General features: G+C 42.9%; 1 protein-coding gene across 1 annotated transcript; it reads right to left on the reverse strand.

Moving 5' to 3' along the window:
- Positions 1-203: 203 nt before the first annotated feature.
- LOC134579278 (apoptosis inhibitor 5-B) lies at positions 204-178133 on the reverse strand. The gene is made up of 15 exons (XM_063438504.1): positions 178128-178133; positions 8470-8560; positions 6479-6640; positions 6296-6389; positions 6023-6088; positions 5373-5524; positions 5054-5260; positions 4847-4951; positions 4042-4131; positions 3722-3903; positions 3514-3607; positions 3086-3142; positions 2654-2730; positions 2345-2484; positions 204-1247 (listed from the first exon to the last, which is right to left on the reverse strand). Exons 2-15 carry the CDS (start codon positions 8536-8538, stop codon positions 1165-1167), a joined length of 1578 nt encoding a protein of 525 aa, XP_063294574.1. The 5' UTR covers positions 8539-8560; positions 178128-178133; the 3' UTR covers positions 204-1164.
- Between the last annotated feature and the right edge of the window lie 110225 nt (positions 178134-288358).

Below are 288358 nucleotides of genomic sequence, written 5' to 3' on the forward strand. Positions count from 1 at the left end.
TACTTTGTAAGCGATATAAACGCTTCTAGCTATTGTATAGTTGTGTATTTTAAAATCTTTAATAAAATTCTACTATTCGTTCAAAACATTAGGGTTTCGTGTCAAATGGCCACTACCCATTTGCCATTGATCGCTACTTTTTATTTTCTATGTCTGGCTCATAGCAGGAAAAAATAAAATAAAATAAAAAAATCAACACGTACTATAGCAAATATACTACCATATGGATTTATTCAAATTAAAACAGAATATGGGAAAGCAATCTTTAAATAAATTAATTTAGCAATGGCTAAACAGTAAAAAAAATAATGGATTTAATGTTCTTAAACATTCCAGTGCTACCTTCGGGTTCTTCTAAAGTAAAGCTGCGGGCTTTCCTAAATGCAAGAGTACAGACATAGTCGAGTAAGCAAGTTAATCTAGTCAATGATGAGCAAATGTCACCAGACAAGCACAGCTTGATTCCCCTGAGCAAACCAAAAGGAATCTTGCAAGCTTCTTCGATGCCAACATTTGCGACTCAATTCTGCAATTCCCCAGTGCCAATAAAAGGTTATTCTGACATTGCAGAATAGAGAAACGTAACAATCTGCACCTGCAAAACTACATGAACACCAAAAGGAAGTTGCTGGAAGGACCAAATATAACATATGTCATGCAGTCACTGCGTGAACAAAAGTTACAATATGGTGTTACTATGGTAATAAGCATTTCAGTCCTAGCATTGTTAGCCATGAATAAGAACACCGTAAAGGTGGCGTGTGGTCTCCAGACTGAAATATTTTCTTTTCTCGGTAGTTTCAAAATTAGCTTCTCTAAAAATCTAGAGTGGTCTTCTATTTACAGTACGTTTCATGGCTCCTGCATGTAATATTAACAGGGACCATTCAGCATACAACCAATGTTGCACGTAAAAAAAATATAATTAAATTAAATGGAAGTGGCTCAGAATCCTGAATGTGCAACATCCATAGGGTGACTGGTTTCCAGGTTGCAGAACGTCTGGATAGAAAAGAGTAGGTACATAAAAGGTAGAAAGAATGTGTTTCATGTTGAAGTCTGTATCAAAGGCAATTTGTCAGGTCACTGGTACAAGTCCAGCCTTTGAATTAGTGAAAATTTCAGCAGATTCAAAATTCCTTGTCGATGCCCCTGTCACATCCTTCAATAGATTCTCCCTCTGCTACGGTTGAAGCGGCCACCACCCCATCCTCTTCCTCTACCTCCACGGAAATTTCCTCGTTGTTCTAGGAGACAAAGAATCAATAATCTCACAGATCTTACAGTAACAGTAATGCAATTCAACGAATGCACACACAAACATATTAGTTCTGGCCTAAAGGTTAGGTCAATGCACATTGTAACTACATCAGAAATAAACACGATTTGACAGATGCTCATGACTGTTTAGCAGGTGACGTTTTAAGATTGGAACAGCATCAGAACTAAGAATTTTAGGGATTTTACTTGTACCTGGTCATTGGACATTTGAATATTTACTGAACGCCTCCAATTTGCTTACCCATAGGCTGACAGTGTATGTGCCAGGCGATCAGTGGGAACAGATTGCCCTGCAAAGTCAATGAGTTATATTGATACTTCGCACAGACTGACATCCGCTATCAGCTAGAACTGTAACTGATGCCAACCAGACAGAAAAACTTTAATTCTTAAGTAGCTGGAGTTAGTGAATCTTTAATGCCAAGCATTATATGCCCTAGCTATACATCACGGCTGATCCTGCATAATAACAGGCTTCGTGGCAACTGGATAACCCAGAAGTGAGCTGCAACATGCCGCAATAACATGCTTTAAGCTGGGGAAGTTATTCATAGGAGCAAGAGATATTGAGATGCTGTATGTTTTGAGCAAAAGAGGGAGATCATTAAGGACTGGAATGACAAAATTCATACCCAACAGGTACCTCCTGATGACACTGTATAAAATACGTAGAAGCAATATATAGAATCACTTAATCAGAAGCCCAAAATTAAGGTTTTGTGGGGGAGGGTATTCTTTAGAATTGACCAGGAGATTTAAATTAAAGGCTATGATAGTTGAGCTGAAAATATAATAGGATTTTCTAGTTCAGGTATATTGGCCCAAAATGTCTAATTCCCAAACAATTCAGTTAAGTGAATGACCCCAGTAATAAATATAGAAAGCATGCTCCACAAAAAAAATTACTGTCTTAAATAAGACCCTCTTATTTTAGGTAATAAACCAGAGCTTGGCTTATTATCACGTTACACGAATTTGCGATTCTGGGCACATTTTTAAAGTTTAATAACTCAATCAAAATGTTTACATCATCACTGGCATTACTGCGATTCTATGTACTTACCGTATGGAAAGTTCCCAAGGGTCCCACTGTATTTTCCACTGGGTGGGTTGTAGATCTGTCTGGCATCCCGCTTTGGCCCCTGTACTTGTAACTTCTTTGGAGGTGAAGTAGACGCTGGCTCCTCGACTGATCTTTTTTGCCTGTATAAGAAGATCAATCAGGAATATTATCTACATACATCTTATAAAAAGACACACACTGTTGTACCCCTATAGATTTTTAGTAAACAAGTTTCGACTAGCTATAAAACACTATGATTATATCATAATATCCTAAAACTGAATTGCACAAAAAATGCTCTCAACTCACCCAGTTTCTGCTTTCTGGACTGGTTTCCAGGACAATGTCACTGAGCTTTTGTAGGATGGAGGGTTGTGAAACAAATCCTAAAATTTAAAGAAATGGAAAAAAAAAAAAAAAGTTTTTCATTTGTCAAGAAATGAGATCGGAAACACACACACAAAATATATACAGGTTGTTTTGCAACTGCAGAATTATTACAAGGGTTTCTCACTAAAGTGAGCCAGGAATTCAAAGTAAATTTAAAATTTAAGGTTTAGAGGCTAAACTGGAAAAACTATCTAAAACCAGCTATGCTTCAAATTTGGTTACTGCGGCCTTTATTATGAAATTCACTTTGAATTCCTGACAATTCCTACTTTAAGTGAATAACCCTGTAGGATTATTAAGACAGAAATTTTACAGGTAAGAAGGAGGGTGCGTGGGACGTGAAATAATTACCTTAATTAAAACGTTGATGTTATTGGTTATTTTCAAAGCCACTACTTTAATTTTGTTCTGAAAGAAAAATAAGAAAATCACATTATACAGTTGAAATTCACACTCTAGCAAAGTAAATAATCCGTATATCGGCTATAAGGTATACTTTATTCCAGCCATGTAACATGTACAGATTCATTGGTGGTTTTAAAACAAACTCAACAGCTGATGGTCAATGCAAGATACAATTAAACAGGGCAGACCAGAAATGAAAACATATCTGCTGTTTTAGGAGTACAACTCCCATGATGCTATATCAATCTTGAAGAGTAGTGAAGCTGGGCATATTTTAGTTTAACAAAAGAATGTAAAGTACAGTCGTGTCACTATATATTGGCCCAAAGGTATACAATGCAGCATGAATATTGTTGTTTTTTTTTTTTTTTTACCTCTTCTGTTTTCAGTGCTTCCCCTGACTTGCCTTGCAAAGCGAGGCGCAGCTGCCGAATGTAAACTTGAAGTCCTCGGGCAAAATACTGTAACCTGTAAAAAGTAAATTGTGTTAATGTGCTTGTTTGCAGAATTTGACATAAAAACCTTGGTCCAGAACAATGTGATACTATCACAGGCAGTGTACAAAAGGAATAAAGAACTTACCTGGTTTTGAAATCTTTTAACTTCTCAGCATTCACTTTAGCTATGAGAAAGTCTGGTAACTTTCTCCCCAGTTGGTGGAAACTGAAGAGAAGACACTCGACGTAACTGAACTGCAGCTTAGGTTCTTCATTAGCTGTATTCTCACCATTCTCTGTTTCTTCGGGAGGAAGAGGCATATATTCCTATCAACACAATAAGAAAAAAAAAGGTTAATACTAATACTGTTTAACTATGCAAATACTAATTAACGTAATTACAATCTTACACACTCTTAAATGAGATTACTTTTAAGGAAGAAAGCAAAAATAAAAAATGCTCACCAGTAATTTATCAAAAAGCTTGTTCACATTGGACTCAAGCTTGTCCATATCCCCACAGTACGAACTCATTTCAGCAAGCAGTTTCAAGACCTGTAAATACAACAGTACATGAAGTTAAAGCCAGTATTTATTTTATACAAAACATATGTTCATGCCCCAAGCTAAACTGAATATGTGGCACACTGCAAAATAGCAAAAATGGACCATATTTATTATTAAATGGGTAATGAATTCTAATATGCAAACATATAATTGATACATAAGACTAGCCTTTGAAGTTCTTGAATTTAATGGCTTTTCAGTTTTTACATCTCAAATTAGGATGTTCTCATTGTATTCAAATCCGTTTTAATTTACTACTCATACTCTTGATTTAATTAGTAGTTAAGCACTTGCCAAAGTTTCACTGATCACATACTATGAAAGAGATTGATGCCTAATCCATAGGATCTGCTACCTGCTTTGCAGACAGTCCCATTCATTGTTAAGAGTGAAACTGTCAGATGTGATCTGCTAACCAGGAAGCTGTGTATTTGTATGGTGTGCCTATGCTGTTCCAATATTTTTAAAGGTAGCGGAAGTATAGCTGAAAAGGGGGCATGTTTAAAGCTGCAGTGATTGAAGCAAATCACGGCAATTCTAAGCATGACTCTAGGGAATCAGGAGATCTCCTTGCATCATAACCAATAAAATGTTACCAAAGTGCATGGAGAGCCCCTTTAAGCACAGACCATTTTTCACCACTCCTCTGAAACACAGATCACCAATATAATTAAAAATTAGCAAGAAAACAGACAACACTTACTTCAAGCTGAACATCAATTCCTTCGGCGGGGCTGGTCAAGGAGCTCAAGGTAGGCAAGACATTCTCACAGAAGTATGTCAAAAACTTAGTCGAATGGACATTTTTCTACAAAGACAAAAAAAAAAAAAGGAGCAAATATTAAAATCTGAACATTTTATTATTGATTAAAGGAGATGATGGAGACTAAAACAAAAACGTGTAACTTACTGAAAAGAGGGGAACAGCCTGTCGCATGCACTGCAGCATGCGGTCTACAGAATCGGGGTCAGCAGGATTTAAAGTTTGATGCAGACCAGCCTGTTCAGACACCAGATCTACCAGCTGCTGTCTTCCACTAACCGTCTGTAAGGTTTTCAGATATGAGAGGATCTTCATGAACAGCACAAATTCTTCTCCAGTGACATCATACAGGACCTGCAGATCGATAAGGTTTCATTAAGTAAACTGTTACGCAAGCCGACAAGCCATTGACAAAAATCATTCATCTACGTCTGCTTGTGAATATGCATCTTTTTTGTATTCCTACCTTCTTGGACTCATTAAATACATATTCTTCTACTTCCTTTGTCATGATGTCCTCTGGCAGAGTCTTCATCTTGGTGGAGAGAAATTTAATGGCCCTCTCACGCACAATATCTTCTCCTTGGAGAATCTGCGTAAACAACCCACCTAATGTACCTACAGAGTGGGGAAAAAAAAAATATATATATATATCTATATTGGTATGTTCACAGATTTGTTCTACGTACTGAACTACAAACACTGCTAGTAAATGTATAATTACAATTTTTTTTTTTTTTTTTTAAATATGCAGAAAATGGCTACTACTGTGGGATTGAACCTACAGCTCCACGATAATTTGTGCACAGCTGTCTTAAGTATAACTGGAACACTGTACATTATGGGTGGATATTGTTGCCGTTTTTATCTCATTGCTCATATCAGTTATAGTTACAATAATATGTATTTTTTTTAAAGGAATACAGTTTGAACTACTGCTAGAACAGAGTATATTATACTTCTGTAAAGTGTTACATTACCTCACTTTACTGAGTTCCTTTAACCCCTTAAGGACCAAACTTATGGAATAAAAGGGAATCATGACATGTCATGTGTCCTTAAGGGGTTAAAGAACCCAGTAGATCTGTCTGTATTAAAAAAAAAATGTACTCTTACCTTTGGCATCAATTTTAAAAATTGTAAGCAAAGCATTGTTCACTAGGTTAAATTCAGCCGAGTCATCTAAAAGAAAAACAACAAAAACAAATCGTGAAAAAAAAACGTAAAGCTGCTGACAGAATTCTTAAAAGATTGCTGGATTTAACCAGCAAAGATACAATTCAGGGACATTCTAGCAAAAGTTACATTTTTACAATACAGTCTCTTGTTTAAATAAAATATAACTCAGGTAGTTAAAAAATTAATTTATTGTGGGTAATAAAATCATACCTGACTGCAGCAACTGAGTCAAAATATCTGCAACACGAGGTAGGTTCTCTCCTGCAGCAAACTGTGACAGTTCTTTGATCGCTTGACGACGAATCTGATAAGGAAACAAATACATTTACAATACAGTTTGTTTAAAACATTATTATACAAGAACAACCACCCAATAAATCTTTGTTTACTTACTGAAACATCTTCATCTTCACAAAGGTCAAGCTGTGCATTAAGAGCTGCATCAGAAAGCTCAGGGAAATGTTTGAAGAATTTTGGAATAAACTGGGCTGCAAGCCTCTTTTCCTTGGCTCCTCCCTTCACGCCATCCAAGATCACTTGGTAGGCAGTTTTGTGCTAAAAACAAAAACATTTACTTCAATTAGAGACAATTAATCAGGGATCACGCAGGAAATGAGTGACTTGATGTTTAGCACATGGCACCTCAACAAACCAGGGGAGCACTTAAGGTTATTGGAAGAACAGGATGGGGACACTGAGAAGGAAGGGACGTCCGGGACACACAGGAAACAGGCAGTCACGGGAAGAGAACAAAGGTGATTCAGAATACAGAAAATCAGGGAAAGAGAGCCCAGGTGACTCAGGATACCCAGGGGAAGAGAATCCAGGTGACTCAGGATACCCAGGGGAAGAGAATCCAGGTGACTCAGGATACCCAGGGGAAGAGAATCCAGGTAGTCTGGGGAAGAGAACCCAGGTGACTCAGGATACCGGCAGTCAGGGGAAGAGAACCCAGGTGACTCAGGATACCGGCAGTCAGGGGAAGAGAACCCAGGTGACTCAGGATACCGGCAGTCAGGTGGAAGAGAACCCAGGTGACTCAGGATACCGGCAGTCAGGTGGAAGAGAACCCAGGTGACTCAGGATACCGGCAGTCAGGTGGAAGAGAACCCAGGTGACTCAGGATACCGGCAGTCAGGTGGAAGAGAACCCAGGTGACTCAGGATACCAGCAGTCAGGTGGAAGAGAACCCAGGTGACTCAGGATACCGGCAGTCAGGGGAAGAGAACCCAGGTGACTCAGGATACCGGCAGTCAGGGGAAAAAAAAAACAGGTGACTCAGGATACAGGCAGTCAGGTGAACAGAACCCAGGTGACTCAGGATACAGATACTCTGGGGAAGAGAACTCCTGCAACTTGGAATACCCTGGACACAGTCAGTCAGGGGAAGAGAACCCAGGTGAATCAGGATGAAGGGGACCACCGGGCAGCTTGGAGACACCCGACGGCAGTGGGACGCCCGGGCGACTGGCGCCCTGAGCGAAGGGGACACCCGGGCGACTGGCGCCCTGAGCGAAGGGGACACCCGGGCGACTGGCGCCCTGAGCGAAGGGGACACCCGGGCGACTGGCGCCCTGAGCGAAGGGGACACCCGGGCGACTGGCGCCCTGAGCGAAGGGGACACCCGGGCGACTGGCGCCCTGAGCGAAGGGGACACCCGGGCGACTGGCGCCCTGAGCGAAGGGGACACCAGGGCGACTGGCACTTTGGGGGACGAACACTCAAGCAGGAGCCGGATAGTGAGGGAGGTTGTGATCCATATGGTGATTAGGAGCCAGATAGTGAGTGAAGTGGTGGGGAGCCGGATAGTGAGGGTGATGGGGAGGTGAATGGTCAGGGTAGAGGAGGAAGAGGTGGATAGTGCGGGTGGAGGAGGGGAGCCGGATAGTGCGGGTGGAGGAGGGGAGCCGGATAGTGAGGGTGGAGGAGGGGAGCCGGATAGTGAGGGTGGAGGAGGGGAGCCGGATAGTGAGGGTGGAGGAGGGGAGCCGGATAGTGAGGGTGGAGGAGGGGAGCCGGATAGTGAGGGTGGAGGGGAGGTGAATGGTTAGGGTAGAGGAAGAAGAGGTGGATAGTGCGGGGAAGGGGAGGCCGGATAGTGCGGATGGAGGAGGTGATTCGTGCTCTCAGGAGTCCGTGTAGTCGGATAGTGCGGGTGGAGGAGGGGAGCCGGATAGTGAGGCGTAGGTGAATAGTCAGGGTGATGGTAAGTTCGATAGTGCGGGTGGAGGAAGGGGGGATAGTGAGTCGGATAGTGCGGGTGAGTCGGATAGTGCGGGTGGAGGAGGAGGAAGGGGGATAGTGAGTCGGATAGTGCGGGTGGAGGAGGAGGAAGGGGGGATAGTGAGTCGGATAGTTCGGCTGAGGCCGGCCCGGATCCATACCTGGCTCACATCGTCCTTAGCGTCGGCCAGGATGCCGTAGTTGCGGTATAGATCTTCCACGGTGGGCATGGCGGGCTCTGGCTGGCTGGGGGTCCGCTCGGGAGCTCGGTTCTCGGTCCGTTGGCCTGATTCTCCCGGGCTCACAGTGTGCGCACAGCTCTACCAGCGAGACCAACGATAGAAACTGGGCCGATAACAGACCGGCACAGCGACACCTGGAGGCACCTGCCGGACACTGCACGCAGCACGCAGCGCACAATACGACACAGCGAGGGAGGCGGCCGAGACAGCGACACCTGGAGGCACCTGGCGGATACTGCACGCAGCACGCAGCGCACAATACGACAGAGCGAGGAATGCGGCCGAGACAGCGACACCTGGAGGATTCTGGAGGATAATGCTCTATACTGCACACAGAGCAGGAGCTATCACGGGACAGCGACACCTGCAGGAAACTACCGGAATCACAGGCTACAGGAGACCTTCACCCAGCAATGTTCTCAGTCTGTTTGAGCTGGGTCTGATTTTTTTGGGCCAGTTATACCCAGTCAGAGGGGGGCAGTGCCCTGAGACAAAAAAAAAAGCACTCACAGTGGGGTGTGACTGCTCTACAAAGAAACCTATACAATGACATAGGGGGAACCTGACATTAGCATATTATTAGAATATTCATAGTTCACCAAACATTAGCATAATACCTGCAGGGAGGCTCTACACTTAATCAAAATATCACCATGAGCAATTTCACATAGTGTGTGCCCAGATGGTGCTGTACATAGACTGGTGATGGAGGTACATTGTGAGAATTAAAGGGGTGAATGGACACCCTTAATTGCACATTGGTAGCCATGTGTTATAAAGAACTGGCTCTAGTTGGGACAAGTGTCAGGGTCAACTCTTAAAACAAAACAAAAAAAAGTTACCCTTAAATAATTATACCAAAATAATGAAGTGTATTAATAATAAAATCATCCTTTAAAGACATGGCCAGATTGTAGAGTCAAATGGCCAGATTCCAAGGGTTCATAGGGCATATTCTTATTATTGCACATGGCTAGGTTCTAAGTGTCCATTGAACTATTTTTATTGCAGGTTGCCATATTCAAGCATTCAATGGTCAGATTATAAGGATGTGTACTGCAGATTCTTAAAGCACATGGCTAGATTTTCAGGGTTCATGGTCCAGAATGAAATAGTACATGGCTAGATTCCAAAGATTCATGGCCACAATCATATTTCACCTGTACAGATTATAAGGCTTTTCAAAGCATCTAAACACAATACAAGTCAGAGCAAAATATATTTGTTCATGGTTATCATAGTAATTATTAAAATTGATGGGTTCTGGGCAATTATTCTCCCTCCAGTTAGGTTATGTAAGAATTTCCTGAAGGTTTGATGAAATATACACAATAATATTGAAAATAAATATGAGTAATTCCAATAACAAGGTAACACTATTAGAATATGACCAAGGATAATTCTATCGGACTTCCTTACTGTGTTAGGTAAAACTTCAAACAGTCCTATATTAGGGGAGAATGTTACAAATGACGGAGAAATTGATTTAACTAACTTGTGTGTAGATTTCAAAAGACAAAACATGATAGTTTACAATCCCATTTTTTCTTTTCTTTTTGTTCCACCTTTTTCTTGTGTTTATATTTGTTAAACATTTATATTGAATGTCCTAGATTTTTTGTAATTGAAAAAAAAAAACAATAACATAATATAAAAAGTAAGCACAATAATTATGAGCAATTGAACAGTTTTGATGTTAAACTCAATGTTTTTTTTTTGGTTTGTTTTTGCTTAATAGTTGTGATATACAGTATATGAGTTGCCATTCATAAAGCACTACAGCTGATCTATAATGTTTAATATGATCAGTAGTAATGGGTATCATAGGAAGGAACATCTGCTTGTAGCTTTCATTTTCTGCATCATGTAAATATGACCACAAATGCAACACAACAAAGCAACACAGAAGATAAAGGAAATACACAAATAAATAGAAAACATATCTTTAAATTATTATTATTTAAGTGGGCTATGTCATTGACCAACCAGTGCAATATTATGTTTTGATTGCAAAGTTGATGCTTTGAAAAAAGTAGTTAAAGGATACATAAAGGATAAATTTGGTAAATAAATTGATTTTACAGAGATGAGAATTTACCTCACTCTATTATTGTAAAATACTAAGTTTACAAACATATAATCTAAATCCCATTTTAATATCCTGTGGATATTGCAAATGCCCTAGCCAGGATCTATTGTATTGCAAATCATTTAGCATTTATATGCAGAACAAACAATAATTTTGTATATTTTATAGAAACTAAATTAGCAAGTGATTGTTGGCTTAGTATTTGAATATGAAACATTCACACAGTCTATTGATAAACTTTTCCAGTAATGAGATAGAAACAAAATGAGGGGAGGGAGGGGGGAAAGTAAAAACTGAACCAGTGGGTGATTATCTGAGATATAGGATACTTTTTTAGATCAATAGCCTTATAAAAAATAATACATTGCTATTACAACAGTAGTGGTTTTTGTAACGTTTTTCTAAAGAAATGGTCTAGTGTGAACTCAATGTGTGTAGTATAGAAAATAGAATTAATATATACTGTATATATACATGATTTTATATTTCTGTGTATATATACATATGATACATATATACATATACACACACAAATATATGATATAATTTAAGCATGTTTAGGTGAATGCAGTTTTGGTTTCATATAAGGCTGTTTATTGCTCATTCCATATTTAAGGTTTCAATGGTCATAGTCTAAGGATGTGTAAGGCAGATTCCTTTTTAACCCCTTAAGGACCAAACTTCTGGAATAAAAGGGAATCATGACATGTCACACATGTCATGTATCCTTAAGGGGTTAAGGGGTTAAATATTTTTTATTGAATTTTTTTTAAATTTTATATTAATACATGCAGTACATTGTAATTGATACAAAACATATTTAGTCGGATAAAAATTTACATAAATCAAATATACAAAAAAAAATATGTATACAATAATTATAATACAATTACTTAATTCTATTATAATGTTGTTTATACAGTAGTTTAAAATGAACCTTTCAGCACATGGCTAGATTTTTAGGGTTCATTGCCAGATTTATATAGTACATGGCTAGATTCTAAAGATTCATTGGCGCAATCATATTGCACATGGATAGTTTCAAAGGGTAATTGGACAGATTCTAGGGGTGCACAGACTTTCAAAACACACTGACGGTCTCTCAGAGTGTAAGAACTAGTGTGCTACACGATTCTGCATTAATTTTAAGGACTTAAAAGTCCTACAGTACGTTAGAATAACTGCCATGTCTCGTCCTATCCTCCTACAGGAGACGCAGGCCTCAAAGTATCTAAACTAAACATGATACGTGTGAGAACAAAACATCTTTGTTCATGCTTTCCATGGTGTTCGTATTAAAGGGATACTATAGTCACCCAGACCTCTTCAGCTCAATGAAGTGGTCTGGGTGTCAGGTCCCTCAGGTTTTAACCCTGATTACATAGCAGGGTTAATCCAACCTCTAGTGGCTGTCGTCCTGACAGCTGCTAGAGGCGCATCTGCGACGCTAGATGTGAAATTCGCATCCAGCGTGCAGAATGTCCATAGGAAAGCATTGAGAAATGCTTTCCTATGGACTGTTTGAATGCGCGCGCAGCACTTGTCGCGCATGCGCATTCCGCTACACTCGGGAGCTGATGTCAGCGGGGGAGGAGAGGTGAATTAAGGTAAGCTGCTGAAGGGGTTTTAACCGCCACGGGAGGGGGACCCTGAGGGTAGGGGCACCCTTAGGGCACTATAGTGTCAGGAAAACGGGTTTGTTTTCCTGACACTATAGTGTTCCTTTAATTTTTGCCTAGATAATGGGTTTGGGTCAATAATCCCCCTTCCAGTACTGCTACATCAAAATGTCCTGCAAGCTTGATGAACACAAAAATATTTGAATAATTATGAGTAATTCTAATAATGAGGTATAATGGATGTTTCAGCTATTATTATCTGACCTCCTAACTGTGCTAGGTAAAAATTCAAACAGTCCTATTTTAGGGGAGAATAATATAAATGATAGAGCAATTGATTTAACTAACTTGTTTTCAAATTCAAAACATGATAGTTTATAATCAACTTTTTATTTTATTATTTTTGTTTTTATGTTGCTGCTTTTTTGCCTTCTTATTGAGTAAATATGTGTTAAATATTTATATTGAATGTTCTATACTTTTTGTAATTGCAAAAAAACTCAATACAATTATTTGAAAACAAAATAAATAATCATTACGATCAATTTAACTGTTTTGATGTTAATCTCGATAATGTGTTTTTTTTTTAAAAAAATAAATGTGATATTTATCAGTTGCCATTCATAAAGCACTACAGCTGATCTATAATGTTTAATGTGATACCCATTACTACTGATCATAAGGAAGAACAGCTGCTTGTAACTTTAATTTTGTGTGTCGTGTAAAAATAAACACAAATACAATACAACAAAGCAAATAAGAGAAATGAAAAACACAAATACATAGAAAAATAATCTTAACATTTACATAGAAACATAGAATGTGGGGGCAGATGAGAACCATTCGGCCCATCTAGTCTGCCCAATTTTCTAAATACTTTCATTAGTCCCTGGCCTTATCTTATTTTTTATTTATTGGGAAATGTCCTTTGCCCGACCAGTGCACAATGATGATTTGATAGCAAAGTGGAGGTTTTGAAAAAAGTACTTACTTAAAGGATAGATTTGATGAGAATACACCTCACTCTATTATTGTAAAATACTAAATTTACAAACATATCATCTAAATCCCATTTTAATACCCTGTGGATATTGCAAATGCCCTAGCCAGGATCTATTGTATTGCAAATCATTTAGGGTTCATGTGCAGAACAAACAATCATTTTGCATATTTTATACAAACTGAATTAGCAATTGATTGTTATATTATATATATTGTCATATTTAAATCTGAAACACATTCGCACAGTCTATTGATAAACAGTTTCAGGAATGAGATAGAAACAATAAAAACAAAAACGGGGGGGGGAGGGGGAAGAAACGTGGGGGGGGGGGGATGGGGGTGAGTAACTAACTCACCATTATTTTTGTCAGGCATTTAAAAACAAAGCAAACCACTATAAAACGATAACAATTAAACTTTGTTTTGCTTTGAAGCTGGTGTATAGTGAGCGAGTGCCCTGGAATCAGTATGATAGATAGATTAAGTAACACTTTGTTTATTTGTGTAGAACAGTGCACAGATTACAGGGCCGCCATCAGGGGGTGGCAAACATGATGGTTATCATGGGCCCGGCGGTGCTGGGGTGCCGGTCCCACAGACCAAATGTGCACACACACACACATATATATATATATATATATAGCGATTGCCACTTTATAGTCCAAGGTGGCAGTGTGTATAGTGTAAGCAGGGCCAGCGCTTCCTATAAGGCGAACTAGGCAGCCGCCTAGGGCGCCATATAGTAGGGGGCGCCCTGCGGCCCCATTGCCGGACCTTTAAATGTTGCAGCCGCCTGAGCGCTCTATAGAGAGCGCTCAGGCGGCTGCCACACTGCCTCACCTCCCCTTCCTGTAGCGTGGCCGAGCTCCGGTCCGCGGTCCGGCCGGACTGACAGGAAGTGCACACTGAGTGTGCACTTCCTGTCAGTCCGGCCGGGTACAGGAAACAGAAACTCCTGTACCGCGGACCGGAGAGGAGCTCGGCCACGCTACAGGAAGGGGAGGTGAGGTTAGGAGGAGAACTGGGGGGGAGGGGGGTTAGAAGAACTGGGGGAGGGGAGGGAGATAAGAAGAACTGGGGGGGTAAGAAGAATGAGGGGAGGGGGGTAAGAAGAAGAGGAAAGGTGGGGGAGTAAGAAGGAAACAAGGGGGGGAGTAAGAAGTAAACAAGGGAGGGGGGAGTAAGAAGAAGACAAGTAGAGGGGGCTAAGAAGGGGGAGGGGGAGTATGAAGAGGGGTGGGGGGAGTAAGAAGAAGAGGGGGGTGGGGAGTAAGAAGAATGGGGGGAGTAAGAAGAAGACAAGTGGAGGGGGGAGTAAGAAGAAGAGGGGAGGAGGGGAGTAAGAAGAAGAGGGGAGGGGGGAGTAAGAAGAAAGGGGGGAGTAAGAAGAAAGGGGGGAAGGGGAGTAAGAAGAAGACAAGTGGAGGGGAGGAGTAAGAAGAAGAGGGGAGGGGGGAGTAAGAAGAAGAGGGGGGGGAGTAAGAAGAAGAGGGGAGGGGGGAGTAATAAGAAAGGGGGAGGTGAGAGTAAGAAGAAAGGGGGGAGGGGGTAAGAAGAAGAGGGGAGGGGGGAGTAAGAAGAACACAGGGAGGGGGGTGAGGAGAGGGGGAGGCGAGAAGAACACAGGGAGGGGGAGTGAGAAGAACACACGGAGGGGGGTGAGGTGAGAAGAACACAGGGAGGGGGAGTGAGAAGAACACAGGGAGAGGGGGGTGAGGAGAAGGGGAGGTGAGGAGAACACGGGGGGAGGATCCCTTAAACACAACCACAAACACACACTGCTTCCACTACACACAAACACACTGCATCACCTACACAAACTGGTATGCCAATAGACAAAGGAAAAGAGAAGTCAGCCTACACCACGTAGAGTCTAGCTAAGCTAGCGCTACTGGTACAGGGAGACTAATCCAGTACCTAAGGGAGACTCCAGCAGACTCCAGGGGCTTAACCCCAGGTATATATAGAAAGAAAAAATGAAAAACACACATAAAGATACAGCCGCACAAAAGACGGGTGTATCTGACTGTGTTAGGCTGGAAAAAATAAAGTAGTCACACAAACATAAATAGATAAAGTAATCTTAGTCTCCTTGTAATTGTAAATAGATAGGTAACAACAATCCCAAATACCCTTATGTGGAATCTAGGTATATAGCATAGGACACCAGAAATGAGCTTTAATAAATGGTGCTCAAGGTGTTCTCTAGCAGAGTCCGTACCTCAATGTCAATAGGGTAAGGAATAGATATAGGGGTATAAATCCCATTAAAATACCACTAAGTGAATCCTCAACGAAATATAGATGTAAAATGTCAGATATATGGAGTAAATAGGAGGATATAGATATTGTGGAGCTTAGGATGCCCACGGCATATCTATAGACAGAGCAGGTTAGTATACATGTATATGCAGAGAAAGAGTAGCATAAAGGTTGCAATGCTAATTAAGTAATAGTCCAAATGGCAACAAAATAAACAATAAGATTGCTACATCTACTTAACGAGCTGAATAATGATGGCTAGAACAAATTAGTATATACATGCATACTCGAGGTGGCAAGGAGGATGCAAAAAATAGAACTGTGTAGCAGTCTGAATGGCAACACAGTATAGATGCACTTGCTCAATCTACTAGCCAACTCGATAGTGGTAAAAAAATCAACAGAAAATAATCCTATCTATTTCAAACATAAATGAGTGTCCTCAAACCATTTCCGTGTAGTGAAAAAAAGTGAGCAACCAGTGATGTCCAGAGAACTGGACAGTGAACACGCCTGACGCGCGTTTCAGTGCTGTAATGGCACCTTCGTCAGAGGCAGATCCGAGATCGCTCGTCCTGAGCTTTAAATACCCTTAGCAGAAGAGCAAATAGCCAATGAGTGTGTACCAAACCATATGGGGCGTGTCTAGATATTTCCCGTGCAAATCGGATCAGATTCTCTCTTACGGCAGGAGTGGGACGGACATGACCCGTGAATCAGGACCAAGCTCCTCCCACTTTGCCTCCGTGATCGGAGAATTTGTGTTTCAATAACCAACAGGTAAATCAACTAGAAAAACGCGGTATAAACAAAGTAAGCACATGGTATGAGAATATATAGATTACCAAGTGTGTATAAGGTCAATCAGGGAAAATGCCTGTATACCATTGATAGGCTTTACTGATATTATCCTGTTGTAGCGAACCCCTTGGATTATTTTGTCATAAATTAAGCCATATACTGGCAATAGACATATATTGTAGATGAAAGGGATATATTCAGCTAGAAGACACACTATGGCTGGTACTTGGGCTCATATGTCAAGATATGGTAGATATATATAGATATACATCTATGCACTACTCCTTCCAGAATAGACATTTGTAATAGTGGATAGCTAGGGATATATTAATGAGTGAATTTGTCCATATTTACTGCCTAGTCTATTACAGAATACCACAAAGTAAAGGAGAAGTATCCTATTGCGGGGACTATAATGGTGAAGTATCTCAATACTATACAAGGGTGTGCTCAGATATTGAAAACGAGCAAAATCGGATTAAACTAGTGATCCATAAGTGAAGGAGAGAGAAAAAATAAATCAAAAGTAAATAAAGTAATAGATAATAATATATACAGTAAAAGAATAGACTACTACAATATAATGGATAGTGAATCATGGTAAAAGTGTTCTTATTTGAGATAAATGGTGTAAATGAGAATCCCTCATTCAATCCCATAGGGGAGAGTGTTTTTAATCTGTATATCCAGATGCTCTCTCTTTGTAGGAGTTTTTTATCGAGGTCACCTCCCCTCGGACCAAGCATAACTTTTTCAATACCGCAGAACCGTATATTTTCTGCGGACCCTCCATGATGGAGTTTTAGATGCTTAGAAATAGGAGTATCAATTAATCTCCTTGGATTTACAGATGTGATGTGTTCTCGAATCCTCTGTTTAAATGGACGGATCGTCTTTCCTACGTACATTTTTTTACACGAGCAGGTTAAAAGGTAAACTAAGCCAGTGGTTTGACAGTTGAAAAAAGTTTTAATGTCAAACTCTTGTGTATTGGTGGAGTCTGCAACCTTCTTTGATGGACGTAGTATAAATTTGCAAGATTTGCATCTACCGCATTGGTACGTACCACATACTGAGGATTTGAGCCAAGTAGGGTTTTTTGATGGAGTACTTAAGTGGCTCGGAACAAGTATGTCTTTAATATTTCTTCCCCGTCTTGCTGTGACTGATGCATAAGGAGTAATAACTTTTTATAGATGGTGGTCTTGTTGGAGAAGAGGCCAGTACCTATTCAGGATTCTCAAAGTTGGATGCCATCCTGCATCGAAGTTCCCTATGCATCTGATCAATTGTGTGTTGTCCCTTCCATTTTTATCTAGAAGGAGAGTTTCTCTGTCCGTCAACAAGGCCCGCTGGTATGCATTTTTCAAGCATCTATTAGGATAGCCCTTCATTTTGAACTGTTCCTTCAGAGTCTTTGCCTTCACCTTAAAATCTTCGACTGTGGAGCAATTACGGCGTAATCGCAGGTATTGTCCCACTGGTATACCCCTTTTAAGAGGAAGTGGATGGTAACTCTCCCAATTAAGGAGGTTATTGGTGGAAGTAGGTTTCTTAAAAAGAGTGGTCTGTACCTTGCCTTGATAATTGATCAGAATAGAGATATCCAAGAAGTTGATGGCTCTACCACCAATTTCATAAGTCAATTTTAGATTGATGTTATTAAGATTTAAGGTATGAACAAATTCTCTAAAGTATTCCGTAGTTCCAGTCCACACGATTACTATATCGTCGATATAGCGCTTCCAGATTTTGATGTATTTAGTATATTCCATCATAGAGGTTCCAAATACTGTGGTCTTCTCCCACCACCCCAGGTGGAGGTTAGCATATGAGGGGGCGCAAGCCGTCCCCATAGCGGTCCCTCTCACCTGGTAGTAATATTTCCCCTGAAACATAAAGTAATTATGTGTCAGGATATATTTCATAAGGTCTTGAATCAAAAGATTATGTCTCTTCGAGGATGTACAGTTGCTGTCAAGATGTGCCTTGAGGTGGGTCAGTCCTACATGATGTGGGATGGAGCTATATAATCCCTCCACGTCCAGACTACACACAATTGCATTTTCAGGAAGATTGATGCCGTCTAAGAGTTTCAAGGTATGCTTGGTGTCTCTAAGGTAGGATGGTAATTCTATCACAATTTTACGTATAATCTGGTCAACATACAGACTCACATTCTGTGTTAAATTCGAATTGCCAGAGACAATAGGTCTACCGCTCATTATTGGCTGTTGTTTATGTACTTTTGGCAACGAATAAAAGGTTGCAACTACTGGATTTTTGATGTACATAAACAGATATTCGTCTTTAGAGATAAGTGACAGGGATATTGCCTCATCCAAGATATTTTTCAACTCTGCCAGGTATCTCTTTGTAGGGTTATTGACTAATATTTCAAATGTATCTTCATCCTGGAGTATTCTATGAGCCATAGAGACATATTCGTTCCTATCAAGGATGACAAGATTGCCTCCTTTGTCCGAGGGTTTAAGTATAATGTCTTCTAGGGTTTGTAGGTTCTTCAAAGATTTACGTTCCAATGGGGTGATGTCGCTGTACGGGGACAGATCAAGTTTGCTTTTGTCCAAATTTTCTATTTCATTACAGGCCAGTTCAACAAACAACTCGATGTACTTAAAGTCTGCCAAATACGGTGTAAACTTGCTCTTATTTTTGAGCTGTGTGAATGGCGGTTCTGGATTTGTTTGATTTTCATTGTTTGATAGTAGTGCCACTAGGGTGTCAAGTAGGTCGATGTCTGAAGGTTGGAGTCCAAGATTTTTAGCTCTCTTTTCATCTTGGATACGGTGAAACTTATGGAGAGCTAATTTTCTTGCAAACAAATGTATGTCTTTTGTCCAATTGAATTTATCAAACGCAGGTACTGGGACAAAAGACAAACCTCGTGCAAGCAATTTAGTTTCAGATACCGAAAGGGGATGTCTAGAGAGGTTGATGATTTGGTTAGAGTCTAAAACCTTCTCCTTCGGAAGGTGTGTGGGGGTCTGGAGCGGCTCCGTGTCATGGGAACTAAGTTGTTCTCCATGCTTGGTTGCCCTAAAAAAGATACACCCCTTTTTAGGATGCTTCTGGTATTCCCTTCTCTATGTGTATTGTCACCTTTCACATTATCTGAATCTGATTCACTTGTCTCATATTCAGATGTGGAGATTGTTTCAGAGAAGCTTTTTCTAGGTCTCTTGCTCCGTCTATAAACATTACCAGATTTAAAATCTCCACTGTCTCTAATGTATTTAGAATGTTTTCGTATTTTTATATTCTGTTGGAATTTTTCCAGGTTGATCTTGAGTTTATTCTCAGATAATTCAAAATTAGGTTCTTGTTTAAATTTTTCAATTAGATCAATCTGGTCGTCAACCTCTTTATTTACTTTTAACAATCTACTTGACTCATATTTGCATAGAATTTCCATGAACCTTTTTGAGCAATTACCCGCTGCTTCTTCCCACTCTTTGATAAAACCGTCTTCTTCTATATGGCTAACTGGAATATTTTGAACTCTCAAACCTCTTGGTATGAGGTCTTTCTTAAGGTAATTTTCTAGTGATACGATTTCCCATTCTGTTTTAATTTTTTCGTTTAACCCCTTAAGGACCAAACTTCTGGAATAAAATGGAATCATGACGTGTCACACATGTCATGTGTCCTTAAGGGGTTAAAGGATGAGTGGATATCACCACTCTGACTAATATTTAGATCCTGATCCGAGAAAACTTGGTCGGAGTCAGTACACCATTTATCTCTGTTAGATTTATCAAATAAGAAACTAGCCATGATTCAGCTATTAGGTACTATGGTATTGAAACCGATTCATAAAACAGACAAAGGAAAAGAGAAGTCAGCCTACACCACGTAGAGTCTAGCTACGCTAGCGCTACTGGTACAGGGAGACTAATCCAGTACCTAAGGGAGACTCCAGCAGACTCCAGGGGCTTAACCCCAGGTATATATAGAAAGAAAAAATGAAAAACACACATAAAGATACAGCCGCACAAAAGACGGGTGTATCTGACTGCGTTAGGCTGGAAAAAATAAAGTAGTCACACAAACATAAATAGATAAAGTAATCTTAGTCTCCTTGTAATTGTAAATAGATAGGTAACAACTATCCCAAATACCCTTATGTGGAATCTAGGTATATAGCATAGGACACCAGAAATGAGCTTTAATAAATGGTGCTCAAGGTGTTCTCTAGCAGAGTCCGTACCTCAATGTCAATAGGGTAAGGAATAGATATAGGGGTATAAATCCCATTAAAATACCACTAAGTGAATCCTCAACGAAATATAGATGTAAAATGTCAGATATATGGAGTAAATAGGAGGATATAGATATCGTGGAGCTTAGGATGCCCACGGCATATCTATAGACAGAGCAGGTTAGTATACATGTATATGCAGAGAAAGAGTAGCATAAAGGTTGCAATGCTAATTAAGTAATAGTCCAAATGGCAACAAAATAAACAATACGATTGCTACATCTACTTAACTAGCTGAATAATGATGGCTAGAACAAATTAGTATATACATGCATACTCGAGGTGGCAAGGAGGATGCAAAAAATAGAACTGTGTAGCAGTCTGAATGGCAACACAGTATAGATGCACTTGCTCAATCTACTAGCCAACTCGATAGTGGTAAAAAAATCAACAGAAAATAATCCTATCTATTTCAAACATAAATGAGTGTCCTCAAACCATTTCCGTGTAGTGAAAAAAAGTGAGCAACCAGTGATGTCCAGAGAACTGGACAGTGAACACGCCTGACGCGCGTTTCAGTGCTGTAATGGCACCTTCGTCAGAGGCAGATCCGAGATCGCTCGTCCTGAGTTTTAAATACCCTTAGCAGAAGAGCAAATAGCCAATGAGTGTGTACCAAACCATATGGGGCGTGTCTAGATATTTCCCGCGCAAATCGGATCAGATTCTCTCTTACGGCAGGAGTGGGACGGACATGACCCGTCAATCAGGACCAAGCTCCTCCCACTACTACACTACATTTCATAAGCACACACATTAGATCCTCTACAATAACACATAACACATCCCCTACACACTACACTACCTGTGAGCGAATTTAATGGGTGGAACATATAGGTGGACTTAAGGGTGGAAAAAGATACTCAAAAAGCTGGGGTAATCCAGACTGGTTGAGTATAGTACTGGAAAAAATAATAAATGAATGGGTAGATAGATAATTAACCATACAAAATGGGTACTGAGTAATCTGAATTAGGTAAAAGATATTAACTAAACCTAGTGTAGTCCAGCCTTAATGGCTCACCTCCAGATAGATTCAGTGATACCTTGGTACCAGACAGATACCTATTCTATACGCTCTAACCACTGGACTTGACCGTACCTAATTGCCTAATAAAGTCAGTACCCAGTGGGGATCTCTGGAGCGAATAGGTACCAAGGTATCACTGAATCTATCTGGAGGTGAGCCATTAAGGCTGGACTACACTAGGTTTAGTTAATATCTTTTACCTAATTCAGATTACTCAGTACCCATTTTGTATGGTTAATTATCTATCTACCCATTCATTTATTATTTTTTCCAGTACTATACTCAACCAGTCTGGATTACCCCAGCTTTTTGAGTATCTTTTTCTATCTTTATTACTAGGGGTTAAGCCCCAGGACACCCCTGGAGTGTCCACTAAGGTGCTGTTCCACCAGTGTAGTGGTTCCAATTTTCTGGACCCATCCTCACAAGTGGAACCTTCCTATTTATTTTGGACTTATGGGTGGGCCTTATGGGAATAGACCTTGAGCTGCTTCCTGTTCTCCCAGAACATTGAATTTTGTGACCGCAGTTACAAACAGCCTCCAGAGATCCGGTTCTACACCAGACCAGTGTAGCGAAACTGCAGCCAGCGCCCATCACCATCTTCATCTGGTTGTAAGTAGGCAATCTAGTATATTATTAGTGACACTAATCTCTAATTAACCTCACATTAAAGGGACACTATAGTCCCCAGAACCACTGAAGCTTAATGAAGTGGTTCCGTTGTCTATAGCGTGTCCCTGCAGGCTTTTTAATGTAAACACTGTGTGCAGCACTGGCGTTAGTTCATATGGCAGATCATATGGGTGGGGCATTGTGATGTCACATGGGGGGGGCGGCAAATTTTTCTTTTGCCTAGGGCGGCAAAAATCCTTGCACCGGCCCTGAGTGTAAAGTGGCAGAGTGAAGTGACATGTTGTAGTGTTTATAGTCCATGGTGGCAGTGTGTATAGTGTAAACACTGCCACTTGTCACTTCACTCTGCCACCTTACACTATACACAATGACACTTCTCACTTCGCACTATATACACTGCCAGTTCTCACTTAACACACTGCCAAATCTCACTTCACAATGTACACACTGCCACCTTGCACTATACATTATATACACTACCACGTCCTACTTTACACTATACAGACTGCTACAGTGCACTATGCACACTAGCACTTCTTGTGTTACACTATACGTATGAGTAAAGTGAGAAGTAACAGTGCGTATAGTGTGAAGTGAGACGTGGAAGTGTGTATAGTGAGACGTGGCAGTGTGTACAGTGCATTATGCCAGTTTTTATAGTGTAATGTGACTGTGTATAGTGCGCGGTGGAAGTCTGTATAGTGTAAAGTGAGAAGTGGTAGTGCATATAATGTATAGTGCTAGGTGACATTGGGTACATTGCGAAGTGAGATATGGCAGTGTGTATAGTGAAAATTGGCAGTGTGTGAAGTGTCAGTGTGTATAGTGTAAGGGGGCAATAAAGGTTACCCTAATCACTGCTTAAAATTTGCATATAAAAGGGCTCTAGACATGGACAGGGAAATTATGCTCAAGAACGTACAGAAAGATCTGGAAGATAAACAGATCAGATGTATCGCTGAGTTTGACCTAGGATGGGAACCAGCAAAATCCATACTTAACTAATTTTAGTCTATACTCACGCAGGACACACACCTTAATCAGGTACTAACTCCCTATGCAGCATTGACAGCTAGAAGGGGCAAAAATTTACGGGACCTTCTGGTAACCAGCCACCTTCCGGGTAAAAAACCTTTACATACGTGGCTAAAAAATACATTGACAGGAACCTATCAATGTGGTAGATGTATGGCCTGTAGATTGAGGATTGAGACTCCAAAACAAATCGGGATACTGCAAAGAGTGTTAAAATGCAGGTAAGGGATTTTTTTTAACTGTAAAACCACAGGGGTGGTGTACCTGCTTACCTGCTCATGTGGCAAGAAATACGTGGGCAAAACCTTTAGACAATTCCCACTATGCATTCTTGAACACATTCGTGCAGTGAGATATAGAAGTGATACACCAATCTCAAGACATCTTTGGGAACACCATGCAGGTCGCTCACATGAAACTAAGTTTTTTTAGGTATCGAACACGTGAAACTGGATCAAAGAGGGGGGCAATCTGGATCGACTCCTTAAACAAAGAGTCCTTTTGGATCTATAAACTCAAGACATTGGCACCGCTGGGTCTGATTGAGGGGTTTACATATACCCCATTTTTATAATAATCATTACAGACAATTTGTTGATCGTTGAGCGTAACAGGAATATTATTCTGATCCAATTAGTCTTCATTTATACTATCATGCTTAGAGCAATGATTTTATACTTTAGTGAAGTTTCACACACCTTTTTTTTCTTCTATATTTTTTTCCTCCTTCTAACTCCTCTGGGAGAGAGGTCCTCTATGCACATTAGTAGTGCCATCCAAAATGAAGTAATACATTAACCTTATAATGGACTAAAGAACATTCCTCAGCAAGACATGTATAAGGGTCTGTTGAACTATTGTGATATTGATAATAATGGTCTAAGTGACATTAATGTTCTACGCTAGGTTTTATAGTAACATATTGCACAATTTGGAGGACATATTTAAAGGTACCTTACTCTATATTTATTTTTACTATACAAGGTTATTCTTTAAAGAGTATTTGTTGAATTCAGAGTGAATTTCAAATGTAAAGGTTTACTCCCATCACCATGATCATTTCAGTGATTTAAAGTGGTCATGGTGCCTGGACTCTGAGCAGCATTTAGCTTTGAAACACTGCACATACAGGAATTAACACCTTAGCTGATGGAGATGTAACTACCTCAAGCAGCGTAATTAACCAGCCCAAAACAAAGTGCCAGGTATATCCTTAAAATTGCCCTATGAGCAAAACAGGGAGACCTCCCCAGCAAAGTTTAAATGCAGGACTAAATCCACATGGGGTATTTGTGATATAAAAGGAACACTTTCATCTGAAATTTTCTAAGCATTCTGACAGAACCTCAAAGTAATATATTTCATTCAAATACCGGTATTGGTCTCTATTTAACAAGCTTTCCAATGATTACTCCGGGGGGAGGGGAGGAGACTTTCTAAATGTTTTTATCTACAAAAATGCCTAGAGACTTTACTAGTGACTTCTATAGATATTTCTTTTGCAAAGTTTTTTTTTTTTTAACAGTATTGAATTATTTGGAAACGTACTAAACCGAGGCCATTGTTTCAAACTCATTTAAATGAAATTTCAGGTGGCTGAAACATTTACAGTACAGTAAAATGGCAGTTTGTTAAAGATACTTAGTGACCTTGTGTCAGATCTAGCTGTAAGAGAATTTATAGATTAGCGTTCTTTAGATATCCCACTTAACTTTCATTAACACACCAGCAGTTCGTTAGCACAGCTTTTAAAGTATAACAAAAGTAAAACAAAAATCATGTACCGACATATTTCATTCTCCAGGGACTCATTAGCGTGAGGCTGGTTTCTGGCTCGACTGAAGTAGAATGGGTTCCACAGCGATAGTCCTGTTTACAATGCAAGGTCGCATTGGGAATGCAAAGCTTTGATGCCATAAAAATACATGCAGTTAATTACAATTTTCCCATACTTGCACAAACTTTGCCATCGCTTTTTACTACAGCAGTTCTATACAGCATATCCGTTTAATTTAAATTGGAAAATCCTGATTTGAGCCATTACTTAATGTTATCCAAAATTATTCTCAAAATATTTATATATAAAAAAAATTATACCCATACATACATACATACACACACACACACACACACACACACAGCTTTTTTTCTCCAAAATATTAAAATCATTTGAAAAGTGCATCCAAAATATTAAATAATTTAAAAAGCTTCTTATTGGAAAGATAGTGGATGCAAGGGGCTGACTATCAGCAGAGTTTGCATGGGTATGTAGAATCTTGAAAAATAAAAACAGAGTAGATTAGAAACTCCTGCAAATATATGGCATCCAATAAGAGTCTATGGCAACTTTAATAAGTTAATTCGGTTACAACAGGACAGAGGACAATAGATCCCCCCCTTATTGATATTTAGGGTCCCCATCCGCCGCTCAGGGGTGGAGGACAATAGATCCCCCCCATTCTAGGGAGTTATCTACTAAGCGGCTGCAAGAGAAGTCCCAAAATTCATAAGTGCCGAAGTTCCGAATTTTGGAATGCTGAACTGAACTTTTTTTCCCATGCACATCCCTAATGTATGTATGTATTACATTTGTTGGAGGTACCAATAAATATACTGCTTAGCCTGGGGGTCTATTATGCTGTTAAGACGGCTATGTGCTCAATTTAGTATCAACATGACTTTCCATGCCTGCTCTAATATGTTTTACCGTATAGCCTAGGTATTAAAAGCATTATACTGCCATATTTTAAAGAGGAACTGTCACATCCCTGAGTTTTAATGTTTAAATTAAGAAGCCAACATTTCTATATTTAACTGTATCGGAAAAGTTGGAGAGCAAAGACATGTAGAGCATCTGTATAGAGGCAAACGAAGGCCCATGCACTTTTACAGAGGCATGGACAGACTACAAAGGCGTAGGTTCACTATGCCTCTTTATAAAGGCATGTGCATGTCTGTCTCCTGTTTATATGTGCTCCACATGTTAAAGAGAGAGAATAAAATACTAAAAAAAAACAAAAAAACAAAAACACTGTTGTGCAGGGTGAACAGTTTCTGTCCAACAGTGCAGTGGTTTTAAATGTCACTGAGGGCAGCCATTTCCAAGCTGTGCACAGCAGTATGTCATTCAGTTTTTCTAAAGAGAAATATCTTTGATAATTCACTTATAAACAAAAAAAGCTGATGTACAGGGTATGAAAAGTGCTGTCACAGCATAGAGTGGTTTTCAAAGTAACCAAGGGCAGCACTTCATGTCCTGCCAGCATAAAACAACTAAAATCTAGTAAACAATGCCCTACTATTGTATAGTTGGGGTATCCCACATTAGGGTATCAATTTAGAGAGTTATCTACTAAACAACTGAGCAAATTTAATAAAAAAAAGGCTTTTCTTTTTCCATTCAGTTACTTAGTAGACAAATCCCTGATTTTATATATTTAATTTTATGTCAGGACAGGAGGCTTCATATTTGCTTTACCTTCTTTACTGAAAACCTCCAGCAGCAAAGAAACAGTTAACAGAACTTTTCAAAACAACCAATCAGAACAAAGCAACAGTAGTATAAAACCACTGAGACAGACACTCCCACTTCCTCTTTCTTTGCTGCTGCCTCCAGGTGAGCACTCACCAACTCAGAGTTGTCTCTGCTCTGGGTTGTAATTTCTTTATATATATTTGCATTGCTGTGTTATTGCTCAGTATTATTGCTAACAGGTTTTGTGTACTTGTTCTGGGCTATTTGAGGTGGTTTCTCCTGATCCATCTCGTGGTGCTGGGTGTTTGGGGGTTGCCTCTCCTACCTGCTCCCTTGATCTGAGTTCCCCCTGGGGCTTCCCTCCGGCCGCCTCCCTCGCGGTTCGGTCCAGCGGTGCCCTCCCGGGTTCCCGCCTCTCCCACCCTTCCCTTCATCTCCTGCCGCTTACACGCGGTCCCCGACCGCTTATTAGGCTGCATCTACCCTCTCGTGGCCGTACCGCGAGGTAGGCCGCGCTCAATTTGCGGCCGCGGCGGCCCTTTTTCCTGTATCTTTGGGACACGATCCCTGCCTAAACTGCCCATACACTGGGCTATACTACCATGCTGTAGCACTGTTATGGGCTGGGTGACCCCCTCCCTACTGGCCAGGCTACCAGGGCCCTGGGCATAAAACTGAGGGTGACCCCCTCCGATTGCATTATATGCTAGTGCTTGCTGGGTGACCCCCCTCTTGCACGCTGGGTGACCCCCAGCCAGCCCTATTTAGGTACCACACTGATTGTACCTTTCCTCTATTTCAGTAAATACTATCATGGCTGATGACTCTGGCTTCCATGCCCCTGAAGGCCTCCAGGCATGGCTGTGCGCCGCCTTGGCGGATTCCTTACCCAAGGCCCTTGCTGCCCTCAATGGGGACGTCTTGCCCGCCCCTGCGGGTTCCACACTGTCAGGATCGGGACAGGGATCCAACACGCAGAGTACAAAGAGTGGAAAGGTACGTATACCGGGCCTTAGAATGGCCGGACTAACGTACCGAGAGTAAAGAATAGTCAGAGACAAGCCGAGGTCGAGGGAACGAGAAGACAGATAAGCGAGAGACAAGCCGGGTCAAGGGATAACAGAGAAGCAGGGTAGTACAACGAGCCGAGTCAAAACCAATAGAGCAAACTAGAATACCAGAGCACTGAGTGACTAGACAAGCTAGAACCACGACAGGGCAATGAGCTGAAGTAAGGAGTAAGGTTAAATACCCTGGCTCTGGATGGAAATCACGCCTCTGACAAGTACCGATTGGATATCGGACACTTGAGTGACAGATTGCTCGTGATAGCGTCATGACGTCACGTATTGAGCGTCCTGCTAGAAAAGGACGTGGATTCCTCGCGGCCGGTGTTTAAGTGACTGGGTGAACCGCGAGGAACGGAGGGAACAGCTCGCCTGGACGGATACACCACCAAGTCTCTACCTCCCTTAGAGGTAGAGGCCTCAGGTACCCTGACAGTACCCCCCCTCTCAGATACGCCCACCGGGCGGAATGAACCGGGGCGAGATGGGAAGCGGAGGTGAAATGCTCTGCGAAGGCGAGAAGCATGGACGTCCTCCTGAGGTACCCAACTCCTCTCCTCAGGACCATATCCCCTCCAGTTGACCAGATATTGCAGTTTTCCCCTTGAAATTCTGGAGTCAATGATGGAGCTGACCTCGTACTCCTCCCGACCCTCCACCTGAACAGAGCGAGGAGAGGAGACCTTAGAGGAGAATTTGTTGCAAATGAGGGGTTTCAACAAGGAGACATGAAAAGAGTTAGGAATGCGTAAGGCAGGTGGCAGAGCAAGGCGATACGCAACCGGATTGATACGAGTGAGAACCCTGTAAGGGCCTATGTAGCGAGGAGCAAATTTCATGGATGGAACTTTTAGGCGAATATTCTTGGTACTCAACCATACCCTATCCCCAGGAACAAAAACAGGAGCCGCTCTTCTATGTTTGTCAGCGTGTTTCTTGAACAGCGAGGAACTATGTAATAGAATTTGCCGAGTCTGATCCCATAATTTCTTCAGGTTGGCGACATGATCATCAACCGACGGTATCCCCTGAGAAGAGGAAACCGAAGGAAAAATCGAAGGATGAAAGCCATAGTTCATGAAGAAAGGGCTAGAGCGAGTTGAATCGCAAACAAGGTTATTGTGTGCGAACTCCGCCCAAGGAATCAGACCGACCCAATCGTCCTGGTGTTCGGAAACAAAGCAACGCAGATACTGTTCGATCTTTTGATTAGTACGTTCAGCAGCTCCGTTAGACTGAGGGTGATAGGCAGAGGAGAAGTTCAATTTGATGCCCATTTGAGAACAAAAGGATCTCCAGAAACGTGAGACAAATTGAGAACCTCTATCAGAAACAATCTCTGAAGGAATCCCATGTAGGCGAAAAACCTCTCTCGCAAAAATCTCCGCCAATTCAGGAGAAGTCGGAAGTTTAGGTAACGGCACGAAATGGGCCATCTTAGTAAATCTATCCACCACCGTGAGAATAACAGTCTGTCTCTTGGAAGCAGGCAAATCAACGATAAAGTCTATGGACAAACAGGACCAAGGTTTCTCAGGAATGTCCAAGGGGTGTAACAGGCCACATGGAGATGCATGAGGTAGTTTAGTTTTGGCACAAGTCTCACAAGCTGCGACGAACTCCTCAATATCTTTTCGAAGTGAAGGCCACCAGAAATCCTTGGATATCAGAGAGTATGTCTTGCGAATACCAGGATGACCAGCTATTTTACTTTCGTGAAAGCATTTTAAGAGCTCCAGTTGAAGTTCAGGAGGAACAAAGTTTCTTCCCTCAGGAGTGTTGCCGGGAGCTAGATGTTGTGACTTCAAGATCTGGTCAAGTAGCGGAGAATGAATTTTGAGACTGGTATTAGCAATAATATTGCATTTGGGTACAATGGAGGACAAAAGTGGTTCAACTGAAGCAGAGGGTTCATATTGGCGAGATAGCGCATCGGCTTTAGAATTCTTTGACCCAGGTCTGTAAGTCAGAACGTAATTGAAATGGGTAAGAAACAACGACCAACGAGCCTGCCTGGAGGACAGACGCTTGGCCTCTCCGATATAGGACAAGTTTTTGTGGTCTGTCAGGATGGTAACAGGATGTAATGTACCTTCCAATAAATGTCTCCATTCTTTCAAAGCCTTGATAACCGCTAGTAATTCTCTGTCACCAATGTCATACCTGCTTTCAGTACCGGTCAATTTTTTAGAGAAAAATCCACATGGATGTAATGGTTTATCAACACCCAACCTTTGAGATAGAACAGCACCTAAACCAGTCTCTGATGCGTCTACCTCGAGCAAAAAAGGCAGAGAAGTGTCAGGGTGAACTAAAATTGGAGCGGAAGCGAAAAGCTCCTTGAGAGTCTTGAACGCAAGGAGAGCTTCAGTAGTCCAATTCTTAGTGTCAGCCCCCTGTTTGGTCATGTTAGTGATAGGTGCAATAATGGAAGAATATCCCTTAATAAAGCGCCTATAATAATTGGAAAAACCAATAAATCTCTGTATGGCTTTAAGACCTGTGGGTAAAGGCCACTCTAGAATGGATTGGAGCTTATCCGGATCCATCTTAAATCCCTCCCCAGAGATCACATAGCCGAGAAAGGTTACCTGGGTTTGATCAAAGCTACATTTCTCCAACTTGCAGTACAAGCCATGCTGGAGAAGCTTGTGCAAAACCCTCCTGACTTGCTTGTGATGAATCTCAATGTCACTAGAATGAATGAGTATATCATCTAGGTATACAATGACGCACTCTTGCTGAAATTCCCTAAGAACCTCATTAATCAGATCTTGGAATACTGCTGGCGCATTGCATAACCCAAAAGGCATGACAGTATATTCATAGTGACCATATCGAGTATTGAATGCCGTCATCCACTCATGTCCCTGCTGGATTCTCACCAAGTTATATGCCCCTCTGAGGTCTAACTTGGTGAAAATTGTAGAGCCCTTCAAACGATCGAAGAGTTCGGTGATCAAGGGAATCGGGTAGGCATTTTTAATGGTTATCTTATTCAAGCCTCGATAATCAATACAAGGTCTCAAAGAACCATCTTTCTTTTTAACAAAAAAAAAATCCAGCCCCGGCAGGGGAGGAGGACCTCCTGATGAATCCCTTGTCTAAATTCTCGTGAATATATTCCTCTAGGACTGAGTTCTCCTTTATAGATAATGGGTATACATGACCTCTGGGAGGCATGGTACCAGGGAGTAGGTTAATTTTGCAATCAAAGGACCTGTGTGGGGGTAAGGTATCGGCTTTCTTTTTGTCAAATACTGCCTTTAAATCTAGATACTGAGACGGAATTTGTGTCTCTGTAGGATTGTCAGAGGTATTCGATGTATTAGTTAATCCAAGAGGTAAGACCTTCCGCAAGCATTTTTCTTGACAATTCTCTCCCCACGAAACTATCTCCCCTGACTCCCAATTAATAATAGGGTTGTGTCTCCTCAGCCAGGAGTACCCCAGAACTATGGGAATAGACGGAGAAGAAATGAGCATCAAGGATATATCCTCTTTATGCAGGATGCCAACAGTCAAGTTAATCGGTATGGTCTCATGGAAAATAACAGGCTCAAGTAACGGTCTACCATCGATGGCCTCGACAGCCAGAGGTGTCTCCTTTAACTGGGATGGAATAGCATGCTTGGCAGCAAAACCCTGATCTATAAAGCTCTCAGCAGCTCCAGAATCGATTAGTGCCATAGTCTTAACTACTCCCCTCTCCCACTTTAAAGAAACGGGTAACACAAGCCTGAGCTCCTTGTAGTTGTGAATAGAGGACAAAGTAGAAACACCCAAGACCTGTCCTCTAGAGGAACTTAGGTGCGAGCGTTTCCCGAACGATTGGGACAATTTAAGCGTAAATGACCCCTGACTCCACAATACATACATAAACCCTCCCTTCTCCTGTACTGTCTCTCCCTTTCAGTGAGATGAGTACTGCCTATCTGCATAGGTTCAGGAATACGTAAGTCTTCGAACTCAGAGATTTGAAAGGTAGGCGCTAGTTTAAAGGAGGGTCTACGGGTCCTATCTCGAGTGTTCTGCCTCTCTCTTAAGCGTTCATCAATACGAGATATAAAAGAAATTAAATCCTCCAAATTTTCAGGGAGTTCTCTAGTAGCGACCTCGTCAAGAATTACATCTGATAACCCATTCAGAAACACATCTATATAAGCCTGTTCGTTCCACTTAACTTCTGCCGCCAAGGATCTGAACTCTAGTGCATAATCCACAAGTGTTCGATTGTCCTGTTTAAGGCGCAACATTAATCTAGCTGCATTGACCTTTCTGCCAGGAGGGTCAAAAGTTCTTCTAAACGCAGCTACAAAGGCATTATAATTATAGACGAGTGGATTATCATTCTCCCATAAAGGATTGGCCCATCTCAAAGCTTTTTCAATGAGCAGAGTAATAATAAATCCAACCTTTGCTCTATCTGTAGGATAAGAGCGGGGTTGTAATTCGAAATGGATGCTAATCTGGTTTAGAAAGCCACGACACTTCTCCGGTGACCCGCCATAACGTACTGGTGGGGTAATACGGGAAGAAGCACCTACAGTGGCTACCTCTAGACCTGAGACTGCAGGAGAGATAGAAGGAGTACGTGTCTCCTCAGGTGGATTACTAGCACGAGACAAAAGTGCCTGTAGTGCCAAAGCCATCTGATCCATCCTATGTTCCATGGCGTCAAACCTGGAATCCGAAGAACCAAGCTGACTGTTTGTACCTGCAGGATCCATTGGCCCTGTCGTAATGTCAGGATCGGGACAGGGATCCAACACGCAGAGTACAAAGAGTGGAAAGGTACGTATACCGGGCCTTAGAATGGCCGGACTAACGTACCGAGAGTAAAGAATAGTCAGAGACAAGCCGAGGTCGAGGGAACGAGAAGACAGATAAGCGAGAGACAAGCCGGGTCAAGGGATAACAGAGAAGCAGGGTAGTACAACGAGCCGAGTCAAAACCAATAGAGCAAACTAGAATACCAGAGCACTGAGTGACTAGACAAGCTAGAACCACGACAGGGCAATGAGCTGAAGTAAGGAGTAAGGTTAAATACCCTGGCTCTGGATGGAAATCACGCCTCTGACAAGTACCGATTGGATATCGGACACTTGAGTGACAGATTGCTCGTGATAGCGTCATGACGTCACGTATTGAGCGTCCTGCTAGAAAAGGACGTGGATTCCTCGCGGCCGGTGTTTAAGTGACTGGGTGAACCGCGAGGAACGGAGGGAACAGCTCGCCTGGACGGATACACCACCAAGTCTCTACCTCCCTTAGAGGTAGAGGCCTCAGGTACCCTGACACACACCCGGACCCTCTGGTGCACGGGACTCTGACTCAGGGGGCTCCCTACGCTCTGCAGACTTGGGCTCGATACGAAAGAGACCTTGGAAGGGCCCCTGCGCCCCCACTGACAAAGGCAAGATGCCTGCCGAAATGGCCAGACTGGGCACCGATCAGGCGGCCGCCCTGAAGATGGGGCGCTCTCTGGAGAACCAGGCTATGACATCCTGGATGAATACTGGGCTGGCGGATCGGGCTCCGCGTCACCCGGCGAAAGCGCTCCTGACCACTGCTTCCGATATGTACGGGAGACGGTACTGGACTCTACCCTGCCCGGCTCACAGAAAGCCTCTACCGCTCATGCTGATGACCCCAGTGAAATCTTAGACCCCTCGGGCCTTCCGCTGTTCGACCCACGCCTCACTACCCACCCTCGCTCTTCGGAGTGGACTCCCCCGGACCACATTGTGGAGTTCCTCCGCTACTAGCTGTGTCGCCCATTGGACAAAGAGGTCAGGGCGAAACTTCGGGCTGAATGCCCGCGCCCACACTACCGGATAAGGTAGCCACTACACCTGATTTTGACCCTGAAAAGGCAGTGTTTACTGGAAAATGCCTGAAGGGAGTTCTTATACTCATCAGAACAACTACATTAAGCTGTAGTAGTTCTGGTGACTATAGTGTCCCTTTAAGTGCACCCTTGGAATCTCACTTCCCCTTAGAATATTTAATCGTATTAATTTTGCATTACCTGCAATAACTTTATGTACTCAAACCCTGACATGTTAAATATTTGTGCAATGAGTAAAATCCAGGTCTAATCTAAAAGAATGCTAATTATTTAAAAAAATATATGTATGTATGTATATGTTCTTCTGTAGTGCAAGTTAAGTGAGTTTTGGTCTCTGCCTCGCCCTATTGTTTAGTTTGTGTCATAGGACGGCCCACTTTGGCAGGATATAAAGTGTCTTCTCCCATCAATGGCTAACATTCTTGCAGCCATAACACACCTGCTAAAGATTCTCCTGTATCCAGAGTGTTCCAGACAGTGATGGTAACCCAGCCATGGATTCTACTAAGATGCTGAATACCCGTTACTCTATTCTCATCGACGAAGATGTAACACTTTTAGTCAAAACTAATTACATTTTCCTGTGTTTGCATCTTTCGTGATGGTTTACATATCTACTCTCCTTCCATTAGGATTGTATCTGGTCCCTTCCCCAGTGTTCTTCCCTGCTCTACTTCCATTAGCTTTCTACCTAGGATCTTGCCTCCCTCCCTTCCTGTTTAGGATTTATATTTGTTTTTCCCCCTTTGTGTCATCCCTTCACCATTTAATGGCCTCCCACTGCTCCCATTTCCTTATGTTTCCCCAGTGTTCCTATTCCATTAATATCACCCCTGCTCAATATCCCTGGCAGATCCCACTCTTGTATTATGATCTTTAACTTGCTCTCCTCTTAAATTCCCTTCAGTTTACTTGTGTCACGTACTCATCCGCACGTAAAAATGTGGTTAATGCATTTACTGGAAAAGTTGTGCTGAGCAACATTACCGTCCTGACAGGAAAAGTTGTGCCGAGCAGCAATCATGCACATGGAAACTTGGTAATTACTTTTGGGGTCAAAGGCCGGTCATGGCCAATCAAATCCACAGGAGGGTTTGTGCTGAGCAGCAATCATGCACATGGAAACCTGGTAACTACTTTTGGGGTCAAAGGCCGATCATGGCCAATCAAATCCACAGGAGGGTTTGTGCTGAGCAGCAATCATGCACATGGAAACCTGGTAATTGCCTTTGGGGTTAAAGGCCGGCTACATCCAATTGGATCCACAGGAATGGGTATTTAAACCCAATTCTCCTCTTGCTCATTGCCCTGTCGTGGTTTCATGCCAATGGTTATCAGAGAGTGCGTTCCTGATCTTGATTTTCTGGTCTTTGGCCTTGTTTTGACTTCCTTGATATCTGGTATCTTTGAGTTTTGGCTTTCCCTCATCATTGTGTCTGATTCTGTTTTCCTGACCTCGGCAAGTATATTTTTATTTTTGCAGTGCGTAGATAAATAACATGCGCTTGTGAGGTACCCCAAAAGCATTCCTCTAGCGCTTCACATTTATGTATTACAAAGGGGTGTATGAGAGACATGCACATTTGTTATAATTTACTTTAGTCGTACATGGAAATTAACAGGCGTTTTTACTAGTGGGTTAGTACATGCTGACAGTTATAGCTAAATCAGGCTGAGTATGCCACTGGGGCCAGCGTTGTGTAAAAGAGTATAAGTCATGCTGCCACAAAAGGGAACATATAAGAAACAAAGCGAGTGCACATATTGAAAACATTAACTAAAACAAAACTTGGTCTGCAATTGCCTGTGGAGGGGGGGACGGCATCCAGTAGCTGCTAGGCAGCACCAGCGGTAGTAGGGCTGCGCCGTTGGACAAGCCCAGAGTCAAAACTAAAGAAAAACAAGTTACCTGCGCTCTCTCCTTAATCCCTATGTATGTTTAAACAAATGGAGGTTTTTTAGTTACCTCCAATGGCCATGAGAGGATGAGCCCACCTGCCAATGTCAAGGCAGACCCCCCAAGGTGGGTCCTAACTCTAACCATTCACCTTGCTTTCTTGAGCCTCTGGCAAAAATCTCTACTGAGACAGAAAGGGGTATTTTTTTATATACACCCCTAATCATTATTAACCCTTAATAGGGAACACATGGGATGGGCGGCTGCATTGTAACAAGGCTGAGTGATACAAGAAATGGATACAAATGCAGAAAGATAAGTCCTGCGCTCATTCCCATCACTGGGCGGCTGCAAATGACTACAGTACACATCAGCCCCAATATATAGTAAAAACCAAAGAAAAACAAGTTACCTGCCCAGAGTCACCCTATGACCAGATTTGGGAGGCATTCATTGGGAGCAAGGTAGGTGCGGAGTTGGTGTTGCAGCAAGAGTCCGTCGCCTGTGTGTCCTGGGGAGGCTCCCCGCCCGCGTCCTGCACCACTTGGAAGTTGTGTATCTTTCTTGTAAGCCTCGCGGCCGTCTGCTCGCTTGCGGTGAGTCCATGGGCGTGATGGATGTCGTTTGGGTGAGTCAGAAGGCTGTGGTATAGTTGCCCTTGTATTAGGGTGTGCCTGTGGCTTGACCGTGCTGCGTTTTGTTTGTGCTCGCTGTTTCGCCACCTTGTTTGGGCGATATGCCTGTTTGCCTCTCTGCCGCCTTCTCTGTGTTTTGGGCCTTCCCAAGGGTGCCGTTTGTTGCTGTGGGTCGGGCGATGGGTGGCATGGCGGGTGTTTAGAGGTGAGCGGTAGCAGAGTCCCTGTCTCAGTCTGTGCTCAAGCTTGAGCCAGAAGTTTGTAAATATTAGGTCCAAGCTTGACAAAGGGGTCTGTGGTGCCTCATATCCGCTCGTGGGTTGCGTGGTCTCCGCCATCTTGGATGAGCCTTGCGGCCCTCTGATAAGTTCCTTGTTTGTTTGTGCCATAGTTGGGAGGACTCCCAGTGGTGGACTGGGATCACCCCCACCGGTCCGGGGGGGGGTTTGCGGGATGCCCTCTAGTTGCAATCGGCTCCAGGCTGAGAGCTCAGCCACCGCTCCCGTCCATCGCGTTCCCGTCCGCATGCCGTCGCGGGTATAGCCTGCCGTCTGTCTCGGCAAGTATTGACTATTCTTGGATACGCCAAGTCCCTCCATTCTAAGGTCCAGTTATACGTTATCCTTAGTCCTAGGTGTGACACCGTTCTGCGTGCTGGATCAACTTGTAATCCTGACATAGATGAAGTTAAAGGACCACTCTAGTGCCAGGAAAACATACTCGTTTTCCTGGCACTAGAGTGCCCTGAGGGTGCCCCCACCCTCAGGGACCCCCTCCCGCCCGGCTCTGGAAAGGGGAAAGTGTTTAAAACTTACCTTTTTCCAGCGGTGGGCGGGGAGCTCTCCTCCTCCGATCCTCCTCTTCTCCTCCCTTTCGGCTGAATGCGCATGCGCGGCAATAGCTGCGCGCGCATTCAGCCGGTCACATAGGAAAGCATTCATAATGCTTTCCTATGGACGCTTGCGTACTCTCACTGTGATTTTCACAGTGAGAATCACGCAAGCGCCTCTAGCGGCTGTCAATGAGACAGCCACTAGAGGAAATAGGGGAAGGCTTAACCCATTCACAAACATAGCAGTTTCTCTGAAACTGCTATGTTTATGAAAAAATGGGTTAATCCTAGAAGGACCTGGCACCCAGACCACTTCATTAAGCTGAAGTGGTCTGGGTGCCTAGAGTGGTCCTTTAAACTAAAAAAAATAAAAAAATTATATATAAACCATAATAACTTCATATTTCCTGTAAAAGAAACAAGCTCATGCTGACCAAAGGATTACACAATTACATCCAAAAAAAAGTATGTATGTGTGTAGTCACTCTGATAAGGCTCAGACTTTAAGATTTTACATTATGTTCTTTTCATCTGTATCAGATATTTGTCGAGTTGAAGTCAAATAGCAGATTTTGGTGACTAGGAAATTGAAATTTGTAAAATTTATTACATTAGCCAATAATAAAGTCTCAATTTCTGCTGAGTTGAATACATTTCACAGCTATAATGCGGATATTGGTTGAAAATGCAGTTTATTTATGAAAAAAAAATAAATGCAAAAAACGCTAACTTTGGGCAGTGTTTTGACTAACTACTCGAAGACTGGACATTCCCCATTTTGAATTCCCTGGGTTGTCTAATTTTTCAAATGATATGCAATGAAAGGGGTAATTTTCACTCCTGGGCTGCTATACGGTCTCAAAGGTAAAATAACCGATCTGGACAATTTCAATGTTTATAAACTGAAAAATGTAACGTGCTATATTTGACCCTGTAACTTTCCAAAGCACCATAAAACCTGTACATTGGGGGTACTCTTACTCGAAACATTGCTGAACACAAATGTGTTTTATTGCAGTACAAGCTAACAGTATTGTGACATTTACAGTTAAAATGCCACACAAAGTGATATATGAAATGAAAGCCGGTTTCTTCTAAACAAAATTTATATAATAGGTGTGGTTGCACTTAATATGACCGGGGTAAATTATGGCTGAACAGACAAAGTGCAAATTCCAGGTTTTGTTTTTATTTCGTGGTGACCAAAACATGTACAATTGGCTCCATCCTTAAGCAGTTGATGCAGGCCAACTTACCACTGAGTGCATAAGGACCATGATCTTAAAATAAATGAATACAATGACATTGAGTGATCTAAAATGAATGTCCCTCTATGCCAGAGACTTTTATAGTTTATCATTAATTGTACAAGGATATTATGAATGATTTAGTCTTAAAACAAAATAAGCTTTTTTTTTTTCAAAGCTATACTAGACACAAAAATAAAAATAGTAATGGGGATAGCCAACTATTAACCATCTTAGAGATACTTGTAAACATCAGAGAGCTCAGTCATGTTTTAAGTTTGTATACAAATGGAAAACAAATTGACAGTTACTAATACCCAGCTTTAATGACAATATATCAAAATATGACTCATTTCATCTACAAAACAGAATTGTAACAGTACATACAGAAACAATTTCTGTACAGGAAATCTGGATACACAACCTTTCTGAATATTGACCCCAGTTCTCCCAAAACTTTGTTAGACACTGAACACATATGTACCTTAAAATCTCATTAACTAAAATGAAATCCCAGCAATCGCCCCTAGATTGTGCACTGCGTAATACAGATCTGGTTTTACATTAAACTGTACCAACAAATTAGCTATGGATTGTTATGCTTTACGTTGCACCCTAAATTTGGATAGGCTTTGTAGAATTTGAACATTTCATTGCACCCATACATTATACCCATAGATTTATTTTTTTATTTCTGTTAATATTTGATTGCATCCTTGAACATTTCATTAAAATATTTTACAATCTTGCATTACTTACGATAACCTGAAGTTTGCTCATGGACCCTGAAATTTTATTTTTTTTAAGCAATTAGTAAAATCCAGGCTTATGTTAATGATTGTAATCTGTATATGTATAATGAATGTAGTTCTTGTGTACTGTATGTTAATTAGGTTTCTCTTTCAGCCTCGCCCTACCCTTTAGTTTGTGTCATAGGACAGCCCACTTTGGCAGGATATAAAGTGTCTTCTCCCATCAATGGCCAACATTCTTGCAGCCAGAACACACCTGCTAAGATCAGACAGCAACTGATCCAGCCATGGATTCTACCAAGAAGGTGAATTGTAGCTATTGAATTCTGAACGACTATGAACAGGTAATACTTTTAATCAAAATTAGTGTCATGCTTCTGATCAGGTCAGAGAGGAGACGATTGCAAGGGTTATTGTTTAAAACTTTATTTGTTTATATTAGACATAAATTTACTGAAATAAAGAATAAAGGGCAGTCTGCCACAAACAGGATACTTTGAGAAAAACAGGGTTTAGGCGATATGCCACAAACAAGATCTTTAGAAAGTAAATGAATAAAGTCTTTTGTATACAAGCAGGCTTGAAGTTATACCAAGTAGTTTAGGATTTCCAGGATACTTTGCAATGCACTTAGTTATAGGTAAATACCTTTTAGGATAAGGCAGTACAGGATCATGCAGAGTTGCAGAGGTTGAAACAGGTAGGTATATTCCAAAATATAATGCAGGTTGCTTACGAGGTCATGCAGTGATGCAGCAATTGAAGCAGTTAAGATTCTTCAATGAAGGCAATACGCCACAAATCAGGATTCTCATAGGCGTGCGCAGCCTATTGCATTAGGGTGTGCACCCTAAAGCACAAACACACGCCGCATGTGTATATATATATATATATATATATATATATATATATATATATACACACATACATACACTGCTGTGTGTGTGTGTGTGCTGTTAGTGTACTGTGTGAGGGTGGTGTGTGTAAGGGTGCTGCTGTGTGTGTGTATGTGTGAGGGTGCCGTTAGTGTGATGTGTGTGTGCTGGTAGTGTGCTATGTGGTTGAGGGTGTTTGTGTGTGTGTGTTTGTGAGGGTTCTGTTTGTGTGTGAGGGTGTTTGTGTGTGTGTGTGTTTGTTAGTGTGCTGTGTGAGAGTGCTCTTTGTGTGTGTGAGTCGTGTATTTGTGAGGGTGCTGTTTGTGTGTGTGTGTGTGTGTGTGTGAGGGTGCTGTTAGTGTGTTGTGTGTTTGTAAAGGTGCTGTATGTGTACTGTATGTGTGTGGGTGCTGTTTGTGTGCTGTGTGTGTGTGCTGTTTGTGTGAGCGTGCTGTATGTCTGTAGGTGCTGTTTGTGTGTGGGTTTTTTATGTTTGGAGGGATTGTGGAGGTGGGGGCAGATTAGTAAATATCCCCCCTCCCTTCTTACCTTATGTAGGGAGGGGGGATCCTTGCTGCCATGTGCCATCCCTGGTGGTCCAGTGGAGAGTGAACTCTAGCCTGCGGGGCTAGAGTTAGCTCTCATGACATCTGAGCGTTGCCGCGGTAACGCTCAGATCTCGTGAGAGGAACCTGGCGGAGCTGCTGTCTAGAGATCCCCTGGTCCTCTTCTGCCTCCCTTCCTGCTGCTGTGGGCCGGTGAGGTAGATCTTTGATCTCCCCGCCGGCCCATGGAGGCTTAGAGCAGAGCCGACACTCAGATTGCGCCGGTTTTGCGTGAGCCGACAGGGGAGAATAAAGTCCTGGGGAATAAAGTGTGGGAACCAAGATTCCCACCCCCCCAAAAAAATAATATACACTCCAGTGTGTGTATGTATATGTGTGTGTGTATATATATATATATATACACATACATAACTCATTCACATTCACATACACAGACACAGACACACACACTCACAGACACACACATTCACAGACACACACATTCACAGACACACACATTCACAGACACACATACACAGAAATTATTATTTTTTTAATAAAAAAATGTCCACCCAGCATCCCTACCTGGAGAGCTGGCGTGGACTTGTCCCTGGGGTCCAGTGGGTCGGGCGCCTGTCTTCATCTCAGCCGCGGCGAGGGAGCTGTGTGCTCTCTGCTCCCTCTCGCCGCACGGGCTGTCTGCTGTAGCTGGGAGCCGGAATATGACGTCATATTCCTGCTCCCGGCATCAGCAAACGGTGCGCAGCGAGAGGGAGCAGAGAGCACACAGCTCCTTCGCCATGGCTGAGATGAAGACAGGTGCCCGAAGGCGGGGTTGGGTTTGGGGTCCATCACCTCTTGCCCTTCCCCCCCATGACAGGGGGAGGAAGAGGGGGCATTTGGGGCCGCTGAGTGCCTGCAGGAACGGTGTTCCTGCTCAAAAAAGTGCAGGAACTCTGTTCCTGCAGGACTCAATCCATAGACGTGCCGCGGGGATTAGGGTGTGCCCAGGCACGCATATGAGGATTCTTGGAAGCTGATAAGGAAAGTCTTTCGGTAAGTTGTAATTCAGGCAAATTCAGGATGAAGTAATGCAGGTTAGTGCCTTTCAGTATGAGGAAATGCAGGTAAGTTATCTACAGAATGAAATAATGTAGATAAAATACAGGATATTATCAGGAACAGAGATTCTTTATCAGAGCATAGAGTTCAATCTCAAGGCATAGACTTCAATGTCAAGGCACTGTTGTGTGCTGGGAGTAGATTTATCAAGCCTCTTCATTAGTTAATCCAGGTGAGGATGATAGGGTAAGAGAAGTTTAGTGGCTAGGGAGGCCACTAGAGGAGAAAATCATGAAGTTCACTTAAAGGTCCAGTAATAAACGTAAGTCTTACTTGTCAGTTTTGAAACCAAACCTGACAATTAGAGACAATTTCCTTCTTTAGGGTCTTCCCTGATCCCCTTCATCTTCTCCATTAGGGTCAGACCTATTCCTTCCCCAATGTTCTTCCCGGCTCCCTGTTCTGCTTCCATTAGGAGCTTTCCCCAAAGGATCTTCACCGCCTCCCTTACCCTATAGGATTCATATTTGTTATTCCCCTCATTTCTTCCCTATGGACTCCCACTTCCTTATTGTTTTTCCCCAGTGTTCCCATTCCATTATCATCTCTGCTCAATATCCCTGACAGTGTCCACTCTTGCCTTATTGTCATTTCCTTAATCTCCTTCCATTAGGATTGCCCCTTGATTCTTTCCATCAAAGTCCCTTATCTTCAATCATTGTTCTCTTTCACTCCATTAACCACATATTAAGAGGCGCACTTACAAACCCTGAGCAATACAAAATAGAATTTAATCCCCACCTACAACAAGGTATTCAGTACATTCCTGTTGCTTCATTTAACACTTTTATATGAATGAGGTCTATACCTCACATCCTTCCATCCAGTTTTTATATGAAGACCTTGTATTCCACACAAGTACAATAGTGAATGAGGCAATTCTGGAAAGTGTGAAAGGAGAAGACAATGACAGATTTGCAGGCTAGGTCATCAGGAAATTCATTAATCCATTAGACACACAGTCTACGGTTAAATATCCTTCAGCCCTTAAAGGGACACTGTAGTCACCTGAACAACTTCAGCTTAATGAGGTTGTTCAGGTGAGAACTATAGCTCCCTGCAGCCTCTCATGTAAACACTATTTTCTGAGAAAATACAGTGTTTACATTGAAAGCTAGGAACACCTCCAGTTGCAGTCACTCAGAGTGAACCAGAGGGACTTCTGAGTTGATGGAGGCATACTCCATCCACTCAGATCTGCTGTGCACGAGCATCCTGTGATTCAGTATCTCCTCCCACTGCATGCAGACACTGAACTTTCCTCATAGAGATTCATTGATTCAATAAATCTCTATGAGGAGATGCTGATTGGCCAGGGCTGTGTTTGAATCATGCTGGCTCTGCCCCTGATCTGCCTCCTTATCAGTCTCAGCCAATCCTACGGGGAAGCACTTTGATTGGATTAGGCTATCACATGTCAGCAGACTGCTTGCTTTTACTGAGTCTAACAGCATGCAGATTTACAGCTTCTGGCTTAAATACAGTAAGATTTTTACTATATTTATGGAGGCATGAGGGGCCCAGGGGGGCTAGACGGTCGTGTTAACACTATAGGGTCAGGAATACATGTCGTTGCACTGGTGACTATAGTGTCCCTTTAATGTAAATATTGTCCATGTTTTTTTGTCCTGTCAAAATTAAGTTTGTTTTCCTCCTAATTTTAGGATTTGTTTTCATTGGACGAAAATCCAAATAATCACCCCAGGACTGGTTGTGCAGTAAGTCTGAGAAATAATGGTTTCTTTAGAATCTGTTCTTTGATTTCCATTAGTGAATTGATTTCCAATAGGTAGAATTACTAAACAGATGTGACAGGAGAGCAGAAATTCAAATTAAATTCAGCAAAAATAGCCAAGTTGGGGGGCGGGGCCTGACCGCCATGCTGACCGGTCGCATGTCACCGAGGCTCCTGCTACATCTAACCTAACTAGCAGAAATCAATAGCCCTAAGGACACTAATGGAACGGAATTGTACACCCGAGTGCATGGGAGAAAGTTGGCGCCACCGTAGACCCCGAGATCGGGAGTTTTGGGGCCCCTGAGGTACGAAACTTCGGCGCCTGCGGCCTAATCGGGAGAAGAGCGGGGCAGACGGCCGCTGCCCTGCCCGTGACCCTGGCAGCTACACTACAACCCCGTGCAACACCTCACAGGCCCCGGTCCCCCCCCACAGGCCGGGGGGGTTATCCCGGCCCCCGCCGGAGAGGACAGAAGATCAGCCACTCACCCTCTCACCTAAGGGGCACGCTTGACGCCCGAGCACATGTGCTCCACTACCATCATGGCGGCTCCAAGACCCACATCAGTCACAAACACAGGCTACACGCAAACGGCAGTCCATCTAGCGGCACCTCACCTCGACTACTGAAACTCCTGCAGGAGCTTCTTTAACACCCGCCTGCATCACCCAGCCTCCGCAACTAAAGCTTGGGCCTGGTCGCCACAACAGCCTTCCCGGGCCTTGAGCCCCTAGAGGACATTCCTCGAACCGCAGCCCAACACCTGGAGGGAACATACCTACCGGGAATCCCGTTGCCGGCCATATCAGGTACCGGAACCGAGGGCACAAGCGGTCAGCTCATGCAGAGCCCGGGGCTGGCGGTGTGATACGCTCCAGACTCCCCCTCCCATCTTACCACAACCAGGACGGAGGCACAAGCAAGTGAGATCCAGATATCCAGCAGGACAGACAGCACGCCGCAACCAGCAGCTCACTGAAGCTGGACCCGTAGGACAGCGTGACTCCCCCAAAGGAACTCCGGTGGTGATCATTACCCTGCTCTAATGTTAACCAGTGGGACATTAAGCCTGTTATACTCAAAGCATAGCCCCACATTTGATCAGTCCTTCTTTTCCCTAAGATATGTCTCCCATAATTTAATATGTCGGTGTGCACACCCTGTTTTATGGCAAAAGCTCTTATTCCTTCACTGACATCCTGACCGCAAGCAAGTCTAATTAACTCTTGGCATTCTTAGATATACAAGCATCTGTTAACCAAATGTACCTTTCTTAAAATGTGCAGTCTAATCGAAATGCTGACCAACAGTAATGTTTTATTATGTTATGTTTCCTCTTAAACCTGCATGTTCTGTTGGGGCATTGTAGGATCGGCAGTGTTAATAATATGCACAACAAAAATAAAGAATTACAAAAAAAAAAAAAATAGCCAAGTTGGTGGAGATTATTAAATTAATAGTCGACCATTTAACATCTGTCCTATGTGACAAATCTGAAAGCTATGATACCATTAGTGAGTGTGATAAGTAAGGCCTGTTATGTAGATAGTGATGTCCTTACTGTACAGTTTAACATTTGCTTTATATGACAAGGCATTGTGAATGTGTGTATAAATTGTTGGTTTGAGGTATTAAAATGTATCACTTTTTTGACAGTGGTAAAAGGATGTTCGGTGAGCCAAGGTTCACATCAACGCCGAAAAAGTTTAGGCCGGACATAAAGCCTGAAGATCTAGCAGGACTGATACAAGGTCTTGCCGTTGGCAGCCCTGGGAGCTCCACATATGGTAAGACAATCAAATCATAGGAAGAAACAAGGATTGTCATTTGAAGAGACATAACAATTCTAAACATTCTAACAGCACCAATAAGCATTATATAACAGGATATTACTAAATTGTTACTTATGTTGCATAGATATTAAAATATAAATTCATATTAAATGTATAATGTATTCAAGTTGCAAGATTTCTATGTGAGATCACTTACCAGCTGTTTTTCCATACAGAACAAAAACAGGAGGAACAAATAAGAGCCTGCAAACGACAGCTAGCCTTCTGATGCTCATTACAGGAAACCTTGCAATTGTTGCAAGAAACTCAAATCTTGCACTTTCGGCTGAACCCAACTATTTACTTTGAAACAGACTTTACCACAGAGCATTTAATGCTAATATTCTGCAGTCTCAGAAATCTGTCCCTTTTTTTTTGCACAATTCCTACTTTTGTTAATAAACCCCTTTGTCTAAAAGAAATTCAAACTGTGTGGAGTCAAAATCATTTGTACCGTTTTATTTTTCAAATGTATTATTTAGGTTCTTTACTAGACACAGCTGGAGTTGTCAACTGACCACTTTATGCTGAAATCATTCACTTTGAAAAAATTAAAAATCTCAGTTCAAAATATTCAGCCATTTTACATTCTCTAAAAACTGTATTTTAACTTCACAAATAGACGTGCCGGTGTAGCGCTTATGTGAACAAAGGAAGGTGTTAAATAAAGTAAAATATTAGAGCCTATACCTTAGACTTTAAAATCTTCTTTTGGTATTATTAACCTTCCTGTATGTACCTTAAATAAAGCATAAAAAAAAAAAAATACAAAACATAGTGCAACCTATATAATAAAATTGAATAGGTAAAGAACGAAATGCCAAATGGCAACTTACACTTTTCTGAGCTAATAAATGTAGCTCAGATTCTTGCGCTTTGTGGTCCATTAAGGCGACCCTTTCCCTTCTTTGTTATCCAGTGGTCCAGTCCTAGATAGGCATAGAGGGTAGCATATAGTGTAATACAGTTTTAGATTCAGTAATTAAATAAATATAGTGAATAGGTACTCACAAACCCAGAGCCAGAAATTAGGCTCACTTTGCTTTGTGTATGTGGTTAAGGACCACACTCCTTCTTTTAGTTTAAGCAGGAAAAAGTGCCGTAAGTGCATGTAAAAAGTATTTTATTCATTCTATAAAAATGTATTATAGAACATAAAAATCTTTAAAATATAACACTTTTTCGGCTAAAAGTCCAAGTTTAAAAGTCTCTTTGCTCATTTCTTTTCCTGGAGGAAAAGAAGTGAGCAAAGAGACTTTTAGACTTGGACATCCTAGATGTTGCTATAAACGTGGACATCCTAGATGTTGCTATAAACGTGGACATCCTAGATGTTGCTATAAAAAGCATAAGAGAAAAATTGGAACATTTCACTAATACGATGGATTTTGGGGAATTATCAACTAAGATTAATCGAAATTTGGACAAAATTGAAAAAGACACTTTGTATATCAAACAGAAAAAATATAAACGAGATTTGGATGACTATAAAAAGGGTAATGTAAGAAAAGGTTATAACACTAAAACAGACATTACCAACATTGATAGACAGAAGAATCACGACATATATTATAAAAAGCCCCGCACACCATGGATTGAAAGGAATGTATCTAGGCAATATCAGAGGGAGAAAAATTATGCTTTCAAAATTTTTTTTCTTACTAAAGGCGATAAAGAACCCATTACATCAGAGCTAGAAGGATTTAAACACACAGATTTAAAACCAAAATCCACTTTTTTTTTAATTTAAAATCAGCTAGTATGAAAGCCTTTGAAAAGGCATGTATCATTGACCTGAAAAAAACTCAAACCACTTTCTAAGTTTCAACAAAATCTTACATGGGGAGAAAGAAAGGCCCTGGAAGATCTAAGGAGGGATGATAAGATTATCGTTAAGCTGGCAGATAAGGGGGGGTGGGGGTGGGGGTGGTTATTATGAATAAAGAATCTTATTTAGAGGACATTTTCAACCAACTTAAAGAAGAGACTACTTATGGTAAACTTACTACTAACCCAGAACCCAATATTAAAAATGGTCTTACTGTATTTTTTAATTAGGGATTGGAAGAAGGGATTCTGAATCAAGATGAACATAAATTTTTAAATATGGATAATTCTGTTATCCCGGTAATTTATATCCTTCCCAAGATTCACAAAGACCCAGTACACCCCCCCAGGTAGACCTATAGTGGCAGGGGTGAATTCTCTTTTGTCACCCCTGTCCCACTATATTGATACTCTCTTACAACCTCTAGTTGTTAATACCCGTGCGTATGTGAAAGATTCCATTCATGTTCTTCAAACACTACAGGAGGTCATTTGGTTAGAGGAATACTTTTTAGTGACCAGTGATGTGAGCAGTCTATATACTATCATTGAACATCATAAAGGCTGTGAAGCAGTAGAGTATTTTTTAAGGAAATCTGACTAATTTAAGGATCAACAGATTGAATTTATCATTGGTGGTATTCAAATGATCTTACAAAATATTTTTTGGTTTCAGGGCCCAGCTATGCCAATTTGTTTTTTTGTTTTTGTAAATCTGTTTATTAAGGCATAATAATCAGCAGAGAGTTGGCTTGCAGGCCAGGCAACAAGACAATATTTCCAAAAGAAAGGCAAAGCGAACATAAGATTTTCGAGAACCAATACAGTATTATGTAAACAGGACCAATGCAATTAAACATTTAAGATCAGGAGTTCTGAGTATTGATCTGTTGACGAGTCCCGTGCTTCCCTTCCGCTAGATGTGGGTGCAGAGAGCGAGCATCATCTTAGGGTGTTCTAGTAATGTATGTGTGAATGTATGAGTGTTTACTCATAGTGAGCTGCTGCCTTTGGTTTTACATAGACTGTATCCGGGGCCCACCCGTGGAGAGCAGGGTTAAATGTATTGGGTGAACAGTCACCACTTTAGAGGCTAAGGCTGGTAGTGGATGACAATATAGTAGAGGAGAGGGAGACCAACGAGTCTGGAAGGTAGCTGCAGAGTAGGTCGGGCCAGCGAGAGCTGGGCGGCAGGTTACGACCGATGGTCTCACCGAATCGTCTATATTTGTGGTAGTGGCAAGAGTGGGACCCTATCTACGGTCCGGGGTGCGCGTGTAAGAAACTAGCGTCTGTTCAATGGCCAATTTGTTTATGGCATATTGGGAAGAGTCATTTATTTATGCTGAGCATGGCTGGAGTGCGAACTTGGTCCTCTATAGGCGGTACATAGACGATATTTTTTTCATTTGGAAGGGTGATCTACCTTCTCTTAATGATTTTTTGGCCCATCTTAATGCTAATTCTTGGGGGTATTAAACTTACTTCTGAGATCAGCAATCAAGAAGTTCATTTTTTGGATTTAAGGATTTTTGTCAATAATAAGATCAAGACAAGTATGTATTTTAAAACTGTTGACGTCAATAGTTATATTGATTGTGATAGTTGTCATTTCAAGCCTTGGCTCTCTAATGTCCCCAAAGGGCAATTTATAAGGCTTAAAAGAAATTGTATGGAGGAAGATACTTTTTTAGACCAATCTGAAGTTTTAAAAAAAACAATTTTATCAAAAAGGATACGAGAAAGATGCCATAGAACACCAATTTAAAGCAGTATGTACTAAACCCAGAGAAGCACTTTTAACCTATAAAAAGAGAGATAATGATAATCGAGAAGAAAATGTTTTTTATTTGTGATTTTAACTCTCAGAGTCATTCCTTTCATAAAATTTTAAAAAAACATTGGCATATTTTGAAACAAAATGAGGATTTGCACACTTTTATAGGAAATAAACCACGGGTAATTTACAGGGGTGCTAATAATTTCAAAAATATTTTAACCCATTGCTGTATACCTAGGAAAATAGGGTTAAATAAGGATGTACAGGGAAATGCCCTAAATAGTGATGTCGCGAACACAAAATTTTCGGTTCGCGGATGGCGAACGGGAACTTCCGCAAACGTTCGCGAACCAGCGAACCGGGCGAACCGCTATTGACTTAAATGGGCAGGCAAATTTTTTTTTTTTTGTCAATCTTTCTTTTATTGAAGCATTTTTGATGGGGTACAGAAGAGAAGGAGGGAAACGTATAGTTTGATTACAGTAGAGGGTTTAAACATTATCAGCTTTAAACTATTACATTTCTGGGATAACGATGCTTCGTTTTTTAAATTGTGAGCTTGTGGTTCGGGAACAACATAATATATTCATGAGCACTGCATGACGTGTTAGAAAGTCAAAGGAATAGCAAAATACAATATAATTTCCTAGACATGCAGTTAGTAAATATAATATAATAGCACGATTCAGGCTGGATTCGCTCCAATTTACATTAGCATAGAGGACATAAAAACATGTGAATTGTCGGTAGATTAAACTAGAAGAAGGTAAAGAAATTGGTCTTGCTTAGCAAACGAGAATATTAGAGTTTTATGAGGGTCGCCATCTAAGTTTAGCATACAGGATATATTAACTCAGGAAGCATAACCTAGTTCTGCATTAGTAAACATACGTGGGTCACATAGGGTGCCCTGACATGCGCCAACAGGCTAAAGGAACATTAAGTGGACGCTTAACATGCATGGTAACGTTACAGTGTGCGCTGGTAAAATTAAATGCTCAACTGTGAGAGTCAAGAGTATAAACATACAAAAAGGGCAAGGGCGAGTTAAGTGAATTGAGCATCACCAACGTCAAACAATATGCTTCTCCATATGTTGGTAGTTCGCTCAGGGTGGGTAGTACTATGGAGAGAGAAAACTAATGCACACCCAATCTGCAGCCATATCACAGCTGTAGTTGAAAATACACGCTATAGATCTGAGATTTAGATTAGTAACATGTTGCTTGGAAATGTCATGTCTGGCTCAGCTAATGCCTCCACAAAATACAAATACAACTGATAAAACTTAGGTGCAGTAAATAGTAAAACAAAACATAAGGTTATGCATATCTCTTAGGTAGATTGCTTAGGTAATATTGCACCAAGTTGTGAGTGTCCGTCAGCTTGTGGTCTGGCCTTTTATGATCGGGGTCTAGGTTTCATTCAGCCGATCCCTGTCAGTCTTATGGTTGGTGGTGAGCAAGGGAATAATCGGTAGTTCAGCAGCGGAGGTGTCAGGTGGGTCAGCACGGAGGTGGTTGGAGTACGGCGCGGAGCTTCACCCCAGCTCCAGGCTTGAAGTTGGGCCCACACCTTGTGTCCACAGACTCGGATACCTCTCGGGGCCGGGTCTTTCCCGTTGTGGGCGCTTTGGAGGGCCCTGGTGGTTCTCCGCCGCCGGCGGCGGGCGACCCTCCTGCGGTGTGGTCAGCGTTTAGGAGGGAGTCTCCTGTTGGGCCCCTGCCTAGAAGGGCACTCCGCCTGTAAGCGTATGGCGGTTTTGCCCGGGGAATGCCCGCTCTGTCTCGCGGCCTCCTGCCTTTCCCCTACCTCTTGTCGGTTAGGTGGTCGTTGTGCCGTCCGCTGCTCCAGTTTTTCCCAAAAGCTTTGCAGCAGGGCATCCAGACGTTCGTGGAGGGGCTGATGGAAAGCAGGCTCAGCGTTTAAGTTTGTGGACGCCATTTTGTGGAACTCTGCTTGCTGGTTCGGAGCATGCTGTGGAGTATTGTCCCCGTTTGCAGCATTTGTGGGTCGATGATATCTGCTAGTAAGGACCGGGATAACCCCCACCGGTCTTGGGGGGGGGGGGGAGGAGGTCCGATACTGCGGGTGCATCATGATTTGGTGCGCTGGGAGAGCGGCCGTCTCTCGCCAGCCCAGTGAGGTGTAGGCCTCGGTCCTCCGGTTCAGCGGTATGGCGGGCATATTGTCTTGGAAGGTGTCCCCCGGTACCTCTGCCCCAGTGTAACAAGGCAGGGTGAACCGGGGTGCAGGATTTGCGAAATGCACCGTTGATTTCTGCCTTTAACCGTGATCAGGATCCGGAGCTCAGAGTAAGCACGTCTGTGCAGCTCCCCGGTCAGGCTCCGCCCCCGGCAGGCGAATTTTAAAATAATTTTCTGGCCACAAAAGTGATGGAAAAGTTGTTTCAAGGGGACTAACACCTGGACTGTGGCATGCCGGAGGGGGATCCATGGCAAAACTCCCATGGAAAATTACACAGTTGATGCAGAGTCTGGTTTTAATCCATAAAGGGCATAAATCACCTAACATTCCTAAATCACAATGGATATGGATTGACACCTTACATATGACATATTGACACCTTGACATATGGGTTGACACCTGTCCTCAGAGATCATGATACACACTGACACAGAGCAGAATAGAGACTGTTCCCCCTACATAGGGTCACTTGGCAGGTATGGATTGACACCTGTCCTCAGAGACCATGATACACACTGACACAGAGCAGAATAGAGACTGTTCCCCCTACATAGGGTCACTTGGCAGATATGGATTGACACCTGTTCTCAGAGACCCTGATACACACTGACACAGAGCAGAACAGAGACTGTTCCCCCTACATAGGGTCACTTGGCAGATATGGATTGACACCTGTCCTCAGAGACCATGATACACACTGACACAGAGCAGAATAGAGACTGTTCCCCCTACATAGGGTCACTTGGCAGATATGGATTGACACCTGTCCTCAGAGACCCTGATACACACTGACACAGAGCAGAATAGAGACTGTTCCCCCTACATAGGGTCACTTGGCAGATATGGATTGACACCTATCCTCAGAGCCCCTGATACACACTGACACAGAGCAGAATAGGGACTGTTCCCCCTACATAGGGTCACTTGGCAGATATGGATTGACACCTGTCCTCAGAGACCTAATTGTGTAATAATGGTAATACTATTACCTATTATATAATATTGGCAGGGGCAAGGAAATTCCCTCTAAATAGATGGGTATAGGCAGAGAGTATGGAGACCGGAGTGATAAAGTGTCAATAAGGTGATATAAAGTTAAATGTATCACAGACACACAGCCACCCTTTCTCTTAGCTAGTTTCCAGAAATGCTGGATAGGTAGAAGGGCTATAAAGACTCAGAGAGGTCTAAGAAGAATCCTCTAAACTAGCCCTAATCTCCTTAAACACCTTCAAGGGTGTTCTAAGCTAAAGCTCAATCTAAACGTTTAGATGATTGCCTGATTTCCCATCACAGATGCTGGCTAGGAATAACAGTGTGCAAGACAAAGAGTGGGTCTAAGTGCCCATAGTGCAGTAAAGTGTCCCTAGTGAAGTAAAAAAGAGAATAACGAGCTGGCGCCCAAGAGAATAACGAGCTGGCGCCCTATCAGAGGACGTGTATATGGCATCGATTTTTGGAAACGGGAGATGGAAAAAGATGCTTGGTCGGTCCTCCTACTTCAAATTTGGGGCACTGCGGGTGCAATCTAATGTGCCACCAGATAGGAGTGGTGTGTTAAGTAGTACTATTCCTATCAGTTTAATCCCTGTTATGTGCCTTTTTTTTGGTTTGGTTTTTGAAGCCACAGTGCAGCAGCAGAGGGCCGAAAAATTAGGCATGTACACATGCCTGAAAAATTAGGTATTGTTGCAGCCGCTGCTGTAGCAGCGGCCATAAAAATTGATGTTTGTTTCCCAGGCAGAAAGTACCCTAAAACATTGCGGCTTGAACCCTAGTTGGTGGTGGATAAGTCACGCAAGTCAACCGGCATTCAGAGCTAAAATACAGCAGCGTGTGGACCATTTTTAGCCCAAGGCAGCTATCTCATCAGGCCTTTTTTAGTCGAATGTATCGCCCACTGTCAGTCCCTTTGGGATCCATCCCTCATTTATCTTAATAAAGATGAGGTAATCCAGACTTTTTTGACCTAGGCGACTTCTCTTCTCAGTGACAATACCTCCTGCTGCACTGAAGGTCCTTTCTGACAGGACACTTGAAGCGGGGCAGGCCAGAAGTTCTATCGCAAATTGGGATAGCTCAGGCCACTGGTCAAGCCTGCACACCCAGTAGTCAAGGGGTTCATCGCTCCCTAGAGTGTCGATATCTGCAGTTAAGGCGAGGTAGTCTGCTACCTGTCGGTCGAGTCGTTCTCTGAGGGTGGATTCCGAAGGGCTGTGGCGATGCGTAGGACTTAAAAAGCTCCGCATGTCCTCCATCAACAACACGTCTTTAAAGCATCCTGTCCTTGCCGGCGTGGTCGTGGGAGGAGGAGGATGACTTTCACCTCTTCCCCTGTTAGATTCCCGGTGCTGTGACATCACCCTTATACGCTGTGTAAAGCATACTTTTTAATTTATTTTGCAAATGCTGCATCCTTTCCGACTTGTTGTAATTCGGTAACATTTCCGCCACTTTATGCTTATACCGGGGGTCTAGTAGCGTAACCACCCAGTACAGGTCGTTCTCCTTCAGCCTTTTTATACGAGGGTCCCTCAACAGGCACGACAGCATGAAAGACCCCATTTGCACAAGGTTGGATGCCGAGCTACTCATTTCCCGTTCCTCCTCCTCAGTGATCTCAATGAAGGCATGTTCTTCCCCCCAGCCACGTACAACACCACGGGTACCAGATAGGTGACAACGAGCACCCTGGGATGCCTATTGTGGTTGGTCTTCCTCCTCCTCCTCAAAGCCACATTCCTCCTCTGACTCCTCTTCCTCACAATCCTCTTCCACCGTTGCCGCAGGTCCAGCAAGCGATGCTGATAAGGCTATTTATGGTGGTGATGGTGACCACAACTCTTCCTCTTCCTCTTCACGCTCATCTACGGCCTGATCCAGCACTCTTCGCAGGGCACGCTCGAGGAAGAAAACAAATGGTATGATGTCACTGATGGTGCCTTCGGTGCGACTGACTAGGTTTGTCACCTCCTCAAAAGGACGCATGAGCCTACAGGCATTGCGCATGAGCGTCCAGTAACATGGCAAAAAAATTCCCAGCTCCCCAGAGGCTGTCCTAGCACCCCGGTCATCCAAATATTCATTAACGGCTTTTTCTTGTTGGAGCAGGTGGTCGAACATTAGGAGTGTTGAATTCCAACGTGTCGGGCTGTCGCAAATCAAGCGCCTCACTAGCATGTTGTTTCGCCGCTGGATATCTGCAAAGTGCGCCATGGCCGTGTAGGAACGCCTGAAATGGCCACACACCTTCCAGGCCTGCTTCAGGATGTCCTGTAAGCCTGTGTACTTATGCACAAAGCGTTGTACGATCAGATTACACACATGTGCCCTGCACGGCACATGTGTCAACTTGCCCAACTTCAATGCCGCCAAAAAATGTGTTCCGTTGTCACAAACCACTTTGCCGATATCCAGTTGCTGCGGAGTCAGCCACTTTTCCACCTGTGCGTTCAGGGCGGACAGGAGTGCTTGTCCTGTGTGACTCTCTGCTTTCAAGCAAGTGAAACCCAAGACGGCGTGACACTGCCGTATCCGGGATGTGGAATAGTACCTGGGTAGCTGGGGGGGTGCCGTTGATGTGGAGCAAGACACAGCAGCAGAAGAGGACTCAGCCGAGGAGGTTATGGAAGAGGATGGAGTAGGAGGAGTAGAGGAGGTGGCAGCAGGCCTGCCTGCAAGTCGTGGCGATATCACCAACTCCTCTGCAGAGCCACGCATTCCATGCTTGGCAGCCATCAGCAGGTTTACCCAATGCGCAGTGTAGGTGATATACCTGCCCTGACCATGCTTTGCAGACCAGGTATCAGTGGTCAGATGGACCCTTGCCCCAACACTGTGTGCCAGACATGCCATTACTTCCTTTTGCACAATCGAGTACAGGTTGGGGATTGCCTTTTGTGCAAAGAAATTTAGTCCGGGTACCGTCCACTGCGGGTACCTTCCACCTTCCACTATTGTGACACCAGATATTAGTGGCAATGTGCACTGGCAGAGGTTGGCAGAGTACACGCTGTAGGCCTGACACACCCGCTTGAAGATAAGTAACTGCTATTCAATCTATAACAGTGAAAAAAGTTTTTTGGTTTTAAATGCACGCTATTGTGACACCAGATATGAGTGGCAATGTGCACTGGCAGAGGTTGGCAGAGTACACGCTGTTGGCCTGACACACAGACGCTTGCAGACAACTAACTGCTATTCAATCTATAACAGTGAAAAGGTTTTTTGTTTTTAAATGCACGCTATTGTGACACCAGATATGAGTGGCAATGTGCACTGGCAGAGGTTGGCAGAGTACACGCTGTTGGCCTGACACACCCGCTTGAAGACAAGTAACTGCTATTCAAACTATAACAGTGAAAAAAGTTTTTTGTTTTTAAATGCACGCTATTGTGACACCAGATATGAGAGGCAATGTACACTGGCAGAGGCTGGCAGAGAACACGCTGTTGGCCTGACACACAGACGCTTGCAGACAACTAACTGTTATTCAATCTATAACAGTGAAAAAAGTTTTTTGTTTTTAAATGCACGCTATTGTGCCACCAGATATGAGTGGCACTGTGCACTGGCAGAGTACACGCTGTTGGCCTGACACACAGACGCTTGCAGACAACTAACTGCTATTCAATCTATAACAGTGAAAACGTTTTTTTGTTTTTAAATGCACGCTATTGTGCCACCAGATATGAGTGGCACTGTGCACTGGCAGAGTACACGCTGTTGGCCTGACACTCAGGCGCTTGCAGACAACTAACTGCTATTCAATCTATAACAGTGAAAAAAGTTTTTTGTTTTTAAATGCACGCTATTGTGCCACCAGATATGAGTGGCACTGTGCACTGGCAGAGTACACGCTGTTGGCCTGACACACAGACGCTTGCAGACAACTAACTGCTATTCAATCTTTAACAGTGAAAAAAGTTTTTGTTTTTAAATGCACACTATTGTGCCACCAGATATGAGTGGCACTGTGCACTGGCAGAGTACACGCTGTTGGCCTGACACACAGACGCTTGCAGACAACTAACTGCTATTCAATCTATAACAGTGAAAAAAGTTTTTTGTTTTTAAATGCACGCTATTGTGCCACCAGATATGAGTGGCACTGTGCACTGGCAGAGTACACGCTGTTGGCCTGACACACAGACGCTTGCAGACAACTAACTGCTATTCAACAGTGAAAAAAGTTTTTTGTTTTTAAATGCACGCTATTGTGCCACCAGATATGAGTGGCACTGTGCACTGGCAGAGGTTGGCAGAGTACACGCTGAAGGTCTGACACCCGCTTTAAGGACACTGACTGCTATTAGCTTACAGTGAAAAGTTTTTTTCTTTTTAAAGGCACGCTATAGTCACACCAGATATGAGTGGCAAAGTGCTCTTGCAGAGGTTGGCAGAGTACACGCTGTAGGCCTGACACACCCGCTTGAAGACAATTAACTGCTATTCAATCTATAACAGTGAAAAAAGTTTTTTGGTTTTAAATGCACGCTATTGTGACACCAGATATGAGTGGTGGCACTGGGCAAGTGGGCACAGTATCCACTGTGAGCCTGACACACAGACGCTTGCAGACAACTAACTGCTATTCAATCTATTACAGTGAAAAAAAAGTTTGTGGGTTTTTAAATGCACGCTATTGTGCCACCAGATATGAGTGGCACTGTGCACACTGGCAGATTAAACACTGTTGGCCTGACTCACAGACGCTTGCAGACAACTAACTGCTAATTAATCTATTACAGTTACATTTTTTTATTTTTTTTTAAATGTGACACCAGATATGAATGGAGGCACTGGGCAAGTGGGCACAGCATCCATTGTGAGCCTGACACACAGACGGTTGCAGACAACTAACTGCTATTCAATCTATAACAGTGAAAAAAGTTTTTTGTTTTTAAATGCACGCTATTGTGACACCAGATATGAGTGGCAATGTGCACTGGCAGAGGTTGGCAGAGTACACGCTGTAGGCCTGACACACCCGCTTGAAGACAACTAACTGCTATTCAATCTATAACAGTGAAAAGGGTTTTTTGTTTTTAAATGCACACTATTATGACACCAGATATGAGTGGCAATGTGCACTGGCAGAGGTTGGCAGAGTACACGCTGTAGGCCTGACACACCCGCTTGAAGACAATTAACTGCTATTCAATCTATAACAGTGAAAAAAGTTTTTTGGTTTTAAATGCACGCTATTGTGACACCAGATATTAGTGGCAATGTGCACTGGCAGAGGTTGGCAGAGTACACGCTGTAGGCCTGACACACCCGCTTGAAGACAATTAACTGCTATTCAATCTATAACAGTGAAAAAAAGTTTTTTGGTTTTAAATGCACGCTATTGTGACACCAGATATTAGTGACAATGTGCACTGGCAGAGGTTGGCAGAGTACACGCTGTAGGCCTGACACACCCGCTTGAAGACAATTAACTGCTATTCAATCTATAACAGTGAAAAAAGTTTTTTGGTTTTAAATGCACGCTATTGTGACACCAGATATTAGTGGCAATGTGCACTGGCAGAGGTTGGCAGAGTACACGCTGTAGGCCTGACACACCCGCTTGAAGACAATTAACTGCTATTCAATCTATAACAGTGAAAAAAGTTTTTTGTTTTTAAATGCATGCTATTGTGACACCAGATATGAGTGGTGGCACTGGGCAAGTGGGCACAGTATCCACTGTGAGCCTGACACACAGACGCTTGCAGACAACTAACTGCTATTCAATCTATTACAGTGAAAAAAAAGTTTGTGGGTTTTTAAATGCACGCTATTGTGCCACCAGATATGAGTGGCACTGTGCACACTGGCAGATTAAACGCTGTTGGCCTGACACACAGACGCTCGCAGACAACTTACTGCTAATTAATCTATTACAGTTACATTTTTTTATTTTTTTTAAAATGCAAGCTTTTGTGACATCAGATATGAATGGAGGCACTGGGCAAGTGGGCACAGCATCCATTGTGAGCCTGACACACAGACGGTTGCAGACAACTAACTGCTATTCAATCTATAACAGTGAAAAAAGTTTTTTGTTTTTAAATGCACGCTATTGTGACACCAGATATGAGTGGCAATGTGCACTGGCAGAGGTTGGCAGAGTACACGCTGAAGGCCTGACACCCACTTGAAGGACACTGACTGCTATTAGCTTACAGTGAAAAAACTTTTTTGCTTTTTAAAGGCACGCTATTGTGACACCAGATATGATTGGTAAAGTACACTGGCAGAGGTTGGCAGAGTACACGCTGAAGGCCTGACACACCCGCTTGAAGACAACTAACTGCTATTCAATCTATAACAGTGAAAAAGGTTTTTTGTTTTTAAATGCACACTATTATGACACCAGATATGAGTGGCAATGTGCACTGGCAGAGGTTGGCAGAGTACACGCTGAAGGCCTGACACCCACTTGAAGGACACTGACTGCTATTAGCTTACAGTGAAAAAACTTTTTTGCTTTTTAAAGGCACGCTATTGTGACACCAGATATGAGTGGTAAAGTACACTGGCAGAGGTTGGCAGAGTACACGCTGAAGGCCTGACACCCAGACGCTTGCAGACAACTAACTGCTATTAGCTTACAGTGAAAAACTTTTTTTCTTTTTAAAGGCACGCTATTGTCACACCTGATATGAGTGGCAAAGTGGACTGGCAGAGGTTGGCAGAGTACACGCTGAAGGCCTGACACACCAGCTTGAAGGACACTGATTGCTATTAGCTTACAATGAAAAACTTTTTTTCTTTTTCAAGGCACGCTATTGTCACACCTGATATGAGTGGCAAAGTGGACTGGCAGAGGTTGGCAGAGTCCACGCTGAAGGCCTGACACACCAGCTTGAAGGACACTGACTGCTATTAGCTTACAGTGAAAAACTTTTTTCTTTTTAAAGGCACGCTATAGTCACACTAGATATGAGTGGCAAAGTGCACTTGCAGAGGTTGGCAGAGTACACGCTGAAGGCCTGACACACAGACGCTTGCAGACAACTAACTGCTATTCAATCTATTACAGTGAAAAACATTTTGTTTTTAAATGTCAAGCTTAAGCTATTGTGACACCAGATATGAGTGGTGGCACTGGGCAAGTGGGCACAGTATCCACTGTGAGCCTGACACAGAAGCTGGCAGACAACTAACTGCTATTCAATCTATTACAGTGAAACATTTTTTTTTGTTTTTAAATGTGAAGCTTAAGCTATTGTGACACCAGATATGAGTGGTGGCACTGGGCAAGTGGGCACAGTATCCACTGTGAGCCTGACACAGAAGCTGGCAGGCAGGCAACTGCAATTACATAACACAGAAAAAAAAAGCAGACTGATGTTCTAGCCCTAAAAAGGGCTTTTTGGGGTGCTGTTCTTACAGCAGAGATCAGATGAGTCCTTCAGGACTGTAGTGGACACTGAATACCCTAGCCTAGCTATCAAGTTCCCTATCAAATGAGCAGCAGCTACACTTTCCCTCCTCTATCTAAGAATGCAGCTTCAGAATGAATCTAAAATGGATGCTGTACAGGAGGTGGGAGGGTCTGGAAGGGAGGGTCTGCTGCTAATTTGCTGGAATGTGTCTGCTGACCGTGAGGCACAGGGTCAACGTTTGCTCAATGATGACGAACAGGGGGTGGATCGAACCGCGCATGTGTTCGCCCGCCGTGGCGAACGCGAACACGCTATGTTCTCCAGGAACTATTCGCCAGCGAACCGTTCGGTACATCACTAGTCACTGCTGCAAAGCTCTCGTATTCTTTTTCATGTATCTTCCTGTTTTTGAAAACTCAAAATAGAGATTGTCAAAAAAAAAAAAAAGAAACTGTCAGAGAAAGGAGAATAGACAGAAACATCATAATATTCGACTTAAAATAAATCAACCCCATTACAACAACCGGATGCAGTGGGCCATCGCTCTAACTCCCAGAAGGAATCGCATTGCCCAAGAAACACTAAAGAACAAAGACAGAAAAAAGGGACAATCCGAATCACATCCCTATCATGCAACTTAGGATCCCATCCTCTTATAATACAAATGATACCCTAAAACATTGATATTGAAGAGAGCTTAGGGGCAAGACCTAAAATCCCCACAAAAAAAACAATATAGAAAAAGATGGCAAACGAACATCTACTTTAGGGGAAGGTACTCATCCGCTCCCCCGAACATTTCCACTCTTCACAAAAATGGGGGGCAGAAAGAGGGATGCCCCCACAGAGGATCAAGGGGAAAAGGAATCCACCCCCAACAAACTAAGATGCCTTCCTTAAAGGGTATATTTAATCTTTCCACATATCAGTTAAAGCCTTCAGATGTCTCACTGTTATATAAAGATCTTAGCTTTGTACCAGTCAGAAATCCCAAGATTTTAGATTTGTTTAAAAATCTTAATTATTTTATTAGAAAACTAACTCTGACCAGATCCTTTAATATTAAGGAAGCTAACAGCGCTTGCCAATGTCCTGGATTTCTCAACAACCCGCAGGATAAAATCATCTTCAAAAACCTAATGAATCTCCTAAATGAACAGATGAACAATGTCAGGGACATTGATGCCACAGAGGTGGTGAATAGCAATTTGACTTTGGGTCTAAAACCTCCATCCAACTTTTATCCAGTGGCGGGTAAAGGTAGCTTCATACCGATCTTCTATGACCTAGTATTGAAGGACTTCAAGAAATTAGATGACAAAAGGGGTAAGAATAATGAGATGTAGATTTCATCAAATAATTTAACTCAATCAGAAATGGAGTGCACTGGCAAACCTTAAAAAGAATCTGAATATTGTGATTAAGGGAGCAGATAAGGGAGGAGGCATTTTTCTACTCAATAGAGAGGACTACTTGAAGGAAGCTCATCGCATCTTGGGCGATGATTCATATTACAAAAACCTGAAAGAATGCCACACAGATTTACCGCAGAACTTTGTTCATTGGTGGAAAGCATGTTTGACAAAGGATGTATAGAAGAAACGGAAAAAGGATTTCTCTTATCCAGTACAGGGGAGATACCAGTTTTCTACTATCTTCCCAAGATACATAAATCCCTTACAAACCCTCCAGGACGACCCATTATCTCTTCAATTGGATCCCTCACTGTCCCCCTTTCCAAATGGGTGGATATACATCTACAAAAATTCATGATCAATATCCCATCATACATCAGGGATACGGGTTGTGACGAGACCAACCTCGCCACATTGCATTGGAGGAGCCTGGTTGCCCGCCTGCTGCCTTTGGATTATGGACCGGCAGCTAAAGGGTTAATTTTACTGTGCAGAAAGATTTATTTCTCCCTTTCTGCACAGCCGGTCGGTAGATTCTATCTACTGAACAAACAGCCTGTTTGCAACCTCCCCAGAGCCGTGGGAAGCCGGCCGGCGCCGTTAATTGGCCACCCAGAAGCTGGAGTGTGATGCCAATTTACCTCCCTGAAGCTGCGGTTAACCGCAGCTTAATTGCTTGTTACTGGATGGCCGCTGTTCCACTTAGCGGCCGCTAGGTGGCGGTGTTCTGGAGCTCCCCGGGCAGCCAGCGCTTTTCTGCCCGGCTTTCATGCACCAAAATCGGACACTTTAACGTGCAGGCACCGCTGAACCTCTAGCCCCTGGTTCTAATTCGTATGGATTTGGTGAATGCATGGAAATTCGGTATTTTATGTTGGAAGAATGTTTTAACCCAGATAGCCATGCCATGGAGCCAATTCGTGTAATTAAAGACCATGGCAATTAAACTGTATTCGTGTGGTCTGAGTGCCATTCACCTAATAATGTGCACTCAGACCTGAGCTATCTGGGGATATGTTACATGTCTGTGTTTTATGTATAAAATGTGTCTTTATGTATTTTAAAGTGATAGTCTGTCTTTGTGTCCCCACGTGTGTAATGGAGTTTTGCCTTTGTCCTGGGAGATAATTGAATTACTTCTCCAGGGCAGAGAGGAGGAAGCCAGGATGCATTGTGGGGATGTCTTACTGCTGTATGTCTGTAATTGGTACTTGTCTGTCCGTTGTTACAGTCTTCCATCTGGTCCCCTAGGGGAGTGTCCACCAGGTGGGAGACCTGCATAAATACAGGGGCAGGTAGCCCTCAATAAACAGACCACTGCTTGAACCTCAACACGGAGCCTTGTCTCGTTCTTGGGGGGATTCACTGTATGCTGATAGGGACTGACTGCCAGGAGTGTAAGCCGCTTGGGAGCTTTTCCTATTCGTCTGCTAGCAGCTATTCGTGAGGTTCCAGTTCGGGAGTTTGGAGTGCTACCTTATTCCCTTGTATGCAGTTCGGGAGTTTGGTGCATTCACTTATATCCAATTCGTGAGTTTTGGTGATTTTACAGTAGCTGTGCCTGTCTGTGAAAAGGGGATTATCGCCTAAACAGATTTTAACCCCTTGTCTGCTGAAACGGTCCGTTACAATTGGTGGCAAGCGGCGGGGTCGTTCCTACAGCCAGAAGGACAGCTACAGGAGACACCATTGCTTTGGATTTTATAATTTGAGGGCAACGCATGTCTGAGTACAGCGACCCTGACAACACCAGGATGGAACCAGCAGTGGAGCATGAGGAGGGTGTCATGGATGACCGAGATGCAGTCCGCAAAGGCATCTGGTACCAGGCACTGGGTATGGTGGAGTACCAGCGGGGCGAGAGACTCCCCAAGGAAGACCAGCGATTGCAGAAGTGACTAGCCCTGCGGATGCCCTTCCTGGGAGAGCAGCCCCTGGAGGAATGGGTAAAGGAATTGGAGCTCCGGGTATGGCAGGAGATGTGGCTGGAGGATGCCTACCAGGCGCTCTGGTGGTATGGGGCACAGTACCTGCCCTGGACAGCCGAGCATGACAAGCCAGAGGGAGAGGAGTTTGATGGTCCTGGCTTGTTATGGCAGTCTTTTTCAGAGCTCGAATTTGGGAGCCCTACACAAGCCCGGTTCAGTGATCTCTTTGAGTGGAGGGAGAGCAGGTATGACTGGGACAACACTCACGAAATTGAGCAAGACCTGGTCCACCTGGTGACCCGGGAGATGGAGCTAGAACAGGGCTACCAGCAGCTGTTCCAATACTATGAGAAGGCTCAGCAGGAGAGCAGCAGGACAGACCCAGAGCCAGACCCATTCAGAGGGGACGAGATGGTAAAGTTTTACTGGGAAGAACCCCAGGTGGCCGGTGGAGATGGGACTGAGGTCTCTCCACCGGTCCTGCAGGGAATTGGGAGCCCAGTCTCCATTCCCCAGCGGCAGTGTAAAGTGCAGGGAGAGGAGAGCAGTGTCCTCCCTCCTCAGTGGCAGGCTGAGTTACAGGGGGCAGAGGCAGTTGCTCCTGCCCCAAAGCAGCAGAGTGATATGCCGGGAAGGCAGTGTGAAGTGCAGGGAGAGGAGAGCAGCGTCCTCCCTCTCCAGCGGCAGGCTGAGTTACAGGGGGCAGGGGTAGTTGTTCCTGCCCCCCAGCAGCAGAGTGATATGCCAGGAAGGCAGTGTGAAGTGCAGGGAGAGGAGAGCAGCGTCCTCCCTCCCAGCGGCAGGCTGAGTTACAGGGGGCAGAGGTAGTTGTTCCTGCCCCCCAGCAGCAGAGTGATATGCTGGGAAGGCAGTGGGAAGTCCAGGGAGAGGAGAGCAGTGTCCTCCCTCCCCAGCGGCAGCGTGATTTTTTGGGAATTGGGAGCCCAGTCTCCATTCCCCAGCGGCAGTGTGATGTGCCGGGAATTGGGAGCCCAGTCTCCATTCTCCAGCGGCAGTGTGATGGGCCGGGAATTGGGAGCCCAGTCTCCATTCCCCAGCGGCAGAGTATCCAGCAGGGAATAGAGAGCCCAGTCTCCTTTCCCCAGCAGCAGGACTCTGTATTAGGAGGAGAGACAGTCGGTCTCCCTCCGCAAAGACTGGAAGTATGTATGGGAGAGGAGCTTGTTACCACCTCTCCCCAGCGGCGTATCATTAATGGGCAGGGAATAGAGAGCTCAGTCTCCATTCCCCAGCGGCAGAGTGTTCTATCGGGAGAGGAGCTTGTTACCCCCTCTCCCCAGCGACAGCTTAATGTACCAGGGGGAGACTGTAAGCCCCACAGCTGTGCAGATGGGACCGTGGTCTCTGCACTTACCACACAGGGGGTAGGGACAGTCGGTCCTACCCCCCCACGACAGGGCTGGTTAGCCAAAGGGGAGACAGTCGGTCTCCCCCTTTCGCAGCAGAGCTATGCACCTAAGGGGGAGACAGTCAGTCTCCAGCAACCAGGCTCCAACCAGACTACTCCGGTGGTAGTACTGGCACCAGGACAGAGTACCGCTGGTCTCTGCCCACTCAGCAACCCACCAAGGCAGCCTACCAGTCCCCCACACAGCCGTGGTGAGGCACCTGGACATGGACAAGTTTCTCCTCTACCCAGGTGTAGTAACCATTTATTGTGGGTGGGCTGTACTGTTTTTTCTGCTTTGTGGGTGGGCTGCTGGACTAACAAGGGCACTGACCGGCAGGAGGTCAGGTACCCTGTTAGTCTGTTTGGAAAGGGGGAGAGATGTGACGAGACCAACCTCGCCACATTGCATTGGAAAATAATGCATTGCATTATTTTATTTATTTATTATTGTAATTATACGTATTTATATATATAATATATGTGTATATATCTATTATATATATAATATATGTATATTATATATATATGTAACGTCATTCTAAGTGTATTTTAATACTAATATATGTACTTATATTAGTATTAAAATACACTATGTATGACGTTAAATATATATAATATACATATATAATATATATATACATATATTATATATATATAAATATATTTATTTTATTTTTAAACATGTTTAATATTTTTTTTTTTTACACTACTTACCAGCAGGGGGACTGTCTTATATTTTAGACAGTCCCCCTGCTGGCAGATCCACAGCCAGCTATAGGGGGCCATGTGATCGCTCTTTGAGAGCTATCACATGGCCCCCGGGGCCTGATTTGCCGTGGGGGGGCTGCCTGGGCTGTGAGGCAGTCCTCCCTAAGCGGAGCGCCGTGAAGGTAAGTATCCCGGGCGCTCCAGGGCTCAAAGCCGTTATGGCGTTCTATGCCATCGCAACGGCTTTAAAGCCCACTTAAAGGGTTAAGGGGTTAATTATTATAACACAGCATTTATTAATTATAATACAGCATTATATAATATTACATAATATAGACATAGAGCAGCCCTGCACCTTCCTTATTGTAATACAGCATTAATTAAAGAGACACTATAGTCACCTGAACAACTTCAGCTTAATGAGGTTGTTCAGGTGAGAACTACAGCTCGCTGCAGCCTTTCTCATGTAAACAATGTATTTTGTGAGAAAATACAGTGTTTACATTGAAAGCTAGGAACACCTCCAGTTGCAGTCACTCAGACTGCCACCAGAGGGACTTCCGAGTTGATGGAGGCATAATATGCCTCCATCCACTCAGATCTGCTGTCAGCAGAGCACAGGGCAGCACGGTGCACAGCATCCTGTGATTCAGTATCTCCTCCCTCTGCATGCAGACACTGAACTTTCTTCATAGAGATTCATTGATTCAATTCATCTCTATGAGGAGATGCTGATTGGCCAGGGCTGTGTTTGAATCATGCTGGCTCTGCCCATGATCAGCCTCCTTGTCAATCTCAGCCAATCCTATGGGGAAGCACTGTGATTGGATCAGGCTACCACATGTCAGCAGACTGCTTGTTTTTCTGAGTCTAACAGCATGCAGAGTTACAGCTTCTGGCTTGAATACAGTAAGATTTTTACTATAATTATGGAGGCATGAGGGGCCTAGGGGGGCTAGACGGTCGTGTTAACACTATAGGGTCAGGAATACATGTTTATGTTCCTGACCCTATAGTGATCCTTTAATTATAATACAGCATTCTATAATATTACTGAATATATACCTAGAGCTGCCCTGTACCTTCCTTATTATAATACATTATAAAATATTACAGAACTCTGCCGCCCACCGGGGGGCCCATTAGCTGGCCTGCGGGCCAACTTTTGGGCCCCCCTATGACTGCGGGAACATGGAGGGGGGGGGACATGGAGGGGGCGGCATCTAGACGGCCCACGGTCGCAGGGGTTGTGGCTGCGGCTGGGCCCCCTGCAGTCAGGGGCCCGGTCGCAGCTGCGACCATGGTAGGTACGCCACTGGCTGCAGGATAAGAGTAAGGTAGCGGGGATAGGGCAGGATTAGGAAGAAAGGGTTTACATGTGAGTTATAATTTTAAGTTGAGAACCATGGCAGAATAAAAATATGGGGTGCAGTATTGAGTTACACTTGGTCTGTGAATTTACGTACAATAAATAGTTTGATCCAGGTCTGTGATAGAATGTTAAATGAAGTGTCAAAATGCTCTTGGTTACATAACCGGGGGATGCACTTTTCTACAAATCTACTTGTGTAGTGGCTTTGAATTCTGTGGCTACTATAAAAGTTGTAATCTCAGTATGCCAATTTTTTTTTCTTTAAAATGGTTATTCACTCCTTGCAATATTTTTTATTTATAAGTTAATTGAATTTATAGACATAGTGAACATTTTGGGACTGATAGAGGTGGATCGCTCCTAAAGATAATAGAGCAAAAACAACCTAAAAAAAAAAAAATACCTCTTATAGGGATTCAATATAGGGTGAAAAAGAAAAGACACATGCAGGATAAAGAAATAATGTGTTTCAAAACGTGATGTGTGAAATTAAAATGATTGTGGAACACAGGCTATTGATAGTAGCTCAGTAAGTATAGTTGGTTACAAATGTAACTTGGTTGGTAATTGTAAAAACGATAGCGCGCTATTCTAGAGGTCCAAATTGATACAAAATACTTCACCCTACATTGTCCTTTTAGTCCAAATTGTTAGAGTATCCAAAACCTGATAAAATATTGCCAGTGAAGTGTGTGTGCTATATACTCCACCCTGCAATGACCTTCTCATAAGAAAATAAATAAATAGACCGAAACTGGTGAATTGTTAGTATGTCCACTAGGTCAGGGATAAACATCAAGTCACTATTTCATACAAAAGACCTCCCATATATTCCCCTCACCGCACGGGATGGGGATTGAGTTAGGTCTCGATATAGTCAGCAGACAGATCTCAAGATCATAGGACGTCTATATGGGTTCCAAACTAGCGTGATATTTTGGTTATTAGTCAGTGTATTAGAACTAACTTACTGTGCAGCCCTGAGCCAGGAAGACGCTCCAGTGGCCATCTGAGGAGTGGCCACTTGGAGGTGTCCGTAGGGGCAATGTAAAAACTGCCTTTTCTCTGAAAAAGGAAATGTTCACATGAAAATGCCTGAAGGGAGCTATTATACTCACTAGAACAACTACAATAAGCTGTATACTATACAATAAGCTGTATACTATACATTAAGCTGTAGTTGTTCTGGTGATTATAGTGTCCCTTTATTGAGTTGATTCTCTTTAGTTGCACTTGTGGAAATTTTTACATACATTTTTACTTAATGGTCATATATTTTATATTCTATCTAAGGGGTTACACTTTGTGTTTTTTTTATTTTATTTATTTTAATGAATAATGCCCTAGAAAACAGATAAAAAATTTAGTTTACTCACATGGAATTCAGCGCCACTTTAGCTCCTGGTGCAACGTCTTATGCCTTTTGTAGTCAAAACAACGGCTTATCGGGGGGCGGAGCCTGGCAGCCATCCTGAGCGGTCGCACACTAGAAGAGCTCCACACAAATACGCTCAAACCCAGACAAAATCGGGGCATAATCCTCCCAAAACGACAACTAAACGACCTGGAATAGGGAGCCCAAGACTGTGGAGACAAGCGTCAAGCACCCCGACCAAACTCAGCGGCTCCTACCCGGGGATAGACCTGAGGCCTACAAGAGGCCTACACAGCTACAATGGGGGAGGCGGGCGATCCCTTACGTTGACTGCAGCCCACTAACCTGGAGGTCTCCCCAGTACACCCTCCCCCCCCAGCCGGTGAGGGTTATACCGGCAACCAAAGCCTGGGATAAAGCATAAAACAACCACAGTGACTGTCCCACACTGCCAGCACAGCACTGCACATCATGGCAGTCACCACGTGTAACCCACTGAATGACATCCCGCTGCCGCCCCTTGAAGAAAGGCTGGATCGCCTTTTCGCCGCCTTTTGGGCCAAAATATATCGCCAAGGGGGCACCAACGAGGAAACCCCACCAGCAATAACCCAAAGAGAGGCCAAGCTGAGACCTGCGGCTCCCGACCGGGGCGCTGGCAATGCTCGGAGAGCAGGAAGGAGGAGGCGGACGATCCGACACAAACCTCTAAACCGCAACCCCAGACCAGCGGTGAGTCGTCCTACCCCTCCGCAGCCTCGCAACCCTCTGGAAAGCCGGAGCTCACCAGGTGGGGAACACGCACAAGAGACTGCAGAGACCCAAAGCGGAACCATGCCGACCACCCACTATGTCAATGAGAACTCTCACCCAAGAGACTGAACTGCCTCACACCACGACGACGACCAAAGCAGCTCCCAGCCAGAGACTCTCACATAAATATGTTCCTGCTCTTCCATCCACTCAGGGCTGGACTGGGGATACAAAGCAGCCCTGGAAAAAAAAAATCTATGCCAGCCCCATAAGTCATTGCGCCATATATTGTCGCAATATATATATATATATATATATTGCTTTTTCTAATATAATATATTGGTCCTTTCAGAGTAAAACATTTAATTATACAGTAAGCATACTCACATGCAGACACAAGACAATCTCACTGACACACACAAGCTCATTGATACACAGCCTCATAGACAAACAATTTCACTAATATACATAAGCTCATTGACATAAAAACACAAGCTCACTCACTAGCAGGCGCACACACACACACATACACATGCAAGCAAGCTCACTAGCAGGCGCACACACAGCTTAATGTAGTGGTTCTGGTGTCTATAGCCTGTCCCTGCAGGCTTTTGAATGTAAACACTGACTTTGCAGAGAAAAGGCAGTGTTTACATTGCTTCCTAGTGACACCTCTAGTGACAGACACTCAGACGGTCACTAGAGGCGCTTCCTGTGTCAGTGCGGATTGGTTGAGATCATCAAGCTTTATGATCTCAGTCATAGAGGCAGAGACCAGCACGACGTTGGAAAAAAAAAAAGGTGAGTAAAACACTATTTTTAAAAACACACACAGACACCACGACTGACACACACACACACACACACACCATGACAGACAAAGACACACACACACACACCATGACAGACACACACACATACCATGACAGACACACACACCATGATACAGACACACCGTGACACAGACGACACAGACAGACACACAGCATGACACATACAGACACACACACACAGCGTAACACAGACAGACACACACACAGCGTAACACAGACAGACACACACACAGCATGACACAGACAGACACACAGCATGACACAGACAGACACACACACACTGCATGACACAGACAGACACACAGCATGACACAGACACACCGCATGACAGACAGACACACACACACCGCATGACACAGACAGACACACACACACAGCATGACACAGACAGACACACACACACCATGACAGACACACACCATGATACAGACACAGCATGACACAGACAGACACACACAGCATGACACAGACAGACACACACACACCATGACAGACACACACACACACCATGACAGACACACACCATGATACAGACACAGCATGACACAGACAGACACACAGCATGATACAGACACACACACACAGCATGACACAGACAGATACACAGCATGACACAGACATACACACAGCATGATACAGACACACACACAGCATGATACAGACACACACACAGCATGACACAGACACACACACAGCATGACACAGACACACACACAGCATGACACAGACACACACACACACAGCATGACGCAGACACACACAGCATGACACAGACAGACAGACAGACACACACACACACAGCATGATACAGACACACACACACACACAGCATGACACAGACACATACACACACCATGATAGACAGACACACACACAGCATGACACAGACACACACACATACACTGCATGACACAGACACACACAGACAGACACACACACACACACACAGCATGACACAGACACACACAGACAGACACACACACACACAGCATGATACAGACACACGCACACACACAGCATGACACAGACACACACCATGACAGACAGACACACACACAGCATGACACACACACACACACTCCCACTGACATACATATTTTTTAGTACCTGTGGGTGGGCAGACTGGTAGCTGTGCTGGCGGCCGCAGGGAGAACTTGAAAGGCGGCCGCAGGGTAAGCTCTTCATGAGGCCGGGAGCAGGCTCTTCTGGGGGAGCAGGCTGTTCTGTCTCTGCTCCCCCTCCCTCGCGCGCAGCTTAATGAGACCGGAGCCGGAATATGACGTCATATTCCGGCCCCGGTCTCTTTCTAGCGCGCGAGGGAGGGGGAGCAGAGACAGAACAGCCTGCTCCCCCAGAAGAGCCTGCTCCCGGCCTCATGAAGAGCTTACCCTGCGGCCGCCTTTCAAGTTCTCCCTGCGGCCGCAGGTCACCCGGCCCCAGGTGCCGATGGCCCACCGGGAAATTTCCCGGTATCCCGGTGGGCCAGTCCGGCCCTGCATCCACTGGCATCGGCTGAACAGCTCCGTGACAGTATCATCACGTCTCTGCAGCTACGATACCAGTACTTGAAATGCGGTACTCCATGATATGCGATTGACTATGATACTCTGGGCTTCTAGTGACACTAGATTTCATCTATATTTAGCATGTTTGTCTTGTCTTTGCCACCACTCCTGATTTATCCTGGCTAATTTTGTAGTTGTGCCCTAATTAACCTGCCACAGTTAACTCTAACTACCTGGTGGTAACTACTTATCTGTTGAATCTATCTGCAATTCTATACCACAGCGCTCTGACTTCTCTCTATACCCAACATGATAGAATTGTGTTTTTGATGTCCTTATCTTTTTCTTATAAAAAAAAAAAACGTGCAGTATTTCTGACATATCATACTACTCATATAGTTTACTCATGTCAAATGTAATCTCATGAAATGTCACTGCATACTTGTGTGTTATTCTCGACTATTATGCACGACTAAAATAAAGAATTAAAAAAAACAAAAAAAACAACGGCTTATCATAGAAAAGCCTTTGTTTGGGCCATTTAACCAGCTCAGCACATGTGCACGCTCTGAACCGGCAACAATAGGGAGTGGGTAGGAAGGAAGTATTCAAAAAAATAAAAATAAAGCCTTGATTGGGAGACAGGGATGGCTAGACAGAATAGGTTACATCCTGGCTTCCGCTTGCAGGGAAGCTTAATACACTCATTGCAAGCGTTCAGGTCACACTGATGGACGTATTATGCACAAAATTGATATCTGGCAGCCCGGAGTGCCAGGCTACCAAAGCCACGTGCCTGAGATGCAACTAGCCCTCAGCACACAAGCGCCAATAACTCGGTATATGCAGAATTTCAAGCAGAAACCAAGCACATACTGGCTTCTACCACCATGACCACTTATAAAAGCAGTGGTCATAATGGTTGAGGTAACCGTTTAATATTATCTATAAATAGGGTATCAAAAGACAGCCATATTTCTCCTTAAAAGGTGTTACATATGCGTGCACCCTCTTTTCCCTCCCTTCCCCCCTCTTCCCCCTCTTCCCCCTCCCCCTTCTTTCCCCTCCCTTCCCCCCCTCTTTCCCCTCCCTTCCCCCTTCTTTAACCCTCCCTTCCCCCCCTCTTTCCCCTCCCTTCCCACCCCTCTTTAACCCTCCCTTCCCACCCCTCTTCCCCCTCCCTTTCCCCTCCCTTCCCCCTCCCTTCCCCTCCCCCCTCTTTCTTTTTTCTTTTTTCAATCTTTTCTTCTCTTCCCCACTCGTTCCCCTCGCTGGCTAAGAGTTCACGCATGCTCTGAAAAGCCTGGCACAGCTGCCCTGACATCTGAGGTGTGGTAAGTAGCACCAGTAGCTTTTCCCTGCGCTGCATTCCAGGTAAGTAACAAAATGAACAGTGTAAAATGTAGAGGTAGGGCAGGGTTGCAGCTTAAGTTAGATTTTTTTCATTCTACCACAAACATATAGGATCTCAAAATTGTACTATCCAATTTGAAAATGTAAGTTAAAATGTTCTGCTACTTTCATGTTCTCTGTATATCCGTGGATACATTTGTTTTGTTCATGAAGATAATCAAAACGAATTTGCAGAATGTGAAGGCAAAACCAGAACTAGGTTGACTGGCATCTGAAAATTTCAAATGTCAAGATTCCAATTCCGTGAAGGTCCTGCTCCTGTCTATGCTGCAGGTTCTACCTTTCCTTTTGGTAAGCTTTGATTGTTTAACCCTGTCATTTCCTCTAGAGTACAATTTAATTTGTTTATAATGACATGACGAATGTACGGTAATTGATGTCATCACTTGGATTTTTCATTTTATTACAGGAAAGCCTCTTACAGTTCAAAATTATCTCTGAAAATATTGTTCTCATTGGCCAGTCCAGCCAAAGGCCACACAGCACGAGGTAAGGATTTTTACTTTGCTATTAGTGTTTCAGAGCTAAACGGTGTGAAATGTGTTGGATATGTAACTATTAGTCACATTCACCAAGCTGGGGACATGCCTTTATTTTTCTCAGGTTCTTATGGTGACCAAGATTAGTCCTTTTTAGGATCACCATAAAAAGTGACTATACTATGAATATACTAACCAATTGGTTAATAGTATGCCTATTTACATAGTTTTTTGTTTTTGTTTTTTATGTAATTGACAAGAATATTAGTGGGCTAAGTCCCCCACCCATGTAGCTAGCAATACCCGTGATCTTATTTTCACTCATGAATGCACAATCTCTAATCTCTGCAACACTCCATTTCCTCTCTCAGATCACCACCTCTTATCATTTGCTCTCAATAGCCCCCTGCCAAATCATCCTCAACCTAACCTGAAACATCGGGGAAACTTTTTTCCCCCATGGGATCTCAATCTAGTGTAGACAGCATTGTATGAGCCTCCTTTTGCTCTCCAAGGGGAAGCATCTCTCAAGATTCTCTTTCAAAACATTGTTCTTGGTGGTAATTACCTCTGCAAAACATTTGGGTGAACTTCAGGCTCTTAATTCAGATTATCCTTTTATTTTGATTTTCCATTAGGACACGGTTGTTTTAAAACGGGATCCATACTTTATTCCCAAAGTTTGTTGAACATCTAACGTGAATCAGGAGGTGATGCTACCTACTTTTTGCCATCACCCTTCTTTGCCTTAGAAGAGAAGTTTCATTGCATTGACGTTAAAAGATTGTTGCTCCAATACTTACAAAGTACAAGGTCCTTTAGAAATTCGAACAGACTTTTGTTCTCTTTCGAGGTATAAGAAAACGTTTTGATGTCATCTAAGGGTTTTCTGGCCAGATGGTTAAAGGTTTCTATTCATTTGGCATATTCACTCTCAGAGGTTCCTGAGACAATAAAATCATAACATTTATTTTCAAATAAAGGTATATGGCTGGTTTGCCAAGTTTCCTTTTAATGAAAAATCCTATGAAATGCCCCAGGACATCAGCATTTCATATGTACAACACATTTCCTTGATATCACAAGGCATTATGAAAGTATCTGTGTACATACTGTTGGCTAAAAAAAACGTATTACTCTGAACTTATAATTTATTACTCTGGAGATGGTGCAAGATATGGTGACTTTCCAAAAAGGGTGCAGACAGTTGGAAAAAGTTGGTACTCGATTGAAATCTCAACCAGTGATAGCCCTGGGGAATCCTAATATGGTAAGCCAATTAAATCATAGGAAGTCACAAAGGGTTATTTGTAGAGACAGAACTTGAATTCTGACCATTCTAACAGCACCAATAATATTACATATTCTGATATTAAATAAGTAAATTTGTTTATTACAGAAAGATTTTAATTTGATAAGTACACTGTTGTAGGACATCTATTTAAGGTGAAAATTCTGCTCTTTTCACCATGCAGAACAAAATCATCAAGAAGTAACGGCAAGAAGAACAACATTTTAGGAACAATTCGTCTTCTGAAGGTCACTGCAGGAGTATAAACATGGAACAGACCTGCCAATATTTGCAAAAAGTCAAAGACTGGACCCAACAAGTAACATTCAAGCAGACTTTACCAGGAAATGGATATTCTGTTGTCAGAATTATCGGACCAACTGCTGCCCCACCTAACTTGCTTGCTGCTATTTGTTCTATATGAAACTACAGCAGCAGGCAATTGTCTGACACAACATGACTTCTCAGCCAGATAATGTGAAATTCTCAAATTGGTTAAAAACAGATTTTTGTGTTTTTGTTTTTTGCAACATTAACAGTTTTCCTTTAATGCAGAAAAAAAAGCAAGTATTTTTTTTTCTCTTTGCACTAATTCAGTCTTTTACAAGATTACAAACACTATATTGTGATCTTACAATGTGCACTGTTACAAGATGGTATGTATACTTTCATATAACTAGTAAAGTTAAGTACTCTCGGAGCGCTAAATTGTACAATTTATATATAAGGGCAAAATTTAAATATAGCCCGTATTTAATTACAAATTGATGATGTACTATGTACAGAATTAATGTGTATTCCAGCTACAACACTTCAATGTGTTCCCTTCACCACACAATATAAATAGTTCGAAAAAATATTACAAGAACAGGAGCGACATTTAGGTGATCAACCCCTTCCCACATGCAACAAAGATTTAGAAAATGAAGGAATGGGTATACTTTACTCTTCAATGGATAGTAGTCACACGCTCAGATTCATATGTTTACATGTATAAAAAAGAGAATTAAGATAGTAATAGTGCAGATCTGTATATATGGTGTATAAATTGCACCTTTCATACAGTGCTACTCAACACATGTATACACTTAATAATTTTAATCATAAAATCAATCTACACATAAATCATTAAAAAATATAAGGTGCACAACAGTTACATAAAACAAAATTGGTAAACAGATGACTGCTTACTAGATATGGTGGTGAGTGCAACGGTATATGTGCCCGTGACTCACAAACACGCTTTCCCACGCTGATCCGCTCTATTGCAATCGCTGTTCAAATTTTTCCCGGTTTCCGCTTGGCTCCTCTCCCGTCCGTGTGTGTTGATGTCGTCTACGCGTTTCGCCATTCACAGACGGCTTCGTCAGGACGTAATGAGGCTTCTTCCTTACGTGCTCCCAAAGTACTTTTATAGGGCAAAGTGTCTCTCTAATTGATTCAGTTCGTATTAATCATATGTCGCCCAAACTCTGCACAGGAAAATTAGCCTTTAGATTCAGCAGACTCTTCATATTATTAATGAAGGCTGCTTTCTCATAAGGTCATCTCTAAACATTTAAAGCACCATAATAAAACATATGATAAAGCTTATAAAAACAATTTGTTATTAATGAAGGCTGCTTTCTCATAAGGTCATCTCTAAACATTTAAAGCACCATAATAAAACATATGATAAAGCTTATAAAAACAATTTGTTTTTATAAGCTTTATCATATGTTTTATTATGGTGCTTTAAATGTTTAGAGATGACCTTATGAGAAAGCAGCCTTCATTAATAATATGAAGAGTCTGCTGAAACTAAAGGCTAATTTTCCTGTGCACGTAAGGAAGAAGCCTCATTACGTCCTGACGAAGCCGTCTGTGAACGGTGAAATGCGTAGACGACGTCAACACGCACGGAAGGTGGGAGGAGCCAAGCAGAAGCCGGGAAAAATTTGAACGGCGATTGCAATCAGCGAGCTGATCAGCTGGCAATATGGACTCCATTTCATACCTCGCCTGACTAATCTCGTATGAGACATCTCCCAGTGTGGGAAAGCGTGTTTGTGAGTCACGGGCACATATACCGTTGCACTCACCACCATATCTAGTAAGCAGTCATCTGTTTACCAATTTTGTTTTATTTATTTTTTTTCAATTTGAATTTTATTGAAATTTATTTGCATTAAACATCTGTTTTCCAACATGTGTAGAATATGTAAAATAGGTGAACAATATGTCAAATATGTCAAATATTAATACCGTTGGCCCAATTAACCTAAATGTACGATAGTACAATAGACTTTGTATGATTCATTATAGGGTAGGTATGCCGTATAGATAAGATACGGTGCTTGTGGGGTATAGGGTCTTGGAACGCACGGGTGGGATATGTATAGGGTCTCTGGTGGCAAGACTATAGGGGTTGCAGTCTCTAGTATATTTTCGGTCTGTCAGATAACCTGCGGATCTGTTTTATATACAGGGAGTGCAGAATTATTAGGAAAATGAGTATTTTGACCACATCATCCTCTTTATGCATGTTGTCTTACTCCAAGCTGTATAGGCTCGAAAGCCTACTACCAATTAAGCATATTAGGTGATGTGCATCTCTGTAATGAGAAGGGGTGTGGTCTAATGACATCAACACCCTATATCAGGTGTGCATAATTATTAGGCAACTTCCTTTCCTTTGGCAAAATGGGTCAAAAGAAGGACTTGACAGGCTCAGAAAAGTCAAAAATAGTGAGATATCTTGCAGAGGGATGCAGCACTCTTAAAATTGCAAAGCTTCTGAAGCGTGATCATCGAACAATCAAGCGTTTCATTCAAAATAGTCAACAGGGTCGCAAGAAGCGCGTGGAAAAACCAAGGCGCAAAATAACTGCCCATGAACTGAGAAAAGTCAAGCGTGCAGCTGCCAAGATGCCACTTGCCACCAGTTTGGCCATATTTCAGAGCTGCAACATCACTGGAGTGCCCAAAAGCACAAGGTGTGCAATACTCAGAGACATGGCCAAGGTAAGAAAGGCTGAAAGACGACCACCACTGAACAAGACACACAAGCTGAAACGTCAAGACTGGGCCAAGAAATATCTCAAGACTGATTTTTCTAAGGTTTTGTGGACTGATGAAATGAGAGTGGGTCAGATGGGCCAGATGGATGGGCCCGTGGCTGGATTGGTAAAGGGCAGAGAGCTCCAGTCCGACTCAGACGCCAGCAAGGTGGAGGTGGAGTACTGGTTTGGGCTGGTATCATCAAAGATGAGCTTGTGGGGCCTTTTCGGGTTGAGGATGGAGTCAAGCTCAACTCCCAGTCCTACTGCCAGTTTCTGGAAGACACCTTCTTCAAGCAGTGGTACAGGAAGAAGTCTGCATCCTTCAAGAAAAACATGATTTTCATGCAGGACAATGCTCCATCACACGCGTCCAAGTACTCCACAGCGTGGCTGGCAAGAAAGGGTATAAAAGAAGAAAATCTAATGACATGGCCTCCTTGTTCACCTGATCTGAACCCCATTGAGAACCTGTGGTCCATCATCAAATGTGAGATTTACAAGGAGGGAAAACAGTACACCTCTCTGAACAGTATCTGGGAGGCTGTGGTTGCTGCTGCACACAATGTTGATGGTGAACAGATCAAAACACTGACAGAATCCATGGATGGCAGGCTTTTGAGTGTCCTTGCAAAGAAAGGTGGCTATATTGGTCACTGATTTGTTTTTGTTTTGTTTTTGAATGTCAGAAATGTATATTTGTTAATGTTGAGATGTTATATTGGTTTCACTGGTAAAAATAAATAATTGAAATGGGTATATATTTGTTTTTTGTTAAGTTGCCTAATAATTATGCACAGTAATAGTCACCTGCACACACAGATATCCCTCTAAAATAGCTAAAACTAAAAACAAACTAAAAACTACTTCCAAAAATATTCAGCTTTGATATTAATGAGTTTTTTGGGTTCATTGAGAACATGGTTGTTGTTCAATAATAAAATTAATCCTCAAAAATACAACTTGCCTAATAATTCTGCACTCCCTGTACAGTCCCCTGCTGGGTTGTGTGTGCTCCCCTGTAATCTGGTGCGCTGTCTTCGGTGGCACTGTGGTGTTTATGTGATCCTGTTGATCCTCTGGCAACTTCAGGGCTCTTAGCAGTTTCTGCGGGTCGTCTGTGGAGGATAGGGTTAGAATGTCTCTCCCACAAGGTATCACCAATGAGCCTCCCATGTCCCAGCGGTACTTGATGGTGTTGTCTCGCAGCCGTTTGGCCACTGGGCCTAGTTTCCTCTTTTCCGCGAGGACCTGAAATGGGAGGTCGCTGTAGATTGAGACTGGGTGTCCCTCCAGCTTTACAGTGCCCAATTCCCTGGAGCGCTTCATTATTGCACTGCGTTATGTCTCTGGTCACGGCAATGACATCCCTAGGTGCCGTTTCTGGGGCCGTCGCTGCCTTCCTGACTCTGAAGGTTGCTGATATGGATGGGGTATCTGGGCTATCCCACAGTTGGGAGCAGGGCTCCATCGCTTACCCCTTCTGGTACTCCTCTTAGGCGAACATTTCGCCGGCGGTGTCTGGAGTCGAGGCTGATCACTGTTTTCTGCAGTGATTGGACCTGCTTAGTGAGTTCCACCATTTGTTCTTTAGTCTGGCTTTGTTGCTGGTCTTGCAAGGCCTCTCTCTCCTCCACCTCTTGCGGATGCTGCAGACCTCGATCTGAGTCTACTGTATGTCAGCCTTCCAGGTCTTCCTCATGGCCGTGAGTAGCCGTTTGATATCTCCCTTTGTGGAGGGAGAGGAGTCCTCTTCCGACTCTGTGGCTGATGATGTGCCGCCCGGGTCCAGTGAGGCAGGGGATTCCCTCTCTGCCTCGGAGTCGTCTGAGATCTCCGGGCTGAAATGAGGTTCGGGCGCCATTTTAGGTTGGGACGTTGGTGTGGGTCTCTGAAAGGATTGCCTGATATCTGGCTGACCTGCCGCCTCCGGCTTCCGGTGTTTTCTATTTTTTCGCCCCATGTTTGTCTCTTGTGGGGGGTTATTAGTGGGTTCTCATCTGGTAGCTTTTTTGGCACAATTTGGTCTGTTTTGGTGGGGCCTTTACGGAGCTCCACCGATATGCGTCTTGTTAGCTGCCTGGTCGGCCACGCCCCCCCCAAATTTGTTTTATTTAACTGTTGTGCACCTTATATTTTTTAATGATTTATGTGTAGATTGATTTTATGATTAAAATTATTAAGTGTATAAATGTGTTGAGTGGCACTGTGTGCAAGGTTTATCACCTAAATGTCGCTCCACTTTCATATAACTGTTCAATCTCCATCTCTATTCTTCAGGCCTCATCTCACACTCAAACTCAGGGAAGCTCTGCATTTTTTTATCACCACTTCCCACCACAATTTTTAAAAATGTAGGATTTTTCTATCAAATCAATCTTCTCATTGTATGCAGCTTTAGTATGAAATGAATACGTTATCTCACTTGTAAGTTTGGTTTCTTTCTCATGACTTCAATATATGGGGCGAAAGAAGCTTTCACTATTGGACACACCCCTACAAAAACACCAGCAAATGTCTTTCCAACTCTTGAGTGCAGTGTGACAATGTTTGTATATGCATGCGCATAAGAGCACCGCTGGTATTTCTGCAGTCTCATTGGGTCCTTTAGACACATGTGACACTTTAAGGGCACAGCAAGTGCCATGTAAGGGGCATGTCAAAGGGCTACCGAAATGGGATTCTGTACGTATGTCCCTGTGTCTAACCAGCACATTCCTGCTTTCTTGTTTAGAAAGTAATCTAGAATCTCAATTTGACCTGTGAGATTAAAGTTGAGGGACATTAACCACCTTAATGTTCCTGTGTGTCGAACGCGTCTCGTCACATACTTGTTAGCCCACCCATTGTGCAGCGTTGCACAATTTGTTGGCACTTTATTAATAAGAAAGTTGAGATTTTCTGCCCAATGATTTAACCGTGAAGGAGTTTAAGCATCCGTGGGATAGGCATAAGGCTATCCTAGATGTAAGAGACTAATTAGGTATGTAGATAATTGGGTGTATTAGATGGACCGAATGGTTATCTGCCATCACATTCTATAATTTGAGGTGTGTAGAGGGGTGTTATGTCCACAGGACCCTCTCATGGCAAAGTAATTTATCTTATCCATAAGGCTTTTGGACGGATACATTATTTTAATACAGGTCTGATCTCCCCAGCTCAAACAACTAAAGAATGGGTTAGGGGACCCTGGCCCCCTGCCCTATTATACCCATAAACTCAGTGCTACGGAATAGCATACCTATGACTCTAGCTAGATTTACTGTGCCACCTTTTACTACATTCCAGGCTAAGGCTCATTGTCCTTGGAATAGCTCCCTAAAATATAAATTATCCCTCTCAGTGCAGTGTCTTCCTTATACTTTCAATGTTTTAATATTTTACAATATACCACATTGCAGGGTTTGTCTTCTGGGTGAAGAAACCTTTATCAATCGCAATAATAAAATCTGTCAGTAAGACACTTTGCAAAATGGAAGAAAAAGCTAAATTCAGCAGGAAATTGATGGAGCAATGGTATTGAAAGAAGCCGCCAAAATCCCATTGCTGTCTACATGGTAATGGCATCGAACTCATATAATGGGGGCTTCTGTTGCCTTTCATATTTTTACCACTCAAAAATGTATCATTATTAATCTGTAATTAATGGGCTCTTATTTTAGTCAAATAATGAGGTTGGACCATCACCATGCTCCCTGAAAATCTAATTTCAAGAATTGGGTTGACTCCGTTTTTGAAGTTGTCTAACATTTAAGTGTTTTAGCTAGTCAACCCGAGTTGTTTTTTTCTTCTAACTTAAGGTGACGAATAAAGTTAGACAGGTTACCAAGTAAATTACTTATAGAGAGATCCCCACAGCTATTTCACCCAACTTTGTCCTAGTTGATTGCAGAACTGGCTTTTAAAGGTTCAATCCCAATATAACTTTTAAATAATTCTGTTTAAAATATAAACTACCTTGCTGCAATTGTTCCAAAAAACTCCATTAATACCTACATAAATCTACAGGACTCGCTTGACTGGTATATACTTTTGTGGCAAATAGTAAGAATGTTTAATCAGCTATTTGACCATATTTTTTAAAAGAAATGAGACACTGCTCTGTGACTTTGTTCTGGTGTTTTGTCTGAGATGAATCTGCCAGGAATAAAACATGTCACCTGAGGTTTGACCAGGTACTCAAATTAGGGCATTAATCAACTGAACTATCTCAAGATATAATAACTGAAAAAGTTAATGTCCTCTAACAATCCAATCAGGAAAACAAAACAGTTCTCTTTATTTGTGGGTTATCATAACTTTTATAAAGGAACCATTCCATGACACGTGAAGGATTATACATAACGACTAATGGGGAAAAAAACTCCACATTATGCTTTTTGTCCACTGATATCAAAGCAAATGATGCTTTAAGCACCATTAATTCCCCCAGAATAGGGTCATTAAGGATTCCCTTACTGTGACTGACCCATTCCCATTACCATGACGATTACCACAATAGATGATCTTGCCCCATATTTTGCTATCTTTGCAATTTTTCTTCTTGAAAGAATTGCCATGGAATATTAATGTCTGATGGATCCTATGAATTACAGAAGCCTTGCGATGCTAGCAGGGAAGTTACATTGCTGGAGGAGAGATTTATCTTCCAAATTACCTTTCCTTTGAAATTGTGGTTCATCAGACACAAAACTGTATGCAGGTTTCTTTATCAACTGTTCTTTCCCCTTCGAGAGATCTAAAGAAAGACTTTTCTATTAAGCTTTGTTTATTTTAAATAATTGTATTTATAATTTTTTTTTTTGGAGGGGCCATAAAACGTGAAAAGTCAAACCCCATTCTTGCTTTTCCAGTCCGATAATTGTGTTCGTAGTTATGTTTCCTTTATTCAATTTCAATAACACTGTAATTGTGTGTTCCAGTCCTGTGTCATTGTACAGCAGTGATATCCTCCTTCTGTCCCTTGAATTTTATAGGGTTATTTGCTAGACAACAGATTTTGTCCGGATGGTCAAAATCCAGGGGAAATGGACGAATTCTGTCCGAAATGGTAATTCTCATATTTACTGAAGCCATATCCTGTAAAAATTATGTAGGTGCGACTGGATGCGCAGCAATTGTTTAGATGCATTTGGTGTCCAGACTAAAATGAGTGCTTTTGCATCCAAATCCTATAGAAATATGGGATTTGGAAGATTTGCAAAGCACTGGTTTTAGCAAAATTCGGACACGAATGCATCCAGTATGATGCACTTTCGCAAATTATCGTTTACTTGCTTTTAGTGAGTGAATGAATGAAAATTTGAATTACTATTTGTAATTCAGAGTGTCTAAAATCCTTGGCAATGTGAGTGCTAACTATATATATCAAGGCCTATGGGAGGTCAATATGATCTCCATCAGTGGTGAAACGAACGCCGGTGCAGCCGCATGATCTTGCATGCTGAAAGGGCACATAGGACCACCTGATGATACACAGAGTGAACACAAATACAAAACAACAAGTCCTGCGCTCAAACTCCCACTACTCTTGGGCGGCAGCATCAGCCAGAGTACACATCAGCCTTAATACATACAGTAAAAACTTAAGAAAAAAGTTACCTGTGCACTAGCCCAAATCCCTATGTATATTTAAACAAATGGAGGTTATTTAGTTTCTCCAATGTCTATGAGAGAGTTTAGCCCACCTGCCACATCAAGGCAAACCTCTCAGGTGGGTCCTACACTAACCTTTCACCTTGCTTCCTTGAGCTTCTGGCAAAGATATCTCTAATGAGACAGAAAGGGGTATTTTTTATATACACCCCTACATGCTTATCAACCATTAATAAGGAACACATGGCTGTGTGATACAAAAGTGAATACAAATACAAAAAAACAAGTCCTGCGCTCAAACTCCCACTACTCTGGGGCAGCAGCAACGACCACAGTACACATCAGCCCTAATATATACATATATAAGCATTAAGGGGTTTATATAAAAATACCCCTCTCTGTCTCATTAGAGATATCTTTGCCAGAAGCTCAAGGAAGCAGGGTGAAAAGTTAGTGTAGGACCCACCTAAGAGGTTTGCCTTGACGTGGCAGGTGGGCATTCCCTAGATAACCTCCATTTGTTTAAATATGCATAGGAATTTGGGAAGAGCGCAGGTAACTGTTTTCTTTGGTTTTTACTATGTGTACACAGAGGCCCGGTCACTGCGGCATCTAAACAGCGCAATCCTGCACCTTTCATACCTGCAGCCAGTGCTGGGGGGAAGTAGGAGCTTGTCACTTTCTACCAGATATCACAGATAATGAGCAGTGTGGGAGGGAGGATGGAGAAGGTGGGAAGGTGCAAACTGGGAGAGCCAGACAATGACTCCCAACAGATTCAGCCAGCAGATGTCCGCTCCTTGCATTCAAAGGTAATAAACAGGAGGACAGCTAAGTTTTGTGCTTGTGTCTGTATTTCTGTCAGTGTGTGTCTGTGTATCAGCATGTGTCAATGTTTGTATCTGTGTTTAAATACCTGCATGTGTGTCAGTATTTGTATCTGAGTGTCTGTATGTATGCTCACCCAGTCTCCTTCAAAAATCATTAAAAACCCACTTCTTCATGAAAGCGTATCAATTAAACTGTTAATAGCTCCTGACTGATTCGTCTCTTGCAACTGTCACTAGTCTAATACTATCCTTATCTTTTGTGTCATTTTACCCCACTCACTCTAGCATGTAAGCTCATTGAGCAGGGCCCTCAACCCAGGGACGTATTAGCCGCGAGGCAAACAAGGCATTTGCCTTGGGCGGCATTTTCCAGGGGGCGGCAAAAAAAGCCGCCCCCAAACGCCCAGGGCAAATGTCTTGTTAGCCTTGCGGCTAACAGACATGCCGGACAGGCTGGCTGCTAGGCGCGGGCGGCACTGACGAGGGAGCACTTTCCCCTGAGCTCTCTGCTCAGCTCCCTCGCGAGCCGCCCGCAGAGTGAGGCTGGGAGCCGGAATATGACATCATATTCTGGCTCCGCCTCCCAGCCTCACTCTGCGGGCGGCGCGCGAGGGAGCTGAGCAAAAAGCTCAGGGGAAAGTGCTCCCTCGCCAGTGCCGCCCGCGCCTAGCAGCCAGCCCAGCAGCCCGACCGACAGCCCCAGGAAGAGGGAGAACCCCCCCCCATCATTCCTAAAGGTAAGGAGGCTGGGGGGTTGTTAAATAAATAAAATAAAAAAAGTGAGTGTTAATGTGAGTGAGTGTGTTTGTCTGCTAGTGTGTGTCTCTTAGTGTGTGTGTGTGTGTCTCTTAGTGTGTGTCTCTTAGTGTGTGTGTCTGTCTGTTAGTCTGTCTCTTAGTGTGTGTCTCTTAGTGTGTGTCTCTTAGTGTGTGTCTGTTAGTGTGTGTGTCTGTCTCTTAGTGTTAGTGTGTGTGTCTGTCTCTTAGTGTTAGTGTGCGTCTCTTAGTGTCTGTCTCTTAGTGTTAGTGTGCGTCTCTTAGTGTCTGTCTCTTAGTGTTAGTGTGCGTCTCTTAGTGTCTGTATGTTAGTGTTAGTGTGCGTCTCTTAGTGTCTGTATGTTAGTGTTAGTGTGCGTCTCTTAGTGTCTGTATGTTAGTGTTAGTGTCTGTCTCTTAGTGTCTGTCTCTTAGTGTCTGTCTCTTAGTGTCTCTCTCTTAGTGTTAGTGTCTGTCTGTTAGTGTCTGTCTGTTAGTGTCTGTCTGTTAGTGTGTGTCTGTCTGTTAGTGTCTGTCTCTTAGTGTGTGTCTGTCTGTTAGTGTGTCTGTCTGTAATTGTTTGTGTCTGTCTGTCAGTGTGTGCCTGTCTGTTAGTGTGTGTCTGTTAGTGAGTGTGAGTGTGTTTGCCTGTTAGTGAATGAGTGTCTGTTAGTGAGTATGTGTTTCTGTCAGTGAATGTGTGTGTGTGTGTGTGTGTGTATTTAGAATGCGGGGCAGGGTGGAAGGGTTGGGTGGGGATGTGGGGGGGGGGGGGGGAGCGCCTGAGTTTTGTCCTGCCAGCACAAAACCAGGATACACCACTGCCTCAACCCCTCTGTTCCTGTGCGTCCAACTTGTCTGGTTACAACTACATGTCTGTTCGTCCACCCACTGTAAAGCGCTGTGGTATTAAATGGCGCTATATAAATAATAACATCATCATAATAATAATAATAATAATAATGTATGTAAATGTTTGTATCTTTATGATTGTGTAGCCACATGTGTGTCAGTGTTTGTACCTGTGTGTCTGCATGTGTCAGTGCTTATATCTGTGTATCTGCATGTGTTTTTTCTGTGTGCATGTGAAAATGGTCTTACGTCTCAGCATTCAAATGCCAACACTACCAACAGATACAACCTGCAAACATTAACACTACATATAAACACACCTCTGTGTTAAAAAGTGTCAACAGCACATGCACAAAATATCATGTTCAAGGACAACATTACTCTGTTTTTAACGTGTAATAATGGGGATAAAATTGTTCTGAAATTTATGTTGATTTGCACATTTATGAATTTTACTAAAACTCGCTATTTGAGTAGTTAATTACTCATGCTCAGTAGCAAAATATAGTAATTATTTTCCAGTGGTTTATTTTTATACCTATAGATATTTTAGTATATTTAGTAGGCACAGTGACAAAGAAGACATTTTCTAGGCAAGGGATTGATATACAAATTGATTCTACAAATCATGGTGTAGTTTTCATTAAGATCCTGACGCTTTTTTTAGGGACTTATTAAATACAAAAGATGATCCCTCAGCAGTTTATAATTCCTTCTCTGATACGCTGACAGGGACTTCTTAAAAAATAATATTAGTGTGATAATCCCAGTGGGTCCCTTTGCAGACTTCTAAAATTAATTTTCTATAAGTCTACTGGCTGGGACATATAATCACCTTAATGTGCACTTTTATTTTAATCTCCTCAATTTATAAAGCTGACCAGCAGTAATGAAAAAATTAAATAAAAAAAGTTTTGTTAGGAAACTTTTGTAACACGAACGTATCATATAAAATATGCTCAGGAACATCAGATCAACGGAAATTTCACAAAACATAGACAGGACAGTTTTGCATTGACTATACATCCTAAACTTCCCAGACATGTCACTATCTAGATTCATCTAAAAATATAACAGGGATAGCACTTACTGGAGAATGTGCTGTGCCCAGCTTTGCCCAAAAAGTTAGAAAAATACTAAGAAAAAAATAGTCCAGCACAAACCTCAAATACAATGTGTCCCTTCATTGGTGCCAACAGGCAGGTAGCGTGTAAGTCACAACCTTGACATGGCGAAGCAACGTTTTAATAATGCTGAGCCAAAATAATACTTTGAAGTCCCTTTGAGTGTCAGCCTTATTTTTATTTTGTTAACAAAAAAGAAATGAGAAATTAGGAAGTAGGTCAGTATATGTGTATATCAAACTTTTTAATGCCCACTTAAGATGTTAGTAGCCTCTACACCAATATTCAACACAATGTGGGGTGTGAGGCTACTAGGCACTTTTTAAATAAATTTAGTGATTTTTTAGAACCTCAAATAGATTTTATTATTGAAGGGATTAATATGATCCTCACCAATAATTTTTTTTGGTTTGAGGACAATTTTTATCTCCAGACAAAGGGAACAACCATGGGACCAGATTTGCCCCAAGTTATGCTAATTTATTTATGTCCTACTGGGAGGAAATTAATGTTTTCTCCAGGTTGGATATTGGGGAAAATCTGGTCCTCTATAAGCGTTACATCGACGATATTTTTATTATATGGAGAGGCAGTTCCCAATCTTTGCTGGATTTTATTCTTTCTCTTAACGATAATCTATGGAATATTAAATTAACCCACACTATTAGTCCCTCCAATATTAATTTTTTAGATTTGGAAATTTTTATAGAAAATGGTGCAATAAAAAGCCGGACTTTTTTTAAATCTGTGGATGTTAACAGTTTTATTGATTCTAATAGTTGTCATTTTAAACGTGGTTATCGAATATTCCGAAAGGGCAATTTTTAAGGTTAAAAAGAAATTGCACAGAAGAACGAGATTTCGATAATCAAGTTAAAATTTTAGAAAAACAATTTTTGGAAAAAGACTATGATAAAAGATTCTTAGAGAAAGACTATCAACAAGTGAAAGAGGAAAATAGGTTAGAAATATTGGAATATAAGGATAAAAAAATAAATGAAGAAACAGTAAAAACTATCCCTTTCCTCTTTGATTTTAATTCTAACAATCACAATCTTCGTAAAATTATTAAGAAAAATTGGAATGTTTTAAGTATAGATGATGAAATACGCCCCAACCAGTGTGTCCAAGCATTTCATGGAACATCGTAATGGAGATGCTAGTTGCTTAGAGTTTTTTGCAATAGATCATGTTAAATTACATTGGAGAGGTGGAGACAAAGATAGCCTCCTAAGCAAGACCGAAATGAGATGGATTTTTAATTTGGACACACTTATACCGAGGGGACTCCATGTGGATTTTGAGATTAATACTTATATTTGATTTTAGGGGATTTTTTATTATCTTTTATATTATTAATATTATAATATTATTATATTATCCTTTGGATTTGTATATTTCAATAGATGTATTTCTATTTTTTATTATAAGCAACAATATAATAATTTTTAAGAAATATCTACCTCATTTTCATGTATATACAGACATGTCATATATATGCTATTAAGTTTAGAAATGAATGAATTATTGTGCAAGATGTTTGACTACTGTTTTATATCTATTTCGATTTTTTCTTTGTTCTAAAATGGATCAAAAAGTTTTTTATTGTTCTTATATTCTTGTTTCTCCCACTGACCTCTTTTGTGTGTCATTATAGGAAGGAGAATCTTCAGTTTTTAAATATATTAAAATATTTGATTGTGTTGCAACATTGTCTCTAATTGAAAGGACAGATAACATGTACATTTCAAGCTGTAGCAGAGAATTATCTCTGCAACATTAGAGTCTAATCGGCAAAAGTGAACAGTAGTGATGTCCCAGACGGTTCGCCGGCGAATAATTCCTGGCGAACATAGCATGTTCGCGTTCGCGGCGGCGGGCGAACATATGCGATGTTCGGTCCGCCCCCTATTCGTCATCATTGAGTAAACTTTGACCCTGTACCTCACATTCAGCAGACACATTCCAGCCAATCAGCAGCAGACCCTCCCTTCCAGACCCTCCCACCTCCTGGACAGCATCCATTTAAGATTCATTCGGAAGCTGCATTAATTTTGTAATTATTTTTTTCAGTGCATATTAATGTTACAAGCAGATACTCCCCCCCAGACACTCTATATTACTGCAGATACTCCCTCCAGACACTCTGTATTACTGCAGATACTCCCCCCAGACACTCTGTGTTACTGCAGATACTCCCCCCAGACACTCTGTGTTACTGCAGATACTCCCCCCAGACACTCTGTATTACTGCAGATACTCCCCCCAGACACTCTGTATTACTGCAGATACTCCATCCAGACACTCTGTATTACTGCAGATACTCCCCCCAGACACTCTGTGTTACTGCAGATACTCCCCCCAGACACTCTATGTTACTGCAGATACTCCCCCCAGACACTCTGTGTTACTGCAGATACTCCCCCCAGACACTCTGTATTACTGCAGATACTCCCCCCCCAGACACTCTATATTACTGCAGATACTCCCTCCAGACACTCTGTATTACTGCAGATACTCCCCCCAGACACTCTGTGTTACTGCAGATACTCCCCCCAGACACTCTGTGTTACTGCAGATACTCCCCCCAGACACTCTGTATTACTGCAGATACTCCCCCCCAGACACTCTGTATTACTGCAGATACTCCCCCCCGACACTCTGTATTACTGCAGATACTCCCCCCAGACACTCTGTATTACTGCAGATACTCCCTCCAGACACTCTGTATTACTGCAGATACTCCTCCCAGACACTCTGTGTTACTGCAGATACTCCCCCCAGACACTCTGTATTACTGCAGATACTCCTCCCAGACACTCTGTGTTACTGCAGATACTCCCCCCAGACACTCTGTATTACTGCAGATACTCCTCCCAGACACTCTGTGTTACTGCAGATACTCCCTCCAGACACTCTGTATTACTGCAGATACTCCCCCCCAGACACTCTGTGTTACTGCAGATACTCCCCCCCAGACACTCTGTGTTACTGCAGATACTCCCCCCAGACACTCTGTGTTACTGCAGATACTCCCCCAGACACTCAGTATTACTGCAGATACTCCCTCCAGACACTCTGTATTACTGCAGATACTCCCCCCAGACACTCTGTATTACTGCAGATACTCCCCCCAGACACTCTGTGTTACTGCAGATACTCCCCCCAGACACTCTGTGTTACTGCAGATACTCCCCCCAGACACTCTGTGTTACTGCAGATACTCCCCCCAGACACTCTGTGTTACTGCAGATACTCCCCCCAGACACTCTGTGTTACTGCAGATACTCCCCCCCAGACACTCTGTGTTACTGCAGATACTCCCCCCAGACACTCTGTGTTACTGCAGATACTCCCCCCAGAAACTCTGTGTTACTGCAGATACTCCCCCCAGACACTCTGTATTACTGCAGATACTCCCCCCAGACACTCTGTATTACTGCAGATACTCCCCCCAGACACTCTGTGTTACTGCAGATACTCCCCCCAGACACTCTGTGTTACTGCAGATGCTCCCCCTAGACACTCTGTGTTACTGCAGATACTCCCCCCAGACACTCTGTATTACTGCAGATACTCCCCCCAGACGCTCTGTGTTACTGCAGATACTCCCCCCAGACACTCTGTATTACTGCAGATACTCCCCCCAGACACTCTGTGTTACTGCAGATACTCCCCCCAGACACTCTGTGTTACTGCAGATACTCCCCCCAGACACTCTGAATTACTGCAGATACTCCCACCAGACACTCTGTGTTACTGCAGATACTCCCCCCAGACACTCTGTGTTACTGCAGATACTCCCCCCAGACACTCTGTGTTACTGCAGATACTCCCCCCAGACACTCTGTGTTACTGCAGATACTCCCCCCAGACACTCTGTGTTACTGCAGATACTCCCCCCAGACACTCTGTGTTACTGCAGATACTCCCCCCAGACACTCTGTGTTACTGCAGATGCTCCCCCTAGACACTCTGTGTTACTGCAGATACTCCCCCCAGACACTCTGTATTACTGCAGATACTCCCCCCAGACGCTCTGTGTTACTGCAGATACTCCCCCCAGACGCTCTGTGTTACTGCAGATACTCCCCCCAGACACTCTGTGTTACTGCAGATACTCCCCCCAGACACTCTGTGTTACTGCAGATACTCCCCCCAGACACTCTGTGTTACTGCAGATGCTCCCCCTAGACACTCTGTGTTATTGCAGATACTCCCCCCAGACACTCTGTATTACTGCAGATACTCCCCCCAGATGCTCTGTGTTACTGCAGATACTCCCCCCAGATGCTCTGTGTTACTGCAGATACTCCCCCCAGACACTCTGTATTACTGCAGATACTCCCCCCAGACACTCTGTGTTACTGCAGATACTCCCCCCAGACACTCTGTGTTACTGCAGATACTCCCCCCAGACACTCTGTATTACTACAGATACTCCCACCAGACACTCTGTGTTACTGCAGATACTCCCCCCAGACACTCTGTGTTACTGCAGATACTCCCCCCAGACACTCTGTGTTACTGCAGATACTCCCACCAGACGCTCTGTGTTACTGCAGATACTCCCCCCAGACACTCTGTATTACTGCAGATACTCCCCCCAGACACTCTGTGTTACTGCAGATACTCCCCCCAGACACTCTGTGTTACTGCAGATACTCCCCCCAGACACTCTGTGTTACTGCAGATACTCCCCCCAGACACTCTGTGTTACTGCAGATACTCCCCCCAGACACTCTGTATTACTGCAGATACTCCCCCCAGACACTCTGTGTTACTGCAGATACTCCCCCCAGACACTCTGTGTTACTGCAGATACTCCCCCCAGACACTCTGTGTTACTGCAGATACTCCCCCCAGACACTCTGTGTTACTGCAGATACTCCCCCCAGACACTCTGTGTTACTGCAGATACTCCCCCCAGACACTCTGTGTTACTGCAGATACTCCCCCCAGACACTCTGTGTTACTGCAGATACTCCCCCCAGACACTCTGTATTACTGCAGATACTCCCCCCAGACACTCTGTATTACTGCAGATACTCCCCCCAGACACTGTGTTACTGCAGATACTCCCCCCAGACACTCTGGGTTACTGCAGATACTCCCTCCAGACACTGTGTTACTGCAGATACTCCCCCCAGACACTCTGGGTTACTGCAGATACTCCCTCCAGACACTGTGTTACTGCAGATACTCCCTCCAGACACTCTGTGTTACTGCAGATACTCCCCCCAGACACTCTGTGTTACTGCAGATACTCCCCCCAGACACTCTGTGTTACTGCAGATACTCCCCCCAGACACTCTGTGTTACTGCAGATACTCCCTCCAGACACTCTGTGTTACTGCAGATACTCCCCCCAGACACTCTGTGTTACTGCAGATACTCCCCCCAGACACTCTGTGTTACTGCAGATACTCCCCCCAGACACTCTGTATTACTGCAGATACTCCCCCCAGACACTCTGGGTTACTGCAGATACTCCCTCCAGACACTGTGTTACTGCAGATACTCCCTCCAGACACTCTGTGTTACTGCAGATACTCCCCCCAGACACTCTGTGTTACTGCAGATACTCCCCCCAGACACTCTGTGTTACTGCAGATACTCCCCCCAGACACTCTGTGTTACTGCAGATACTCCCTCCAGACACTCTGTGTTACTGCAGATACTCCCCCCAGACACTCTGTGTTACTGCAGATACTCCCCCCAGACACTCTGTGTTACTGCAGATACTCCCCCCAGACACTCTGTGTTACTGCAGATACTCCCCCCAGACACTCTGTATTACTGCAGATACTCCCCCCAGACACTCTGTGTTACTGCAGATACTCCTCCCAGACACTCTGTGTTACTGCAGATGCTCCCCCCAGACACTCTGTATTACTGCAGATACTCCTCCCAGACACTCTGTGTTACTGCAGATACTCCCTCCAGACACTCTGTATTACTGCAGATACTCCCCCCAGACACTCTGTGTTACTGCAGATACTCCCCCCCAGACACTCTGTGTTACTGCAGATACTCCCCCCAGACACTCTGTGTTACTGCAGATACTCCCCCAGACACTCTGTATTACTGCAGATACTCCCTCCAGACACTCTGTATTACTGCAGATACTCCCCCCAGACACTCTGTATTACTGCAGATACTCCCCCCAGACACTCTGTGTTACTGCAGATACTCCCCCCAGACACTCTGTGTTACTGCAGATACTCCCCCCAGACACTCTGTGTTACTGCAGATACTCCCCCCAGACACTCTGTGTTACTGCAGATACTCCCCCCAGACACTCTGTGTTACTGCAGATACTCCCCCCCAGACACTCTGTGTTACTGCAGATACTCCCCCCAGACACTCTGTGTTACTGCAGATACTCCCCCCCAGAAACTCTGTGTTACTGCAGATACTCCCCCCAGACACTCTGTATTACTGCAGATACTCCCCCCAGACACTCTGTATTACTGCAGATACTCCCCCAGACACTCTGTGTTACTGCAGATACTCCCCCCAGACACTCTGTGTTACTGCAGATGCTCCCCCTAGACACTCTGTGTTACTGCAGATACTCCCCCCAGACACTCTGTATTACTGCAGATACTCCCCCCAGACGCTCTGTGTTACTGCAGATACTCCCCCCAGACACTCTGTATTACTGCAGATACTCCCCCCAGACACTCTGTGTTACTGCAGATACTCCCCCCAGACACTCTGTGTTACTGCAGATACTCCCCCCAGACACTCTGTATTACTGCAGATACTCCCACCAGACACTCTGTGTTACTGCAGATACTCCCCCCAGACACTCTGTGTTACTGCAGATACTCCCCCCAGACACTCTGTGTTACTGCAGATACTCCCCCCAGACACTCTGTGTTACTGCAGATACTCCCCCCAGACACTCTGTGTTACTGCAGATACTCCCCCCAGACACTCTGTGTTACTGCAGATACTCCCCCCAGACACTCTGTGTTACTGCAGATGCTCCCCCTAGACACTCTGTGTTACTGCAGATACTCCCCCCAGACACTCTGTATTACTGCAGATACTCCCCCCAGACGCTCTGTGTTACTGCAGATACTCCCCCCAGACGCTCTGTGTTACTGCAGATACTCCCCCCAGACACTCTGTGTTACTGCAGATACTCCCCCCAGACACTCTGTGTTACTGCAGATACTCCCCCCAGACACTCTGTGTTACTGCAGATGCTCCCCCTAGACACTCTGTGTTATTGCAGATACTCCCCCCAGACACTCTGTATTACTGCAGATACTCCCCCCAGACGCTCTGTGTTACTGCAGATACTCCCCCCAGACGCTCTGTGTTACTGCAGATACTCCCCCCAGACACTCTGTATTACTGCAGATACTCCCCCCAGACACTCTGTGTTACTGCAGATACTCCCCCCAGACACTCTGTGTTACTGCAGATACTCCCCCCAGACACTCTGTATTACTACAGATACTCCCACCAGACACTCTGTGTTACTGCAGATACTCCCCCCAGACACTCTGTGTTACTGCAGATACTCCCCCCAGACACTCTGTGTTACTGCAGATACTCCCACCAGACGCTCTGTGTTACTGCAGATACTCCCCCCAGACACTCTGTATTACTGCAGATACTCCCCCCAGACACTCTGTGTTACTGCAGATACTCCCCCCAGACACTCTGTGTTACTGCAGATACTCCCCCCAGATACTCTGTGTTACTGCAGATACTCCCCCCAGACACTCTGTGTTACTGCAGATACTCCCCCCAGACACTCTGTATTACTGCAGATACTCCCCCCAGACACTCTGTGTTACTGCAGATACTCCCCCCAGACACTCTGTGTTACTGCAGATACTCCCCCCAGACACTCTGTGTTACTGCAGATACTCCCCCCAGACACTCTGTGTTACTGCAGATACTCCCCCCAGACACTCTGTGTTACTGCAGATACTCCCCCCAGACACTCTGTGTTACTGCAGATACTCCCCCCAGACACTCTGTGTTACTGCAGATACTCCCCCCAGACACTCTGTATTACTGCAGATACTCCCCCCAGACACTCTGTGTTACTGCAGATACTCCCCCAGACACTGTGTTACTGCAGATACTCCCCCCAGACACTCTGGGTTACTGCAGATACTCCCTCCAGACACTGTGTTACTGCAGATACTCCCCCCAGACACTCTGGGTTACTGCAGATACTCCCTCCAGACACTGTGTTACTGCAGATACTCCCTCCAGACACTCTGTGTTACTGCAGATACTCCCCCCAGACACTCTGTGTTACTGCAGATACTCCCCCCAGACACTCTGTGTTACTGCAGATACTCCCCCCAGACACTCTGTGTTACTGCAGATACTCCCTCCAGACACTCTGTGTTACTGCAGATACTCCCCCCAGACACTCTGTGTTACTGCAGATACTCCCCCCAGACACTCTGTGTTACTGCAGATACTCCCCCCAGACACTCTGTATTACTGCAGATACTCCCCCCAGACACTCTGTATTACTGCAGATACTCCCCCCAGACACTCTGGGTTACTGCAGATACTCCCTCCAGACACTGTGTTACTGCAGATACTCCCTCCAGACACTCTGTGTTACTGCAGATACGCCCCCCAGACACTCTGTGTTACTGCAGATACTCCCCCCAGACACTCTGTGTTACTGCAGATACTCCCCCCAGACACTCTGTGTTACTGCAGATACTCCCTCCAGACACTCTGTGTTACTGCAGATACTCCCCCCAGACACTCTGTGTTACTGCAGATACTCCCCCCAGACACTCTGTGTTACTGCAGATACTCCCCCCAGACACTCTGTGTTACTGCAGATACTCCCGCCAGACACTCTGTATTACTGCAGATACTCCCCCCAGACACTCTGTGTTACTGCAGATACTCCCCCCAGACACTCTGTGTTACTGCAGATACTCCCCCCAGACACTCTGTGTTACTGCAGATACTCCCCCCAGACACTCTGTATTACTGCAGATACTCCCCCCAGACACTCTGTATTACTGCAGATACTCCCCCCAGACACTCTGGGTTACTGCAGATACTCCCTCCAGACACTGTGTTACTGCAGATACTCCCTCCAGACACTCTGTGTTACTGCAGATACTCCCCCCAGACACTCTGTGTTACTGCAGATACTCCCCCCAGACACTCTGTGTTACTGCAGATACTCCCCCCAGACACTCTGTGTTACTGCAGATACTCCCTCCAGACACTCTGTGTTACTGCAGATACTCCCCCCAGACACTCTGTGTTACTGCAGATACTCCCCCCAGACACTCTGTGTTACTGCAGATACTCCCCCCAGACACTCTGTGTTACTGCAGATACTCCCCCCAGACACTCTGTATTACTGCAGATACTCCCCCCAGACACTCTGTGTTACTGCAGATACTCCCCCCAGACACTCTGTGTTACTGCAGATACTCCCCCCAGACACTCTGTGTTACTGCAGATACTCCCCCCAGACACTCTGTATTACTGCAGATACTCCCCCAGACACTCTGTATTACTGCAGATACTCCCCCCAGACACTCTGGGTTACTGCAGATACTCCCTCCAGACACTGTGTTACTGCAGATACTCCCTCCAGACACTCTGTGTTACTGCAGATACTCCCCCCAGACACTCTGTGTTACTGCAGATACTCCCCCCAGACACTCTGTGTTACTGCAGATACTCCCCCCAGACACTCTGTGTTACTGCAGATACTCCCTCCAGACACTCTGTGTTACTGCAGATACTCCCCCCAGACACTCTGTGTTACTGCAGATACTCCCCCCAGACACTCTGTGTTACTGCAGATACTCCCCCCAGACACTCTGTGTTACTGCAGATACTCCCCCCAGACACTCTGTGTTACTGCAGATACTCCCTCCAGACACTCTGTGTTACTGCAGATACTCCCACCAGACACTCTGTGTTACTGCAGATACTCCCCCCAGACACTCTGTGTTACTGCAGATACTCCCCCCAGACACTCTGTGTTACTGCAGATACTCCCCCCAGACACTCTGTGTTACTGCAGATACTCCCCCCAGACACTCTGTGTTACTGCAGATACTCCCTCCAGACACTCTGTGTTACTGCAGATACTCCCCCCAGACACTCTGTGTTACTGCAGATACTCCCCCCAGACACTCTGTGTTACTGCAGATACTCCCCCCAGACACTCTGTGTTACTGCAGATACTCCCCCCAGACACTCTGTGTTACTGCAGATACTCCCCCCAGACACTCTGTGTTACTGCAGATACTCCCCCCAGACACTCTGTGTTACTGCAGATACTCCCCCCAGACACTCTGTATTACTGCAGATACTCCCCCCAGACACTCTGGGTTACTGCAGATACTCCCTCCAGACACTGTGTTACTGCAGATACTCCCTCCAGACACTCTGTGTTACTGCAGATACTCCCCGCAGACACTCTGTGTTACTGCAGATACTCCCCCCAGACACTCTGTGTTACTGCAGATACTCCCCCCAGACACTCTGTGTTACTGCAGATACTCCCTCCAGACACTCTGTGTTACTGCAGATACTCCCCCCAGACACTCTGTGTTACTGCAGATACTCCCCCCAGACACTCTGTGTTACTGCAGATACTCCCCCCAGACACTCTGTGTTACTGCAGATACTCCCCCCAGACACTCTGTGTTACTGCAGATACTCCCCCCAGACACTCTGTATTACTGCAGATACTCCCCCCAGACACTCTGTATTACTGCAGATACTCCCCCCAGACACTCTGGGTTACTGCAGATACTCCCTCCAGACACTGTGTTACTGCAGATACTCCCTCCAGACACTCTGTGTTACTGCAGATACTCCCCCCAGACACTCTGTGTTACTGCAGATACTCCCCCCAGACACTCTGTGTTACTGCAGATACTCCCCCCAGACACTCTGTGTTACTGCAGATACTCCCTCCAGACACTCTGTGTTACTGCAGATACTCCCCCCAGACACTCTGTGTTACTGCAGATACTCCCCCCAGACACTCTGTGTTACTGCAGATACTCCCCCCAGACACTCTGTGTTACTGCAGATACTCCCCCCAGACACTCTGTATTACTGCAGATACTCCCCCCAGACACTCTGTGTTACTGCAGATACTCCCCCCAGACACTCTGTGTTACTGCAGATACTCCCCCCAGACACTCTGTGTTACTGCAGATACTCCCCCCAGACACTCTGTATTACTGCAGATACTCCCCCAGACACTCTGTATTACTGCAGATACTCCCCCCAGACACTCTGGGTTACTGCAGATACTCCCTCCAGACACTGTGTTACTGCAGATACTCCCTCCAGACACTCTGTGTTACTGCAGATACTCCCCCCAGACACTCTGTGTTACTGCAGATACTCCCCCCAGACACTCTGTGTTACTGCAGATACTCCCCCCAGACACTCTGTGTTACTGCAGATACTCCCTCCAGACACTCTGTGTTACTGCAGATACTCCCCCCAGACACTCTGTGTTACTGCAGATACTCCCCCCAGACACTCTGTGTTACTGCAGATACTCCCCCCAGACACTCTGTGTTACTGCAGATACTCCCCCCAGACACTCTGTGTTACTGCAGATACTCCCTCCAGACACTCTGTGTTACTGCAGATACTCCCACCAGACACTCTGTGTTACTGCAGATACTCCCCCCAGACACTCTGTGTTACTGCAGATACTCCCCCCAGACACTCTGTGTTACTGCAGATACTCCCCCCAGACACTCTGTGTTACTGCAGATACTCCCCCCAGACACTCTGTGTTACTGCAGATACTCCCTCCAGACACTCTGTGTTACTGCAGATACTCCCCCCAGACACTCTGTGTTACTGCAGATACTCCCCCCAGACACTCTGTATTACTGCAGATACTCCCCCCAGACACTCTGTGTTACTGCAGATACTCCCCCCAGACACTCTGTGTTACTGCAGATACTCCCCCCAGACACTCTGTGTTACTGCAGATACTCCCCCCAGACACTCTGTGTTACTGCAGATACTCCCCCCAGACACTCTGTATTACTGCAGATACTCCCCCCAGACACTCTGGGTTACTGCAGATACTCCCTCCAGACACTGTGTTACTGCAGATACTCCCTCCAGACACTCTGTGTTACTGCAGATACTCCCCGCAGACACTCTGTGTTACTGCAGATACTCCCCCCAGACACTCTGTGTTACTGCAGATACTCCCCCCAGACACTCTGTGTTACTGCAGATACTCCCTCCAGACACTCTGTGTTACTGCAGATACTCCCCCCAGACACTCTGTGTTACTGCAGATACTCCCCCCAGACACTCTGTGTTACTGCAGATACTCCCCCCAGACACTCTGTGTTACTGCAGATACTCCCCCCAGACACTCTGTGTTACTGCAGATACTCCCTCCAGACACTCTGTGTTACTGCAGATACTCCCACCAGACACTCTGTGTTACTGCAGATACTCCCTCCAGACACTCTGTGTTACTGCAGATACTCCCCCCAGACACTCTGTGTTACTGCAGATACTCCCCCCAGACACTCTGTGTTACTGCAGATACTCCCCCCAGACACTCTGTGTTACTGCAGATACTCCCTCCAGACACTCTGTGTTACTGCAGATACTCCCACCAGACACTCTGTGTTACTGCAGATACTCCCCCCAGACACTCTGTGTTACTGCAGATACTCCCTCCAGACACTCTGTGTTACTGCAGATACTCCCCCCAGACACTCTGTATTACTGCAGATACTCCCTCCAGACACTCTGTGTTACTGCAGATACTCCCTCCAGACACTCTGTGTTACTGCAGATACTCCCTCCAGACACTCTGTGTTACTGCAGATACTCCCTCCAGACACTCTGTGTTACTGCAGATACTCCCCCCAGACACTCTGTGTTACTGCAGATATTCCCCCCAGACACTCTGTGTTACTGCAGATACTCCCTCCAGACACTCTGTGTTACTGCAGATACTCCCCCCAGACACTCTGTGTTACTGCAGATACTCCCTCCAGACACTCTGTGTTACTGCAGATACTCCCCCCAGACACTCTGTGTTACTGCAGATACTCCCTCCAGACACTCTGTGTTACTGCAGATACTCCCCCCAGACACTCTGTGTTACTGCAGATACTCCCCCCAGACACTCTGTGTTACTGCAGATACTCCCCCAGACACTCTGTGTTACTGCAGATACTCCCCCCAGACACTCTGTATTACTGCAGATACTCCCCCCAGACACTCTGTGTTACTGCAGATACTCCCCCCAGACACTCTGTGTTACTGCAGATACTTCCTCCAGACACTCTGTGTTACTGCAGATACTCCCCCCAGATACTCTGTATTACTGCAGATACTCCCCCCAGACACTCTGTATTACTGCAGATACTCCCCCCAGACACTCTGTGTTACTGCAGATACTCCCCCCAGACACTCTGTATTACTGCAGATACTCCCCCCAGACACTCTGTATTACTGCAGATACTCCCCCCAGACACCCTGTGTTACTGCAGATACTCCCTCCAGACACTCTGTATTACTGCAGATACTCCCCCCAGACACTCTGTGTTACTGCAGATACTCCCTTCAGACACTCTGTGTTACTGCAGATACTCCCCCCAGACACTCTGTATTACTGCAGATACTCCCCCCAGACACTCTGTGTTACTGCAGATACTCCCTCCAGACACTCTGTGTTACTGCAGATACTCCCCCCAGACACTCTGTGTTACTGCAGATACTCCCCCCAGACACTCTATGTTACTGCAGATACTCCCTCCAGACACTCTGTATTACTGCAGATACTCCCCCCAGACACTCTGTGTTACTGCAGATACTCCCTCCAGACACTCTGTGTTACTGCAGATACTCCCCCCAGACACTCTGTGTTACTGCAGATACTCCCCCCAGACACTCTGTATTACTGCAGATACTCCCTCCAGACACTCTGTATTACTGCAGATACTCCCCCCAGACACTCTGTGTTACTGCAGATACTCCCTCCAGACACTCTGTGTTACTGCAGATACTCCCCCCAGACACTCTGTGTTACTGCAGATACTCCCCCCAGACAATCTGTATTACTGCAGATACTCCCTCCAGACACTCTGTGTTACTGCAGATACTCCCTCCAGACACTCTGTGTTACTGCAGATACTCCCCCCAGACACTCTGTGTTACTGCAGATACTCCCCCAGACACTCTGTGTTACTGCAGATACTCCCCCCAGACACTCTGTGTTACTGCAGATACTCCCCCCAGACACTCTGTGTTACTGCAGATACTCCCCCCAGACACTCTGTGTTACTGCAGATACTCCCTCCAGACACTCTGTGTTACTGCAGATACTCCCCCCAGACACTCTGTGTTACTGCAGATACTCCCTCCAGACACTCTGTGTTACTGCAGATACTCCCCCCAGACACTCTGTGTTACTGCAGATACTCCCCCAGACACTCTGTGTTACTGCAGATACTCCCCCAGACACTCTGTGTTACTGCAGATACTCCCCCCAGACACTCTGTGTTACTGCAGATACTCCCCCCAGACACTCTGTGTTACTGCAGATACTCCCCCCAGACACTCTGTGTTACTGCAGATACTCCCCCCAGACACTCTGTGTTACTGCAGATACTCCCTCCAGACACTCTGTGTTACTGCAGATACTCCCCCCAGACACTCTGTGTTACTGCAGATACTCCCTCCAGACACTCTGTGTTACTGCAGATACCCCCCCAGACACTCTGTGTTACTGCAGATACTCCCTCCAGACACTGTGTTACTGCAGATACTCCCTCCAGACACTCTGTGTTACTGCAGATACTCCCTCCAGACACTCTGTGTTACTGCAGATACTCCCTCCAGACACTCTGTATTACTGCAGATACTCCCCCCAGACACTCTGTGTTACTGCAGATACTCCCTCCAGACACTGTGTTACTGCAGATACTCCCTACAGACACTCTGTGTTACTGCAGATATTCCCTCCAGACACTCTGTGTTACTGCAGATACTCCCTCCAGACACTCTGTGTTACTGCAGATACTCCCTCCAGACACTCTGTGTTACTGCAGATACCCCCCCCAGACACTCTGTGTTACTGCAGATACTCCCCCCAGACACTCTGTGTTACTGCAGATACTCCCTCCAGACACTCTGTGTTACTGCAGATACTCCCTCCAGACACAATGTGTTACTGCAGATACTCCCTCCAGACACTCTGTGTTACTGCAGATACTCCCCCCAGACACTCTGTGTTACTGCAGATACTCCCTCCAGACACCCTGTGTTACTGCAGATACTCCCCCCAGACACTCTGTGTTACTGCAGATACTCCCCCAGACACTCTGTGTTACTGCAGATACTCCCACCAGACACTCTGTGTTACTGCAGATACTCCCACCAGACACTCTGTGTTACTGCAGATACTTCCTCCAGACACCCTGTGTCACTGCAGATACTCCCTCCAGATACCCTGTGTTACTGCAGATACTCCATCCAGACACTCTGTATTACTGCAGATACTCCCCTCAGACACTGACACAGAGCAGAATAGGGACTGTTCCTCCTACATAGGGTCACTTGGCAGATATGGATTGACACCTATCCTAAGGATCCCTGATACACACTGACACAGAGCAGAATAGGGACTGTTCCCCCTACATAGGGTCACTTGGCAGATATGGATTGACACCTATCCTAAGGATCCCTGATACACACATACACAGAGCAGAATAGGGACTGTTCCTCCTACATAGGGTCACTTGGCAGATATGGATTGACACCTATCCTAAGGATCCCTGATACACACTCACACAGAGCAGAATAGGGACTGTTCCCCCTACATAGGGTCACTTGGCAGATATGGATTGACACCTGTCCTAAGGATCCCTGATACACACATACACAGAGCAGAATAGGGACTGTTCCTCCTACATAGGGTCACTTGGCAGATATGGATTGACACCTATCCTAAGGATCCCTGATACACACTCACACAGAGCAGAATAGGGACTGTTCCCCCTACATAGGGTCACTTGGCAGATATGGATTGACACCTGTCCTCAGGGACCCTGATACACACTGGGGGGGGACCTACTGTCCTCCCCCCGCCACCACCCCTGCGCGGTGGGTGGGGGCCATAAAAATAATGAGGGGGGGACCTACTGTCCTCCCCCCCCAGCCCCCACCCCTGCGCGGTGGGTGGAGGCCATAAATCACAATGGGGGGACCTACTGTACTCCCCCCCAGCCCCCACCCATCCGTGGTGGGTGGGGGCCATAAATAACAATGGGGGGACCTACTGTTGTCCCCCCGCCCCCACCCCTGCGCGGTGAGTGGGGGCCATAAAAATAATGAGGGGGACACCTACTGTCCTCCCCCCCTGGCCCCCACCCCTGCGCGGTGGGTGGGGGCCATGAAAATAATGAGGGGGGGACCTACTGTCCTCCCCCCCAGCCCCCACCCCTGCTCGGTGGGTGGGGGCCATAAATCACAATGGGGGGACCTACTGTACTCCCCCCAGCCCCCACCCGTCCGTGGTGGGTGGGGGCCATAAATAACAATGGGGGGACCTACTGTACTCCCCCCCAGCCCCCACCCGTCCGTGGTGGGTAGGGGCCATAAATAACAATGGGGGGACCTACTGTTCTCCCCCCGCCCCCACCCCTGCGCGGTGGGTGAGGGCCATAAAAATAATGAGGGGGACACCTACTGTCCTCCCCCCCTGGCCCCCACCCCTGCGCGGTGGGTGGGGGCCATGAAAATAATGAGGGGGGACTTTCTGTCCTCCCCCCGGCCCCCACCCCTGCATGGTGGGTGGGAGCCATGAAATAATGAGGGGGGACCTACTGTCCTCCCCCCGGCCCCCACCCCTACGCGGTGGGTGGGGGCCATAAATCACAATGGGGGGCTACTGTCCTCCCCTCGCCCCCACCCCTGCGCAGTGGGTGGAGGCCATAAAAATAATGAGGGGGGACCTACTGTCCTCACCCCCTGTCCCCCACCCCTGCGCGGTGGGTGGGGGCCATGAAAATAATGAGGGGGGGACCTACTGTCCTCCCCCCGGCCCCCACCCCTGCGCGGTGGGTGGGGGCCATTAAAATAATGAGGGGGGGACCTACTGTCCTCCCCCCCTGGCCCCTACCCCTGCGCGGTGGTTGGGGGCCATAAAAATAATGAGGGGGGACCTACTGTCCTCCCCCCCGAGTGGTGGGTGGGGGCCCTAAATAAAAATCCCCCCCAATCAAAGGTGACTAGGGGTCCCCAAGCCCCTAGTCACCCACCCCCCACCCCAAAAGAAGTTACCCCCTACCTACCTCCCTCACCCTAAAAATAGTGAGGGGGGAATAAAATAACTAACCTGTAAAGAAAAATTCAACTTATTCAAAATTCAAAAAAATCCATCTTCACCCATGGAGGGCTCCGCGCAGACTGAGCTCTGCAGGGCGGGGGAAGGCTTATAAAGCCTTGCCATGCCCTGCAATTAGGCTAAGAACACTCTGATTGGCTGGTTTAAGCCAATCAGAATGCTCTGTGTCATTTTACACAGCGTGGGAAAATTCTAAAGAACTTTCCCACGCTGTGTAAAATGACACAGAGCACTCTGATTGGTTAGATTCCAAGCGCACCAATCAGAGTGGGAAAGTTCTTTGGAATTTTTATTTGGGGCCCCCACCCACCACTCAGGGGTGGGGGCTGGGGGGGGACAGTAGGTCCACCCCTTATTGTTTTTTTTAGGGCCCCCACCCACCGCTCAGGGGTGGGGGCCAGGGGGGGAAGACAGTAGGTCCCCCCCTCATTATTTTTATGGCCATTCGAGTGAAGTTTAGACCGGTCGACCACGAGGTGAAGACCCAAAATAGTTCCAGAGGATTTTAGGTTTTGACCGGTCTTCTTTTGAGAGTTCTGCCGACGAAGGCTCCCCCTGGCTGCTAGCATTCGAACATTCCCTTTGTTCGGTAGTTTAAGTCTCCCGAACGCCATTCTCCTACTGGTTTGGGAAGTTGAATGGGCTGCGGTATTAGTTTACCGGGTGTTCGAGGAGTCCAGTAGCCGAAATTAGTTCCAGGCCGTCGACGACCATATACCGCTCCCCATGTTCGAGAGACAAAATGGCAGTTTCTTTGCACACGTGCGTTCGGTAATACGAACGATGGCGACACAGGTGAAACCCTTTCTTTAATGAGCAATTTGAGGTTAACAGTCAGGGGTGGTCGGTTGTTAAATGGATCGAACTCAGGGACCACACAGATGGGAGTTCTGTAAACGAACGAGGGGTAGGGTCAGCCGAACAAAGGGAAGGAAAAAGGGACATTCTGCTACAATCTATATAATTTATTCAATAAAGTGATATTTTGAAATGAATTCAAAGACAAAGTATTTCAAATTCAAAGACAAAGTAGCCAAAATGGCTTTCTTTACTGTAAATTGAAAATGACTAATTTTGATTTTTTTTTAGACATATTGTAAACTCATTTGGGCAGGACCCTCTTCACCTACTGTCCCTGTGTACCATGCATCTTTAGTTATAATTAAATGTTTGTCTTGTTTCCTACAGGGAGGGTCACTGGTAGATAATGTAAAGGAACAATCCAGGCACAATAACCACTACAGCTCTATGTAGTGGTTATGGTGTCAGGAGTGCCATGGTACCCTCCCAGAATAAGTAGTCAAACCGTTTTAGAACAATTTGCCAACTTACCTGGAGTCTGCCGGAATAGGGGCTCAAGTAGGGTATAGGGGCAGTAGTGTGTGTGTGGAATGCAATGTGTATGTGAGGAGTACGGTGTCTAATGGGTTCAGTTTGTGTGTGTGTGAGGGGTACAGTGTGTCTGAGGGGTGCACTTTGTATGTGTGTGAGGGGTACGGTATGTGTGCATGTGTGTGAGAGAGGGATGCAGTGTGTGTGTGTGATGTGTGCAGTGTGTATGCCCTGTGCAGTTTGTGTGTATGTAAGGGGTACAGTTTGTGTGTGTGTGTGTGTGTGTGTGTGTGGAACAGTGTGTGGGGAGGGCAGTGTGTGAATGTGAAAGTTATTGTGTGTAGAGATAAGGGGGGGGCACATTAAAAAATATATATATATGTTTTGTTTTTTTAATTAAAATAAATAATCTTTAGATCCCCTCTTTCTTCTTACCTTTGCCTGGGAGAGGGGATCTTTCTCAATCCCTGGTGGTCCGGTGGAGAATCCCTGATGGTCCTAGTGGGGATTGAACTCTAGCCTGCAGCTTTTGGGCTAGAGTTCACTCTCGCGAGATCTGGAGCGTTTCCATGGTAACCGTGGCAATGCTCCGAGCTTGCGAGAGGAGGACTCGGAAGAGCTGCAGGTTAGAGCTCCCGCGTCCTTTCTCCCTCCCCTGCCAGCTGCCAGCAAAGTGCCTGCCTACCGGTGAGGGAGATTTCTGATCTCCCCTCTGGTCCGTGAAGGCACATAACAGGGCTGGCGTTTAGATAGAACTGGCTCTGGCTCTCTGGGGGGCAATTGCCCTGTTCCATCCCCCCCTGCCCCGGATCCGCCCCTGGCTTCCAATTGTACAGCGCTGCCGAATAGGTTGGCACTATATAAATCATTTTCATTTGCCTCCATTCTTACTTACCGAAAGTGCCTGCAGATGGCGCTTTGAGACCCTTATGGAGATTCCAAGTTGCCAGCAGTACAAATTCTTCTACCTGCATAGTGACTTGTGCCAAAAGCCATAGGATGCATAAAAAATCAGTGATTGCACCGCTTCTCCCTTAAAAAGTTTCCTCATTCATCTCATGCCTTATAAAACTATAACCCCTCTCCCTCCCACACACCCTTATATTATTTTAATAAAGAAAAATATAATCTGCCTAGACACACAATTCCTGCGTTCCCTTGCAGTCAGCAATTCCTGACTCATTGGGCTTCGTGAAAGGGTATAAGAAAGCAGTAATTTAAATGTAACTAAGCATTTAATAAAATACTATATACCGTAGGTAATAAGCCACTGTGAATTTTACAAGTACAAGAATCTGTGTGGATACTTCCTTCTCCAGGAGGGGGCGATGTAAGATTACTGTTTGTATCTACAACAAAATAATATAGGAAATATATTACTGCCTTGTCAGGTTGAATTAAATACACATATTTTGTACAACGGAATTGTAGATCTTTGATACTTACTTTCATATTTTTTTGTTTACTATTATAACCCTGAAAAGATATGTGTATTTTTATTCCTAGCTGAGCTCTCTCTCTCTCTCTCTCTCTCTCTCTCTCTCTCTCTCTCTCTCTCTCTCTCTCTCTCTCTCTCTCTCTCTCTCTCTCTCTCTCTCTCTCTCTCTCTCTCTCTCTCTCTCGCGTGTGAATAGTAGGAATATATTTATTTTTTGGATAGGAGGTGACGAGGATGGTGGGGTTGTGCCACTGAAGCAAAGCATTTCATTGGTGAGGTTTTAGGGAGAAAAGCCTGAAAGGGAGTGTGTCAGCAAAGTGCATAAACCCACCAACCTGCGCTGGGCAAGTCTAATAAATAATGCTTTTGTACAAAAATATTTGGGGACTTTTATCTTGTGTCATCATAAGTGGAAAACAAGAAAGCCAAAGCAATGGGACGCGTCTCCACACCAGGACTGTCCTTTCGGATCTGGGACTGTTGGGAGGTATGCCCAGATAAGTGAATAAGAAAAGAAGATTAATTTCTCCTCTAGGCATTTTTCGCATTTGTGCATTTGGCCATGGAGAAATTGTGTCCAAATAAAGGAAAATATATCATGGGCACAATTCAGGGTATCTTAGAACATTTAGAGTATTGCATTTATTAAATCAATCGTGCACTATTAACTGCAATGTGTAATACAGGGGTTAGAAGTTAATTTTTAGAATGATTCTTTAATTTACATATCTTATTTTGCTGTTAAAATTTAAAATGTTGGTTATTGTTTTGATTTAACTCTATTTTTGATCATTATTTTAATTGGTCCTCTGCACTCTTTGCATTACATTGTATTGTAACGGCTAATTAGTACAGCCATTGCAGTGGTGTAGTTTGCTTTTAAAGGGAGGTCACTGCTAAGGTTAATTGCTGTTTTATGATTAAGCCTCATTAGAGGTGAAAAGATCAAGATTACCTCTGATCATCTCTTTGTCCTCTGTGTCTGTGGGAAGAATCAAGTTCCTTGACAAAGGACTTCTGAATCCTAAGAATGATAATATTTGCATGTTTGGGTGGGTGGGTGGGTGTTTAAGGGGCTGAGATCTGGCATACTGTTTAAAAGAACACTTCAAGTACCATAACCACTGCAGCCCATTGTAGTGGTTATCTTTCTAGGTGGGCCATCGCAATATCCAATCTTAACTTGTCAAGCCATTTTAGCACATTTGGATTATTAAATTAGTCCTGCTGGGCATTAGCTCTGCTTCTAGCTTTCTTGAGCAGAAGAAAGCAGATGTCAATCTTGTGCAAGGATGATAGGAATTAATTAATTGGCTGAGAGCGTTGGTTAAGCACTCTAAGCCAATTAAGGAGTCCCTGTCCTGCACAAAAGCTAAGATTGATGGGACCGAGGTAAATGTCAAACAGCGCTAAAACGGTTTTACAGGTCATTGTAGAACAGTGAAAGAGCGCTCCTGGCACCATCACCACTACAGTGAGATAGACACAAGGTTAATATAAGAAAATCTTTAATATTTTACTTCTCCATGAAGACAAAAGGCTCTGCCTTGTCAGACTAAACCCATGTCAAACTCAACATTATGTCACATGGCCTTTGTGGATTGAATATTCAAAGGGGTATCTGTATAATTGGGCTGAAAATTTAACTTTTCTTTGTTATAACGCATGCAGATGTTATCAGAGCTACTATTGGTTAATTTCCCATTTTAACTTCCATACTCCCAAGGTGCTTTCTGGACAATTACTGCATAAATACTTAATTAATATATAATTGCTGCCTTCGCTGCCGCTGCTGCTGCTGATGATTCTGGCATACAACGGGCAGTGCCTGGTAGACCCATCATGAAAGGAAAGGTAAATATAAAAAAACTAAACTCTGTCTGCCTTTTAAACAAAAATTAGGTCCTAGCTCGGGCACTGAAATGAAAAGCATAAAACACCCATAAATAGATTTAAATCCACTGTTGACAGTTTGTAGTAAAACCATATAACGAAAGGGGAGATATCATTGGGGATCAGTGAATTACTAACAATAATTACCATTAGAGTGAACCTGTCACTCCAAGTTCACCTAATGCTATAACGGCTCCCAAAGTACTAAATATATAATTTGTCGTTAAGGTGTGTCATATTTATTTCATTGCCAGCACATCAGCGTCAGTACATCCCACAATCTCCAGTAAGTGAGAGGAACTGCTATTGAGGCAGAGTGATAGAGAGCAGAGAACCGCCTAGGACGAGGTGCCTCTGTTAATCAATCCTCAGCATAGGCGTGCGCAGCCTATTGTATAAGGGTGTGCACCCTAAAGCACAAAAACACACGCCGCATATATATATATATATATATATATATACTGCTGTGTGTGTGTGTGTAGACGCTGTGTGTGTAAGGGCGCTGTGTGTGTGAGGGCGATGTGTGTAAGGGTGCTGTGTGTTTAAGGAGCGCTGTGTGTGTAAGAGCGCTGTGTGTGTAAGGGCGCTGTGTGTGTGTGTGTGAGGGCGCTGTGTGTGAGGGCGCTGTGTGTGTGTGAAGGCGCTGTGTGTGTGTGTGTAAGGGCACTGTATGCGTGTGTAAGGGTGCTTTTAGTGTGTATATGTGAGGGTGATGTGTGTGTGAGGGCGCTGTGTGTGTAAGGGCGTTGTATGTGTGTGTAAGGGCGCTGTATGTGTGTGTAAGGGTGCTGTGTGTGTGTGTGTGTGTGTGTGTAAGGGTGCTGTTAGTGCGTATATTTGAGGGTGCTGTTAGTGTGTGTGTGTGTGTGTGTGTAAGGGTGATGTGTGTTTAAGGGTGCTGTTAGTGTGTATGTGTAAGGGTGATGTGTGTGCGAGGGTGCTGTTTGTGTGCTGTATGTGGGTGCTGTGTGTGTGTGCTGTATGTTTGGGGGATTGTGTGTATTGTGTGGGGGCCGTTTGGTAAATATCCCCCCTCCCTTCTTACCTTATGTAGGGAGGGGGGACCTTGCTGCTGCTGCCTTCCCTGGTGGTCCAGTGGAGGTGGGGGCAGATTTCTTAATATCCCCCCTCCCTTCTTACATTATGCCTGGGAGGGGGGATCATTTCTGCTGCTGCCTTCCCTGGTGGTCCAGTGGAGGTGGGGGGCAGATTTCTTAATATGCCCCCTCCCTTCTTACATTATGCCTAGGAGGGGGAATCATTTATGCTGCTGCCTTCCCTGGTGGTCCAGTGGAGAGTGAACTCTAGCCTTGCAGGCTAGAGTTCACTCTCGCGAGATCTGAGCGTTGCCGCGGTAACCGCGGCAACGCTCAGAATCCCGCGAGAGGACCCGGCGGAGCTGCTGGCAAGAGCTCCCCGGGTCCTCTCCTGCCTCCCTCCCTGCCTGTGGGTCGGTGGGGAGGGAGGCTTAGAGCAGAGCCGGCGCTCGGATAGCGTCGGCTCTGCATGAGCCGACAGGGGAGATCCCGAGATCTCCCCTGCCGGTCTCAATACATAGGCGTGCCGCGGGGATTAGGGTGTGCCCAGGCACACCCGGCACACCCCGTGCGCACGCCTATGATCCTCAGCATTATACCATGCACACAGGTTTAATGCCAAGGATTTGATTAAAAGGTCTGGAGGGGTCTGACAAGGGGAAATTTGTGACACCGCCATCTACCCTCCACAAAGACCCAACATAATCATAACAATTAAAACTTATAAATCATCTGAAAATTAAAGAAAAAACACTCATCATGCTCCTGAGCGGGGAAAGGTACTTTTCAGGATAGATTCAGCCCAGAGCAGAGGAACACGCTGGGGTAAACACTGCAACATTGGCTACGTCCCACTGGTGAGCAGGCCTGGTAAAAGCATGTGGGGTATCTGAAACCCCCAGTCAATGCGTGCACAGGAACATATCTACCTCTGACTATGTTGTCAGCCTATAGCGAAGGCCGTTTTTTTTCGGTTATGAGAGTTTCTGGGTATCCCAATTTGTATAGGATAGAAGGCGCACGCAGTTAGCGGTCACTCCATTTAAGGATGCACGCTATTGTAACGTTGGATGACTAAAATCCTGAAAAAAGCTTAAAGAGTGTTCCTCAAAGATATAGGGTGACTGGCACCTAACCGCCCTGAAAAATGCTTCCTTATCGTTTCTTGACTTGACACATATGATGACATCCCTAGGTATAGGGGATATATTATATGGTTGCTCAAGTAGGCGATAAAGTCCATCCAGTGAGAGTTCTTTAGCTTGTTTAGTTATCAGGGGCGCAGATAATAACCTCCTGATAAACAGAGGCAATTCCGCATGGTCTATAGTTTCAGGGCCTCTAACATTCAGGTGGTGTTGTCTTGTTGTATCTTCCAGTTTTCCAATCTTGTGCATGTCGTGTTCACCTGAAGCAGTGGCGCCGTGGTGGAATCTATCTTAATTCTCAAGTCCTGGATGTCTTCCTCCGTGGGCCTTATGCGCCTGGTCAGTGTGCTCAAATCATTCTTAAGCACTGCCAACTCAGATGAGACAAAGGCTTTAAGATCCATTACCATAGAATTCAGATCTGTTTTTGTGGCCAGAGGTGACTCTGGCTGCTGTGGAGGTAAAGCCTTGCTTCTGCGAGGTTGAGTCAAGGTTTCCTCTAACTCCTGATCCTCCACATCCGAAGCCGACATCAAGTCTGGTGGAGAAGTTGGCAGCAGATCTGCCATTTTGGGCCTACACGACTGGGAAAGAAGCTGTTCGATATTGCGGGTATATCCCTCACTGAGCCTTCGAGTTTTCTTAGAGTGCTTCCTCATCGTGATCCGAGTTTGGTGATGGCTCTTGGTGGTTCAATTTGCAGCCAAACTGCTCTGTAATGCGTAGAGTTGGAGATATTGAGCCGGAGCTCAGGAGCCATGCGTCTTGTCAGCTTGCTGGCTAGCTCCGCCCCCTCCATTCACATATTTATGTAATTTAAAATGGAGAGATTTTATTCAGTACATTCAATAAATTACCAGTGACGCCACTACCAGTCTCTCTGTGAATTGAGACAAGAATAAGCATATTACATTAACATGTTACTTTAATTTGCTATGGCCTGGTTATTCACCAATGTGGTGACGGTAAGAAGAATGGACAACACAAACAAGCAGTAATGAAAAAACAGAGGCCGGTGGGTGGAAATTACACTTCACTCAACAGTCCTGCCCTGTCTGGCAAGTGACACTCTTTGTTGACACTTTATCAAACTTGGGGACTAGCAACATGGGTGCACTGACCTCCCCAATAGTCTGTGTGAAGCAGTCATGCACCCCTCCACCCACCACACATTCGTCAAAGGGGAAGGGGAATCCTTCCTTGAGAACACAGTTAAATACTACATGGACACCTAAAAAATCCGATTGGAGTTTTAGTTGCAGAATATAGTGCAGATTAGAAAACTCACTTTATTTGATTTTAGTTATATAATAAATAGTACAATAATTCTAGATTAGTTATTCTTTAATGCATTTTAAAAGAAAAATTGTAGGTTGTTGAAAAATATTTTAATATTGAATCATTGGCATTCTACTGTGTATTCAACGCTTTACTGTGATTCTAAACATTCTATGTTCTGAAGGTTGAGCAGTATTTTTCTCTACAGCACAATGAGAAATCCACAGCTCTACCAATCATAACAGACAGCCGCAAATAGCAGCATGGCCACCGGGTGGAGCTGGTGCTCTACTTCATAAAATTCTGGCGCACACTAAATTGATCAATGAGAGACAGTCTTTAGGCAGCCTCTGTATAACCTAATGATGCTTCTTACATAGTCTTGAGAAAAAATTGTTAAATCTTGCTTTTTTGTATTTTTTTTAAGCAAAATATACGCACTGGGCTCAACTCAACTGCATTTACGGGTCTCAAATTTTGTTTAGTTTTCTACGTGCACCTCTTTCTCATTAAATAATCTAATTTAAAATTCATGTAGTATTCAAGACTACACTTCCACAGTGTCTACTGGGTTTAACAGCATATGCTCAACTTAAAAGCAGACAGGCTTTACTATACAGGACTATATGGGACAAATTAGTCTGCAATCCAAACTGTACTAAATATTAATAAGATAAGTTAATAAATGTTTTACTATTAAGGACTGCTGCCCCTAGTGGACAACAAAATCTATTACAGTCTTTTCAAAGATAGTAAAGAATTTCTGTTTAAAAAATTACCATAGTGTCTACATAGGTTTCAATAACAGATATTATGCTCCTAAAACTAGAGCCATTGCTGCCCCTAGTGGAGAAAGTGTATTCTACACCTTTAGTTGTTGAATTCACCTATTTATTATGGCAAAGCAGAAACTTCCTTATTGGAATTTCAACTTTACTTTTTTCTGTTTTCTGTGCACTCCAAACTTTTATTTTTTGTCAACCATTTTTTTTTATTGAGACAGGAAGAAGTAAATTACACGCAATAAGGTGTTCATAAGTACATGGAAGATTAGTATGGATAAGAATAGGAGTACTGCAAGAGTAATAAACTCAAGGGAATAAACTCCTAGCTAGGATTGCATCATTTTTAAACATTTTTAGAGACAAACATGTTTTACATGTTGATTCAGTAATAGAATATGTGAACATAAAGCATGATATATGTTGCTTGTAAAGAAAATAAAAACCTAACTAAGAAGATATATAACATGCTACAGGATTATTCAAAATGTTTTACCACTGGAGCAAGGTTAATCAGCATAAGATGGAAACCACCACTGGTTCCTGTTGCATACTAGTGATACTAGAATGTTACGTAAACCAAGACGCTCAATGAAATATGCATTGAAATCACAACTAAAAACAAAACATATGGGACTGTAGCTAGCGTAGTAGAATAAAAGAGCCTAAAATGGCTATAAAATAATTATGGAGGCAGCTGTTACACGAGGGTGGGTCTCAATGTATGAGCTGTATTGGGAACCTATTCCCAAGGCTGGTAGGTATAAAGCTTGGAAGTGGAAAATGAGAGAGACAGTGGCTTCTGGAGTGTGATGCAGGGCATCCCTCTCGCCCTGGGTGGCATTGCAGGCCTGCAACATCAATGCACAGGCTTGCGGCCTCATCAAGTACAAGTCCTTACCCTTACGAGTGGAACAGAAGGCTTGGGTGGTATGTGTCCACCTATGGTGGTTTGTATCCTGCCCGTCTGGACGACGTGGTAGGCATGTGCCTCTGATGGCCTATTAAAGATTAAAGAATAGGGTTAATGTGCTTGTGTCAAGTGAGTGCCTGAGAGAGGCCCACTCACCACCTGGCCAATTCTCCAAATCTCCCTCCTGAGGGGAATACAGTCTCTCCATCTACCGTGCCTCTAAATAAGTCTAAAATCAGTAAAATATCTCTTCCAGCCACCTTTGAGGGTCAGACTGTTCCACATCAGGTTGTGAGTGGCTGGGATATTTCCCCACCATCTTTCAATAACTTGTATAGGCAAGGGGATAAGGAACTAAAGCTCACCTGCATAATATCAGTAAGCAGGAGATTAGGAGTGTAACGGCTACCCAAATAGAGAGAGGGTTTCTGCCGTTGAAGGTGTCCTTTTTCCCTGCAAGCTGCTGTGGAGAAGTAGGCTGATGTAATCCCATCCACGATATCCAGAGTGAGGAGCAGGTTCAGCTGTAAACAGGAGCAGAATAATATTCCCAAATAATCCCCTTCCAAGAACGAGACGAGGCTACGTTTTGAAGGGTCAAGATGAACTGAGGACTGGAACACCCAGCCTGCTTTTTATTAGAAATAGATACACACAGAACACTCCCAGGGGGAGGATGAAAACAACCAATAATACAGATGGTAACACCCCCACGTCTCCTCCCCTCAGATAACTACATAACCCAATTAAAATGTCCACATTTTTCCACCAGTTCTGGATGTACCCCAAAAACAGGGGGTACAGCTTTAAATCCGGTAGCGCTGGATAGCTCTCCTTCAGGGGGACAATATATCCAAAAATCACCCCATTCGGATGTACAGTTCGGGAGATACAACGTTCCAAAGTTTTGACCGACCGCACAGACCAACTAGCCGAAATTAGTTCCATGAGTTTTGGCCTTGCGGTCGGTCTCCGTTCGCACGGTAAAAAGGTATGATACTCTGGCCATCCATGCGAATCGCGGGGTTCGCTGGAATCCCCATAGATGATTGCATATAACTACCGAACGAGGGGACGTTCGGTAGTTTCCGTACGAACTTATGGAGGTCTGGAGGATTCAGCGGTGTTCGCCTGTTTGCGTATCCGTTTTCAGTTCCATGCGGTTACAGGCAAACACCGCTGTTCGCACACAAGATGGCCGCGAACACGTGGAAAGTCCCGAAATGGCGGCCACCTCTGCATTACACGTGAAATTCGCACGGAACCAGACGAACAGAGGAATGGAACGAATGGATGTGTAAGTTGTAATTCCCTTGTTTGTTTCACATCCACCAGAGGTTGGTAGGGATCTGTTACACTGCTCCCCTTTTGTGGAACACTCCGGCAGACCCGGATTGATCCTTTTCGGGTCAACTTGGGGCTGTCCGGTCCTTTGTTAGGGCAATAATTCTGTTTGTCTGGACAGACCGTCCGCGTTCCCATTAAACTTGCCAGGGCGGTATTGGATGGAGAAATTGTATGGCTGTAGTGCGAGACTCCATCTCAGTAAGCGTCCATTATCTCCAGCTACTCTGTTCAGCCATACAAGGGGGTTATGATCAGTAATTAAGGTGAATTCTTGACCGTACAGATATGGGGTTAATTTCTTTAGGGCCCAGACCAGGGCTAAGCACTCTTTTTCCACTGCCGCGTAACTCACTTCTCTAGGTAACAGTTTTCTGCTGAGATACGCGACAGGGTGTTCGCCCCCGTCTTCGCCGACCTGGCTTAGCACTGCCCCCAGTCCGTACATGGACGCATCTGTGTGGACGACAAATCTTTTGTTAGGGACGGGGGCAGATAAAACAGGTGCATTGATCAAGGCTTGTTTCAAGGTTTGGAATGCTGTTTCACAGGCGGGAGACCACAGGACTACTCTAGGTAAATTCTTCTTTGTTAAATCTGTCAAGGGTTTGGCGATGGCGCTGTAGTCAGGGACAAATCTCCTGTAGTACCCTGCTGTCCCTAAAAATGCTAACACTTGTGTCTTAGTGTGGGGTGTGGGCCAATTGGCTACGGCCTCTACTTTAGCGGGTTCTGGTCGTTGTTTCCCACACCCCACCCGGTGTCCCAAATACTGGACTTCAGCCATGCCAAAGTTACACTTCTCCGGCTTTAGAGTTAGGCCGGCGGCCCTAATCTGATCCAACACAGTCTCTATGTGTTGTAGGTGTTCCCCCCAAGTCTCGCTATAGATCGCAATGTCATCCAGGTATGCGCAAGCGAAGTCCTGGAAGCCATCAAGGAGGCGGTCCACTAAGCGCTGAAAAGTAGCTGGGGCGTTTTTCATCCCGAAAGGCATGACCTTAAACTGGTACAGGCCAAACGGGGTGACAAACGCCGACTTAGGGATAGCGTCCTTGGCCAGGGGAATCTGCCAGTACCCCTTGCACAAGTCAATGGTGGTCAGATAGCGTCCCCTGGCAATGCGATCCAATAGCTCGTCTACTCGGGGCATGGGGTATGCGTCTGTCACAGTCCGGTCGTTGAGGCGTCGGTAATCGACACAGAACCGGGTCGTCCCGTCCTTTTTGGGGACTAGGACGACGGGAGATGCCCAGGGACTGTCGGATGGCTCTATAACCCCTAGTTTTAACATCTCCTGAATCTCCTTCCTCATCTCTTCTTTTACAGCCTCGGGAATTCTATAGGGGGTTTGTCGGAGCGGGGCTTGTCCTGGGGTTTCTACGTAATGGGTCGCTACAGGTGTGTAACCTGGCTCCTGGGAAAAGGTTAATCTCTTTTCAACTAGTAGTTGCTGGAGTTGTTCTCGTTCTGGGGGAGTTAATCGCTCCCCTAGCTGTACTGTATTAAGCAGAGTTTTGGACTCGGGGTTGGCTAATAGATCAGGGATGGGGAGACTGTCAGGGTCCTCAGTGGCGGGGATGCATATGGCGGCTATGTCTTCGGGCCGTTCTTGGTATTCCTTTAATAGGTTTATATGAAAGGACTTCTGTATCTTTTCGTCCTTGCTACTGGCAATGATATAGGTGGTGTCACAGACCTGGGCTACTACTTTGTAGGGGCCTTGCCAGGAGGTCTGCAATTTATTTCCTCGAACGGGTTTAAGTACTAGAACTTTCTGTCCTACCTGGAATGTTCTCAGCCTAGCGTTCCGATCGTACCAATGTTTCTGCCGACCCTGGGCCGCATGGAGATGATCCCGGGCCATCCGGGCTAACTGTTCCATACGGTCCCGCATTTCTAGCACATATGGTACGATGGGGACACCTTCGTGTTCCGTCTCTCCCTCCCAGTGCTCTCGGATGAGGTCGAGAGGGCCTCGCACCCTCCGTCCATAGAGCAGTTCAAAGGGAGAGAACCCAGTGGACTCCTGCGGTACCTCCCGGTAAGCAAACAGGAGGTGTGGCAAAAATCGCTCCCAGTCTCTGTATTCCGCCGTAAAGGTCCGTAGCAATTGCTTTAGGGTACCATTAAAGCGTTCACAGAGACCGTTAGTCTGGGGGTGGTACGGTGAACTAAGTAGGGGCTTAATACCACAGACCTTCCACAACTGCTGGGTTAAGTCTGCGGTAAACTGGGTCCCTCTGTCCGACAAGATTTCCTGGTGAATATCCCGACTAGCGCACTGGCGACAGTGTCAGCCTGGATATTCGTCAGAGCGACGGCTTCTGGGTAGCGGGTGGCATAGTCCACCACGGTAAGAATGTATTTCTTACCAGAGGGACTGGGGTTAGGTAGGGGTCCTACTAGATCGACTGCCACCCTGCTAAATGGTTCCTCGATCACAGGCATAGGGGACAGTCGAGCTTTCGGATGATCCCCTCTCTTCCCCACCCTCTGGCATACATCACACGTGCTACAGTAACGGCGCACGTCCTTCGAGATTCCTGGCCAAAAGAAGGTCTGAGTGATTCTGTAGGTTGTGCGGTTACCCCCTAGATGTCCTGCTAACGGAATGTCGTGGCCAATTCGGAGAAGCTCCAATCGGTACTTTCTAGGTACCACTAATTGGCGCTTCTGCGAAGGAGCACAGCCTCTCTTCCTGCCTTCGGTTAATCTGTATAATCGGTCCCCCTCCCATATAAAACGTTCCCGCTCATCCCCTCTATTGTCAGCTAGTTCTCGGTACTTTCGGAGGGTGGGGTCCTGTCTAGTTTCCCTCCCAAACTCCTCTGGGGTGTCCCAAGCTAGCGGTCTATCTGTAGTGTCACTGCTAGGTGTCTGTCGGTGGCTTACCTGGGTCTCCCGACCTGTTGGCGGATCGTCCTCGATACGGGTCTGTGAGCGGGTGGTCACGGGGCAAGCCGCAGCAGTAGTGGGTAAAAAGGCCGAGGCTAGAGGGCCAATATCATTGCCCAACACGACCTCAGCGGGTAGGTTGTCCATAATGCCCACCGTGGTCTTTCCTGACCCGACTCCCCAATCCAAGTGTACCCGGGCGGTGGGTAAGCGAAAAACAGCCCCCCCTGCGACCCGAACAGCAACAGTACGGTTAGACACAAGTTCTGGTTTCACCAGATGCTTTTGTATTAAAGTGATGGTAGCGCCAGTGTCCCTTAGGCCTTGTGCTATCTGTCCATTTACACGCACCTCCTGACGGTGGTGCTGGCGATTATCTGGGGAAGCCGCTTGTATGGGGTTGGCCTCATATAATATTCCCAGGCATTCCTCAGGGCTCCCTTCAATCTCCAGGCAATGAGCAGCAGCGGGGCGTGAAGATGGGCTTTCGGTGTTAGATGTGCGCCTCCAATTATTATTGGCTGATCCCAACGGGCAAACACGGGCAATATGTCCTAGGTTGCCGCAGCGATGACACGTCACTCTGTAGGATTCCCGGGGGTGGTTGTTAGACCCTTGAGGACGTGGAGGTCCTGGGGGTACCGGGGCCCGGAATTCTGTGCGTGCAGCGTAGGTTGGGTTGCGGGCCTCTGTTCTAGGTGCTGGTCGCGTAGTACCTTGGCTCACTTTTCTCGTTTCCACATATTCGTCCGCTAGTCGTGCTGCCTCATTTAAGTTGGCTGGGCGGCGATCTCTCACCCAATCCTGTGTATCTGCCGCCAAATCTTGGAAGAAATGTTCCATCAGGAACAATTGTAGCACTTCTTCTCCGGTGTTAGCATTGCACCCTTGCATCCAATGTGATGCCACCCTTTGTAGCTTGTTTGCCCATTCCATGTGGGAGTCCGCTGCCTTCTTTTTGGACTCCCGGAAGCGACGGCGATACGCCTCTGGGGTGACTGCGTATCGGGTGAGTAGTGCGGCTTTCACCCGCTGATATTGTGTGATATCTTCGGCCGTGAGTGCCCGAAAAGCCTCATTTGCTTTTCCTGAAAGTTTTCCAGCCAGAATAGTAACCCATTGGTCTGGGGGTATCTGGTGCAGTGAGCACTGCCGCTCAAAATCTGCCAAATACCCATCAATCTCTTCCTCATTTTCTGCAAACGCTTTAAATGCAGTAAATGGTATTTTCCTCCCTGCAGCAACGGGAGGAGGAGTAGGAACTATATGTGTACTAGCTTGTTGCGCCAATACATGTTCCGTGTCTTGCCTCCTCTTAGTCTCGATCTCCTCTTTCGCGTTCTTGAACAGTCTGTCTAATAGCTCCGTGGTCCTTTCCGGATATAATGCTAATCTTCGCTGTACAATAGCAGTGAGTACATCGTTCTCGCTGACCGGTGCAATAGGTTCAGTTACCTCCATGGATCTATCCATTTCGTCCAGCTCCAGTAGGTCAGCTATCAGCTCTCTCCTTGGTCTGTTACTAGCACTCCTACCACGATTTTCCAATAGATCTTTCAGTGTGGGTCTTTTCAGCTTGGCATACTGAGACTCCATTCAGCACTTGCTCCTTGGGCAAAAAGAACCATCCCACCGCTGCCAACCAATGTAACGGCTACCCAAATAGAGAGAGGGTTTCTGCCGTTGAAGGTGTCCTTTTTCCCTGCAAGCTGCTGTGGAGAAGTAGGCTGATGTAATCCCATCCACGATATCCAGAGTGAGGAGCAGGTTCAGCTGTAAACAGGAGCAGAATAATATTCCCAAATAATCCCCTTCCAAGAACGAGACGAGGCTACGTTTTGAAGGGTCAAGATGAACTGAGGACTGGAACACCCAGCCTGCTTTTTATTAGAAATAGATACACACAGAACACTCCCAGGGGGAGGATGAAAACAACCAATAATACAGATGGTAACACCCCCACGTCTCCTCCCCTCAGATAACTACATAACCCAATTAAAATGTCCACATTTTTCCACCAGTTCTGGATGTACCCCAAAAACAGGGGGTACAGCTTTAAATCCGGTAGCGCTGGATAGCTCTCCTTCAGGGGGACAATATATCCAAAAATCACCCCATTCGGATGTACAGTTCGGGAGATACAACGTTCCAAAGTTTTGACCGACCGCACAGACCAACTAGCCGAAATTAGTTCCATGAGTTTTGGCCTTGCGGTCGGTCTCCGTTCGCACGGTAAAAAGGTATGATACTCTGGCCATCCATGCGAATCGCGGGGTTCGCTGGAATCCCCATAGATGATTGCATATAACTACCGAACGAGGGGACGTTCGGTAGTTTCCGTACGAACTTATGGAGGTCTGGAGGATTCAGCGGTGTTCGCCTGTTTGCGTATCCGTTTTCAGTTCCATGCGGTTACAGGCAAACACCGCTGTTCGCACACAAGATGGCCGCGAACACGTGGAAAGTCCCGAAATGGCGGCCACCTCTGCATTACACGTGAAATTCGCACGGAACCAGACGAACAGAGGAATGGAACGAATGGATGTGTAAGTTGTAATTCCCTTGTTTGTTTCACATCCACCAGAGGTTGGTAGGGATCTGTTACAAGGAGGATCTATAGCAGCTGGTATTTGGACAGGGACAGGGGAGCTTCTTGCTCTATATCTGAATTCAACAGTATAGATGATTACTGTATAGATGTGGTCAATGCTATCACTGTTGTCCAGGGTAGACCGACTTGGTATTGACATTGGGTAAAGTGTAAATTCTGAAGTATCGATATAGCAAACCTTGGGTTTTTAAACAAACTACTAAAATTGTACACCAAAAACACACTCTTTGTGTTGATTTATTTTTGAATTTATTATGGCCTTTTTTTGGGGGGGGGGGGGGGGGCTGAAGAAAAGAAGATTTAGAAGGAAGGAGACATAGATAGATAGATAGATCGATAGATTTTTGCCTATTTATAAACACACATATACTTTTACACATCAATTATACACATATATTATACACATATATTATACACATATATTATACACATATATTTAGATGTGTTGTACACCGTTGAAGGTCGATGCTATTATGTCATGTGAATTCATGTCAAAGAAGCGGATTAGGTCAGTACAATAGAAGGTGTACGGCATTCATAATAAAAGTGAGATCATTTCAACATTAGTAAAAAAGTAAGATAATAATAATTCCAGACTTTTCATATTGTGCCTGAAATTAACGCAGCATTGTTGGTAGGGACCTGCTTTTTACTTTTTTTTTTTTTGCAGGAAAAATAATTACACAAAAGTAAATAGTGGCAAGATCTCTTTTTTTTATTAAAATACTTTTATACAATATCCAACTCAAACAAGAAAGTTAATTTCAATTAGCAAGATGGCTCTACAACAAAAGAATATTAATACATGCCAATTAGAATTTCAGGGGAAAAAAAGGATCAATTATAAAGTATACCACTTAAACTGGGTAAATACAATTACTCTGTACCTAACGCTCAAAGATAAAGCACTTTCTAGTGAAAGCAATCCAGGTATCACTATGGTAACATAATAAGTCTAACAAACTGACGATGGGGAACTCATGTAAATTATAACCGTAATGTCATTTAGGGTGGTGAAAGAGACACCGAATGACAGTTTTAAATTCAGGGACCCTTTCAAGGAAATCTTGTGTTAGGAATACAAAGTTATATACCTAACACTATAGTCCCCCCCCTCCCTTGTGGCACCCCAACACATAAAGGGTTAAAAACCCGCTATTTACTTAGCCTATTCCTGATGTCCCTCAGCGCTGGGTCATGCTCAGCCTCCTCCGATGTCATCTGATGGGGGGACTTGAGGCGCATGCACACTGAGCAACGCATGCACTTTAGTCCTGCTTTCCTATGGGGTTTTCACTGATGCTGGATGTTCTCATGCAGAGCTTGAGGGTTGTTCATCGTTGTTTAACAGAGTTAAACTCCATTAGAATCCAGGAAGTGCCTCTACTGGCTATCTGATAGACAGTCACTAGAGGCAGTCTTAGTCCTGCAATGGAAACATTGCAGTTTCTCAAATTCCATCCCTAGAGGGTCAGGTACATTCTAAATAAAGGGTTAGGGAACACTTTTTATATTTATATTGATTATAAAAACATGTTTTGTATAGGGTTTCTGGATCCCTCAAACATCGCCTCACATACAGTAACTCCTTATGTAGCAATCCTCATGTATATACTCAACTAACCTGTATTGTAACCACTCCCTATCAAAGATTTTAATGCATAAAACCACTTATACATACATATCCTTTACTCAAACCTCACACTCTCACTCCCACTGTACACGGCACAGCCAGTTATATGGACATCTGCCCATCAAACATCTCATTGTATAATTATTTATTGTTGCCATTAGATATATATATATATGTGTGTGTTTTTTTTTCTATCTTAAACTATAAAGATTTATACGTGTAAAAAACATCAAATTATCAACACCAAACCATATCCGGTAAATTAAAGTTCTGTTGGTGCATAGTGTACCCTTTAATTCTGATTCATAGTTGTTTAAGTGGCAGCAACCCTATTCTACACATTGAATAGACCTTTATACCTTAGGTCTAAAGCAGGGGTAGACAACCTTCAGCACTCCAAGCTTCGACTACGTATTCTCTGCTCTGCCAGCATGATGGCTGTAAGAGCATTATGGGGCATCTATTCCACAACATCTGGAGTTCTGAAGGTTGTCTACCCCTGGTGTACTGCATAGTAACGTAGAACATGCCAGATGCTTAGGAATGCTGCTAACACCACTATCAGCTTGCCTGTGAATGATGGCAGCTGTAACCCACAGCATTCTGAGTGGAAAACGTTTGTGTAAAAATCTAACTCAGACCCATTAGAAGCATGAACAAAGCCTCTCAACTACACCAATCCAATTTTGGCAGGATCTTTTCTATTTTAGGGTCCTGTCTGTAGCGGAGGTACAATATTCTCCAGGTTATCTCCGCTTATAATCCAAGTGAGACTCAGGAACAAGGCAATTGTAAATCCACAAGCAAGGTTTCCAGCAGGTAAAGTAATACAGCAGTATCCTAGCAGCAATCCCAATAACTGGACGACACACAGTTTCAGGAGCAGAAGTGACAATCTTTATTCCACAGTACCTTATAAAGCATGCTCCCATGCAAGGGAGGGGTTTCCAACAATTAGTACAGTACCCAATCTGGTATTAGTAACCTCCCACACATCTCCTCCCCTCAGCTTGCTTCATAATCCCCTTATACTGTACCCAAATTCCCCCAGTTCCTAGATGTACCCCTAAACCTAGGGGTACCCCTTTAAATGTCACTTCCCCTGGTGGCCCTGATCTGGGTAAGCAACATATCCAAAAATCACCCAGATCGGACCAGGGGCTCGGGAAATTTATGGAGGTACTAAAAAGACCGACCGTGTTGGATACAACAGCCAAATTGGGTTCCATGCGATGGGGCCCTGCGGTCGGTCACCGTATAAGGGAACACTTTACACGAACGGCTAAGGTTACAGGGATTAGGTAGGATTCACATGAATCCCCTCGTTCGGTTGTTTCTGTCTACCGAACGAGGGGCCATTCAGTAGTTTGGAACCGAACGGACCGGGCTTGTGGAGGTCTCAGCGGTGTTCACCTAGTCGAGTGTCCGATTTGGGTTCCAGACACTCGACGGCAACGCACCGCTGTTCGGGAGTTTGTAAAATGGCCGCCACCACGTGTTCGTTTCCCGAATGGGACAAAGGACCTACTGCATAGCTTGTTAATTAGCTGCTCGCAACATTGTTGCCACGGGTAATTGAGGGCACACTTCACACAGGGGAGGTCTGATTGTTCGGTAGTTTCATTCCCTTAGTTTACTCGAATGATTCTACCGAACAAGCGGATAAATAAATTTCTTTTAAACACATATAAAACTGGCAGGTTATACGAATACAGTTATTCACACGAAATTTGTAGGACAGCCCAGTGCCATCCGCTACACTGTCCCACTGTTCTGATTTAGTCCAACGTCCACCAGGTCCTGCCCACTGGTGTCCTGATTTCATGCCTCTCAATGTTTGGAAGAATGCTAAATGCTGAAACGTTATAACTTGAACCTTTATAACACTTAGCAAAACACTGAGGTCTAACCCTAACTCCCATAAGGCTAGCCACACTCTCATATGTAACCTAAACTATTCCTCCAGCCAGCAGAGAGATCAAAAGATTGGCATTGTTTTCTGCACCAAATCAGGTTCAGTCCACTTTAAGAACACCCTCATAGTCAGGATTTTTGGGTACACAGGTGAGGATGATTTTTGAGCCCCTCCCAAAAAAGCATCTTCACTTGTGTGCTTCTTAATCCCCTTTTGTGTCTTATCCCCTCTTGTAAATGTCTCACCCCCTTTAGTGTATCTTATGCCCTATTTTTCCTAGTGTATCTTATGCCCTATTGTATGTCTTACACCTCCCTTGTCTATCTCTTACAACCCCCCTTTGTGTGTCTTACACCCACAGCCCCTTTGTGTGTCTCCTTCTCTCCCAGCCACTTTGTGTGTTTCTCTTTCACACCCAGCCCGTCTGTCTCCCCCCCCAACTCCTCTGTATCTCTTTTTACTCTTCTCCAGCCCCTCTGTGGTCCTCTTCCCTCCCCTTCATGTCCCTTAGTGGTCCTCTCCCCTCCCCGTCCATTAGTGATCCTCTCCCCTCTCTTCCCTGACCCTAAGTGTTCATCTCCCCCTCCTCCCTTAGTGGTCTCCCCTCTCCCCTCTCCCCTCCCTTCCTCGTCTCTTAGTGCCCCATATCCCCTTTAGTGTTCCTCCTCCCCCTTATCTTAGTGTTCCTCTCCCATCCCTCTCTTTTAGTGGTCCCCCCAGTGTTCCTCTCCATTCACTCTCTTTTAGTGGTCCCCTCCTTAGTGTTCCTTATCCCTTACCTTCCCTGACTCTTCGTGTGTGTCCCTGCCTCTTAGTGTTCTTCTCTCCCCCCTAGTGGTTTGATCCCCTCACTCCCTTGGATGCCTCATTATCTCTTTTGTAGCCTGGCCTAGCAGAGCGGACAGCGGTACAGGAGCTTCAGTTTCCTGTACCTGGCCGGACTGACAGGAAGTGTTCTCTCAGTGAGCATTTCCTGTCAGTCCGGCTGGGTATAGGAAACAAATGCTCCTGCACTGTTTGCTCTGCTGTGCACTTCCCTCCTGCATAGTCGCCCCAGTGCTTCTCGATGACTTAGAGCAACACAGCTGAGTCATTGACTGAACATCGGAAATGTGAGGCCACTTTTAAAGTGGTCTTTATCTCATATCGGTACAGATGATCGTGCCTCTCCACCGGGCTACTGGGCATCCTGCTCACCCTCCCCTAACCAGCAGGGAATAGAAGCAAGGGAAGGAGGGGGGGAGGGGACATACAAACACAACACTCAGCCATACAGACTCCCCTATACACACACACACATACACACACCAATTTCAGCCACAACACACAACACTCAACCAACACACACAAACATGGAGCCCCCATACGGCTCTCAGCCTGCTCTACGCACACAACACTCAATGACTATACACACACTCACATACACAACACTTGATCAACACTCATAGAAAAAGAGTTCAAGGTTTTAGGGGGTGAGTGGGGCACAATCTGGCACCCTGACTTGGATCCTGGGCAACCTTAATTTGTCTCTGTCTGTACGGGCTCTGTCTGTGCATCTGCAGTGTATACAGAGCACTGTGTATCTGCACTCTGTACAAAGTATCATGTATCTTCAATGTATACAAAGTATTGTGTATCTGCAGTATATACAGAGTATTGTGTGAATGCAGCGTATACAGAGCATTGTGTATTTGTACTGTATAGAGAGCATTGTGTATATGCACCCTATACAAAGTATTGTGTATTTGCAGTGTATACAGAGCATTGTGTCTGTGCAGTGTATACAAAGTATTGTGTATTTGTACTGTACAGGGAGCATTGTGTATTTGCAGTGTTTAGAGATCATAGTGTATCTGCACTGATCCACACCATCAGTTAACTTCACTAAGGCAATCTGAGGTTAGCACTTTGTGTGCAGTGTATACAATATTGTGTATCTGCACTTTATACAAAATATTGTTTATATGCTGTGTATACAGAATATTGTGTTGTGCTGTATATAGAGCATTGTGTCTGTGCAGTATATACAGAGCATTGTGTATTTGCACTCTATACAAAGTATCATGTATCTGCAGTGTATACAGAGCATTGTGTATTTGTACTGTATAAAGAGCAATGTGTACCTGCACACTACACAAAGTATTGTGTATTTGCAGTGTATACAGAGCGTTGTGTATTTTTGTCCTGTATAGAGAGAATTGTGTATCTGCACTGATCCGCACTAACTTGAGTAAGGTAATATCAGGTTAGCCGTGCTGGAATTCCACGTACAATGCCAATTTAATGCACATACTGTTGACTAACTGCGCCCTGCCATCACATTACGCAGAATCACACTCATCTCAAATGGCATCACCTCCTGCGTCTCGGAATAATGCACCTTTTCAGGCAGAAATGTGTTTTCCTTCGTTTTAGTGTTTATCATCATCTGCATGACAATCCTCGATATTCACCTCGCTATGCTAAGTCTTAAAACATTTTATTACTCAGAATAAGGAGCTTACACATATCTCCTTTCTATTTTATTTAATTAAACTTTTCCATTTCAAACTCACATTCAGATTACATTCCTGCCAGTGATATAAAATAATTCAACATTCGAAGCGGGTGGGAATTCACAATATCCTTTTCACCCCAACAAAGAGAAAAAAAAAGCATTAACACTGAAGTAATGCCACTAAATTAGGGGGCCCAGCAGTTCCGGCGTCAAAAATAGGCAAACACAAGACAGTCCTCTACTCAGTTTCTGCTTGCTAGATAAAACCCACCTCAATCAGGGGTAGGCAACCTTTGTCACTCTAGATGTTGTGGACTACATCTGCCATAATGCCCTTACATCCATAATTCTGGCAAAGCATCAAGGGGAATGTAGTCCACAGTATCTGGAGTGCATAACCCTGAGTTAGATGAACACTCTATGAAGTTTAATAAAGGCATTTCCCCTTTGACTCATCTTATAATATAGCTGGCTTCAATTGGGCTATAACGATAGTCATCTTGATGTGAATATCCAATCAGACAGATAGGCAAGTTTTGGAGTAGTTCAACCTGATTGTCTCGAAAGCCTGTCTTTGTGATTTTACAGTCTAGGAATATGAATTGTGCACAAATCCTTTTCACCTACGATGAACGAATCACATTCCTCTTAATCAATGCATGAATGAATCAATCCATCTGGGATTTATGTGGCTGATTGATTTGTTCGTCATAGATTAACATAAATTTAATCTGGGGTGAAGATTATATTTATGTACATTTCAACTAAGAATATACACTACATTGAAATTCACAGTTTCCAGGTATGACCAACTGAACTTGGCAAAATCCTTACACCGCTAAGACTGTCAAGTTCAGTATTAATTCTCAGGGGGAGAGAATATTCGGTGTCCATGGTGAAAACACAAGTTTGGCAACATATTTGATTTCCGGAGCAGCATAAGGGGGGCAAACAGTAACACCCTTCTCATCAAGCCACTGTGGCTTTCTTAAAAGATTTTCATGAAAAGTCCATTGGTTAACCAATTTGCAAATATCAAGGAATGCTTTGCACAAATTCACGTATGTATGGATGTACCAAATTTAGTCTCTGTTTGAATGGCCTTTTGGAAAGTTAGACCATAGATTGCAAATGCCAAGTAGAGATGCATAAAGTGATGTAGTTGGAGATAGTCTGGGCATTCAGTGCTGTATGAGTCTTCAGGGTATATTTGCAACTAAATCAATAATAAACATGTACAGCTGAACCATTTTGCTGAATATGGTAGATATTGCTTATTCGTAATTTAGATTTCTGACATTTTGTGACTAGACCGTGTAGGGCAGGGGAGGCCTAAAGGTAAATCCTCAGCTGTTTTTATAATGACAACGCCCATGATGCATTGCCAGCCTTATCGTTGAGGGAGTTGAAGTCGCACAAAAGCACGCACACACACACACATACACATACAAAAGTACGATCAGATCAATAAGATGAATGTATGTGTTTTGTCAAGCATGACAGCTATGTCACTAGCAATAATGGTTCATCTTTAAACATTTGTGTTAGAAACACTTTTCATGTGTTTACTCCTCAGGGAAAATGCAGCATTAATTAGCATCAAATCCCCAAACGCCTTGTTGCTTCGTTTGATAACAATTAGAGAAGCCCTGGGTCGTCTTTGTGTCAAGAAGGAGTTTTAAGCTATGGCGCGATTTGTAGACATTAAAAAAAACATGTCTATCATCTTGCTTTGTGTAGAGAAGGCATGTCTTCAATTAGCTTTGATTGTCATGTTCAAAAGGTGTAAAAACAAAATACCGTACTCAGTAACGTTCAGTCAAGAAATTTGGGATTTTATTCACTAAACAGAGTATATTGCCTGCTGCATTGCAAAAATTATGTAGAGATAGAAGAATTGTTTAATTTTCTCTTAACTCTCTAAACGACATTAGGGCTTTCCTTATTTTTGCTCTTATAACTTTTTAGTAGATAGCTCTATAATTTATTATTAGGAACTTATCTTAAAAAAAAATAAAAAAAACTAATTTAAGAAAAAGGACTTCTATAGAATTCTATGTGTTATTTTTATCATTCTGTTCTTTTAAGAGAATGTGTTTACACACCAGTCTGTGTAAATAAGATACATTGTTGCTATTCTAAATTACATTTTAATTATATAATTTGCTATTGGTCAGTCACCTAAAATGTCTCCGAACAGCCGCACCTCTGACCTACCTCCAGTCCCAAACCAAAAATTAAAATGTCCCCATTTTTCCATTTAAAAAATGTTGGGAGGTATGCCATAACCGGATACCCAAGCTTTGGGTCTTAAGGGAGCTTTAATTTTTGCCAGCTCTTGACTGTTTCTGTGCAGGATTGCACACTTTAGATGAGGTGTACCCAAAAGGTAGATTCCCAGATGTAGAACTACAACTTCCGTGATGCTTTGCATGCCTCTAGAATGCTTTTGGAATGACGAAGCATCATGTAGCCCCCTTGGAATGAGTGCAGTTTAGTAGAAATGGGCCCTGACAGGGCTAGGAGGTGGCATAGGTGGAGCAGTATCAGAATTGATAGACTGGGATTAAGAGGTGGGGGCATATATATAGGGGCAGCCATCTTAGGATAGGCAGTTTTAATGTACTCACCAACGTGGGTTTGTGGACACTCTGGTGTGTGCAGACTCTGCTTGGTGGGTTTTCCCTTTCTTTTGCAGGATGGAGTCACTGGAGGAGATGATCCGTGGAGTTAATGCAGCTGCCCGGAGCCAGGCTGAAGATTGGCCAGCGGAACCAGAGGGTCAGCGGGGCCAGGAGGCCAGGGCAGCGTCTTAGCCCAGGCAGGCCTCACCTGTGGATGGAGCCGGCAGTGGAGCGGGGCATGTCTGGCAACTGGCTCTTAGGTAAGGGTTCTATTACTCGACCTGCTGGGATGGACAGAGGCGGTGGCAACAGGCCCCTTACCCCCTGTTCCTGAAATGCTGGGGGAGTTGGGTACCTCACATACTTTACTGCAGGGGGCCCTTGGCTGGGGGGAGCACCCTGGGAGGTACGGGCAAGTCCAGGAGAAAGAAGGGTAGCGGATCTGGTGCCCAGAGCGCAGATCTGTTGGGCAGCTTGGCAGGTCACGCAAGCACCTCCGGGCGGGGGTATGTGATTCACAGGAGGTAGCGGGGCGAGTCTTGGCACAAGTGTTGGATTGGAACCCCAGGACACGGACACCAGGGCCGAGGGGAGAACCGGGGATACTTCTGCGCTACAGCCTTGGTAGTTCCCTGAGGGATGGCGGCAGACCGCGGGTCCGTCAGGCGGGTGGTGAGCGGTGCCCAGCTCAGTGCCTTCCAGGTAGGCCAGGTGAAAGATCAGGGGGGGCAGGTGGGACCGGGGGGGCAGAATACATTGACAAGGACGACTACAAGAAGGACGCCAAAAAAAGAGGGGGAGTAGAAGAAGTGGTACAGTAAGATTCAAAAGGCTTTCAGGAAGTGGCTGAGGGCATTTTGCATTCTCGCTAGTGTCCTGGGGGAAAAGACTCCTGTTCTGTTCTTTGAACAGGTTCTGGGAGGTGTCCCGGATGTACAGCGGGCCCGCTGTAATGGACCACCTGGCACCCCGATTGGGCACCTCTGTCAACGGATGCTTGCTAGCGGACGATGAGGACTGTAGCGGCACCCCGGTGTAGTAGGGGTTTACGCCGCTGAGAAGGTGTCCTTTCCCCCAAGCACGAAGTTAGCTACAGCATAACAGGTTCCCCATAATTACGACATCCAAGTAATAATCATCCCCTCCAAGCACGAGACGAGACTCTGTGTTGAGGGTCAAAGTAGGAATAATGTTTATTCGGTAACTCGGGCTTTTATGCCGTACAACAACTCCTCCCCGTATCCGGAGGAGATAATACATTTACAGTGGGAGTCACTCCCACTGTACCGAGCAGAATATTATACCATTATTACAAGTTTATATAACACACACAATATGCAACGAAAATACATTGTGCTACGTGTATTAGGGGACGGAGATCTAGGGGAACAATATACGTGAAAATCCCCTAGATCGGTTGGGCCGTTCGCCAGATACACGTTTGCACCAACCACTCAAAAACTATACAAGACAAACGAAAACTCTCTGTTGGACCGGGTGTCTTTAGTTCGGTACTTTGGATCCGTCGACTAGCATGGGCGTACGTCGTTGGTAAGGTCGGAATTCGTCGTGTGGAAAGTTCGGTCATTAGTCCACGCGGTCAAAATGGCCGCGACCCATTGTTCTCTCCACGTGGCGATGTATATCGTACGGATCCACAAGTACCCGAAATCCATAATAATCCATATGCAACGGCAATTCTCCGAGATGGTATCTGTTATACCAAAAAGGGGTCTGTCACACGGCTCCCTCCTAGTGGTACACTCCGGCAGACCTGGATTGATCCTTTCGGATTAACTTAGGGATGACCGGAATTCATTTGTCCGGAGAATTGTCCAGTTGTCGAGACAACCCATCGGCGTTGCCATTTAGCTTACCGGGTCGATAGCTGATGGTGAAATTGTACGTTTGCAGGGCCAAGCTCCATCTTAGCAATCGGCCATTGTCTCCTGCGACCCGGTTAAGCCATACCAATGGATTGTGATCGGTTACCAAAGAGAATTCCTGTCCATACAAATAAGGTGTTAGTTTTTTCAATGCCCATACCAGGGCCAGGCACTCTTTCTCTACGGCCGCATAACTCACTTCCCTCGGTAACAGCTTTCGGCTGAGGTATGCGACCGGATGCTCTTTTCCATCTTCCCCGATTTGGCTCAGCACAGCCCCCAGTCCATACATGGAAGCGTCTGTATGTACAAGGAAACGTTTGTTAGGTACTGGGGCAGCCAAGACAGGAGCATTAACAAGAGCATGTTTGAGGGATTGAAATGCGGCTTCGCAAGCGGGAGACCACAGGACCTGTCTGGGTAAATTCTTTTTGGTCAAGTCAGTCAAAGGTTTGGCTACCGTGCTATAATCAGGGACAAAGCGCCTATAGTACCCGGCGGTCCCTAAGAAGGCCAATACCTGGGTCTTGGTATTCGGTGTGGGCCAGTTCGCTACTGCCTCAACCTTGGCAGGCTCCGGTCTCTGGTTTCCACACCCCACCCGGTGTCCCAGGTATTGGACCTCGGCCATTCCTAAATGGCATTTCTCGGGTTTTAGTATCAGGCCCGCGGCCCGAATCTTATCTAGGACTACCCCTACGTGGACTAAATGTTCTTCCCAAGACTCACTGTAGATCGCAATGTCATCCAGGTATGCACACGCAAACTCCTGGAAGCCATCGAGGAGCCGATCCACCATTCGCTGGAACGTAGCCGGGGCATTTTTCATCCCGAATGGCATGACCTTAAATTGGTATAAGCCAAACGGGGTGACAAAGGCCGACTTGGGGACGGCATCCTCGGCCAGGGGGATCTGCCAATAACCCTTGCAGAGGTCTATGGTAGAGAGGTAGTTACCCCTGGCTATGCGATCTAATAATTCATCTACCCGAGGCATGGGGTAAGCGTCAGTGGTAGTCTTTTCATTTAGTCGCCTGTAGTCGACGCAGAACCGAGTGGTTCCGTCTTTCTTGGGGACTAAGACTACGGGAGAGGCCCAGGGACTGTCGGATGGCTCAATGACCCCCAGCTGGGTCATTTCCCGTATTTCCTTCAGCATTCCGTCCCGGACGGCTTCCGGAATACGGTACGGGGGTTGTCGGAGGGGGGCCTGCCCTGGGGTCTCTACTTTGTGTATGGCCAGGGTGGTGTATCCTGGCTCCTGGGAGAAGGTACTCTGCTTCTCCCATAGGAGCTGTCTAGCCTGCTCTAGCTCCGTAGGGTTCAGTCGTTCTCCCAGCTTCACTAGGCTAACTGGGTCGGGGTGAGTCTCTTTTTCCAGCAGGTCAGGTAGGGGTAAATTTTCGGGGTCATCAGTAGCTGGGGCACAAACAGCGTTAACATCTTCCTGTCGCTCTTGGTACTCTTTCAACATGTTCACATGAAAGGAGCGTTGGATCCTTTCATCTGCACAGCTGGCAATAAGGTAGGTGGTATCACAGAGTTGGGCTAAAATCTTGTAAGGACCCTGCCACGCAGCCTGCAGTTTGTTGTCCTTCACCGGTTTTAGCACCAATACCTTCTGCCCTATATGGAACAGTCGTTGCCGGGCACCCCTATCGTACCATCGTTTCTGTCGCCCCTGGGCCGCCTGGAGATTCTCCCTTACCAATAGGGAGAGTTGCTCCATGCGGTCCCGGAGCTCCAGGACATATGGCACAATAGGTGTCCCTGCCTGTTCGGTTTCCCCTTCCCAGTGGTCCCGAATGAGATCGAGGGGTCCTCGCACCCTCCTCCCATACAATAACTCAAAGGGAGAAAAACCCGTAGATTCTTGGGGGACCTCCCTATAGGCAAATAACAGGTGGGGTAAGAATCTCTCCCAGTCTCTGCAACCGTCCGTAAAGGTCCTCAACATTTGTTTGAGAGTCCCATTAAAGCGTTCACAGAGACCGTTAGTTTGAGGGTGGTACGGGGAACTGAGCAGGGGTTTAATGTGGCACACTTTCCATAACTGCTGTGTGAGTACGGCAGTGAACTGGGTTCCCTGGTCGGATAGGATTTCTTTAGGGAACCCCACCCGAGTGAATATCTTAACCAAGGCATCGGCTACCGTCTCCGCTTCAATATTCGGCAGGGGTACCGCCTCGGGGTACCGGGTCCCATAGTCCACCACGGTAAGAATGTACTTCTTACCGGACGGGCTATGTCGCGCTAGGGGGCCTACAATGTCGACGGCGACCCTATAGAAGGGTTCCCCAATGATCGGCATCGACATTAATTTGGCCTTCGGGCGATCTCCCCTCTTACCCACCCGTTGGCAAGTGTCACAGGTTCTGCAGTATTGTCGCACGTCCCGGTTAAACCCTGGCCAGAAGAAATTCTGGGTAATCCTATGGGCCGTGCGACGTACTCCTGAATGGCCAGCTAAGGGTATATCGTGAGCGATCCTCATGATCTCTCGCCTGTATTTTTTCGGGAGCACTAGTTGCTTCTGTGGGACGGGGTTTTTACCTGCTGCGGGCTCCTGGGGGATCCTATACAGTCTATCCCCCACCCACTCGTAGCTTTCCCCATCTGTCCCCGGTTCCCCTTTCTCTGCCTTATCCCTATATTTCCGGAGAGTGACGTCTTCCCGCGTCTCCCTCCCAAAAGTCTCAGGGGTATCCCAGTCTAAGGGGGTCTGTCCTAAGGTCACAGTCGGAGGGTCAGATCTTACCTGGGTCTCCGCGACTGGCGGGCCGATTCCAATAGCACGAGCCTGAGCCCGGGTGGTGACAGGGCAGGCTCCAGCAGGGCCTTGAGGAGCAAAAGCGGACAACAGCGGGGCTAAGTCATTTCCCAAAAGTACTTCCGCGGGTAGCCCTTTCATCAGGCCCACATTCACTTGGCCAGCTCCCACCCCCCAATCCAAATGCACTCGGGCCGTGGGGAGGCGATGTACTGCACCCCCGGCCACTCTAACGGCCACCGTTTGGCCAGTATGTTCTTTTTCTGGGACCAGGTCGTGTTGAATCAAGGTTAAGGTGGCCCCAGTGTCTCGTAACCCACTGACAATTTGTCCATTCACTCGGACTGTTTGTCGGTGATGCTGCCGGTTGTCTACAGCAGCCGCATATAGGGGATTGGCCTCGTGTAAAATCTCCCATTGCTCTTCCCCCAGGGGTTGGGCTTCAATGCAATGGGCCCCTGAGGTAAAAGGTCGGGGGTTCCCTTCAGCGGGCTTCCTCCAGGAAGTTTGTCGAGCGGGATCAAGTGGGCATTTGTCCCTCAGGTGCCCCACTTGCTGGCACCTATGGCACCGCCGGCGGTCCGGGACACTTGACTGGGTGAAGCGGGAGGAAGTGTTGTAGCTAGGTTGGATAGTGGGGGTGGTTGGAGTAGGGCCGACAGGGCGGCTTTCTACTCGGGCAGCTGTCTTTTGGGCCGAGAGATCGGGTTTGCGGGCGTCTGCGTACTCGTCGGCCAACCGGGCGGCTTCGGGTAGGGTAAGTGGTCTCCTATCCCGAATCCACTCTCTGAGCTCCTTGTCCACCTTTTCAAAAAAATGTTCTAACAAAAACAACTGTAAAACCTCCTCCGCGGTGGTAGCTTGGCACCCATCCATCCAGTGGCCAGCCGTGCGTTGTAATCGGCAGGCCCATTCGGTGTAGGAGTCACCGGTTTGCTTTCGGGATTCCCGGAAGCGTCTCCGATATGCTTCGGGGGTTACCGCATATCGGGACAATAGAGCTTCTTTTACCAATCGGTAGTTTCCCACCTCATGGTCCGGGATCGCCCGGAAAGCATCGCTGGCTCGTCCGGATAATTTGCCAGACAAAATTTTGACCCACTCCTCGGAGGGTACTTTATGCAGGGCACATTGACGTTCAAAGTCCGCTAGGTATTGGTCAATCTCCCCCTCTGCTTCCACAAAATTTTTAAAAGCGGCAAAGTGTACTTTCCTCTTTTCCTCGGGAGTTTGGAAAGTCCCCGCAATTGGACTGGTGTCAGTGGAAGTCTGGCGCCGGTTGGCATCGACTGCCGCAATGACTTGGGTTACGATCCTAGGTGAGGGGTTTGGTCCGTAGTGAGCCAGCCTTACCCTCACCTCGTGGTCGAATTGTTCATCTGCTGGCGTTCGGACCAAGGCGATCTCCGGTTCTGGGTTTGGTTCGACATCCAGTCCGTCATTCTGTTCGGCTAGGTCCAATGCGACCAATTCTGCCAAAATGTCTCTTTTCTTTTTGTTGCTAGCCGAACGACCACGGCTCTCCAACAAGTCTTTTAGGGTAGATCGTTTCAACCTTCCGTAGTAGGCCTCCATCCTGATTGCTCTCGGTAGCTGTCCTTCTGGGGTGAAAGAACGATCCCGCCGCTGCCACCAATTGTAGCGGCACCCCGGTGTAGTAGGGGTTTACGCCGCTGAGAAGGTGTCCTTTCCCCCAAGCACGAAGTTAGCTACAGCATAACAGGTTCCCCATAATTACGACATCCAAGTAATAATCATCGCCTCCAAGCACGAGACGAGACTCTGTGTTGAGGGTCAAAGTAGGAATAATGTTTATTCGGTAACTCGGGCTTTTATGCCGTACAACAACTCCTCCCCGTATCCGGAGGAGATAATACATTTACAGTGGGATTCACTCTCCACTGTACCGAGCAGAATATTATACCATTATTACAAGTTTATATAACACACACAATATGCAACGAAAATACATTGTGCTACGTGTATTAGGGGACGGAGATCTAGGGGAACAATATACGTGAAAATCCCCTAGATCGGTTGGGCCGTTCGCCAGATACACGTTTGCACCAACCACTCAAAAACTATACAAGACAAACGAAAACTCTCTGTTGGACCGGGTGTCTTTAGTTCGGTACTTTGGATCCGTCGACTAGCATGGGCGTACGTCGTTGGTAAGGTCGGAATTCGTCGTGTGGAAAGTTCGGTCATTAGTCCACGCGGTCAAAATGGCCGCGACCCATTGTTCTCTCCACGTGGCGATGTATATCGTACGGATCCACAAGTACCCGAAATCCATAATAATCCATATGCAACGGCAATTCTCCGAGATGGTATCTGTTATACCAAAAAGGGGTCTGTCACAAGGACTATAAGCACCGCACCGGACACCATCAGCACCGCAGACTCCGCAACCGCTGTAGCTTAACTGGAATCTTCCGTCTTCCTCCCACCCTGGAAAAAACACTGACATCCAGGACCATGTGGGAAAGATCATTTTTATAAAGTACCATAAGTACCCCATAAGTAAATACAACATATCCCCATAAATGTTACATCCCCCGATAGCTCTGATCAGATTAGGGGATTAGAAATTTTATGGAAGTCATGTTTTTGCCCAGGCGAACCCAGGATTTCATGCCCAAAACAGTTCCATAAATTTGCGGCTAAGTGCCGCTGGAGGACCTACTGGGAACTGTGAGGTTTTCATGCCAAAAATAGTTCCAGGGCATTCGCGGCTTCAGCATAGCATCAAACTCTGCCTCAGTGTAGCTGAGCGCCATTCTTCTGTAGTCAGGGGCACTGTACGGGGACAAGCGTTGCCCTTAATTATAAATCCATACTTCACCGGTGTCTCCAGGATGCTGCTCCTCGCACTGGGACGCCATCCCACCGCTGCCACCAATGTAACGGACCACCTGGCACCCCGACTGGGCACCTGCGTCAACTGATGCTTCCTAGCGTACGCCGAGGACTATAAGCACCACACCGGACACCATCAGCACTGCAGACCCTGCAACCGCCGTAGCTTAAATGGAATCTCGCCGTCTTCCTCCCACCCTGGACCAACCGTTGAAATCCAGGACCGTGTGGGAAAGATCTCTCCTCCAGGAGAGCGTAACAGGAACAGCTCTTACAAGAGCTATCTCTGGTAGTGATATAGCAGCTCCCTACAATAAGAGACAGAACTCAGTATTGAGGGTGAAGAGGTCTGAAGGTTTATTGGTACAGGTTGGATTTATATACAATTCCCCAGGCCACACCCTGGACCTGATGGGGCACCGAATTACAAAATTTACAGACCAATAAAAACAATGTAACAATGAACGACACTCCCACATACAGTAAACAATCCCTCCCCTCTGCCTGAACAACATATCCAGAAATCACCCAGATCAGATCAGGGTTCAGAAATTTTATGGAAGTCATATTTTTGCCCAGGCGAACCCAGGATTTCATGCCCAAAACAGTTCCATGATTCGCGGCTAAGTGCGGCTGGAGCACCGACCGGGAACCACAAGGGTTTCATGCCAAAAATAGTTCCATAGTTCAAGGGCATTCGCGGTTAAGTTCCCCTGAAGTCTATTCGTGGTTTTAGTCCTTGCGGTCACCGGCCCGCCGAGCCTCACGGCCGTGCCCGACCGGCACGGCCACGCCGACAACACGAGCTTACCTGCTCGTCGGCGAGCCAGGAACCGCTCCTTCCGTTCTTCCGGGCATCACGCCCGAATCAAACATGGCGCCGACCATGTGGTTGCGCCTAAGAGTAGCTCCGCCCCCGAAAATTATACCAACGTGTGCGTGACGTCACGACGTCAACGCACACGCACGTTTTGGGGTCAGAGGTCGCCCTCTGACCAATCGTAGCCTAGAGAGGGGTATTTAAACCCCTAGCTTTTCCCATTACTTTGCCATGTCGTGGTTTCAGTTTCCTGATTTCCTGAGAGTGCTATTTCCGTGATTCTGATTTCCTGGTATCCTGATCCTTGGCGTTTCCCTGGTTATTCTGATCTCTGGTTTCCCTGACTTGGCTTGTTTTATCGGTATTGAGTATTTTCTGGCTTCCTTGACCTCGGCTTTCCCTTTGACCATTCTCTGTCTCTAGCGTATTAGTCCGGCCATTCTAAGGTCCGGTTTACGCTCTATCCTGTTATTTTCCTTTTCTTACCTATGTATATGTTTACATAGTTTCTGCGTGCTGGACCACATTACTAGTCGTGACAAGTCCATACGAACAAGATGGCCGACACAACTTTTTTTTTATCCTTTTCCAGGACCGGGAAGGGAGTGGGGGGTTTACGTAAATTGAAGTCGGCTTTGGAATTCCCTGGTGTGGTACCGGATAAGTTAATGAAGGAGGTGCAGTTGGGTAGGATGGCGGGTCCATTTCAAGACCCACCGCTGGACGGGCTGCGGATCTCCCCGCTGGGTATTGTGCCCAAGAAGGAACCGGGAATGTACAGTATGATTGTCAGGGTACCTGTGGTCTCTACCTCCGAAAGAGGTAGAAACTTAGCTGTTCCTCCATCCAGACGGTCTGATGGCTCCCTTCCCCGCGGTCTATCCGGTCATGCTAGGCCGGCCGCGAGGGAGTGACTGCCTTTTACAGCATCTAGGCAGGAAGTAGTCATCAGGACACTCCCCCGGAACGACCTGTCAGTCAATTGCTGCAGGACCAATCAGGACGCCTCGGAGGCGTGGTTACTGCTCTGAACAGGGTATTTAACAGAGCTTCTTTCATTAGCTCATTGCCCTGTCGTGGTTCTAGCTTGTTCTAGTCACTCAGTGCTTGTGTATTCTATTATCCCTTTTGGTTTTGACCCGGCTTGTTTACCTTACTCTGCTTATCTCTGTTACCCTTGATTCGGCTTGTCTCTCGCTTACCTGTCTTCTGTTACCCTCGACCTCGGCTTGTCTTTGACCATTCTATACTGTACTACTTACGTTAGTCCGGCCATTCTAAGGTCCGGTATACGTATCTGGCTACTGTTTGTACTCTGCGTGTTGGATCCCTGTCCCGATCCTGACATTACGACAGGGCCAATGGATCCTGCAAGTACAAACAGTCAGCTGGCTGCTCCTGATCCTAGGTTTGAAGCCATGGATCACAGAATGGATCAGATGGCGCTTGCGCTACAGGCTCTATTAGCTTGTGCCAATAACCCACCAGAGGAGATACGTAATACCCCTGTTTCTCCTGTCGGTTCAGGTCTAGAGGTAGCCACAGTGGGTGCTTCTTCTCACATTACCCCCCCAGTACGCTATGGTGGGGCTCCTGAGAAGTGTCGTGGTTTTTTAAACCAAATTAGTATTCACTTTGAATTGCAACCTCGCTCTTATCCTACAGATAGGGCAAAAGTAGGATTTATTATCACCCTACTCATTGAGAAAGCTCTGAGATGGGCCAACCCACTATGGGAGAACGATAACCCATTAGTTTATAACTATAACGCATTTGTAGCTGCTTTTAGAAGAACATTTGACCCTCCAGGTAGAAAGGTTAATGCAGCCAGATTACTGTTGCGCCTGAGACAGGAGAACCGAACACTGGTGGATTATGCACTAGAGTTCAGGTCTCTGGCGGCAGAAATCAAGTGGAATGAGCAGGCGTATATGGATGTATTTTTGAATGGCCTATCTGATGTAATCCTTGATGAGGTTGCTACCAGAGAACTCCCTGAGAATTTAGAGGATTTAATTTCGTTCATCTCTCGTATAGATGAACGTCTAAGAGAGAGACAGAACACTCGAGAGAGGAACCAGAGACCTTCTTTTAGGTTAGCTCCCGCTTTTCCAAGTCCTGACTCCACGATATCTTTACTTACTGAACCTATGCAGATAGGGTATACCCGCCTCTCTGAGGAGGAAAGACAGCACAGAAGAAGAGAGGTTTTGTGTATGTATTGTGGAGCAAAGGGTCATTTACTCTCGAACTGTTCTAACCGCCCGGGAAACGCTCGCACCTAAGTCTCTCTAGAGGACAGGCCTTGGGTGTTTCTATTTTGTCCTCTACTCCTAATTATAAAGATCACAGGCTTCTGCTACCAGTTTCCCTAACTTGGGGGAAGGAAGTAGTAAGGGCTATGGCATTGATAGATTCCGGTGCTGCTGAGAATTTTATTGACCAAGCCTTTGCTAGTAAGAACAATTTCCCATCCCAGCTAAGGGAGACACCTTTGGCCGTTGAGGCCATAGATGGTAGACCACTACTAGACCCTGTTATCTTTCGTGAGACCATACCCATTGATTTAAATGTTGGTATCCTACACGTGGAGAATTTATCTCTTATGCTCATTTCGTCTCCTTCCGTTCCCATAGTTCTGGGGTACCCATGGTTGAAAAAACATAACCCTATTATCGATTGGGAGTTAGGAGAGATACTCTAGTGGGGCCAGGGCTGCCAGGATCGGTGTTTGTGCAAGGTTTCTCCATTAGCTAATATTAACATACCGGAGAATCCTACTCAGTCCACAGAAAGACAAATACCAGACCTTTACCTAGACTTAAGGGCAGTGTTTGACAAGAAGAATGCCGATTCTTTGCCTCCACACAGGTCATTTGACTGTAAGATTAAGCTTCTACCCGGCACTATGCCTCCGAGGGGCCATGTATATCCTTTGTCTGTTCAGGAAAACTCGGTTCTAGAGGAGTATATTCGGGAGAATTTAGAAAAGGGATTTATCAGGAGGTCTTCTTCTCCGGCCGGGGCTGGGTTCTTTTTCATTAAGAAGAAGGATGGCACGCTGAGACCTTGTATCGATTACCGAGGCTTGAATAAAATAACTGTCAGAAATGCCTATCCTATCCCCCTGATTAACGAGTTATTTGATCGTCTTAAGGGCTCCAAAATCTTCACCAAGTTAGATCTCAGAGGGGCTTACAATTTGGTGAGAATCCAGCAAGGTCAAGAGTGGATGACGGCATTCAATACCCGGTATGGCCATTACGAATACACTGTTATGCCATTTGGACTATGCAATGCTCCTGCAGTATTTCAAGATTTGATTAATGAGGTACTTAGGGAGTTTCAGCACGATTGTGTTATTGTTTACCTGGACGACATACTAATACACTCTAAGGAGATTGAGACTCACCATAGACAGGTCAGAAATGTATTACACAAGCTGCTGCAACATGGTCTATATTGCAAATTGGAGAAGTGCAGTTTTGATCAGTCTCAGGTAGACTTTCTTGGATACGTGATTTCTGGGGAAGGTTTTAAAATGGATCCTGTAAAACTCCAATCTATTTTAGACTGGCCCTTGCCCAAATTACTCAAGGCTATCCAAAGGTTTATTGGTTTTTCCAACTACTATAGGCGCTTCATTAAAGGATACTCCTCTATCATTGCGCCTATTACCAATATGACCAAACAAGGGCTGATACTAAGTTCTGGTCTAAGGAAGCTCTTGGTGCTTTCAATACTCTCAAGGAACTTTTTGCCTCGGCTCCCATTCTAGTCCATCCTGATACGACTCTGCCTTTCTTGCTCGAGGTCGATGCCTCTGAGACAGCAGTCGGGGCTGTTCTGTCTCAAAGGTTAGGGGTGGATAAACCGTTACACCCTTGTGGTTTCTTCTCTAAGAAATTTTCTGGGCCTGAGAGCAGATATGACATCGGGGAAAGGGAACTGTTAGCAGTCATTTAAGCCTTAAAGGAGTGGAGACATTTGTTGGAGGGGACCCTACACCCTATTACGATTTTGACGGACCACAAAAACTTGTCCTATATTGGGGAGGCTAAGCGCTTATCCTCTAGACAAGCTCGTTGGTCCTTATTCCTGACTCACTTCAATTATGTACTGACTTACAGACCTGGTTCTAAAAACTCTAAAGCCGATGCATTATCTCGCCAATATGAACCTTCTACTGTACCTGAACCAGTTCTTTCTTCTATAGTTCCGAAATGCAATATCATTGCTAATACCAATATCAGGATTCATTCTCCATTACTGGCCGAGATCATTAAGTTGCAACATCTAGCACCTAAACAGACTCCTGCGGGCCGTCATTTCGTTCCTCCTGCTCTTTAACTGGAACTTTTACAGTGTTTACATAATAGCAAGATGGCGGGACATCCTGGTATTCACAAAACTTACGCGTTGATCTCTAAGGACTTCTGGTGGCCTGCTTTACGGAGGGATATTGAGGAGTTCATCGCTGCATGTGAAGTTTGTACTAAAACCAAACAACCCCATACGCTTCCATGTGGATTCCTGCACCCCTTGGAGGTTCCAGAAAAACCATGGTCCTGTTTGGCCATGGACTTTATTGTCGATCTACCTATCTCTAAAAGACAGACTGTTATCCTCACCGTGGTTGACAGGTTTACTAAGATGGCACACTTCATTCCCCTGCCTAAACTCCCGTCTTCTCCCGAATTGGCAGAGATATTCGCTAAGGAGATTTTTCGCCTACATGGCATACCCTCTCAAATTGTATCGGACAGAGGCTCCCAATTTGTTTCCCGCTTTTGGAGGTCCTTCTGCTCTCAACTTGGTATTAAATTAAACTTTTCTTCTGCCTATCATCCTCAGTCTAACGGAGCTGCTGAACGTACCAACCAGAAAATTGAACAATATTTACGATGCCTGGTTTCTGAACACCAGGATGATTGGGTCGGTTTGATTCCTTGGGCGGAGTTTGCACACAACAATCTCGTTTGCGATTCTACTCATTCAAGCCCCTTCTTCATGAATTATGGTTTTCATCCGTCTATTCTTCCTTCGGATTCTCCTTCCCAGGGGGTGCCGTCGGTTGATGTTCATGTTGCCAATTTGAGGAAGTTGTGGGATCAAACTCGACAAATCATTGTGCACAACTCTATGTTGGTCAAGAAACACGCTGATAAACGTAGAAGGGCGGCTCCGGTCTTTGTTCCAGGTGATAGGGTATGGCTGAGCACGAGGAACATCCGTTTAAAAGTGCCCTCCATGAAGTTCGCTCCTCGTTATATTGGACCCTACAGGGTGCTGACCCGTATCAATCCGGTTGCGTATCGTTTAGCTCTTCATAATACCTTACGCATCCCGAACTCGTTTCACGTTTCATTGCTGAAACCACTCATATGTAACAGATTTTCCTCCACAATAGCCCCTCCTCGCTCCGTTCAGGTGGAGGGTCAGGAGGAGTATGAGGTTAACTCTATTATTGATTCTCGAATCTCCCGGGGGAGAGTACAATATCTGGTTGATTGGAAGGGATATGGTCCTGAGGAGAGGAGTTGGGTACCTCAGGAGGATGTTCATGCTCCCCGTCTCCGCAGGGCGTATCACTCTCGCTTCCCATCTCGTCCCGGTTCAATCCGCCCGGTGGGCGTATCTGAGAGGGGGGGTACTGTCAGGGTACCTGTGGTCTCTACCTCCGAAATTTCCTCTCTATTTCCTGAGAGTGCTATTTCCGTGATTCTGATTTCCTGGTATCCTGATCCTTGGCGTTTCCCTGGTTATTCTGATCTCTGGTTTCCCTGACTTGGCTTGTTTTATCGGTATTGAGTATTTTCTGGCTTCCTTGACCTCGGCTTTCCCTTTGACCATTCTCTGTCTCTAGCGTATTAGTCCGGCCATTCTAAGGTCCGGTTTACGCTCTATCCTGTTATTTTCCTTTTCTTACCTATGTATATGTTTACATAGTTTCTGCGTGCTGGACCACATTACTAGTCGTGACAAGTCCATACGAACAAGATGGCCGACACAACTTTTTTTTTATCCTTTTCCAGGACCGGGAAGGGAGTGGGGGCTTTACGTAAATTGAAGTCGGCTTTGGAATTCCCTGGTGTGGTACCAGATAAGTTAATGAAGGAGGTGCAGTTGGGTAGGATGGCGGGTCTATTTCAAGACCCACCGCTGGACGGGCTGCGGATCTCCCCGCTGGGTATTGTGCCCAAGAAGGAACCGGGAATGTACAGTATGATTGTCAGGGTACCTGTGGTCTCTACCTCCGAAAGAGGTAGAAACTTAGCTGTTCCTCCATCCAGACGGTCTGATGGCTCCCTTCCCCGCGGTCTATCCGGTCATGCTAGGCCGGCCGCGAGGGAGTGACTGCCTTTTACAGCATCTAGGCAGGAAGTAGTCATCAGGACACTCCCCCGGAACGACCTGTCAGTCAATTGCTGCAGGACCAATCAGGACGCCTCGGAGGCGTGGTTACTGCTCTGAACAGGGTATTTAACAGAGCTTCTTTCATTAGCTCATTGCCCTGTCGTGGTTCTAGCTTGTTCTAGTCACTCAGTGCTTGTGTATTCTATTATCCCTTTTGGTTTTGACCCGGCTTGTTTACCTTACTCTGCTTATCTCTGTTACCCTTGATTCGGCTTGCCTGTCTTCTGTTACCCTCGACCTCGGCTTGTCTTTGACCATTCTATACTGTACTACTTACGTTAGTCCGGCCATTCTAAGGTCCGGTATACGTATCTGGCTACTGTTTGTACTCTGCGTGTTGGATCCCTGTCCCGATCCTGACAATGATCCATCACCTGTCTTACCCGCGTGGGTCGTTGGTTAATGACGACATAGATAGGGAGCTGTGCTTGGTCTCCTATGCATCATTTGACCAGGCGGTCGAGTTGGTTAGGAGCGCCGGGCGGCACGCCCTTATGGCTAAGGTGGATGTGGAGGCGATGTTCCTACTGCTGCTGGTTTATCCGGATTGTCATCACTTGCTGGATTGCAGTTTCTACGGGCGGTACTTCATGGACTTATGTCTCCTGATGGGGTGTTTTGTGCTCCTACGTCGAGAAATTCAGCGCTTTCCTGGAGTGGGTGGTGCGGAAGGAAGCGGGGAGTCGTTCAGTGGTCCACTACTTGGATGACTTTTTGTGCATGGGCCCTGGGGACTTCTCGTTGTGCCTGCATCTGTTGCGTACCATTCAGTGGGTGGCCAGGTTGTTTGGGGTCCCTTTGGCAGTGGTTAAGACGGAGGACTCTGGAGACTGTATTTGCTTCCTGGGATTGTAAATTGATTCGGCAAGGGGCGAATGTTGGTTTCCAAGGGACAAGCTCGAGGGACTTACATCAGGACAGAGTGCCCCTTTCTGAGGTGGGTTGGGATTTGTTAAATCTGGGGTTTCAAGAAGGTCTTAGCCAAGCGCTATGCGGGGTGGCGAGCTTAGACGGCTTAAGGGGTCAAGGTCTAAGCTTGTGGCAGGGCTGGTAAGGGGAAGGAAATAGGGGTGATAGGTAGTTTGGAGTTAGAAAAGGAGCAAGGGGTAGAAAGAAGGAGTGGTGAAATAGAATTGGAGTGATCAGTTGGTTATGGTGTTGGGAGATTTCGAGTCCATAGGTGGCTCAGAACCTCGGAGGTGTGGGGGTATCTGGGTATACCACCAACCATGGGCTTTTAAGAAAATGTTGGCACTTTATTGTGTTATCTATTGTAATATATTATTATATGTTGTTTATGGTTAGTCATTGCTCTGTTTACTATTGGGTCTGCAATAGGTGGGGGGCCACGACTTTTATTATTATATTACGTTTAATAAAGTTGTGGACAAATTTTCCCATACATAGTGGTGTTGTGTTTTTATTAAAGGGGGTGGGTGTGGGTTTGACAAGTACGGATTCACCTGCCCATATGGCGACACTGCACCGGTCATGGATGTTGTAGGTTTAAAAAATCTGGGGATCGACCTTTTAAGCACCCCTGCTTTAAATGGAGTGCATTAGACTGAATGTTAGACTGCCAGGTTATGTGAATCTCATCCAGCATGTAATGAAAGTATTACAGGATTACTGCTTTGTACGTTCTGCCCCGCTTATATCATCAGATGCATAGTGCATCATTGACACAACAATTGTAGTTGTTTTGGCAAGGTCAGGGATGGCAAGCGGTGGTTATAGTCAGAGTTTAGCTATTTTTTTCTCATTTCTCTTCATTGTGAAAATACCCTTATATCCCTTTGGTAAACTAACTTTGTTTCAAAATAGTGGGCTGAGCTTATATCATGTATTTCTAATATTTGGGTTGCCTCCCATACAGACATAGAGGGATATCTGCTAAAGTTGAGAATCATCAGAGATTTAGAGTGAAGCTCAATATTTTAGACCAAAATAGATGAACTGAAAGTATAAATGAGTTGGAGAATTTTACGAATTCAGCTATTATCCCCTTAAATTAGAAATCCACTCTGACTTTACCTTGAATTCCATACAATTCTCATCTTACTAAATAATACTGGGTTGATATGATTTAACATCTGAGAATTATCACAGAGCTCCACAACAATAAAACTCAGTTTTATTGACTAAAGTGTGAACTTTCTTGAATTCAAAGCTAAATGCATTTTTTAGACCTAAATAACTTAACAGAAAACACAGCCAACATGGAGATGTTTTCTACTTTAGCTATTTAGCCTTAAAGATGAATTTTACTTTGAATTCACTTAAAATGTTTCAAAATCCAAACTTTAGCAAATATTTATGACAGTGATCCACTTGCTAATGTGTATCACAGAGCTCCACAGCATACGGTAATATGTCCCATGCATGTCTGTTTTATTGAGCTCCGCTGCAGTACTGACTGTAATGGGTAATATGTGAATAAAACCTAATTCTTTCAAAGAATTTTTTCATCAGAAATAAAATCCCAGTAAATATAGATTATTTTATTTTTATATGCATTTTTTTTTCCTGCATCTCTCTGTTTTGATGTATGTCAATGCTTTCTGGTATATTTTCCTAAGCATAGCAAAAATATCTTCAGTATTTATCCACAGAGTGCTGTCCTGGCTGTTTGGGATATTCACATCCCTAACCGCCCTCCTCACCGTTGTCACGCCATTCGTGATGGATGGGACAATGACACAGAACAACCATTTGGCCTCTCAGTGAGACACAAAGCTCTATGAAGCGTCTTCTCTAATTAGCAGTAATTAGGTAACTGTTAACATGCACAGGCTGGCTAGATACATAGGAGGCGTGCAGAGTTTAATGTAATACTTGTTATTAATAATAACGCCTTGCGCATCGGATACAGCAAAATCGTTAGATGCATAAAATTCAGACCAGGACCCATTTTTGTATTACAGCAGCTAGGATGGATGGCCTCCTATTACTGTCTTCGCACTATTAATTTAATCGCTGCCATCGCCACCCGGTCGCCATTTTGTGAGGGAAAGCTATCTAGTAAAGAGAGAAAGCTTGTTAACTCTTTGATGACTGGAGCAGGCCTTTGGCCCCTTCCTCTGGACAAGTTGTCTTTTCTGCCATATATCAAAACACGCACAGCAAGCACAGACGCACAAAAATCTCTCTCTCTACTTCTGTTTCTCTTGTTTGTTGATCTTATGTATGTGTGCTCCTTGATGGCCAGTTGCTTGGTTTTCATTGAGTAAATACTTTAAGGGAGATTACTACCATTTCATCTTTATTTTGTATTCATTTTCTATCTGAAGAAAATTTAAATAGTATAAAAACAAAGCAATGTGATCACATACTGTATCTGTCTGTTTGGTCATGAAAAGTTGCATTATTCATTAGAACTCATACTGGGGTTAGCAATTTTTATCTTCTGCATTATAAATGCAAATTTTGCAGTTGTTTAACCTATTTTCAACATCCTAAAATTAGGCAGAATTGTCGTTGCTCCAAACCTTCCACTTACCCATCTCATGTATTGCCTCTAACCCCATAGGGTTTATTTACTAAACAGCAAATTGTGGTGAAATAAGAGCCCAACTGCAATTTTCAGGCTAACATAAGTAGAATCATATTTTGTAATCAGCTGTTTTAACGTCCAGTTTTTGCAGTTTGATTGTTCATGGTGTAATATTGTCAGAGCCAACCCTAACTGGTAAAACCATACTGCAGCTGGGTTGGTGAGCTGGCTTCCTGGACCCATAGTGAAAATAAAAGAAAATGAAGCCATAACTGCTGCATCTTTTGGTCACTTAACCTTGAACAAATCTGGTATGATGTTTGACAGAAGGAGGATGCAGTGGAGCCCCTAGGAAACTGTATACTAGCATATAATAGATTGTGAGGGACATCGGCAGTTCTTTACTGTTTTATACTCCTATAGCTAGGACTTTAACAGGAGGTGGGATAGATTGTACGTGGGAAGCTCTGTATATCTATAACTCTGCACGTGGCACTTACCTAGAAAGAACAGTAATCGTGGGCATACCAGAGTATCTGGAAGCAGTTATTTCCCTTTCTCATCTCTCTGTTTCTCCCATCTTACCTATTGTTATCAAACTGCTGCTATATTTGACTGTTTACTTAGCTGCCCTCGAAGGCAGTACAACATGAAGGTGTGCCTGTCAGTGAGTGTGTTTGTCTGTCACGAACTGTGTGTGTGTCTGTCAGTGAGTGTGTGTGTGTTTTTCAGTTTGTGTGTGTATCTGTCAGTGAATGTGTGTGTCTGTCTGTCAGTGAGTGTGTATGTGAGTGTCAGTTGGTGTGTTTGTATGTATCTGGCAGTGAGTGGGTGTGTTTGTTAATTAATATGTATGTCTGTCAGTGTATGTGTCCGTTAATGTGTGTCTGTCAATGAGTGTGTCTGTCAGTGAATGTGTGTGACACCACTGTGGGTGGGACAAGATTAAGTCAGCAGAATCAGATTAGAATGAGGTATTTGTTTTAAATGGCTTCCCTATTTATATAGGCCAGTCCCCTACCACTTCCCATAATGCCCATCTTCTCACCCAGTCAAGGCCCACTTCACTAAGCTGTGTTTGCTACTTGGGCTTCAAGAGGCGTGTTAACCCTGCACTGAAAACTTGCAGAACATGGCACCTGTTTTCAGTTGCAGGGTCAAAGTGACAGGGACATGGCACCAAGATAACTTCACTGAAATTACATGATTTAGTTGCCTATATTGTCTCTTTAAAAAAAAAACCACTCAGTGGAAGGAAGCAGAGAAGATAAACAGGACTGGAAAATTAGAACTGAACTAATTTAATTTTAAAAACACTGTTAGTGTGTGTCTTTCAGTGTATGAGGGGGTCTGTAAGTCTGAGTGTGTCTGTAAGTCCGAGTTTGTCTGTAAGAGCATTTGTGTACCTGAGTATGTAGACACTGAACCACATCCCAAGCCCAAACAAAGTTGTCTTCTACCTGTCTTCTGATTTGTGTTTCACAAGCTTCTTGCCAGAAGGCTCTGGTTAAAGGAGGTATATTTTGATGATGTGTTAAACCTTCTCATGCCCAGCCTAGCTTTCCTAGGCTAGTGGATGCAAGTGGACTATAGATCCCACAATGCATAGCACGTGTTAGGTCTATGACTATGAGTGCAGAGCATCTCGCCAGAGATGCTTGATCCACCACTAATCACTTCTTTGTGCATGTGGACAGAACAATAAACATGCAGTTTTGTAGCACGTACAATTTATATTCTGGAGGAGGAAAATCAATGAACTAATCATGCATTCTCTCTGGGTTCCCACCTCGTTTGCAGATTATATTTCTGATGCAGTTGCAACATATGAATGCTACAAGTTTCAGGGCAGCATTTTTTGTTGACCATGGCATGTCGAAAAGATTTGTGTAAAGGATGTGGTGGTGTTTGCATACCCTACCCAAGAAGTGGCTTATATATCTCTGCAACTTCATTGCAGAAGAGGACATCAGTGGAGCTGGGTCAGAGCCGAATGATTTATTGCTGAAGAGACAAGCACTTGGTGAAATATTTTTGCAATCAGCATGCAATCATTTTTATTTATTTTATTAAAAAAACACCACAGATTCCTCCCTGAAGAGCCTTATTTTTAATTTCTAAATCTAATTACAGAATTCTACAAGAGCTTTGAAAATAAAAAAAGCTCAAGTCTCCCTTTTTAGTTTTCTGCCCCACCACCCAATGAACGAGCAATCACATCACATTAAGAATGCAATTACTTGCTAGTCTTTGTAAGCTAATTATATGCTAACACTTTAACCATGTTTTGTAGCAGATCTATGTTAATTATTGGAATTGTAACTCAAAAACAGCTCTCATTTATTCATTTCAAAACACAGCCTTGTTCCATCTGTTATTTTTCAGTGTAAATTTACCTGGAACTCAAGATCAAACAAACGTTTGACGTACAGCAGTAAAGGCCTCTCTCAAATGAACTGACAATCTAAAGGAAATGGGATAAAAATACACTAAAGGTACTAGTCAAAGTAAAATTGGATTATATGGATATTGACTGAATAACCTGCAAACCAGGGGAGGGAGTGGAGTAGAAAGGTAGATTCACAGATGTTTTACAACTTAGAGCTTCCTAATGCTTTGCCATTCTGCTGGCATTGCAAAGGCATGCACAGCATCATGGGAAGCTACTATTTGGGCACCCCTGCGGTGGGAGAGTGTCTGTGGTGGAGTGAGGGCGTAAGTGTGACAAGGTGAAAGGTGTGAGTGTGCCAAGGTTTTGAGGGTAGGTGTGACAAGGTAAGGGTGAGTGAGTGTGACACAATAAGGGCATGAGTGTGAGAGATGGAGCTTGGGTGAGGGGGGTGAGTGTGACAAGGTGTGGGGCAGAATGAATAGTGGTTAGTGACTGTGGCAGAGTGGTGAGACAGGGTTAAGAGGGGGAGTATGACAGGCTTAGGGGTAAGTGTGAGAGTTGTGAGGTGCTTGATTGTGACAAGTGTGGTAGAGGCAGTCTCCCCACACCGACTAGTAATGACTTTCTTAAACATTTTTTTACATATACATAGCATTTACCTCCCTTCTGCTTACCTCCTGTGCAGGAAGGGAAGCAACAATTAATTTCCTAGTGGTCCAATGGGTTCCCTGGAGGTCCAGTAGGCTATTGGTGCAGCTGCAATTCTTCTGTGCGCTCTGTGATGCTGTCAGAACGCAGGCTGGCAACCCTGACGCATACACTTTGACTCCCTCACAGAGTGCCGGAACCTCGAGGAAGTGCGGTTGCACCACGGACCACCAAGGGGGTCAACTGCATGCGCCAGAATACAGCAGTGACGTCATCGCCACCGAGGGACTGGTTCAGGTAAGTAGAACTCACCTTACCCTGCCCCACAGCCACCGGACCACAGCAGCGATGGCACCGTCAAGGGTCTTTGCGGATTCTGCAAAGTCCCCTGGCAGTGACAGTGCTGCTTTAAGACTTCATAAATAGAATACAAGTTAAATATATTGAATTAATTTGCCTATTTTTCTTTAGATTATCTCTAAATTACCATGAACCCAGCATATTTAAAGTTATTTCTGACCCTTCACAAGGATACATTTCTATTTAAATCTGTTTTACTCTCATAAAACTAGTTGAGTTGAAATAAGTTTTCTTCCAGTTTAGAGCGGGGATGAGCAAAATATGGTTTTTGATGGTGAAATATTGTAAATCTTCTTTTGCCAAGAAACTGACTTGTTTCTTGTAAATTTCCTGCTGATCCCATTCAGCAATGTCAAGTCCCTGCCTCTATAAATCTAGTTTTACTTTATGCCTAACATTTATTATGCAAATATAACCTATAATGTTCTCTCAAGTATCACATTTCTCTAAATGTTCCTGTGGTCAAGATATTCATATTTTAACCCTCTGTATGCCAGAGGTCACAGGCATAAACAAAAAAAGAGAGGAATACCGCACACTTATTAAAATCCTGGTGCAACCAGACCTGGGGTTGGGTACCCCTCCTGTGGTAGTTGAACAAAAATTGTAGTCCAGGCACTCAAGGATCAATTCAGCAGGTTTATTAAGACAGAGTGGCAACGTTTCGATCCCACAATGGATCGTTCTACAAGTACGAGGTCAGAGGCAGGGGCGGACTGAGAACCCTCAGGGCCCCCGGGCAAAATAAATCAAGGGCCCCCTTACAGGCCCCACCTATACTCCGCAGCAAGCGCCACCCATGTCCCGCCTCCATGCACCGCCTCCAGCCACACCCTACACAATCTTTAGACACAAGGAACAAAAGTGCAATAATCCCTTCAAGGCCCCAGTAGAGACTACAATTGAGGGCTAATGGGCCATGGAGGGGGGTCTTTCTAGCAGAGGCTATCTCAGTGTCCTTTAGAGAGTGTGTTAGAAAGAATCCCCTCCAGGCCTTATTAGAGACTACAATGGAGTCTAATAGGCTTGGAAGGGGGTCTTTCTAACAGAAGCCATCTCAGTGTCCCTGCTGGAAACAGTCGCCTCCAGGCCCCAGTAGAGACTACAATTGAAGGCTAATGGGCCATGGAGGGTGGGGGAGCATTCTAGCAGAGGCTATCTCAGTGTCCTTTAGAGAGTGTGTTAGAAAGAATTTCCTCCAGGTCCCATTAGAGACTACAATGGAGTCTAATGGGGCCTGGAGGGGGGTCTCCAACACTCTGGTTCCTATTCACAATATAGCAACACAACATAGCTCGCTGATACCTAGGCCAAGTTGGCTCCTCTTACCTTAATTACTGTTGCTGGCTGGCAGTCTGTGGGCTTGCTGGAAGGCTGTGGGCTTACTGGCTGCGACTGGCAGGCTGTGGGCTTGCTGGCTGCGGCTGTCAGGCTGTGGCTTGCTGGCTGTCAGGCTGTGGCTTGCTGGCTGCGGTTGGCAGGCTGTGGGCTTGCTGGCTGTAAGCCTAACTGGTGGCCTGTGGGCTGGCTGGCTGGCTACTGGTCAGCCTGTGGGCTGGCTGGCTGGCTGGCCGGCCTGTGGGCTGGCTGGCTTGCTGGCTACTGGGGCACTTGTAGATTATTTAAAGAAATAATCCATGCACAATAACCACTACTGCTCTGTGTAGTAGTTATGGTGCCAGGAGGGCCGGGCCCCCCTCCCAGAGTAAGTAGTCAAACCGTTTAAGAACAGTTTGACAACTTACCTGGGGTCTGCTGGGATATGAGGCTGTAGTAGGGTATAGGAGCAGTGGTGCAATGTGTAAGGGGTGCAGTGTGTGTGAAAGGTTCAGTGTGTGTGAGTGGGTGTAGTGTGTGAATGTGTAGGGTGTGTGGGGCAATGTGTGTATGAGGGGGCTGTGTATGTGTGTGGCAATGTTAGTATGGGGGGCTGTGTGTGTATGGGTGGGCAGTGTATGTGTGTGTGAGGCAATGTGTGTAAATGTGTATGGTGTGTGTGGGGGCAGTGTGTGTGTGTATGGGGGGCAGTGTGTGAATGTGTATGGTGTGTGGGGGCAGTGTGTTTATGGGGCTAGAGTTCACTCTCACCACTGCGACCACCAGGAATCCCTGGTGGTCACAGTGTTGAGAGTGAACTCTAGCCCGTAGCTCCAGGGCTAGAGTTTACTCTTGCAAGAGCCGTAACGTTGCCGTGGTAACCGCGGCAACGATCTGTGCTCGTGCAAGAAGGACCCAGAGGAGCTGCAGGCTGAGCTCCCGGGTCCTCTCTTCCTCCCTCCCCTGCCGGCTGCCCGCACGGTGCCTGCGGACAGGGGAGGGGGCAATTGCCCTCCTCTTACTCCCCCCTCCCCCTCTTCTTACCCCCCTCCCCCTCTTCTTACTCCCACCCTCTTCTTACTCACTCTCTTCTTACCCCCCTTCTTACTCTCCCCCTCTTCTTACTCCCCCTCCCCCTCTTCTTACTCCCCCTCCCTCTCTTCTTACTCCCCCCTCTCTTCTTACTCCCCCCCTCTCTTCTTACCCACCCTCTCTTCTTACCCCTCCCTCTCTATTTTTACCCCCCCTCCCTCTATTTTTACCCCCCTCCCTCTTTACCCCCTCCCTCTTTACCCCCTTCCCTCTCTCTTTTTATCCCCCCTCCCACTCTCTTTTTAACCCCCCCTTCTCTCTTTTTAATCCCCCCACTCTTTTTAACCCCCCCCCTCCCACTCTCTTTTTAACCCCCCCACTCTCTTTTTAACCCCCCCTCCCACTCTCTTTTTAACCCCGACTCCCACTCTCTTTTTAATCCCCCCCACTCTCTTTTTAACCCCCCACCCCACTCTATTTTTAACCACCCGACCCCACTCTCTTTTTAACCCCCCCACTCTCTTTTTAACCCCCCCACTCTCTTTTTAAACCCCCACTCTCTTTTTAACCCCCCCCTCCCACTCTCTTTTTAACCCCCCCACCCCACTCTCTTTTTAACCCCCCCCACCCCACTCTTTTTTTAAACCCCCCCCACTCTCTTTTTAACACCCCCCCCTCCCTCCCACTCTCTTTTTACCCCCTGCGTGGCCGAGCTGCTGTGCGGTCCACGGTGCCCGGCCGGAGTGATAGGAAGGTGCACACTGAGCACCTTCCTATCACTCCGGCCGGGCACCGCGGACCGCACAGCTACAGGGGAGGGGAGGTGAGAAGCTGCAGCCGCCTGAGGCTCTTAAGAGAGCGCTCAGGCGGCTGCAGCATTTAAAGGGGCGGCCGGGCCCCCTGATGGCGGGCCCCCCTCCCGGCCGGGCCCTCGGACCATGTCCGAAGTGCCCGACCGGTCAGTCCGCCCCTGGTCAGAGGCATGTCTCAGGAATTTAAAGGGGCAATCTTGACACCATAACTACTTTATTAGTATGTAGTAGTAATGGGATTAGGCATCAAATTAGGCATCAAAAAACAGTTTTTGAGCGGTTTGACCAAAACTAGGGCTGCAGAAGTTCCTTTGGCCTGGCCTCCTGTTGCCAGGATTGCTAATGATGTGCATAATCTATTTATGCATTTGCAATACGTGTGTCATCCGCGCTGCCCGGTCACGCTACATAGGCAGGAAGGAGGGTAAGGACCATTAGGGGAGAGGGGATGGGGGGTAAGAACCATTAGGGGAAGGGGGAGGAGTATGGACCATTAGGGGAGGGGGGAGGAGTAAGGGCCACTAGGGGAGGGGAGGGGGGGAAGAAAGGACCACTAGGGGAGGGGAGGCGGGGGAGTAAGGACCACGAGGGGAGGGGGGGAGTAAGGACCACTAGGGGAGGGGGGAGTAAGAACCACTAGGGGAGGGGGGTGGTAAGGACCACTAGTGGAGGGGGGGAGTAAGGACCACTAGGGGAGGGGGGAGGAGTAAGGACCATTAGGGGAGGGGAGGGAGTAAGGACCACTAGGGGAGGGGGGGAGTAAGAACCACTAGGGGTGGTGGTAAGGACCACTAGTGGAGGGGGGGGTGTAAGGACCACTAATGGAGGGGGGAGTAAGGACCACTAGGGGAGGGAAGGGGGGGTAAAGAACACTAGTGGAGGGGGGGAGTAAGGACCACTAGGGGAGGGGGTAAGGACCACTAGGGGATGGGAGGAAGGGGGGTAAGAACCACTAGGGGACGGTGGGGGGGTGGTAAGGACCACTAGTGGAGGGGGAGGGTAAGGACCACTAGAGGAGGGGATGGGGGAGTAAGGACCACTAATGGAGGGGGGAGTAAGGACCACTAGGGGAGGGTAGGGGGGGTAAAGAACACTAGTGGAGGGGGGGAGTAAGGGCCACTAGGGGAGGGGGTAAGGACCACTAGGGGATGGGAGGGGGGGAGTAAGGACCACTAGTGGAGGGGGGAGTAAGGACCACTAGTGGAGGGGGGAAGTACCACCAAAGGGGGGTAAGGAGGGAGGACCACTAAGGAGAGGGGAGGAGGGTAAGGACCACTAAGTGGGAGGGGGAAGAGGGTTATGACCACTGGGGGGGGGAGATTACCACTAAGGGGGTGGGGGAGGAGGGGATGGTCTACTAAGGGGTGTTGGAGAGGGAGGACCCTTTAAGGGGTTTGGGAGGGGGAGGACCACTATGGGGAGAGGGAGGAGTGAGAAGACCACCAAGGGGGGACTGAAGAGGGACAGGGGGCCAAGGGAGAGCACTAAGGGACAGAAGGGGAGAACACGTAGGGACAGGTGGAAAGGGGAAATCAATAATTGACAGGAGGGGAGAGCACTATGAATTTTTTATAAAAAAATAAAGAGCTGCTCCCCTCTCAGTCCCTATCCTACCCCACAAACCCTCTCTTTTACATTACACACATACATAATGCATCCCCCCCACACACACACAGAAACATACAATGCATTCCAACACTCATTCTCTTACACACAGAAACAAAATGCATCTCTTACACAATCAATGCACCCTTTACAGACACACACTGCATTCAATTACATACACAGAAACACACCTTGCATCCCTTACACACACACTCACACACAGAAACATACAATGCATTCCTTACACGCAAACACACACTGCATCCCCTATAAACACACTACATCCGTACACAAATTGGTATCCCTATACACTACATTCCATAAGAACACACACACATTGCATCCTCTACAATAACACATAAGACATCCCCTACACACATACACTCCACTTCCTGTGAGAGAACTCATGGGTGGGCCATGTAGGTATTTATGGGTGGGCATTGTAGGCATACTCACGGTCAAGCCCTGAGGGCCCAGACCTTGAGCTGTGTAAGGGGCTCTTAAAAATGGAGCTGCTTCCTGTTCGTTAATTGTTGTGAGCACTGTTAAAAACAGTCTCCAGAGAGCCTCTTCTACACCAGACATGTGGAGCCAGACTGAGCCCATCATCAGCCTCTTGTCCTCATCTGGTGGTAAGTAGGCAATCCAATATATTATTAGTGGCACTAATCTCTAATTTACCTCACATTAAATGGATACTATAGTCACCAGAAGCACTACAGCATAATGTAGTGGTTCTGGTGTCTATAGCCTGTGCCTGTAAAACAGTCTTTTCAGATAAAAGATACTTTGTGAAGACTGACGTTGGCCCATATGTCAGAGCATATGGGCGGGGCATTGTGATGTCACATGGTGGGCAGGACATATGCAGGGGCGGCAATTTTTTTTGCCTAGGGTGGCAAAAATCCTTGCACCGGCCCTGGCTAGGGGAGAGAGACATGGAGGGAGGGTTAGGAGAGAGAGACACATATAGAGGCTGGGGGGCTAGAGGAGAGAGACACATGGGGTGGGGGCTAGGAGAGAGAGAGACTCATAGAAGGGCTGGGGGGGCTAGAGGTGAAAACACATGGGTGCTAGGGAATAAGACACATGGAAGGGCTGGTGGAGCTAGGGAATGATACACACAGAGGGGATGGGGGTAGGGAATGAGACACACAGAGGGGCTGAGGGTAGGGAATGAGTAAAATGGAGAGGCTGGTGAGGGAATGAGACACACGGAGGGGCTGTGGGCGGCATGAAACCCATGGATGGACCCATTGCAATTTTTGCATTGGGGCCCTGTGGTTTCTAGTTACGCTTCTGCATAGCGCCAACTTTACAATATTTACAATATTAGATATAGTAAATCAATGCCTTGGTGACTACCAAATGGTCTTTACAGGATTGAGGCCCTTACTGTCTTCTTGTTCCTAAAATGTATTGGACTGAACTCTTCTTTGGCTCTGTATTCTGCAAATTTGTAAACTACATGGTTAGATTCATGGGAAATGTAGTCTAAAAACATCTGCAGTGCCCAGTTTAGCCATCACTGTCATAAAGCGTTTCATCCTCAGTGCTAGGTTTTTCTTGAGCAGTAGAACTAATTTTACCAACATACAGCACATATCATAGACATGATAAAGTCATGAAAACCGTTTTGGAGACACGAAACGCATAAACGTACCTGTTAATGTCACCCTTGCATTGCCTGGGCTAAATATTAAACTGAACAATGTGGAAAGAAGAATTGTAATGCCCATACGTAGGCAAAGCAGAATATTTGCTTTTAAATTTAAAATTTTTCTATCATTTTTTTGAGGATTCCTGTCTGTGTTAGGTTGTCGGAAATGGTGAAAAGTGTTGGGGGAGACTGGTTTACTTTTACTGTAATTTTTCTTTTTCTTTTTTTTTTTTTCTACTGTTTTCTATATTGTCTCAATAAATTCCGTAGGCATTTCATACACACATACAGAAAAAATGAGCCACATAATTATTTCTGGTGAATTGGTAATTTATGAAAACTGTAGGGAAGGCTGGCAGGGTGTTTGGTGATAGAGAGACATATCATCATCTGAGGAAGTCACACCGTTTCCCTGTCACTTTACTGATCATTTTTAGAATTTCTCCTACAGTGCTGAACTAATTTCCAAAAAAACACGTGTCTAAAGGGATATTAATAAACTACCACTGTGTGCAGGGGGTGGTGATGGTGGCAGGGGGAGGGGGAGAGGTTACTAATACATTACAGATCATTTCGAGAAAGACTGAAGTGCCCCAGATTATTATAGTTAATAACTTTTACCAACATATTCCACAATACTGCACATCGAGCAGTCAGAACCGTTTTTAAAACAAAACTTAAACTGTGAATTCTAGAGAATTGACAAAGGAGTCGCCACTTTCACCCCAAAACAGCAGAGCTAGGAAAAAAAATCAACACCCAAATCTTTTGGGCAAAAAAAACATGTGTACATTTTCCACATTTCTTGCTTCATTGAATAATACGATTATTATTATACAAATCCAAACACATGGAAGCAGGAGCTGCTCCTGTCGCTAATGATTACAGCCAGTGTCTTATATACAAAAGCCTCTGGAGCAAATTAACAAACCTTGCCTAATGTCCTGAAGGGGCTACTGCACCCCTACCGTGTTTTTTCTGATTTCTGTTTCTGTTTTATAGACTCAGATCTCTGTTTGCTTGTTCCCTAATCCAGCACAATGTAAGTGACACAAACATTAATATCTCTTACTAGATTAAAAAGGACTGTGTGAGCATTGAAGTTATATTTTATAGCTGTCCCTTACCGGCCACAAAAGGTGGGGGGCCAGGACATCTATATTCCCGGGAGATCTTCTCTCCTACCTTTCTGGCATGCTTTGTCTGTAAGACTGTGCCTATCTTGTAAGACGGGTCAGAGAAAAGAGTTTCGTGCTCACTCTTCTAAACCACAACTGTATCTCTCTACACAATTCTAATGGTGAAATGTATAACTAAGGTAACTAGTATCAGGACATTGAGGAACTCAATGTAGAGCCCCCACTGGTTTGATTGGCTACATCTTGCGATTTAGAGGGCATTTATGACTAATCCATTTAGGGCAGATTTTGGAATGCTACATTTCTCTTGAAGCTCAACCAGAATCAGGAATGGTTGATGATCATGGAAAATGTAATTCGGGAAAACCTGGAGTGCCAAGATTAGCCATCTTGCATACTGGTCCCTGGAAGAAGACAAGAGCTACTCAATGTGATTATGGCTTTTTCATTATATTGGTGAATGACTCTGCTACATTCAGGACTGTTTTTTTGTTTTGGACACATCCTGACAGTGATCTAGCACTTTAACACAAGAGCTATTGATTTTGACAGAATTGCTTACAGCAAAAGACAAACAAACCAATAAAAGACAACCGATTGTTAAATGCATTCTCTTCACTAACTTCAAATATGAAGAATATTGTCTAATTGGCACATTTTACAACATGACAGAGAAATTGATCATCTATTTAGAGAGCCACCCATGTTTGCCAATACGTGGGCCCCTAACATTTAGGACATTGTTGTAGAAGCTGATTCTTATACCAAACCCAAACAGAAATTTCTATCAAACCTGTATTTTATCTAATTTCCTGATATTGCCTGCAATCACGGCAATTATATCATTTTAAGGTTGTTCTGAAACATCTGTGGCTCAACACTCACATCTAAGGTACTAGGCTCTAGAATGTGTTATGACCAAATAGGGAGAGAATTCTCCTACAAAAGAAGGTAAGGTGGATGTACATGTTGGGCACCATGTCACCTGATGGCAGGGCCGCCATCAGGGGGTGACAACCATGACGGTTGTCACGGGCCCGGCGGCCCTGGGGGGCCCGGACTGCTCTGGCAGTCCCGGGCCCCACTTTCCCTCCCTGCACACATAGATAGCGAATATCGCTATCTATGTGTGCAGCCGCGGGCCCCCGGCTCCCTGTTACCGCAGAGGGGGCCCAGGCAGCACACAGCCTCTTCTCTTCTCGTTTCTGCTAATAACTCTCGCGAGACCCGGTTGCCATGGCAACGCTCCGCGGGTCTCGCAAGAGTTATTGGAGAAGAGAAGAGGCTGTGTGCTGCCTGGGCCCCCTCTGCAGTAACAGGGAAGCCGGGGGGCCCCACTATACCACCGGACCACCAGGGATGGAATCTCCCCCCTCCCTAGACACAGGTAAGCAGGGAGGGGGAGAAACAACTTAATTAATTATTTTTTTTTTAATTATGTTAAAATGCCCCCCCTCACCCTCACCCCAGATTGCACATTTACACACATACACTGACACAACACACACACACACACATAGGCGTGCGCAGCCTGTTGCATTAGGGTGTGCACCCTAAAGCACAAACACACACGCCGCGTATATATGTATTTTTATATACACACACACACACACACACATATATATATATATATATATATATACATACACACACACACAAATACAAGTATACGTAGGTGCAGTGTATGTGTGATTGTGAGCTGAGCTGTGCAGTGTGTGTGATTGTGAGCGGTGCAGCGTGTAAGGGGTGCAGTGTGTGTGATTGCGAGGGGTGCAGTGTGGTGTAATTGTGAAGGGTGCAGTGTGTGATTGTAAGGGGTACAGTGTATGTAATTGTAAGGGGTACAGTTTGTGTAATTGTGAGGGATTCAGTGTGTGTGGGGTACAGTGTGTATGATTGTGAGGGGTGCACTGTGTGGGCGACAGGGGTTAGGAGGGTGGAGGGGCAGCAAAAGGGGTTGGGGGTAGAGGGACAGGAGGTGGGGGGGTGGAGGGGCAGTGACAGGAGGTAGCGGGGGTAGACGGTTAGTGACAGGGGTTAGGGGGTAGTAACAGGGGTTAGGGGTGGTAGAGGGGTAGTGACGGGTTAGGGGGATAGAGGGTTAATGACAGGGGTTGGGGATAGAGGGGTAATGACAGGGGTTGGGGATAGAGGGGTAATGACAGGGGTTGGAGTAGAGGGGCAGTGACAGGGGGTGGGGGAGTGGATGGGCAGTAACAGGGGTTAAGGGGGTTGGAGAGGCAGTGACATGGGTTAGGGGGGTAAAGGGGCAGTGACAGGGGTTAGGGGGTAGAGTGGTGTGACAGGGGTTGGGGGTAGAGGGGTAGTGACAGGGGTTGGGGGTAGTGACAGGGGTTAGGGGGTAGAGGGGCAGTGAACGGGGTTGGGGTAGAGGGGTAGTGACAGGGGTTGGGGGGGTAGAGACAGGAGTTAGGGGGGTAGAGGGGCAGTGACAGGGGTTGGGGGGTGGAGAGGCAGTGACATGGGTTAGGGGGGTAGAGGGAAAGTGACAGGGCTTAGGGGGTAGTGACAGGAGTTAGGGGGTAGTGACAGGAGTTAGGGGGGTAGTGACAGGAGTTAGGGGGTAGTGACAGGAGTTAGGGGGGTAGTGACAGGGGTTAGGGGGGTAGTGACAGGGGTTAGGGGGGTAGTGACAGGGGTTGGGGGGTAGTGACAGGGGTTAAGGGGGGTAGTGACAGGGGGTAAGGGGGTAGTGACAGGGGTTAGAGGGGGAAGTGACGGGGTTAGGGGGGTAGTGACGGGGGTTAGGGGGGTAGTGACGGGGGTTAGGGGGGTAGTGACAGGGGTTAGGGGGTAGTGACAGGGGTTAGGGGGTTAGAGGGGTAGTGACAGGGGTTAGGGGGGTAGTGACAGGGGTTAGGGGTAGTGAAAGGGGTTAGAGGGGTAGGGACAGGGGTTGGGGGCAGTGAGTGACAGGGGTTAGGGGGTTAGAGGGCTAGGGACAGGGGTTGGGGGGGGCAGTGAGTGACAGGGGTTAGGGGGTTAGAGGGCTAGGGACAGGGGTTAGGGGGGGTATGGGTGCAGAGGCAGGGTGGCTGGGCAGTGAGTGACAGGGGGCAGAGGGGGGTTTAAATACCTGCCCTGGTGGTCTAGTGGTCGCCCTCTCTCTTCAGTCTGCAGCTCCGCCGGGAGTGAGCTGCAGACCACATGGTGAGTCTCGCGATCTCCAGGCAGAGCGTTGCCGCGGCAACGCTCTGACAGGCTGGAGATCGCGAGATACTTCAGTCTGCAGCTCACTCCCAGCGGAGCTGCAGACTGAGGATCAGGGCAGACGGACAGGAGGGGCCTCTCACCCGGCGGCATTGTGTGCACGCCGCCGGCCCCCTCCTGTGTCGGGTCCTCGGTCTTAGACCGAGGACCCGACATGTCAGTCTGCCCAGAGGCAGTGCAGCACGGAGGTGTGATTAGGGTGTGCCCAGGCACACCCGGCACACCCCGTGCGCACGCCTATGCACACACACTGCATACACTGACACAACATGCGCACACACACACACTATATACACTAACACAACACACACACTGCATACACTGACACAACACACACACTGCACACACTGACACAACACACACACAACACACACTACATACACTGACACAACACACACTACATACACTGACACAACACACACTACATACACTGACACAACATACACTCTGCATACACCGACACAACACACGCTCTGGATACACTGACACAACACACACTCTGCATACACTGACACAACACACACTCTGCATACACCGACACAACACACACTCTGCATACACCAACACAACACACACTCTGCATACACTGACACAGCACACACACACACTGCATACACTGACACAACACACACACTGCATACACTGACACAACACACACACTCTGCATACACTGACACAACACACACACTCTGCATACACTGACACAACACACACACTCTGCATACACTGACACAACACACACTCTGCATACACTAACACAACACCCACTGCATACACTAACACAACACCCACTCTGCATGCACTGACACAACACACACTGCATACACTGACACAACACACACTGCATACACTAACACAACATACATACTGCATACACTAACACAACACACACACACTGCATACACTAATACAATACACACACTGCATTCACCAATACAACATGCACTCTGCATACACTACACACTAACCCATTCACTTATCCACTATACTGACACACACTCTGCATTTGCTACACATTAACACACTCTGCATTCACTACACTAACACACTCTGCATCCACTACACACTAACACACTCTCTGCATTCACTACACATTAACAATCTGCATTCACTACACTAACACACACTCTGCATCCGCTACACACTAACACACACTCTGCATCCGCTACACACTAACACACTCTCTGCATTCACTACACTAACACACTCTCTGCATTCACTACACTAACACACTTTTTGCATTCACTACACTAACACACTCTCTGCATTCACTACACTAACACACCCTCTGCATTCACTACACATTAACACACTCTCTGCATTCACTACACATTAACACACTCTCTGCATTCACTACACATTAACACACACTACATTCATTACACTGACACACTCTGCATTCACTACACCCTAACACACACTCTGCATTCACTAAACTATGCACACACTCTGCATTCACTACACTAACACTCTGCATCAACTGTACACACAGCATCCACTACACAAACATCCTGTATTCACAGTACACACACTATATCCACCACAAATTGAAACACTCTGCATTCACTATACACAGACACTGCATCTAATACACACACTACATCCACTACAGACACTGCATCCACTAAACACATTTCATCTAGTACATACAAACACTACATCCACTACACAAACACACACTAAATCACTGTACACACACTACATCCACTACTCAAACACTCTCTGCATTCACTACACTAACACACCCTCTGCATCCGCTACACACTAACACACCCTCTGCATTCACTACACATTAACACGCTGCATCCGCTACACACTAACACACACTCTGCATCCGCTACACACTAACACACTCTCTGCATTCACTACACATTTACACACACTCTGCATCCGCTACACACTAACACACTCTCTGCATTCACTACACATTTACACACACTCTGCATTCACTACACATTTACACACACTCTGCATTCACTGCACTAACACACACACACTACATTCATTACACTGACACTCTGCATTCACTACACACTAACACACACTCTGCATTCACTAAACTATGCACACACTCTGCAGACCTTGTGCTTTGTCAGGGTCCCAAAATTTCTGATGGCAGCCCTGCCTGATGGGTTCAACTAGAATCTTGAGTGGCACTGGTTTCTCTAATAGGTACACTGCCTTTCCTTTTGATAGAATTTTCAGATACCCACTGCCAGAGTATCAGCGGTATCTACAGCTCTATTTTTTTCAAAACATCTTTACTTATGTTCATGTTTTGTTGTATAAATTGTCCATGCCTAGCTCTTTATGGATGCTATAACTACTTCCTGAGCCTGTAACCTGGGTTTGTGATCTATTTCCAATTTTGTTGAAATGTTTTATAACAATTTTCAGAACTTATATACTCTTGTTTCCCTGGCAACACGTTTCTGCACCTCATACATGCTTGATGCGTGACGTCATATGTCATCATGTTGCACGTGAGTGGGAGGAGCCTGTAGCTACATTGCAATACTGGGACGAGTATCTCTCATGGGTGTTTGGTAAGTTCTGTATTTAAATTTGGCTGTATTTTTACATTGACTATTAATTATCCTTGTTGGGTGTTAATTACATCAGGTACAATGAAACAAACATTTTTGCAAGCCAAAAAAAGCTGAAAATGATGCAATCTAAAGACGATGGTTCGTTAAGCCCTTTTAAACTGAATCGGATCATGAAAAAAATCCCAACACAGCAAATATTAAACAATATTTAAGTGCTTGTAATGTTACAATCCAGCCAAATATATCTAGTAAAATTAATTTCTTTAAAAACTATTTTGGTATATCTTGATTTGGTGAAAAGCCGATAACCAACTTTTTGGGACTTCAAGCACAAACAAACCCCATCACTTTAAAAATATTCAATAAACATACTCCGAACGCAAGCAAGCGCCAAGCTAAAGCCTTGTATGATTTTAATAAAACATCATCTGTTTGTTGCCATTAACATATTACCCAATGGGGAAGCATACTGAACCGCAGCTGGTGCATATAAGTGAGCATTAAATGTACACACATGTTGCCAAGAAAAAAAAAAATCACATGTAACTTACATAATCTCACAAAGAAAAAAAAACATATTCTCACAGACAGTAGAAGTTTTATGTAAAGGCCTTGAAAAAAAAGCTGAAATATTGGACCTTATTTGTGACAGTTTCTACATATAAAAAAAAGTATATATATTTTTGTGTATATATATATATTTTGTCCCCTTGAATTTGGCTTGTTTGTAATTATAACATTGATGAAGTAAGTATGTACCTGTCAAAGTACACAATACTTTATACTAAATGAAAGAAAAAGAAAAAAAAATATTAATGTAAAATTGTTAACATAAAACAATTACAAAAAAAATATGATTTTCCCCCTACCTATTCCAACAACACAGCTCTCTATGCAGAAAAATGACTGACATGCGTGAACAGGAGAACCTTTCCACATGTGGTTCTCCTGGTATCCCTCACAGCAACTACTGCTCATATACTGCAGTGAATTAGGGAAGGATTGTCCTGCTTTCGTTGATTTAGGACATTTCAGACTTATCTTATCAGACTTTTTGTTCATATAGGTCGTTGTGTTCCTTATCAGAATATGTTCAATGTTTTTTTCTTTGTGATATAAATAAGTATTCTCTTAGAGTATTTCTTTAAACATATAAACAGATGTCTTAAACTATTTTCTAATAAAATTTAGTGCAGGGTGCAATAAAGCAAAGGTGAAAATTAGGTACAGGAGTCCAATATTTAAATACCACTTCTTATTCGGGGTATCAAGTTATCCAAGCCCAAAATACTTCTTACTAATATAGTAGTAGGAGTTACCCAAGTCTCTGGTCCCGAGATCTCCCTGTTATTTAATTTCTGGTGGTTACCCAAGCACCTGGTCTTGAATATACTTACTTATTAAAGATCTAGGAATTACCTGAGACCCTGTTGCTAAATTTTTATTATGATTTAAAAAGTGCTAAAAGTTTTCACAGTGCTGTACAATGGGTTCACAAGACATAAATACATTCACATTAACGAAATTGACTTGCAGGAGCAAGCGGTAACAAGGTCCTTTCTTAAAAGAGCTTACAATCTAAAGGGGGTCTAGATACAACAGGTAAAGGAAGAGTACATTTTGTTCCAGGTAAATACTCCCTCTTATTAAACTGCTAGGAGTTATTCAATCCCCATGTGCAGAATATTCCCTTTAATTAAAGTATTAAAAGTTAAACAATCTCTTGGCCCTTAATACTCCTTATTAGTGATGTCCCAAACAGTTCGCCGAGAACCGTTCGCCGGCGAACATAGCGTGTTCGCGGTCGCGATCACGCGCGATGTTCGGTCCGCCCCCTATTTGTCATGGAGGTGGGAGGGTCTGGGAGGGAGGGTCTGCTGCTGATTGGCTGGAATGTGTCTGCTGACTGTGAGGTAGAGGGTCAAAGTTTACTCAATGATGACGAATAGGGGGCGGACCGAACATCGCTCGTGTTCGCAACCGCGAACACGCTATGTTCGCCAGCGAACGGTTCTCGGAGAACTGTTCGGGACATCACTACTCCTTATTAAAAAACTAGGAATTACTGATCCCCTGGCACTGAATACTCCTTATTAAAGTACTAGGAGTTACCGTTCCCCTGGCCCTGAATACTCCTTGTTAAAGTACTACTAGTCAAAAGATCATTGGGTACTTATTCAGTACTAGGAGTTACCGATGCCCTGGCCCTGAATACTCCTTATTACAGTACTAGGAGTTAAAAGATCCCATGAACCTGAGTACTCCTTCTTATTAAAAAATACACAAGCAACTTGCCCTGAATACTTTATCTTTTTAAAATACTAGTACTTGCCCAAGCACTTAGTCCTGAATACTCTCTTATTCAAGTACTAGGAGATATTCACACACAGCTAGCAAACTTGATCTTTCTTCAATATCTCTTCCACTGGTATTGTTTTAAACAGCTCCCCATGTTCCGATCTTATGCCTTACAAACTGCCTTTTATATAAACCATTTGTATTCCCACATATAAAAATAGAACAAACTATGTTTCGATTAAATAATGTCCTGTTTTATTATTTTTATGTTGCCTCCATTTGTAAAAAGCAGAAATGTTGGATTATATATATATATATATATATATATATATATATATATATATATATATACTGTATATATACACACACAAGAATTGGCATATCTTGGTGGGTAAACGCAGCGAGACGGGCAACACACGATTCAACATCGAGAAAGAAGTGTGTCCTCATCTGCTGTGTAATTAACAAACCTTAGTTCTTTAAAATTAGCACTTCGCTTTCATAGTACCCCCGAGCAAAGCCGGCTGTTAGGTTATTGAATAAGCATGTCATTTTCAAATGCCTGCGGCAAATTGCTTAATGCTACCTGCTGCTGCTGCTTCAAGAGAAGACCAACATCACTACTAAAGACAATGTACATAAAAGTTTCATTTGGAGGGGCATTTTTATTGAGGTCAGGAATACAGCACAATATTGAGCTGCTGTCAGGGAATGGAAGCATTACTACAGTGTAACAGCAGTCGAGATCTCCTGCAGAGAAAAAACCTAAATTGAACAGAACTTATAAATACGCCACTCTTTCTTAAAACACAACTTGTATGCAATTTGGCACATCCCTGGGCAGATAATAGGTACTTTTAACACTTTCAATACTCCAGATTGGAGTACATGTAGACTGAGCAGTGAAATTATTTGATATTATGTATTTATTTTTGTTTTGATTACTTGGTTGTGAAATCTTTCAAAAGTCAACAAGATAGAAATATAAATGCGTGAATGAGGTTTATTATGCCACACGTAGGTTTGTCTATCGGCAGTGCGTAATAATGATTAACCGTCAACTTGTAAAATTCAGGTCAAGATAGCAGACTTTCAATTGTTTAATTTATCTGAATTTATTGATATTTTTTTGCCGACTTGGCAACTTTACCCTAAAATGTGCAAAAAGTTAATAACTTCGAGCAAGGTTATAACTTAGCGAATGCGTAGTATAGAGATTTCCAAATAAATATAATTTTTTTTCTCTATTCAAATGATGTTCTGTTTTTATCAGGCTGATATGTTTAGTATACTGTCAGATTTTCAACATTGTCAAACATTATTAAAATGTAGCAATAAGTAGCCTTTGGGGGCTGTGTGTGTGTGTGTTTGTTGTGTGTGAGCATTGATTACCTATAACCTTTGTCTCAATATTAAGAACAATTCCTCTGCTATCTAAGATTTGCTAACGATCATAAAAGTTGAGAAAAAAAAAACTGCAAAAAAAAGTAATTACTGGTAAATTTGATGACAGCAGAAACTCTAATAACCAGGATTGTGTTTTCTAGCTGTGAACAATAACATTTTAGCAAACTTAAGCACGAAGACATATGACTGAGCCCAGTGGGTTTGGTGTGGGTACAGCACAGCGGGGTTCATGCGATCAGATTGTGTGGGTGGTGTTTCAGTTTGTGTTTCCATATCCCACTGTGCAGTTTAGACTACATATGAATACTTACTCTGCCAATAACTAAACACAGGCAGAACAAAACAAAGAGCAAAACGCACTCGCAATTTAAGAAAAAGAAAAGAAGCAAAAAAAAAATATGTTGTTTGAGTTATCGGTGTAACCTGTTCATTGTCAGACAGAGAGATAATTCTAAATACAGTAACCACAGGCGAGGAAGAGAAATATATAGAGACACTTTGACGCTTTCAATAGCAAAGTAAAATAAAATATAGAGCATTTAAAATTAGGAAGATATTAAATAAAGAGTATAGGGCTGATAGCAATCTCTGTTTATGTAGGGGAAAAGGAATCTCTGTTTATTTAAGGGCAGAGGCTATGGGGGGTCACTTACTAAAAAGAAATTTAGGAACTACAAATTTAGCCAACAAATTTGGGGTCGTTCGAGCTAACTGTAGGGTTTGAAATTGGATGAAATTCACTGGATGTCAAATTTTTTAAAACAAAAAAAACAAAAATAAAATTAACCTTTTAACTGAGGTATAGCCTAATTAAATGCATTGCAAAAAAAACAGAAGAAACAGAAGAGTGGAAGTATGTCCTCGGAAATATGTGGAATAATAAAAAGAAGAACTAATAGTGTAGTATGTAAAGTACAATTGGAGAAAAATGATAAAAGTAATACACTCACACTTTTTTGGGAGCTTAGGTGCAGCTCCAACTTTTGCGCTTTGGCGGAATGATCCCTGTTTAGGGATATAATGTGGACCACAAGTCTGCAAGTAGTCCTCTGTGACGAAACCAACCTCGCCACTGGGCATTGGAGAAGCCTGTTTGCCCGCCTCCTACCTGCTGACTATGGCCCCTGGGTTATTTGGCCCTTCAAGTACAATATTTGGGCATATTGGATTTGTATGGTGCTGCTGCTGGCCCTTTAAAAACCATCCGTGGCCATATTATGACTTTTAGGAATGTGCCTTTAAGACTGTGTAGCAGATTGCATTCAGGCGGTCTCCAATATTATATATGCTATTATATGTTCGGTAAATTGTAAATGTGTAGGTTCTATGTGATAAATGTAACAGTATGTATTTTTATGTCTTTTGTTGTCCTTTGTCTGCCATGTGGCTAATGGAGTTTTGCCTCTGTCCTTGGAGATAATTGCATTACTTCTCAATTATCTCCAGGATAGAAGACTCTGAAACTGTTTTGGTCCGGAAAGCCATGCTGGCCAGGGGTTTTATTAATACTTTTGAACCCCTGGTCTGATTCGTGCCATTTTTTAATATGTTGTTCCCCTGAATGGATTGATTATGAAAATGTATGTTTTATGTTTGTGACATGCATATTTTAGAAGTGATAAATATTGTGTAAAAACTGTATTTCTCTGCTTGTGATAATTAGATTTCCCATTGTGTAAGATAATTGTATCACAGGCAGAGGGAAGGACTTTACTGTGGGTTGTAACTGTTATTTGATTGGTTATCTTATACCTCCCTGTGGGCGGTCCTGTATGTGCAAGACTGTAATAAAAACCAGGCTGGGTGTGCCAGCAGTGGAGTTCCTGTTTTAACCCTCAAAGTGAAGTGTCGTCTCATTATTGGGGGAGGATTTATTGTATGCTGTTCCAGTTTGACTGCTAGGAGTGTAAACCTATTCGCATGGTTTTTCCTATTCGGCTGTATACAGCATTCATATGCTAGAGAGGATTCCTATGCTTCTCAGATTCGGTGGTTGTGGTGTCTGCTGCAGTGCTTGGAGTCCTCAGGAAGCGCTAGGAGCATCCGTCAGCGGAAGGTACCCGGTCGGGGTGCCAGCGGTTCCGTTACAGTGGTGGCAGCGGTGGGATGGCGTCCTAGTGCGAGGTAAAGCAGCTCAGAGACACAGTGCGTTTGGAGTTACAATTGAGGGCAACGTTCGTATTCGTACAGCGGCCCTGTTCACAACAGAATGGAGAGAGTTAGCAACCGGGCAGCGCTCACCTACGAGGAGGCGTTCCTTCGGGAAATGCGATGGCGACTGACGTGTTTTAGCACGGATACTTGAGGCTCACGTGGCCGAGGATCTGCAATACCAAGCAGAACGAGCCAGGTGGGGGACACCCAAGTCACAGCGGCAGTGTGGGTCCCAGGGAGCTGAAGGTACCATCCTTCCTCCCCAGCGGCAGTGTGTACCCCAGGGAGCAGAAGGTGCCGTCCTTCCTCCCCAGCGGCAGTGTGTAACCCAGGGAGTAGAAGGTGCCGTCCTTCCTCCCCAGCGGCAGTGTGTATCCCAGGGAGCTGAAGGTGCCGTCCTTCCTCCCCAGCGGCAGTGTGTACCCCAGGGAGCAGAAGGTGCCGTCCTTCCTCCCCAGTGGCAGTGTGTAACCCAGGGAGCTGAAGGTGTCGTCCTTTCTCCCCAGCAGCAGTATGTATCCCAGGGAGCTGAAGGTACCGTCCTTCCTCCCCAACAGCAGTGTGTACCCCAGGGAGCAGAAGGTGCCGTCCTTCCTCCCCAGCGGCAGTGTGTATTCCAGGGAGCTGAAGGTGCCACCCTTCCTCCCCAGCGGCAGAGTGTATCCCAGGGAGCAGAAGGTGCCGTCCTTCCTCCCCAGCGGCAGTGTGTAACCCAGGGAGCTGAAGGTGTCGTCCTTCCTCCCCAGCGGCAGATTATTAATGTGCAGGGAATTGGGAGCCCAGTCTCCATTCCCCAGTGGCATATACAGCAGGGAATTGGGAGCCCAGTCTCCATTCTCCAGCGGCAGAGTGTTCTATCAGGAGAGGAGCCTGTTACCTCCTCTCCCCAGCGACAGCTTAATGTACCAGGGGGAGACTGTAAGCCCCACAACTGTGCAGATGGGACCGTGGTCTCTGCACCTACAGCACAGGGTGTAAGGACAGTCAGTCCTGTCCCCCAGCAACAAGGCTGCTTAGCCAAAGGGGAGACAGTCGGTCTCCCCCTCCAACAGCGGAGCTATGTATCCAAAGGGGAGACAGTCGGTTTCCCCCTCTGGCAGCAGAGCTGTGCATCTAAAGGGGAGACAGTCGGTCTCCAGCAGCAGAGCTGTGCATCTAAAGGGGAGACAGTAGGTCTCCAGCAACCAGGCTCCAACCAGACTACTCCCGTGGTAGTGCTGGCACCAGGGCAGAGTACCGCTGGTCTCTGCCCACTCAGCAACCCACCAAAGCAGTCTACCAGTCCCCCACACAGCCGTGGTGAGGCACCTGGTCCTGGACAAGTTTTTCCCTTACTCAGGTGTAGTAACCATGGATTGTGGGTGGGCTGTACTGCTGTTTCTGTTTTGTGGGTGGGCTGCTGGACTAACAAGGGCACTGACCGGCAGGAGGTCAGATACCCTGTTAGTCTGTTTGGAAAATGGGAGAAATGTGACGAAACCAACCTCACCACTGGGCATTGGAGAAGCCTGTTTGCCCGCCTCCTACCTGCTGACTATGGCCCCTGGGTTATTTGGCCCTTCAAGTACAATATTTGGGCATATTGGTATAATTGTATGGTGCTGCTGTTGGCCCTTTAAAAAACATCCGTGGACATATTATGACTTTTAGGAACAATGTCCCTTTAAGACTGTGTAGCAAATTGCATTCAGGCGGTCTGCAATATTATATATGCTATTATGTGCTCGGTAAATTGTAAATGTGTAGGTTCTATGTGATAAATGTAACAGTATGTATTTTTATGTCTTTTGTTGTCTTTTGTCTGCCATGTGGCTAATGGAGTTTTGCCTCTGTCCTTGGAGATAATTGCATTACTTCTCAATTATCTCCAGGATAGAAGACTCTGAAACTGTTTTGGGCCAGAAAGCCATGCTGGCCGGGGGTTTTATTAATACTTTTGCTAACATTTGAACCCCTGGTCTGATTCGTGCCATTTTTTAATATGTTGTTCCCCTGAATGGATTGATTATGAAAATTTATGTTTTATTTTTGTGACATGTTTATTTTAGAAGTGATAAATATTGTGTAAAAACTGTATTTCTCTGCTGGTGATAATTAGATTTCCCATCGTGTAAGATAATTGTATCACAGGCAGAGGGAAGGACTTTACTGTGGGTTGTAACTGTTATTTGATTGGTTATTTTATACCTCCTTGTGGGCGGTCCTGTATGTGCAAGACTGTAATAAAAACCAGGCTGGGTGTTCCAGCAGTGGAGTTCCTGTTTTAACTCTCAAAGTGAAGTGTCATCTCATTATTGAGGGAGGATTTGTTGTATGCTGTTCCAGTTTGACTGCTAGGAGTGTAAACCTATTCGCATGGTTTTTCCTATTCGGCTGTATACAAAATTCATATGCTAGAGAGGATTCCTATGCTTCTCAGATTCGGTGGTTGTGGTGTCTGCTGCAGTGCTTGGAGTCCTCAGGAAGCGCTAGGAGCATCCGTCAGCGGAAGGTACCCGGTCGGGGTGCCAGCGGTTCCGTTACATCCTCCTTTTAGGTTGATTTCCTCATAAACATGTAAGGGGAGAATTAAAAAGATATGGTGTAGTATGTCAGACCAGAGATCATAATCTCTGTTTTTGTTTAACTTAATTTACTATGGCTCTCCCTAAATTAAACGGTAATCCAGACACTGGCTTTGCTGACGAGGCCCAAAGAAGGCCAAAATAATCATCCAGGGTTACTGTATCTTTCTTACAGAGGTAAATTTTGGCATTTCGGTTCTGGACTGCCCTTATGGGCTGTATCAGTCTGATATGCAAATGGAATGGGTTATTTTGGGAATAGCACAAGCGCGCAAAAACATTTTTCAGCGCAACTGATGGTGGATGTCAACAAGGCTCCATCCGCTGTCTTTGTTAGTGGATATTGTAACTGTCTAGAAGTTATAAAGGGGGTTTATTCATGTTATGTAAAAGAGTGTAATCCTTGCAATGGGATCATTCAGTTACAGGGGTCCTTCTTATGGGTTATTGTCGGCCTCCATCTGTCAGGATTACAGAAGGATCCAGCACGTAGAATGGTGTAACACAGAGGACTGATAGGTAACGTATACCGTACCTTAGAATGGCTGGACTAACGTACCAAAGAATAGTCAGGAATAGCCGAGGTCAAGGGAAACAGAGAGAGACACAACGATAAGGAAAAGCCAGGAGTCAGGGATGCCAGAAAACAGAGAAGTCAAAAACAATGCCAAAGTCAAATAACCAGAATTACCAGAATCAATAACGCGCTCTCGCACAACCACAAGGGAAACCATGACAGGACACTGAGCAGGATGAGAACTGGGCCTAAATACCCCTCCTCTCTAGGTCTGATAGGCTGTAACCGGCCTTTGATCCCAAAGGCAGTTACCAGGTTCCCATTTGCATAATTGCTGCTCAGCATTAACCCTTCTGTGGATTTGGTTGCTGCTCGGCACAACTTTTCCTGTGTGGACAGTAAATGTCATTAACCACATTTTTATAAGCAGATGAATACGTGACACCATCTCCAGATGTTCTCCTTTAAACAACCTGCTCAGATCAGTACAGTTGTTTGATATGTTTTCAAATTCTGCAAACTCTGGAGACTTCCTGTGAGGGAGCAAGCTGGTCTCGTCCTGTGCTTTCCCCTGGTTTAGTTAGATTTGGGATAGAGGTGTCAATCTGGTGTCTGATTCATGACAAGTACAAGTGACAAGGGCAGAGACTAGAGAGATTATTTTATGATAATTAGACTGAAACACACCTGAATAGATCAACTACCGCTGCCAAGAAACATACAATCATTGTTGTTGCATTACAGACTCTGTGTTATGCATTTTATTAAGGCAGACAAAATAAAAAGAAGTAAAAGAAGATATGGCATTAGACAGATGATTAGGACAAGATGAAAAATATATTTAAAGCAAAGAGGGATCTAATAGTCAATGTAAAGAATAACAAATGTTTGTAAACAGGGTGAAACAAGAAAAAAACAAAAAAACGAAATGTACCTTACAAAAACAAGAGAAAACCAGGCAATTCTTGATCAATATTTCTTTAGACTCACATTTTAGAAATCAATGCTTCTCATCAGTCTTCAGAGACTGCCAATTCTTGACAAACTGTTAACCTGCATGTACCAATTGCCAGCTTTTGCATTGTAGGACTTTCTGTAGAACTGGGTTAATCAACATGCAAATGCCTAACAAACAGATAAGAATGAAGTATTTATTCTTCTGAGTATCGTCTTAACAGTAATCAATGGCGTTGCCAAGAAGAAGAATTGTATCTATTCACGGGTTCCGGAGATGATGTCAGTGGTTCATGCTCACTGCTTTCAGCACCGAAAGCTGAATTAAAGGTGAAGTGCACAATCATTAATACGAATATTTATATATAATGGCAAACTCGACTGATCACTAGGTGCAACAACCTCCAGCTCTTATCCAAATCACACAAAGCAAGCCATCATTTATAGCCATGCTATCACATACCATAGGATTTGCTTGCTAATGAAGACCATGAGTAAAAGCTCAATCCACTGTCAGGGCTATTTACTAATGGGAAAATTCAAGGTGAAGTGTAAGTGAGTTTGAAATTTAAGTCTAAATTAGCTGTAATGAAAGCACAGCTAACCTAGAGAACTTTTCCAGTTCGACTAGTTTAATATTAAATTTGAAATTCACTTTGGATTATCACATTACGGAATAACCCTCTTGGTGACTGAATAATTTAAAAGCCTACAAAACAAGCATGGTGCTTAAACTTTAAAATCTGCAGCCACTACTTTCACAGTATCCACACTTAAAGAAATATTTCTGGATTGACACGCAAACAACCAGCCTGTCCTGTCAACATTTAACTGACACAAGAACCACACAGCGCCTAGAATGGCACTGAACTTTGCAACCAACATCTCTGCACATTGTGTCCGCATGTAGGCAACAGCAGCACAGCCAGGCACTGGTCCCAGATATTTAGTATATGAAAAGCAGGTGTCATCGTGAGGGGTCAGTCACTAAGCTGTGAATTTTGGTGACAAAATGGACAGCTAAACTGTAAATTTTATTAAAAAAATAGCCAGGTTGCATCTCAGTCATCAATGAAATGCAGCTCACTCTATAGTGTATAAACCTTAAACATACTAACAGGGGAGAGCAAAAAAAAGGATACTGAGAACAGACAGCTCAAGGAGCTTTGATGGGTACCTGCTCAGATCTCAAGGTGGTTTTATGAAGATAACCTAGGCAATAACCAATAGGAAGATAATCTAGGCAATTTGCATATCAGGCTGATCCCACCCAAAAGGGTGGTCCAAAACCAAAATGAAGGCTGGTTCTTTCTACACGAGAGACACAGCAATCCCAGATGATCATTAGTGATGTATAGCCAATACTCCTCTAGGCAACGTGAGCAAGTGGTCCACGTCTGGGTTACCCTTTAAAAAATACAGGATGCAAGGGAATACTGATAACAGACAACAGCTCAAGTAGCTTTCTCTTCAGTGGGTCACTGATCTCAGGATAGTGATCTCACTGATCTAAGTTTTAGGTGATCTTGTGCCATTACAAAGAGAATTTAGGCCATTTGCATATCAGACTGATCCTACCCAAAAGGGCAGTCCAGAACCAAAACTCAGGACAGCTCTCTCTGCATGTGTCAGGCCCCCTCTCCCCTTCCTCCTTACCTCATGGTTCCATGCTGCATCTGCCTCCTCCACCGCGTCACAGCCAACCCAATATCCATCAACGACTGGCTGCAGCATCCCAAGCGTGGCACCGTGGATCTGTATGGAACTCCATTTCCTTGAGGCAGAGCAGCAGGAATGATCTAGGGTGCATGCACGCCAAAACAACGCCTTCTTAAAGGTACAGAAGGTGGTCCACAACAAAGGAGCCAGAGTTAAGGTAAATGTTTCTGCATCATGGGCTTCATCTATTTAACAGTGACTCCCAACAGCATGAGAGACACAGCCACCCCAGATAATCGTTTTGACCTTGTTAGACTTTGACTTTTGGCTGAGTTGGCATTTCAATGACATTCAAACACAGTCAATATGAGTATTTCATGAAGAATATATATTTTTTTAATTAAATACTCCTTTTGGAGGGGATAGGGGTGACCATGCTTTTAAGGGTTGCACTAAGGCAGTCTTTTAGTGTAACATTATTCTCTAAATATCGTAGTAGTGAACTAAAAACTGAATTGGAAAAATTACGCAAACATACTGATATGAAAATCTCCCCAACTCTTATATAGTCACAGTTTGATTATTTTATCTTAAATCTAGCAATTCTGTTTTTGGTTTACCATCATTTAGTGAATAAACCACTTTCTATATGACATGCACACATTAATTTGCTTATTCTGTAAATAACATAGTGTGATAAGTTAACAGCTCGTTTTTTTAAAAATTTTGTTCCAAAATAGCTAAACTGGAAAACAAATCTAAATTTATCTCGATTTATATTAACTAAAACTTCTCAAACCGGTTGTCAAGTCAATGAGCAAAATGGCAAATTGCTGACAATTTTATGTCTGAGAAGAAAATGGATATATGTTTTGGAGATTAATTTCAGTGAGTATTATAGGACCTGCCAATATGTATTGATAAACTGTAACATGAATGGAGAAAGATAGAAGAATGAATCTCAAACCTCGCATTCTCTGTTCTAAACGGAGAACTCAACGAAATTGACCATGGGTCTAAAACAAAAGAGCCCTCGTATTCCAGATGAAGAGCAAAGACAGATCAATACTAATTTTCTTTTTTCTAAATCAGAAAGGGCAGTTAATTCAGATAGATTAATGGTTTCCATGACAATTACTCTCTAGCTGATATGTCTCCAAGCTCCATGTAAGCTGCAGTTTTAGTAAAATAAACTTTCCGGTCAATTAAATATAAAGCCTGCTAATGTTAGGATACATAGAATAAAGTACAACCTACAGTAATAAGGATATTGCAAGTCACTTAGCATAGATGCACAAGGTGTAACATTAAAGGGAACTCATTCAAGTCCTTTTTTGTAAGTTGTAAAAATATATTTAGAGATTGTGGCTTTAGATTGAGAGTTAATTTGAGAAGGGCCCTCTTAAACTATTGTTCCCGTATGTCATTCTTGACATATGTCAAACCTGATCCCACTGAAGTCCAAGGTGCGAATAACTGATCCATGTGTAGAAGACAACATAGACCAGAATATCACAGATCTCATAAAGATGTCAGGTAAACTATAAATGGGCAAGGAAGTCTCTTGTGAATTTATGGGTTTCAGGAGGTTTCAGGGTTTGTGATACGGTGCAAGGTAGGAGGCAACTTGATTATAATGTAGGAGTTTACATCAATAGTAGAGAACTAAGAGGTAACTGCATCAGAAAGAAAGTCGACTTGCAGATTTACTAAAGACAATTAAATGTATATTTTAAGATTTACAAATATTGCCCAAATTTACAAATTTACTTTAGGGAAATTCAATATCTGTTAAAAGAACACTTATTTACCGTATATACTCGAGTATAAGCCGACCCGAATATAAGCCGAGGCCCCTAATTTTACCCCAAAAAACTGGGAAAACTTATTGACTCGAGTATAAGACTAGGGTGGGAAATGCAGCAGCTACTGGTAAATTTCTAAATAAAATTAGATCCTAAAAAAAATATATTAATTGAATATTTATTTACAGTGTGTGTATAATGAATGCAGTGTGTGTGTATGAATGCAGTGTGTGTGTATGAATGCAGTGTGAGTGTATGAATGCAGTGTGTGTATGAGTGCAGCGTGTGTGTATGAGTGCAGCGTGTGTGTATGAATGCAGTGTGTGTGTATGAATGCAGTGTGTGTGTATGAGTGCAGTGTGTGTGTGTGTATGAGTGCAGTGTGTGTGTGTATGAATGCAGTGTGTGTGTGTAGGAGTGCAGTGTGTGTGTACGAGGGCAGTGTGTGTGTACGAATGCAGTGTGTGTGTACGAATGCAGTGTGTGTACGAATGCAGTGTGTGTATGAATGCAGTGTGTGTATGAATGCAGTGTGTTTATGAATGCAGTGTGTGTATGAGTGCAGTGTGTGTGCATGAGTGCAGTGTGTGTATGAATGCAGTGTGTATGAGTGCAGTGTGTGTGTGTATGTGTGCAGTGTGTGTGTGTGTGTGTGTGTGTGTGTGTTGCAGAGCCTTGGTGGGGGGTGGGCAATTTTTTTTATTATTATTTTAATTATTTTTATTATTATTTATTATTATTTTTTATTTAATGTCATTATTATAATTTTTTTATTATTATTTAATTTCATTATTAATATATATTTTTTTCGTCCCCCCTCCCTGCTTGATATATGGCAGGGAGGGGGGCTCTCCTTCCCTGGTGGTCCAGCATTGGCAGTTCAGTGGGGGCTGTGGGGGCTGGCAGAGAGCTTAATTACCTGTCCTGCAGCTCCTGTCAGCTCCCTCCTCCTCCGCGCCGTCAGTTCAGCTCTTCTGTCAGCTCACACTCTAAGTCTCGCGAGAGCCGCGGTTCTCGCGAGACTTACACTGGGAGCTGACCGAGGTGCTGAACTGACGGCGCGGAGGAGGAGGGAGCTGACAGGAGCTGCAGGACAGGTAAGTTACAGCTCTGCCAGCCCCCACAGCCCCTGTCTGTATTATGGCAATATAAATTGCCATAATACAGACTATTGACTCGAGTATAAGCCGAGTTGGGGTTTTTCAGCACAAAAAATGTGCTGAAAAACTCGGCTTATACTCGAGTATATACGGTAAGTTGTTATGGGGGCAGGATAGTCTATGTACCTTTTTTACCTATAAGGGATACACAGGGCCAGTGCAAGGATTTTTGCCACCCTAGGCAAAAGAAAAATTTGCCGCCCCCTCCATGTCACATCACAATGCCCCACCCATATGATCTGCCATATGAACTAACGCCAGTGCTGCACACTGTGTTTACATTAAAAAGCCTGCAGGGACAGGCTATAGACACTGGAACCACTTCATTAAGCTGCAGTGGTTCTGGGGACTATAGTGTCCCTTTAATGTGAGGTTAATTGGAGATTAGTGTCACTAATAATATACTAGATTGCCTACTTACAACCAGATGAAGATGGTGATGGGCTCTAGCTGCAGTCTGGCTCCACTGGTCTGGTGTAGAACCAGATCTCTGGAGGCTGTTTGTAACTGCGGGTCACAAAATTCAATGTTCTGGGAGAACAGGAAGCAGCTCCATTTTTTGAGGCCTCTTACACAGCTCAAGGTCTGGGCCCCAGGGCCTGACGGTGAGTATGCCCATAAGGCCCACCCATAAGTCCATCTATATGTTCCACCCATTAAATTCGCTCACAGGGAGTGTAGTGTATAGGGCATGTGTTATGTGTTATTGTAGAGGATCTAATGTGTGTGCTTATGGAATGTAGTGTATAGGCATACCAGTTTGTGTAGGTGATGCAGTGTGTTTGTGTGTAGTGGAAGCAGTGTGTGTTTGTAGTTGTCTGTAAGGGATCCATTGTTTGAATCTGTGTTTGTATGCATAAGGGATGCAAGGTGTGTGTCTGTAAGTGTGTGCATTGAGTGTGTGTAAGAAATGCATTGTTTCTGTGTGTATGTAAGAGAAGCAGTGTGTGTGTGTTTGCATGTGTGTGTAAGGGATGCATTGTGTGTTTCTGTGTATGTATAGGGATGCATTGTGTGTGTGCGTGTAGTGTGAAAGAGCTCTCCCTTCTGTCCCTTAGAGCTCTCCCCTGCCCCTTAGTGGTCTCTCCTCTCCCCCACCCTCCCCTGGGGGTCTCTTCTCACACCCACCCACCCTCCCTGTGTTTTCCTCACCTCCCCTTCTCCTCATCTCCACTTCTCCTCACCCCCTCTCCTGTGTTCTTCTCTCTCCCCCTCCCTGTGTTCTTCTCACCTCCCCCTCTCCTCACCCCCTCCCTGTGTTCGTTTTACTCTCCCCGTGTTCTTCTTACTCCCCCCTCCCCTCTTCTTCTTACCCCCCTTTCTTCATACTCCCCCACCCCTTTCTTCTTATTCACCCCTCCCCTCTTCTTCTTACTCCCCCTCCCCTCTTCTTCTTACTCCCCCCTCCACTTGTCTTCTTCTTACTCCCCCTCCCCTATTTCTTCTTACTCCCCCTCCCCTCTTTCTTCTTACTCCCCCCTTTTTCTTCTTACTCCCCCCTCCCCTCTTCTTCTTTCCCCCCCTCCACTTGTCTACTTCTTACTCCCCCTCCCCCTTTCTTCTTACCCCCCTTTCTTCTTACTCCCTCCCCCCTCTTCTTCTTACTCCCCCCACCCCTCTTCTTATTACTCCCCCCTCCACTTGCCTTCTTCTTACTCCCCCTCCCCTCTTTCTTCTTACTCCCCCCTCCCCTCTTCTTCTAACTCCTCCCCTCCACTTGTCTTCTTCTTACTCCCCCTCCCCCTTTCTTCTTACTCCCCCCACCCCTTGTCTTCTTCTTACTCCCCCTCCCCCTTTCTTCTTACTCCCCCACCCCTCTTCTTCTTACTCCCTCCACCCCTCTTCTTACTCCCCCTCCCTCTTCTTCTTACCCCCCTCCCCTCATTCTTCTTACCCCCCAGTTCTTCTTACTCCCCCTCCCCTCCCCCAGTTCTCCTTACCCTCCTCCTCCCCAGTTCTCCTCCTAACCTCACCTCCCCTGTAGCGTGGCCGAGCTCCTCTCCGGTCCGTGGTACAGTAGCTTGTGTTTCCTGTACCCGTTCGGACTGACAGGAAGTGCACACTCAGTGTGCACTTCCTGTCAGTCCGGCCGGGTCGCGGACCGGAGAGGAGCTCGGCCACGCTACAGGGGAGGTGAGGCAGTGCGGCAGTGGCCTGAGCGCTCTCTATAGAGCGCTCAGGCGGCTGCAACATTTAAAGGGCTGGCGATGGGGGCGCAGGGCGCCCCCTCCTATATGGCGCCCTAGGCTCCGGCCCTGGGGATAAACCATTTTGGCAAAGCTCTAACCACAAAGTTGGGGATCCAGAGCGTGGCTCTTCTGAATCTCGACTCTGATTCCTCAGTGCTGTGCAGTACGAGGAAGAGATAGCCAGGCAACTGCTGATAGGCTGAAAGCATTCTCACTTCATTACCTTTACCATATCAATAGGTGCCCAGTGGGGACTTTCTCAGGTATTCAGTGCCAAACTAGAAAATAGGTTTAGGACTAAAAATGTGGACTCCCAGCATTATAAGACAAGTGGTTAAGATGCCTAGAGTGTCTTTTTAACTGGGAACTAGATAGCAGCCATATTGGGAATAGTCTGGAAAAAGTTTTTCCAATCATTCAGGAATAAATTCTCAAGCATTTGCGAATCCCTTGTTGAAACCTTTAGGTCTATTCAAATATAATTGCTGTCAATTTATTCATGTTTTATTATACCTAGAATAAGTGACTCATGCTTACAAATTGATATCTGGTTTATACAACCAAGTTTGGCTAACCTTTAGCCATCTATAAACTTATTTTAATTTAAGTTTTTCCATTTTTTTAATTTGTTTTTTCCTCTTAGTTTTTGATTTATGAGTTTGTGTACCTCGCTCAATTCTGATTGATAACTGTTGATTCTTCTAATTAATTTTTTTTAGCTATTTGATTACATTTTATATATAATTGTGCTAAGATTTCTGCCTTTTTTTTTTAATTGAGTGTTACGTTTTATCAGATGTCCTCTTAAAACAGATTTGAACTCACACCAATTTATTGTAGGAAATGTATCCTTAGGCTTGTTTTCTAAAAAATACTAATGAATTATTTTTTTAATTAATTCGATGTTTGATATATCATATAATAGATATTTGTTTATATGCCATGTAGAATAATTTCTATTTCCCACTTTGTCTTTCAGATTCCACATAAAAAAATCATGATCTGAAGTATTATTTTTTACTTCTATTTTATTTATATCTTCTATTAGTTGCCCATCTCCCTATAACATATCTATCCTGGAATGAGATAAGTGTACTTTTGAAAAATGAGTAAAATCTCAGGATGTAGCACCAGCCATATATCGAATAAATAGTTTTCATTTAGAATATTTAATAATGCATTGCCTTGCTTATATATTTGTTTATTTATTGTTTGTCCTTTTATTATTTTTGTATCGATATTTGGATCTAGAATGCCATTAAAATCACTTGCTATAATTATACGTCCCATTTTTATTTTGTCTATAATATCAAAGATTTTTTTCAAAGTTGGAATTGGATTTGTATTAGGTAGATATAGAATGACCAACAATAATACTGTTTCATTAATTTTACATACAAGAACAATATATCTTCCCTCTTGATCTATAACCTGATGCTTTATTTCTACTACCACTTCTTTTGAGAATATTATAGCAACCCCACACTTTTTTTTTTTTTATCTTTGTGAGATGCATTAATTATCTTGGGGAAATGTTTGCCTCCAAAATTGACTCTGTCACATTTTCTCCAATGAGTTTAAGTATTTTTTTTTCAATGCATTACTCCTATATCACATTAAAAAAGGAAGATCATCTAAAATCTAGATCGCTTGTTAAAGCTGCTGCATCCCTGGGGAAAATTGTTAAAAGCAAAAAAAAAATCTGAAAACGCAACTTAGCATATTGCACAAAGACGAGGACAGTAGTGAGGAATATAATAGATCACGGTTATGACACTTATGAAAACCAAACTACAGTTTCAATGTCACAACAATTCATTTTCTTGTCCTCATAGAAACAGTATTCCAACAGAGTGCAGATGGTTCTCCTGAAGATAAAAAAAGAGAAATGCAATAGTTAAATATATAAACTCATTGCAACTTAATAGAAAAGTGTAAGTATTAGAGGAACACATGGAATAATGTGCTTTCATTTTCTTTTGAAGAACATTTTAACCCCTACGTGATGGAAAAACAAACAAACAAAATGTGTTCTCTTATTATGTTCTTCAAGCTCCCATAACAGTCTCATAGGGTTATTATAACAGTTAGAATTGTTGTGAATTCAAAGTGAATATAAATTTGAGGCCAAAAAAGCCGAATTCCAAAATTCTCAATGTCGGCTACACCTACAGTTGGCTACTATAGTCTAATATGAAATTAACTTTGAATTCCCAAGAATTCTCACTTTTGGCTTTTTGTTAGGGGCATTTCTTGGGTCGGTGCCATTAATCACAAAAGATTATTCACAAACAGGTTAATTGTGGTGAATAGAAAAATAGAATTTGTAAAACTTAAAATTTAATTATGCTGATCTTCATGCATAAAAATAACATTATTTTTTGACTTATAAAGTATTCCTCTTTTCATCTTCTGATTACTACTATTCTTATTACTAATAGTAATAATTATAGATATAAAATAAATGAATGCACTATTTTGTAATTGTCAGATATTAAAAAATACTTTTCCGCATGATGAGAGTAGTGTCGTCTCCTCATTAGTCATTAATACAATAACAGATAATTATATATATATTCTAATTACATGTAAATCCTCCTAACTCTTCCTGCTGTTACTCCTTGGATTGCCGTCTGTTGCATGTAGAGAAAAATAAACAAACTCGTGTACATACTGGCAGGAAATGAACAGTGCCATTTATATTCATCTTTAAAATGATTAAAGGGGGACAGATTCTCTAGTTATTGCGGCAACTAGAACTTCACACATAATTAGAACTTGTTGATAATCATATTTAAAGAGGAATGCTCGCATTTTTCAGATAAGAATATTTTTTTAGAATCATTCACGAACAGATTTTCTCTACCTGTGCTGTTAAAGTGGTCATCCCAGTAGTAATTTAAAATACAGCGTTTGTTTTCCCATGATATTCTGGTACAAAAAAATCATGTCATTACACTAGTTAGTAATGTTTATTGGCTTGTAATTATTATTGTATTCTATTAATAGTTATTATTGTTATTAGCATTTTTTGAAAAGAAACTATTTAAGAAACTGTTAAAGGATTTGTTTTTTTTACCCTAGCATCAAACCAACTCTTTTAGGCGAACAGTGTTTATGGTACAAATGAATAGGATAAAAATAATCAATCAATCAATCAGCAATTATGTTCACTAAACTGGAAAATATATTAGGAAAAATAATTGGCAATTTGTTGGTGTTCCTTTAAAGACACAACCACATGGTACCATGTGCTAATAAACTTGAGAAAAAAATAATCTTTACTTCGTTCTTTGCCGCGATCTCCCAGTTGGGTAATTTACATCTTTAAATCCCTTCCTGTCTTTTTTCATCTAGATATTTGCCAAAACAATATGGAACTTATTTACATTTGAAATTCATATGTTTTTCCTATAAAATGTATTTATTACTCCTTTCGGATGGAGTTACATTTTACCTGTAGGATGTATTGGAGCGTTTACAATTGTTTACAACTTTTTTTTTTTGTTTACAACTTTTTTCTTTACATCATAATAATGCAGGTTTTAGTTTTGGTGAAACAGTGCCAGCTGCTAAAATTTAGATTCTAGCCTGGAAACCGGGGCGGTAAGTAGCACTTCACTTCCTTTTATAGTTTCCTTTTATTCTCTACAGCAGCTGTAGGTAACCTTCGGCTTTCCAGGTGTTGAGGACTACATTTCCCATAATGCTCTTACAGTCATAATGGAGATAAAAATAATTCAAGAAGTGAAGTATCAGAGTGTATAAATCAATGTGCTTCTAAGCACCTGGGTGGGATCCCCTTAACCACACACCAAAATACAAACAATAAACCGAATAGGTGGAGCACTATACAAAAATACTTATCTCATAGTATAATTTATACAATGCACCTATGGCAAAAAGGGAGACAAAAACGAGAGGAGGAGGTAATAGTGCACTATCGCCTATACGCAAATGGCGACTAATGATAAGTACAGATGTCACTCACAAGATTAGAGCCAATACAATCACCTGGCTCAAGGATGTAATGCAGGGGAAATCCCAAACCCTCTTCTCAATGGTATTAGAATGGACAGCTGTATAAATGATATAGATCACGTAACATAATACTGTATATATAACTCGTATACACTCAAGTAGAACTAATAGGTGTAGAGTCCATCAAAATGGTAATGAGGAGTCCAGGAGTCTTCTTCCAAAAATGTACCAGATCCTTTATTTGGTCCAAAAAACAAGTGGAAGCGTAGTAAAAATATATAAGTAGAAAACAACAAATTTATACATAAAGGCAATAAAATCATGGTCCAATAGTCCAGAATTCTGCCCAAAACACATTTTGCCTCCTGAAGAGGGTTCTTCAGTTGGTGCTTGATGGCGGTAGTAGTCCTCCTTTTTAAATTCTCCGGTGATGGCTCTAAAGGTTTTCATTCTGGTTTGCTTTCCAGTTGTTAGAAGTAAAAATGCATACCAGATGGTAGTCCACGACATGTGGTGTACCCCTACTCTAGTAGTAATTCTGAATTGTGAATTTGCAATATAGAAACAGTCTCTACTTGCTTACATTAGCAAGACCCAATTTAGCAGTTAGTGGCTTGTCAATAAAGTTTAACATGGAAACAAGTTTAAAATCCACAACTTCCGTCAGTACTCTGTGGAATAAGGGCAAAGAGTGGTTTCTCTTGGCACATGTCCGATCATCAGTAATTGTAGCTGTCAGACACTTTGGGCCACGTGTATAGTGGACAAAGAAGCAGGAGTTACCACAAACTTGTGATACAGCTATTTGTAATACTCCTACGTGCAAGCAAAAAACAGTTGCATGTATTCTAAGCATCTCAATCACCTAGCAAAACAAAACTGCGAGAAAGCATCTGTTCTCATAAGCTATAGGGTTCTGTTTCTGCATATTTGAGTGAATTGGCTTTTGTAGACATTATGTTGCCAAATTTAAATAATAACAATATTTAAATGAGCTCATTAAAGCCATTTAAACATTGTGATTTTTATGGCGCTAAGGTTCCAGTTTATCATTCTCCATATGGACGTCTCACGTTAGTAATAGCAGTTTTGATCAGATCTTTTTTTTACAAGCTATCAAGTCTCACACATTTCTTCTGTTTGCTTTTTTTCCCTGTGTGGGTTTTATTATTGAAAGCTATCACTACAGAAAATTAAAGCAGGGCCTTTAGTTTTGTGTGGACTGGTTGGCTCTGTAAATGCTACTAAAGCACGTACTAGGGGAGGTGTAACAGATTTACCCCTGTTGCACTTTAGGATGACTCAGGGCCGTCACCTAGGCTTAAAATGTTGGTACCCTCCCAGATTTTAAACTTGTTTGTCACTTTTGAACCCACTCATCCCTTTACTTTCTTGTGTGTCTCTTAACCCCCATTACTACGTCTCTGTTTCTTAACCCCTTATTTCTGTTTCTTAATCCTCTCACCCTTTGTTGTCCCCTATATTCGTAGACAGTGACATGCGCGCATGCATAGATAATTAATTATACATGCACTAACATGCAAACATGGAATCGTACAGCCACATGCAAACAATTATATTACTATTATTAGGGGATTGCAGTAGTCAAGGTGAGAGAGGACAGCGGCATGGACCAGCACCTTAGCTGCGTCCGGTGTTAGATAGGGGTGGATGCCCGCTATGTTTTTGAGATGGAAGAGGCAGAATTTGGTGATCGACTGGATATGAGGAGTGATGGAGAGGTCGGAGTAAAAAAAAAAAAAACACCTAGGCAGCGAGCCAGCCAGGTAGAGGTGATAGTGGCGCCGTTAACTTGAAGGGAGACAGACACGGGAGTAGCAACACATGAGGGAGGAAAGACCAGAAGTTCTGTTTTGAACAGGTTGAGTTTAGAGAAGTGAGTAGCCATCCAGTTGGAAATCAGAGAGAGGCAGAGTTGGGGTCAAGGTTGTTTTTTTTCAGAATCGGGGTTATGATTGCATGTTTGAAAGGTGAAGTAAATGTGCCAGAGGAAATGGAGAGATTGAAAATTTTAGTGAGAGGGAGAGCAAGAGAAAGAGACAGAGTGCAGATGAAATATAAGGGAATAGGATTGAGGAAACAGGTGGTGGTGGTGCAGGAGGACCGGAGCAGAGCAGAAACCTCTTTCACTGTAGTGGGTGCGAATGAGCATAGAAAAGCAGAGGAAGTGGAGTTGGGGGAAGATCAGAGAGATCTCTTTCCTAATTGTAGAAATCTTCTCAGTGAGGTAAGTTGCAAAGTTTGTGGCGGTAAAGGTGATAGGAGGATGGCGAGCAACAGGGTGAAGAAGAGCATTAAACGTGTGAAAGAGGCATTTGGGTTTGCGTGACAGTGTGCTTATGAGGGTGTTCAAGTACACAGTCACATGCATGCACAGTTACCTCCAAAGAGGCAGGTCTTTAACACACTATTTAAAATAGACGATTCTCCATTCTCACACACATTAATGAATAAAAATTTTAAGTTTTTTTGCCAGCTCATTTATAATACATTTAACTTTAGCGTTCCGCTTTGCCCCTCAAATATATTTACTGACCTTTTCATGTTGTAAGTCATCTGATCTTTTTCGATGAATCCTTTTCTCCTGAATTTTCTATAAGACATATCAAAACTCTAGTTGTGTTTAAAAAAATACATAAAATAAACCAAATAATTCTTTGCAAGCTGAAAATCATTGCTCAATGTTTCTTCCGACTAAATATATATATTTATATACAAAATGCTATTTTGATAAGGGGATTTTCAGCAGAGTTCTCACATTACATCCCAGTCTGATAAGACAGATATAGCAGAAATATATTAGTTTTTTTCAATTGCAGCTAACACATCTCAAAGCTATATCTTACATAAGCACATAAGTCTTGCAATAAGCATAAGCATTTGTATTTAGCTACAGCATGGACCATGTTCCCCCTCCACCTAAAAAAAAGGGTGGTCTGCAGCGGTGGTAGGATGAGGATAACTTCACAAGTGAACGAGTTACATCTGATCACAGTGGTTAATAAAGACTGTCTGTTGTGTGCAACAAATGTTCAAACCTTTGTGCTGTTTTATGACAAGTTAAAGTCACAAATTGTTCAATCAGCACAGACAGAATGTTCACTTCTGATTACACCCCCACACACATATGGATGACTATTCCAAAGGTCATACCGTATTCTGTATCAGAGTACTATATCTCTTTGCTGCTCTTATCTTATGAACATTTTTCTGACAATGTTATTTCAAACCAGAAACAGTTTGTTTTGTTTTCAAATAGTTTTTTGTTAATTTTTTCAAAAGGAGCTTGGGAACACCAACCAGGAAAAAGGGAACAGAATAAAAATGGGTAACGGTACCAAATTTCTCAATCCACAACAATATTGGAAATAAATTATTCAATGTCAAGGGTAAGGTCACAAAGACATCTCTGGACAAGGCCATTCAGAAAATATACGTCAGTTAATAACAGGGGCAGCATACAGATTTGGCTTTTTCAATAAACACCAAATCCTAAGGATGTAAATAATGAATTTCAAAATTTAGTCCAAAATGCAAACTTTTGATTTCAAACTAATTTATCATCCTCGCCAGTTAGTTCTACAATATTTAAGGTCCTTAATGGTATAAATTGTTGGCTATTGATACATGTTGAGTCTGTGGATCAAACCTAGTCCTGGTGGCAAAGTTGTGTAAAAAGCCGTTTAACCCCTTAAGGACACATGACATGTGTGACATGTCATGATTCACTTTTATTCCAGAAGTTTGGTCCTTAAGGGGTTAAGGGCACCAATAGAATGTGGATAGGAATCAAAAAGTAACAATGTGTACGTTCCAGCATGCTAACATTCCTGAATATTGAGACTCTAGTCCTGCCATGCCAGGTTTGCTCTCTCATGTCCCATTTCTCGTGGCATCGGAGACAATTCTCTAATAAACAGAACGAGTACAACAATAGATAAGCTTGTTGCGTGTGTAGCAAGTTCAGCTCAGTCTGCGTCTACGAGAACACTTCTGAACATTGGCAACCCTGAGTGAAATGGATTACGTGTATTCCTTATTAATCACAGACATTTTTAACCATTCATTCTTGTTTTGGCACCAACAACAGGTAATATGACGGAAAAAGTAAAATAAATACATGCATCGTTTCCGAACTGTGTGAAGCAAAAAATAAAAACACCAAAAACAACAACAAAAGAAGTAAAAAAAAAAAAAAAAAAAAAATCACAGCTAGGATAATAGATTTTTTTTTATCTTTCTCTTTTGATAAATCAATGTCTTCTATCTTTTCCAAGGACATCATGATCTTCTACAACAACATTCTCAGTGAACAAATCAAATTTACATCAATCTTTGGTATGGCGCAAAACAAATGAAACTCATATTTGTTTATTTTCCACAAATTTTCTCTAATGCTCCTTAATTATACTGGGATAAAATATTATGTTGCTCCCAATTATCAGAAATGTCAAGGACATAGGTACATATCTAGCATGATGCCTGGATTGTATCAACTTGAAATTTAAATAGCCCTAATTATCTTCTATGTGAGAATTTGATGTGTAAGCCTTACATTTTCATATAACACACATACACATTATACTGACAGTTATGGGAGACTCGAATATAATTATATATTGGTTACAAACATCAAGTAGAACATAACACGCCATTAAAATGCTCAAATTGGAGAATACATTTAAGATAAAACCAGCACCCACAAATCTGCACTGCAGTATAAAAATAATATTAAAAAAAATCAAATAATCAGCAATTTGATTCAAAAATGTAACTTGTAAATTAAATGGTGTCACTGTATTAGAAAACCGCATGTCATGTTTTGTTAACATAATCAGAAAAATGAAGCTGTCCGACACTATTTTGCCATCTGCCACTCATTCTGTTAAACGTTTCTGCAGTTTTATGAGAATTCTCTGTCTCTGCAAATCCCAGTCAGCTGTGAAATTGGAATTGCAAACAGAAATATTACATTTCTATCTACTGTACTTGCTGAAAAAGTTCATTTTTGACATGTTGAGATGCACAGTGACAAGAGAACGAGTTATTCTTGTTAAGCGGATGGAATGCAGAGGATGGGGTTAAAAGGAAAGTTTGATGAGCGGAAGGAAGCAGAGTCTCGAGGAGAATGCAGAGCAGGAGTTTAGGAGTAGGACAATACAGGAAGTAAACAGACTTGCTGTGAGAGGACTTACAGGAAATAGTGTAAAAAGGAAATACAGGAAGCAAATTTAGTTAAGGTGAGAGGAATTTCAGGAAGTGGAGTAAGTGTCGAAGGAAATACAGGCAATGAACAGTTACTGTGAGGGGGATTGCAGGAAGTATAGAGAGTTTGAGAGGGAATACAGGAAGTAAACAGAGTCATTGTGGAAGGAAGTGCATGAAATTAACAGAGATAGTGTGAGGGGGATTTCAGGAGCTATAGCGAGTTTGGGAGGTAATATAGGAAGTAAACAAAGTCGGTGTGGAAGGAAATGCATGAAACTAACAAAGTTACTGTGAGGAAGATTTCAGGAAGTATAGCAAGTGACGGGAAATACAGGAAGTAAACAAAGAAGTAAGAAGTAACACAAGAGGTCATATTCACTAAAATCTGAGTGGAGTGAGTTCATTGTTCATAAAAAAAAAACAATTTATTATTTTATTGTAAATATTTGTTTGTGGCTACCCAAAATACATATATCTATATTTTTTAATCGAATAGACACCTACACTGGCCAAGAATTCGGTAAATGTATTAATTAATACCCATAAACAATAACCAGCAATTTAATCTAAAGTTGGGAAGTTGCAAGAACTCCAGTCATGTTAAAGAAACACTCCACACACTATAACCACAACAGCTCACTGGTCATGGTGCCAGGATTGTCAAATTGTTTTTTTTTTCTTTAATTTTCTATTTAGAGTCAGACCACAGTAAAGATATATTGCAGTATACAGTCATGTATCATTCAAGATAACAAAATTTGTATGTCTCTCCAACGACCCTTTAAAAAAAATAAAAATATACTTAACATAAGTGTGATAAGAAAATAATGAGACGAAGTAGGAGTAAGAAGCAGAAATGCAGTGAGTGTGCATATTTGTCACCAAGCCTCTCGACTCATAAAGCAAAAGTCAAACTGTTTGTGAACGGCTTGATTTCTTACCTGGGGTCCTCTGGGTGTTAGTAGTAGAGGCAAGCAGTGATGCCTGGCATACCCTAGGTAAGAAGTCACACCGTTCAAAAACAGTTTGACTACTTTTAAAGGGGGGAGGGTGTAGCTAGGACATACTTTTCACCATAACTACTACAATGGGCTGTAGTGGTTATGGTGCTTGGAGTGTTCCTTTAAACCATGAAATACATATCAGTAGTCCATCACGTCTCCTTCAGCGAAATGCCATCCTTTTCTAGGGACTCAAAATCAAAACAGCAATGGTTTTAATGCAATCAGAGATCAGAAAAAAAAGATTCATGTAATTCAATTTATGTTATATGTTGAATAAAAGTTGAATTCTGCATAAACTCTGAATATTGCTACTGTAAATCACTTTTATTGCACACTGTGAAACATTTTATGATTTACCCATACTTGTTGCATGTGGGTTTTATGCTCAAATACAGACATTATTTTTACATTTCATTTCCATTTTTTAGGAAGCTTACTGTATTGCTAATATTTCAATCAAGTCCTTACAGATCTTTGTAAGCACGCCATCTCGACATTCTTGTTTATCTATTTTTGTCACACATAACTAATGTAAAAAAAAACATAATTTTTCTTTGAATGCTAATATTTTAAACCTCAACAAAATAATGTCTGAAACATTTGATGTCGTCGTCAGTTCTGTAATTTGTGTAGATTAGCGTAATATACATATATGAGTTAGCCATGTTTTAAATAACTGTCATGCTAATATTTTTATTTAACAAAACATGCTTGGTAGCGATATAGTTAAAAATAAACACGGTCAAGTTCTTGACTTTAAAAAGATAAGAACATCTTGATGTTTTTTTGTATAAGACGAGCATAGTGTACCTTCAATGCATTACTTGCCCCTTAATTAGCGCATAGATGCCAGGTTACCAGGTAACAATGTACATGTCTAGATACTTGGAATTTCTACCTACTGAATAGAATCATATTGTGAATGTTTAGAATATATAGAAAACATTGCTGCATAATTAAAATGCGTAGAAAATAAATATGTATTTCATTAAAAAGGAGAATGAAAATATGCTGTGAAATTCCATTAAAATGGATCTCAAATGTTTATTATTCTGTAAAATTCCTTAAACGTATATTCACCAACCAACAATTCACTTAAATTTAAAGTGGCTCTGTCTGTTTTCTTTTTGGTATATCCAAAATACCCCCTGGAACTTTACTTGACTTTTGTGCAATCCGGAGGGTCAACACAGATCTAAGGAAGTCACTGGAGGTCCTCAACTGGCATGCGTAAACCCTGTAAATTGCACATGTCCATTAGGCAGGCAGTCAGCTAACATGAAATAAGATCTGGCACAACAGAATAAAAGTTGCAGCAGTCCCTGAGGCCAGTAAAGGTTGTGGAGGGGGTTAAGCCCTAAAGGTCCGTAGGTTGGGTCATGGGAGAGTAATTTTGCAGGTCCACTTTAGGTTTTACCGCAGAGCCAAATCTAGGTCTGTGAGCAAGTTTCTTTGTTTAGTTTGTGTGCTTTTTCAATAATGTGCAGTAATATCACAGGCAGTGTTCAGTATTTAGGTTTACATGTAAAATTATCGTGTAAATTATCTGAAAGCAAACTGTGTGTGCACTGTGCAATACCCTTGCCTTATTTGTGAGAAAACTGTGAATCTGACTAGCATATGCACTTTGAGTACTTCTGGGACACTACAGTAACCTGCACAACTACAGCTTATTGTATTTGTTCTGGTGAGTATAATCATTCCTGTCAGGCTTTTTGCAGTAAACACTATCTTTTCAGATAAAATGCAGTGTTCACATTACAGCCTAGTGATAACTACACTGGCCACTCCTCAGATGGCTACTAGGGGTGCTTCCTGGGGCAGTTCTGCACAGTGTGACTGACATTCAGTGTCTCCACCCTCTGCATGGAGAAGTTGAACTTTCCTCATAGAGATGCATTGATTTAATGCATCTCTATGAGGAGATGCTGATTAGCCAGGGCTGTGTTTGACTTGTGCTGACTCTGCCCCTGATCTGCCTCCTTGACAATATAGGCCAATCCAATGTGAAAGCATTATGATCGGCTCAGAACACAGCTTCTGATGATGTCAGCCAAGCAGGCAGATCAGAGTCAGAGACAGCAGCTGCAGACTTGAATACAAATAAGATTTTACTATATTTAGGGAGGCAAAGGGGGGGAGCAGGGGGGTGAGTTGGTAGTTTTAACACCATAGAGTTAGGAATATATGTTTATGTTCCTGACCCTATAGTGTTCCTTTAATGCTCACAATATCCATGCTTTTTTGCATGAGGCATTCATAAATTTGGTTCATAGCAGAAAGGAAGTACACAATGCAGCTTTACCAGTGACATCCATGATGTGGGTTATGCTTTCTGCATCCCTGCTACCGTGCATGAAAACAAATTGCCTCAATTTAACTGTTTTGTATTAGCTTTTCCAATAATTAGAATTTTGGGATACATTTTAAAATAATTATTTCCAAATATAAAAATATCAGAAAATATATCTTATATTAAAATGTTAACATATTTATTTCAAAATTTTAAATCATTTTAATCTGTAAACTCTTAAAACTATTTAATATTTTGACATACATTGAAGTTTTATTTTTCATTTTTTTTTTATATTTTAATATTTCGAAAGAATATTTTTAAAAGGTTATCCAAAAATAATAAATAATTTGAAAAGCTTATCTAAAATATTAAATCGAGGTCTTCGTCCTCAAATTTTACAACAGCAGGAGGATAGACAATACTTTTGCATGCTTTTTGCTATTTGCAAAAATTCCTTTGGTGAGTTCTCCTCATCTTTCGTTTTAAAAGTAATATGAGACGTATCTTCCTGTTCGCACGCACCTCCCATGCCTCCCCTCTCTGTCAGTCACTACATTGGCTTCCCATAAGAGATGGGGCTCAATTTAAGATCCTGGTACTTACGAATCTCTACATATTGCTGCTCCAACCTACTTATACTCACTAATACACACATATGTCCAGTCTAGGACCCTACGTTCTGCCGGAGACGTCTAACCTCTGTTCCTACTCCTACCTCTGATGCTCGCCTTAACCCCTTAAGGACCAAACTTCTGGAATAAAAGGGAATCATGACATGTCACACATGTCATGTGTCCTTAAGGGGTTAAAGACTTCTCTAGGGCTGCACTATTTCTATGGAACACCTTCCCCTTTCGTTGTTAGACTTTCACCCAGTGTCCACTCTTTCAAAAAATCTTTGAAAGCTTACTTCTTTAGGAAAGAATATACCTTTACCTTAATTTCTCTCCGGCACCTGTCATCAAAACAAAACACTAACCCTCACTGAATACTATCCTAACAACCTACTTTTCTTCCCTTACCTTTTGTGTCACTAAACCCTACTCCCTCTAGCATGTAAGCCCATTGAGCAGGGCCCTCAACCTCTCTGTTCCTGTGTGTCCAACTATTCTGGTTATAAATATGTACAGCGCTGCAGAATTTGTTGGCACTTTATATATAATAATATTAATATGTAACTTGTCGAACGATAGCAAATTAGGGAGTTATCTACTAAACAACTGAAATAGCAAAATTAAGAAAAGTAATTATTTTAATTTTGATATTTTATCTGTTTAGAAGATAGCTCACTAGTTAGTTTTGACCAGATTATATTGTATTTATTTTTTGTAAGGAATCAGTCCTTTGCTATGTTTTTAGAATACTATGTCATTTTTCTTTATTTGTTTCCACACTTATTGTATTATAGCTAAATCAGTCCAATTTATTTTAGCTATTGAACTCATTTCAGCGACCTGATCATTGAAATGTCTAAAAGTCTCTTCTCTGGATGTAAACTCAACAAATAAATATCAAATATTGCTATGCTCATGAAGTACAGAAATATATGAATCAAAACAGGGATCCATTAAACCTGACTTTAATAGAAAATAATGTATTTAACATTTCAAAGGTAGCTTCATTTTTTTTAAAACACAACAATTAATTAAAATAATATTCAACAGAATGGCGTTTCTTCTAAATTATATCTGTGGGTGAAAGAAGATGAATAAACACAGTACAATTGTAGTTTATAATTTTAATGACACTTTATCAATTAGTGGTTATAATAGTTGATTGCTCATAATGTCATTAAGATTTCTTTGTAGAATTTGTTAAGAAAAGACACAGAAATAAGAATTTGTGTGTTTTCAAGGCGCTTTCAGTTAATAATTGAATAGAATGATAGCAGCTACCACACAAATAGGGACTCTCTACCCTATAGATTAGTACAAAAAAGATATGGTCTCACTCACATGTAGCAGAGCCCTATAGGATAGGCTCAGATCTCAATGGCCTATCCTATAGGGTTCTCCTCTTCCCCTTGTTTTCTCTCTCTCTCTCATGTATGCATAAGGATCTCCAGACGCCTAGAGGACCGATTGGGTACTGTGTCACCATAAGCACACGCAGGCCATTGAGATCTGAGCCTATCCTATAGGGCTCTGCTACATGTGAGTGAGACCATATAGAATATTCCCTCACTGCACTTATTGAAAACGTTATCTGCACTATTTCTTGCATTTACATTTGTTTCAGATATATTGCTATGAGTCACGTTTTCCATACATATGTATGTTAACCCATATGGGTGAGTCAACAAATTTGTAAGCGCTCCACATGCACACCAGTGGTGGTTTTTATTATTAATTTCCAATACTGAGTGAGCACTTCATCTTTTTTGTTAAGAAAAGAACCCCACATCATTCATGACACAGGTTATTAACATATTTTTCTCTCATTTATCTCACATGATACAATTATGTTTGTGGTCCTGCTTACAGATTACAAGGTTCTGTGGGTTCTTTTATAAACTCTACGCAAATATGTTCTCATCACTGCTCTGTAGCTCTCTTTTTCTCTAGCAAGCCTAAATCACTTAAATGCAGCACAAAGGGTACTGTAAGCACCATGACCACTACAGCTTCATTAAGTGGTTATGGTGCAAGAGATCTTTGGGTGATGTCCTCAGCCCATTTTCTATCAGACCATTCGATGTAACTGGGATACACTCAATAACGAGGAGGTTTCACTTTGATATTATGTAACCAACCATGGTCATTGATGATAGGGTAATCATTGTCCTCTGAGGTTGGACAGATTTGGATAAGATAATGCAGAATGCATTATCTATCTGGAAGGTGAGAACATCGTATCTATCTATCTATCTATCCATCCATGTCTCTATCTATAGAAATTGAGAAGTTTCACAATTTTTCGAAATTTTGAGTCTGTTATCTAGTTACTAAAAACACTGTTTAGAGATTCATGAACACAAATCTTTGTCTGTTTCTTTCTGTATCTCTGTCTGTTTGTATGACTATCTATCTGTCTGTCTGTCTGTCTAGTTCTCTCTGTCTCTATCCATCTATCTATCTATCAATATAGAATGTGACGGCAGATAAGAACCATTCAACCCATCTAGTCTGCCCAATCTTCTAAATACTTTCATTAGTTCCTGGCCTTATCTTACAGCTAGGATGCTTAAACTCCTTTACTGTGTTAACTTCTACCACTTCAGCTGGAAGGCTATTCCATGCATCCACTACCCTCTCAGTAAAGTAATACTTCCTGATATTATTTTTAAACCTTTGTCCCTCTAATTTAAGACTATGTCCTCTTGTTGTGGTAGTTTTTCTTCTTTTAAATATGGTCTCCTCCTTTACTGTGTTGATTCCCTTTATGTATTTAAATGTTTCTATCATATCCCCCCTGTCTCGTCTTTCCTCCTAGCTATACATGTTAAGATCCTTTAACCTTTCCTGGTAAATCTATCTATCTATCTATCTATCTATCTATCTATCTATCTATCTATCTATCTATCTATCTATCTATCTATCAGTCTATCTATCTATCTATCTATCTATCTACCTATCTATCTATCTATCTATCAGTCTGTCTATCTATCTATCTATCTATCTATCTATCCATCCATGTCTCTATCTATAGAAATTGAGAAGTTTCACAATTTTTTGAAATTTTGAGTCTGTTATCTAGTTAATAAAAACACTGTTTAGAGATTCATGAACACAAATCTGTGTCTGTTTCTTTCTGTATCTCTGTCTGTTTGTATGACTATCTAGCTGTCTGTCTGTCTGTCTAGTTCTCTCTGTCTCTATCCATCTATCTATCTATCAATATAGAATGTGACGGCAGATAAGAACCATTCAACCCATCTAGTCTGCCCAATCTTCTAAATACTTTCATTAGTTCCTGGCCTTATCTTACAGCTAGGATGCTTAAACTCCTTTACTGTGTTAACTTCTACCACTTCAGCTGGAAGGCTATTCCATGCATCCACTACCCTCTCAGTAAAGTAATACTTCCTGATATTATTTTTAAACCTTTGTCCCTCTAATTTAAGACTATGTCCTCTTGTTGTGGTAGTTTTTTCTTCTTTTAAATATAGTCTCCTCCTTTACTGTGTTGATTCCCTTTATGTATTTAAATGTTTCTATCATATCCCCCCTGTCTCGTCTTTCCTCCAAGCTATACATGTTAAGATCCTTTAACCTTTCCTGGTAAATCTATCTATCTATCTATCTATCTATCTATCTATCTATCTATCTATCTATCTATCTATCAGTCTGTCTATCTATCTATCTATCTATCTATCTATCTATCAGTCTGTCTATCTATCTATCTATCTATCTATCTATCTATCTATCTATCTATCTATCTATCTATCAGTCTGTCTATCAGTCTGTCTATCTATCTATCTATCTATCTATCTATCAGTCTGTCTGTCTATCTATCTATATTTCTATCTATCTATCTATTTTTAAAATAAACACATTTTGCAGAAATAAAGAAGTTTCACAATTGGATTATTTTAATTCTAAAATGTAAGAGTCTGTTATCTAGCTACTAAAATTCACTGTTTAGAGATTTATGAACATTAATCTATCAGTCCGTCTGTCCGTCGGTCTGTCTGTCTGTCTATCTATCTGTATGTCTGTCTATCTATCTATCTATCTATCTATCTATCTATCTATCTATCTATCTATCTATCTATCTATCTATCTGTCTGTCTGTCTGTCTATCTATCTGTCTGTCTGTCTGTCTATCTATCTGTCTGTCTGTCTGTCTGTCTATCTATCAGTCCGTCTGTCTGTCTATCTATCAGTCTGTCTGTCTGTCTATCTATCTATCCATCTAATATGTGTGTGTTTTTTCTAGTATATATGTAAAACCATTTGCATGGGAGATTAGTTTTCATAATATATTTCTCAAGCCAAATAAAAGAGTAGTGAAAATCTTTTATTCAAAGGACAGAGGAAGGCACAATGCTCTCAGATATATAAACAAAAAACAATTATTGCAAAGGTCATCAGAACCGCCTGTGTCTCTCACAAAGGTAAATGAAGCAGCCCTTTTTTCCCATCTCGTCTGGTCAAGATAAGGAATAACATTTAGATAAACTGTGCCGGAAACAATTATAGCATCTAAGGACAGGTGAAGATGAAAAGAGGACACACGTATCTTGCAGTCTTGTCATATCCCCCTCCAACAGCTTCTTATTAATGATGTCGGAACAGGGGCCAAATATGCAGTAGGCTAATGAATATTATTAGCAGAATTAAATATACATATGGGTTATGAGGATACGAAGGGGTCAGATACATGTATGGAATAAAATCTCCATACATATAATATTCATAGGACGAGAAATCGAAGCAGAGAACGTGACAAAACAGCTGCTATCATACATCAGTAAATGTCTTATTTAATTGGTAACCAGTATGGGCCACCAGTTTCTTATCTGCTGTCATAATCAATATTTCATGTAATCACTTGTTAGTATTTTCATGCATGGGGCAGGAAGATAGGTTCACTGTCAAAAAAAAAGTTGATTTCTTAATGTTGACATTAAAGTGTTATTACTAATTATAGATTGTGTAATACTGCTGACACGTTAAAACGTCTGCAATATTATTGTAAGACTATTTATAATGACAGGTATCATTACAGAGTCTGATATACTGTTGGATTAGACCACAGTATCTTGAAGCAGGTGCCCTCAACCTTTAGTCTACCCTTAACCGTAAACATCCTTAATCCGAACCTTAATCTTTCCTTAACTTTCCTTCCCTTGGGTGAAACTCAGAGAGTTTGTTGGTATGTATACACTACCTTGTAGACATGCTATGTCTTGTGTTTGTTCCTTAGTCACTAACCCAAAACTCAGGGGAAGCAATTAGCAGCAGCACACGAGTTCTGGTGACAGCATGGAACATTCAAACCAACGCTTGTCCCAGTTAGGTCCTTATTGATTTTAATTGGGACCTAACGTGGAAGAAATTATATTGAGGGACCCCAGGGAGATTTTCCTACAAGATGGGCCAATCTTGTCCTTTAGGTGAAATACGAATTTATTTTAATGGACTTTTCTGCACCTGTTATATTCTCTTGCGCACCCACTTATCACCTCTAAGCGTGTTACTGCGTGGACCTCTTTCCCCCCTTGCCCCTTCTTGTTTTGGGTATTAACTGTGAGAGTTGAACAATTTCGGTGAGATTTAAAATATCTGCCTCGATGAAAACTGAAAACACAAACAATATGGTGCTGAAATAACATTTGTTGATGTGAACTGTGTAATTTACAGGAGATATTCATGGTCATTAACCTACCAAGAATATAAGTGCAATTCTTTATTTTCATGATAACTAGTGGATGAGATAAAATATAACTCTTTGATGTCCTAATGCATCTAAACAAAAATATTAACAGGCACACCCTTGAATCTGTTGCTTAGCATTGAAACTGTTTTCTTTTTTCTTAATCTGATACTTTATCAATAAATGATACTACAGGCACTGTAAAGATATAGATCAATGCATAGATCATACCTCTGCAGTCTCACTGCTAAATTCTCTGCCATTTAGGAGTTAAATCACTTTGTTTATATAGCCCTAGTCACATGTGACATGTAAATCAGAAAGAGTGAACATTGGCAATTCAGTCAATGTCTTGGTGCTATGAAGAATATTTTTTATTAACTAAGCTGTTGTTTTATATTTAACTTTTGGGATTTTACAGACACAAATTGGGCAAGAAATACTTAACACAATCCAAACCTGCAAATAATCATACAAATAACATAATGGTGCAGACTATCTGATAAAATATATGTGCAAATAAATATATATATGGGGGTCAAACTCACATGTACCAGAGCCCTTGCAACCCTGGCTCTTACTGTGTTTGTCAGTCTACTCTTGATACTGTAGAACATTTCACTTTTAAGTGGAGCCATTAACACCCAGAGCCAGGGTTGATAGGGCTCAGATACATGTGAGCTGGACCCACTAGATATATATTTATTTGCACATATATTTTTTATTTTATTACATTTATCATGATTATCTGCAGATTTGGATTTTGGACACTTATTGTGTTAAGTCTTTCAAGCGCACCACTATTTTTGGTATTTATTGTATTTTGTGTGTCACTTTGGTGTGAGTGCTGCTGGAACAAACACATATTTATTATACTTTAAATGTAAATTGACACTTGCACACATGCAGATAATTTGGGGTATTGGCTTTAGGTGGCACTGTCCACATAGTTTAAACAATCAGAGAGTATTTAAGCATATTTTTTTTGGGCATCAGCCTAAGAACTTGTTCCACTTTTTGGGTTTTTACAAATGGGGAAAGAGTTTGACACATCCCCTTTTCTTTCAATAGAGAAATTCACGATGTGCAGTCATTATTTCTGTTTTGTAGATGCAAATGAGGGCAATTTCAGAAGGTTATACTGTGATCCCTACATCTGGGTAGTCTGGTGTGCTGGAGATTTAGAAGTAACACGTCTCTTTTTCCTGCATTAGAACACAATGATGGGTTAGATGTATCATATCATTAATATCAGTTGGTCCTAGAATGGAGCTATAGGCACTTTTCAAACCGAACCAAATGTCAAAAAACGAACCAATGTTTTTTTGACCAAAATTTTAAGTTGAAGTCTACTCACAATAGTCTAGTTCTTTGATCACCAACTGTGAGAAGGTATGGAATGGAATGGGTGGGTATTATCAGTTGCACTTGGTTGCCATGGCAATAAGTATCACCAACACATCATGTTTTTGAGCCAACTCTAGTTTCCCATGAAGATTGATATGAAGACAAAAATATGCAGCATTTTTTAGCAGTATTTAGAAATTCCTCATGGGAATAACGATAAACGAGTCTGTGAAAAATATTCACATAATAATCTCATATGATTAGAATACATGTGTTAAAAAAAGTATGTATTTAAGATTGTCTAGAATGGTTTTCACAATAGTATAAAATCAATTATTTAGTTAAGGAAAACATGTTGGTTAAAAAAAGTAGCAGTTTAATGTAGTATTTAAAAAAACAAACAGACAAATCCATATTGGTTTTACTTTTTGATCAACATTTTACATTGGATACATTGAAAACAAGCCAACCAAGAGAAGCACTGAGATGACAGAATGACACACAAGTGAATTATTGTTCGATACTTTCAATAAAAGGCATGCGATGGCATACAGTGGAGTACTGCAGAGGTAACGTTCTCTACATCGCCAATTGTATAACACACTTGGAAAATAATGTCATCTATTGGCAGTTTCTCAAAGCAGATTTAATAAAACAACAAGCAATGCTGACAGATCTATTTTTAGAGCATTTTGTAATTAAATTGGGATTAAGTGCTTATATTTTATTGCCTGTATCCTGTTAAATCCATATGTGGGTTTCAGGAATTTTTTGCCTATATTTTTTTTTTGCTGCTGAATATTTTTTCCTACAGTGATTAGCTTTTTTAATACTCAATTTCACTCTAAATATCCTGATGCACCTGCACACACGCACACACACACACACACACACACACACACACGCACACACACACACACACACACACACGCACACACACACACACATGCACACACACACACGCACACACACGCACACACACACACACACACACGCACACACACACACACACACACGCACACGCACACACACACACACACACACACGCACACACACACACGCACACACACGCACACACACACACACACGCACACACACACACACACACAAAAAAAAAACACACTCGCACACAGAACATACACAGAAAGTTTCACTAACTTGTTAAAAACAGTTTTTTTTAATGTAATGCTTTACTTTAAATCCAAGCTTTTATTAATCAGCTATCACTACCTATTTATTAAACAAAAAAAAATATCTAAAGAAGTTCCATAATAAGTTCTATATTTTTAAAAATATTTGCAACATTAGGCCTCAATTTAACATTATCAAATAAATCATAAATATATATATTATACGATGCAAAATCCAAAAAAGTTATGGTGGGGAAAAATTGTGATTGAAAACCTGAAGTCTGTGGATAGTTAAAGGGACACTATAGTCACCAGAACAACTACAGCTTATTGAATTTGTACTGGTGAGTAGAATCATTACCTTCAGGCTTTATGCTGTAAACACTGCTTGTTTCAGAGAAAATGCAATGTTTACATTACAGCCTAGTAATAACTTCACTGGCCACTCCTCAGATGGCTGTTAGAGATCCTTCCTGGGTCATGGCTGCCTAAAATTATTATTATTTTTATTATTATTATGATATTTATAAAGCGCCGTCAAATTCCGCAGCGCTTTACAATGAGTGGACGAACAGACATGTAGTTGTAACCAGACAAGTTGGACACCACAGGAGGGGTTGAGGGTCCTGCTCGATGAGCTTACATGCTAGAGGGAGTGGGGTAAAATGACACAAAAGGTAAGGATAGTATTAGACTAGTGACAGTTGCAGAAGAGGAATTAGTTGGGAGCTATTAACAGTTTAATTGATACGCTTTTATGAAGAAGTGGGTTTTTAAAATGCATCCAAACATTTGGTGTCATCTCCCTCTGCATGCAGACACTGAACTTTCCTCATAGAGATTCATTGAATCAATTCATCTCTATGAGGAGATGCTGATTGGCCAGGGCTGTGTTTGAATTGTGCAGGCTCTGCCCCTGATCTGCCTCTTTGTCAGTCTCAGGCAATCCTATGGCGAAGCATTGTAATTGGATCAGGCTACCACTTCTGATGATGTCAGCAGGCAGTGGGCAGGTCTAAAGGAAACAGGGACAAAATAAGCAGCTGCAGACTTGAATTCAAGTAAGATTTTACTATATTTAGGGAGGCATGAGGGGACCAGGGTGGCTAGATGTTGGTTTTAACCCTATAGAGTACTCACTTTTGTTGCCAACGGTTTAGACATTAATGGCTGTGTGTTGATTAATTTTGAGGGGACAGCAAATTTACGCTGTTATACAGGCTGTACACTTACTACTTTACATTGTAGCAGAGTGTCATTTCTTCAGTGTTGTCACATGAAAAGATATTATAAAATATTTACAAAAATGTGAAGAGTGTACTCACTTTTGTGAGATACTATATGTAAAATAGTAAAATAGTGGAAAAAATAGCCCCCGAGTTTAATACTCATTACAAATAATTCAATACTATTAGAAACACTTTCTCATAGACATTAATAGTGATTACTGTAGATAAATCATTTGAAAACGTTTTTTTTTAACAGTATTGAATCATTTGGAAAGCTTTTTAAATCGAGGTCTTAATTAGTAATTATTTCTCAAGTTTGTTTGCCCTTTATTAGAGAATGCCATTCTAAAATCCAGAACTGCACAATTAGACTCACTAATTAGGTCTGTTTGGCCATTGGGTTGTTCTCAAGCTAAATACACAATGTTTCTTTAAACATGTTGCTGCCTGTGAGTGAAAGTTTCACATTAATTCATTATTTTCACTGCAGTGTAATTATATTTTCGTTTGTAATGTTTGTCGGTTAAAGTTCAGATAAGAAAAACAAAAGAGAACAATCATTATCACAACTTTTTTTATTATAGGCAGTTCATTTTTGTTAATGCTTATTGTGCACCTGTTTTATTACAAGCATAATTAGTATTTGGGATTTTGTCTAAACGTCTATATGGGCATGTAATGGTTAACCCTAAACTGCTCGCGTAGAAGTTCTGACTGGGTCATTTTGAAGTGATTTCGAATTTTGTTACAAATTTGGAGAAAAAAAAAAATCCCCTTTGATTCCAAAGACACAGTTAGATTTATCCTTAAATCAACAAAATTTTACCCAACACATTGATTATTATATATATCCTCCTGAGACCCAGCCCATTAAGTTGTGTCCTCTGTACTGGCATCTCCTTTTATTCTTTTGAGCTACTCTATCAATCTCTGCTGTATTGTTAAGAGGACACCCTGGGCTTTCCAGTGATATGTCATTGGATAGGCTGGGATGCTGAGGACTTCCTCTTCCTTTTCATAAAATATGGATGGCATGTTGGAAGACATGTATTTTCTTCGGTTCCCAGAAGGATATATATTATCAGTTGGCAATCCACGTTCCGATTGTTCTGTCCCATGCATCCAGATTTCCCTGCTAAGTTGCAAGCTAAGCTACGGTCTCATGTCAATGAACACTCATCAGAGTCGTACGCCCATATTTTGAGTTTAATTCCACCACACCACCTCCTACCTCTGTGGTTGGCACAACTGGAGACAAGAGTTAACTCAGGGCAGTTCCATAGTCTTTTGTATATATTTATGGTCTACACCAGTGTTTCTCAAGATTCAAATATATTTTATATGTTTTCATTATCTTTACTGTTTTAATTATTGTTGATTTTGTTTCCAAGGCATTTTAATAAATCATGTCATTTTTTAATTAAACCGAATTGTCGCTATGCTTCTCCAGTTTTATAATACCAATATATAAATATATTCACGTTCAGTTATATTTTAATGGCCCAATGGCAATGAATTTACATTGAGATTAATGTTGCAACATTTAGTATTACCTAAAAATATGGCACCTGCACAAAGTGTGTACAGCCATGTGTTCCCACAATGCCTTGCATGTGGCTGTTTGCTAGGTACGCAGCCTTCTGCACACTTATTAAATATCAAGTTGGTATTTTGATATTAGGTAAAGTGAAGCTCAAAGATTATTTTTCCACTGTAAGTACCCACAATGGATTGTGCATGACAGAATGAGCTGGTTGAGCAAAATGCAGATATTGTAAAAACTTTTCACACTAGTTTTGGTTAAAATTTCAGGGTAAAACATGAAATGTGAACACTTCAGATGATTGAGGGAACCTTTTCTTTTATTCTGCTCTCAGGAAAACATGTTAATCTGCCAACTGGTAATTGTTTTATTTTGTATGCAAATACCCTTTCATGCAAGTACATTAGCAGTAGTTGTGTATGTAAATTCATGTTGACTTTTACAAAACAGATCCTTTCAAAGGTTCCCAGGTGTCCCTAGGTGTCCCTATTGAGGAGGTACAGTCCATATTTTGGTCCAAAATCCCTCTTTCCCTCTTTTCTATCCTAATGTCCCTGTTCTCTAGGAGCTATACATTGTTGGTGTGTCTGAGGGTTTATCAGAGCTCCACAGCAACAATACTCACAGTAAACTTGAAGAAGCCCGTTGTGGCGAAACGCGTTGTGTTTTAATCTAAATAAAAGTATTTTTTTCTGACTACCCAATATTTTGGTTAGCCTCTTTCATTTTAAATACTTTTATATTTATCCTTATTTTTTTACCTGGCATATCCTAACATCTGATGCTTTTATACCATCCAAAGAATCCATGGTGGGGATTGTTCCACCTAGGCGCATTACACAGAGCGGTTTGTCTGCTCTGTAAATTGTAAGTACATCTATTTTATCCAGCACTTTTTTAATATAGAGAGCACTATGGGCCTTCTCTTGTGTTTTTATTTCATTTGACCTACAGTGAAAATATCATCAAAGGAATATCCTACATGTGGGGAGTTTAAATACCACTGTATGCTGTTTTAACTCGAGCTGGTTATAGCTCCCGTAAATGTGAGTTGTCATTTCTTAACCTCAGTGTTGTATGTGGCCATACTTCTTTAAGTTACTGCACCATTGGTCCCCTCTGTGTGTTTTCTTCGTTCATATATGCTGATGAGGATTGATCCAAGACGTCTTGACATTTTCTGAAGCATATACCTGTGAATTAGAGACTTTAATTTGCCTGTTTCCCTGGTATTATTTTCTATTATTTATTTTATTTATTCACTTTGTTCTTGGTGCACCCTGTACTTGTTGTTTTCTGTTTTTTCAATACTCACAGTGTCTTAAACTGCAATAAACATGTTTAGAAATCAGTCTGTGTAAATAAGATACATTGTTCTTGTTTGAAAATTACACTTTAGTTGCATGACTGCTGACCCATATCTCCATCCACCGCTGCTCCCCAATCAAAACACTGGACATATACTTAAGTGGATAAGAGCAATGGCCACAGCTTTATTGATTCCATATTAGAAATGTATTTAACCCTGTCAGCTGTTGAATGATTATCCAAGAACTCCGGATCTTCCTGATGTTCATCTTGACTAATGTCTCTGACTGTCTCTCTGCTATTTCTAACTGGATGGCTGCTCATTTTCATGAACTTAACCTGGCCAAAATAGAGCTTGTCATCTTTCCTCCCTCAAGAATTGCTTCTGCCGTGTCTGTCTCCCTCCAAGTCAATGGCACTATCATTATCTCTACCTTGCAGACTCGCTGCCTAGGTGTTCTCTTCTACTCCTCAAGTCCAGTCAATCACCAAATCCTGCCGTTTCTATCTCATAAACATTGCTCGCATCTGCCTCTATCTAATGCTGGCTGCGAACAAGGTGCTGGTCCATGCCGCTATCACCGAAGTGCCGAATTGTCGAAATCCTGTGTTTTGGAAGTGCTGAACCAAACCAAATTTTTTGCCCATGCACATCCCTGTCTACCATACAGCTCCCTATTTTGGTATCCTTAAATATGGCAATCTCACAGAGGTACTAATTTAGCGTTATCGACTAAACGGCTGCGGCCAGCATCAAAATTTCATTCGTCCAAATGAAACTACAAAATGAAAACAACGGAGTAGAAGTCAATGAAACGCCTTTCCAACTGAAAAAAAAACTTGCAGGGATCGACAAAATGGAAGGGTGTGGACAGCCACTACTTTTTAGGTTAGGAGGTTTGGAGGCCAGCTTTCTTTTCAGAATACAGTTCTAAAAATACCCTCCTTGTCCCTAATAAGCAAAATACTCAACATAAATTGTATGTCTATATTCCCACCAACTACATTGCAGCTAAATAATTTCCCCTGAAAGATACAAAATAATAATGTCTGTAAATTATATATAATCTGTTTATAACTATATTTTTTGTGAAATCCCGATGGTGTCTTAACAAAGTTATTTTTCAGAATTCTGTGGAGTTCACGTTCTACATATAGGAAAATTAGAAAGTCATCATGTATATCCACTATTTTAATTCATAATTAAAGTTAATATTTACAGAGGAACAACTACAAAAATAAATGAGAATTTCAGCAACTGGTGATAACATTTTATTCGGCTAACAGTTAATTATATTAGATTGGCTTCCAGGAGATATAATTTTCCTGTGCGAATATTTCACAAATCGCAAAGGGAGGGTTTATATCCTGAATGTTTGTCTTTGGTTATTGACTGTTAGTTTAATATGTGCGAATAGTTCACAAATCGCAAAGGGAGGGTTTATATCCTGAATGTTTGTCTTTGGTTATTGACTGTTAGTTTAATAAGTAAAAATATATATTTCTAATAATAGAAAACCATATACTTTTTGAATTCCAGCATTTTATTTTAAAAGACTCTGTAACCATGCTAAAAAAACACTGCTACTGTATATTAATATATTTGTTTAAGCAGCATTTGCTGTCACTGTCAGAGAACTGTTGATTTTTCATTAAAGGAGGGAGATTTAAATGCTCAATTAAAGGAGCAGTCAAACATTTTTATCTATGGGTTTAAATCACTATAAACCCATATAAGCCCATATGATTTCCATTGTATCATTTAGCAATATGATGTTTTTGAGACAGCACTGCATTGAATTGTGTTTCGTACTTATACATGATGATACAGACATTGCATACCTACAAAACAAGTATGCAAAATACTGTTGAGAGACACTTCATCTCTACTAGAAAGTGAGACAGCAAGACCTTAAACTTACCTGGAGGAAATTGAGTTTTAGTGAGTGCTCCTGTGCTCGGCTAGTTGTGAGTCCACGACTAGACACAATTTCTTCACCTAGTCTCTGCCTTGACACTACAACTGGCAAAATGATAATGAAGACCACACCTCTTGACCACCAATGATGCAGGATGAGAAAAACTATTTGTGGTCTTTTGATGATATTATTTTGTTGATTTGAGGCAACTACCAGACAGCACCTTTTCTATTCTCTTATGTTCATAATACGGAAACATTTAGCTCTGTATGAGTGTTATGAAATGCCTTAATTTTTGTAGAAATGTCAATGTCAGCTTCAGGTCCATGTTAAGGAATCTAATTAAGCGAATGGTGGGCTACACATCGCCGCTCCCATTGAAAGCTCATCATGATCTGAATTCCCAATTACCTGTGTTCCAGGGAATTATCAAGAGTTTTAAAATGAATTACTGGCTGTTGAAACTAGTCAAACATGTGTCCCTGATTACTGGGGTGCTTGCCAAAAGTATTCCACTTAGAGTGCAACATTGCAGAGCTAGTGCTACAGGCCTTCCATCACAGCGCACATCATTACTTAGAATGATACAGTTCAGCACTGCAAACTTTAATTGCTGCTAAAATTAACTTGAAGGAATCTGGCTTCTCTTCCGACAGTGACTGTTTGCAAAAACACACTCTGATGCTATGGGTGAGAAATTTAACAACGACTGAAGTCATTGCTAAGTAAATAAATTTATGCTTCCTTTTAGCTGTGGATACTCTCGTTCCCACATGCAAAAGTGTAGCCTTAGGAAAGAATTATTGTAGAGATACACGTGTTGATTCAATATTTCAATATGGTTGTTAAAGCCCGTGTTAAATCAGTTTTGCATACCAGCTAGCATTCAAATAAGAGAACGTTCCGTGACCTTATTCCATGCTCAGATCAGGACATATTTAGAATGAGGTTAATGAGCGTTGAATGTATTAAAGCTCATTGCTCATTCGTACTCTACATCCCTACTGTGTTTAATCTCTATGATCAAAGCGGACACGCATAGCTAGATGTGCTAAAATCTAAACAATCTAAAACAAGAGAATGCTGAATACGGACAAAAGTCGAATAGCCTGCCCTTCAGTGGGTTCCCGCTCAGTACTCAAGCTGGTTTTAGCTCATTTTGTGCCATTACAGAAGGCACTTAAACCATTTGCACATCTGACTGATCCCATCTAAAAGTGTGGTACAAATTCAAAATGAAGGCTGGCTCCCTCTACATGAGAGACACAGCAACCCCAGACTATCGTTTCAGCCTTGTTAGACCTTGTCAGTGTACCATTGCCTCCTGTTTTACTTTACTAAACTTTAAAAGAAAAAAATGCTGACAGACTATGCTTTTTGGAATACCCATATCCTTTATAAAAGCCAAATAAGAACAAGCAGTTTATACAGGGCCTCAATATTTAAATGTGCATATTTTTGTGTGTGTTTCTAGGGAGGTTGCTTACGATACATGTTTGCAGTGCATGGAAGCATACATAGAATATACATGCACAAACAAAATGTGGCAATACTTGTTGTATGAGAATGTGTGAATAACTGAATTATACAATATCTATTCTGTTTCTATTCCATAAATGGTTTATGGATACATGAATGTGCCAACATCAGTTGATGTGCATATTTTGTGAATTAAATACAATGTGAGATGACCAGTCATCTTTCTCCTCAAATCTGCTTAAAAATATATTGACTAGGCCTTTCGCTCACATTTATTAACACACAATACAAAGTGATCATTCACCTTCCTCAGGCCTATTTACATGTAATAAAAATAGCCATTGCCCTCAAACTCATTTCTAAATATAGCAAGTCGCAGTTTAACCCCTTAAGGACACATGACATGTGTGACATGTCATGATTCCCTTTTATTCCAGAAGTCTGGTCCTTAAGGGGTTAAGGCAGGCTTGCCAGAGGTGGGATCGCCAGACTATGCAAGCCCATCTTTGCAGTCATAACATGGCGGAACCCTCTAATGGCTGTCTGTTAAAGGACCACTATAGTGCCAGGAAAACATACTTGTTTCCTGGCACTATATTGCCCTGAGGGTGCCCCCACCCTCAGGGTCCCCCTCCTGCCAGGCTGGATGGAGAGGAAGGGGTTAAACTAGAAGAGGTATCTTTCTCCAGCGCCGGGCGGGGAACTCTCCTCCTCCTCCTCTCCACCTCCTCTCCTCCTCTTCGGCTTAATGCGCATGCGTGGCAAGAGCCGTGCTCATTCAGCCAGTCCATAGGAAAGCATTCACAATGCTTTCCTATGGACGCTGGCGTCTTCTCACTGTGATTTTCACAGTAAGAAGCCCTCTAGCGGCTGTCAATGAGACAGCCACTAGAGGCTGGATTAACCCATTTATAAACATAGCAGTTTCTCTGAAACTGCTATGTTTATAGAAAAAAGGGTAAATCCTAGCTGGACCTGCACCCAGACCACCTCATTAAGCTGAAGTGATCTGGGTGCCTATAGTGGTCCTTTAAGCAATAGGTAATACCCACAGACAACACATGGCCCATTGAAAAGATTGTAATGGTGTAATGAATTGATAATTGCTTTATTAGTGTGTGTAAAAACAAAGCATAAGCGAAGATTTATGCCTGTATTTCTTTTTAAAGATCTGTGAGATTAACTCGTTTGACTATCGGAAAGTAGTGTAAATGTAAAGCTTCAACGTAATAATTTCCTTGGAATAAAGCCTTCAAAGTAGCAATGATATTAGATAAATCAAGCCAGCCCTATGTTCATCATCGGGAAACTAAGAATCTGCTGTTGATACTCTGCAGTATAAAATGTGTAATAAAATAGTTCATTTGGAGGCTTAGTGGGTGGCTGTAAAAGTAGTAGGGGTTGGAGCGTTTTAGTAGCGGCCGCCAATAACAATGTATCTACTTTTTATACATAAATTGTTAAGCCTTTCTTTAAATAACATTCACTTTCATAATTTCTATATTTTTGGAATTACATAAAGCCACTCGTAAATGCTATTTTTGTGTACCCTTTATCTTGTGCTAGACATTTTTAACATCAGTTTTTAATAAATCAAGAGGTATGTGCCCATAGGCAGATGCCTACATGTCCTATTTAAAAATCCGGGCCTGTGAATAACTTTCTTAAGAAGTTCTTACATTTGATATTAAACATGCAAATAAAAGTTGATTCAATTGTCATAAAGAGACTATTGCAGAGTTCTAATGAGATTTTGTGATTTCAACTAACAATCATAGTAAAACAAAAGAGTAAAAAAAAAACTTAAAAATAAATCAATATTTTTTCTGGCTGTTTTTTTTCACAGTTTAGATTTATCAAGTGAAGCAAAAATGTATTGAAGGTGATTTGTGAATAATTTCTTTTATATTTTAAAATATATTAGAAGGCAGCCAGCAACAATTATGATTTCATTAGGCCTCTCGGATGGCTCATTTGAAGATCTCTGTTGTGTAACACCGTAATAATATCACATTACTTCTGGAATTTTAAATTCCTTTAGCTTTCTATGGCTAAATTCAGCTAGATGTTTTAAGACAGTGAGGCCAAAATGGCATTTGGTGCACATTTTATGGTTTGGTTTTTATTTTTTCCTTCTGAACCCGTTTATGTGCTTTGAAATGCTACAGTTGAACCTTCCAACAAGACAATGATCCCAAGCATACCTCAAATTCCACCAAGGCTTGGTTGCAGAAGGAGTCCTGGAGAATTCTACAGTGGTCCTCACAGTCACCTGCCTTGAACCCCATAGAAAATCTCTAGTGAGATTCAAAGAAGGCGGTTGTAGTATGCAAACCCAAGAATATTAATTCATTAACTGGAGGCCATTGTCCATGAGCCATGAGTTAAGATTCCTCAGGAAGGCTGCCAGAAGCTGGTGTCTGGCTATGCTTCTCATCTGCCTAAGGTCATACCAGCAAAATGGTACTAAGCACTAAAGAAGCTTACCAAAATCTTAGGCATGAAGAGCCTTTCTTTGGGTCTTCTCTCTTTTTTAGGTTGGGTTAAGGTTGTGGGGGACCCAGCACTAAAATTATTTTAATTTGTTTGTTTGTTGACTGCGACTGTGGTCAATGGCAGGCTTAGTTAAAGGGATCATATTAAATCATGTAGACTTGAATAGTTTAGGTAATAGCACATTTTTCCTGGTCTCTATTATCTTTCTGTACCTTCTACCTTTTATGGAGTTATAAATGGATTTACTTATTGCAGATAATAAGCAATACTATAGTTTTAATTGACAGAATTTACATGAATGTATATTAAAGCTATTTGTCTGTTAGGTAACATTACAGAAACATTGGTTAAGAGACATTACTGCTAAAGCATATTTAAGCATATCACACTTTAATTGACTATCCTTACCTTTCAGCAGCCCAACTCTAGTGAGACCATCCTAATTTGGAACTTCTATCCCATTTTCCAAAGTTGGTTTCCTAGTGTCCCACATCCAGGAATACCAGGGAACTGTACAGAACAAGCACTCATACATAGAACTGCCAATTTTGGGTATCACCAGTAATGCAACTGGTGTTACTGGCACCCCCCTTTAGGCCACCCCAGCACCTGTCCATATCATACGTCCCAACATTTGGACAAATGGACAAAAAGGGAAACATTTATATTTGGGATCGGGGTATAGTCAGGGGCATGACATTTTCTGATGAATGTTAGACTTACTGATAAATTATGTAGCTACAATGTAACTTAGAACAAGAGCAATGTATCTTATATCTAGTTCTAAACACATTTATTGTAGTTAACAGACACACTAATAGCATGGAGCTCCTAGAAAAGAAGGACATTAGGACAGAAAAGAGGGGCATAGGGATTTGGGTCCGAAATATGGACTGCTTCTTGTAAATAGAGACAGTTGGGAGGTATTGAAAAATACTGAACTCAAGGTAAGAGATATATGATAGACATTTATATGTAGTAATGGTCTTGGTTAGCCATGACTGGACTGTAAATGATGCTTTAATGTGAGAAGCCTTGCTGTGTAGCTCTTTACTAAGAGACAGAATAACGACTAATTGCTGGCTCCCAAAAGGCTTTGCAGCAGATACTGTTTGCGGTGCTACAGTCTGTGCATCTTAAAAGCGGTTTCCAACCACAAAACAGAATCATTGCAGTTATTTTCTACTGAACAGAACTGATCCTTTTCGTTCTAGGTCATCTTGCCCTACTTTGCAGTCTATTCAGAGGGACAGTACAAGTCAATTTACCAAGCTGTTTTATAGAACAGTTTAGCAGAAGCCATGGAATGCCATTTCCCATGTTAATATTATTTTTTGTTTGCGAGTTAGGAATTTATATGACCCCCTTTGCTGCTCCGTTAGACTAACCCCTCCCCCCCCCTCCAGAATTAATTCTATTTGGAATTAAACCTGAGATTGTGACTATAATTATTTAACACAACGCATATTTCCTTGGGAAATGCCACAGACAGCTAATATATGGGATTTTTTAGCTACATTGATTTAAATAGATCCTATTATTCAACTCCTTTATATGAATATTTTTTACCATAGGCAATTAATATAATTTATTTATTATCTATTCTGAAAAAAAATAATCACCCAGCCTGATTTTGCTAATGCCATTTTTTCTGCAAAGAGGTCAGTTTACCTATTTCCTTTACAAATTAACCAAAAATGCATTACAGTGAAGATGTTTTTTTTTTCTTTCATTTTTTACCAGGACTATGTAACTCTCTCTTTCTTCCACGATCACTTTATGTCTAATTATCTCATTAATTGTGTTTGGTTTAAGACTGTCATAAAACATAGTAAAAAGCTCTGTAGAGCTATATTTGACGTGTTGGATTTTCTGCCAGAACTTTGACAGGTAGATAGCTTTTGTAGACGATTACACATAATCAGAAACAATACTTAGGTAAGCTGGGGTGATTTATGGTTATAATGCTTGCAAAATGTTACCCACACCATTACACCACCACCTCTAACCTGAACTACTTACACATCTTGCCAATCAGTATTCATATGCAAATACACATAAATAAGTCTTGAGCTCAAACTCCCACTACTCCTGGGTGGCAGCAATAACCATAGTACACATCAAACCCAATACATACAATAAAAACCAAAGAAAAGAGTTACCTGCACACTACCCCGAGACTCTATGTATATTTAGACAAATGGAGGTTTTTTGTTTCACTCCAAAGGCCAGTTCTAAAAAGCAGAACAATGGTTTCCAATGATGATTGCCCCACTTTTAGATCAAATTCAGCCCAGAATTATTCTTTGTATACAATACCCATTGTTTCCTTTTGTTCTTTATATATGAAAGCTTTTGTCACCTTGTAATTGGAATCATGTGTTCTCTGGTGCTCACAACCAAGACTTTTAGGCTTTTTTTTATCCAGTGACAGACTAATGGTAGGTATTGCAGAAGATGCCATAATACATTCATCTTCCCATGGTGATGTAGGGGTAGAGAAGGGATTGAAAAGGTAAGTCACTGTGTACTTGCCACCATACTGATCATGTGTTGGAAATGGCTGCAGCCCTGATAATTAGGCTATATATAACCATTATTGAAAGTACAGTGGGACCTCTGTTTACAAACGCCTCGGTTAACATAATTTTCGGTTTACAAATGAAAATCCATTGAAAATAATGCCTCGGTTTATGAATTTGTTTCCCAATACAAAGCAAGTTTCCCCAGGAAGCATTGCACCTGGGAGGTTTATAGCACTGCACCCTGCATGCTGGAGCCTGGGGGTAGCACGTGGCGTTGAGTGTGGAGGTGTTGGAGCGGCTTTTGCATCGAGTTTTGGAGCCATTCTGGAAATTGTTTGAAGTTGTTTTGAGACTTTTTGGTGCATTTCACAAGCTGTGGAAAGGTAGGGAGCTGAGCTTCGTCGTTTGCATGCCTTTTATTGTGTGTTCTGCATTTTGGGTTGGTTTCCATGCCAGCTCAATTTGACTTTTTTCTGACCTCCAGAATGGATTAATTGGCTTTCAATGAATTCCAATGGGAAACCGCGTTTCGGTTTACAAATTTTTGCAATAAGAAACATTCCAGAGAACACATTAAATTCATAAACTGAGGTCCCACTGTACAAGGTCCGCATTATACTTCAATTTTATTTTCCATTTCTACTTTGCTTAAGAGCATTGTTCCTATATTGTTCTATAATAAAAACTCATTGCTTCAACACCACCTTCTCTTCTCTGCGGGTCTCTGAACAAGGGGCCCCACTGACTACCTGCTTCTTATCAACCTAACTCTTTGTTTCTTTTCTATACTTTACTTACTATATACTCATTGTCTTGTGTTTTCTCCACATTCAATGCATAGTGTCTGCAAAGCATTGCTCCAGATTCCATCTTCATCATACTTAGGATGCACGGTATAGTGATTGTTACGCAGTATTGTATATAATCCTGGATACATTTATATTCCAAAGAATTATGCAACTGTTTACTAAGCCTACAAGTAATTCACAAGCTCGGTATTAATTGTAATAGATTTCCCTAACTTAAAGGTACATCTGAGAACTCTAAAAACATATACATTACTTCAAGTAGACTTTGGAGATTCTTTTTGTTGCGAACTGCAATTCGGTGTCAAATTCACAAACTCTGAGCAGAAAAGTAGCCTGTAATGGATCGTTTCAGCAGACAAGTGGTTAAAATTCGTTTAGGCGATATTCCCCTTTCAGATATAAAGGCAGCTACTGTAGAACACCAAACTCCTGAATTTGATACAAGGGAATGCACCAAACTCCCGAACTGCATACAAGGGAATAAGGAACCTCATGAATAGCTGCTAGCAGACGAACAAGAAAAGCTCCCAAGCGGCTTACACTCCTGGCAGCATACAGTGAATCCCCCCAAGAACGATAGAGCTCCGTGTTGAGGGTCAAGCAGTGGTCTGTTTTAATTAACACTCACAGACTTTTATGCAAGTCCCCATGCAAGGGGACATCCCACAGGGAGGGACAACATGTAACCAATCCCGTACAGTAAAACATAAAACACACCCAGCACAAACACATAAAATCCTCTCCTCTGCCTGTGATATAATTACTGAACACAATGGGTTAATGTAATTTATCACAGGCAAGAAAAATACAGTTACAGCATATTCATAACTTCTAAAATATACACCACATTCACATAAAAATTATATATTCACAATCAATCCATTCAGGGGAACAACATATCAAAAAATGGCATGAATCAGACCAGGGGTTCAGAAGTTAGTAAAGTATCTTTTGGGGCCTGGCTGGCAGCATGGCTATCTGTCCCAAACCAGTTTTACAGAGCCCTCTATCCTGGAGACAATGGGGAAAATAATCCAATTATATGCAGGGATAGAGGCAGACTCCATTGAGCACATGTTACCAGTAAAACACAAAAGGATACAAAAATACATAACTCCATACTGAATTAAACGGGCTAAATCTCCCAGGGTCCATAGTCCATAGAGGCGGGCAACCAGGCTCCTCCAATGCAATGTGGCGAGATTGGTCTCGTCACATAGCCAAATTAAGCAATGGACGAGCAAGTTCATTTTGATTCATGATTCAGAACCCCAATTGTGGCGCCACAAAAATGGATGATTAGTGGGGAAAAAAGATGACCAGTGGCTAGGGGACAGTCAGTAAATGTTGATTTTGTTCACAGATCATGTGAAATGTGCGCAAGAGTGACAAAGAGAAGGAGCAGTCAAAAATAAAAATCTATATTTATATTTGTTATATATCTAATAAATATATGATATATAAGTAAAAATGTTTACTGTTCCTCCTGTATTTCCCTCTTTTGGTGATCTCTGAATTAAATGGCAGGAAAATGCTCCAATCAGTGTACTGAATTTTTTTTTATATAATATTTATATTATGCATAGTTTTTGTGGTACATTGGTTGGCTTATTTTGAGCAATTTGGTTCATCTTATTGACTTTCCAAATAGCTTTTTTATATAAACTTTATTGTGTATAAAGTAACAGTACATAGTAGAAAATTTCAATTCACAGTTCTGATACAAAGTTTGTTTGTTCGGTCTATATAGTAGAGATTTCATGATATAAGGTAGATCGTGAAAAGAAAGGACAAAAAGCCAGTTGCCTAAGGCAACCAGCCTGTAAGTGTGTCCAGGGAATCCAAAAAAGGGGGTAACCCTTACATACGTTTATAGAAACAATACCAAGAAGGAAGATCTAGAGAGAGATAGGGTGCTCCTAATCTCTACTCCAGACCGACCACGGTAGGAAACCCCTTCCTAGCTGTAATGCTAAAACTTAACCTTTAATAGGATCGAATAAAACAATGTGAACACTTCTAGAAAAAATATATAATAATAATATTAACAGTGACAACAAAACAAAAAAAAATGAATGACGTAAAAAATAAGGAGTGGTGCCTGAATAACTGTGGTAATGGACAATAGCACAAATAGAATAAATCAACTTGTTGTCCTTAACAACCACCTAAAGGTCGAGATCTAGAGTCCAGACTAGTCACTGATCAGGGATGGTAACGGGGGAAAAAAACCAGAGTGATACTTCACATGCCCTCAAAAAGGTACCTCTGTAGGAGGGCTAAAAAGTATTGAAAACAAGTGCTCACAAGCAACAAAGTTGCACAGATAGCAAGTGAACACTGTGGAATAAGTCTTGTAGCAAAAACATACATGCCGAAACTCCCATACAGTAAAACTACAGGAATCCCTCCCACATCCAGCAGGGTAAAAGGTCTAAATAGGCTGCGTAAAACGCCAAATGATAGATCCTAACTCCAGTAATCCCTCCTAATAAACCTCCAAGAACTATCAAGAACTCTGGATCAGTGCATATAAACTAGTCTGACTAGTTTATATGCACTGATCCAGAGTTCTTGATAGTTCTTGGTATGTTGGTATGTGTCGGTGGGTGTGCAGGCATTGCATGTTGTGGTGTAAAGGTTATCGAAGCGGTTTGGTATTGAAGTGTGTCTTGTGAGCGGAGGGGGGGGGGGGGTTGTGTGTGTAGGGTCCAGAGGTTAATATTGAGGTCACTGTTGTCTCCCCCTGTCCCCCAATTTCTAAGGTCTTCGTCTTCTGACTGTGGTTCGGTCCATGATGTGACAGTTATAGCAATTAGCTACATTTAGCTACCTCCCTCGTCTGACTAGGTAGTGTGGTATTGTGTACTGTGAAAAGGTTCTAACAGTATATTTAGTAGGACATATTGTAAACATTTAAATGGAGTTCAAGAGAAATGGGATTATTTAAAAGTTGCACTACGGAAGGCAACAGAAAATTGCATTAGGCTTGTCAGTAAAAGCAAAAAATTCAAGAAACCACTGTGGTACTCCGCAGATGTGGGCGAAATAGTAAAAAACAAAAAGTTAGCATTTAGTAATTATAAAAATACCCAGAGTGAGGAAGACAGAATGACTTATAAGATTAGGCAGAAAGAGGCTAAGCAAGTTATAAGAGCTTCCAAATCACACACAGAAGAGAAAATAGCACAGTCAGTAAAAAAGGGGGACAAAACTTTTTTTAGATACATAAATGAGAAAGTAAAACAAGGATTAGTTAGATTAAAACCAAATATTTGTGTTCGGTATTTACAGATGAAAATGAAGGAAATGGACCTCAGTTAAGAAAAAGGATAAATGAGTCATTTATTAAACGTGAGTTTACAGAGTTTCTATTTCAACTGTCAAAAGTAAAGACAAATAAGGGGGACCTGATGGACCTGATGGAATACACCCAAAGCTATTAAAAGAGCTTAGTGGTGTACTAGCAAAACCATTAACGGATTTATTTAACCAATCATTGTTAACAGGAGTAGTCCCAGAAGATTGGAAGTTAGCGAATGTTGTGCCCATTCACAAAAAAGGTAATAGGGAGGAGTCAGGCAACTAAAGGCCAGTAAGCCTTACTTCAGTAGTGGGGAAAGTGATGAAACCATGTTAAAGGATAGGATTGTTGAACATCTAAAAACACGTGGATTTCAAGATCAGAGACAACATGGGTTTACTTCAGGGAGATCATGCCAAACTAATCTTATTGAATTTTTTGATTGGGTAACTAAAATTATAGATCAGGGTGGTGCAGTAGACATTGCTTACCTAGATTTCAGAAAGGCTTTTACACTGTTGCACATAGAAGGCTTATCAATAAACTGCAATCTTTGAGTTTGGATTCCAATATTGTTGAATGGGTAAGGCAATGGCTGAGTGACAGGCAACAGAGGGTTGTAGTCAATGGAGTATATTCGAAGCTTGGGCTTGTCACCAGTGGGGTACCTCAGGAATCTGTACTTGGACCCATTCTCTTTAATATTTTTATTAGTGATATTGCAGAAGGTCTTGATGGTAAAGTGTGTCTTTTTGCGGATGATACTAAGATATGTAACAGGGTTGATGTTCCAGGAGGGATAAGCCAAATGGCAAATGATTTAGGTAAACTAGAAAAATGGTCAGAGTTGTGGCAACTGACATTTAATGTGGATAAGTGCAAGATAATGCATCTTGGACGTAAAAACCCAAGGGCAGAGTACAGAATATTTGATGGAGTCCTAACCTCAACATCTGAGGAAAGGGATTTAGGGGTGATTATTTATGATGACTTAAAGGTAGGCAGACAATGTAATAGAGCAGCAGGAAATGCTAGCAGAATGCTTGGTTGTATAGGGAGAGGTATTAGCAGTAGAAAGAGGGAAGTGCTCATGCCATTGTACAGAACACGGGTGAGAACTCACTTGGAGTACTGTACACAGTACTGGAGACCATATCTTCAGAAGGATATTGATACCTTAGAGATAGTTCAAAGAAGGGCTACTAAACTGGTTTATGGATTGCAGGATAAAACTTACCAGGAAAGGTTAAAGGATCTTAACATGTATAGCTTGGAGGAAAGACGAGACAGGGGGGATATGATAAAAACATTTAAATACATAAAGGGAATCAACACAGTAAAGGAGGAGACTATATTTAAAAGAAGAAAAACTACCACAACAAGCGGACATAGTCTTACATTAGAGGGACAAAGGTTTAAAAATAATATCAGGAAGTATTACTTTTCTGAGAGGGCAGTGGATGCATGGAACTGCCTTCCAGCTGAAGTGGTAGAGGTTAACACAGTAAAGGAGTTTAAGCATGCATGGGATAGGCATAAGGCTATCCTAACTATAAGATAAGGCCAGGCACTAATGAAAGTATTTAGAAAACTGGGCAGACTAGATGGGCCGAATGGTTCTTATCTGCCGTCACATTCCATGTTTTTATGTGTCTATGTTTCTATTTGCATATCGTAAACATTATACAAAGTCTGTGAGATAAGTGGTTGTTTTTTATGTGGCAGTGGAAAGTCTATGGACATCCTCTGGAGATTCCATGATTTGTTGTGCTCATGGTTCACTCCGTGTCCCTAAAGGCCTGCTTTCCGCCTTCTCTAGTTGACGTTTCTGATGGATCAGTCCGCTGTTTCTTCGGCAACGGGCGTCCTCTCTGTCCTTGGGTGCATTGATTGGAGTTTTGAGCTGGGTCTGCTGCATACCAATCTGGGATGTACACTTCTGTCAGGGCCAGTGCTCGCAGGAACGGTGCTACATCCTGGTGTGTAGCGATCGTGTGCGTTGATCCTCTGTGTGAGACGATCAGGGCAAGGAGGAAGCCCCACCTATATTTGATGTTTCTGGCTCTTAGTTGATCGGGCTTGGAGAGTGAGCCATGATACATCCTGAAATATTTGGACCTCATGGCCATGGAAGAGCAGCAGGGGGTTTGTGTCTCTGAGTTTCCTTAGGATCTGATCTTTAACTGCAAAATAATTCATCCGACATATTATGTCTCTCGGGGTTTCCCCCGGTTTGGTTTTGGGTCTCATCGATCGATGTGCCCTGTCAAAGATTATTGGATTTGTAGCCGGTTGTCCCAATAAAAGATTAAACAGTTCCTGCAGGGTTGTCGGTATGTCTTCGTTCTCCATTTCGTGGATGCCTTTGACGTCAATCAATGTCTTCTAATGCTCTTGTGAGTCTGGATATTTGTGACTCTTGAGCCTCAATTCTGGATGTTATATTGTCCAGTTGAGCCTGTTCTGTGTTTTTTTCATCTTCTAGATCCTGAACCCGGAGGCTCACCTGCCTGATCTCGGACCCTAGGCTATCCATCTTTTTCTGGAACGCTGTCTCTAGCTTGCCTAGCATGGCCGAGAGATCTGCTTTGGAAGGTAAGTTTCTTATAAGTTCCTGTAAATCACAGTCACCAGAGATTGACGATGAGTCCTAGACTGCTGGGCTTGATGGGTTTGAATAGGTTTCCACCGCTGTCTGCGCCATATTGACATGCGGTCAGTGTAATCTTTAAATAACTTCGGGACGGAGCCTGATTTTCCCGCTGGGGTCTTCCTCGAGCTTGCAGGGGTGTTTAGTGAGTGCTTGGGGTTCCCCATCTTCATGTATTTACCATTTCCTGGCTGTTTATTTGCCTGCTGTACCCGGAGCTCCGTTAGTATGCGACCATACTCGACGTCAGTTGGCCACGCCCCCCCAAATAGTTTTTTCATTACTGAAATTCTAATGAGCTTAACCGCCACATGGTCAAAATATATATGGCTACTACAGCCACTGTCCTCCCCACTACAGCCCTACCCTCTGACTACAGACCCGACTACCCCCACTTAAGTAACTATTCTCCCACTACAGCCCCTTCCTCCCATTATAGCCCTTATCACCCACTATAGCTACTACCTCCCACTACAGTCCCTACCCCTGAATACAGCCCCTACCCCCACTACTACCACTGTCCCCCAAAACAGTCCCTACCCCCACTCAGCCTCAAGTCCCCTACTATATCCTCTTTCCACTTCACTTGAGCCCTTACCCCCAATATAGCCCTATAGCCCCCGTTCTTAAACCACAGCCCCTCCTCCCCCTTTAACAATCACGTACCAGCCACTGTTTCTCTTAACACACACAACAGTCTCTATCACCCAAAAATGCACTACAGTCCCATCCCCTGTGAACATACACTATAGACCTGATCCCCCACACATTCTCTACTACCCCAATTTTCCCCCACACAGACTCTGCACCCACAATTTTCTTCCCAAATGCACACTATAGCCCCAATACCAGCAAATGTACCTCAGTGCATCATCACCCCAAACCCAATCTACAGCCCCTATCCTCCGAAACACAAACACAATACAGACCCTATCCCTCGTAGGACATAGCCCTTATACCCATACAGCCCCTATTTATATGACCATACTATATCACAAACAGCCTCATCCACACACACAAACTACAGCCACACAAGCAGAATTTCCCCCACACATGCAACCCTGCAAGCAGTTTACCCCACATACACAATCCCATACACACACAAATCTCACAAACAAGCAACTCCACAAGCAGCCACCACACACATACATACACCCTTGCATTAACGCATTCAATCGATATGCCCCAAATGTTTACATATATGTGTGATGTAATTCCAGTAAAATACAAGTTTAGCAGGCTAAGATTGCCACAAGGCATATGTATGTATATGTGTTTGTAGTATCAGTTAGTTAATAACACGTAGCTAAGATACTGTCATCACTGTACTGACCAGGTGCAGGAATGTAAGAACTGGAATTACGCGTCCCTCTCCTTTGTATCAGATGAGCCACGTGGTTAGACCGGATGGATGAGTTTAGACTCTATTCATTAAATAGGTTAAGGGTATGTGTGGGTGTAGTTAATTGTGGGAGGAGCTACAGTGCTATATAAGGAATGTACTCTATGTATTCAGGACTCAGACTTTGCTGTATTTTGGTGACGCTAGTCCCTCTGAGTCCCGATCGGTGATCCAATAAAGAATCTCTTCCTTCCTGAAGAAACCTGTGTCCATCTCTCTGTGCTTGGCTTCCGTCAGTTTCTCCGGTATCATTTGGTGCATTGGCCGGGAAGCTCATCGTTCAACGGTAGCTGAGAGGCAGAGGCGTGAGACGGTCTATCTTTGCCCACGTTCTCTACGGCTGCACCCCTGAACTTCTGCGTGGACCTCCCTTCGTCTCGGCGCCACTGGTCTGTTGTCCAGGAGATCATCGGCCTCTACGTGAGAAGTGCTGGGGTGTCCCCGTCGATGAGTGTGAACTCAGGTTCAGGAACGAGGAGGTAAGATAACTGCTGTTTTAGACGGCAGGACCCGCTAGGGGTATACCGATTGTGCGGTAGGCCCAAAGGGGTTTTTGAATCTGTATCTGCCCCCTCTGTCGGAGGGAAGGAGCGAAGGCGCACCGCTCGATCGAACGCTCTTTAGTCAGACCGTTTGATTTGGTTAGTCAGGCGGGGTCCTGGTGTAAGATAGCCCTAGCCGGACACCGGTGTCTTGTCTAGACTAGCGTTCTAGGGTGTATATTACGTTCGCTAGGTCGGAGGGACCGGGAGACTAAGCGGCGCCTGTGTAAATTCGGTTCGCTAGTTCTCATCCTATCTGGGCTAAGTGGGAAGGCGTGTAAATTTGGAACCCACTAGACTTTTGATAGTGCGACTAAGAGGCGCCTGTGTAAATTCGGTTCTCTAGCTCGCTATATATGTGGTGATTGGGCAGTGTGGCTAACCAAAACGGGTGTATATAGTTTTAGGTAGTCCATTCAAGGTACTGGCCAATAGTTTAGTTGGGAATTGTAAATGTGTTAACGATTGTTTTAGTAAAGTGTATATCTTGTTAGATAGCGCGAGCTCAGCCGTCTAGCGAGAGTGTTAATAGTGTGTTGCTGTATTATAGTGCACGGTACCATAACCCTGTATATTTACTGACATTATATAATAAGTACTAATCATTGTCGTCCATTGCATGTTTAACACCATAACCACTAATAATTGTATTGTGACCTTAACTTGTGCTTTGACCTATGCTAACCGTACTGTAACCGCTATTTGTAAAAGACGATGTTACTGGGGTGTGTTATAGACGGGTAATTCGTATATAGAGAATTATAGCGTGGGTGACTGTATAGTTACGCCAAAGGGCATAATATTGATTATATAGTGACTGGTGTAACAGCTGTGTGTGTACGGGAATTCCCTGAGTGTTTATTGTTATTGTGTACGTTTCACTTGGTAACCGTACCACGTGGTGCTGTTGCCAGAGGAAACGGGTGTGACTGTTGAATAGTACGCGTGTATAGTATTCGTTGTCGACGACGTTCCATTGTTAAGTATGGGTGCGTCGCAGTCAACGATTCCGGATCCCTTAGGATGTATGGTTAAGAATTTTAAAAAGGGATTCAAAGTTTGTGATTTTGGGGTAAAGATGTCTCCTGTACGTTTGGTCACTTTGTGTACTAGGGAGTGGCCTACTTTGGTTGCGGCATGGCCGCCACGTGGCAGTTTGGATCCAACTCTGGTACAGCGCTTACACGTGGCTGTATCGGGTAGGCCTGAACTTTACGGCCAGTTTCCTTATATTGACTGTTGGAGACAGGCCGTAAATGACTCGCCAAAATGGCTCCGGACATGCCACGAGGAACAGTGTCGCCTCATGGTAGCTAGGACTTGTTCGTCCACTAGGGCTGGTGTTAGGCCCATTTTGGACACGCCCCCTGAGTCCGAGATCCCTTTGCCGCCCCCTTACTTTCCGTTAAGAAGAAGTGACGCAAACGCAGGAAGTCCTGCACCCCTCCCCTCATTACCCTCATCCACTTCCGCTTCCTCCTCCAGTACAGGATCCACCCCCCCTCGTACTAAATCTCCCCTTCCGGAACCAGAATCCACCCCCATTAGAAACGAATATCCTGATTTGGCGCCACTTCAGACTTCCGGTCAAGCTTCATCTAGCTCGGCTCGAAGTGTTTTATTTACGACCTTTTCCCAAAACCGACCTCCCACATCCCCATACCCTATCTCTCCCCGACCGGAACCCATGACTGACGCCCCTCCACGTAGCCCCATACAGACCCGACAGTTGACCGGTGCCCAACAATTGAGACACTATCAGATGCCTCTTCGTCTGAATCCCGGGTCAGCCTATATTAATGCCGCAGGTCAAATGGCACAAGCTGACCCTGTCTTCGTATATGTTCCCTTCACTACAACCGATCTTTTAAACTGGAAGACCCACAATTCCTCGTATACTGAGAAACCACAAGCCATGACTGATCTGTTCACCTCAATAGTACAGACGCATAATCCGACATGGGCTGATTGCCAGCAGTTATTAATGACTTTATTTAACAATGAGGAAAGGACAAGAATAAATCAAGCAGCCATTAAAGCATTAGAGGATAGAGCCCGTGCTTTGAACCAAGCCAATCCAGCAGCATGGGCCGCGACACACTATCCCAACACCGATCCCGATTGGAACGTAAATGGTGCTGATATGGTTCAACTCAGAGCCTATAGAGACGCTATAATTGCTGGCATGAAAGCCGGAGGAAAGAAAGCCATTAACATGTCGAAGACAGTTGAGGTGATCCAGAAAAGCGATGAAGCGCCCAGTGTCTTTTATGACCGATTATTGGAGGCGTACCGCTTGTACACCCCCTTTAATCCGGAAGACGCAGACAATTCCCGAATGGTTAACTCCGCCTTTGTCAGCCAAGCTTACGGAGATATTAAGCGCAAGCTACAAAAGTTAGAAGGGTTTGCAGGTATGTCAATCTCCCAACTAATGGAGGTAGCTAATAAGGTCTATATGAATAGGGAAACAGAAAGCAAGAAAGAGGAGGAGCGCAAGATGCGTAAAAAGGCTGATATGCTAGCGGTAGCGATCGCAGGCGTAGATAAACGGGGCCCAGATAGAGGCAATAATAGATGGAGTAGGGAGCCTTTGAGTAGGGATCAATGCGCGTATTGCAAGGAAGAAGGGCATTGGAGGAACGAATGTCCGCAAAGAGAGCAGTACGAGAGAGACCAACCCAGGGCAGGCTACGGAAACTTTAGAGGTAGAGCGAGAGGTAGAGGAGGCCCCGGAGGGAGTAATGGTTATAGAGGGAGTAATGGGAACAGAGGAAGTGTTAGGGAAGACAGGTATATTCCAGCAGCGCAAAGGTCCCGCGATAGAGAAGGTAGGGACTTTGTAGGATTGGCTGACACTGTCATGGAGGACTATTGATACCGACCGGGCTCCATCCCCCTTGGTCGAGCGGAGCCTATGGTCGATGTATCAATAGGGGGGAAAAGGAGTGCGTTCATGATCGACACTGGTGCTGAACATTCAGTGGTGACTAATCTAGTTGCTCCTCCATCTGGAAGGACTATTACTGTGATAGGAGCAACTGGAAGAAGTGCTGAAAGACCGGTTCTTAAAAGTCGACTCTGTACATTGGGAGGCCACGTAGTAAAACACCAATTCCTTTATATGCCTGAATGTCCAGTCCAATTGCTGGGACGTGATATGCTATCCAAATTACAAGCGCAGATTACGTTCCTACCAGATGGAACAACATCTTTAAAGTTTAATGGACCTTCAGGTATTATGACTTTATCCGTACCAAAGGAAGAAGAGTGGCGACTTTATACAGTGTTGACTAGCCAAAACCCTAGGAGTGATGAGACATTGTTTAACATACCAGGAGTTTGGGCAGAGAACAACCCACCAGGACTGGCCCGCAATATTCCACCAATAAAAATTGAACTGAAACATGGGGTTTATCCAGTGAGCCTAAGACAATATCACATTCCGCAGAAGGCTAAGAAGAACATCCAATCCTATCTGGATAAGTTCATACGGTATGGTATCCTAAAATTCTGTACTTCCCCCTGGAACACCCCATTGCTGCCTGTTCAAAAGCCCGGCACAGATGAGTATCGACCTGTGCAGGACTTAAGAGCAGTCAATGATGCGGTTGTTAGCATACATCCAGTTGTACCCAATCCATATAACCTGCTTGCTTTAATTCCGGGCGGGGCTACTTACTTCACAGTCTTAGATCTCAAAGATGCCTTCTTTTGCCTCCGAATTGCCGCAGAAAGTCAATGTATTTTCGCTTTCCAATGGGAGAACGCTGTAACGGGCTCAAAACGCCAAATGACTTGGACAAGACTGCCCCAAGGGTTTAAAAATTCACCTACCCTATTTGGTTCAGCTCTAAGTCAAGATCTACTGGATTTCGAGTCTATCCCAGGAGAATGTGTATTGTTACAATATGTAGATGACTTGTTGATAGCAGCAGTTACAAAAGAAAAATGTCAGCAAGCAACGCACGATCTACTACATATTCTCTGGAAGGCAGGATACAAGGTGTCCAGGAAGAAGGCTCAGTTGTGTTTGCCAACTGTCAAGTATCTGGGATTCCATATCTCTGAAGGTCAAAGGATTATGGGGCCAGAGAGAAAAGAAGCTGTCTGCCAAATACCAATACCCAAGAATAGAAGACAAGTGCGAGAATTCTTGGGGGCAGCAGGCTTCTGTAGGATATGGATTCCCAGCTATGCGATACTAGCAAAACCTCTGTACGCAGCTATCAAAGGTACAGAGCACGACCCCTTCTTATGGACCCAAGAACAGCAAACGGCATTTGAAGATGTGAAGAAGGCTTTGATGAGTGCCCCAGCATTAGGTCTACCTGATCACACACGACCATTCTACTTATATGTACACGAGCAAAGAAGAATGGCTGTGGGAGTATTGACACAGTACTTGGGATCATGGCAAAGACCTGTTGCCTACATGTCTAAGCAACTGGATGCAGTGGCCAGCGGACTTCCACCTTGTCTAAGAGCCGTAGCTGCAGCCGCCCTGCTAGTAGCTGAAGCCGATAAACTCACTCTGGGTCAAGAACTTTATGTACGAGTCCCACATGCAGTACAGACGTTGTTGGATTACAAAGGAAATCATTGGTTTAGTAACAGCCGTATGACCAAGTATCAAGCAATGTTGTGTGAAAACCCAAGAGTGCATTTAGAGACTGTAAACACCTTAAATCCAGCTACCCTTTTGCCGCAACCTACTGAAAGTCAACATGATTGTTTGGAAGTAATGGATGAAGTATTCTCAAGTAGACCAGATCTTCGTGATTTTCCCATCCAGAACCCCGATGTTCAATATTACACCGACGGCAGTAGTTATGTGAAAGAAGGGATCCGCTATGCAGGATATGCAGTGACAACAATAGACAAGGTGATAGAAGCTCGGCCACTGGCGAAAGGAACATCAGCACAAAAGGCAGAATTAATAGCACTAACACGAGCGTTACAATTGGCTGAAGGTTTAAGAGTAAATATCTATACGGACTCTAAGTATGCGTTTTTAACCACTCATGCCCACGGAGCTTTGTATAAAGAAAGAGGACTACTGAATTCAGAAGGCAAAGAAATCAAGTACGCAGCCGAAATCCTACAACTATTGGAAGCAGTGTGGGAGCCGAAAGAAGTCGGTATCATACATTGTCGAGCGCATCTGAGAGGAGATGGTGATGTAACCAAGGGAAATCGGATGGCAGATAGTGCAGCTAAGCGTGCTGCTGAATCAGGAAGACAGGAGTATGTGGGGCATATAGCTGCTCTTATACCAACTCCACTGTCCCAATGGACTCCAGTTTATACAGCTCAAGAAGAGGAGTGGTTAAAGACTGAACCGGGAAAGTATTTGGAGAACAAGTGGTATCAGCTAGAAGATGGAAGAATAGTTATACCAGCATCGCTAGCGGTAGAAATTGTCCAAAATTATCACAACGGGACACATTCTGGGAGAGACAGTACTGAAGAATCTCTTAGAAAACATTTCTACATACCAAGATTGTCCAACTTGACTCAGGCCATTGTACGCAGATGTGTAACGTGTGCTAAGAATAATGCAAGACAAGGACCAGTAAAGCCACCAGGAGTCCAGTTTATGGGGGGACTCCCCATGTCCGATCTACAAATAGACTTTACAGTAATGCCTAAATCGGGTGGACATCGTTACCTGTTGGTAATTGTGTGCACCTATTCAGGCTGGGTAGAAGCATGTCCTACTCGTACAGAGAAAGCAGGAGAAGTTGTAAGATTCCTGCTACGAGAAATAATACCCCGATATGGACTACCCTGTTCTATAGGATCGGACAATGGTCCAGCTTTTGTTCATCAGTGCCTACAACAACTGACTCATATGCTTGGTATAAAGTGGAGGCTTCATACTGCATATAGACCCCAGAGTTCTGGTAAGGTAGAGAGAATGAATAGAACTATAAAGAACCAGTTGGCTAAAATGTGTCAGGAAACCCAACTTAAGTGGAACGTTCTCTTACCCATAGCTTTATTGCGAATCCGCAGTACCCCTACCAGAAGGATGGGCCTCTCTCCTTTTGAAATCATGTATGGGCGACCACCTCCCGTACTTGGTAACTTAAGGGGGGACTTGAGTCAGTTGGGAGAAGGAATTACCCGGCAGCAGGTTGTAGAGTTGGGTAAGACTATGGAGGAGGTACAGAAATGGGTACAAGATAGATTACCTGTGAATATTTATCCCCCTGTTCATAGTTATCATCCAGGAGACCAAGTGTGGATTAAAGAGTGGAATAATGTACCGTTAGGGCCCAAGTGGAGAGGTCCTTATGTTGTTCTTTTGTCTACCCCTACAGCGATAAAAGTAGCCGAAGTAACTCCGTGGATACATCACTCCAGGGTTAAACCAGCAGCAGTCGATTCTTGGCAAATTACAGCAGATCCAGAGAATCCCTGCAAGATCCGGTTGAAACGCACTACTCAGTCGGAGTAACGAGGAATTATTGTGGATTACAAATTTTATTGTTACAGGTGTGAGTGAGAAGGCCATAATAAAGCCTGTCCGCTTACCAACACATAGTGTATAAGCCAGGAAAGTCTCGAAGGGACACCTGTGAAGACGAGCAGAACTCCATTCCCTGCAGCCCTCACATCCTGGAAGCTGAGGTTCCATCGCACGGACGAAGACTGAGGATGACGGCGAAAGATGTGCTTTTGATTGTGTTTATTTATATGTGTTTTTATATTCAGGAAGGTAGAGGTACCGACACTCCTAGCTGTGAGGTATGCATTAAGACTACGAGAACAGGTAACCATATTTCCCAAACCCTAATTTGGCATTCACAATACGAATGTAAAGGAGATGTATCGAGATGTAGATACTTAAATATAGATTATAGTGTGTGCCATTTAAGAGTAGGAGAACCTAAGTGCTTCAGTCCGGAGTATCAGCCTCGTACAATCTGGTTGACTCTCAGGAATGGAGATCCTCAGGGGACCCTAATTAATAAAACGGTGTTAGAATCCGTACATTCTTCGGGTGTTCTGCTATTTGATGCGTGTAAAGCGATATCGAGTGGTAGAAAGCCGTGGAATGTATGTGGGGATCTTAGATGGGAGAGGACGTATGGGTCTAACGATAAATATATTTGTCCCAGTAGCAAAAATAAATATGTAAGTCCTAGATGCCCAAATAGAGATTATAACTTTTGCCCATATTGGTCTTGTGTGGGGTGGGCAACTTGGGGACAGACAGTAGACAAAGACATGATAGTGACTAAGTTGCCGACTAGCCCTTATTGTAAGTCTATGGAATGCAACCCAGTCCATATACTCATTAATAACCCCGACAAGTTCTTAGATAAGTATGGAAATTTATTTGGGTTTCAAATATACGGGACGGGTTTAGATCCTGGGACATTATTGTTTATAGGAATAGAGACTGATACGGTATCCTCCCAGACTCATCAAGTATACCATTCCTTTTATGAAGAGATGAGTATAGATAATAAGATCCCCCATAACGCTAAAAACCTGTTCATTGACCTAGCTGAAAGTATTGCCGGTAGTCTTAATGTTACCAACTGCTATGTGTGTGGAGGTACTAACATGGGAGACCAATGGCCTTGGGAAGCAAAGGAGGTAATGTCCGGTTCTGAGGCAGTTGACCAACTAATATCTACACAAGCCGATTATCATTTGAGTGTTAGAGGTAAATCTGAGTGGAGATTAAAGACCTCCATCATAGGTTATGTTTGCATAGCAAGGAAAGGAATAATGTATAATACTTCTGTAGGAGAATTAACTTGTCTAGGGCAAAAAGCTTATGATGATGATACTAAAAATACAACTTGGTGGTCGGCTTCAAATGTCTCAGAACCATCTAACCCGTTTGCTAGATATGCCAGTTTAAAGGATGTGTGGTTTGATTTATCCATCACATCTACCTGGAGAGCCCCAGCAAATTTGTACTGGATCTGTGGTAAGAAAGCCTATTCGGAGTTGCCACAGGACTGGGAAGGGGCATGTGTGTTGGGTATGCTCAAACCATCCTTCTTCTTGTTACCGATTGAAACAGGTGAGACTTTAGGTGTTAAAGTGTATGATGTGAATCATAGGAAGAAAAGGGGACCCATAGAGATAGGCGCCTGGGAAGATGATGAATGGCCTCCCCAGCGTATTATAGATTACTATGGGCCAGCCACGTGGGCTGAGGATGGTACCTTTGGTTATAGAACCCCTATTTATATGCTCAACCGTATTATAAGATTACAGGCGGTGGTTGAGATTATCACAAATGAGACATCACAAGCGCTCAATCTTCTAGCGAAGCATAACACCAGGATGAGGACAGCAGTCTACCAAAATAGATTAGCCTTGGATTACCTTTTGGCAGTAGAGGGAGGTGTATGTGGGAAGTTTAACCTAAGTAATTGCTGTCTTCAAATAGATGACGAAGGGCAAGCAATAGCTGAGCTTACTAGCCATATGGTTAAACTAGCGCATGTGCCTACTCAGGTATGGAAAGGGTACAATCCAAGTAGTTGGTTTGGTAGCTGGTATGAGTGGTTTGGAGGGCTTAAGGCAGTGGTAGGTGGAGTCCTACTGATTTTACTGTTGTGTCTACTCCTACCGTGTCTTATACCCTTAGTAGTTAGGTCTGTGCAAAGCCTGATAGGAAGTATAGCAGAGAGGAAGGCTGCTGCACAGATAATGGCGATATATAAGTATAAGGCTCTAGATCAAGGAGAACCAATGCAGGAAGATGAGTGTTAAAAGATTCACATCATAAGATAAGTCTGGTCTGGTTCATGGTAACCTGAGGTATATGCAAACCAAGGTTAAGTGATGCCTCAAGTAATTGTGAAATATCAGAGGCATCAAAGGGGGGAATGTGATGTAATTCCAGTAAAATACAAGTTTAGCAGGCTAAGATTGCCACAAGGCATATGTATGTATATGTGTTTGTAGTATCAGTTAGTTAATAACACGTAGCTAAGATACTGTCATCACTGTACTGACCAGGTGCAGGAATGTAAGAACTGGAATTACGCGTCCCTCTCCTTTGTATCAGATGAGCCACGTGGTTAGACCGGATGGATGAGTTTAGACTCTATTCATTAAATAGGTTAAGGGTATGTGTGGGTGTAGTTAATTGTGGGAGGAGCTACAGTGCTATATAAGGAATGTACTCTATGTATTCAGGACTCAGACTTTGCTGTATTTTGGTGACGCTAGTCCCTCTGAGTCCCGATCGGTGATCCAATAAAGAATCTCTTCCTTCCTGAAGAAACCTGTGTCCATCTCTCTGTGCTTGGCTTCCGTCAGTTTCTCCGGTATCATATGTATGTGCCTATATATATATATATATATATATATATATATATATATATATATATATATATTCAAAGATTAATAGGAGCACTCAAAAGGACTTCTTTTCTGTGTTTTTAATGTGGCAAAAGGTTTACATCAGAGTGTAACGCATCAAATCATCAAATCGACGTTTCGACCCCTAAGGGTCTTTTTCAAGATCTTGAAAAAGACCCTTAGGGGTCGAAACGTTGATTTGATGATTTGATGCGTTACACTCTGATGTAAACCTTTTGCCACATTAAAAACACAGAAAAGAAGTCCTTTTGAGTGCTCCTATTAATCTTTGAATATATGTTTGGACATGGGTAGCACCAAAGGCAAGAACAAGTGAAAGCTATTTAAGGGTGAGTGCCTAATCTATACTTCTCTCTCTCTCTCTCTCTCTATATATATATATATATACTGTGGGTGCATTGAGGAAACTGGCCAGTTTTATCACAGTGGAGCTCTTTGATACTCTTTTACTTGCTGCACATGAGTGTGAGTTTTATTGCTGTGGAGCTCTGTGATACACTCATACACAGAATATTGTAAGTTTTATTGCTGAAGCTATACATTCAGAAACCTATCATTCTGAGCACATAAAATGGGATGAGCAAATATTGAGTGAGGGAAACAGGTTCCAAAAGGAAACACCTGAGTTCTAAGTCTACAATATCTGCTTTCCTGTTGATTGGCAGGATCAGATCTACCTACCACCTACCACCCCACCAAGAAGTAGGACGAGTAAAGCTACGGTATTTCGACCAATTTTTCCCAAGATGAGCCTCAGCTGACTATCTTATATGCCTGTCTTCTGAAATTGTATTGAGTATAAGAACAGCATCTCGTTATGACCTTGGGCAACTTGTTACATCTCCTATTTTAGGAGTTTATTAGCTGATCAAATCAAAACGAACAATTTTACCGCAAGGTGTCATTTTATTTTTGTATTACATGAAAAAAAAATCTACCAACACTTTTTTTCCCCCTTCCCTCTGTTTTATTATTAATATGATCATATTCATTGCCGTTCACCTCTTTGATTTTATTCAACTCACCTTCATTGTTTTGCCCTCAAAATCCACCCCTCCCCCTCCAATCTCTATTTGTCTTCCTCCTGTGAAGGATACATATATAGATACAGTCACCTTCTATCTGGAATCAGGCCAGTTACACCTGTCCAAGCTTTTCTGGGAGCTGATTAATGGCAGAGATACATTATGGGAGCTAATAGGAGTCAAATGAAGAAAGCCATTCAAGTGGAACACAGCAAATTGACTAGCTCACATCCCCCTCGTCTCCCGATACCATGTGCCGTGGTCATTCTCATTCCTGTCCAGTTTGAGCTAAAATCTAAAGGATTAGAGTGTAAATAACTCCAAACCTGCAATTGGAAAGCAGTCAGGTGTTTCATAGCTTATTTATTAACACGACAGAAATGTAAATCTACAATGCACAAGTACCGCTCCTTTCTAGCTACAGTAACGTCTATGTCTGTGTATAGAATAGACATTCCTATTTTTCCTTAATTAATTTTTAGGGGCTTTATTAACTAATTTAGTTCCAAATCAAGCACTGTCAGCCGCTGTTAGTCAGTGACCGTGCATCACACGTAGATAACGTAGGAGGAAGTTTGCAATGATCTTTTAAATACTGGGTGCTTGTAGTGAAGGTTTGCCCAAGTCTATGTTAGTATTCACAGACAGAAAGACAGCCATGCTAAGTTTGGAACAGGCAAAGCATTAACAAGCAAGCTAGTGTATTGGGGCTCTCACAAGGCTACAGGGTCATTTGGGGTGCTTCTCACTGACACATGGAGGTTTACACTTACTCGGTGATAAATTGGTATGTATGTTAAAAGTATCCTCTCAAATCAAGCAGACCACATTTTCGAACCTGAAGTGGAGCCTGCAGTCTGTGTCTAAAGGGGAAGTACAAAATAGAGATTAAAAAACAGCGCTAGGACAAAAAAAAAATACAGTTTTAAACTGTACAAGTCTTCTTAAAATCACCTACATCAGCATACAATATAAAGAAGATTCAGTTCCACCATGTGGTCATATTGTGTTAAGCCAACCACTACCTCACAGTACTTAAATATCAATGGGTTCTACACTCATTTTAACATGGGATATTTACATGTTAACCGAAATACTTACTGCTTAAACTGCTTCCAGAGACTCTCTTCATGCTTTATGCTTTTCTGTGCTTACCTCCAAAGGGGCACCCATGGTGTATGAGTTGGGTGCTTAACACAAAAGGAATCTGGTCTGGATTCCAAATATATTATAGAAAAAAGAAAATTAAGGGCACACCCAGAACATACATTTCTCAGTAGTGATGAGTGATGAGTTATTGTGTGCACTGTTCCTTAGTCTGTATTTTTTGGTCTAAGTAGCCCCACTACTTTGAAATGCATGTTCTGCTCACTGATGAGGCCTGAAAAAAATCAGAAATGATTATCTTAGTTTCCTGTATCTCTTTTACTGAAATTCCAATCCAGTCAAGAGAAATACAGCAACAAATTAGAGATTACTGTGTCTATGTATTTCTCCTCCACCTGACTTTCTTAGACACAATGCAAAGCCTAAGAGTCAATCCCTGCAGCCGTCATCAGTGATCCTACACAGACCTCAATTCTGAACTCTCGCACATGTGCTAGAGTACAGCAGTGACGTTGGTGCCAGTTCAAGATGGTGGCCCCCGCAAGGGACAGGTTCATGTAAGTAAATTCACCTTTACCTTCCACTCCTTGGCCACTGGACCACCTGCGCCAATGTCATGGTGGAGGACTTTGCGAATTCTGCAAAGTCCCCAAACAGTTAAAGTGCTGCTTTAAGAACTGTCTGTATTACTTGCCTGGAGTTGTCTGTATTACATGCCGCAAGCTGTCTCTGTTTTAAGAGCTGTCTGTATTACATGTCTGGGATGGTCTGTTTTATATTCCTGGCAAGTCCCCATGTCACAGGCGTATTTAAAGTTGGCAAATAGATTAAGCCAGCCAGCAAAAACAAGATAAAAAATCTTTATCCTCCTTAGCTATGTTATGGATTGTTCTATTTGTAGTGCCAGCATTTGCCTATCCCTGTTATGTTGACCTTAAACATTAATTTACCATCAGTGATGTCACACTATCCATTTATCACCAAACTCCTCAACTTCTCCTGACAAGCAGATAGGCCCAAAGAGAAGCTTAATTATTTTACAGGGAATTTATATCACAAATTTATATTGCATGCTTGACTAGCTATATTGCTTAATAAAAAAATACCTATGAATAATTTGGATAATGATTTAGATCTCCCGAATCTAATTTTTTCCCATCTTAAATAATTGTTCCCAGCATGACTACATTTTTTTTAAAATCAGTAAATGTCCTAATTGTAGCATTGGACTAAATTAATATTCCAGGACATATAGGGTTGGGGATGATATACAAGAATTAGGGCAAAGAACAAAGGCCTTTTTATATTAGACATGGTATCTCAGTAAAGATAATATTGTGGAGACAGTGTTCTGTTTTAATAAGTGGTCTGAAGTGATAAACGTATTGCAATCACCATGGAAACCAGTGGAACCAGCAGGTACATTCCATTGGTGAATACTCACCTTTGTATTTTTTGCAACACTTTTTTACAATAGAACATTTTAATACACTGATCAGTCACAACATTAAAACCACTGACAGGTGAAGTGAATCACATTCATTATAATGTTACAATGGCACCTGTCAATAGGTGGGTTATATTAGACAGCAAGTGAACAGTTCTTGAATTTCATGCGCTGGAAGCTGAACAATGGACAAGTGAAAAGATCTGAGTGACGTTGACAAGGGCTAAATATTAATGGCTAGACGACTGGGTCAGAGCATCTCCAAAACTGCAAGTCTTGGGTGTTCCCAGTATGCAGTGGTTAGTACCTACCAAAAGTAGCACAAGGAAGTACAACCAGTGAACCAGAGTCATGATTATAGGAAGAAGTAGGCTGGCAGAGGGCAATATTCTGCTGGAAAACCTTGGATCCTGACATTTCTGTGAATGTTACTTTGACATGTACCACCTACCTAGAAATGGCTGTAGACCATGTACACCCCTTCATTTAAATGGTGTTCCCAAATGGCAGTGGCCTCTTTCAGTAGGGTAATGCACCCTGCCACACTACAAAAATTGTCCCGGAATGGTTTGAGGAACATGACAAAGAGTTCATGGTGTTGCCGTGGTCTCCAAATTCACCAGATCTCAATCCAATTGAGCATCTGTGGGATGTGCTGGAACAACAAATCCGATCCACCATACAACTTTCAGGACTTAAAGGATCTTTTCCTAATGTCTTGTTGCCAGATACCACAGGATACTTTCAGAGGTCTTGTGGAGTCCATGCCTTGACCAATCAGAGAGCACAAGGAGGGGCCTACAAGATATTAGGCAGTTGGTTTTAATTTTCTGGCTGATCAGTGTAAATCTCCTCCATTAAATCATTTTGCTGATAAGAGGAGACTTAATGAAAGTATTCAACTGGTCATGCTTATAGATCATGCTTTATGCAGGGCAACTGTAGAAGTCCTAAACTGTCATATGTGCTCTGCCATATGTATAGTATGTACTTTAGGTTACAGGTAAATATAGCCTTTTTTCAAAATTTTTTCTCAAGTACATATTAATTCTCCTCCATAAGCCAACCATTTCTTCAGTTTGTATTGACCTTATAGTGTCTTAGGTTGGTTCTCTTGTGCCCCCATTAAGTATAACACAACATTAAACCTTCCCAAGCTGAGCTAAGTAGCACTTCAGCCCATACAAGACACTAATTAGTGAATAACGTCTTAAAAGCAGTGAATGTAGGTCCTTGTAATGACCGTGCTGCAGAATAATAGGATATCACCTCTCTAGTTCAGAAGTTGTTTTCCTAATTATAGTACTGTTCTGGGTTTTTGGAAATGTGAGCTAAGCTACAAGCGGCCAGCAGTTCTTTCACTCTCCTAGTGTTTTCTAACAAATAAGAGCCATTACTACTTATTAAATGTAAGTGAACTTAATTGGTGAATCGTAATTGGCCACATAAAAGCTATGCATCTCAGCCTGTACTTTATCTAGATCGATATTATGTGCTTCCCAGTTCACATCAAAGATGTAAAATCTTGAGGGACCCCTTAGTTGCAGCTTATCGGTTAATTATAAGTAGGCAGAATGATCCCCCGTCAATGATCTAAAAATATACATACAAAGCTATTGATCATTTTATAACAGCATCTTTTGTAATCTATTTGTGTCTGAGTTTTGCATTTTACTTCTGACCTCATTCTCCAACATATTGTTGCATTGAATGACCGTTTGACCACTTTAGATCGTATAAGGATTTTGGACTTAAAGGTTTAGGTTATTTTTACCTGAGCCTTTTTGGTCACTGACCATTTGACTTCCGGTAGTATTCTGATTGGGTGTGGACATCAAAAATTCATACATCTCTTTTACTTGTTATCACTTTTCTTACAAACACAGGGAGAAAGGAAAAATAATAAAAGTCACATATTGTGACTATTAAATTTGCATTTAATATTCGCTCTCTCTGCTATTACATACAACGTAAAGCCATTTGTATTTAGTTATGAGATGGTTCTTTAAGATCTTGTAGGCAAAGAAAGCCGTACCAAGCGTTTTAGTTCTGTCAAACCATGATCGAAATTTTAGTTCTAGTACACATGGAAATTCCCCTGTTCAATGATTTTTTATTTTATTTTAGAAACCTTTTTACATGTAAATTATGAAACACAAATATCCTGTTTGATTTTGTTATGTATCTCTTTCTTGAAAGAAAAAAGAAAAAAAGCCGAAAAACATTATCATTATAATTTCTAAAACATCAATGTTGGCACTGCTTTTTCACGACACAAAATCTAGAATATTAGATAATAATTTGCAGTCAGTATCACAGCTTATTCAGGCTCAGAGAAGTAATGTAACCCTGGGCAAGTAACTATATCATTACTTGTGATACAAGTGTGGAATTGTTCCAAATGAGGAGCACTATCTATTGCTGGGGACACAAAAAGGACAAGGGATTATTAAGGCTAATGCCTTGCCTGATCCTGCAGCATTCTCAAGGGATGGGTTAGATGCTAAACAATTGAACGTGTGGACTTCTAAATCTTTTTTTACTTGCTCTATGAACAGAGGAATTAGGCTCTGGGAGTGCTAAAAATGTTGCTTGAAATTACTAGAAAATCAGCCTAGACCAACTGAACTCATTTAATCTTTTGTAAAAATGCGATGATTCCTTATGCGGTTTGGGTCAATATACACCTCTAGATTAAAGATTGATGATAAAGATTAATTTATAAAGTAATGCTTTACAGCACTGTGAATGTATCATGGGGTTACAGTCATGCTGACATGTAGTGATCGTTAGAAAAATACAAAGTGATGGGAGGTAATATGTCACTATGATTATCGTTAAAACCGTATTGTTATCTGAAAACACTTGTATGTACGTAGTGGGGAATCGCGATGCAGCATAATACATAAACCAACCCAATTCATCCCCCTTCCAAATAAATGACAAACAACGTGGTATGGATGAAACAGGCCACAGCATTTATTATAACATGTGACAAATACTGTATGACACATCCATAATTTATTTAAAGGGACACTCCAGGCACCCAGACCACTTCTGCTCATTGGAGTGGTCAGGGTGCCAACTCCCACTACCCTTAACCCTGCAAGTGTAATTATTGCAGTTTTTCTTAAACTGCAATAATTACATTGCAGGGTTAACTCCAGCTCTAGTGGCTGTCTATTAGACAGCCACTAGAGGTCACTTCCTTGTTTCTAGCACAGGTTTCCTGTGCTAGAGCGTCGCTGGACGTCCTCACGCTATGTGAGGACCTCCAGCGTCGCTCAAAACCCCATAGGAAAGCATTGAAATTATTTTTCAATGCTTTCCTATGGGGAGACGTAATGCGCATGCGCGGCATTTCCGCGCATGCGCATTAGGTCTCCTCGCCGACGGGCGAGATTAGTCTCGGCCACCGGCCGACGTAATCACAAGGAGGAGCGTCGCGGAGGCGGAGACAGCGGCGAGGGACATCGCCGCTGTCCCAGGTAAGTCACTGAAGGGGTTTTCACCCCTTCAGTAACCGGGGGATTGGGGGGTGGGAGGGAGAGGGACCCTCCAGTGCCAGAAAAACGGATCGTTTTTCTGGCACTGGAGTTTCCCTTTAATAAATTTCTCTTCATTTCTGTAACCAAAACGTTAAACATAAATAACCATAAATTAACATATATATGCATAAAACTTAACACATAGTGTCATACAGTGAACCAAACCGTCCTTGCCAATAAACTGACCATGCGCCTATGTACCACTTCCTCTCACCTCCCCCCTCGTCATAAAAATAATTTCCTTCCAGTGCCAGCCATCAGTCGACCTTATCCACGCTGGATGGGCACGACATCCCAGGTAACCTAAGGTTAACCCTTTAAAGTAGGGGAGGTTGAGACCTTAAAATTGTTCATCTCATTCCATGGGACCACACCCAAACCATCCATGGCCTGTTCCACCACTTCTTGCAGCGCAAGATTAACAGAGGCCTAGTCCGACCTCCAGCAAGTGCACCCAATCCCCTCGAGATAACTAGGCCATGTCCCGCTTAGAAACCTAAGGCGAACTGGAATCCCCCAAGCCGTCCAGAAAAACCTAGAAGCCCATCTTGTTCGATTTCCGACGGCAGCGCACCAGGGCTCTCACGTTGCTGAGCGCACTGCCAAAAGGAACGGGCGATAACCTCAGCCCAGACCCCGTGAACATCTGGGAAGAAAACAGACTGCGTGACATGTCCAGATTTAAGATCAACACAAATCCCAAATGAGCCCCAAACCCAGGTCATTCCCCCCAGATGGATGACAAAACCCCCGGTTTATTAACCCCCGGAGGCGGGACAGCCGACCCCAGGTTGGGGATGAGCCACACCCCTTTTGTGTATCTGATGCCAGACCACCGAACCTCCGCTCAAGAAGGCGTAAGATCCAACCACTCGCCTCCCGGGCTGGACCGCCTCCTGGCCCAAATGACATAGGAGCATCCCTATTCCTGGGGTGGGGTGGGGGGGGGGGAAACCGTAACTGCAGAGAAAAATCAACTCCGGAGACCGGCAGGGTGTACCTAAGGAACCTACCACCCTGACTCCCACCATTCGAGCCCTTTGAACCATTGGCGCAGGCACGCCAAGCCTGGCGGCGTCTGTAGCTGACCCTAACCAGAATGAATGCCCCCTGAACTCCCCACCATCCTTACCCAGAAATTCGAGCCCCAGGTGGAACACCACAATGGAATGAACGCAGGAGAGAAAACCCGTCTTCGAGAACCAAACAAGGGTTGAGGAGGCCGAATAGTCCAGGGGACGGAATAGCACTCACCTAAGGAAAACAGGAAAAATGACAGAACACGGCACTACCCCTAATCGGAACGTTATATTTCAAACTATCCCGGGAACCTAGTACATTATGTTAGGAGCCCAACTATAATCCTGTGCATTCCATCGACCTCAGGAGAATGCAGAAGGGCCAGGTTATGTCAACCCCGCAACGTCCAAGAATTGAACAGATTCTATTGATGAATCAGCCAACCGCTACCAACTTACCCTTCCCAAAGGAAATTCGGGTTTTTTGTAATTCGGGACTTCGGCAACTTCGGAACTTCGGCAACTTCGGAACTTCTGCACTTCGGAAATTCGGCAACTTCGGCACTTCGACACTTCGGAATTTCGGAACTTCAGCTATTTCGGGACTTCGGCACTTCGGGACTTCTATTGCAGCCACTTAGTAGATAACTCCCTAATTCCCACGGTATTAGGGAGTTATCTACCAAAAGGCTGAAAGACCTAAATTGGTCTTTCAGCCAAATTTACTACTACTATTAAATACTATTAAATTACTTAGTATTAGTAAATATTGCCCCTACTCGCGGTATAGCATGTGGCTGCTCACTGTTTAAAAAAAAAAAAAGTAAAAAATAGGGTCCCCCTCCCGAGCCCTTTTAAACTAAAGGGGGCACCTATTGCCCTCCCGGTCCCCACCCCTGAGCGGCTGGGGGCCCTAAAGTAAAATGATGGGGGGACCTATTGTCCTCCCCCGGCCCCCACCCCTGAGCGGTGGGTGGGGGCCCTAAATACTAATAAGGGAGGGACCTAATGTCCTTCCCCCTGGCCCACACCCCTGAGCGGTGGGTGGGGGCCCTAAACAAGAATAAGGGGGGGACCTTATGTCTTCCCCCTTGGCCCCCACCCCTGAGCGGTGGGTGGGGGCCCTAAACAAGAATAAGTGGGGGGACCTAATGTCCTCCCTCTGGTCCCCGCCCCTGAGCGGGAGGTGGGGGCCCTAAACCGACGTTCCCCCGCCCTGGAATCGATCCCACTATCCAGGAAACTACAGCCCTTATCCCGACCCACGGTTATGTCCTGGGTCACGGAACTCCGAAACGCTGAAACACTACCCCAAGAAAACGCCGCCGCAGCAGAGCGTGGACGTGCGACACTGATGGCCCCACACAGAAGCAACATTAGGAGCAACACTTGTGGATGCACATAGCCGCTTAACACCGACTGTCAGAAATACAGCCTGGAAAACAATAACCTGCCGGGCGCACCGGCAGCCGCCAGACAGTTGCCATCATCAGCAAGGCCCCAGGGCCCCGCAGCCCTAACCACTCAGATTGCTGTGTCATGCCTAACCTCTTGGAGGGAATGACAAATGGGTAAATAAGGAATCAGGTATAATCGCCCCCCGCTCCTCTATGGGTCCCATGTCCCAAGGGGGGAAGAGAGGGAGCGGACTTCGGGTGCACACTAAAAATGGTCGGGAGGTAAGCTTATCAAGCTTCTTTTCAAGCTCCCGCACCACCCGATGGAATTCTCATATGGATCGAAGGTCCTGCACGGAGAGCACCCATGTCCCCTATACCGACAGATTTCCCGCATGAAACCACGGGATGGGCCCCCCTGCAACCTGAGCCCTCGTGCTAGAATGGCACGAGGACCCCACTTACCGTGACCATCGGTGAATTTCCAACCACCGCCTCGCCTCCGGATGGGGGGCCACTGAGGAGGAGGGTGTTCCCTCACCACCCCCCCCAAAACACAACGAAAACGCACCGTGCTGAGGCACTGGGCGAGACATAAAGGAAAACCAGAGGCCTAAGTCCATCCGGTCTCAGGCCAAGAAGGGTCGCATGCCAACCGTGGACGAAAGTGCAAGACGTACCTCCACCAACCCAGCTCACCCTAGGGACGACACGCGTCCCAGAGACTGTCCTGACAGCAGAACAACGCGAGCATTCTCGGGGAGCCCTCTTCCTGACAATGCTATCCATATAGTGATGTCCTGAATGGTTCGCTGGTGAAGAGTTCCTGGCGAACATAGCTTGTTCGCTTTCGCCACGGATGGCGAACATATGCGATGTTCGGTCCGGCCCCTATTCGTCATCATTGAGTAAACTTTGACCCTGTACCTCACAGTCAGCAGACACATTCCAGCCAATCAGCAGCAGACCCTCCCTCCCAGACCCTCCCACCTCCTAGACAGCATACAATTTAGATTAATTCTGAAGCTGCATTCATTTTTTTTTGTGTTTGTGTTTATTATACATTATCCTCCATAGCCAGTAACCTGTGTTTATTATACATTATCCTCCCATAGCCAGTAGCCTGTGTTTATTATACATTATCCCTCCATAGCCAGTAACCTGTGTTTATTATACATTATCCCCCATAGCCAGTAACCTGTGTTTATTATACATTATCCCTCCCATAGCCAGTAACCTGTGTTTATTATACATTATCCTCCCATAGCCAGTGATGTGGGATTATTAAAAATCCCTATTGTACTTGTATTGAATTATTGTACTAACTCCATTTTAACTTTATACTGTGATAATCCTCCATTTTGTCCTCATAACCTGACTTCTTCAATCCTCCATTTTGTCCTCATGACTTAACTTGTTCATTTTAAAACTACATTACGTGACTGAACTTCTCAACCCAATTAGTACAGTAGACAAAGACTGTGTTTTCCTGCAAGGACAAATACCAGGAGGTGCTGGTTACTCCTTAAGACTTGCTGGCTACTCCTTAGAACTTGTAAGATAGTATAGTTTGAAGGCCACAGAACACAGTAGTAATGAAATGTTCTATTCATAAGAGACCTTGCACCTGGACATGAAGCCTGATATCATTGACCGTGTAAAATGACGCTTAGGACCCCCTTATCCCCACCCGTGTCCAGAATAATCCCACCTCTGGTGGGTGGACACGGGACTAACCTCTTAATTTTTTGAACCAATAGGTAAGACACTAACACCGACACTTAACAATTAATCCAATTGATGATGTTTATTTGCTGATATTCTAATAATCAATGATGACGCAAAATGCCTCTTAAAAGGGCCTGCGCGCCCGCTTTTTCTGCACTTGCCAATAAACTTTCTCGAAGTTATTTTAACCTGAACCTTGTGTGTCAGACTTAATTACTTCAGCGTATATACGCAATTTAATTTTATTGATTTGGACAGGAACAGATAGACATTTGAACATTTTGGTTTACTTTCAAAAAGTACCATAACACCAGTAACCTGTGCTTATTATACATTAACCCCCCATAGCCAGTAACCTGTGTTTATTATACATTATCCTCCCATAGCCAGTAACCTGTGTTTATTATACATTATCCCTCCCATAGCCAGTAACCTGTGTTTATTATACATTATCCCCCATAGCCAGTAACCTGTGTTTATTATACATTATCCTCCCATAGCCAGTAGCCTGTGTTTATTATACATTATCCCTCCATAGCCAGTAACCTGTGTTTATTATACATTATCCCCCATAGCCAGTAACCTGTGTTTATTATACATTATCCCTCCCATAGCCAGTAACCTGTGTTTATTATACATTATCCTCCCATAGCCAGTAACCTGTGCTTATTATACATTAACCCCCCATAGCCAGTAACCTGTGTTTATTATACATTATCCTCCCATAGCCAGTAACCTGTGTTTATTATACATTATCCCTCCCATAGCCAGTAACCTGTGTTTATTATACATTATCCCCCCCATAGCCAGTAACCTGTGTTTATTATACATTATCCTCCCATAGCCAGTAACCTGTGTTTATTATACATTATTCCCCCATAGCCAGTAACCTGTGCTTATTATACATTATCCTCCCATAGCCAGTAGCCTGTGTTTATTATACATTATCCCTCCCATAGCCAGTAACCTGTGTTTATTATACATTATCCCCCCATAGCCAGTAACCTGTGTTTATTATACATTATCCCCCATAGTCATTTATCGTTGGACCTAGGCAGCATGATGTCTTAGGCCGGCCCAGAGAGTGAGTGAGTGAGTGAGTGAATAGTATAATATATGTGTTCAGAAACATATTAGTAATATATGTAAATCGGGGTCATGCAAAGAGGGTGAAAAGGTATTAAAGAAAAACACACTTATTGCATCAAATTTACAAAGCCAAACTTTTAAAAGCTTTCCTCATTTATTTCTCGGGATGAGGAATAAATCGGTTGTAGACTGAGGATTTCCATCTGCCCAATCTTTTAATAAAATGCACTGGAGTGTCAGTGTTGAAGGAGACCGAAGCTGCCCCTATTCTAAATGAAAGACCAGAGACATGGATACAACCTAATCTTAGGAGTAGTATTCTGATGTAGAAGATGAATTTAGCCGTAGTCAGAGGGATTCAGTGAGAGTAGTGGTGAAATGTGTGTGACATGACTGAGTGTGGGTAAGTAAGAGTCAAGTATTTTAACTGGGCACTAGTTCTAGGTGGGATTAAGTGGTATAGCGGATGGATGAGTAGTTTGGTTCGTTTTAGAGGTTTGTAGAGAAAGTATATAGTGATCATGATTTTTAGCGATATCCAATATTTTTAAGGTGGTCTCAAACAAACATAAAATGCTATATAAAATTTGTGGGAATATCGAATAGTCGTGTACAGTAAATCAGAGAGGGCTCAAAATATCGAACCATCGATCGGTAACCTGGATGAAGTAGGGGGTCTATCTGTTTTATTAAATACGCGGTAATATGCTTTTAATGGGATAGGACGTTAGGAAAGGTGTGTGATTGGGATAAGTGGTTGTGGCTGTATTTACCTTATCCTGGGACCGACCTGGCTCCTAAGCTTGAGCCGCGCGTGGCTGGATCACTCCTGCCTCCACACGAGCCGCATGCGGCTTGATCTCCTCTTCTGACTTAGCCGCGTGCACTGACCGCAGTGATCAGTCACGTGGCCCGCCTGGCACAAGGAGCACGGCTCGAGTCACGAGCTCGCTCTTAAAGGGGCAGTGGGAGCCAAAAGTTGAACCAGGCTCCCATTGGCCCATGTCATTCCAGCACCCCCACACACAAACATTTTGGGGGCGTAGGCATGACGTGGGCCAATCAAATGTTAAAGGATATTTAAACTTCCCTAGCCCTATCCACTTTGTCCTATCGTGGTTTCTGTGTCAGTACCCTTTAGTGCGTTCCTTGATCTATTTTGTTTATTTTGGTATTGACTGTGGCTTTGTTCTTGACACTGAATTTATCTTTAACCCTTTCCTGTCTTGTTTGCCCGTGTGACTGATTACCATCTACCTGACCGCTATTAAGCATGTCGGGTCGGTCAGGTAGGAGCAACATTGCTGGGTCATCCCCTTCTGGGGTGAAATTCGCTTTTTGATAGCTGCTTAAAGTGAGATATTGAGGGAGCTCACACGAAGTGCATCTTTCCTCCATGACAGCTAGGCCTCGCCCCCCGGAAGCTACATTCTTAGTGAGAGGAGGGAGAGTGTAGCTGCTGCTGATTTAGCAGGGAAATCAATAGCTAGGCTAGTGTATTCAGTGTCCACTACAGTCCTGAAGGACTCATCTGATCTCTGCTGTAAGGACAGCACCCCAAAAAGCCCTTTTTAGGGCTAGAACATCAGTCTGCTTTTTTTTTTTTCCTGTGTAATCTAATTGCAGTTGCCTGTCTGCCAGCGTGTGTGTCAGGCTCACAGCGTATACTGTGCCCACTTGCCCAGTGCCACCACTCATATCTGGTGTCACAATAGCTTGCATTTAAAAAAAACAAAAAACTTTTTTGACTGTAATATAATAGCAGTCAGTTTCCTTCACACGTGTGCGTTTCAGGGCCTGCCAGGGCACAGTGTCACACCAGTGCAACTCATATCTGGTGTAAAAGTAGTGTACATTAAAAAAAAAAAACTAGAAATTTGACTGTGAAATAATAGCAGTCAGTTTCCTTCACACGTGTGCGTTTCAGGGCCTGCCAGGATTCAGTGTCACACCAGTGCAACTCATATCTGGTGTAACAGTAGTGTACATTTAAAAAAAAAATACAGGGGGCTTGTTGTCACCTTTCGGGGACCCTTGGTGTTGTACGTGGCTGGGTGTAGGAAGAGACCTTCAATGACATCAGTGAGGACAAGGAACGGGACATGGCTAGCTTGGTATCCAACCTTGTGCAAATGGAGAGTTTGCGGTTGCGAAAATGGATTGTTTGCGGTTGTTTGCGGTGCGTTAAACGGGGAGTTTGGTCTGTCACTGTGAAGCGGGTGTAACCCTTACACTACCTGATCGATACAACATCATACCTGATGTTTTAAAGCACGTTATTCCAAACAATTTAGGAATGTTAGGTGATTTATGCCCTTTATGGATTAAAACCAGACTCTGCATCAACTATGCAATTTTCCATGGGAGTTTTGCCATGGATCCCCCTCCGGCATGCCACAGTCCAGGTGTCAGTCCCCTTGAAACAACTTTTCCATCACTATTGTGGCCAGAAAGAGTCCCTGTGGGTTTTAAAATTCACCTGCCTATTGAAGTCTATGGCGGGTCGCCCGGTTCGCCCGTTCGCGAACATTTGCGGAAGTTCGCGTGTGTGAACAGAAAATGTTATGTTCGCGACATCACTATATCCATAACCTTCGATGCCCGGACACAATTCCCGCGCGTCATGGGGTATATCCGAGTACTGTATTTTTTTTTTCACATCCCTCCCGGAGTCACCCCCAATGGCAGGAGGGAACCTATCTCTAATAAAAAACCCTTCCCCAATCTGCTCCCTAGTATTTCGCGACAAGTGCCAGCCAAGCGGGCTATACTAGCGAACATCAGCAACGCCCTGAGCCACGTGAAACGTCTGCCTCCTGGGAGGCATCACCAGCGCTATTAGCTGCGCAGGACGCTGCAGGAAACTATACTAAAGCATATAAGTATTGAGAACAGGGGGAATAACCAGAGTGGACTCCCTGGTAAGTGGTCTCCACGTACTGTTTTTATTTTATTTTTATTTATTCATTTTTTTTTTTTTTTATTCATTCATTTTTTTTTTTTTTTATTACAGAATTACTAAAGTAACAGGGAAAAAACACACTTACCCGTGAAAAGCCTGGCACTCCAACCACGGCACTGCAGGCACAGAAGGTGAAGCAAATAGACATGAAAACCATGAGTTCACTCTGTCATTATTTGATAGAGAAGGTGGGAAACATCAAAGTTACAAGCTCCTAAATGAGATAATAGTGCAAGCATTTCTCACAATGTAGGCACACATTTTTTCCACCTGCTAATTCCCCGCTCATAATTTGACATCACACATGCCTAGCACTTTTCTTGTTTTTTCAGCTGTATAGTAGATATTTAAGGATACCAAATATGGGAGCTCTCTGCTAAACAGAACCCTAAGTTGGTATCCTTTATTAGTCCTTTTTCTTAATTTTAATCTTTCAGCTGTTTAGTAGGTAAGTCCCTAATTTGATATTCTTATGTGGCATGTGAATACCAAATTAGAGAGCTATCTACTAAACAGCTGAACGATCAAGATTAAAATTAAGAAAAGCCCTTTTCTCAATTTATTTTTATTCAGTTGTTTAGTAAATAACTATCTAATTTCCTATCCTTACGGGGAATTGCCATATTTAGGGAGATATTTACTAACCAGATACACATACACTTGCATACATATTATCCCAGACATACAAACACTCATAATCCTAGACTTTCACATTCACACACAAACACAGAGCTGATTAAACAAAATTGTCTGAAACAAATCGATTTGATTTGCTATAGATCCATTTTTTTTTTCATTTAGTTTTTGTGTTGCGGCCACTTCTGAATTGCCGGGTCAGACAAATTTCAGATGAATTTTGATTAATTCAAGTCTCATATATCTAATGTCCTAACATGTGTACTCTGTTTTTTTTATTTTTAAAATTAATTTTATTTGTCATTGTCATTTTCAATAATAGAGGAAAAACTTAATGCACTACAGGTACATAGCTATCATCTTCAATTGTGTTTCTCCAAAATGTGTTTTATTTTTTATTGTTATACACAGTTACAGACACCCTAATAGTTTCTATGGAGCCTACTCTGAGGTCTGTTTAATGTGAGTGTATTCATTGTGCTCTCTCCGCCATCAAAGGTCCATGTGGAATAATATAGTCATATGATTTTATTTGATGAATTAATATTTAAATTATTATTATGGTTTGAGAGTGCACAACCCTTTTGCTTGATTATATATATTTTTTTCTTTATTTTCATCTGGTGATATGGACTGTACTGTCCAACACAACATGTTTTTTTTTTATAATTTATCCACACATTCTTCACTCATTTGAATGTCTGAAAATTAAACAGAAAATCCAGTAACACTTAAAAGAAATGTTTTATAACTAACCGAATCACCACACTGCCACACTGCTGAGCTCTCTGTGATGAGCTGATTGAAGATTTTAATGTATCTAAATACCTTTCTGTCTGATACGGGATACTTGCCTTAGAAGTTGAAGATCATTGTAATCCCAGCATGTGAGTAATCTAGAATAATTTTCACTAATGCAGTATGAAATTGGATCATTCTGTCACATTTTGCACCTCTCTTGAGCTTTTAAAAATGCACTATTTTCTTTCTACTGACCACAAACATCATTGTGATTTAACGTCCTACATAATGCACATAAGTGGAGGTCTGAGGACCTTTCTAAAAAAATAACATTGACATAACGTCTCTTAATATGCTATGAATATTTCCATGAACACCATAACAACTTAATTATAATAATGTTCTTATTGTGACAGGAGGTCCCTGGTGCCAGCTTATCTTTAGGGATTTAAAGTCTTGAATTAAACACTATGTAGCTTTGCCCCTGCCTTTCTGCCTCTCTCTGACTCGTAAAACAGAAAGCCTAATACTGCCTCGCACGGGGGCGCCACTCAGGCGCCACTGAGCTACTTTCAGAAAAATGACTTGAGAAAAATATGTACATTTGTGAAGCCATTTATTGAATGGGGAGCTACTGATTGGCTGCCGATCAGCTTCACCCCTGTCACATACCTTACGAAGAAGAGAGGAAGTAGTTTAGATGACATCTCACAAATTTCACTTCGGATAAAACCTTTCACATTACAGGAAGGTGGTGATGTTTTATTAAGATAGTATTTATTAACACCTTAAAGACCAATGCTCTGCTAGACATGTCATTTTTTGAATGGATTTGTCCAATTCTCATAATTTCTAAAATGGTTGAAGGGGACAATTCAGATTCCTAAAGTACTTTATCTTGCTGAAATGTTGTGTGAAAAGTGTGTCTTCTTTTTTCATTTTAGAATAAGAACAGATTTATAAATTAACCTTGTTATGCCCCCTGGCTGTCAATCAGACAACCGGTCCTGTTACTTCCAGTTGATTAGAGCAGTGAGCTAACCCCAAGAGGCATCAATTGTTCAGAGCACCTGCCTTGCAAAGACTTCTCATTGAACTACATTGAGATGTCTGTGATTGGACAGATACTGAAAGCCTGGGTGGGATTGGAAGGGGAGGGCTTGCAAAGGCTGCAGAACAAAGATCTGCAGCTTTTGCAAGCTATTTTTTAGATACAACATCAACTAAAAACCCCACAATTAAATGCATGCATGTTTTCATTGGGGAATATGTCCTAAACAATGATGTATTATTATTATCTTTTAAAAAATGTATTTATGCAGTAGAGTGTCCTTTTAACATATTAACCAGTAGTATTTCACCTTGAGTAGATTTCCCAGAATTCTCTGCCAATTTTTGACCTACAAAGAACTTTGGCAATTTTATCCCTGCAAAGTTTGACCTCTTGAAATGTTGCTATGCTCCACTAATTAATATAAAATGTTCTTCCAGTTTGTGATTAGTGTGGTTATTAACATATATAGTTGCAATTTAATATGTGTGACATCTCCAAAATTTCCATAATTTAAGAAAATCTATAAATTAGAACTAGGGGTATGTGCCTTCTCATCGTATGAAATGCAACAAGTGGGAAATTAAAATGTAGATGGCCAGATATGTCACATATAATATAAATCATCAGGAGTGTCCCTATCTAGTCATAACAACTAATACCATGCATTTCATTAGGAATATTATTTATATTAATTCAATTTGGACTGTCACTCACAACTAACCATACCAAGGGACATATTTAATTTTTTTTTTAATATATATTAATGAAATGTTTTCTTAATTACATTTCACATATATTTGGTGTTAAATATTCATTACTAGCATATAAATAAGGTTAAACCTCACAAGGAGAGAGGAGTAATGCCTTCATCAGTCATTGAGGACAACATTTGTGGCAGGACAAAAAAATATGTAACCAGTTTTAAACTTTTTTTAATGGTAAATATAAAAAAAAATAGCAAAGTTAAAACATTTCTATATAGAAATATAGAATGTGACGGCAGATAAGAACCATTCGGCCCATTTAGTCTGCCCAATTTTCTAAATACTTTCATTAGTCCCATGCCTTATCTTATATCAAGGATAGCTTTATGCCTATGCCACGCATGCTTAAACTCCCTCACTGTTAACCTCGATCACTTCTGCTGGAAAGCTATTCCATGACCACTACGCTTTCTGTTAATTAATACTTCCTGATATTATTTTTAAACCTTTGCCCCTCTTAATTAAGACTTTGTCCTCTTGTTGTGGTAGTTTTCCTTCTTTTAAATATACTGTCTTCGTTTACTGTGTTGATAGCTTTTATATATTTAAATGTTTCTATCATACCACCCCCCCCCCATCTCATCTTTTCTCCAAGCTATACATGTTAAGATCCTTTCACCTTTCCTGGTAAGTTCTACCCTGCAATAGCCCTTCTCTGAACTCTCTCCACAGTATTAATATCCTTTAGGAGATACAGTCTCCAGTACTGCGTACAATACTCCAAGTGAGGTCTCACCAGTGTTCTGTACAATGGCATGAGCACTTCTCTCTTTCTACTGCTAATACCTCTCCCTATACAACCAAGCATTCTGCTAGCATTTCCTGCTGCTCTATTACATTGTCTGCCTACATCTATTACATTGTCTGCCTACATCTATTACATTGTCTGCCTACCTTTAAGTCATCAGAAACAATCTCCCCTAAATCCCTTTCCTCAGATGTTGAGGTTGCGACTGCATTTAGGATTGGATTTAGTACAATTAATTGGATTTAATATATAAATAACACAGAACAAATCAAACCAATCTCGATGAATTGTAGGCAATTTCATAATTCTTGTAAATTTAGCAATATTTTATTAACCACTGAATAGTAGCATCTTGCTACTGTAGTGTTCGTTATAGTGCTGTTCAATGCATCCTGCCTGAATACAAAGTAGAGATACTTCTTCCAATAACAATTAGTTGCATTCATCTTTAGAGTCAAGATGCTCTGTTGACAGAACGCTCTGTGTAACGTGCTTTACAGCAGCAAAATGAACACGGTCGGTTTCTTTTACTTATTAATACTAAACAAAATAGTTTATTGTCTCAGATAATTGACTCAAATATTACAAAGACTAGAAGGTTTATTCAGCAAAATTTTGGAGCATTGTCAAGTGCATTTTAGTCCAAAAATAACCAACTGAAAAATTAGGTTAGTTGAATATTCTTTCCTAATTTGTGTGTTTGAAACTAAAATTATTTGAAATGTCTTGATCAATTCCCCCAAATTCTTGGTTTAACAAATAATCCTATATTTGATTGATTGAAGTGAGGAGACTTACTGTAATATATACAAGGCAGTACGTCTTGAGTTGTGGGAGTTTTTTTTGGCTGGCCTATATCTACCCCCCTCCCAGCTTCCTTCTGATATTCTGACAATGTTTTGGGAACCCTTCCACCTCTTCCTGATTATACTCTTTCAATAGGTGGGCCCTCTTTTTTTAAGCCTACCCTGTCTGTTTTTTTGTCACTACTATTGGTAGAGCTCAAACTTTATTGAATGCCTTGGTCTTTGCTTTGACCCCGACCACAATATATATATATATATATATATATATATATATTCCAAAGAAAAATAATTCAGCAAAAATGTCATAATGCAGTTAGCCGTTAATATTATGGACAGGCAAATTTGATTGACAGCAACATTTCTGTTTTCACTGTGGGAGAGTTGTATCACCACAAAGTTTTGGCACTTAGCTATATGTTCTGAGAGAGACTTCAACTTCCAGACCAGAACCAGCACCATGCTGATGAGACCAACGAGGTGTAAACTGTATAGCTGGTTTCTGGCCACTGATCATTTTGGAGGAGAATACAGTGTTGATGCAGGAATGATGCTGACCTCTGAGATTACCATACACTGTATTTTTTGTACTGCGTTTTTTATCACATTAATTTTGCATGGTATATATTCACAAAGCTCTTTCAAGAGGTTAATTAAATACACTTTACCTTCTTTAGCACTTGCATTATTTCATTTATCTCCCACGTTGGAATTAAAGACCCACCAATATTGAAGAACTTTGACGTGGTGGTGGGCTTAACACAATATGGCCATATGATGAAACTGAATCTTCATATTTTTTTGTTTTGATAGGTGATTTTATGTAGCCTTGTAAAATTTAAAACTGTATTTCTATGTGTGTGCTGCTTCTTAGTCTGTTTTGTATAAATTGTGGTCTCTACATCAGCACCATTGCTGAGAAATTCATGTTCCTTCAATTCCCTTTTTTTTTTTACTACTTTAGTGTGATGTACGGATATGAACAAGTTCTAAGTGGAACGTCGGAGTGTAAAAAACAGTCAAGAAATCAACGGACATTAAAACACACATCTTGTGACCTCACAACATAATGGTACTCGTAATCTGACGCTGTGAGCTCCAAACTATAGCCTAGTTAATAAATGTTTAATGATTCCATGATATCCTCATATATTCCCTACATTTATGAGGACTGATAATTCGGACAGCTGTACCATATGTGTAATATGGATGTATATGTGTTTAACCCTTTAACAACCAGAGCAAGGTTAATTGCTCTGCTAAACGTGAGTGTGCATTTCGAAGGTGATATATCTGCTGCCGAGAGGTCCATGTTGATCTATGTTGATAATGTGTTCCTTTTTTTTTTATATTTGCCTATTTGCTGCACAAATAAGTCTGATATATTAAATTTAAAGGTACTTTTGATGGTGTTGTGTGATAAAAAGGTTTCCTTTGCTGTGATGTTATACACAGGTATCTTAAATATTGAATCCAATTCTATTTGGGACAAAGACACACAAAGACACACAGTGTGAGTTATTTTGTATTTATTAACTTGGTTTGGAAGCGCCTTCACATTTTCCATGTTTTAGAGGAGAACATATCTAGACATAACACAGCTGCAAGCACCTGCCAATCAGGCTTAAAGAACTTTATAAACTGCACATAAATATGTAGCAGCAGTTTTACGATGCATTACTGTGATGCAATGCCATAGTGAACTTTTGGAGAAGTGTCCTTAAGTTCAGGGCTCATCAGATGTGCCCCTTAAGGGTGCAGGCCACGATGCAGCTTCCGCCACTGCATATAGACATCTTATACAGCAGTGATTTAGAGCAAGCTTGTACTATTTAAGATATCTAATGCCAATAGTGGGTTTGGCCAATCTACAAACGGGTCTGTCTTGTGAGTGAAGGAATATACTACAGAAAAAATCTATTCTATGGAGGCTCAGCTATCATACCAGGAGCATTAGGAGAAAATATGGAGAGATAAAAGAAAAAACAAATCATACCACACTGTATTTTTATTTTTTGAGCTGCTCAGGACAGAAGCCAAAATGGATTTCCCCTAATATTTTTTACTAAATATTGCAGCTCACTGCTCTTTTATATGTGAAGTACTGGTAAAATTACATTTTTGCATAACTCTCATCAAATATCTCTGCTTTATATTTTGAATGACAGAATTCAGCAGGTTAATCTATAAAGTGACGCATAAACGGATGCACTCAGAACAAGCGTGTTCATATTTCCACTTAAGACGTGTCTACAGATGGTACGCTTTGACCCTAAGGCAATCCTGGCACATGCATATTTTTGCCTTAAATTATGCTTGATTCAGGCAGAGGCTCAGTATGAAAAGCATATTAATGAGATTATGTTTTATTCTAATGAGATTGTTTTCATTTTATGCACAGTGTTATTAAGATGCCATCAAAGCAGGTGAGAAGAGGACGTTTCATTTATTAGCATATGTCAGTTCTGTTAATAGCAACCTTTTCCAGGACAAAGATTGCAGATTGTGTTATCCTTCCAATCCTTTTTTACTGACGTGCATCGTAATCCAAGCAGACTGAAGCATAAGATTAATGTGTCTTTATGAAAAAGATTTTAACAAGAATGGAAAATGTTGATTCAATCCCAGAATGGACATGGAATGGGGAGAAACAAAATTAGGAAAATTAGAGACTTAACTAAACAGTGCCTACAGTTAGTGGTGGAACTTGGTATCACAAGGGTGGTCAAAAGGTAGGTCCTCACAAGTACAAGTACAACTCACAAGTACAACTCCCACAATGCTTTGCCATTTGCCTATCCTTGCAGGGTTGTTTAGAACTGAGTAGTGTTTGTGTGTTTGAATGTACAAAAACCAAAGACACATGGAGAGACACAATAGTATTAAATAGCCAGGTGCAAACCATATAAACACTTCCTTAAATGTTTCAAACAATCAAATATCTATATAATATAGATAAAAAAAAACTCTAGCTATATTATATACAAAAAGTACCAAAGCGAAAACATACAAAAAAATAATAAACACAATGACAGAAGCAAGGGCAAATACAGTAATGCAATGGAACAATGCCAAAAAGATTCTTACAAGCCACAGGACAGAAACACGAGTCACCAAACCCCCCAACGTTTCCGCACCAATCAGATACCCTATGACATAAAAAAAAACTCATAATAGAACACAGTAAAGCTATGAAATAACAATGAATAAACAAATTAAATTCTAATAGTTTTTATTATTGATTAGTTCTGACATACATGTATTGTATTATTTCAACCTTACATTGAAGGAACAAAGTATCGTTGTATCTTATTGAAGTGGTTATAGTGTCTGGCGACCACTGGTGCTGTCCTTTCATCCAGTGTTATGCATAAACATGCGCACTTGTGGGACTTTTTGAAATTGTGCATTTTCTGGTTGAAGATAAAGATTTGAATTTATCATTGATAATTTTTAAATTCCATAATTAGTAAAAAAAAAAAAAAAAATTGTTTAGCTACGTTGTAGTTTGCTTCATGAATAAAAATCACCCTTTTGATATTTCAACAAATATTTTATTTTATTAAGAGTGCACACCCTAATAAAATATTCTGTGCATGCCTCTATGGTGTTAAAGGGAAACTATAGTGCCAGGAAAACAAATTAATTTTCCTGGCACTATAGCTTCCCTCTTTGTCAAGGCACACCCTGTGGTTCAGAAAGGGTTAATAACCACTTCTGTCACTTACCTGGGTCCATCGCTGATGTCCCTCGGCGCTGGCTCAGCTCCGCCCCGCCCACACTAGTTGGTCGGGGAGACCTAATGCTCATGCTCGGCAAATTAGGAATTCCCGTGATGCTGGAATTCCTCATGCACAGCATGAGGACGTCCAGCGTTATTTAGGCAACCAAAAGTCGCCTTCAAGCCCGGAAGTCCCACTTGTCTCTCAATAATTACCACTCTAGGGTTAAGGGTGATGGGAGTTTGCACCCAGACCACTTCAATGAGCTGAAGTGGTCTGGGGGCCTACAGTGTCCCTTTAAGCCATTTTGATAATGGTTTAATGCTAAATGATTCACCGCAGGGGCCTAACTAGGAATCCAGTGCAAGGATCAAAGAAGGTTCTCTCCTTGTTGCCCCTCCTTACCCACCTAAGCAATACCCCTGAGTGGGATTTGTGTGTTGGCTGAGTATGATGGCACAGGTGTTGGCTAAGCAGGTATCTACTCTGCTTTAGTGGATATCCACCCCCCTAGGAGGCCAGCTGGCCACCTCCTCGGCTCCCTGTGAAAGGCAGAACACATCCAGCCTAGTCGTAGATGCGACCTTAGCAACCCCCGTTGTTCTGCAACTGAATCACCAGCAGCCTGTACCCTCTGTGCTGCTTGTGCCAGTGAGGCTGTGGGCCTATCACAGCTCCCTATTGCTGGTATTAATTGGTATGACAAAGGTCATACCTTAGTGTTGAATCTGTCTTAGCTATAGAATCAGGCTGTGGATGGCCAGGTGCAATCATTCAGTGTTAAACTGATCAAAAATGGTTAACTCTGAATGGAGGGACAGCCCCAGTGGACTCCAGGCGCTATGACAAATTCATCGAGATGAAATGGTTATATAGTGCCTAGAATGTCTCTTTTGATCCTGTGTTCCAATTAAATTCCATAGCTGAATAAAAGTAACCTCACAAGGTCTTGTGGACACTCCATGAACAAGTCATATTATTGAAATAGAAATACAAGGCAGAAGAGAGCCACATACGTGTTAATTACAAATATAGAATCAAAATTTATAAAAAATAAAAAAATTAAAAAAATATATAAAACTGCTACCATGACAACCACACATATCATAAATTGAAGGGATGAGGGGGGTAGGGGGATGAGCTACTGAATGCTTTTCACAAGTACAGCTAAAAAAAACAAAAAACTACTGTACTGTGTTTGAAAAGGTAGGGATGTAGAAAACCTCCCAAATTTCAGTTAGCAAATGAAAATTAACAGTTTACATCCTATCTTGTCAAGACTTTTGTTAACGCATTACAATTACTTTTCGGGTTCTTTTCTTTCCTTTTTATAGCCATTCTGTGTGGATTGTAAATTAAAAGTCTTGCCTACTGGTAGGCTAAGGGTTGACAGGATGTTAAGAGAACTGAAATTTGAGATGGGTGTTTTCAAATATCTGTGCTGGTTTCCTAATTTCTATAGTTACTAAAAAACCTGTGTGCACATCAGTTTATCTGTCCACTATGCCACCACTATGTGTTTGTGCATAAAACAAGGAACGTCACCAGATTCCCTTGGTGGCACTGCTTGAAAAATGACACGTTAGAGCTCAATATTCCTAAATTAATAAAGTAAAAATAAACACAGGACTGTTTGCTTAATTAAATACAGCTCATCAAACGACTTCAGATACAAGCACGAGATTAGCCACTACTAATTTTTATTGACTCAGTAATTCAGTGGAAAGTAAAAAGAAATTGCCAAGAAGAGTTTTGAGATGTAGCCAATAATGTTACCGGGATAGATTAAGCAAAATGCTCGGAGTGCATTTAATGAATAAGGAATTGCAATTCTTAGGTCCAACTAGAAGAGATAGAATTTTAGCTGAGATTATTTTAGCCTCTCTGGCCTAAAAATTTAAATTCCCTGGTCAATGCTCATTGAATTAAAACTATAGGGCATTGTAAAAACGGCGCCTCAGAGGGGATATGATACCATTATACAAATATATTTGGGGCCAATACAAACCATTGTCTGGAAATCCATTCATAAACAGGTTATTACGTCACACATTTAGACTGGAAGAAAAGAGATTTAGTCTAAGTTAAAGGAAAGGTTTTTTTTTTTTACAGTAAGAATAATAAGGATGTGGAATTCTCTGCCTGAAGAGGTGGTTTTATCAGATTCTATACAGGTGTTTAAACAGCAATTGGATAAATACTTGGAAAAACATAATATACAGGGATATAATATTAATTAGTGTGGAGTTATAGCTTCTTGATCAAGGAGATATGTGACTACCATTCTGATTCAAGAAGGATTTTTTTCCTAGTTTGTTGCATAATTGGAAGCGCTTCAGACTGTGCTTGCCTTCTTTTGGATCAACAGCAAAAATCAAATGTGAGAAAGGCTGAACTAGGTGGACGCATGTCTCTTTTCAGCTTTGCAACTATGTAACTATATGTTAAAGGGACACTATAGTCACCCAGACCACTTCAGCTCAATGAAGTGGTTCTGGGTGCAATGTCGCTCAGGTTTTAACCCATCACATGTAAACATAGCAGTTTCAGAGAAACTGCTATGTTTACATAGCAGGGTTAATCCAACCTTTAGTGGCTGTCTTCCTGACAGCCGCTAGAGGCGCTTCTGCGCCGCTGGGTGCGAAATTCGCATCCAGCGTGCAGAATGTCCATAGGAAAGCATTGAGTGATGCGTTCCCATGGACTGTTAGAATGCGTGCACGGCTCTTGCAGCGCATGTGCATTCCGCTCCACTTGGGAGCTGACATCGGCGGGGGAGGAGAGGTCATCTGGATTAAGGTAAGTGGCTGAAGGGTTTTTAACCCCTGCAGCCCAGCGGGAGGGGGGCCCTGAGGGTGAGGGTCCCGCAAGGATTATATGGTGTCAGGAATTTTTTTTCTTTTTTTACTGACACTATAGTGATCCTTTAACCTTGTGTATTTTTATGTGAGCTCCACATTTAAATCCACTGACATGCTCCTAAGCAAAGCTATGAATTCTCACGTTCGACAATGTCTCACAACAAGCCTAAAGCATGTGTAAACATTGCTCATCCTAATTCAAACAGTCAATCTTCTTTCTTTATGAAATGGTAGCAAAATGTACACTTTATTTCAGGCTATTGCAGTTGTGACTGATTTATTTCTGCTCTGTAATCCTTGTAGCCCACTCAGAAGGTCCACTGGCAATTTCAGGAGAAAGATACATGCTTAATTAAACCTATCGGCTGATGAATTTGCACTGCAGTGTGGACACAGCATGGCTCGTTGACTGGAGAAGTGAAAATTGTCACAGGAGATTTTTCAACTTCATGGATCAATTTATCCTGGATGTTCGGTAGAAGATAGAGATGATACTTTATGGATGTAAATATGATTATACAGAAAGAAACCTTTGGGAAATTTGCTTGATATCTCATTCATCATCCTATTCTGTACAGGAGGTAACACGTAATGGTTCAATACCTCTATTTCTAACCATGCCTCATATTTATACGGAGAATCCTTGGGATCTCTTGCCATCAGACGTTCAGAGGTGTCTGCCTGTTGATTGTATGGAAACAAAGCATTCTTGCAAATTCACACCCAAATGTAACATGTTTTCAGGACTGGCTGTCAAGCATTCCTATTAGTGGAATGCCAATGAAGATAAAATAGATTCCGATGCTTCTTCGCGTGCATGTCTGATTCAAACAGAGCTAGTGGATGTTGTAAAACTGTGTTATTATTTTACACTATAGGATTTATTCACTAAACTCCAAATTGAAGTGAGTTGAAAATAAAACTGAAAATTTTTGGTTTAATAGCCAAGCCATGGTTGAAGCGTAGTTGTTAATTTTTTTCATTTTGGGAGTTTGATTTTTAATTCACTACAATGAATGGGTTTTGGAAATACAATTTTGTAGGTTTGTTCACTAAATAATTGTTGACATGCAAATTGTACGCCTCAGTAAAATGATTGTAAAAAGTTATTTAACTCAATATAACTTCCAATTGAGTGGAATTTAGTGATATTACACTAACAGTCAGTATTTTCGGTAAAATAGTGTTTAGTGCAAAACAGCTGAACTAGAAACCGTTTTTGAGAATGTTTCCAATTTCGCTACTTTGGCCAACAATGTGATTTCCTTTTTGTTTTAAATGGTTATGTAGTTTATAAGATATTAATATAAATAAAACACCATCAAACTAATTTTGCCAGACGTTTTTGAAAAACAACAAATGTGATCACAGCTCGAGCATCCAGCTGGTCATCTTTTCAAATTCAGTTTTTGGTTCTGTTGTTTCAACAACAAAGATCGAGATGTGAGAAAAAAAATGCACTTGATGAGACTGAACCTTTCTTAGATCTATATTACTACGTGACCATACCATTATGTAAAACATGTCTTCACACCTCACAGCATCACTGAGGGAACGGCTGAGTTCAGCTAAATGTGGTGTTTCCGCAGCCAAGGGGGAATTGTTTAATGCGTGGATGATATCAAACATGCACACATTGGTTAATATCTCATTTGAGCCAAGGGAGAATAATGTATATGTGCAATATAACTGCTTGTGACTTCTCTATTGACTCAAAATAATAAACTCATTAAAGCGTATGAAGTCGAACAGTTTTCCCTCACTTGAGCAAGAGCTTTTTTTCATTAATTCTTAGAAGTCAGCGAAAATCATAGAGTGGTATACGGTTATCGGTTTCTGTCGGTATACAGTTATCGGCTAGCTTATGGGAGAAAAACTAGGGATGGTACTACGTTTTTTCCTTTTTTTTTTTTCTTTCCAAAAATATACACAGAGCAAAAAAGTAAAAAAAATCAGGATAATATTTTTTTTAACATTTTTTTCTCCACTGAATGTGATTTTGGGCTCCAGGGCATTCCTTGATTAATATCACTAATTCTGAAACTTTATATTTACTGTAAAACAGAGCTTCTAAAGAATTCTTCTCTACATTTCAAGTAACGGAACGCAGCCTCCTCTCCCCTGCAAGTGTTATGTTTGTGTTCATTTTGAAATGAAACAATAAAACCTATAATGCTGCGTCAATATTTATGATGCATTATTGAATGACTTGGAACTGACCTGCAATGCAGTCAGCGTATCGTGAATTGACTCATTTCCGTCTCACACGTTATGTAACAACGGTATTGGGTTATCTATAATGTGATACAAGAGTTTACAGGACAATTTGTTGTTTTCTTCAAAATGTGATCTGAGCGTCATATTGTACTGGTAAAGTAGGTAGGTGGTTAACTACCAATCGCCAATTATCCTTCTCAATTAAGATAGAGAAACCTACTTCACTTTGGTTGTTCAAAACCTTGACTCCCATCAGTCATAAAAAGGTGAATATTGAATAAGAATAATCAGAGGATTAGTGAAGCTGAATCTTATTGCTTTTTATTGCTAAACCTTATCTTGAAGTAGAAGTCAAACTAAAGTTATACCATTTCAGGATGTCCAATCTTGCTCTAAATGTTCTTCAAGCTTTTGGTCTTTACGTGCAACAATGTGTAAAACGTATCCATATATTTGCATCCTCTGTCTTCTTGCTGTACTGCATTGCAAAACATGTTGATGCTTCGAAGATACATTTACAATAATTATAGGAACTTCCTGATCGACAATAGTGATATTTTAGAGGAGTTGGAGAGTGGAGAGTCTTGCCCAGAGACATTAGACAAACACAATTACTGATATGTTTGTACATCTTAAAACAACACAATGCTTAATATGATTCATTGAGTGTAGATAAGGCCAGAGCACTTCTGTAATAAGAGAGCTGTTTGTCTCAGAAAGTATCTTGTTATTGGTAATCAATAGCAAAGCAGAGATGACGGATCGCTTTGTGCTCAACTGGAATTTTTTTGTTTCAGTTTTTTTTTTCTTCCACAATAGAAGATGCATTAGATTATGGGCACATTATGCTTGCCAACATTCTTATAATAAAATACCACTGGAGAAACAGAGAATATTACTCATTCAATTTCAACTGCCTACATGTTCCTATTTTTGTTTTATTTTGGTCTACGAAAATTACGCAAGGATATTCAATGAAATCTGCATTGTAGCAAAAGTGAAGTTCAAGTCTTCATAAGATTAAAGGATCACTATAGGGTCAGGAACACAAACATGTATTCCTGACGCTAAAGTGTTAAAACCACCATCTAGCCCTCTGGGCCCCTCATTCATCCATAAATATAGCAAAATCTTACTGTATTCAAGCCCGAAGCTGTAACTCTACATGCTGTTTGACTCAGAAAACAAGCAGTCTGCTGACATCATCAGAAGTGGTATCCTGATCCAATCACAGTGCTTCCCCAAAGGATTGGCTAAGTCTGACAAAGAGGCAGATCAAGGGCAGAGCCAGCATGATTTAAACACAGCCCTGGCCAATCATCATCTCCTCATAGAGATTAATTGAATCAATGAATCTCTATGAGAAAAAAATCAGTGTCTGCATGCAGAGGGAGGAGATACTGAATATTTAGATGCATTTTAGGCAGCCATGACCCAGGAAGGATCTCTAACAGCTATCTGAGGAGTGGCCAGAGAAGTTGTCACTAGGCTGTAATGTAAACACTGCATTTTCTCTGAAAAGACAGCATTTACAGCAAAAAGCCTGAAGGTAATGATTCTACTCACCAGAACAAATTCAATAAGCTTTAGTTGTTCTGGTGACTATAGTGTCCCTTTAAATAATTTTGTTTCCATTCAGTTATCTCCCTAAACCATACTTTACAAGGGACAGTCCCCCTTTGGGACCTTAATCTTCCTGTCCCTCTTCTATTCCCTGTCGTCCCTCTTTTCACAGTAATGTGTTTTAAAGTAGTGAAACACTGCACATACAGACTCCAAGCAACATGGATACTTCAAATCACTGAAGTAGTTAAGGGGCTTGGAGTAACCCTTTAACCCGCTGAAAACCACTCATGCATACTTCTTAGTCCAGACTCACACTTGCCCATGAAACCGAACACCTAAACCCCATTTTACTATTAGGGTTCTAGCTTTGGAGTACATGTTTAAACAATATAATCAGCAGGTCCAGTTTACGATGGAATTATAAACTTGGATTAAGTAAACTTTAGCCTGGCACCTACTGTTGGACAACAACTCCCATTGCTTATAGACACAACCTGATTTTAATTGAATAGTTGATGGAAAATGCAACTTCAGAATAACTATAGACACTTTTTTTAATATGCAAAAAACAACAAAAAACACACCAAATAAAAACACCTGATATTCATTTGACAAGTAATGAGCAATGCCTACATTTTCTGAGAGAATGTGCAGCCTCGACAATGTCTTGCCGTGACCGTGACGGGTGTCTTTGACACAGTACCTATACCACCATCTAATGTGACATAAATTAAACGTTACTGTTGCTAATATTCATTTTTGCATTAATAAGACCTTGCTTAAAAAAAGCAAACACATTTTGATTAATAAAGCTACACTCACAGATAAAAAAAGCGTATACAGGACATTTGATAAAACGTAACTTTTTTACCATGATCATCTGGTACAAATCAAATTATGTATTTGCTAATATTCTGTTAACAGATCTCCTGACTGTTTCAATTTAGGCAGGAGAGCCCCGATTTAGGATAACAAAATAGGAACTGTACACTACCCACAGAAGCTAGAGGGTGCTACACTAGAGCCTGGGACAGCACCAGCACAGCAGAAATAATACCAATGAGAGAGAAGAGGTCCGGGCACTGCAATAGCTTTAGGCATATTTATTAGAACACAGGGAACATGATTTAGGGTCCTGTTCTGCTATGCTGATTTTGTTCTCTGGTGTCCTGCATCCAGGGACACCAGGGAACTGTCCCCAGCCAGCACAGTGCGAAAGCATCATTAAATGCCTGATGATGCACTAGAGGTACTTATGGAATGTTACCCGAATTTTGGTCCTCTAACTGACACTGGACGTTGTCATGCTCTGCATGAGGACATCCAGCATCAGCTATTTTCTCATAGGAAAGTATTGATTCAATAGGGGGGGCTTATGTGCCTGAAACACTCGCTGCACATGTTCATTAGCACCCCCTCATCAGGTGACATCGGAGGAGGCAGAGCAATGACCCAGCAACAGCATAGCTCACTTAGAGACATTTCCAATTCAGCTATTTTGGCCTTAAAACTGAATTCAATTTAAATTCTCAGTTTAGTAAATGACCCTGCCAGTTTAGAAGCCCAGCCCATTGAAATGCTAAGAATAAGAGAACTCTTGTCCAAAATCCCCGCCCTGTTTTTTTTTTATCTTGCTTATATGCAAAGGTATCTGTAAGAAAGAACTTCTAGATGGTGGCACTGTGAAAGAAGACTCAGTTAGACTGGCATGACATTGAAAAAAGAAACTTGCACTGGTCCCAAGGCCAAACACTGTTGCTCTGGGGTCGGTTGGGGAGTCAGGGGCTAAAGGGAGGCATCCCTTGGCTAGTAACAGAGGGAATTATTATTGCTAGTGATATCGATGCCAATAGAACAGCAAAGCTAGGTGGAATGGGCATTGACATAGCTAGGAGGCAGGCATAGACAAATTTGAGTCTTGTCAGTTAGTCAAAAGGGGCCGGGCTGAGGGGCGATATAGCGTCCATTTTAGGTGAAAAACCATTCTAATTGAACATTTTCACCTAGCCCACCTTCCCTACCTAGTTTGTTTTGACTGGCTATTGTAGGTTAGTTCTTCCCCTGTTTGGTCAAGGCGGCGGGGGATGGACAGAGAAATTGGGGGATAGGTCAGCTCTACAGGTGGGATATATTTTAAGTTCTGGAGCAATAGGATGTTTGTTTTGGTTTTGGTAGGTTCCAGCTCGTCGCTAGCTCTGAACTTGGGTGTGTAGGGGTATCTCGGTATACAAGTGGAAATGGATGCCCTTTGTGGCTGTGTTAACTGTTTGTGTTATTTTAATGTTATATGTTTATATGGATGTATTGATGTTATTTATGACGGGGTCATTGTTTGGGGATAAAGTTATATGTAAAAGTTATGGTGCTGTGATGTCATTACGTTTTTTGACAATGATCTTTATTTAATTATTAAATACAAGTTTAAATAATTTTAATAAAGCTGTGATAAATTTAACCCAACTTCAAGGTGTCTGTGTTTTATGGGAATAGTTTTTTTTTTTTAAGGGTTAGGTTATTAAGATGCCGATTGGACGACTATGCGCATGTCAAGCAAGGATATAAATGATTGATACATATCTGACTATTTGCAAGATACCCCCAAAAAATATACAAATCAAATGTAAAATTAATAATAAAACGTCCTTCCTATTTCTACATGGTTTGTTGAATTTTGTTTAGAAGTGAGAAATGCGAAAATACCGTAAGCAGATTTCGGTAGTTTTTGTTACAATTTTCACGTTTTAGTACTAACTACCATATAACTAATTGTAAGCCTGTGCTATACACTGTGTGCAGAATTATTAGGCAAATGAGTATTTTGACCACATCATCCTCTTTATGCATGTTGTCTTACTCCAAGCTGTATAGGCTCGAAAGCCTACTACCAATTAAGCATATTAGGTGATGTGCATCTCTGTAATGAGAAGGGGTGTGGTCTAATGACATCAACACCCTATATCAGGTGTGCATAATTATTAGGCAACTTCCTTTCCTTTGGCAAAATGGGTCAAAAGAAGGACTTGACAGGCTCAGAAAAGTCAAAAATAGTGAGATATCTTGCAGAGGGATGCAGCACTCTTAAAATTGCAAAGCTTCTGAAGCTTGATCATCAAACAATCAAGTGTTTCATTCAAAATAGTCAACAGGGTCGCAAGAAGCGTGTGGAGAAACCAAGGCGCAAAATAACTGCCCATGAACTGAGAAAAGTCAAGCGTGCAGCTGCCAAGATGCCACTTGCCACCAGTTTGGCCATATTTCAGAGCTGCAACATCACTGGAGTGCCCGAAAGCACAAGGTGTGCAGTACTCAGAGACATGGCCAAGGTAAGAAAGGCTGAAAGACGACCACCACTGAACAAGACACACAAGCTGAAACATCAAGACTGGGCCAAGAAATATCTCAAGACTGATTTGTCTAAGGTTTTATGGACTGATGAAATGAGAGTGAGTCTTGATGGGCCAGATGGATGGATTGGTAAAGGGCAGAGAGCTCCAGTCCGACTCAGACGCCAGCAAGGTGGAGGTGGAGTACTGGTTTGGGCTGATATCATCAAAGATGAGCTTGTGGGGCCTTTTCGGGTTGAGGATGGAGTCAAGCTCAACTCCCAGTTTCTGGAAGACACCTTCTTCAAGCAGTGGTACAGGAAGAAGTCTGCATCCTTCAAGAAAAACATGATTTTCATGCAGGACAATGCTCCATCACACGCGTCCAAGTACTCCACAGCGTGGCTGGCAAGAAAGGGTATAAAAGAAGAAAATCTAATGACATGGCCTCCTTGTTCACCTGATCTGAACCCCATTGAGAACCTGTGGTCCATCATCAAATGTGAGATTTACAAGGAGGGAAAACAGTACACCTCTCTGAACAGTGTCTGGGAGGCTGTGGTTGCTGCTGCACGCAATGTTGATGGTGAACAGATCAAAACACTGACAGAATCCATGGATGGCAGGCTTTTGAGTGTCCTTGCAAAGAAAGGTGGCTATATTGGTCACTGATTTGTTTTTGTTATGTTTTTGAATGTCAGAAATGTATATTTGTGAATGTTGAGATGTTATATTGGTTTCACTGGTAAAAATAAATAATTGAAATGGGTATATATTTGTTTTTTGTTAAGTTGCCTAATAATTATGCACAGTAATAGTCACCTGCACACACAGATATCCCCCTAAAATAGCTATAACTAAAAACAAACTAAAAACTACTTCCAAAAATATTCAGCTTTGATATTAATGAGTTTTTTGGGTTCATTGAGAACATGGTTGTTGTTCAATAATAAAATTAATCCTCAAAAATACAACTTGCCTAATAATTCTGCACTCCCTGTATTTTGTACATTTGATTGTACTTCTTATAATTAGTTACATTTGTTGGTTTATTGTTTGCAAATGTATTCAAATAACTGCCTATTTGTGCCATTTTACAACTAAAATACTATGCACTCGTTTGTCCAATAAAGTCATTTAATAGTCTCATGCATGTTTGACTTAAATTCATTTAAAAAAAAAAGAAGCTTGTTTATTCCAATATTCTATCCCCGGTGCTCTGTTTCACCTTAACGTACCTGTGTATATTTACTATTATAATGGCAAACCTTGTAGCATGAAGATATGATGACAGTTTATTATATAATTGTAAATCTTTTCAGGGATATGGAGGCATAATAATAATTCATGTCCTAATGTGAAGGGGTTAACAGTCCACCTTGCTTGAAAAGACCTCCTTATTGAGTGTTACATATATTCAAAAAAAGCAATTTCAGTGGCTGATTGTGGTTAATGAATAAAATACACAAGTCAATAGTAAATGGCTGATGTCTGTACACTAAAGCATTCAATTGCCTCATTAATGCTGATGTGTGATTTGGTTTTGGGAATCGATAGAAAGCTGTGCTTCGAGCATGTGAAATTCTCCCTTTATCTGAGCAGCATGTTCAGAGAACAGCTGGGTAAAGGCTGAACAGTCTGCAGAGAGTACAGTTGCGTCAGAGCAAAGAGGCATCCTGTCCTCCATTTAAAGGGACACTTGAGGTACCCAGACAACTTCATGTCAATGAAGCAGTCAGGGTGTCATACCACTCGTTTTAACCCCGCTAATGAAAACACTGCCATTCTGCAGGTACATTGCAGGGTTAACATGACTGCAGCGGCTGACACCCAAAAATAGCCAAGTTAAATTTGGTTATGTTAATCAGCCAGTCTCATTTGATTGGCGCAGAATGAGAAAGCTTTGGATCGATGGTCTCAGCCAAGTACACTGCGTTGGCCCCAAAGAGAGCACTGTGGTCAGGGAGAAAAGGTGAACTAACTTTACTTCACATGGAGGCAGGGGTGGGAACCTAAATAGGCAGCAGGTCAATAAACTTTAGGAAAATATCTTAGTTCTTTAAGGTGCAAGTAAATCTGTCTAACCAGTACCCTACCAAAATAATAGAGAGCATTGTTAAGATGATGACTAAAGATTGGAGACTATGCATGCCCCAATATTACTTTAAATTATGAATAAATGTGAGGAATCACTCAATATTGTATAAGACCTCAAGGTGCGAGTAATGAAGCCAACACTCAACTGAAATTGTAAAGCACTTCAATCTTTGGATTCTCACGCTAAAATAGCAACCCCTTAAGGACCAAACTTCTGGAATAAAAGGGAATCATGACATGTCACACATGTCATGTGTCCTTAAGGGGTTAAATGTGTTATATCTCCAGCACAAATCAATTCCATAGCTCCAAGAGTACCCTAACATGTCCAGAATCCCCTAAATCACAGTACTCTCAAATATATCATGTTTGTAGAGGGTTACAACAGCAGAAACAGGGAAATCTCTTCCCTACCTGGCCATTGCGGATTCTTTAAGATAATAAGGCATCCGGAAAGCTGCAGTATAACTAGTATCAGTAAAAAAATGCAAGTTTTATTTCTTGCTGTTGGAGTCAATTTAGTGTACAATGAGAACAATTCCATTGCGTAATAAACAACAATACAATAGGATTCATTTTAAAACTATTATGAAAGGCTAAATATGCCATTCCTGATTAAATTATAAGATATAAATTACTGATGTGAGTGACTTGAACCATTTCTTTGTGGAACATCAAAGTGGACACACTGTTAAACCTCACCACCAGGGGTTGCACCTAATAGGTCAATAAATACAGGCATCGAGAAGGGGGATAAAAAATGGCTCCCCTTAATAGGTTTCATCGTTCTGCCAGTTTCATGAAATATTATAAGATGCTTTAGGAAAAAAACGGCTATAAATTTAAGCACTATTTTATTTTATGCTGTATTTTACCTTACAAGACAGTGTAATCACAAACTTTAGTTATAAATATATTGCCTACGGGTTTGTAAATAAAAATGGTTACTTGTTATTTACAATCAAACACTATGAGATCAGCACGTAGTAAATTGAAGCCGGCATATCTTATATAATGTAGGCATATATGATTTATGGACAGGTGGTTCCAAGCCCAGACTGTTCTCACCTTAAATGACATTTATACACAAAAAGAAAAAAATAATAATCGTAAGTGAGTAATTACAGCTGTTTCCCTAAAAAGGTGAACTGTCAGCCTCTGTACGTTTTAGAGAATTAACACACCTCCTAAATTCACTGCAGTGATTTTCTGTGTCACCTGGAATTAAGGAGTCTGCGACGCCGGAATCCAAAACAAATTAATATTGTTGTTTATGAAGATATTTGTGAAGAGCAATTTAAAGGGCACCCAGTAACCACCAATTCATATTAACACCATGTCATAATAATAAACATGATATATCTTCAATGAAACAGTGTTTAACACCATAAGGACAAATGCTATTCTTTGCCAAAATCACAATACAATCTCTAAATACATGATGTATTTAGGACAGATTGTCCTGTTTATCCTGCATGTACTATATACATATTCTGCAGTACTTTACATTTAGAGTTTACAGAAAATCCCCACTTTTAAGGTTACCTTTGTGCTAACCAGCCAGTATACAAATCAGATCAGATTGTTATGATGATGACAAGAACATTTGTTGGTCCTTAAGGTGTTTGAATGTTTGAGACTGGTACTATGGACATATGGACAGAACTACTGCTGGTGCAAGTTGGATAGTGAATTACATCTTTATTGTTGTAAGGGAAACATTAAGGGGAGCATTTTCTACTTGTGATTAGTGAGACAGAAATCACAGATCTTTCAAACACTGCCATTCAAAGCTGGATTACCCATAAGGCGACCAAGGTAGCCTCTTAGGACCCTGGCTCCGTGGTGTAGCTTTCCCTTGTGATTATGGTGCTCTGTGAGGGACTCAGTGCTCTGATGTCCTCACAAAATACCATATCGGAAGACCCCACAGGACCACTGGGGAATCTACCAAGAACCCCACTGGACCACTGGGGGATGGATGTATTATTGCCCCTTTCCTGCACAGGTGGTAAGCAGGAGGGGGGGGAAATGTAGTAAAAAATAATGATATAATCATAAAATGCATTACTATGTTTAACATACTCCCCACATACTTTCACTCAACCCCCCAACCTTGTCACACTCACTGCCATTCACTCTGTCACAACACTACCCCTCTCTCATACTTACTCCCAAATCTTGTCACACTAACCCTTTCACCACTCAACCTTGTCAAACTCACCAATCTGCTACACACCCTGTCACTCTCACACCCTCACCTGCCACACTTACCCCTCTAATTCTGTAGCAACTCATCCCAAACTCACCCCCTCACTCACTCCCAAATTATGTCACACTCACCTACCCCAACTCTCACACTCATCCTGCCACGATAACCCCCTAAGGATAGTCATTATCATACACAGTCACCTCACACATGAAACCTAATACACAAAGACCACAAATAGCCCCTCTTACACACTAAACAATGGAAGCAACTACCCACTCACGTACATCACAGACACACACATTCAGACACAAGGGTATGTTCAGGCACATACACTAGTACACAATGTCAGAGACACAGACACTCTCATTCGCAGGCTCATGCACATGTACACAATGCCAAAGGCACAGAAAGTCAGAAATTCACACACACTCTCAGGCACATACACAGGTACAGTATATAATGATAGACACACTCAGCCCCCATACAGCTCTATGCCTCCTTCACGCACAACACTCAGCCACTACACACACACACACACACACACACACCCCACACCCTAGGCTCTAGGCACTAGCTAGGGGGCCTTAATTGTGTACTCTGCCTAGGGTTCTGGGCAACCTCAATCAAGCTTTGTATGTATGTTTTACATAAATCCTAAGCATAGGAGATCTGTGTTGGAGAAGCCACAGATCACTCATTCACTCAACTAAGTCACCATTAATAAATTATCTTGTCCATCCATAGATAAGATAACCTTTGCTATCTAACTATCTAGGAAAGTGTCAAAGCCGCTGAAAAGCATTTTTCTAGCCAAAGGGGAATAAAAGGTTTTGTGTGTAAAAATAGGGAAAAGAAGAAAAAAACTGAATGTTTCATAACAGATTTCTTTACAGGAGAACAAAAACCTAAAACTTCTTGTCATGGTCAGTGATGTATGATGTCTATGTCTAGCCTAAGGTAAGGGCCCACAGCTCCTCCTCTACCAAAACTCCCCCTTCTCCCTTGTTGAACCTCTCCTTGACTAAATTCCTCCAGTACTCATCGTGCAGGTAAACATGCTTCTTTCAGATATGCAGGTGTCATCATGGGTCTAAATGTATCAATGTATAAGCATTTGCATGTGTGTATTGTGTGTGTGATAGCAAAAGTTGTCTGTATGTGTGTGTATGTAACTTCAAATGTAATGTATGTCATTGCATATTATTATCTAATGTGTATATGAGAGTGTGCTGGGTTGATAACGTTAGATAATGGTGGCGGGGATCATACTAGTCAGTGTAACTCAATTCATTTTAGAACTCTAAGCACAGAAAAAATCTCAACATCTTTGGTTAGTCCCCGCTCAGGTTTCCAAATTGTGTTTGCTCATTTGTGCCATTGCAGAGTGAACCTATACAATTAGCACATCAGACTGATACCACCCACAAGGGCAGTCCAGATCTGAAATTCCTGCAAATTCCTTCTGTATGAAAGATACAGCAACCCCAGACAATTTTTTGGGCCTTCTTTTGGAAGAACTCTGAGAATGGGCAAAAGCTCAGAGAAAGTGCAGTAGCTTGCCCTTCCAATAGTTCATGCTACTCAGGTAACTAAACACATCATATTTGGTAAGCAACAGGGCAACTACATTACCCAAAGGTCAATGGGTATCAGGTGGGCCGACATACCAGGAAAAAGGGTAGCATTTATTCAACTGGCTTGTTTATAGGGGTGGTGGCATTGCGACATAAACCAAAATATGTATACAATGCATAAACAGAAATTCCAGTCCCGGAACTTATTCCATTTTTGAATTTTGGCATCACATTCTATTTCTTCCAAGTCAGTGGATCATCTATAGATGAAATAGACTTATTTAACAGAGCAGCCTGTTAATTACTGAACTAAGCCCGAAAAAAAAAAACTTACTATCAGTCACATCTGGTCCTGGATCTTTATTAATCATCAGTGTATTCAGCCACTTCTGGATTTTGTCCTTTGTTTGTCAACGTCATGCTGTTTTGGCAAAGCTACGGTTTTGTTTATTCATGAGATCCCTTATACTGGCTACTTATATAGGCCAGTGCATTCTAATCATTAAACAGTGAGCTGGAATTAGTGACGCACAGATTTTCAAGATTAGGACCAGAATAGCATAGTTGGAAGAAATTAAGATTTTTCACAATTTTTTTCTAAGTTCTCAAGCCACAGCAAACAATTTATTAGGATAACTATCTATCTATCTATCTATCTATCTATCTATCTATCTATCTATCTATCTATCTATCTATCTATCTATCTATCCATCTATCTATCTCTCATATGATTACCAAAAAGTTTATACAAGATTAACTCATCAATAGAACTTGAGAGTGAGGTTCATAGTCAAACGCTTTTAGATGATGTTTAATTTCTTTATTTTTTTGCTTTCATCTCCTGTTCCCTAATTCCCAGCTCAGCAGATTTGCAAGTGATAAATAACTCAGTGATTTGACAGCATCTGCATAGAATTTGAAAAGGTTTTCCGCCTTAAGCTGAAGAAGCTGCTGTTCTGTGGGTCATTAAACACCCTCTGCTTTAACACCGGCCAGAATAGAGATTTGTAGCATAAAAAGAAAATTATTTGCTGAAATGAATATATCATGGCCAGCTGGGCAGCTCACTTTTTCCACCATATTAGTTTCTTTTCTATCAGTTTTTACCTCCATGCAGTTGATGAATGAAAAGAAAGGTCTTTGTTTATTACAATGAAAAAATATGGGCATAAGCATTATTTCTTTATGTGTTACTTAAAAAAGTTACGCCGCTCCACCCAGGGCCGGTTAACCGTTAGGCGAACTAGGCAATCGGCAAGAGCGCCGGCCTGCTTGGGGCGCCCACCGGGATATTTCCTGGTGAGCTCCCCCTGTATGGGGTCGCAGCACTGGGAGAGCAGCTCTTGAGCCGCCCCCCCCCAGCGCTGGGCCGATCCTCCAGATGCCCCATGGTGGGAGTGCCCAGCCCTGTCACAGGGGCCCTGGAGGTGCATTGTGATGCATTGTGTTTCTGTGTGTATGTAAGAAAAACAGTGTGTGTGTTTGCGTGTGTGTAAGGGTTTGCATTGTATGTTTCTGTGTATGTGTGCAAATGATGCATTGTCTTTGAGTGTAAGGGTTGCATTGTGTGTGTGTGTAATGGATGCATTGTGTGTTTCTCTGTGTGTAAGGGAAGCATGTTGTGTTTCTGTGTATGTATAGGGATGCATTGTGTGTGTGTGTGTGTGTGCGCGTAGTGTGAAACAGCTCCCTGTCTTGCCCCCTGTCCTATAGAGCTGTCCCTTCTGTCCCTTAGAGCTCTCCCCTGCCCCTTAGTGGTCTCTCCTCTCCCCCACCCTCCCCTAGCGGTCTCTTCTCACACTCACCCACCCTCCCTGTGCTCTTCTCATCCCCCCCTCCACCCTCCCTGTGTTCTTCTCACTCCTCCCTCTGTGTGTTCTCCTCACCCCCCCGTGTTCTTCTTACCCCCTCCTCCCTGTGTTCTTCTTACTTCCCCCCTTGTTCTTCTTACTCCCCCCTTGTTCTTCTTACCCCCTTCTTCTTATTACTCGCCCCTTCTTCTTACCCCCTTCTTCTTATCCCCCTCTTCTTCTTCTTACTCCCCCATTCTTCTTCTTAACCCTCCTACTTCTTCTTACTCCCCCTTCTTATTCTTACTCCCTCTTCTTCTTCTTACCCCCACTTCTTCTTCTTAACCCCTTCTTCTTCTTACCCCATTCTTCTTCTTACCCCCCTTCTTCTTCTTACACCCCCTTCTTCTTCTTACCCCCTTCTTCTTCTTACTCCCCCCTCTTCTTCTTACTCCCCCTTCTTCTTCTTACTCCCCCTCTTCTTCTTACCCCCTTCTTCTAATTACTCCATACTCTTGTTCTTCTTACCCCCTCTTTTTCTTATCTCCCCTCCTTCTTACATTCCCCTTCTTCTTACTCCCCCCTCTTTTTACTCCCCCCTCTTCTTACTCCCCCCTTCTTCTTCTTACCCCTTATTCGTCTTAGTCTCCACTCTTCTTCTTCTTAATCCCACCTCTTTTCCTTACTCCCTCCTCTTCTTCTTCTTACTCCTCCCTCTTTTTCTTACTCCCCCTTCTTCTTCTTACCCCCTCTTTTTCTTATCTCCCCTCCTTCTTACTCCCCCCTCCCCATCTTCTTACTCCCCTCCACCTCTTCTTCCCCCCTCTTTTTCTTTTCTCCCCTCCTTCTTACACTCCCCCCTCCCCTCTTCTTACTCCCCCTCTTCTTACTCCCCCTCCCCTCTTCTTACTCCCCCCTCCTCTTACTCCACCCCTCCCCTTACTCCCCCCCTCCCCTTACTCCCCCCTCCCCTCTTACTCCTCCCCTCCCCTCTTACTCCCCCCTCTTATTATCCCCCTCCCCTCTTCTTACTCCCCCCTTCTTCTTACTCTCCCCCTCGCCTTTTCTTACCCCACTCTTCTTACTTCCCCCTCCTCTTACTCCCCTCTCCTCTTACTCCCCCCTCCCCTCTTACTCCCCCCTCTTCTTACTCCCCTCTCCCCTCTTACTCCCCCCCTCTTCTTACTCCCCCTCCCCTCTTCTTACTACCCTTCCCCTCTTCTTACTCCCCCTCCCCTCTTCTTACTCCCCCTTCTTCTTACTTCCCCCTCCCCTCTTCTTACTCCCCTCTTCCCTCTTATTACCCCCCCTCCCTTCTTCCTACTCCCCCATCCCCTCTTCTTACTCCCCCCATCTTCTTACTCCCATCCTCCCCTCTTCTTACTCCCCTCTTCTTACTCCCCCCTCCCCTCTTCTTACTCCCCCCTCCCCTCTTCTTACTCCCCCCTCCCCTCTTCTTACTCCCCCCTCTCCTCTTCTTACTCACCCCCTTCTTCTTATCCCCTCCCCTGTAGCGTGGCCGAGCTCCTCTCTGGTCCGCGGTGCCCGGCCGGAGTGATGGGAAGGTGCACGCTCAGTGTGCACTTCCCTGCCCCTCGGCCCAGCCCGCCCCTGACCCCAGGGATTGTGTGAGTCTTTATGTCAGTGAGTGTGTGAGTGTTTGACTGTCAGTGTGTGTGTCTGTCAGTGAGTGTCTGCTTGTGTGTGTGTGTGTCTGTCAGTGAGTGAGTGTATATAAGTCAGTGAGTATCTGTCTACGTGTGTCTGTGTGATTCTGTGTGTGTGTGTGTGTGTGTGTGTCTGTTAGTAAGTGTGTTTTTCTGTGTGTGTGTGTGTCTGTCAATGAGTATGTGTGTGTCTGTCTGTCAGTGAATGAGTGTATGTCTGTCAGTAAGTGTATGTGTTTGTGTGTGTGTGTCTGTCAGTGAGTGAGTGTATGTCTGTCAGTGAGTGTGTGTCTCTGTGTCTGTCAGTGAGGAACAAGCATATTCAACTCATCAGTGTATTTTCCTTATGTCATACAGTGGCATGACAAAATGTAAGGGACACTTTTTGCACCAATATGACTTTAACCCCTCAATTTTCTTACTGTTCGGGATCAGGGCTGGTTTTACATTTCTGCAGTGTTTGTGTTTAGCTGTAACTTTCCTCTTACTCACATATCACTTACATATTATATACCGTTTCTAAAGATACCATTATTTGCATCATATCATATAATTTACTATAATTTTTTTTTATAAAATATGATTAAAAAAAAAAAAAAAAAACACTTTTTCGAACATTGACCTCCAAAATCTGTTACGCATCTAACACCGCCAAAAAATTACCCATGCTAAATAGTTTCTAAATTTTGTTCTGAGATTAGAAATATCCAATGTTAACATGTTCTTAGCTTTTTTTGGAAAGTTATAGGGCTATAAGTACAAGTAGCACTTTGCCAGGGCCGGACTGGCCCACCGGGATACCGGGAAATTTCCCGGTGGGCCGCGGCACCTGGGGGCTGCTCTGGCAATATATGTGCCACCGGGTGGCCGGTCCGGTGGCACACACCTCGAGGGGGCCGGCCGGCAGGCGGCCGCATTGCACGCTGCAGCCTCGCCGGTCCGGCGGCACACCTAATGCTGAGGGCTGAGGGAGGAGCATGTCTCTCTACCATGCTCCCTCGTGGTTTCCACAATCCCAAGCAGCATCCGTGCTGGGGATTGTGGGAACCGCGAGGGAGCATGGTAGAGATATGCTCCCTCCCCCTTCAGCCCTCAGCATTAACAGTGCTGCCGGACCGGCGAGGCTGCAGCGTGCAATGCGGCCGGCCCCCTGACTCTTCTCAGGTGGGTGGGGGGTGAATAGAGAGAGAGACAGAGGGGGGTGTGAAAAGAGAGAGAGACAGAGGGGGGCGTGAAAAGAGAGAGAGACAGGGGGGGGTGAAAAGAGAGAGAGACATAGGGGGGGTGAAGAGAGAGAGAGACAGAGGGGGGTGAAGAGAGAGAGAGACAGAGGGGGGGTGAAGAGAGAGAGAGACAGAGGGGGGTGAAGAGAGAGAGAGAGACAGAGGGTGGGTGAAGAGAGACAGAGGGTGGGTGAAGAGAGAGAGAGACAGAGGGGGGGTGAAGAGAGAGAGAGACAGAGGGGGGGTGAAGAGAGAGAGAGACAGAGGGGGGGTGAAGAGAGAGAGAGACAGAGGGGGGGGTGAAGAGAGAGAGAGACAGAGGGGGGTGAAGAGAGAGAGAGAGACAGAGGGTGGGTGAAGAGAGACAGAGGGTGGGTGAAGAGAGACAGAGGGTGGGTGAAGAGAGACAGAGGGGGGTGAAGAGAGACAGAGGGGGGTGAAGAGAGACAGAGGGGGGTGAAGAGAGACAGAGGGGGGTGAAGAGAGACAGAGGGGGTGAAGAGAGACAGAGACAGAGGGGGTGAAGAGAGACAGAGACAGAGGGGGTGAAGAGAGACAGAGACAGAGGGGGGTGAAGAGAGACAGAGACAGAGGGGGGGTGAAGAGAGAGAGAGACAGTGGGGGGGTGAATAGGGAGAGAGAGACAGTGGGGGGGTGAATAGAGAGAGAGACACAGAGGGGGGTGAAGAGAGACAGAGACAGAGGGGGGGTGAAGAGAGAGAGAGACAGTGGGGGGGTGAATAGGGAGAGAGAGACAGTGGGGGGGTGAATAGAGAGAGAGACACAGAGGGGGGGTGAATAGAGAGAGAGACAGAGGGGGGGAGAGTGCCACAGGAAGAGGGGGGAGAGTGAGACACAAGGGGGGAGAGAGGGGCAAATAGAGAGAGACAGGGGGGGAGGGAGAGTGCCACAGGGAGAGGGGGGAGAGTGAGACACAAGGGGGGAGAGAGGGGCAAATATAGAGAGACAGAGGGGGAGGGAGAGTGCCACAGGGAGAGGGGGGAGAGTGAGACACAAGGGGGGAGAGAGGGGCAAATAGAGAGAGACAGAGGGGGAGGGAGAGTGCCACAGGGAAAGGAGGGATAAAGAGACAGAGAGGGGGAGAGTGAGACACAAGGGGAGAAAGAGGGGCGAATAGAGAGAGACAGAGGGGGAGGGAGAGTGCCACAGGGAAAGGAGGGATAAAGAGACAGAGGGGGGAGAGTGAGACACAAGGGGAGAAAGAGGGGCGAATAGAGAGAGACAGAGGGGGAGGGAGAGTGCCACAGGGAAAGGAGGGATAAAGAGACAGAGGGGGGAGAGTGAGACACAAGGGGAGAAAGAGGGGCGAATAGAGAGAGACAGAGGGGGAGGGAGAGTGCCACAGGGAAACTCTAGCCCTGGAGCTACGGGCTAGAGTTCACTCTCACCACTGCGACCACCAGGGATTCCTGGTGGTCCAAGTGGTGAGAGTGAACTCTAGCCCCATACAAACACTGCCCACACACACACCATACACATTCACACACTGCCCCCCCATACACACACACATTGCCCTACACACACAGCCACCCATACACACATTGCCCCACGCACCCTACACACTGAACCTTTCACACACATTGCACCCCTCACACATTGCACCACTGCTCCTATACCCTACTACAGCCCCATATCCCAGCAGACCCCAGGTAAGTTGTCAAACTGTACTTAAACGGTTTGACTACTTACTCTGGGAGCGGGTCCCGGCACTCCTGGCACCATACCCACTACACAGAGCAGTAGTGGTTATTGTGCATGGATTATTTATTTAAATAATCTATAGGTGCCCCTCCTGAGATCAGGCTCTGTATCCGCCACTGATTTATTTATATATATATATATATATATATATATATATATATATAATTATGCCTATAATATTTACACATATATTAATGTACATTTATATATGCATAATACGCTAAGAAATGTCATTGATATGTACAATATGTAATAAGCAGTTATTGGCCCAGTCTTGTTGCTAGGTGCATAATCCAGCACAATAACATATTTAAAGTGAAGAGCGCACCCACAGGACCTCAAAATAAACAAGATAACGTCATTTTTTACAGTTGTGCCCTACATACATTCACCATTTCAGTCCCATTACCAAGCTTTCCATAATATGTCATGGTAGTTGGACTGAAACATTGGTTATATGCAAAGGCACGTCTGCTTAAAATAAATCTGCACTCTTTTTTTTAAGCCTATATGTGCTTCTTTTCCACGTTGGAGTAATAATTTTTAAGTTATCTTTTCTAACTCTGTATCTGCACACTATGCTGGCGCGACGCATTATGGGGCTGGTAAATATTTTTTTTTCCCAGGGCTGCTTTTAATTCCCAGTCCGGCCCTGCACTTTGCTATTTCCAAACAATTATTTTTTCAAAGTGAACGCAAGTTACATTGTGACACTGATATCTGTCAGGAATCCCTGAATAACCCTTCACATGTATATATTTTTTTTTAAAAGAAGACATCCTAAGGTATTAAACTTGGGGTATTTTGACTCTTTTCATGCAACTATTTTACCACCAATCTATGAACAATTTAAAAAGAAAATAATAATTGGTAATTTTTTGGACAGACATAGCAATTTCAGAATACATGTACTTAGAACTTTAAGGGTTACTGCCAAAGAACAAACCCAAAATGTGTTCAGCAACATCTCCTAAGTACAATGATACCACCCATGTATAGGTGTGTTGGTTTCTCTGGGGGCTAAAATTCCTTATTTAGAGGGTGCGCATTCCAGTTTTCCAACTTGGAATTTTCACAGCTGGTCATCATGCACCCATGTCCTATTTGGGGCATTTTTGAAGCCGGACAATGTAATTTACCCCCATCAAAACATATATTTTTTAAAAGTAGACAATCCAGGGTATTTAATATGGGATATTTCTAGTCTTTTTTATTAGCCACTTAGTCACAAACAGTGGCCAAAGTTAGTATTTATATTTGTTTGTGTGTTAAAAATGCAAAAAACTTTATGAACGCTAACTTTGGCCAGTGTTTGTGATTAAGTGGCTCCTAAAAAAGACTGAACATACCCCATTTGCAATACCTTGGGTTGTCTTCTTTTGCAAATGGCATGCTATCATGGGGGTAATTCTCATTACTGGGCTACCATACGCTCTCAAAGGCAACATAAAAAATCTGCCAAATTTTAATGTGAAAAAATGGCCTTATATTTGACCCTGTAACTTTCAAAAACACTATAAAACCTGTACATGGGGGGGAGGGGGTACTGTTATACTTGGGAGACTTTGCTGAACACAAATATTAGTGTCCCCCACAGAAGAAGAAGACCGATAGTCGGCGATCGTTAAGTACATGGGAGAGCGAGGGAAGCGGTTCATTTTTTAATATTATTTTTTTTACATTTAATTTATCTTAACTGAGTGCCTCAACCCCTCAAGGCACTCAGCGCAGGCAGAGCATCGGAAGCATGCCTGATGGCTTCCGATGCTCTGCCCCACTGCCGGGCTCCACGTGGAGCAACCGGGAAGTGATTGCTTCGGAGGGAGCGATCATTCAGGAGCCCGTCAGTCAGGGGGTATTGCATGATGCCTCAACATCGAGGCATCGCTGCAATACCATTATAGCGGCTGGAAGCATTCATGATCGCTTACAGCGCTCTAATTATCAGGTACATCCACGGTTCTTAAGGACCGTTTTTTGTCGGACGCACATGGTACGTCCGCGGTTGGGAAGGGGTTAATGCATTTGATAGATTTTGGCTCTGTTTTTTTGCATGCTCAAATCTTTTTAGAGTTTGCACACACAATTTTTTTTAATGTTTTGAGGAATTTTTGAAAGATTTAATATAAGTACATTTATATTGTAAAGGTCATGCACAAATTCAAGTAACTAAGGTGAATTTGAGGTCTGGACAATGTAGAGAGGTATATATTTCAACACTAGACTTGCCATAAAAATTGGAATATTTAAGGAGATGATCCCCATAAACTTACAAAAACATCCTCTAAAACGGCTGATCTGTGCAGATACTACAGGAAAAGCACAGGTAAGTGACAGAGATGATTCAACTTGATGACTTAATGCAACTGTATCAACCTGTCTCTTCATATCCCACGCGATAAAAAATGTATGTATATTGTGTGCTAGAAACAGAACAGGGCCAAATTGAATCCATCAGAGGCTGACAGAGACATGTTACTGAAGACAGACAGTGGGTTCTGTTTAACTTGAACTGACAGTATTATACAATACATAGGCTCTTTAGAAACGATTGCACTATTTATACAGAATAGAGGATTTTAAAGTCAAATTATATCTGGCACAATACATGTAATCCATAGAAATGTCTGCTTTGTACTTAACTGGTAATGCATTAGTCAGGGACTCACCTGAAACCCACATAGGTATTAGAATTTTATATCTAGGAGCACAGTCAGGGCACAAATACAAAGTTTTTCCAAAATCTCAAAGGAATTTATTCATTAATAAATAGTGAACTTAATTGGAAAATGTATGGTAAAATAACCCATGAGCTGTAAAATAACCCAACCTCAATAGCTGAATTATAGAAATTTTCCAAATCAGTACTTTTTTCCTAAATAGCCCAAGCAGCACAGAGGGAATGGGCTGCTGGGGACTTTCGTTTAGCATTAAAACATTAAAAACAGTTTTACACTGAATGGAAAGATGGCACCAGAGGACTCCAGATACTATAAACACTTCCATGAAGTTACAGTTCCAACGCTGTTCCTTTAAGAAAAATAACTGGAAGTACCCTTTCTCTGAAATGGCAGTGTTTACATGAAAATGCCTGAAGGGAACTATTATACTCACCAGAACAACTACATTCAGGTGACTATAGTGTCCCTTTAAAGACATTTAAAATTAGTGAAAAAAACATGAAACTTATTAAGCATGTTTTCTAAGCATTCCAATGCTTTATTAACGATAATACTTTATTTAGTTTTAAAATAAATATTATTCAAAACATTTTCCTGCTTTTAGCACGAAATCTTGTGCTTTCCATTGCAAGAGACGTTTGACAACTCCTGTTCATTTTTAAAGGCCAGCTCCGTGGATAACCTTGGTAACAGGGAATTTTCGTCCACTCACAGAAAGCAGTAATGATTGGAAATGCCTTAATCAAATTTATTGTCAATAGTGATTACTGGAGTATACTCAGATCCCACATGGGAGTCAGCTCTCCAATCTGAAATAAAGAATTAGCACTAATTGCAGATTAGTGTAACAATATTATAATGGATTATTGATTTTTTTTTTAGTAGATGCTTGTGTAGTTACCATTAAAGATGTAATAATGATTCTATTTCTTGTATTAATATCACAGTAATGTTTTACTTGTTAAATTAAAGGGTTCCTGTAAATACAATAACATTAAGTGTTCATTCTATAGATTAGGGTGTCACCTACTCCTTGTATTTACAGAATTATATAATTGCAGGAATTAGAAAATTGCTAAAAAGTAGAATTTTTACTTACTTATTATATAAAACCCATATAGGTTGTGCTTGTTAAGTGTGTACACTGGGCCGGTACAGATGCATCAAATCAAATACACAATATTGCGCAAACAAGCCAGATTATACTTGTACATATTACAATTATCAGCGTAAATGAGTATACACATACTGTGGGGAGCACTGCAAAATATCAAGGTTGCATAAAATTGTCTATGTGTTTTAATGTAATGAGTAACTATCACTTATCTGGGTATAATGTTGTTTGTGTTGTAAGCACTTTGTGTGTTTAGTGCATGCAGCTGATTTTTGGAGCACTTTTTTATATATCTTTTAAAAATGTTTTTTTTTAAATATATTTTCAAGTTCTGCGCATGTATTTGATTTTCTGTATTTTGCAGTGATGTGCATACTTGGGAAAATGTAGGTGACATTCAGGAGTTACACTTATCAGATCCTGCCAGGGAAGCAACCACTGCACTCACTCATCGCTGTCCAAGATTGAATAGATTTGCACTTTGTTATTGTTGTTGTGCCTGCAGATGTGGCACGATATGGGTGTCAGTGAGAGGCCTGTTTTTGTCAAACTGTTAGATGATAAACATGGAGGCACAATGTGTTAGACACTGACAAACCAATGTCCCTGGGGTAAATATGTCAATATAGTTTATAAAAACAACAAGGAGCGCACTCTAAAAAATATACATTTTCATTCAATTCATGCTAAAATATATTATATTTATGTAGACAAAATCAATACAAAGAACATACTAGAAAAAATACAATAACAATTGATGGATGAAATGGAATAGAAATATAGGCAATTCAAGCAGGATCTTGACTCGCCCTGATGAAAGATTAAATAACTTAGAATAGTAATATATCAAGCCATGAAACAAACACACATCACAGATAACATACCAACAAGTACTGGCAAAAGCCAGTGTAAAAGAGGAAAAGGTGTTAAGACTAATGCAAGACACCCATAGAGTCATCACACGGCAATCACCAGAACAAGCTTTTGTGTTTACGGACGTAAGAATTCTCTTTCCAAATATTTATATGTTAAACGCTTAGATATATTTCCTTTATTGCAATCTGGAACCTATTTTGAAATCATGCTAATTGTCTAATGATTAATAAGGCTTAAAACAGAATGGTTGCAATAATGAATCGCCTTAAAAGGAAACTATAGTGCCAGGAAACAAACTTGTTTTCCTGGCACTATAGCTTCCTCTTCCCTTGCGCCCCCTCTCCATGTTGCAGAATGGGTTAAAAAACCCTTCTGTCACTTACCTGGGACCAGCGCCAGTGTCCCTCAGTGCTGGCTCGGGTCCACCTTTGCTCCTCGGCGGGGGGAGACATAAGGCACATGTGCGGCAATTGCCCCGCTCGCATTAAGATTTATACAATGCTTTCCTTTGGGGTTTTGGATGACACTGGACATCACATGCATAGCATGAGGGCGTCCAGCATCGGGCAACCAAAAGTCGCCTTACAGCCCGGAAGTCCCTCTAGTGGCTGTCTCGCAGACAGCCACTAGAGTTGGAGTTAACCCTAAAAGGTAATTATTGCAATTTCTTAAAAACTGCAATAATTACCATTGCAGGGTTAAGGGACCTGGCAAAGTGCACCAAGAACACTTCAACGAGCTGAAGTGGTCTGGGTGCCTACAGTGGAAATAATTTGATGGGGTTGTTTTTGAAAAAAATTTACATCAAGAAATGTCCACTTTAAATAAAAATAAAAACATATTGGGGGAAAAAAACCAGAATTAAAATGTTCTCAAAATGCATCTGAAGCCTTGAGTATAACAGTGATTAGAAAATAATTTAGTGAATATTGATCTACAATATAATTTTCTAAAACAAAAAATTGGACCACACAAAATGTGTGCGTGTACGCGCGAGTGTGCAGAAGTAACTCAAATGTCTTAGCAATATTTAAATGATACCCATAATTATAAAGTTAAGTATCTATATGTTCACTTCAGGTGGACAAAGACAGGATGTAGTATTCTTACCACTTCACATATGTGTCGTTTTTCAGAATACGTCCTATCAATGTATGTACCCATCTACATTGTGGTTTTGTTAGTTCAAGCATATATTGCAAGAATGATAACCGTAGGGCAGGGATAGGCAATATTCGGCACTCCAGATGTTGTGGACTACATCCAGGGCCGGTGCAAGGATTTTTGGCTACACAGGCGAAGATGCATTTTGCTGCCCCCCAAACAAAAAAATGCATCTTCACCTTTGAGTCTCGTAGCCCCTTTTTGATTTTATTACCCTCTTTAGTGCTTCATATGCCCTCTCTTTAATGTCTTGCCCTTTTGTTTCTTACACCCCCTTTAGTGTGTCTCTTATAACCCCTCTTGTTTATTTCTTACTTCCCCACCAGCCACATTCTATGTCTATTTCTTCCCCCAGCCCCTTTTTGTCTCTTTCTCCCATACAAACATAGATAAATGGGCAAAAATACATATATGCACAAAGACACAAAAATAGAAACACACAATCATACAGGCATACAGACCGTTATTTAGGCACTCAGTGACAAAGATATACAGACACACAATCAAACAAACAAATGCATACAGACAGTCAAACAATCTACACTTACAGGTAAACTCATATAAATGCAGACATAGTCATACAGAGACATACAGACACAGTCATACAGAGACATACAGACACAGACATACAGTCATAGAGAGACATAAAGACACAAGCAGTCACACATGCAGTCACATGTACATATTTACATCTCAGGCCAGCGTTTATGTATTTGAATGTAAGCATGTTTTTGTATACAGTATGGAGTATGTTTATGTGAATGTAGGGGTGTGTTGTGTTGACGTTTGAATGCAGGGGTGTCTTTGTATGTAGTGTTGGCGTTTTACTGCTGAGATGTATGCACATTTACACAAACATTGCCACAAACACTGCGATACACATACACACATATATATATATATATATATATATATATATATATATATAAATATATATATATATACTGGTACATATACAGATACACAGATTGACAACATACACACACACACACACACTGACACACACAGACACAGTGACAGACATGCACACTGACATACAGATACAAACACCTACACACAGAGACATACAGATGCACATACTGACAGACATACAGATACACACAAAGTCACACACTGACAGACATACAGATACACACACACACATTCACACACTGACAGACATACAGACACACACACAGTCACACACTGACAGACATACAGATACACACACAGATACACACACACATACATATGCTAATCATATATACTTTTATAGCCACCCTCCTGTTTCCTACCTTTTGGGTGCAGGAGGGTGGCTTCCCTGGAATCCAGTGTGAAGATGTGGCTGAGGTAGTTGGGAGTTATGGGCTGATCTCCTCTCCCAGCCCCTCCTCTCTGCTCTCCCACGCAGCTCCAACCATGCAGATCCGGAGGGGGCGGTATTTCCGGCTCCTGCAAGGAGCCAGCCGGGCTGTGTGCTACGCGGGGAGCAGGGATATGACGTGTTCATATCCCCGCCCCCTCCACACAGTCCGCGGCATGATGCAGGAAGAAAGGCTGGTCTGTGGGGATGCTGCCGCCGCCGCTCGGTCACGCTACAAGAAGTGACCGGCAGGAGAGGAGTGCTGTGTGCTTCTCTCCTGCCGGTCACCTGGACATTTGCGCCCCTGGGCCGGAGCGCCCTAAGGCGGCCGCCTGTGCCGCCTTATGGTAGCGCCGGCCCTGACTACATCCGCCATAATGCTCTTACACCCATAATGGTTGCAAAGTATCATGGGAGGTGTAGTCCAAAACATCTGGAGTGCCGAAGCTTGCCTATGCCTGCCGTAGGGTATGGTGTTTTGTCTTGTTTATCTAAATCCTGTTATCTACATGAATTAGAAAAACTGAAATTTCAATTCTTTCATTTAACATGAATTCCAATAAATGTCAACCGTCAACGTTTAACTCACATTAACACCTACTAGCAGGTATCATTGAAGTGCTATAAATAGTTATTTTGTGTTGTTTATATATTGTCGTGGATGGAGAAATAGTTTCGCCCTTCCTATGCTTTTTTTCTTATGTACCCTTTTCCCTAGTTGTATTTAAAGGACCACTATAGTGCCAGGAAAACATACTCGTTTTTCTGGCACTATAGTGACCTGAGGGTGCCCCCACCCTCAGGGTCCCCCTCCTGACGGGCTCTAGGGGGAGGAAGGGGTTAAACTTACCTCTTTCTCCAGCGCCGGGCATGAGACTCTCCTCCTCCTCGACTGAATGCGCATGCGCGGCACGAGCTTCTCTGAAACTGCTATGTTTATAGAAAAAAAGGGTTAAACCTAGCTGGACCTGGCACCCAGACCACTTCATTAAGCTGAAGTGGTCTGGGTGCCTATAGTGGTCCTTTAACAAGTTTTTTTTTCAAAAACGTAATAAAAATTATTTGACAATACATTTTTAGTGTAATGAATTACCCTTTAAACGTTAGAAAAAGATACTAAAGTGATGGAAGGAGACCAGGGGAATTATAATTTTAGAAAGCTATTTCACTAAATCTAAATAACACAAAAAGTGCAAAAATCGGTCTGTACTTCGCAGCCTGTCTGTAATGATGAGAGAGACTTTATGGTAGCAAGCCAAATGTAAAAATACGGCACGTTTTCCCTTCTGTGTGAAATTATATGAAAACGTGTAGAATTCATTTGTTGCCAAATTCCCCATATACATAAATAAAATAAATTTTTTTGGAAAGTTTCATTTTACAGATATCATTTTGCCTGGGAAAAGTGCCAATCGCCCTTTTTTGACTCCTCTTCAATTTTTTTTTGTGGAAACATAGCTCGATGAAAATTAACTTTCACTTGAGTTTTAGTAGAAAACCTGAATATTTATGGCTTAAACCTCGTTCTAAGCAGTAACAGAAAACATAGTCCTTTTAACACTAGAGATGGATTACCTGTAAGGCAGCTTAAAAAGGGGGTCCTGTCTGGGACTGGCTCTGACTGTGAGACGGCAGGGAGATCGAAAGACCTCCTGAGCTACCTCACTCCTGAATGGAATTTTATCAGAGTTTGGCAATTTTTAAGTGCACAGACTTCCAAATTCTTCGTAAACCGAAATTTTAATAAAACTAATGATTTGGGAATTAATCAAAACAAATTATCTTGAGTCCTTATCTTTTCATAAGGATAATAAATTAGGACTTACCTACAGACCAATTTAGTTCATTCACCTTTTTAGTAGATAGCTCTCTGATTTGGTATCCTTACCTGGGATTGCTATAAGTAAGGGTTACCAAATTAGGGACTTATCCACTAAACAAAAGAGCAAAGATTAAAAAGAGCAAAATTATGAAAAGGGCTTTTTCAGCAGTAGTAGATAGCTACCTAATTTGATACCCTAACACAGAATTGCCATGGATACCAAATTAGGCGCCGTTTAGCAGATAATTCCCTTATTTGGTGATTAGTAGTGATCCTTACGGCAATCCCACAGCGAGATATCTACTAAACAGCTTAAAGTGGAACATTTAGAAATAATCTTTTAATAATTTTTAACTTGCATGCTGTTTAGTATATTCTATATACATGTAGCACATAAATTCTATATACATTGAGCATATACATTCTGTATACATGTAGCACACACATTCTATATATATATATATACCACCTACATTCTATATACATTTATGTGATTTCCATATCTAGGGGTACCAAGTTAGGGAGGAGGCTGTGTTTAGTAGATAGCTCCCTATTTTGATATCCTTAAATAAGACAATCACACATATAGAATGTATGTGCTTCATGTACATTGAATGTGCATGCTGCGTGTATATAGACTGTATGTGATGCGTGTATATAGACTGTATGTCATGTAGCCCCATGTAGCTAGAGCGCAGCTAAGCGGAAAAAGGCCTTGACAGGGGTTAGGAGGCGGGCTTAGGAGGAAGTAAGCAAGGGTTGGATTATGGGTAAGTAGGATGGGCTATTTAAATGAGCAGCCATCTTAGGTGAGTCATTCTAACTTTCTACCCGGTTGAGTTTGTGTTCACCTCGGTGCGCGGACTTTGCTCGGTTGGAATTTTCTTTGTCTCCTCTGCAGGACCGATGGACGACGTGGAGCGATTGCTGGAGGGGATCAGGTCGGCGGCACGGCATCAGGGTGCGGACTGGCTA

This window comes from Pelobates fuscus, chromosome 12 (assembly GCF_036172605.1).
Source record: "Pelobates fuscus isolate aPelFus1 chromosome 12, aPelFus1.pri, whole genome shotgun sequence".
NCBI classification, from domain to species: Eukaryota; Metazoa; Chordata; class Amphibia; order Anura; family Pelobatidae; genus Pelobates; species Pelobates fuscus.

Coding starts and splice junctions, on each gene's coding strand:
- LOC134579278 (XM_063438504.1), bottom strand. CDS start 8,538: ATGCCCACCGTGGAAGATCTATACCGCAACTACGGCATCCTGGCCGAC. Junction 5,261..5,372: donor TATTTAATGAGTCCAAGAAG/GTAGGAATACAA, acceptor ATCGATCTGCAG/GTCCTGTATGATGTCACTGG. Junction 3,608..3,721: donor TTAAAAGATTTCAAAACCAG/GTAAGTTCTTTA, acceptor TACTTTTTACAG/GTTACAGTATTTTGCCCGAG.